The following is a 260,799-nucleotide window of genomic DNA, read 5'->3' on the forward strand; positions in this document are numbered from 1 at the left end:
CAACTCCTTCCGCTTGGCCTCTGTGTCAGCCATCAGGTGGGCAGGGGGTCCTTTGTGGCTCTGCACTTGGTCACTTCCAGCAAGAGAGGCCCCAAAGCCGTGTACAAGGAGGCCGAGATCAAGTTCCTGAGAAAAGGAAGCAGGGTTAGGATTGGCTTGGCAAGAAACCCTGCAGCACTCAAAGAGACAGAGAACAGCATCCTGCAGGTGATATATGCAGGTGACATATGTCTCCTTTGGGTCAATGCAGAGGTGGGCATCCCATTCCTCCCTCTGTACCAAGCAAAGCCCCCTGGACCTAGCATAGATTAACTGCAGCTCCCCTAGACAACAGATACTCCATGCCTTCTTAGAGTGGTGGGGGATTAGGGGATGAGTGATTGGAGAGGGCTCTAGTTATGTCTCTGTAGCCAGATGTGGAATGAGTGCATCATTTGCTGAAACCTCCTGGCCTCCCCAGTGGCCCTCAGAGGAAGATGTCTTCATTTTGTTTCTGGCTACATAAAAACAGCTGGATGCTTCTCCAATACCTCACACCCAACACTCTCATCAGACATGGAATGGCCATGCGGGATAGCTTCCACAACTCTATGGGAGGACCTGTGTCAGTGAATGGCCAGTTGTAGCCTTATTCCACCTGGAGCAACACTGGAGCACAGACGGTTCTGTTGGGTCAGGCTTTCTGGCCTGGTGGCCTCTCATTCTCCCAGTGGCCAAACTAGTTGCCTTCAATCCCCCAGGGAGGCCCCCAGTCAAGAAGAGCAGGAAAGGAGCATTCTCTTCTCTGGTTGCCCTCTTCCATGGGATCCAGCCCTCTTCCATGGGATAGGGGAGCACCAGAGGATTGAGCTGATGGCAAGAGAGCACTCAAATGCCATGGCAGCCTTCTGCATGCAGAGAAGCCATAATTCTTGCCATAAGTGACTGGTGAGTCAACTTATAGGTAAATCCAACCAATTCAGTGATACTCTTCTGATCAGGACTAAGAATAGGATAGGATACAGGCTAGGATTTAGGCCTGCATGTGGCTAGAACAAGAACATCCCAAGCAAAGACAGCTAACAGTGTGGAAAATAGGCACTCTCCACAGAGAATCATAGAATCGTATTGTTGGAAGAGACCAAAGGCCACCCAGTCCGACCCTCTGCCATGCAGGAAATCTCAATCAAAGCATCCCCGACGGATGGCCCCCTTCCCATTTAGATACTGGTGAAATTAATTATTTCATTTTTGCAAATAAGACTTTTTCTCTAAGCTTAACTGGTGTTTGTCTATGTCAGTCATAGCAGGAGCAAGAAGTGTGCATCTCCTCCCTCTGCTTGCTAAAGCCACACAGAAATTGATGCATGTACATTTGTGTGCATTGTTTCTGAATGGACTTATTGTCAAAATTACATTCATTTTAACTTCTTCTTGTGTATTTTTAAAAAGCAGTGGAAGACAATGCTGCCAGAGACTGAATTGGGGACTTTATGCCAGCAAAGCATGGGCTCACTCTCTGAGCTGCAGACTTTCCACACAATCCTGGACTGAAACATTTAAATAAAGGTCCTCTTCCAGCTCCAGGAATAAAGGCCTACCTTGAGTACAAAGACCCCAATTCCTGCAGCCCCAGAAAGGGCTCTTCTGTAGTCCTTTATGGCGGGAGCTTCTCTGGGTCAGAGGCCGTCTCCTCAGCCGTAGAGAAGGGTTGTTCTGAGTGCGAAGGAGGAGGAGGTCCTCAGGGCTGAGAGAGGGAAGGCAATGGGGAAAAGGTCAGTGCCAATGGCCATGGAGGGCAGAAGGTGACAATTCCTAGGAAACTCCTCTGAGTCCCAGCCCTAGGAATGAGTGGTATGAGTTAGTCCAGGGGGCTGAGGGGGTCTCCTTTCCTAAAGGGAGAGACCCCACTGGTCACTTCTCTCCAGGATGAAAAGGAGCCATTGTTGAGCACCCTTTGGGTTCGGCCGGTCAACCAATTACAGATCCATGTAACAGTTCCTTTGTCTAGCCCACATTTTACAAGCTTGTTTGCAAGTATGTCATGGGAAACCTTGTCAAAGGCCTTACTGAAATCAAGATATACTATATCCACAGCATTCCCTTCATCTACCAAGCTGGTAATTTTATCAAAGAAAGAGATTAGGTTTGTCTGGCATGACTTGTTTCTCTGAAACCCATGTTGACTTTTTGTGATTATGGCATTGCCTTCTAGATGTTCACAGACTCTCTGTTTAATGATCTGCTCCAGAATCTTTCCTAGAACTGATGTCAGACTAACTGGACGATAATTGTTGGGATCCTCTTTTTTCCCCTTTTTGAAGATGGGGACAACGTTTGCCCTCCTCCAGTCTGCTGGGATCTCTCCTGTTCTCCAGGAGTTTTCAAAGATTATTGCCAATGGCTCCGATATTACATTTGCCAGTTCTTTTAATACCCTTGGATGGAGTTCATCTGGTCCCGGAGACTTAAATTCATTTAGATTAATAAGGTGTTCCTCTACTATCTCTTTACTTATTCTGTGCTGAAATTCCCCTATTCTGTCCTCTGCTCCATTATCCTCAGGTTGAGCACCCTTTGCCTTTTCTGAGAAGACTGAGGCAAAGAAGGTGTTGAGTAATTCTGCCTTTTCTCTGTCTTCTGTTAGCATTTTGCCATCTTCTCCACGCAGTGGCCCTACCGTTTCCTTCTTCTTCCTTTTGCTGCGGACATATCCAAAAAAGCCCTTTTTATTGTTCTTAACCTCTCTAGCAAGCCTGAGTTCATTCTGCGCTTTAGCTTTTCTGACTTTACCCCTACACATGCCTGCTATTTCTTTGAATTCCTTTTTCGTGATTTCCCCCTTTTTCCATTTCTTATACATGTTCCGTTTCAAACTTAGCTCGGTTGAAAGTTCCTTAGTCATCCATCCTGGTTTCTTGAGACACCTCCCGTTTTTCTTTCTCACTGGAACTGTTTGAAATTGTGCCTTCAGTATCTCCCTTTTGAGAAAGTCCCATCCGTCCTGAACTCCTTTATCTTTTAGTATTTCTGACCATGAAATCGCCCTCAATACTTCTCTAAGTTTACTGAAATTCGCTCTCCTAAAGTCTAGGATGCGTGTCTGACTCTGCCTGGCTTCTCCTTTCCACTGTATTACAAACTCCAGGAGAACATGGTCACTTCCACCTAATGATCCCACCACTTGCACCCCATCAACCAAGTCATCCTTGTTGGTTAGGATCAGATCTAAAATAGCTGACCCCCTTGTTGCCTCTTCCACCTTTTGGACCATGAAATTGTCTTCCAGGCAAGTGAGGAATTTGCTAGGCCTTGAGGATTTTGCTGAGTTTGACTTCCAGCAAATATCAGGATAGTTGAAGTCGCCCATCACTACTACATCTCTCTTTTCTGACTGTGTGGTCATCTGTTCTAGAAAGATATCATCCAATTCCTCAGTCTGACTTGGGGGTCTGTAGTAGACTCCCACCGTAACACCCTTGTTGTTTCCCTCCCCTTTGATTCTTATCCAGATGCTCTCCACCTGGCTTCCATGATTGATGTCCTGGATCTCTTCACTGGTGTAAATATCTCTGACATATAGTGCTATTCCTCCTCCTTTCCTGTTAATAAACATAACACTGAGAAATAACAGACACGTAAAGGTAATGATGCAATAAACAAACAAATGAGTTTCAACAACGATTTCCAAATCATGTCAGATAGGAAAACCCAGCAAGACAAATCATTTGGACCTGTGTACCTTTCTACAAACAGATGCAGGAGGTTTAAAGGGAGATGTGTCTATTTTTGTTTACATATGCAATAAAGATATCCCAAATCTCCAACAAAAATGTTGTACAATCAAAGATTCTCTTGTCTAATTAACAATTAGTAATTTGTAAGCCACTCTGATAGCCTTGGTTGAAGAGCGGGGTATAAGTAAATTATTATTATTATTATTATTATTATTAGTTGTGTGTTTATTTTGGTAAGGAATTCACTTTATATACTTCCCCCCCAGTAGTGATAGGCATTGATCTGCACCTTTTAATATATCTAAATGATAGGCTCTGACCTGCACCTTGATATCAAAAGTGCATCTTGACCTGAGTAGCTGTATGGCCCTAGCATGGGATCCAAATAACAGGTTCCCACTGAAACAAGGGGAAGCCATGGGTTTTGATATGTAAATTAATTTCCTTTCCCAGCTCTGAAGATGGGTGAGATCATGCCAGGAGCTGCTTAGCTGCCATCAGGCAGATGCCTTAAGGAAGTGTTTCTCTCTTGCGATTGAGGGGGAGCCATTTGAATCAAAGGAATGGCATTTGCATAGCCATTTTGGGTCCCTACTCTAGTAGAAACATTTGGTAAGATCAAAACATGGACCCAAGATGTGAAATACACTTCAAACAGTTTCAGACTGCTTGCCCTTTGTCTAGAGACCCTGTTAAACCCTTAAAAGGTCTCCTAAATTTAGGGATGTGCTGCTGCCAGCCACTCTCAGCTGCCTCCCTCACCCAGGTCAGTCACCGGCCTGTCTCTGGTCATTTTGCAGCCAACATCTATGTCAGTTTGAAGTCAGAGTCACTCTGATCTGGTCTGCTAAGCCTTAAATCTTAAGCAGACTTACAAACCCTCACACAAATTGGACTTCCCAAGAGAGAACCTCTACATCAGGTGAGTATTACCATAAGAAAAGCCTATTATCTATCCCACATCTACCAGGTTATTTCCTGAGCCTTGTATGAATGCATGTGCGTATGTGTCTGTATGTGTTTGAACCCCAGTTTCCAATAAAAGAGACATTGATTGTACTTAGAGCCTCTGCCTCATTTCTGGATTTCTAGTTCCTGGTATCCAGATCGAAGGGCCGATCCCTGAGGTGTAGCAATAGGCCTCCTCTTGGGACCTTGAGCTAATTAAATTCCCCATTGATAATATGGTCACTGTTCACTGTTACAGTAGAAAGGTGGTATGTAAATAAACCTGACTTGCCTCATAAAATTCATTGCATGGCTCTCACTAAAGACAAAGGTCTGTGTCCCATTGTATCCAGTCCCCTTAGTGGCTTCCATCTTAGTGGGACAGTGAATCCATGTTGGTTTTAATCTTGACTGTCCAAGACATTGAATTTATTGGGGGGAAGAGAGTTGAGTAAAAAGTTTGGGGCGGATTTAATGCCCTGACCTCCGTTACTTTAAGGATAAATTCTCAGTGGGGAGGAATAACTAACTCTCTTTCCAAGACAGCCAGATGCAAACCTGCTGCCCAACTCTAAAACACCATGGAAAGTGCATGAGGCTTCTTCTGTACCTTGTCAGTTAGTTCCAGATCTTCATCTGATTCTATGAGATCCATGTTCCTGTAGCCATGCCAGTAAGATCCCAACGGCAAATGTGGGTCATCCTCCAATCTGCATTCAACATCCAAATGGGCTGCTTTGACTCCGTAGGTCAGAGAAAACCTCTCCATTTGAACAAAGAGTAGAAAGAGGAGCTGGTGCCCCTTTTCCATATTGAGGCTTTTCTCCTAAGGCCAAGAACCTATTGCATAAAAGTGTCCCAGACTCACTTGGCTCCCTTCTTCTGGGTCAGAAAGAATTGTCTGGTTCACGATCGCCGTCTCTTCTTCATTTCGCATGATGCCTTTCTCATTCATCTTAAGGCCAGACAATTTTTTGGAGGGACCTTTCTTCTTTCCAAGTCCTTTGTCTGGAGAAGATTTTTTTTAAAGGATAAGAACAGTCTAACAAATAAATACAATTTTACCTGAAGAAATTAAGTGAAACTCAGAAGAAGCATCATAGGATATATCAGGCAGAACTCTCTTCATCATGTGAACGTTTAACAGGTTCGCTAGTGGTCAAGTTGAAGGCAGTTCTTCATGTGTCTGTGTTCAAAGGAGGTTTGTCATAGGCCACCTCCACCATAAAACTGTGGATGAAAAAGCCCACCAGCCTCTATGCCTAGAAAAGAAATTGAGGGCACCTTCCTGGTAGGATTTTTCTTGAACTGCCTCCCAAATAATATGTCTTCTGTGAAAGATTACAAGCCTTGTGTTTTTTAAGGAGCCAAACTGTCTCTAAGAATGGCCATGGAAGAGGTTCATACATTACTGCATGAGGTTGAAAAAGTGGAAGGAGACACAGTTTTCTCCTTCTCTCTTCTTGCTTGATCTTGGGGTCATTTAGTGGAGATGGGAAATTCAGGACAGACAACAGCAAAACAAAAACCACATTTCACACAGTTCATGTAAACTTTGACAGACTGTGACTTCCATATTATTGGGGCATTGAATTTCAACAACAATTATGATAATTAGCTTCTTATTCCCCAAACCACAGAGTTTTCTGAAATCTGAAAGACTGTGTTTATCACACGGAGGTTTTTGCAGCTCTTTGCAGCTCAGATCCGAAGCCACTGCAGGTCAAACGATGCGAATCCACGCGAAAATGTGAGTGTCATCACACAGGATTCCTTTCTATGGGGGCTCCTTCCATGGGGCTTCCGCAGTGGTTCCAAAGTGACCCCTCATTTTGGTGAAATAGGTAACAAGCGAATGCTCAGAAATTGCTTCCAAGCTCACTCCGATTCCACTCCGAATTGGTCTGGTGTGGAATGCAGCTCTGCTTCTGCTCTGTTTCAACACCGCAAACCCCCCAGTTGCAAATTTCCCATGATGCAGCGCTGCAATTCCCCCCACTTCCTTCCGGTGGTCCTTTCGCTTTCAGGGCAACCAAGGGGGGGGGGGAATAGGCAGCCAATGGGAGCAGAGGAAGGTCCAGGTAAAGGGAAGGAGGCCACGCCCCCTCAGGAATGGGGAGCCAATGGGAAAATCACATTAGTCCCCATAGACTTCTGTTTTATCCATAAAGAACATTCCTAATACAATGCCGCCCTCTTGTGGATACTCAAGGCACTGCAACCTCTTTGGGCTTCTCCCCAACTTCTATCCTGGAGCGCCATCTGGTGGCCACTCTGGGCAATTCACTAATAGCAATTAACCAAATTAAAACAAAAACATGAAACAAGCTAGACAAGGTAACTGTTACATGGAATTGTAATTGGTTGACCAGCCGAACCGAAAGGGTGCTCAGCAATGACTCCTTTTCATCCTGGATAGAAGTGACCAGTGCTGTGTCCAGTGGGGTCCTTTCCTGGGCCCAGTGCTATTCAACATCTTTATCAATTATTTGGATGACAGAATTGGGGGCATACTTATCAAATTTGCAGATGACACCAAATTAGGAGGAGTAGCTAATACCCCAAAGGACAGGATCAAAATTCAAAAGGACCTGAATAGACTAGAAAGCTGGGTCAAAGCTAACAAAATGAAAATTAACATGGAGAAATGTAAGGTACTGCATTAAGGGCAGAAAAATGAAATGCACAGACATAGGATTATGGGGGACACCTTGATGAATGAAACTATGTGTGAAAGGGATCTAGGAGTCCAAGTAGACCACAAGTTGAAAATGAGTCAACAGTGCAATGTGGCAGCTAAGAAGGCCAATGCAATTTTAGGCTGCATCAATAGAAGTATAGAGCCTAGATCAAGGGAAGTAATAGTACTACTCTATTCTGCTCTGGTCAGGCCCCACATGGAATACTGTGTCCAGTTCTGGGCCCCACAATTCAAAAGGATGTTGAGAAACTGGAGGACACCCAAAGGAGGGCAACTAAAATGGTGAAGGATTTGGAAAACACAATGGGACATCCTCAGTGCTTCAGGCAATGAGCATCAGCTGCCCTCGGTTCGCCTCTGACATCTTCCTCCTCCATATCTTTAATTTCGACACCATCCACTTCATAAGGTCCTTTAATTCCTTTATGTCTTCCTCCATTCGATAAACGTCTACCTGGGGTTCTTCTGTGCTGGGGCAGCTATCAAGCGACTCCCCCACTGCCAGGTCCCAGGCTGTCACTCTGCCCTCTGACGGCCTTCCTTTCCCCAGTCTGGGGCCGGAAACCCAAATCCTCCAGTGGTGGCCTGGATGGTGTGAGCTTCAGGAGGTTTCCCAGTCTTGGGCTTGGCCCTAGTTCCTCTGAAGAAGGCACCTGCTCCTCCACCACCGGGATCTCCAGAACCACTGGGTTCCCCAAGAACTCTTCTTGTTCCTGGGTCTCCATTGGAGTTAAAACTGTGAGACTTTGCAATCGGTGAGATCTGGAGTCAGTCCTGTGCTCAGAAAATAAAACTCATTTGAAACAAAAGAAGCTTTATTGATGAATCCAGGCAGAAACACCCATTAACACCTTTTTGCAAAGTCTGAAGTCCAAAGGGACTTGCTCAATCCCTCCCTAAGCCAGCCCCCAATTCCCAAGCTAAAGCAACACAAGCGGAGGTTGCATAGATACCAAGGTTGTGTATACTTCCCTTCCCTTCTCCCAGACAGCCTCACCCTGAAGAGGGGTCTTCCCAAGCCAGCTTCACTCCTCCTTGATAACCATCTACAACTGCAACCCCAGCCCCTCTCCAAATACCCTGCTTAATCTAAAAGCCACTCCATCTGCCCTTCTATCATTTTCCATTACGGGCTTTCTATAACCCATCACTCTACACTGCCTACTATGGACTGCAACTATAACTCCTACTTTAATAACCAAACCCTAATATTTTTACCCTTTATGACAGAACTCTGACACACAGTGGGCCAGTCTCAATCCTTCAGGGACACACCACCCGTTTGAAGTGACAATTCTCCCATCTCAATCGTTCAGGCAAGGAGCATCAGCCTGAGGTTGCAATGGGTCAGTCTAAATCTTTCAGGTAAAGAGCACCACCCTGAAGTCACAATAGTACTCTCTCAATGCTTCAGCCAAGGAAACTCAGGCTGAGATCACAATGGGCCAGTCTCAGTGTTTCAGGCAAGCAGCATCAGCCTCAGGTTGCAATGGTCACATCTCAAACCTTCAGATAAGCAGTATTAGCCTAAATTCACAATGATCCCATCTCATTGCTGCAGGCAAGGAGCATCAGCCTGAGGTCGCAATGGGCCAGTCTCATTCAGGTAAGGAGCACCAGCCTGAGGTCACATTATGTCATGAATACCTTTATTTATGCATCTATTCATTTAGGGATTCATGTCATAAGGGTTATAGGTTTAGGTTTAGGTTAGAGTTAAGATAGATGGGATTTATGGTGGGTTAAAATAATATGTTTTAATATGTGCTTTAATAGAATATACTAGAAAGAGGTAGAGAGATCACGGCTAAAGAATGTGCTTCTTTGCTAGGATTGGAATGTGTGGGAATCACTCTTCTAACAGAGGCTTGAGTTTAAAAGACTGGTCTCTGGAAAAGGAGGGGAAACATAGAGAGTTATGGATATTTTTATATTATGTTATGTTGCTATGGGTTTAGGCATATTATATTTTCATGTGGTATCATATTATGTGGAGATTGATAGGGTTTTATATTATAGATAGCTATATATATTGCTAAGCCATAATGTAAATAAAAACCGTTGTGTGGCTGAGTTCTGTGGTCCAAGGCCACAGGTGCAGTGGTTGAGAAAAGGCACATGAGAGCTTCATTGCTTTTAGGAAAGCTGCCAGAATCCCGGATGGGAGGACACTGCACCTAAAAGGGCGGGAGAACGCTGTGCGGGAAAGGGCTACCCGATTAATTAGCTTCATTGGTAAATGGAGTGAGGTGGATGCATATGGTTATAAAAGGGATATGTTTATACCTTCTTTAATTCCTGACAAAAAAGTCACTTCCATTACTTCTTCTTCAATAAAAGCTATTCCTTTTTCAAAGTACTGCCTTTTGTGTTGCAAGATGGGCTGCAATTAGGACCCTGACAGATATCTCTCTCCCCTTCCATTCTCCCTGCTATCCCAAAAGGGCTGGAGAGCATACCAAACCAACCATGTGTAATGCCAGGTCAGTCAAAAATACAACGCAGATAGTCTAGGATCTCCTACTGGACGAAGAGGCTGACCTGGCTTGTTTCATGGAGACCTGGCTGCGTGATGATAGCTCAGCTACCTGGGATCGGGCCTTACCAGCCGGGTTCTCCGTCAGTGAGCAGGTAAGGGGACATCATTTTGGTCCATAAAGACAATCTTGCCTTGAGCAGGATACCTATCCATATGATCGACCACATCAAATGTATTTGCCTCAGCTTAAAGACTAGGCGAAGTCTAGGGATTCTGTTGGTTTAATGTCCACCCCGTTCCTTAACAGACTCCCTAGCGGAGCTGACACAACTGGTCTCTGAGATGCTGCTTGAGTCACCTAGGCTTTTGGTCCTGGGCGATCTCAACATCCCCCTCGAGGCCCCTCCTCAACATGCGCAGGATTTGCAAGGGCCTCTCTGCTGCTGCTGCTTATTCCACTGGTGGCCTTTGCGGGAAAGGAAGGTATGCGCTGGGGATTCAGCAGTCTCCCCTTTCTTCCCTTCTTTCTTCCTTTGAGGAGACTCCAGGCGAGCCCAAGGTGCAGAGCTGGACTCAGGAGGAAAAGGCAGGAAAGGAAGGCTCTGCTTTGGAAATAAAGCTCTCTCTGTGTATCTTCTATGTTTGTGTTTGTGTGTGTTTGCCTCTGCTGTTCTTATGGCTGGGAATGGAACAGAAAACTGAGGAGGGAATAAAGGGTCAGTTTAGCACAAATTCACAACTTCTGTGCATTTAAGAGTCCAGTGTGTTGAAATAGTAAAGAACTTTATTAAGAACACAGAGTCAAAAATTCAGTGGTTAAGCCAGAACTGCCCATTCCAAGCAAACAATACATTAAAACCCCAAACACCTAAAACTGCTCCCTCTTCCAAGCCTAGCTCCCCCCTCCAATTCCTACAGTCTATGCCCCACAGGTAACAAGGCTCCCTTTGCCATCCCTAGAAACTAGCCCTTTCTGTTAATACCAGCCTCCGACTTTCTTCAGCCAACATCCCACACAATGCAAAAGCTATCATTCCCATAAATATTCTAGACAGCTGCAACAAATCCCAGCCCCTCATCTAGCTAACCTATACCATGACCCAGAATCCCCAGCCAAATAGACAACCCATAGCAACTATCTATACTATTAGCAAATAAAACCTAAACTTAACAAAATACAACTTTAAAACAAACAGACATATGGACAGAGAAACCTTACAAACAAAATCACAAGGGCCTTTTCTTAGCACCGTTGGATTGAAAATATTTTATATTCCTTACTGACAAAAATAATGTTAGTTTACTGCTGAGATTTGTGTGGCTTCGCTCCTGTGTGGACTCTCTGATGTGTCACTAGGCTTGACCTCTGAGAAAAACATTTCCCACAGTGCTGGCATTTGTATGGCTTCTCTCCTGTGTGGATTCTCTGATGTGTCACTAGGTTTGACTTCAAAGAAAAACATTTCCCACAACGCTGGCATTTGTATGGCTTCTCTCCTGTGTGGACTCTCTGATGTGTCACTAGGTTTGACTTCGAAGTAAAACATTTCTCACAATGCTGGCATTTGTATGGCTTCTCTCCTGTGTGGACTCTCTGATGTGTCACTAGGTCTGACTTCCAAGAAAAATATTTCCCACAATGCTGGCATTTGTATGGCTTCTCTCCTGTATGGAGTCTCTGATGTTTCACTAGGTCTGACTTCTGAGAAAGACATTTCCCACAATGCTGGCATTTGTATGGCTTCTCTCCTGTGTGGACTCTTTGATGTCTCATTAGGACTGACTTCATATAAAAACATTTCCCACAATGCTGGCATTTGTATGGCTTCTCTCCTGTGTGGACTCTTTGATGTGTCACTAGGACTGACTTCATATAAAAACATTTCCCACAATGCTGGCATTTGTATGGCTTCTCTCCTGTATGGACCCTTCGATGCATGACAAGGATTGACTTGTAAGCAAAATGTCTCCCACAATGCTGGCATTTATGTGACTTCTTTCCTGTGTGGATTCTCTCATGACTCAAATCTTTTTCTGTAAAGAAGCACAGTGACAGATAAGACTGAAAATCAGCGTTAAGAGAGGAGGGTGTTACCCATGATTTAGCCCTCATTAACCCCTCCTTATTAGAGATTAAATTAAGAGAGTTTCTGTTAGTAACCCAAGGATGACCGTACTACTTATGCCCCTAAATCCATGGAACAATTGTATCCTTATTTATAGGAGTTAACAAAGAAGATATTGGAGGGGGACTTAAGGGAATCACTGGAAGCAGATAGTCAGATAAAGGAATGTTGCAAAAATATTCTATTAAACATGTGGAGAAATAGTTTGATTGGCAAGTGGCATTATATCCTGTGAGACTGCCATAAAGTCCTGAGTCAGAGACCAAGGCATGATGGAAGGTAACTGCAGAGGTCCCTTCATGCTGTGTGGCACCAGGAGATGACTCACAACCAATACAGTATACAGCTCACATGTGGATTGGTGTGGATTAGAGTTGTGGGTACAAGGGATGGTGAAGTTGATGGAAGTCGGAGAGGAGAGCTTGCAAATAAATGTATTATTAGGAGCAGGTAACTGTTAAAGTTGCCAGATATTGTGCATCTGCGATTATTTGTAGCAGATAGTTTTTTTTGGAACAGATGTAGAAACACCCATGTAATATCTTGAAATAATTATGACCAAGAGTCAGGTTATTACATTTTTATACAACTTCCATTTTGGAATTAATAGGATTGTATACGGTGTTTTCTGCACTATATCCATTTGACTGTTCTGTTTTATATGAATCATTTTAGAAGTTTGAAGTTAATGAGTGGGTTGCCACTATAAACACTATAAACACGCCATGTGCAGCTTGTATTCTGCTTGAAATGTTATATAACTCAGCTTGGGAGATACTCGATTAGGATACAACTTTCTAAGCAACCGTGCCAAAGCCACTATTTTAAGTCTATATTTCTCAAAGTTATTTGGGACAATTTTTACCTGCCAGGTTTAGGATTTCATTTTATGGATTGATGTTTACCCTTATTGCTACAATGCAAATTACTTCTTGTGATGCTTTGTGTGTTTTTCAAGCTAGGCGATCCTGGCTTTGCTCCTGCCTTCCCCTCCTGGATCCCAGAGGCCTGATCCCCTTCCTTTTCTCCCTCCGCTCTCCAACCCTGCCTCTTGCCCATCTGCACTCCTTTACGATTTGACCTTCAGCATCTCTTCCCTGCCTTTCTGTTTTTCACATTGCCTCCATCTCTCTATCACAGATACACACCCACAGAGTGTGATGCACAAAAGGGACACTTTGAGGCTCATTTCTTGAGAAAGGCAAGACAATCATTATACAACTAATGCATTAGGAAAGGCAGAACAAGGAGTCTGGGACCTGGTTTCTGATATTAGTGAGGGTCAAGTGTGAGGGATGAGCCTTAAAACAACCTTAAGGCATCTCTAAGACAGAGATAGACTACTGTTGGGAAGTGGGGTGGTCACATTGGACCCCAGGGGATCTCAGGGGAAACCCCAAATTGTGTTGCCTAAAAATATGGTATAATGTTTTGCCCCTCAATATCCCACAGCATCCCTTTGTGGAAGTGGAGGCCATTTTGCCACTGTTGGGCCCTCTCTGATCCATTGCAGGGCCAAGGGAGGCCTTTTTCCCATGAAGCCTCTCCAGAGCCTCAAAAGGCTGGAAGAGGGGCCACAAAAGCCAGGAAACTTGCTCAGGAATGGGCTGAGGACCATTTAGGGGCAAAAGGCATTAATCTCCATGGCTCCTTCCCACAAAATTCCAGAATTGGCAGTTTAGGATTGGATACTGAGAATCCTTACAAAGTGGAGAACAATAGTGCCTCACTAAAACTAGAAATTCCAAGATTCCACAGGAAGTTGTTATGACAATTAAATTATGTGTGAAAGGGAACTAGGAATGGTAGTAGAGCACAAGTTGAACATGTGTCAACAGTGTGATGCAGCAGCTAAAAAGGCCAATGTGATCCTAGGCTGTATCAATAGGAGTATAGTGTCAAGATCAAGGGAAGTAATAGTTCCACTCTATTCTGTTTTGGTCAGGGCTCACTTGCAATGATTCTGTGTCCAGTTCTGGGCACCACAATTCAAACAGATGTTGAGAAACTGGAGCATGTCCAGAGGAAGGAAACCAAAATGGTGAATGGTCTGGAAACCATGCTCTCTGAGGAATGACTTAGGGAGCTGGATATGTTTAGCTTGGAGAAGAGAAGGTTAAGAGTGGATATGACAGCCCTGTTCAAGTATTTGAAGAGATACTGAGTATGGAGCAAGCTTGCTTTCTGCTGCTCTAGAACAAAGGACACAGAACAATGGACGCAAGAGTTAGGAAGGATCGAATCAGGGGAATTTAATTAGCTCACATTTACAAGAGGTGTGTCCTAACAACGCACGCAGCGGATTGGGTCCCTATGTGTATACCAGAGGTCATATAGTCCTACCCCAAGAAACAGAGACTGCAATGTCAATGAGTTGCAAATAAAATATAAACATTTAATAAAGCCACACAACCAAAAAGGGATCACACACGCACATGCACATTCAATGCTAAAGCAAGGGAGGGGAAGAGTTGGGGGTAAAGGAGAAAGTATAGAGGCACCGTTGAAATATTTACCTTAGGAGTCTTCTCCAAGCGACAGATGTGAGGGATGTTGGTAAGTGAACACGGCAGCGTGGAACAGAAAGCAAGCGGCAACCGCGATGGCTAGGAGCTAAGTTCCAGCGGGCTAAGCTAACAAGAGGCCCGAAAGAGACAGTGGGCTTTGGCTTGCCTAAGTGATTTCAGCAGGGCACAGTGCCCAAGAGAGCTCCGGATCTGTAGCTCACAAAGCCCAAAGGAGGGCTGGAATCTGGATCTTATTTATACTGCGAAACGTATCCTCAGGCTATAGCTACCTGCGGAACAAAGGTCTTCATGGCTATCTATTGACTAAGACTAAAGTTAAACAATGGATACACAAAAGGGTCTGCCACTTCTTTGGGAGAAGAGTACTATGTAGATGGCTGGGTACTTAATACCATCAATAGGTGAGGCAAACTTCCTTTGTCCTCATTCGGGTTACCTGCGACAATGGCAACTCCCAGAACTGGTTTTAAAGGTTTAAATCTACCTTTCTGCTTTAGCCATGGCCTGCTAGGCTTGTCTGGCTACGTGGTCAGCTCGCTTTTGGGATAATGGCGGCTGTGATGGGGTCAGTCAGGCGTCATGATTTTTGATCGCTTGGTACCCAAAATTTATATAAATCCAAACTCGATCACACAAGCCACAGGAAAAAAGGTTCCACCAAAATATTAGGAGGAACTTCCTGACAATAAGAGCTATTCAACAGTGGAATATACTCCATCAGAGTATGGTGGCATCGCATTATGGTTATTATTATTATTAATTTCAAATTAATGGACATGGCACAATGGATGCAAGCCACAGGGACAAGAGATTCCACTTAAACCTTAGGAGGAACTTCCTGATAGTAAGAGCTCTTCAAAAGTGGAATATACTCCCTCAGAGTTTGGTGGAGTCTCTTTCTTTGGAGGTCTTTAAACAAAGGCTGGATGGCCATCTCTTGGGGGTGCTTTGAATGTCTATTCCTGCATGGCAGAAGATTGAACCGGATGGTCCTTGTGGTCTATTTCAACTCTTTGATTTTATAATTCTAAAGTGGAATAATAGCACTCTGACAGTGAATTATGAAAGGGCCCTCAGTCTTCAAAGGAAGTGAAATGGATTCAGGTTCCTTACCCACAGAGGCTACATTTCCATAATTCTCCATCATCACATAACTGTACATCAGTCTCTGTTTCTTCGTTAACAGTTTCCATTCCTCCTCAGTGAAATATACAGCCACATCCGCAAAGGTCACCTGCAATAGAAAATAGCCCTGATCCAGAGAGTGACTAAACAAAAGGGGAGGAAAGCACATGGTGCATTGCAAATATTATTTCAACACTTCAGAATTCAGTCCAGGAAATAAACTTTAAATTCTGCAAGAAAGCAAAAAGCTACAGCCTTTGAGATCCAGTTTGTCTCGAATCCTTTCAATATAATATACAATATGATAAACAATATAATTTCGGCCATTTCTGGAATATTATTGATTGATTAACATACTGGCTATTCCAATAATGTATATTAGTTTTCATTTAGCCATATTTCACCTAATTTCAGAGGCAAATTTCATTTTTAATAACAGTTCTGGGGAGTACTCTGGGCTTGAGGGCCACTGGGCCCACCCTCAATTTAAGTCCAGAGATATTCTTCCATATCATCCAGCATTTCACAGATGGGGAAAGCACCACACATGTGGACAAGCAACACCAGAAGTGGGTCAAGATGGCCAAAGTTGTTAATGATAAAGATCACACAAGCGAGAAAGGGTACAGCATTTTGCTTTTAGCTCAGATTCCTGGCAAGGGCAAGACCATGCCCCCTTCTCTCCTCCCCTCTCCCCTCTTTTGCATTGATGGGCTGTAGACTCTTTTGAACCTGGAATGCACTTTGCAACAACTGAACTGACCTGAGGAGAAAGGAGGAAATGGGAGGAGGAGAGTGAAATAGGACATTTCCTAAGCCCCTGAATAAATGAGGAGACAGAGGATTAACCAGGACTCTCTCTGACAAACTGGGACAGTATCTTCTCCGCTTGCTTTCATGATCCAGCCCAGACACAGATAAAACGAATAGTCAGGATGGCAACTTACCAAAGAGCTGTTAACCCTCGGCAGCCTCTTTCTGTTGGAGCCCAGCTCCGTCTGCTTGGCATTTGTGTTGGCCATCAGGTGGGCAGGGGGATCCTGGTGGCCCTGCACTTTGGTCACTTCCAGCAAACAATGTCCCAACGCTGTGTACAAGGGGATCGCGATGAAGTTCCTGAGAAAAGAGACCAGGGTAAGGCTTGGTTTAGCAAGAAACCCTGCAGCAGTCAAAGACACAGAGAACAGCATCCTGCTGATGACATATGCAGGTAACATATGCCTCCTTTGGGCCGATGTAGAGGTGAGCATCCCCTTCCTCCCTCTGCACCAAACAAAACCCCCTGGACCTAGCACAGACTCACTGCAGCTCCCCTACAAAACAGTTACTCCATGCCTTCTGAGAGTATCTGGGGATCAGGGGATGGGGAATTGGAAAGGGTCCTGACTATGTCCTCATAGCTGGATGTGAAATGAGTGCATTATCTGCTGAAACCTGCAGAGGTCCACAATGCCCTCAGAGGAAGATTTCTTCATTTTGCTTCTGACTACAGAAACACAGCTGGATGCTTCTCTAATACCTCACACCAACACTCTCACCAGGCATGGAATGGCCATGCGGGATGGCTTCCACAACTGTATGGTAGGATCTGGGTCACTGAATGGCCAGTTGTAGTCTGATTCCATTCGGAGCAACACTGGAGCATAGAGGGTTTTGCTGGGTCAGGCTGTCTGGCCTGGTGGTTCCTCATTCTCCCAGTGGCCAAACCAGCAGAACTCTCTATGCTCCAGTGTTGCTCTGGGTGGAATGGGTCTACAAATGGCCCTTCCCCAGGGAGGCCCCTCGTCAGGAAGGGCAGGAAAGGAGCTCTCTCTTCTCAGGTTATTCCCCTTCCATGGGATCCAGCCCTTCCATTGAGCTGATGGAAAGGGAGCACCCAATTCCCATGGCAGCCTTCTGCACGCAGAGAAGTCACAATTCTGATAGTGTCTTTGCCCATGTGGAGAGTGCCCATTTTCCACACTGTTGCCTGTCCATCTTGTCTTGGGAATATCCTGTTCCAGCCACATGCAGAACTAAATCCTAGCCTCTATCTTGTGCCTAGTCCTGATCAGAGTAGAATCACTGAATCATTTGGATTTATCTATATGTTAACTCACCAGTCACTTATGGTTTCAGTGGGTCTGCTCTCTAGGGTTAACCAACAGGATTCAGGACTCCTCAGATTTTTAAATGCAGGAATGCAAATTTTTCATGCTATGTCATCATGACTGATGAGAATTTGACTTCTCTTTCACACAGAGGAGGGGGGGAGGGCCTGCTTTATGTCCCAGGTGGAGAAGCTCTAGCTCTAGGGCTGGATGAGACATGAATTACTTTACAGATGTAATCCATGCCCTCCCATCATCATGGCCTCCTTCCCATTTAGACACTGGCCAAAATAATTATTTCATTTTTGCAGATGAGACTATTTCTCTAAGCTTAACTGCTGTGTTTGTCTATGTCAGTCATAGCAGGAGCATGAGGTATCTACCTCCTCCCTCTTCTTGCTAAAGCCACATAGAAATTGAGGCATATACATTTGTGTGCATTGTTTCTGAATGGATCTGTTGTTAAAATCACAATTTCTTCATTTTTCCTTGAATATTTTTTAAAAAGATGCACTGCTGAATATGTTGCACTTGATATAACAAATATATATAAATGTATAGCTTTATTTTTTTTTTTATTTTTTTTTTTTTTAATTATTATACAGACATATGACATACAAACATACAGGTAACACAAATCAATTACAGACATTATTTTAAGATTACAATTAACATAAATTGCACTTCCAACTGTGGGAATCTCTATTTAAATGTATAATTTTTCATTTGTATTATCTAACATGTCCTTTCAGATGTTTCCTTCACATAAGGAGAGGATGTTTTCATTAGCTATATCTATATATATATATGTTATCATTTTCTCTACGTATTTATTTACCTTAGTCTTTTATCTTAATGAGTAAATTTTCCCCCCTATTTTCAGTTAAATCAAGGTATTCATTAGCATCAAAAGTATGTACAATTATCTCAATTAAATTTAATTAAGTATAACAATTTGAATTTCCTATTTTACAGTCGTCCATCCCTTTTTCCATTTACACTTTCTCTATCTTGTCCGAATGTTTCAAGCAAATCGTTACTTAAATCTACATTTTCACCTTATTTCCACTTACTTAAGTTTTAACTAGATTCCTTATATTCTTAACCTTTCTACATTTCTACCTATTCACATACATATTTCATATTACTATAACATTTTTCCACTTCTTTTCTATGAACTTGTAAAAGGGCTCCCATTCTGCCTTTATAGATTCTTCGTTTTTCTCCTTCATCCAACAAGTCATTCTGTCCATCTCTGCCATTTGGAAGACTTTCATTGTCCATTTTTCCGTAGATGGGGTCTGGCTTGACTTCCACATACTCGCGTATGTAATTCTAGCACAGGTGAGTAGGTAGAAGAGTACTTTGCCATATTGCTTTTCCAGATTTTTCCCCACCATACCTAATAAGTATATTTCAGGGAGAAATGATATTTGGATATTCAGTTCCTTAGTTATTATTTCATGTATATTCAACCAATATTGTTTAGCAGCGGCACAAGTCCACCACATATGATAGTATGTGCCTGTTACTTTCAAACATTTCCAACATTCTGGACTATTCTTTTTATACATCAAAGAAATTTTTTGTGGGGACAAGTGCCATCTATATGTCATCTTATAAATGTTCTCTTTTAACTCTTGGTTTACCGTATGTTTTAGACCCTTAGTCCAAATATTCTCCCAATTTTCGTACGCTATGTTATGGCCTACATTTTGTGCCCATTGAACCATACTGTTTCTTATTACCTCCTCTTCCGTATCCCAACGGATTGTCATTTTGTAGAATCTAGTGATAGCCCCTTTCTTCCCCTTATCCATTATCTCCTCCCATTCTGTTCTTTTCCCCATTATGCCTGGTTGTATCTTATCAATTTTCCATCTTTCTTTAAGTTGTTTGTATAGATACCAGTGGCATGTTATGTCTGAGTCATATAGTTCTTCCTGTGTCTTAAACTTAATTTCGCCCTGTATTTCTTTAGTAATGTCAGCATATCTTAACCATTTTTTTTTTGGAATACTTTCCCTCCCAAAATAGGCTTCATGAGGCGAGCAGCTTTGAATCAGCTGATTACAAAGTCTTGGTTTTAGCTTTCTCCATACTTTCAACATGGCTTTTATTAAGACATGGTGTTTACTTTCTTTATGAATTTTATCTTTATCATAAAATAAATAGCCATGTACCCCAAATCTTAAATTCGCACCTTCTAATGTCAATAACTGCTCATTTTCTAAAGATATCCAATCCATTAACCATAAAAGAACAGAAGAGTGATAATACATTTTCAAATTGGGCACCCCCATTCCTCCTCTTGATTTTTCATCATACATTATTTTCTTATTGATTCTAGCCTTTTTCTTATTCCATATAAACTCCATTATTGAATTCTGCCATTTCTCCAAAGGTTTAAATACATGTAAAATCGGTATGGTTTGAAACAAAAACAATATCTTTGGCAAGACATTCATCTGTACCACTGATATTCTCCCCAACAGAGAAAGTTGTAACGTCCCCCATTTACACAAGTCCTTTTTAATGTTCTTCCAGCTCGCCTCGTAGTTGTTATGAAATAGGTCCGTGTTTTTATTGGTCAGTATTATTCCCAAGTATTTCACCTTTTTTTCTACCTTAAAACCAGACCTATCTTCCAAACATCTTATAGGACTCACTTGCGCACTGTGTGTCTGAGGTCTGGAAATCTCCCTTCCACCTTCTGGGAAGACAATGCTGTTAGAGAGCGAATTTGGGGCTTTATGCCTGCAAAGCATGGGCTCAGTCTCTCAGCTGCAACCCTTCCACACAATCCTGGACTGAAACATTTAAACAAAGGTCATCTTTCAGCTCCAGGAATAAAAGCCTACCTTCAGTACAAAGACACTGACTTCTTCAGCCCCAGAAAGGCCTCTTCTGCAGTCCTTTATGGCCGGAGCTTCCCTGGGTCAGAGGCCGTCTCCTCAGCCGTAGAGAAGGGTTGCTGTGAGTGCGAAGGAGGAGGAGGTCCACAGGGCTAAGGGAGGGAAGGCAATGGGAAAAGGTCAGTGCCAATGGCCATGGAGGGCAGAAGGTGACAATGCCTAGGAAACTCCTCTGAGTCCCAGCCCTAGGAATGAGTGTCAGGAGTCAGTCCAGGGGCTGAGGGGGTCTCCTTTCCCAAAGGGGGAGGCAAGGAGCGGTGGACCCTCCCCAGCTAGGGCCCAAAGGGAGGGTCTCTTTCCCCACCTCTCTCTCTCTCAGCCCCCAAAGCCCAGCCTCTCCACTGGTCCTGCCTCCCTTCCTCAGACCCCCAAAGGCCCCTTCCTTCCTTCCTTCCTTCCTTCCTTCCTTCCTTCCTTCCTTCCCCCCAAAATGGAGGGTCAGAGGCACAAAGGGACACACAGTCCTCTTTTTGGCCCAAGGAACCTGGCCTCCTTCTCGCTCTGGAGCCTCAGAGAGAGAAAGAGGAACCTCTGTTCTGTTGGGGCGTGTGGAAAGACGTGCTTTGTCCACCACGACCACCTGCAGAGTTGAACCACATCGACAGGACACCAGGGAGAAGGAATCTGTGGAGATGTCTGCAAAGGTATTCTGGTCAAGAAGGAAATATTCCTTCACCACTGCAAACGGACATGAGCTCCAGGCTTGAGAAATAACCACAGAACAAGCCTTCACTCTTCATGAGGACTTTAATCTTCGTTTGCAATATTTACAATATATATATATACAGTGGTACCCCGGGTTACGAAATTAATTCGTTCCGCCGCCGCTTTCGTAACCCGGAAACTTTCGCTAGCCGAAAAGCCCATAGGCGCTAATAGCGAAAGCCGCGATTCCGTGTGAAATCGCGCCGAAAAGCACCAAATTTTTCTTCGTAACCCGAAATAACCTTCGTAACCCGGAACTGTTTTTTTCAATGGATTTTTTTCGTAACCCGGAAATTTCGTAAGGCGGCGCATTCGTATCCCGGGGTACCACTGTATATATATATATATATACACACACAGTGTATTGGACAACCGTCTCTAATACACACTATTTACACCAACCAACAATAACACAACCTATGACGCAGCCACAGTAACACCATCCACAGAGAGGCAGTTGCTCTCACACACCAACTGTCTCACTCTGTCTCTCAGTGACAGTTAGGAAGCACAGTTGACAGTTGCATCAACATTCCAATGATGCACTGTTCGAATGGTGACACATATAACTGCCACTAGAGCTGTATATAACGTGCACAACAGCTCCACCTAGTGGCCACATCCATGTCATTTCCTGACATGTTCAACTGAGGCTTCAGAGAATGTTCCGGAACATTATTCCCCACAGTCACAAGCAGCACAAAATGTCCACCAGAACACAAAATGGCTGACAGAAACGAAAAAGTCCACCGGGACACAAAATGGCTGCCAGGACACAAAATGGCTCCCTCTGCCTCAGTGCTTGGCAGTTGGCAGCCTTCAGGGAACCCAAAATGGAGGATGAAAGGGCCCTAAAGTCGGAAGGGACCCCAAACAGGATTTGCAAACTTAACAACACCTAAACATTTTCCTGATGCTATTGAAAGGAGGAATCTGATCCCCTCCTTAATTACAATCAATAGTGAAAGATATTGATATTAAGAGTGCCCATCGTCCACAACCCAACTCAGGTGTTGACCGCTCAGGGAGGCCAGTCCAGCTGCAGGTGGCCCTCCGTCAGTCCGTCCTCCTTTCCTTCTGCATTCCTCCTCTTTTCCCCAGCATCAGCCCCTTTCCAAAGAAGGCTGCATCCACACTTAGAAATAAGACACTTTGACACCGCTTTAACTGCTCGGTGCTATGGAATCCTGGGATTTTACCTTTGGGACATTAGCCTTCTCTGCCAGAGAGCTCTAATGCCACAACAAACTACAAATCCCAGGATTCCATAGGATGGAACCAGGAGAGTTAAAGCAGTTTCGAAACAAATTATTTCGGCAGTGCAGATACAGCCTAAGTTGGTTGTAAAAGAATAGAGGCACCCAAGTCAAATTTTTATCCTGTAAAAAATGGTTTTGCTTTTTTAAAATATAAGCAGTTTGTTTTTCTGTCTAATCATTATTTTTGTTGTTCTTGTTTGTTTCTCTTTTTGTTTGTTTCATTCTTGGTAATATGAGTTATTCTGGTCTGTCTCCTTCCTTCTTGCCTCAAAATCTATTAATAAGGAAACTGGGGAGACTTTTAAAACCTCCCAAAGGAGCCACTTTTGGCCTTTTTCGGGGGAGAAGCCTCCTCTTAGAAGCCAAAGCCCCATGTTTGTGAATAATAATAATAACACTTATATTAAAAGTATCCTCCCCATTTCTGATCCCTTTTAAAACCCATGTTCCCCAGAAGGATCAGAGCTGTGTAATAAGAAAACCCTCTCAGAAATGAGACACAAAAGACACACAAAGAGACACACTTCCTTCCTTTTGGCCCCAGGAGCCTGGCCTCCTTCTGACTCTGGAGCCTCAGGAGAGAAAGAGACGCCTCTGTTCAACTGAGGCCTCAGAGAAGGTTCTGGAACATTATTCCCCACAGTCACAAGCAGCACAAAATGGCCGCTGGAACACAAAATGGATGCCTCTGGCTCAGCGCTTGGCAGTTGTCAGTTTGAGGCCTTCAGGGAAGCCATAATGGAGGAGAAAAGGGCCCCAAAGTCGGAAGGGTCCTCAAACAGTATTTCCAAACCTTAACAACACCTAAAATGCCAAACCAAAAGAACATTCCCAGAGTTCCATAGCACTGAGCCATGGCCATTACAGTGGTACAAAGCAAGAAGGCACAGGAAGGTGACATTAATGATGATTAAGGTCTGGCAGCAGCTCTATCCTCCCTCCTAGGCCTGATAAAATCATCATCATCATCATCATCATCATCATCATCATCATCATCTTTGCTACAGCATGAGCGCCACCATTAAAAGCACTGGAATCCCCTTTGGGACTTCAGAGAGAGTGGGCCATGCCTAGAAGGACTGCTGGGCCTCCTTCCTCCCCTCCTTAATAGCAGTGGCCAAAGAAAAGCAGCAGCAGTAGACCCAAGCCAGGCCCAGCCAGACCTCAGTGCATCAGTGAAGCCTAGTGGTTCCAGGCCGTGTCCCTCTGCTGTCGCTTCACTCCCCTCACTCCTTCCTCCCTCCTGTCTGTCTCTTTATCTCTCTTACACTCTACTCCTCTCTCCTCCTTCCTTCCTGTCTCTCTATCTGTCTCTTTCTCCCTCTGACACTCTGCTCCTCTCTCCTTCCTTCCTTCCTCCCTCTCTGTCTGTCTCTTTCTCTCTCTTACACTCTGCTCCTCTCTCCTTCCTTCCTTCCTTCCTTCCTTCCTTCCTTCCTCCCTCTCTGTCTGTCTCTTTCTCTCTCTTACACTCTGCTCCTCTCTCCTTCCTTCCTTCCTTCCTCCCTCTCTCTCTGTCTCTTTCTCTCTCTTACACTCTGCTCCTCTCTCCTTCCTTCCTTCCTTCCTTCCTTCCTTCCTCCCTTCCTGTCTGTCTATTTATCTCTCTTACACTCTACTCCTCTCTCCTCCTTCCTTCCTGTCTCTCTATCTGTCTCTTTCTCCCTCTGACACTCTGCTTCTCTCCTCGGTCACTTTTCCGCACGCAGAACTAAATAGAGAAGCAGAAGCTCCTCCTCTTCTTGAGGCTGGCCAATGGGGGCAGAGGACCTGGAAGACCCCACCCCCTGCCCCAGACTCACATTTTCTGTTCCAGAGGCCATTTTGTTTTCGGGCAGCCATTTTGTGTCCCTGGCCCTGATTGGCTGGAATCCCAGTCCCTGCCTCCTTGTGTTCTGGCGGCCATTTTGTGCTGCTTGTGACTGTGGTGAATAATGTTCCAGAACCTTCTCTGAGGCCTCAGTTGAACAGAGGTCTCTCTTTCTCTCCTGAGGCTTTAGAGAGATAAGGAAGCCAGGCTCCTTGGGCCAAAAGGAAGGAAGTGTGTTTATTTTTGTGTGTTTTGTGTGTCTTTTCAAATAGACACAGCTCTGCTCCTTCTGGGGAACATGGGTTTTAAAAGGGATCAGAAATGGAGAGGATAGTTTTAATACAAGCATTATTATTATTCTTCATAACATCAGGCTTTGGCTTCTAAGAGGAGGATTCCCCCCCCCTCCGCCAAAAGGCTAAAAGTAGCTCCTCTGGGAGGTTTTAAAAGTCTCTTCAGTTTTATTATTAAGAGATTTTAATGCATGAATGAAGTTGACAAACCAGACCATCTCATATTACCAAGAATGAAACAAACAAACAACAACAAAAATAACAAAACAAAGCGCTTAGTTTTTGAAAATAAAAGCATTATTAAGAGAGGAAAAAAACCAGACTTGGGCGCTTCTACCCTTTTACAACCAGCTCAGGCTGTGTCTGCACTGCAGAAATATTCCAGTTCGAAACTGTGTTAACTCTCCTGGCTCCATCCTGAGGAATCCTGGGATTTGTAGTTTGTTAGGCACCAGAGATCCAGAGCCACCCCAAGGCAAGGCTCTCCAGGGCTCTCTTGGCCCTCCTTTGCTTGCAAATATAGTGGGGCCCTGGTATACGTGGGGGATCCGTTCCGCCCCCCGGCGTATACCAAAATCCGCGTATGCTCAAATCCACACGTGCCAACATTGGGGACAAAAGTCCCTCTCCTCTCCTCCCCTCCCCAACTTTTTCCCTCCTCACTGCCACGGTCGGGGGAAAGGCCGCGTGGGGATGTTGGAGGCCAAGAGGGCTCCAGCTCACCATCCGGCCCTTCTGCGGAGGTGGCAGTGATTGCTGCAGTGGCAGCGAAGAGGAGGCAGAGGATCAGCGCCAGAGGCCTCCTCTCCTCTTCGGCCTGCACGCCTCCACTGTCATGACCGCTGAAGGGCCGGGTGGTGACCCAGAAGCCTCTTGGCCTCCAATAGCCCCATATGGCCCTTGCGCCATGCCGGCAGTGGAGAGGGGGCCGAAGAGGCCTCTGGCAGTACTCCTCAGCCTTCGCTCCACTGCCAGCACACTTGGCCTCCAGGAGAAACACCTCGCCTTTCCCCTGGCCTTGGCAACGAGGAGCCCGAGGTGGCGGAGCAGCAACACCAGATGCCTCCTCAGCCTCCTCGCTGCCACCGCAAGCACAAAAGGGCCAGGTTTGGGTGTTGGAGGCCAAGAAGACTCCAGCCCAGCACCTGGCCCTCACGCAAAGGTGGCGGCGGAAAGGACGCCTCTGGCACTCTCCTTGGCCTCCTCTCCGCCGTCACCATCACCACCACAGGAGTTGCCGGCAGCGACAGCGGAGAGGTGTCTGAGGCTTGGCCTCCTCACAGCCGCAGCTCCACTGCCGCCACCAATGCAAAAGAGCCAGGTGGAGCCTGGAGGCCTCTTGTCTAGCTTGTTCCATGTTTTTGTTTTATATACTGTTTAATTTTGTTAACTGCTATTAAGGGACATAGCTATGAGATTCTATGATATGGGGTGCACTATAAAGGCCACAAGGTTCCTCTCATTCTTCAATGCAAGAAGCAACACCTCAGCTTCCTTCTAGAAGATAAAGCAAAAAGGCTTCAAAACTATTGAAGCCTTGGGCAAGTCACACTCTCTCAGCCTCAGAGGATGGCCATGGGAAACCCACTCTGAAGACACCTGCCAAGAAAACCCCTTCAGAGACTCCCATAAGGTCACCATAAGACCTGGAAACAACTGGGAGGCAGACCCCAAGAACAACATTGGGAAATAGGTGCAAGCCTTGCCTTGGGCAAGTGTAATGACTGGGCTCCAGTCAATGGAGGTCTTCTTCAGGCAGTAAAGGGAGGTTTATGCAAATGCAGAATGACATCACTGCTACGGAAGGCTCCCTTGACCAATCAGAGAGCAAGATAAAGGTTCTTCTGGAAGCTTCTGTCAGAAGGAGATATAAGGCCTGAGAGACCAAGAGACAGTTGGGGGAATTGTGTCGGTTGGAGATCGAGAGAGAGAGTTAAAGAGCGGACCTTGGAAGTTAGTCTCAGAATTGGAGGTTTAGGTTTATATATTATTTGAATAGCGTGTGAATTGTATATTATATACTTACAAATATTGTAACCTGCAAGATTCTTAATATCTTGTATGACTTACATTTTAGTTATATTTTGTTATTTATAGTAAATATCTCATTGGAGTATCTTCTACTCGACGCTCCTTTTACACGTCTTTCGGCTCAGTTGATGCTTGGGAAGATCAGTAAAGAAGTAGAAATAAGGTTCCTTTACTGGTCCCAGTGTAGGTTAAGGGAAGTCCTTTTATAATTCACTTGATGGTGGCAGCGAGATTTAAGGAAGTTAAGGGTTTGCTGGGCTAAGAGCCATAATGTCTAAATGTCTAATTAACAGTTTGTAAGACACTCTGATAGCCTTTTGGCTGAAGAGAGGGGTATAAAATTGTTATTATTATTATTATTATTATTATTATTATTACAGAACCGCGGTTTGGCTGCTTGGACCACCGGAGATCATCACAGAGAGTCAGTTGGAAAAGCCCATCTCACTCCAGAAAATAAAGGTACTTCAGGAGTTTGCACTCTACGTCTTTCTGTAATAATAGCTACAAAACTGATAATAGCATTTGGGACATTTAGTCTTTTAAAAGCAAATATGGCAATTTAAATGCTGCTTTGAAACCTCTTTCCATCTGCCAGCTTTGTGCTGGTTTTGGGGGGAAATGCGAAAGTCTTGGGAGGGAGGGACTGCCAACAGAATTAGGAGATGCATTGCAGGCTATGGACAGTTTGCGGCCAAGAAAGGTCCAAAACACACGGAAGTAATAGTCCAGTTTAAGAGCGCTTTAACTGCCCTGGCCCAGTGCTAGGGAATCCTGGGAATTGGAGTTTATTGTGGCACCAGAGCTCTCTGACAGAGAAGGCTCAATGTCTCAGAAAACTAAATTTCCCAGAATTCCTTAGCACTGAGCTCAGCTAGGGCAGTTAAAGCAATCTCAGATTGGATTATTGCTGCAGTGTGTTTTGGACTTAGGCGGCCCTTGGGAAGTCACACTTTCTCAGCCTCAGAGAATGGCAATGGCAACCCCTCTCTGAAGAAACCTGCCAAAGAAACCTCATGATAAGGTTGCCTTAGGGTTGCCATAAATTAGAAGTTACTTGAAGATACACATGAAGAAAAAAACTTGCAATTATTTCTCAGGTTGTACATGGGAATGGGAGACAGTGTGGTGCAGTGGTTTATGTGTTGGGTTAGAACTCTGGAGGCCAGAGTCCAGTGCCTCACTCCTCCATGAAACCAGCTGGGTCCATTGGGCAAGAAGTCACACTCTCTCAGCCTCAGGGAAGGCAATGGCAAATCTCCTCTGAACAGCTCTTGCCAAGAAAACCCCAGGAGAGGCTCCCCAGAAGTCGACAATGACTTAGAGCCACTCCACAAAAAACGACAAAGCCTCAAGAAAGAGCCAACATGGTTTAGTGGCTGGAGTATTGGACTATGACCCTGGAGTCCAGGGTTCGAATGCCTTCTTAGCCATGGAAACCCACTGAATGACCTTAGGCAAGTTACACTCTCTCAGCCTCAGAGAGAGGCACTTACAAAACCACTTCTGGACAAATCTTGCCAATAAAAGCCTGCGAAGAGCTTCCCTTAAGGTCGGCATAGGTCAGGAACAACTTGGAGGCACACAACAACAACAAGTCCAGTAACACCACTAACACAAGGCAGCTAGGGAGAAAGAAAGAAAGAAAGAAAGAAAGAAAGAAAGAAAGAAAGAAAGAAGATGTGGGAGTTGTAGTCCTTGGTTCAGAAGGATTGGAGGGGCCTTACTGCAAGGCAGGACCCCTCCTCTCTCTGGCCATGTGGATGCTGGGAGATCCAGTCCAGGAAATACACTTTAAATCCCATTGGCAAGAGAAAAGGCTACTACTGCCTTTCAGGTCCAGTTTGCCCTAAATCCTTTATGACGCCAGAAACCCCTTTGTTAAGAAGTGAACACCGAATATCTCAGGAAGGCCCTATATCTCCCAAGGCCCCTTCCCTCCAGGACCTCTTTCCACTCTTCCCTCTGTCTCTCTCTCTCTCCTGAAGGCCTCAAACTGCCAACTGCCAAGCGCTCAGACAGAAGTAGCCATTTTTTGTCCCAGCAGCCATTTTGTGTTCCAGTGACCATTTTGTGTTCTGGCAGCCAATTTGTGTTCTGGCAGCCATTTTGTGGTACAGCAAACATTTTGTGTTCCGGCAGCAATTTTGTGTTCTGGTAGCCATTTTGTCTTCTAGCAGCCATTTTGTGTTCTGGTGGCCATTTTGTGTTCTGGCAGCCATTTTGTATTCTACCAGCCATTTTGTGTTCTGGTGGCCATTTTGTATTCTACCAGCCATTTTGTGTTCTGGCAGCCATTTTGTATTCTACCAGCCATTTTGTGTTCTGGTGGCCATTTTGTATTCTACCAGCCATTTTGTGTTCTGGCAGCCATTTTGTATTCTACCAGCCATTTTGTGTTCTGGTGGCCATTTTGTGCTGCTTGTGACTGTGGGGAACAATGTTCCAGAACCTTCTCTGAGGCCTCAGTTGAACAGAGGCTTCTCTTTCTCTCCTGAGGCTTCAGAGTCAGAAGGAGGCCAGGCTCCTTGGGCCAAAAGGAAGGAAGTGTGTCTCTTTGTGCCTCTGTCCCTCCATTTTGGGGGGAAGGAAGGAAGGAAGGGGCCTGTGGGGGGCTCTGAGGAAGAAGAGGCAGGGACTCAGGGCCAGTGGGGAGGCTGGGATTTGAGGGCTGGGAGAGAGAGTTGGGAAAGAGACCCTCCCTTTGGGCCCTAGCTGGGGAGGGTCCACCGGTCCTTTCCTCCCCCTTTGGGAAAGGAGACCCCCTCAGCCCCCTGGACTCACTCCTGCCATTGATTCCTAGAATGGCTGGGACTCAGAGGAGTTTCCTTGGCATTGTCACCTTCTTCCCTCCATGGCCATTGGCACTGACCTTTTCCCCATTGCCTTCCCTCCCTCAGCCCTTGGACCTCCTCCTCCTTCACACTCAGAGCAACCCTTCTCTCTGGCTGAGGAGACGGCCTCTGACCCAGGGAAGCTCCGGCCTTAAAGGACTGCAGAAGAGCCCTTTCTGGGGCTGTCTTTGTACTGAAGGTAGGCCTTTATTCCTGGAGCTGAAAGAGGACCTTTGTTTAAATGTTTCAGTCCAGGATTGTGTGGAAGGGTTGCAGCTGAGAGAATGAGCCCATGCTTTGCAGGCATAAAGCCCCAAATTCAGTTTCTGGCAGCATTGTCTTCCCAGAAGGTGGAAGTGAGATTTCCAGACCCCAGACACATGGCCCTTTGTGTGGGGAATATGTGTGTATGTGTTGTTTACTAGAGCTTTGTGAGGTATTTGTTTTACTGAGTTTATAAAATGAATTTACATATGTCCTCTCTTCCCAAAAATAAGCATAATCCAGGATGCAATCTTTAATCTTAAACCTATACATTTATAGAATTTTGTTGTATCAAGTGCAACACATTCAGTGGTGTGTATACCTTTTAAAAATATACAAAAAGAAGTGAAAATGAATGTGATTTTGACAATGGGTCTGTTCAGAAACACTGCACACAAATATGCATGTAAGGATTTCTGGATGGCCTCAGCAAGCAGAGAGAGGAGCTGCACACCTCATGCCCTAGCTATGACTGACAGACAGAAACACAGCAGTTAAACTTAGATGAACACTCTCATTTGTAATAATGAAATGATTATTTTCACCAGTGTCAAAATGGGGATGGGGGCATGATGAGGGGAGGCTGTGGATCAGATCCATAAAGTAGTGCATATCTTATCCAGTCCAGGAGCTAGATCTTCTCTACATGGGACATAAAACAGGTCCTCCTCCTCCTCCTCTACATGAAAGAGTAGTCTAATTCTCATCCGTGACTTTGAAACAGCATTTCTTCATTTAAAAAAACTGAGGTGGCATGAATCCTATTGGTTAACCCTAGAGATTAGACCCACTGAATCCATAAGTGACTGGCGAGTCAAAATATAGGTAATGCCAACTGATTCAGTGATTCTCCTCTGATCAGGACAAAGCATAGTATAGGTTCCAGGTTAGGATTTAGTCCTGCATGTGTAAATCAGGTGCTCCCTTCCCATCAGCTCAATCCTCTGATGCCCCCCAACCTTGGGAGGAGGGCATGATACAATGCAAGGGAGCAAGAAGAGAAGAGAGAGCTCCTTTCCTGCCCTACCTGACCAGGGGCCTCCCTGGGGGATGGAGGGCAACTGGTTTGGGAGAATGAGGGGCCCACTAGACCACACAGCCTGACTCAGAAAAACCCTCCACGCTCCAGTGTTGTTCTGGGTGGAATGAGGCTAAAACTGGCCATTCACTGACCCAGGTCCTACCATAGAGTTGTGGATGCCATCCCGCATGGCCATTCCATGCCTGCTGAGAGTGTCGGGTGCGAGGTATTCGAGAAGCATACAGCCGTGTTTCTGTAGCCAGAAGCAAAATGAAGACATCTTCCTCTGAGGACCACTGGGTACTTGTGGAGATGGTGCACTCATTTCACATCTAGCTACAGGGATATAGACAAGGCCCTTTCCAATTCCCCATCCCCTGATTCCCCACCACTCTCACAAGGCATGGAATAGCTGTTGTGTAGGGGAACTGCAGTGAATCTATGCTAGGTCCAGGGGGCTTTGTTTGGTGCAGAGGGAGGAAGGGGATACCCACCTCTGCATCAGCGTAAAGGAGGCATATATAACCTGCGCATGCCATCAGTAGGATGCCATTCTCTGTGTCTTTGAGCACTGCTGGGTTTCTTACCAAGCCTACCCTAACCCTGGTCCCTTTTGTCAGGAACTTCATCTCGGCCTCTTCGTACACGGCTTTGGGCCTCTCTTTCTGGAAGTGACCCAAGTGCAAGACCACCAGGACCCCTGCCCACCTGATGGCTGACACAGAGGCCAAGCGGAGGGAGTTGGGCTCCAAGAGAAAGAGGATGCAGAGGTACAAGAACTCTTTGGTGAGTCTAGGTTCTTGACTATTAGTTTCATCTGTGTCAGTGCTGGGCCAGTTCATGAAAGCAAGCGGAGAACATACTCTCCCAATTTAGCAGAGACAGTCCTGGTTAAGCCTCTCTCACCCCACTTTTTCAGGGACTTTTAAAAATACCCCATCCCACTTTCCCCCTTCTCAGCTCACTTCAGTTCCTGAGTGCCATTCAGTTTGCAGCCCATCAACTCAAAAGTGCGGAGAGGAGAGGAAAGAAGGAGGCAGGATATGCCCTTCCCAAGAGGCTGAAGCAAAAGCAAACTGATGTGCCCTTCCTAGCTTGTGTGATCTTCCTCATAAACAACTTTGGCCATCTTCACCCCCTTCTGGATTGCTTGTCCATATATGTCTTGCTTTTCCAATCTGCGAAATGTTGGGGGATATGGGAGAATGTCACTGGATCTAAATTGGGGGTGGGCCCAGTGGCCCTTATTTAAAATGACGTTTGCCTCTGAAATTTGGCAAGAAATATCTAAATGCACCACAATTCTTTGGTGGCTAAATGTACTATATGTGCTGGGATAGTGAGTATCCTAATCCATCCTCAATATCCCAGCCAAAATTTAAAGTTTATTTCCTGGACTGATTTCTGAAGTGATGAAATACTAATATTTGGGATGCACCATGTGTTTTCCTCCCCTTTTGCTTTGTCACTCTCTGGATGAGGGCTATTTTCTATTTCAGGTGACCTTTGCAGATGTGGCAGTATATTTCTCAGAGGATGAATGGAATCTGTTGACAAAGAAACAGAAACATTTGTACAGTTATGTAATGATGGACAATTATGAGAATGTGGCTTCTGTAGGTAAGGAACCTGAATCCATTGCTCTTTCTATAAAGACTGAGGGTCCTTTTATCCTATATTATTATGTTTCTATGGTTCCACTAGAATAATAGAATCATAGAGTTGGAATAGACCACAAGGGCCATCCAGTTCAACCCCCTTCTGCCATGCAGGAATACACATTCAAATCACCCCAAGAGATGGCCATCCAGCCTCTCTTTAAAGACCTCCAAATGAGAGAACTCCACCAGACTCTAAAGGAGTATATTCCACTGTCAAAGAGCTCTTACTGTCACAAAGTTCCTCCTAATGTTTAGGTGGAACCTCTTTCCCTGTGTCTTGCATCTATTGTGGTGTTGCCTTTTCTCTGTAGCAACAAAAAGCAAGCTTGCTCCTTGCGCAACATGACAACCTTTCAAATATTTAAACTTGGATATAATATCCACTCTTTATCTTCTTTTCTCCAGGCTAAACATAACCAGCTCTTAAAAGTGTTCCTCACAGAACTTGATAGTTCCCAGACTCTACACCACTTTGGTTGCTCTTCTTTGGGCATGCTCCAATTTGTCAACATCCTTTTTGAATTATGGGGCCCAGAACTGGACACAGGATTATTCCAAGTGAGGGCTGACCAAAGCAGAATAGAGTGGCACTATTACTTCCCTTGATCTAGAAACTATTCTTGCATTGATGCAGCCTAGAATCACTTGGGCCTTTGTAGCTGCCGCATCACACTATTGGCCCATGAAGAGATGAAAGGGCGACACAAAAATCCCTTTTTCTCTAATGTTTCTTTTCCAATCTGAGCTTGCTTAGTTCCATGGTTGATTCCAGAGGCCCTTTATTACCTGATTGCTGGAGTCTGGGGAGGACACCCCCAAGTGCTATGCTTTTAGGGGAATTTCATACTTAGTTCAAAGGAGAGATTGGGGCAACAGGGACCTCAGTAGTTCCGGACCCCCCCCCCCCCGGCATTAGACGAATTCCGTATATTCCCAAGCCCTATTTAAATGAATGAAGCGCCATTAACCCTTATGAGGCATGCCGGCCCTTTTCCCAGTGTGACTTTCAGTGTATGCTGAAATCCGTGTAAGGCATGCCCGCGTATGACGCAGGTGCACTCTACACTCAGGCACACACATATAGGTGTTCACGCACAAAAACAAGAACTAGGTAACAAAGGTGGGACTGGAGATGTTAGGCTTTGCTAATGATAATACATAACCTAGACAGAACTTGATTCCAAATGCTGACAGTCCAGAATGGTGAGAGAAATCAGTAACTCCCATGGCAAGTGTAGCTGGCAAGTGTACTGAGGTGTTTAGCAATGTAAACCAACAGAGTGTCTGTCTGCAACTGGACTGACGCTAAAGAACAGCCAGTTGGTATATTTATACTGAAATTGTTGCTAGTGGGCTGAACTTGAGTTTCTATAAGGTTTAAATCGTTTCAGAAAGTTTCCTGGTTGGGGAAAATATGGTCCAAAATCAAATGGAATAAAATGGGTGCTTGGTACAAATACCTAAGACATAAGGGATTAGCACCCCGGTTCTCAGGTCCTTCTTGGCTCTGAATTCCAGTCCCGTTCACAAGCTAATGTACAACGCAATGTGAGCACGATGCTCCCAGATGCAGCTCATCAATAACATAGCAGAATATGGAAAGAAATTTCCAGATACAGGTGTTGGTAATGCACTGACCACTTTTCACACTTAAAAATAAGTCACAGACACAGTTGATTTCATCTGAATCTTTGGAGGTTTTTTATCTTGAGTTGCAAAATAAAAAATATTTGCAAGCTCTCCTCTCTGACTTCCATCATGTTCACTGTCTCTTGTATAAACAAATACAATTCAATCCTATCCACAGCAATCCACATGTGACCTGTATACTGTATTGGTTGTGATTCATTTCCTGATGCCACACTATGAAGCGTCCTCTGCAGTAAGTTTGCATCATGCCATGTGCTCTGACTCAGCACTCTCTGGCCATCTCACAGGATATGATGCCACTTTTCAATTAAGATATTTTTACACATGTTTAAATGAATATTTATTCAACAGTCTGTATGACTATCTGCTTCTACTGATTACCTCAAGGTAGTTCCCCACAATCTCCTCTTTGCCAGCTCCTCTGAGTAAGGATATATTCATTTCATGGATTTGGGGCACCTGCACCAGAATCATGCTCAGGTCACCCACTCCAACTCTATTAATTTAATCTCAAATAGGGAGGCGTGAACGTAGGGCTAAATGTTGGGCTAACACTTTCCTCTCTTAACTCTGAATTTCAGTATTATCTGTCATTATTCTTCTTTACAGAAGAACTTGTCAGTCATGAGAGAGTCCACACATCAGAGAAGCCATACAACTGCCAGAATTGTGGGAAACATTTTACGTACAAGTCTATCCTTGTCATGCATCAAAGAGTCCACACTGGAGAGAAGCCATACAAATGCCAGCATTGTGGGAACTGTTTTTCTCGGCAGTCCCACCTACTGACACACCAGAGAATCCACTCAGGAGAGAAGCCTTACAAATGCCAGCATTGTGGGAAATGCTTTTCTTGGAGGTCAGGCCTATTCAGTCACCAGAGAGGCTACACAGGAGAGAAGCCACACAAATCCAAGCAGTGAACGAACTTTATTTTTGTAAAGAAGGAATACAAAAATCTTTTTTCAATCCAGCAGTGCTAAGAAAAGGCCCTCATGATTTTATTTGTACGGTTTTTATGTCCATATGTCTGTTTATGTTATATTTTGTTAAGTTTAGGTTTTCATTGCTACTAGTATAGGTAATCACTTTGGGTTATAAATTTGGCTGGGGATTATGGGCTGTGGTTTAGGTTAGTTAGACGGGGGGCTGGGATTTATTGCAGCTAGCTAGAATAGCAATGATAGCATTCAGAATTTGTGGGATGTTGGCTGAAGAAAGTTGGGGACCGGTAGTAACAGAAAGGGAGCTAGCTTCTTCGAATGTCTGGGGCAGGGAGAGATTGTGCGTGTGAGAAGGATGGCAAAGTGGGGCTGGTTAATAGTGGGGGGTGGATGGTGGGAATAGGTAAGGGCTAGGTTTGGTAGAAGGTGGAGTTTTAGGTTTTGGAGTTTCAGTATATTCTTTGGCTTGGGGAGGGCAGTTCTGGCTTAAACACTGAATTTCTGGCTGTGTTTTCAATAAAGGTCTTTGTTATTTCAACACATTGGACTCTTTGATGCACAGAAGTTGTGAATTTGCACAAAACTGACCCTTTCTTCTCCCCTCAGTCCTCAGCAACATCCCCAGCCATAAGAACAGCAGAGGCAAACACACATACATCTATATATATATCTATATATCTATATATCTATATACATACAGTATACACAGAGAAGCTATTTCCAAAGCAGAGTCTTCCTTTCCTGCCTTTCCTGGGCTCCATTGCGGCCTCTTCAAAATCTCCTCAAAAGAAGGAAGGAAGGAAGGAAGGAAGGAAGGGGAGGCTGCTGAACCCCCGGCGCGCTCCTTCCCTTCCCTCAAAGGCCGCCAGTGGAATAAACAGCAGCAGCAGTAAGGCCCTGGTGATCCCTGCACATGATCAGAAGGGGCTTTTGGAAGTATATGCACATGCGCAGTTTCAGATTTTAAGGCAACTATTGACAGTGCTGAACCATATCCCTCAAACTCAGCATCTTAGAGGGTATTAAAACTGAGAACAGGTCGACATGGAAGCCAAGACCCATGATTGCTCCTGCATTCAACTATGTTCCAGACTGCAATCTGCCATGTCCATTAGACCTCAAGGGGAGCCATTGAGAGCCAAACAAGCTCCCTTTCTATAGCCCTGTCCTGGGTTTTCTGTCGGGGTCATTGGATTCCATGGTAAAAGGCCTGGCAGGAAAGTAGCTGAGGCTTACCTTCGCCAAAGTATAGTTTCCTGCTTGTTGGAATAAGCTTTGAAGCACTCGCCGATGTGGTCGCCTATCTCAACAGACAGCTGAGCATAAGATTCTCCAGTTCTTCCACCAAGTGCCCCTTGCCTGGGTTGTCCAGATCTTGTATGGCCTTCCTGACTGGCTGCATCTTCTCTTCGCACTGAAGAGGGGAACAAACAGAGAGGAGCCATGTGAAAGTGAAGGGTGGGAGGGAAGGTGGGAGGAATTTTTTTAACTTGCCTATTGCTTTGGACAGCTAAGTAAAGAGGAAAATCAGCTCATCTAAAATGTGATGCAGGAGAAGAGTTCAATGGATACTCTTTTCTGCATGTTTTCAGCATGATAAGAGTGGCAGAAAACGTACAATGTCAAATGTTTCCTGGTTATATACTCTTCCTCCTCTTCTTCCTCCTGTTCCGCAATGGCTATGGGCTCACTCCCATCTGCAACGTAGACAGGGCCCTGTGGTGGGTTCCCTTTATCTCCAACTTTGGCCTCACTGTCTTTGGCCAGTGAAAGAAGAAAATTGGGCAGATTAGTCCTAAAGCAAAATTAGGGATGTGACAAAATCAGGGATCTGACCATTGAAAGAAAGGAGGGGAAGAAGGTGTGACATTGCCTTGTTGTGGTTCTGCTGCTGGTGGTGCTGGTGTGTCTCCAAGTCATTTTGGACTAATGGAGGCCCAAAGATGCTTTTGTTCATTCTACATTTTGTATTCTAAGCCACCTTGAGACCCACCCATGGGAGAAAGATGGGATGAAATGTAATAATACAACCATACAGTTAAAAGAAGGTACAATAGGAATGAATGAATAATAATCATAGAATCATAGAATCGTAGAGTTGGAAGAGACCACTAGGGCCATCCAGTCCAACCCCCTACGATGCAGGAAATCCAAATCAAAGCATCCCTGACAGATGGTCATCCAGCCTCTGCTTAAAGACCTCCAGAAGGATGCTTTCAGGTGAGATCAACCAGTCCAACTTGTGATGCCTTCACAAAGCAGGAGTAGGTTCCACTGTAAGGAAGACAGTACTCAAAACCCTAACATAAAATAGGAAACAGGCAAACTAACCCAGAGAAATGCTCTTGTCCTGAGGTCTCTCCTCCTTCTCTCAGCCTCAACTGACTCAACTCCCACCTTGGCCAAGATTCCCAATTCTTTCCAAGGAAACCAACCAAAGAAACACATTCTCCTTGGTTCCATCTGACCACTTCTCCATGAGTCCAATGACATGGGTTACATTTCTCTTAATAGGATGATTTCAACTGCTTTTTAACATTTCACAGTCATCTCTCAGGATCCACAGATTCTGCATCTCAATATATCCCCCAAAAGCCAACCCTGATTTTGCCATTTTATGTAAGGCACATCATACTACAACCCCATTGTTTGTAATAGGACTTAACATCCACGGATTTTGGTTACTTCATGGGGTCCTGAAACCAAACCTCAGCAGATACTGAGGTCAAACTGTAAATAATCTTCAAATTCCACCATACAATCAATAAAATTACAATTCAAACATACATCACACTTGTTCTTATTTTTGTTCTTCTTCTTATTATTATTATTATTACTGTTCAGATGACACATGCATTTTAAGAGGCCAGAAGCTGCACCAAAGCTGCGCTCCTGTCCTTAGGATTGTAGTGTGGCTTTGTCATGGCTTCTGGCCTCTTAGGACACATGCATCATTTAAATAGCATACCTCCAAAGTGACCAGAAGCAGCTTTATTTTGGCCTGTCTATATCGGCTCTAAGTAAGATAAATTACAATACAAAGGAAAAATGGGCTAAAATGAGAGTGGAGAGGCTGAGGGGAGAACCTCTATCTATGCAAGGTAGCCAAGGTATTGGTAGCAATAAAAGTGTCAGTGACAGTGAAAAGCCCTTATCTGGAAAGGCCTGCTGAAAGAGATGTATCTTAACAGCCTTTGTAAAGGCTTCTAAGGTGGAGATGTGATGGATCTCTTCTGGCAGGTCATTCCAAAGACTAGGAGTGGCAGAATAAAAGGTCCTCTGGGTTGTTGTAGCCAATCTAGTCTTCTTAGGCTTTAGGAGACTTTTTCCAGTGAAGGGAGGATTGTGTGGAAGAAGGCACTCCTGCAAGTAGTCAGGACCCAAGCCATGTAGGGCTTTAAAGGTTACAACCAACACCTTGTATCTTGCCCAGACACTAATGGGCAGCCAATGGAGGGATTTAAGATCCAGTGTAATGTGGGCAGTTCTAGAAACTACAGACTACAAATTCCATGATTTCACAGGATGTTGCTATAAAAATTGAATTCGGACCAGTGTTGCCTGCAATGTAGTGTTCTAGAGCACTTGCCCCCATTCTATAGGAAGGGCGATGTGTCCTTACCCACAGAGGACACATTTTCATAGGTTTCCATCATCACCTCTTTGTACAGAAATTCCTGCTTTGGACTCAAGAGTGGCCATTCCTCCTCTGTGAAGAACACTGCCACATCTCAAAAGGTGATCTGCAATAGAAAGCACCCTTCGCTGAAAGACAAAGGATTGTAAATAACACCCCCATTGCATCCTAGTCAGTCAAATTCCCAATGGCTCCACCACAAAAAAGGAGGGTTGGGCACTAACCTGTCCGGAGGTCTTCTTTCCTCCAGTTTCTTCCACAAAGGAGGAATTGAGGGTTGTTTCTCTTCTCTCCCTTCCTTTGGAAGCCATCTTGGTTCTTTCCACACCTGCAGAAAATACAAAGTGTTTTTATGTGCACACATTTATGCAATCTTTCATGGACCACAGAAAATACAATTCAACAGCACTAAGGGCAAATCAAACCTGAACCTTCCCTAAAATTCAAAATAAATCCATTGGAAAGCAGGATATTAATTATTGATATTATTATTATTACTATTATTAGTCTTGCCTCCAAACCCTCAGAGAGAGAATATTGTGAATACTGAAAGACTAAGACAGTTCACTGTGCCTTTCGGGGCGTAGAGACCAGCATCGTTGGCTGGCATGAGGGCGAAGATGGAGTCTGCACAGCGCACTCCCTGACTCTTCCCGCATGTGTGATGCTGCACATTGCACCATATCACAGGTGACATCACGGTGTTCTTCTGGCGCTACATCCTGATGATGCAGAAAAGGAGTGGAGAAAAGCCACACCATTGGCAGATATGGCACTTTTTCCCTGGCGCAGATAGGAGCTCCTTTTTGCCCCACGGAAAGCCCACATCAGGGCCACAGCGTAGCCTTATCATAGTGGAAAAAGGAGCTGCAAAAAGTAGTGTGTTTGTCGTGGCCCTGATCTGGCGCTAAAAGGGGCGGCCTGTACATCCCCTTAATTTCCAGAAAATGGGGCTAGGATTGGAGTCCTAGGTTGGCCCCAGACTTCATCACTCCCAAAGATGTCAATAGGAGGAGGGCTGGGTGGGACTCATGTGTCTGATTGATTTTAATGGGTGCATTTTTTTCTTGCAATAATCTACATAAAATCATAATGTATAGATAGACAGCAATAACAACAACCATAGCAATTGCAATATTTAAATGTCTATATTTAATGTTTCCCATTGCCTTCCCCTAAGGCTGAGAGAATGTGGCTTGCCCAGTCACCCAGAGAGTTTCTATGTTGGAGATGGGATTCAAACACTGATCTCCAGAGTTGTAGTTCCACTATGCTCAAACCACTAGGCCACACTGGCTCCTATATCATGGGCATCATTTCACTGGACCATTGTATGCCATGGACTTGGGCAGCTTCCTCATCCATGGAGGTCATTTTGCAAGCCCCCTTCTCCTCTTCTATTTCCAGGCCCAGCTCCTTCTGCATACCCTCCATCTCTCCCAGTTTGGCAGGGACCCTCCCCTGGTTCATCCTCTGCCCTCCCATCTTTTCAGCTGCTCTTCAAAGGCCACAATTTCCTCCTCCTCCTGCCATTTCTCCCCTTCTCTTCAGCTCACTGCCATTGCTGCAAACTGAGTCCAAAGGACAAAAGGAGTCTGCCCTCCATGAAGACAGCCGAGGAGAAAGGAGAGGAGGGGCCCTTCCCAGAGGCTCAGGCAAAAGCAAACAGCTGCAGCCTCTCCTAGTTTGCCTCTCCTTCCTCAGAAAGAACCTTGCAGTCTTGATCATATTCTGAGGTTGTTTGGTCCCAGCCTCCCTTTGATTCTCTTGGATCCCTATCCAAATTCTCATGGCCCCACAGAGACTCCCAAGAGAGGAGAGGAGGCCTGGCAGCTGGAGAAGAGGGGAAGAGGAGGGGGGCTTACTTGCTTCCAGCCCCCAAAGGCTGCCTCCCTACAGAAGACCCTCCAGACCCCATCCTTGGCTCCAAAATGGGGGCTCTTCCCTTTAGCCATCCTTCTCACAGAAGACCCAAATTTGGGGGTCCCCCATCACCCTCTCGAAGCCCCCACCTTTCCTTCCCTGCCAAGGAAACCCAGAAGGAGCTCTTCTTCTTCCTAAGCAGCCAACGGTCAAAGCCACCAGCCTTCTAGAACCCTATTCAGGCTCCAAGCCAACCGCCAGCCTTTCCCAGAATTCCACGCTCTCCCTCCTCCCAGCGGAGGAGACCGGGAGACGGAGCAATGGGTGCAAACGCCAGGAAAAGAGAGTTTATTGTCTTAAACTTGTAATTCCAGTTGTCTCCCTTTATGAGGGAGAATGAGATTATTATTATTATTATTATTATTATTATCAACAACAATTATGATAATTAGTGTCTTGTTCCCAAAAGCACAGAGCCTTGTGAAATCTCAAAGACTGTGTTTATCACACGGAGGTTTTTGCAGCTCTATGCAGCTCAGATCCGAAACCACTGCGGATCCAATGATGCAAATTCAGGCGACAACGTTTTGTGTTATCACACGCGATTCCTTTCTATGGGGCTCCTTCCGTGGGGCTTCCGAAGTGATTCCAAAGTGACCCCTCATTTTGCTGAAATCGGTAACAAGTGAATGCACAGAAATCGCTTCCAAGCTCACTCCGATTCCACTCCGAATTGGTCTGGTGTGGAATGCAGCTTCGCTTCTGCTCTGTTTCACCACCGCAAACCCCCCGGTTGCAAATTTCCCATGATGCAGCGCTGCAATTCCCCCCATTTCCTTCCGGTGCTCCTTTCACTTTCAGGGCAACCAGGGGGGTGCGTTGTTCGCTCCATTGTTGCTGGGATAAGGCTGAAACCTTTCGTGGGGAATAGGCAGCCAATGGGAGTGGAGGAAAGTCCAGGTAATGGGAAGGAGGCCACACCCCCTCAGGAATGGGGAGCCAATGGAAAATCACATTAGTCCCCATAGACTAATGTTTTAATCAATAAAGAACATTCCTAATACAACGCTGCCCTCTGGTGGATACTCAGGGCACTGCAGCCTCTTTGGGCTTCTCACCAACTTCTATTCTGGAGCGCCACCTGGTGGCCACTCTTGGCAATTCACTAATAGCAATTAACCAAATTAAACAAGCACTGGGCCCCGGACAGAACCCCACTGGTCACTTCTCTCCAGGATGAAAAGGAGTCATTCTTGAGCACCCTTTGGGTTCGGCCGGTCAATCGGTTACAAATCCATGTAACAGTTGCCTTGTCTAACTTGTTTCATGTTTTTGTTTTATATGCTATTCAACATCTTTATCAATGACTTGGAGGACAGAATTGGGGACATGCTTATCAAATTTGCAGATGATACCAAATTAGGAGGAGTAGCTAATACCCCAGAGGACAGGATCAAAATTCAAAATGACCTGAATAGACTAAGAAGCTGGTCCAAACCTAACAAAATGAAATTCAACACAGAGAAATGTAAGGTACTGCATTAGGGGAGGAAAAATGAAATGCACAGATATAGGATGGGGGACACCTGGCTGAATGAAACTACGTGTGAAAGGGATCTAAGAATCAAGTAGGCACAAGTTGAACATGAGTCAACAGTGCAATGCAGCAGCTAAAAAGGCCAATGCGATTTAAGGCTGTATCAATAGAAGTATGGTGTCTAGATCAAGGGAAGTAATAGTGACACTCTATTCTGCTCTGGTCAGGCCTTACCTGGAATATTGTGTCCAGTTTGGGTGTCCCAATTCAAAAAGGATGTTGAGAAACTGGAGCACCTCCAAAGGAGGGCGACTAAAATAGTGAAGGATTTGGAAACCACAATGGGACAGTCTCAAAACTTCAGGCAGGGAGCATCAGACTGAAGTCACAATGGGACAGTCTCAATGCTTCAGGCAAAGAGCATCAGACTGAAGTCACAATGGGACAGTCTCAATGCTTCAGGCAAAGAGCATCAGACTGAAGTCACAATGGGACAGTCTCAATGCTTCAGGCAAGGAGCATCAGACTGAAGTCACAATGGGACAGTCTCAATGCTTCAGGCAAGGAGCATCAGACTGAAGTCACAATGGGACAGTCTCAATGCTTCAGGCAAGGAGCATCAGACTGAAGTCACAATGGGACAGTCTCAATGCTTCAGGCAAGGAGCATCAGCTGCCCTCAGTTTGCCTCTGACGTCTTCCTCCTCCACATCTTTGTTATGCCCAAGTTTGTAAGGGCAACCTGTTTAACCTGAGAGCGTGTAATGAAAATGTCTCTTTCTGTGGACTGATTCAGAGAAGGGATAACACAGATAGTGAGACACCAAATTTGGGTTTAAACATAATACATGTAACATTTATTAAATCACAAACATAATACAAACATTGATTATCAAGAGGTCTTTCATTCACTCACAGATTCATACAATACTCTCACACACTTTCCTTCCGCCGGACATTGATCAGTTGTCCTCGAAGGCTGGGGATGACATCATTGCTGCGCATTTGGTGCCAACAAAATTAGGGTGAAAGCCAGGGCTCCTTATACTTTTCTTCTCTCTGGCTTTTGGTTGCTGAAGTCTTGCAATATTGCCGCCCATTACTCAACTTCTTCTTTTCGGGAGGAGACAGCTGTTCAAAGGCAGGTCGTTCTGTTCAAATTAGTCCATTGTCCTGTCAGTTCCTCTTTATTGTGACTCAGGAGAAAAGGCACCTTCCCGGTCATAGTTCAACACACCTGAACAGCACCCGGCTTCAGCTTCCAAATTCCTCAGCCTTTCCTCATCTCAGTTGCCAAATCCCTCCTTCACATCAATGCTCTGCACGGAACCATCTTGTTTAGTTCTTTAGCTTGTTTTAAAACACCATTCCTTGGTTCTTTGGTTCTTCAGCTCTGGGTTTAAGTCAGAACTCACACATTTCTCTTACATCTTTAACTTGGACACCATCCACTTCATACGGTCCTTTAATTCCTTTCTGTATTCCTCCATTCAATAAACTTCTACCTGGGGTTCTTCTTTGCTGGGGCGGCTATCAAGCGACTCCCCCACTGCCAGGTCCCAGGCTGTCACTTTCCCCCCCTGACAGCCTTCCTTTCCCCAGTTTGGGGCCGGAAACCCAAATCCTCCAGTGGTGGCCTGGGTGCTGTGAGCTTCAGGGGGTTTCCCTGTCTTGGGCTTGGCCCTAGTTCCTCTGAAGAAGGCACCTGCTCAGACTGAAGTCACAATAGTACCGTCTCAATCCTTCATCCAAGGAGCATCAGACTGAAGTCACAATAGGCCAGACTCAGTCTCTCAGGCAACGAGAATCAGCCTGAGATCACAATGGGCCAGTTTCAATCCTTCAGGCAAGAAGCATCAGCCTCAGGTTGCAATGGTCAAGTCTCAAACATTCAGGTAAGTAGAATTAGCCTAAATTCACAATGGTCCCATCTCATTGCTGCAGGCAAGGAGCACCAGCCTGAGGTTGCTATATGTCACGAATCCCTTTATTCATGCATTTATTAATTTAGGGATTCATGCCATAAGGGTTATAGGTTTAGGATTAAATTAGAGTTAAGATAAATGGGATTTATGGTGGGTTAAAATAATATGTTTGAATATGTGCTTTAATAGAAGATACTAGAAAGAGGTAGAGAGATCATGGCTAAAGTATGTTCTTGTTTGCTAGGATTGGAATGTGTGGGAATCACCCTTCTAACAGAAGCTGGAGTTTAAAAGACTGGTCTCTGTAAAAGGAGGGGGAACATAGAGAGTTATTGGTATTTTTATATTGTAATATGTTGTCATGGGTTTATGCTTATTATATTTTCATATGGTATCATATTAGATTGGGATTGATGGGGTTTCATATATATATTGTTAAGCCATAATGTTAATTAAAACTATTGTGTCGCTGAGTTCTCTGGTACAAGGCCACAGGTGCAGTGGTTGAGATAAGGCACATGAGAGCTTAATTGTTTTTAGAAACACTGCCAGAATCCCGGATGAAGGGCTATCTAATTAATTAGCTTTATTGGTTATAGGATGGGGTTAACTGATATGGTTATAAAAGTGAAATGTATATACATACTTTCTTTCATTCCTGACAAAAAAGTCACTTCTATTGCATGTATCTTCTTTTTCAATAAAAGCTGTTCCTTTTTCAAAGTATTGCCTTTTGTGTTGCAAAATGGGCTGCAATTAGGACCCTGACAAATATCTCTCTCCCCTTCCATTCTCCCTGCTATCCCAAAAGAGCTGGAGAGCATACCAAACCAACCGCAGAACCTTTCCCTGCTCTTGTGTAATGCCAGGTCAGTCAAAAATACAACTCAGATAGTCCAGGACCTCCTTCTGGATGAAGAGGCTGAGCTGGATTGTTTCACGGAGACCTGGCTGGGTGATGATAGCTCAGCCACCTGGGATCAGGCCTTACCAGCTGGGTTCTCAGTCTTTGAGCAGGTAAAGGGACGTCGCTTTGGTCCATGAAGACAATCTTGCTTTGGCCAGGATACCTATCCATAAGATGGACCACATCGAATGTATTTGCCTCAGCTTAAAGACTAGGGAAAGTCTGGGGATTCTGTTGGTTTAATGTCCACCCCGTTGCTTAACATAAATACTCTCTGGAAAAGATAACATCAGAATTAACACAAACCAGGGGAAGAGTGACATTCCTGGAGGAAGAATATAAAAAAATGGGAAAAGAGATAGAGAGATTAACAAAAGAACATACTGAAGATACAGCAGAAAGAATTAAATTAGAGCAAAGATTTAGGGAGGGATGTCTTAGAATAAGAGGTCTTCCCAAACAGAAGGATGAAGATCTATATAAAAAGATAATACTGGCCTTGGCTGAATTTATTGACCTAGATAATGAACCTTTTCTCCTTGAGGTGGACAAGATGTTTAGAGTAAGCTCCTGGGTCACAAAACAGAAGAGACTGCCTAGAGATATTGTGATTTATTTTGTTAGGACTCAAATGAAAGGAGCAATTCTACAACAACACTTTCATACAAGATTCAAAATTGAAGAAAATGAAATTTTATTGTTTACAGATATCTCTGGGAAACTGTTAAGGAAGAGGAAGGAATATGGACCACTGACTAAGGTTTTGCGCAGCAATGGGATCTACTACAAATGGGAACTAACTCAGGGCCTATCTTTTAATTCAAGCAAAAAAGATACCAATCAACTCGGTACAAAAAGCAAGACATTTTCTACATGAGAATGAAAAAGAACTTAATAAAAGGGACAGTCAGAAAGAAGAAATAAACAACCCCGGAAAAGGAGAAGAGGATAAGGAGGAAGAGAGCTTAGAAGAAGAAAGAGAAGAAGGAGAATTGCTTAGGAAACCAGATCCAAACACAAGAGAGGACCATATAGAGGGAGAATATGAGGATGAAATGGGAAAAGACGGACCTCCTATCATCGAATGTTAAAGGAATTAACAGCCCCCAAAAAACGAGGTAAACTTTTTCATTATTGAGGGGAACAGAGACTTGATGTCATTTGCCTTCAGGAAACCCATATAAAGAAAGAGGATATAAGATTGTTGGAAAATGACAAATTGGGGAAAGAATACATAGCAGCCTCAAAAAAGAGGAAAAAAGGTGTAGTGATGTATGTAAAGGATAAATGAGAATCTAAAGAGGTATTCTCAGACCCCAATGGATACTTGGTTGGTGTAGAAGTTACTTTACAAGACCAAAGGATGTTAATGGTGGGAGTTTATGTACCCTTAGGAAATAAAGACCTGTTGTTTGGGAAATTGAAAAGACAAATGCCAGACCGTATGAGCGATAGGACCTTAATGATGGGAGATTGGAAAGGGGTGATAGACCCCCAGATAGATAGAAAAGCAGACAACAAAATATACTTAAAGCAAGGGAAACTGTCAAAATCTTTCTTTGAATTAAAAGAAGCCTTCACATTAGAAGATACTGGAGAATCAAGTATGGTCTTTCTAAGGATTTACATTCTTTTCAAATACCCATCAATCCTGGTGGAGAATAGATATGTTCTTTACTTCCCCCGACTATTAGCACAATGGTGGAAGCAGAAGAAACCCTACCAAAAATCCTATTGGATCAAAACCCAATTTTATTGTCTTTGAAGAATAAACCTAAGGAACTGATATGGAGAATAGATGAAACTTTGTTAAAAGATGGAAAACTTCTAGATAAAGCAAAAAACCCCATTTAAATCCTTCTTTGAAGAAAATCTGAATGGAGAAGTCAGCCCAGAGATCGTCTGGGACACAAGCAAAGCGGAAATGAGGGGTTTCTCTTTGAAACAATCTTAAGAAAGGGAAAAAAATAGAGAAAAGAATTGGAAAGAACTACGGGGAAAATGTTAAAGGATAAGGAACGATTACTTAAAGAAAACCCCAAAAACAAAATGATTCAACAACAGATTAAGAAGATTCAAAAGGAAACATCCACATGGCTAATGGAAGACCAGGAGAAAAAATCAAGATACATCAAACAGAAGCACTTTGAGAATGCTAATAAAACTGGCAAATGGTTAGCATGGAAACTGAAAAAGGAAAAGGAGAAACGGATCTTTTCAAGGGTTAAAGAAGGGAATGAGATTTATTCCAACCAAAAACATATGAAAGAATGTGTATATAAATATTTAACAAATCTATACAAAGAAGAATATATTTCCCAGGAGAGGATACAAGAATTTTTGGACAGAGAAGACGTAGTAAAGATTGACGAAGAACAGAGAATTGAACTTAATAAACCAATAACGGCTACTGAGGTGCTGGAAGCAATCAGTAAAACCTAGGCATCCAAAGCGCCAGGGCCAGATGGCCTAAGTGCAATCTATTACAAGAGCTTACAGAAAGAGCTCCTTGGGAGTATGAAAAAGACGACTTGCTCTTTTGATCCTTGACCGTCTTGGCTGGCTGTCCAGGGGGGAGATACCATCAAGATGCTGCTAAAAATATAACTAATGCATCTTTCAGGGAAGGATGTCTTCCATCTTGCCTGAAAAAGGCGGTGGTTAAACCACTTCTAAAAAAGCCTTCCCCTTGACCGTCTGGACAGAAACAATTACAGGCCAGTTTGGATCTTAATATTCTTAGGCAAGGTAATGGAGAGGGCAGTCGCCATTCAACTCCAAGCAGTCTTGGAAGAAATGGATTTTTCTACATCCATTTCAAACTGGATTTAGGAAGGGTTACAGAGTTGAGACAGCCATGGTCACCTTAGTCGGCGATCTCCGTTTGAGCATCGACAGCTCTTTGAAAAGGGGAAGTGTGACCCTGCTGGTGCTATTGAAGGCCTGTCAGTGGCCTTCAATACCATTGACCACAGTATCCTTCTGGAACATATGGAAGAGTTGGGAATTGGGGCACTGCTTTCCAGTGGTTCAGGTCCTACATCTCGGGCAGATTCCTGTCACTTGGGGACAGTTCTTTGTCCAAGAGGGAGCTCAAGTCGGGCATCCCTCAAAGCATGATTCTGTCCCCAATGCTATTCAACATTTACATGAAGCTGCTGGGTGAGATCATTTGGAGACATGGGGCAGGGAGACCTTGAAACAGTAGTACATGCACTGGTCACCTCTTGGCTCGACTTCTGTAACACACTCTACATGGAGCTACCCTTGTGCCAAGTTTGGAAACTACAATTGGTACAGAATATGGCAGCCAGGTTGGTTACGGGCTCTTCTAGAACTGCCCACATTACACCGGTTTTTAAATCCCTCCACTGGCTGCCCATTAGTTTCTGGGCAAGATCCAAGGTGTTGGTTCACTCTGGAACGACCTCCAGATGAGATCCGTCCTATTAACACCTTGGAAGCCTTTAGGAAGGCTATTAAGACGGACCTCTTTCCAGACCAGATGAGATCTATTGACTTGCCTCCCCGTCCTCTTGACCCTTACCCTTGCCATCATTAGTGTCATGGAAATTGCTATTGATGTATATCGTTCCTGCCCTCCCACCTCTCCTTCAGAAAACGACTCATTTCTTGCCCCAAAAAACTTTTTTACTGTATTGTGTTATGAAAGTTTTAAATTTTCTTACTGTTTAATAGGATTTTTAAAGGTTGATTAATGTTTTTATAATTGGGAGAAGGGTTGGGGGTTTGGAATTGTAATTGTATTTCTTAAATTTATGTTATTTTATTACTGTAATCCTCTTTGATTCCATTGAAAAAAGGTGGAATATAAATAAGAATAAGAATAACAAGATCTCTTCAAGGGGGTCAAAAGCCCTTTCAGTATGCTCCCAGAACTGGGGATGAATGTTTCTGGGGCTGTGGGTCTCTCTGTTGGTCCTCCTCTGCAGGGTTGTTGTGAAGTATGTGAGGGAGGGTGCCCAATCTGGATCCTGTGGGTCTCTAAGCCTAGTTCTAGGTTGACAGGGGATTGCCAGAGTTTTGAGGTCCCTCCATCTCCCTCCTCTTGGCTTTGGCCAAGAGGAATTTGGCTCTTCTCTCCCCCCCAGAGCCCCCTCCCCAGGACTCCAGAGAAAACTCCCCTCCCCCAAGAAAAATGCTATTGAATCCTATCCTGTGCGATGCTTTCTATTTAGCACAAAACTCTTCCCCAAATGAGGCATCAGAAGAGAGGGTCTCTCCTTGGCCCCACTTTCCACGAGGGAGGGGGCTCCTCAAAGACCTTTTTCCCTTTGGATCCCCCTCCCCTCCATGGCCATGCCTCTCTCCAAGGGTCCCCAAGTACCCGGGACCCAAGGAATCCCCCAAGGAGGGGGCAGGGAAGGAAAGAGGGAGAGGAGGCCTTGCAGGACCCCTGCCTTTCTTTGGGGGGAGAAGAGGGGCTTCTCCCCTCCAGCCATTCCTCTGAATGAACAAGGGCTCTCCCCACTTCCCTCCCTCCCTAAGAACAGACTGTGAGGGCAGAAATGGCTTCTGGGGCTGAGACTGTGCAGGCGCATATAGTCCCAAAGGCCCCTCCTCTGCATGCACAGGTCCTAGATGCTGCTGCTTATTTTGCTGGCGGCCTTTGTAGGAAAGGAAGGTATGCGCCGGGGTTCAGTGGCCTCCCCTTCCTTCCCTCCTTGCTTCCTTTGAGGAGACCGCAATGGAGGCCAAGGTGCAGAGCTGGACTCAGGAGGGAAAGGCAGGAAAGGGAGGCTCTGCTTTGGAAATATAGCTCTCTCTGTGTATCCTGTATGTTTGTGTCTGTGTGTCTGTGCTGTTCTTATGGCTGGGAATGGAGATGAGAACTGAGGAGAGAAGAAAGGGTCAGTTTTGGGCAAATTCAGAAATTCTGTGCATCAAAGTCCAGTGTGTTGAAACAGTAAAGAACTTTATTGAGAACACATAGAAATTCAGTGTTTAAGCCAGAACTGCCCACTCCAATCCAAACAATACATTAAAACCCCTAAAACCAAAAACATGACCCTCTTCCAAACCTAGCCCCCACCTCCAATTCCCACAGTCTCTGCCTCACAGGTAACTAGGCCCCCTTTTGCCATTCCCAGAAACTAGCCCTTTCTCTTAATACCTGCCCCCACCTTTCTTAAGCCAAAATCCCACACATTGCAAAAGCTATAATTCCCATAACTATTCTAACCAGCTGCAATAAATCCCAACTTCCCATCTACCTAACCTATACCACAACCCACAATCCCCAGCCAAATTGACAACCCAAAGCAATTATCTATACTATTGGCAATTAAAACCTAAACTTAACAAAATCCAACTTGAAAACATAGAGACATATTGACAGACAAATTTTACAAATAAGATCACAAGGGCCTTTTCTTTGCACTGCTGGATTGAAAAAATATATTTTTGTATTCGTTATTGACAAATATAATGTTAGGATTTGTGTGGCTTCTCTCCTGTGTGGACTCTCTGATGTCTCACTAGGTGTGACTTTGAAGAAAAACATTTACCACAATGCTGGCATTTGTATGGCTTCTCTCCTGTGTGGACTCTCTGATATATCATTAGGATTGATTTCCGAGAAAAACATTTCCCACAACGCTGGCATTTGTATGGCTTCTCTCCTGTGTGGACTCTCTGATGTATCACTAGGTGTGCCTTTGAAGAAAAACATTTCCCACAATGCTGGCATTTGTATGGCTTCTCTCCTGTGTGGATTCTCTGATGTATCACTAGGTGTGCCTTTGAAGAAAAACATTTCCCACAATGCTGGCATTTGTATGGCTTCTCTCCTGTGTGGACTCTCTGATATATCATTAGGATTGATTTCCGAGAAAAACATTTCCCACAACGCTGGCATTTGTATGGCTTCTCTCCTGTGTGGACTCTCTGATGTATCACTAGGTGTGCCTTTGAAGAAAAACATTTCCCACAATGCTGGCATTTGTATGGCTTCTCTCCTGTGTGGATTCTCTGATGTATCACTAGGTGTGCCTTTGAAGAAAAACATTTCCCACAATGCTGGCATTTGTATGGCTTCTCTCCTGTGTGGACTCTCTGATGTCTCACTAGGTGTGACTTTGAAGAAAAACATTTACCACAATGCTGGCATTTGTACGGCTTCTCTTCTGTGTGGAATCTGTGATGCATCACTAGGCTTGACTTGCAAGAAAAACGTTTCCCACAATGCTGGCATTTGTATGGCTTCTCTCCTGTGTGGACCCTCTGATGCATGACTAGGATTGACTTGCAAGCAAAATGTTTCCCACAATGCTGGCATTTATGTGACCTTTTTCCTGTGTGGACTCTCTCATGACTCAAATGTTTTTCTGTAAAGAACGACAATTACAGATGAGACTGAAAATCAGACTTAACAGAGGAGGGTGTTACTGCATGATTTAGCCCTCATTAATCCCTCCTTCTTAGAGATTAAATTAATAAAGTTGCTGTGAGTAACCTAATCATGACCCTGATGCTTATGCCCCTAAATCCATTGAACAGTTGCATTCTTACTCATAGGAGCTAGCAAAGAAGAGACCATATGGGAACTGCCTTGAGGGAATCAGTAGAAGAAGATAGTCAAAGGACTGTTGAAAAAAAATATTCAATTAAACATGTGCAAAAATACTTTGATTGACAGGTGGCATCATATCCTGTGAGACGGCCACTGAATGCTGAGTCAGAGCCCAAGGCATGATGCAAGCTAACTGCAGAGGATGCTTCATGCTGTTTGGCACCAGGAGAGGACTCACAACCAATACAGTATGCAGCACACATGAGGATTGGAGTGGATTGGATCGGAGTTGTGTGTACAAGGGATGGTGAAGTTGATGGAAGTCGGAGAGGAGAGCTTGCAAATATTTGTATTATTTTGCAACTCAAGATAGAGAAGCTCCAAGGATTTCGATGAAATCGACTGTGTTTGTGAAAAGTGTGTGAAAAGTGGTCATTGCATTGCCAATGCCTATATCTGGATATTTGCGTCCGTACTCTGCTAAGATATTTTTGAGCTGTATCTGGGTGCATCACCCTTAGATTGTAGCGTACATTGGCTTGTGAACGAGATCAAAATTCAGAGCCAACAAGAATCTGAGAGCCGGTGAGCTAATCCCTTTTGTCTGATGTATTTGCATCAAACATCCATTGCATTCAGTTCGTTTCACACCATTCTTCCCCCACAAAGGAAATATTCTAAAGTGATATAAACCTTTCTGAACTCACAGTTTCTGCTCCCAAGCAGAAACCAATTTCAGTATAACTATCAGTCCCGACTTGCTGTTCTTCGGTGTCAGTCCAGTTACAGATAGACACTCTGTTTGTTTTCATGGCTAAACACCTCAATGCACTCACCAACCCCAATTGTCATGGGAACTACGGACCTCTCCTTATTTCAAATCCTCAACAATTGGAATAAAGATCTGGATAGATAACGTATCACCATTATCAAAGCCTTACATCTATTCACCACGCCCACCTTTGTTACCTAGTTCTTGCGTGTGTGCGTGAACACTTATATGTATGTGTCTGTGTGTTTTGCTTTCCCCCTAAATAAAACACAAAAACCTATTTCAAATCCCACTGAAGATCTGTTTGATTCAGGAACTGCTATAGATTGGCTGAGTCCAGAGGTCACTATTGCCCCTATTTTGCTCTATTGAGCTAAGTACCAAACTCCCCTAAAAGCATAGTGCTTGCGTCCCACAACATTCCAGAATTGGCAGTTTAGGATTGGATATTTAGAATCCTTACAATGTGGAGAACAATAGTGCCTCACTAAAACTAGAAATTTCACGATTCCCCAGGAAGTTGTTATGACAATTAAATTACATGTGAAAGGGAACAAGGATTCGTAGTACAGCACAAGTTGAACATGTGTCAACAGTGTGATGCAGCAGCTAAAAAGGCCAATGTGATCCTAGGCTGTATCAATAGGAGTATAGTGTCAAGATCAAGGGAAGTAATAGTGCCACTCTATTATGTTTTGGGCAGGGCTCACTTGTAATAATCCTGTGTCCAATTCAAACAGATGTTGAGAAGCTGGAGCATGTCCAGAGGAGGGAAACCAAATTGGAGAACGGTCTGGAAACCATGCTCTCGCAGGAATGACTTAAGGAGCTGGGTATTTTTAGATTATTGAAGAGAAGGTTAAGAGTGAATATGACAGCCCTGTTCAAATATTTGAAGAGATGTGATATTCTGGATGGAGCAGGCTTGCTTTCTGCTACTCCAGAGAAAAGGACATGGAACAATAGATGCAAGCCACGGGGACAAGAGATTCCACTTAAACTTTAGGAGGAACTTCCTCACAGTAAGAGCTCTTCAACAGTGGAATATACTCCCTCAGAGTTTGGTGGAGTCTTCTTTGGAGGTCTTTAAACAGAGGCTGGATAGCCATCTCTTGGGGATGCTTTGAATGTCTGTTCCTGCATGGCAGAAGATTGAACCGGATGGTCCTTGTGGTCTATATCAACTATTTGATTCTATAGTTCTAAAGTGGAATCATAGCGCTTTGACAGTAAATTATGAAAGGGCCCTCAGTCTTCACAGGAAGGGCAATGGATTCAGGTTCCTTACCCACAGAGGCCACATTTTCATAATTCTCCATCATCACGGAACTGTACATCAGTTTCTGCTTTTTTGTCAACAGTTTCCATTCCTCCTCAGTGAAATATAAAGCCACATCCGCAAAGGTCACCTGCAACAGAAAATAGCCCTCATCCAGAAAAAGACTAATAAAAGGGGAGGAAAGCACATGGTGCATTGCAAATATTATTTCAACACTGCAGAAATCAGTCCAGGAAATAAACTTTAAATTCTGCTAAGCAAGAAAAAGCTACAGCTTTTGAGATCCAGTTTGTCTCGAATTCTTTCAATATAATATAAAACATGATAAACAATATAAATTAGGCCATTTCTGGAATATTATTGATTGATTAAGATACTGACTATGTCAACATGTATAGTACATTTAGTCACCAATGAATCATTTAGCCATATCTCACCTAGTTTCAGAGGCAAATTTCCTTTTTAAAAAACAGTTCTGGGGAGTGCTCTGGGCTTGAGGGCCACTGGGCCCACCCTCAATTTAGCTCCAGATATATTCTTCCATATCCCCCAGCATTTCACAGATTGGGAAAGAAAGACTCATGTGGACAAGCAACACCAGAAGGCGGTCCAGATGGCCAAAGTTGTTAATTATAATGATCACACAAGCCAGGAAGGGTACAGAAGTTTGTTTTTGCTCCGACTCCTGGCAAGAGAAAGATCCTGCCCCCTTCCCTCCTCCCGTCTCCCCTCTTTTGAGTGGATGGGACACACACTCTTTTGAACTTGGAACACATTTTGCAGCAACTGAACTGACCTGAAGACAAGGGGGAAAGTGGGAGGAGGGGAGTGAAATAGGACATTTTCAAAGCCCCCTCAAAAAATGAGGTGATAGAGGATTAACCAGGACTCTCTGTGCCAAACTGCGACAGTATGTTCTCTGCTTGCTTTCATGAGCTGGCCCAGATACAGATGAAATTAACACTCAGGATGGCAACTTACCAAAGAGCTGTTGTACCTCTGAAGCCTCTTTCTGTTGGAGCCCAGCTCCCTCTGCTTGGCCTTCGTGTTGGCCATCATGTGGGAAGGGGGATCCTGGTGGCCCTGCACTTTGGTCACTTCTAACAAAGGACACTCCAAATCCGTGTACAAGGTGTCCAAGATGAAGTTCCTGAGAAAAGAGACAAGGGTTAGGCTTGGTTTGGCTAGAAACCCTGCAGCACTCAAAGTCACTGTATCATCATGACTTCTCTTTCACAAAGAGGAGGAGCGGGAGGACCTACTTTATGTCCCAGGTGGAGAAGCTATAGCTCCTGGGCTGCATAAGAGCTACATTACCTTAGAGATCTGATCTATGGCCTCCCCTCATCATGGCCCCCTCCCCATTTAGACACTGGTCAAAATAATTATTTCATTTTTGTAGATGATACTATTTCTCTAAGCGTAACTGCTGTTTTTGTTATGTCAGTCATAGCAGGAGCATGAAGTATGCACCTCCTCCCTCTGCTTGCTAAAGCCACATAGAAATTGAGGCATATACATTTGTGTGCATTGTTTCTGAATGGATCTATTGTCAAAATGACAATTTCTTCACTTTTCCTTGTACATTTTTAAAAAAGATGCACACTGCTGAATATGTTGCACTTGAAATATCAAAAATCTATAAATGTATAGGCTTATGACTGAACATTGAACCGTGGATTATGCTCATTTGAGGGAAGTGAAGATGTATGTAAACTCATTTTATAAACGCAGTGAAACGAATACCTCATAAAACTCTAGCAAACACCACATACACACACAGTCCCCACACAAAGGACTCACTGGTGCATTGTGTGTCTGGGGCCTGGAAATCAAATTTCCACCTTCTGGGAAGACAATGCTGCCACAGACTGAATTTGGGACTTTATTCCTGCAAAGCATGGGCTCACTCTCTCAGCTGCAACCCTTCCATACAATCCTGGACTGAAACATTTAAGCAAAGGCCTTCAGGGGAGAGAGAGAGACTGAGGGGAAGAGTGCAGGGACATAGCCTTAAATTCCTGAAATCTTCCTTCCTTTCTCCCTAGCTGCCTTGTGTTAGTGGTGTTTCTGGTCTTGTTGTTGTGTGCTTACAAGTTGTTTCTGACTTATGGCGACCCTTCGCAAGGTTTTCTTGGCAAGAGTTGTCATTGCCTTCCCTGAGGCTGAGAGAGTGTGACTTCTCGCCCAAAGGACCCAGCTGGTTTCGTGGAGGAGTGGGGCACTCCTTAGTCACTCTCTGGATGCACTGGATCAGTGCTAGGGAATTCTGGGAAATGTTGTTTTGTGAAACATTGAGCCTTCTCTTTCAGAGACCTCTGGTGCCACAATAAACTCCATTTCCCAGGATTCCCTAGCACTGGGCCAGGGCAGTTAAAGCGCTCTCAAACTGAACTATTGCTGCAGTGTGTTTTGGACCTTTCTTGGCTGCAAACTGTCCATAGCCTGCAATGCATCTCCTAATTCTGTTGGCAGTCCCTCCCTCCCAACACTTTCTCATTTCCCCCCAAAACCAGCACAAAGCTGGCAGATGGAAAGAGGTTTTAAAGCAGCATTTAAATCTGCCATATTTGTTTTTAAAAGACTAAATGTCCCAAATGCTATTATCAGTTTTGTAGCTACTATTACAGAAAGATGTAGAATGCAAACTCCTCAAGTACCTTTATTTTCTGGAGTGAGATGGGCTTTTCCAACTGACTCTCTGTGATGATCTCCGGTGGTCCAAGCAGCCAAACTGCGGCCCTGTAATAATAATGATAATAATAATAATAATAATAATTTTATACCCCTCTCTTCAGCCAAAAGGCTATCAGAGTGGCTTACACATTGTTAATTAGACATTATGGCTCTTAGCCCAGCAGACTCTTAAATTCCTGAAATCATGCTGCCATCATCCAGTGAATTATAAAAGGGTTTCCCTTAAACTACACTGGGACCAGTTAAGGAACCTTATTTCTACTTCTTTACTGATCTTCTCAAGCATCAACCGATCCAAGACACGTTTAAAAGGAGCGTCGAGTAGTAGATACTACAAGGAGGTATTTATTATAAATAGCAAAATATAACTGAAATATAAGTCATGCAAGATATTAAGAATCTTGCAGGAACAATATTTGTAAGTATATAATCTTCAATTCATAGAAGCTATTAAAGAAATAAATAAACCTAAGTGTCCAATTCTGAGACTAACTTCCAAGATCCGCTCTTTCACTCTCTCTCTCGATCTCCAACCGACACAATTCCCCCAACTGTCTCTTGGTCTCTCAGGCCTTATATCTCCTTCTCATGGAAGCTTCCAGAAGAACCTTTATCTTGCTCTCTGATTGGTCAAGAGAGCCTTCCGTAGCAGTGATGTCATTCTGCATTTGCATAAACCTCCCTTTTCTGCCTGAAGAAGACCTCCATTGACTGGAGCCCAGTCATTACACTTTCCCAAGGCAAGGCTTGCCCCTATTTCCCAATGTTGTTCTTGGTGTCTGCCTTCCAGTTGTTTCCAGGTCTTATGGTGACCTTATGGGAGTCTCTGAAGGGGTTTTCTTGGCAGGTTCCTTCAGAGTGGGTTTCCCATGGCCATCCTCTGAGGCTGAGAGAGTGTGACTTGCCCAAGGCTTCAGTTGTTTTGGAAGCCTTTCTGCTTTATCTTCTAGAAGGCAGATGAAGTGTTGCTTCTTCCACTGAAGAAGGAGAGGAACCTTCTGGCATCCAAAAGGCTAACATTCTATGGAGTTATGTCTGATAATATGAATATATAGGATTGCAATACCTGTTCATTTATTAAAAGGTTTATAGTGCACCCCATATCATAGAATCTCATAGCTATGTCCCTTAATAGCAGTTAACCAAATTAAACAGTACACTGGTACCCCGGGATACGAAAGGACCGGGTTACGAAATATTCGGGTTACGAAAAACGCGGCTTGTAAAAAGCTGTCCCGGGTTACGAAAGATTCTTCGGGTTACGCAATCCTTTTCGGCGCGAAATTCAAAAGATGCAAACTGCAGCGATAGGCTTTCCAGGGATTTAAAGGGCTAACGGCTAACCCAGGGGGCTGGGTTAGGGGTTAGCTTTGGCGCGAATTTTGAATTTCGTTAGCAGCAGTGATTGGCTTGCGAAATCAAGCTGATCAACTGTATTGGCTAACGAAATTGGGGGGGGTGGCCTGGCTTGAGGTACAAAAGCCGGCTTCCATTGCTCTGCTCCTTTGTCTGGCCCTGTGGACTGTGTGAGGAAGAGTTGATATTTTGAGCTCTGACTCTTGGGTTCACTTGCGGTTCGGACTTTGCCTGGCTTTGGACTTTTGCTGCCTTTGCCAGGTGTATCTTCGGATCAAGACCGGCCATCAGGAATTTCTCTACAGGTAGGTTGATGGATTTTTACCTTCTTCTTGTGGGGTGGGGTGGGCTGAGACAGTGTGACCATGCTTTTGCTCTGGGGTGCTGGGGTGCTGTTTATTTTTTTTTAATTTTTTTAATTTTTTTTTAATTTTTTTAATTTTTTTTTAATTTTTTTTTTTTTTATTTTTTATTTTTTTTTTTTGGTGTTTTCAAAGTGTGGATTGTGGGTTTTGCTACTGGCATGTTCAGATTTGTGGATGATGGGCTAGAGCTGCTGGGTTGCATTTTTGGGGGTTTTTTTCTGTTTGGGTAACATGCTCTCATGTGTGGATGATGGGTTAGAGCTGCTGGGTTGCATTTTTGGGGGTTTTTTTCTGTTTGGGTAACATGCTCTCATGTGTGGATGATGGGTTAGAGCTGCTGGGTTGCATTTTTGGGGGTTTTTTTCTGTTTGGGTAACATGCTCTGATGTGTGGATGATGGGCTAGAGCTGCTGGGTTGCTTTTTTGGGGGATTTTTTCTGTTTGGGTAACATGCTCTGATGTGTGGATGATGGGCTAGAGCTGCTGGGTTGCATTTTTGGGGGTTTTTTTCTGTTTGGGTAACATGCTCTGATGTGTGGATGATGGGCTAGAGCTGCTGGGTTGCATTTTTGGGGGTTTTTTTCTGTTTGGGTAACATGCTCTGATGTGTGGATGATGGGCTAGAGCTGCTGGGTTGCATTTTTGGGGGTTTTTTTCTGTTAGTGTGGCATGCTCTGATGTGTGGATGATGGGCTAGAGCTGCTGGGTTGCTTTTTTGGGGGTTTTTTTCTGTTTGGGTAACATGCTCTGATGTGTGGATGATGGGCTAGAGCTGCTGGGTTGCATTTTTGGGGGTTTTTTTCTGTTTGGGTAACATGCTCTCATGTGTGGATGATGGGTTAGAGCTGCTGGGTTGCATTTTTGGGGGTTTTTTTCTGTTTGGGTAACATGCTCTGATGTGTGGATGATGGGCTAGAGCTGCTGGGTTGCTTTTTTGGGGGTTTTTTTCTGTTTGGGTAACATGCTCTGATGTGTGGATGATGGGCTAGAGCTGCTGGGTTGCATTTTTGGGGGTTTTTTTCTGTTTGGGTAACATGCTCTGATGTGTGGATGATGGGTTAGAGCTGCTGGGTTGCTTTTTTGGGGGTTTTTTGCTGTTAGTGTGGCATGCTCTGATGTGTGGATGATGGGTTAGAGCTGCTGGGTTGCATTTTTGGGGTTTTTTTGCTGTTTGGGTGGCATGCTCTGATGTGTGGATGATGGGTTAGAGCTGCTGGGTTGCTTTTTTGGGGGTTTTTTGCTGTTTGGGTAACATGCTCTGATGTGTGGATGATGGGCTAGAGCTGCTGGGTTGCATTTTTGGGGGTTTTTTTCTGTTTGGGTAACATGCTCTGATGTGTGGATGATGGGCTAGAGCTGCTGGGTTGCATTTTTGGGGGTTTTTTTCTGTTTGGGTAACATGCTCTGATGTGTGGATGATGGGTTAGAGCTGCTGGGTTGCTTTTTTGGGGGTTTTTTGCTGTTAGTGTGGCATGCTCTGATGTGTGGATGATGGGTTAGAGCTGCTGGGTTGCATTTTTGGGGGTTTTTTTCTGTTTGGGTAACATGCTCTCATGTGTGGATGATGGGTTAGAGCTGCTGGGTTGCATTTTTGGGGGTTTTTTTCTGTTTGGGTAACATGCTCTGATGTGTGGATGATGGGCTAGAGCTGCTGGGTTGCATTTTTGGGGGTTTTTTTCTGTTTGGGTAACATGCTCTGATGTGTGGATGATGGGCTAGAGCTGCTGGGTTGCATTTTTGGGGGTTTTTTTCTGTTTGGGTAACATGCTCTGATGTGTGGATGATGGGTTAGAGCTGCTGGGTTGCTTTTTTGGGGGTTTTTTGCTGTTAGTGTGGCATGCTCTGATGTGTGGATGATGGGTTAGAGCTGCTGGGTTGCATTTTTGGGGTTTTTTTCTGTTTGGGTAACATGCTCTCATGTGTGGATGATGGGTTAGAGCTGCTGGGTTGCATTTTTGGGGGTTTTTTTCTGTTTGGGTAACATGCTCTGATGTGTGGATGATGGGCTAGAGCTGCTGAGTTGCATTTTTGGGGGTTTTTTTTCTGTTTGGGTAACATGCTCTGATGTGTGGATGATGGGCTAGAGCTGCTGGGTTGCTTTTTTGGGGGTTTTTTTCTGTTTGGGTAACATGCTCTGATGTGTGGATGATGGGCTAGAGCTGCTGGGTTGCATTTTTGGGGGTTTTTTTCTGTTTGGGTAACATGCTCTGATGTGTGGATGATGGGTTAGAGCTGCTGGGTTGCTTTTTTGGGGGTTTTTTGCTGTTAGTGTGGCATGCTCTGATGTGTGGATGATGGGTTAGAGCTGCTGGGTTGCATTTTTGGGGTTTTTTTGCTGTTTGGGTGGCATGCTCTGATGTGTGGATGATGGGTTAGAGCTGCTGGGTTGCTTTTTTGGGGGTTTTTTGCTGTTTGGGTAACATGCTCTGATGTGTGGATGATGGGTTAGAGCTGCTGGGTTGCATTTTTGGGGGTTTTTTTCTGTTTGGGTAACATGCTCTGATGTGTGGATGATGGGCTAGAGCTGCTGGGTTGCATTTTTGGGGGTTTTTTTCTGTTTGGGTAACATGCTCTGATGTGTGGATGATGGGCTAGAGCTGCTGGGTTGCATTTTTGGGGGTTTTTTTCTGTTTGGGTAACATGCTCTGATGTGTGGATGATGGGTTAGAGCTGCTGGGTTGCTTTTTTGGGGGTTTTTTGCTGTTAGTGTGGCATGCTCTGATGTGTGGATGATGGGTTAGAGCTGCTGGGTTGCATTTTTGGGGTTTTTTTCTGTTTGGGTAACATGCTCTCATGTGTGGATGATGGGTTAGAGCTGCTGGGTTGCATTTTTGGGGGTTTTTTTCTGTTTGGGTAACATGCTCTGATGTGTGGATGATGGGCTAGAGCTGCTGAGTTGCATTTTTGGGGGTTTTTTTCTGTTTGGGTAACATGCTCTGATGTGTGGATGATGGGCTAGAGCTGCTGGGTTGCTTTTTGGGGGGTTTTTTTCTGTTTGGGTAACATGCTCTGATGTGTGGATGATGGGCTAGAGCTGCTGGGTTGCATTTTTGGGGGTTTTTTTCTGTTTGGGTAACATGCTCTGATGTGTGGATGATGGGTTAGAGCTGCTGGGTTGCTTTTTTGGGGGTTTTTTGCTGTTAGTGTGGCATGCTCTGATGTGTGGATGATGGGTTAGAGCTGCTGGGTTGCATTTTTGGGGTTTTTTTGCTGTTTGGGTGGCATGCTCTGATGTGTGGATGATGGGTTAGAGCTGCTGGGTTGCTTTTTTTGGGGTTTTTTGCTGTTTGGGTAACATGCTCTGATGTGTGGATGATGGGTTAGAGCTGCTGGGTTGCATTTTTGGGGTTTTTTTCTGTTTGGGTAACATGCTCTCATGTGTGGATGATGGGCTTCATTTGCTGCTTTGATTTCTTCATGGCTGTGCTGTTTTCAAAGTGTGGTGTGAGACTTTTAACACTTTGGCTATGGTCACATGTGGCCAGAGACTCTCACCATAGGGTTGCATTTTCAGATTTTGGGTTTCTGGCCTATGGGCTTGTGTTCTTGTGTGCTTTGGCCATGGCTGTGATGATTTGAGAGTGTGGGGTGGGACTTTTGCAAGTTTGGGCCAGAGAGTGTGACCATGGGGGTGGGGGTGGTTTCCAATTGTGGCTTTTGCTCAGTGCCTGTGCCTTTTGTCCTTTTTAGGCTTGAGCTACTGTACAGTATGGCTCCCAAGCCAAGCGGTGAGAAGAAGAAGAGGGCTCCCTTGTCCTTGGAGGACAAGAAGGACATCATTGCCAAGCACGAGAGGGGCGTGCGCTTGGTGGACATTGCCAAGGAGTATGGACGCAACCCATCGACGATTGGCACTGTCCTCAAGCAGAAGGAGGCCATCAGAGCTGTTGTGGCTCCAGCGAAAGGCGTGACGACCATCGCCAAGCAGAGGACACCGAAGCATGAGGAGATGGAGCGCCTGCTTCTCCTCTGGATCAAGGAAAAGGAGCGAGTCGGGGACACTGTGACCACCTCGGTCATCTGCGAGAAGGCCACCGCCATCTACGAAGACCTGGCCAGCAAGGAGGCAGGCGAAGGAACTTCTTCGCAGGAGGAGCCAGCCACCCCGGACTTCAAAGCATCACGTGGCTGGTTCGACAGGTTCAAGAGGAGGACCGGGATCCACTCTGTCGTCCGTCACGGCGAGGCGTCCAGCGCAGACCACCAGGCCGCTGAAGCATTCGTCGTCGCGTTCAAGGCCATGGTGGAGGAGGAAGGCTACGTCCCGCAGCAAGTCTTCAACTGCGACGAGACGGGCCTCTTCTGGAAGAAGATGCCTCGCCGCACCTACATCACCCAGGAGGAGAGGAGACAGCCAGGCCACAAGCCAATGAAGGACCGCTTCACACTTGCGTTGTGTGCCAATGCCAGCGGGGACTGTAAGGTCAAGCCCCTGTTGGTGTACCACTCCGAGAATCCCAGGGCGTTCAAGGCACACAACATCCAGAAGGACAGGTTGCCAGTGATGTGGCGCTCCAATGGCCGCGCATGGGTGACACGCCTCCTTTTCGTCGAGTGGATCAACAGTGTCTTCGCCCCGACAGTGAAGCGGTACCTGGAGGAAGAAGATTTGCCCCTGAAGTGCCTCCTCCTCTTGGACAATGCTCCTGCGCACCCGCATGGCCTGGAGAAGGACATCCTCGCGGAGTTCTCCTTCATCAAGGTCCAGTTTCTGCCACCCAACACGACCTCCCTCTTGCAACCCATGGACCAGCAGGTGATCGCCAACTTCAAGAAGCTGTACACCAAGCACCTCTTCAAGCGTTGCTTCGATGTGACCGAGAGCACACAGCTGACCCTTCGTGAGTTCTGGAAGCAGCATTTTGACATCGTGGTGTGCTTAAAGATGGTGGACTTGGCCTGGCAGGCGATCACCAGGCGCAACCTGATTGCTGCGTGGAGGAAGCTGTGGCCTGATGCTTCTTCCTTGGAAGGGTCACAGTCCGAGGGTGCTGAGCCAGGTGAAGAGGAAGAGGTGCACGAGATCGTCTCCATCGCGAGGTCCCTGGGACTCGACGTGGACAACGAGGACGTGGAGGAACTCATCGAGGAGCACAACGAGGACCTGACAACAGAGGACCTGAAGGCCTTGGCGGCGATGCAACACTCGGCCGTGGATGAAGACGTGCTCCATTTCGACAGGGGCCAGGAGGAGGAGGCTGCGGGGGCATCTCTGCCAACGGCAGAAATTAAAGACATTTTGCGGCAATTCCACAATGTGGCTTCCTTTGTGGAGAAGCACCACCCTGAGCAGGTGCTCACCAGCCATGCCATTGCCCATTTTGATAATGTCTGCCTTAGCCATTTTAAGAACCTGCTTAAGGGCCGGCAAAAGCAGACATCCTTGGACCAGTTCTTCCCTAGAGCGGGAGAACCGTCTTCCAAGAAGGCAAAAGGTGACCCTTAAAAAAAAGGTGACCCTTAAAAAAAACACCAAATTCTTTTTAAAAAAATGGTTAACTTTGTTAAATTGGTGGCATTGGCTAAATTGGCTGAATTGGTTAAATTGCTTGAATTGGCTAAATTGGCTGAATTTGTTAAATTGCTTGAATTGGCTAAATTGGCTGAAGTGGTGAAATTGCTTGAATTGGCTGAAGTGGTTAAATTGCTTGAATTGGTTTAAATTTGGCTTTTTGGGCTGCCCCTCTCCTCCTCCTCCTCCTCCTGCCTCACTCCGAGATGCCAGGACTAGATGCCAAGACCAGCAAAGATAAGAAAAACACTTTTGTACTGTATGGTCATGGGTGTGATGATTTGAGAGTGTGGGATGTGAGGTTTGCATGTTTGGCCTTGATTTGATGTGGGCCAGAGAGTGTGACCATGGGGTGGCATGTTCAGATTTGGGGTTTCTGGCCTTTGGGTTTGGGTTCTGGGGTGGCATGGTCATGGGTGTGATGATTTGAGAGTGTGGGATGTGAGGTTTGCATGTTTGGCCTTGATTTGATGTGGGCCAGAGAGTGTGACCATGGGGTGGCATGTTCAGATTTGGGGTTTCTGGCCTTTGGGTTTGGGTTCTGGGGTGGCATGGTCATGGGTGTGATGATTTGAGAGTGTGGGATGTGAGGTTTGCATGTTTGGCCTTGATTTGATGTGGGCCAGAGAGTGTGACCATGGGGTGGCATGTTCAGATTTGGGGTTTCTGGCCTTTGGGTTTGGGTTCTGGGGTGGCATGGTCATGGGTGTGATGATTTGAGAGTGTGGGATGTGAGGTTTGCATGTTTGGCCTTGATTTGATGTGGGCCAGAGAGTGTGACCTTGGGGTGGCATGTTCAGATTTGGGGTTTCTGGCCTTTGGGTTTGGGTTCTGGGGTGGCATGGTCATGGGTGTGATGATTTCAAAGTGTGAGATGTGTTTGGCCTTGATTTGATGTGGGCCAGAGAGTGTGACCATGGGGTTCCTTTTTTAGATTTGTGGTTGCTTTGGTCATGGCTGTGATGATTTGAGAGCAGCTCCTCCTCCTCCTTCCCCTGCCTCACTCTGAGATGCCAAGACCAGCAACACTTTTTTTCTTTATCCTTTAGAATGGGCCTTACCATGGGGATGCATGTTCAGATTTGGGGTTTCTGGCCTTTGAGTTTGGGTTCTGGGGTGGTATGGTCATGGGTGTGATGATTTGAGAGTGTGGGATGTGAGGTTTGCATGTTTGGCCTTGATTTGATGTGGGCCAGAGAGTGTGACCTTGGGGTGGCATGTTCAGATTTGGGGTTTCTGGCCTTTGAGTTTGGGTTCTGGGGTGGCATGGTCATGGGTGTGATGATTTCAAAGTGTGAGATGTGAGGTTTGCATGTTTGGCCTTGATTTGATGTGGGCCAGAGAGTGTGACCTTGGGGTGGCATGTTCAGATTTGGGGTTTCTGGCCTTTGAGTTTGGGTTCTGGGGTGGCATGGTCATGGGTGTGATGTTTTCAAAGTGTGAGATGTGTTTGGCCTTGATTTGATGTGGGCCAGAGAGTGTGACCTTGGGGTGGCATGTTCAGATTTGGGGTTTCTGGCCTTTGAGTTTGGGTTCTGGGGTGGCATGGTCATGGGTGTGATGTTTTCAAAGTGTGAGATGTGTTTGGCCTTGATTTGATGTGGGCCAGAGAGTGTGACCTTGGGGTGGCATGTTCAGATTTGGGGTTTCTGGCCTTTGGGTTTGGGTTCTGGGGTGGCATGGTCATGGGTGTGATGATTTCAAAGTGTGAGATGTGAGGTTTGCATGTTTGGCCTTGATTTGATGTGGGCCAGAGAGTGTGACTTTGGGGTGGCATTTTCAGATTTGGGGTTTCTGGCCTTTGGGTTTGGGTTCTGGGGTGGCATGGTCATGGGTGTGATGATTTCAAAGTGTGAGATGTGAGGTTTGCATGTTTGGCCTTGATTTGATGTGGGCCAGAGAGTGTGACCTTGGGGTGGCATGTTCAGATTTGGGGTTTCTGGCCTTTGAGTTTGGGTTCTGGGGTGGCATGGTCATGGGTGTGATGATTTCAAAGTGTGAGATGTGAGGTTTGCATGTTTGGCCTTGATTTGATGTGGGCCAGAGAGTGTGACCTTGGGGTGGCATGTTCAGATTTGGGGTTTCTGGCCTTTGAGTTTGGGTTCTGGGGTGGCATGGTCATGGGTGTGATGTTTTCAAAGTGTGAGATGTGTTTGGCCTTGATTTGATGTGGGCCAGAGAGTGTGACCATGGGGTGGCATGTTCAGATTTGGGGTTTCTGGCCTTTGGGTTTGGGTTCTGGGGTGGCATGGTCATGGGTGTGATGATTTCAAAGTGTGAGATGTGAGGTTTGCATGTTTGGCCTTGATTTGATGTGGGCCAGAGAGTGTGACCTTGGGGTGGCATGTTCAGATTTGGGGTTTCTGGCCTTTGAGTTTGGGTTCTGGGGTGGCATGGTCATGGGTGTGATGTTTTCAAAGTGTGAGATGTGTTTGGCCTTGATTTGATGTGGGCCAGAGAGTGTGACCATGGGGTTCCTTTTTTAGATTTGTGGTTGCTTTGGTCATGGCTGTGATGATTTGAGAGCAGCTCCTCCTCCTCCTTCCCCTGCCTCACTCTGAGATGCCAAGACCAGCAACACTTTTTTTCTTTATCCTTTAGAATGGGCCTTACCATGGGGATGCATGTTCAGATTTGGGGTTTCTGGCCTTTGAGTTTGGGTTCTGGGGTGGTATGGTCATGGGTGTGATGATTTGAGAGTGTGGGATGTGAGGTTTGCATGTTTGGCCTTGATTTGATGTGGGCCAGAGAGTGTGACCTTGGGGTGGCATGTTCAGATTTGGGTTTTCTGGCCTTTGGGTTTGGGTTCTGGGGTGGTATGGTCATGGGTGTGATGATTTGAGAGTGTGGGATGTGAGGTTTGCATGTTTGGCCTTGATTTGATGTGGGCCAGAGAGTGTGACCTTGGGGTGGCATGTTCAGATTTGGGTTTTCTGGCCTTTGGGTTTGGGTTCTGGGGTGGTATGGTCATGGGTGTGATGATTTGAGAGTGTGGGATGTGAGGTTTGCATGTTTGGCCTTGATTTGATGTGGGCCAGAGAGTGTGACCTTGGGGTGGCATGTTCAGATTTGGGTTTTCTGGCCTTTGGGTTTGGGTTCTGGGGTGGCATGGTCATGGGTGTGATGATTTCAAAGTGTGAGATGTGAGGTTTGCATGTTTGGCCTTGATTTGATGTGGGCCAGAGAGTGTGACTTTGGGGTGGCATTTTCAGATTTGGGGTTTCTGGCCTTTGAGTTTGGGTTCTGGGGTGGTTTGGTCATGGCTGTGATGTTTTCAAAGTGTGGGGTGGGACTTTTGCAAGTTTGGGCCAGAGAGTGTGACCATGGGGTTGCTTTTTTAGATTTGGGGTGCTTTGGTCATGGGTGTGATGATTTGAGAGCTCATCCTCCTCCTCCTGCCTGACTCTGAGATGCCAGAACCATCAAAGAGAGAAAAAAACTTTTTTTCTTTATCCTTTAGAAAGTTTAGAATGGACCTGTCAGTCATTGTTAAGATCATTAGAAAGTTTAGAATGGACCTGTCAGTCATTGTTAAGATCCTTAGAAAGTTTAGAATGGACCTGCCAGTCATTGTTAAGCTCTTTAGTGCCTCAGGCAACTTTGTATTACATTGTATTGTAGGGTACTTAGCTTAATAGGCCTCTATTGTGACTTTGTTTTGACTTGCAGGTTCAGTCTGAGGTCATGGAACGCATTAGTTATTTTCAATGGGAAAAGCGCTTCGGGTTACGAAATTTTCGGCTTACGAAAGGAATAGCGGAACGAATTAATTTCGTAACCCGGGGTACCAGTGTATATAAAACAAAAACATGAAACAAGCTGGACAAGAAAACTGTTACATGGATTTGTAATTGGTTGACTGGCCGAACCAAAAGGGTATTGAACAATGGATCCTTTTCCTCCTGGAGAGAAGTGACCAGTGGGGTGTCCAGTGGGGTTCTGTCCAGGGCCCAGTGCTATTCAACATCTTTATCAATGACTTGGATGACAGAATTGGGGGCGTACTTATCAAATTTACAGATGGCACCAAACAAGGAGGAGTAGCTAATACCGCAGAGGACAGGATCAAGATTCAAAATGACCTGAATAGACTAGAAAGCTGGGCCAAACCTAACAAAATGAAATTCGACACCGAGAAATGTAACGTACTACATTAAGGGTGGAAAAATGAAATGCAGAGATATAGGATGGGGGACACCTGGATGAATGAAACTACGTGTGAAAGGGATCTGGGGGTCCAAGTAGACCACAAGTTGAACATGAGTCAACAGTGTGATGAGGCAGCTAACAAGGCCAATGCGATTTTAGGCTGCATCAATAGAAGTATAGTGTCTAGATCAAGGGAAGTAATAGTGTCACTCTATTCTGCTTTGGTCAGGCCCCACCTGGAATATTGTGTCCACTTCTGGGCACCACAATCCAAAAAGGACATTGAGAAACTGCAGCGTGTCCAAAGGAGGGAGACTAAAATGGTGAAGGATCTGGAATCCATGCCCTTTGAGGGAGTGGGAATGTTTATCCTGGAGAAGAGAAGGTGATATGATAGCCCTGTTTAAATATTTGAAGGGATGTCATATTGAGGAGAGAGTAAGCTTGTTTTCTGCTGCTCCAGAGACTAGGACCCTGAACAATGGATGCAAGCTCCAGGAAAAGAGATTCCAGCTCAACATTAGGAGGAATTTCCTGACAGTGAGGGCTATTCGACATTGGAAGACACTCCTTCCTCGGAGTGCAGTGATCCTTGGAGGTCTTTAAACAGAGGCTGGATGGCCATCTGTCGGGGATGCTTTGATTGAGAGTTCCTGCATGGCAGAATGGGGTTGGACTGGATGGCCCTTGTAGTCGCTTCCAACTCTATGATTTTATGATTCGAAGTGAACATGAAACATGTAATAAGAAAGTAATGGTATGTAATGAGAAGAAAAGGTATGTATACAAAGAACAATTACAATACACAAATCAGCTTCAATTTATCTACTCTGAATAACATACTGATGTAATACAGAATAACATCTAAACAATGATAATGTAAAAACTAATTTCAGTTTATTACTATAAATAACCTACTAATGTATTAATATAGAATGACTTCTACAACAAATAATATAAACAAGGGCAATTGTGAGTACAGGTACACAAAGGCTTCAGTAGAATGGCAATACATATAATTAAGAATGGGCTACAACAAAACAACAAAAGGAACAATTACAAGACATAAACTCCCTCCAATATCTCTGCTCTAGGTGACATGATAAAATAGATGCTATGAAACTGAATAAAGTGCTGTTATCCCTGTATTGGGGAATTGATGGAGCACATTTAAAGACAAGAGGTCTTCCTCAGCCACAATGGAGCAGGCTGTCATCTGAGATACTCTAGTACTTCCTCATTCAAAAAATGTGCCAGATATGTATTTTGCAACCGATCTTCCTCTGCTTTCCTGCATGAAACCTGTCCTGGTTTTGGGATCTTCTGGGGAGGCCCTGGTTGCTGTCCCAGGAAACTCTCAGGTGCATTTGGGGGGAAGGCAGGAGAGGGCTGCTTGGGGGCTGCTCTCAGGAGTTGGGACCCCTTCTTAGTCTTGCCGTTTTCATTAATATTCTGCTTCCCCCGATTTGGGACACAAGGCAGGTTCTAACCATTAAAACAACCGTTGTTTTTGTTGTGTGTCTTGAAGTGGTTTCTGACTTATGGCGACGCTATCCTGGGATGTTCTTGGCAAGATTTGTTCAGAGGAGCTTTGCCATTGCCTTCCCTTGAGGCTGAGAGAGTGTGACTTCCCCAAGGTCACCCAGAAGGTTTCTTTTTTAAATCTTTATTGTATTAAAATACATATAACTTGAATGGATGGTACCTTACTCCCTGGAAAATGGGAAAAAATGTATAGAGTATCGGACGGAAACTGTTGGAGATGGAAAAACAAAAAGGATACCCTTTACCACTTTGTGTAAACCGCTTTTATCTTTATGGAAAAGTGTTATATAAATAAAACTTATTATTATTATATGTGTTGGGGTTGCGAGGAAATACAGAAATTTTGGGAAATGATTCATGAATCCATTCAACAGATACTCGAAATTAAATTCCCAATGAACCCAAAGTTGTATCTTTTGAATATAACTTCGGTACTAAATTCAAAAGGAGAAAACAAAATTTGGAGAATTTTACTTTATTTTGTTTTGGCATCTAGAACAGAAATAGCTAAATTATGGAGATCTGATAAGAGACCAATTTGGGAAAACTGGATGTGAAAGTAAATGAGTCCAAGGAATTGGATAGACTTTCATGTATAGCCCAAAATCATGATAAAGGCAAAAGAAAGGAGGAGTGGAAGAACGTTTTGATAAAGTGGGGAAAAGAATGGGAATTAAACTTGTCGCTAGTGGAGGACTAATCAAGGTCCTCTCTTTTTACTGTTCTCAGTGGATTTGGGAGAATGAAATTTAAGAACCTTTAAGAATATTATGCTATGCATGTTATAAATTGAATATAAGAATATTCTGTTTCTTTTTGCCTTCTTATATAAATCCCAGGTCAACAAAGAATGATTGAATGACTCGCTGTGTATATTAAAAACAATAGAGAGAGATCCATACAATGAAATTGATGTGAACATCTGTATAAACATATATTTCTTCAGTTGTTGTTAACCTTACAAAATAGTAAGAGAAGTAGTCAAAATTTCTATGTAAAATTGAAAGAAAAAAATTGCAGTTTCTTTCTTTTTTTTACTTAAATTGTAAAGGAATAATTCCCAGCTAGACTTCATATTTCGGAGGGAGGTTTCAAGGCGAAGGACATTCAAATGGGCTCAGATTCAGAAGATGGAAAAGGAAGACTTAAGAGGGTCCCAAATAATGACCAGTCAAGACTCAGATTTGCTTTTACAAGCAATTTTTATTTGGATTATGTATTGGTCGTGTTTTATGTTTTTGGAAACTTAAATAAAGATGAATTTAAGAAATACATATAACTTATAACAAACAAATGAACAACATTTAAATTTCCATACATACATATGAATGTCATATATACATATAATTCTAAATGCAAAATACATTGGAATAAACTTCCAAACCTAAAGGGACAGCTAGCTCCTTTCTTTAAATAATCCTCTTTTATCTCTGGCTAATTAGTCTTTACATCTTTTCTTGTTCTCAAGTCGATTTAGACTCATGGCGACCCTATGGATGAGAGTCCATAATTCTCTATTTGTCTTCATACTTAACCTATACCAATTTTATTTTGAACTGGAATTATTCCCTCCCCTTTTCAATGTAAATCCTTTGTACATATTCCCCCAGATATTACCATTTCTTCCCACAATACATAGTAATCTTCATTACAAATTTGACGTTTATATAATCTTTATTATTTTCTGAGTCATAAAAATAGAAAAAAATGATACAAATCCAGTATCCATAACATCACTGTCACAAATCTTTCCGTTTCCTTGGACCGACTTTCTGCTTTCTGTCTTCTTGGCCTTTCAAAGAGCTCACTTTCATAATATTATAACCGAACCCTGCTTTTAAACACAAATTTTATGCACAACTCTAAAACGTATGAACACAATATATCCCAATTGGTTATTGATAATATCAGTTTTCATTTATGTTCTTATCTATTGTCAAAATAACGTATGCATAACTTCGCAGTATTCGATTCCTTCTTTATCATGCTTTACTTTAAGCAGGAGACTCAAACTTTCTTCTACTGACCTATAATTAAGCAGGAAATAAAAATACACATTTAAAGAAATGTTTGAAGAACAGACTTTGTAGATTCAATTCCAGTTAATTCAGACCTCAATGAGCTTCAGATTTCAGTTCCATTCTTTTCCCCATTCCTCTTCTCTTTTTCCATATCGTCATTCTGAGCCCTACAAGAGAGTTTCTCCCGTTCCCTGTAATCATTAACTCTCTGCATCCAATTTTCCCGTCTTGGAGTCTCATCTGACTTCCATAACTTTGCTATTTCAATTCTAGATGCTGTTACAAGATATAATCCTCCAATATTGTCTTTCGTCCTGTGGGCTTAAAATCGAAGTTATATTGAGTAAGTACAACTTAGGGCTCATTGGGAATTTTATTCCCAATATCTGCTGTATTGAGTCATGTACTTCCTTCCAAAATTTCTGAATTTCCCTGCAATGCCACCATATATGATAGATTTTTCCCTTTTCACAATCACACCCCCAACAATTAATCCCCCTGTGCTAATTTATAAGTTTTTTTTTTTTTTTTAGCTTCCATGGGGTGTAATATCACGTGTTCATTATTTTCATGTGGTTCTCTTTTAGATCCTGCGCTACTGTAAATTTATTTTTCTATTCCAGGCGTTTTGCCATTCTTCCATTTCCATTTTGCATCCCATATCCTGCGCCCATTTCCCCATATACTCTTTTACAGTCTCCTGTTCCATATTCCTGCTCAACAGTAGTTTGTGTCATTTGGATATCTTTTTCTTATCAGGTCGCCAGAACAAATCATCCAATCCGTTTAGTCTAGCTTCGATCCCTATTGTTTTGTTGTCTACCAGAAGTCTTTGTTTTAGCTGGTAGGAATTAAACCACTGTCTATTATGTCCATCCTTGTTAATATCTTCCCTAGATCTTATCGGCCAATTCCCTGATTGATCCTTCTTAAGCCAATGTTTGTAAGTGAGCCAATTACTGATGCTTATCCATCTACCGAAGAGTGGCTCCTGGGCCGATGTCCGAAGTGGTAACTTAAAATAAAATGTCTTTTTAATCTTGTTCCAAGTGAGTAGTAAAGATTTCCTCATTGGATGGTTATTGAAATCTTTATTCATCCCCAACTTCTCATAACATAAGAAGGCCTGCCAACCAAATCTTAACTGAACATCCTCTAGATCAAGCATTTCTTTGTCCTCTAATTTAATCCAGTTTTGGATCCAAATTAGATTACATGCCCAGTAATATAATCTGAAGTCTGGGAGCGAATAGCCCCTCTCTCTGAAGCATCTTTGAGCTCCTCCCATTTAATCCGAGGTTTGTGTCCTTCCCCTATGAATCTTTTTAGCTCGGCTTCCCAACCTTTAAATATCTTATCCTTAATCTCTATTGGCACATTTTGTAGCAGAAACTTAATTTTCTGTAGAACTGCCATTTTGATTACGGCAATTCTGCCTCGTAGTGAAAGATTTAACCAGTTCCATTGCCTTAAATTTTCTCTTATGTCTTTCAATACCCCTAAATAATTATTGTCTTTAGAGATCCAAATTCCTAAGCACCTCAGTTTCTTTCCTACTTGGAAGCCCGGTTTCCTCTTTCATTCCTCTACCTCTTCTCCAGTCATATTTTTAGTTATCAACACTGTCTTGTCTTTATTGATTTTCAGTCCTGTGAATTTGTTTAGCTCCTGTAGCAGCGGTTCTCTGCCCCGATTTGGGTCCTCCAAAACTGTTACCACGTCATCCGCAAACGCTCTTATCTTGGTTTCCTTTCCTTTCCTGTTAATCCCTTTTATATTTGGATTACCTTTAACAGAGGAAATCAAGATTTCCATCACTTCTAAGAATAAGAGCGGTGATATCGGGCATCCTTGCCTTGTGCCCTTATTTATCACACATCCTTGGGATCTTTCTCCGTTGATAATTAAGCTCTTTGCCGATTATATATTTGCCTTATTGTCTCCCATTTCCATTCTTTTTACCACTTCTATCAAAAAATCCCATCTCACGCTGTCGAAGGCTTTCTCCGTGTCAATAGCAATTAGGGCACATTTTTTCTCATTATTGACCTGGTAAAATTCAAGACAATTTATAATCGTTCTGATATTGTTCCTAATCTTTTTGCCCAGTAAAAACCCGTTTTGCTCCTTCTCAATTGTCGAATTCAAAATTCCCTTCAGTCTGCTGGCAAGTATTTGTGTGAATATCTTATAATCAGAGTTCAGAAAACTTATTGGTCTACAATTAGTCATTAACAAGCTGTCCTTTCCTTCTTTAGGAATTAAAGTGACACTCGCTAGCTCCCATGAGTCTGGAATCCCCTCTGCATTAATAGGATTAAACCATTTATATAGTGGATCCACTGGTTCCCCTTGAAATATTTTATAATATCTAGCTGTAAATCCGTCCACTCCAGGGGATTTCCCCTCTTTATCATCTTCTTATCTTCCCTCCGTCTATGGGGCCTGAAAAGGGAGGGGGCTTCCTTTCCTGGGGAGGGCATGGTCTAGATCTTCCCTCTTTATGGGGCTTCAAAAGAAGGTTCCAGGGCAGAGGAGAATGTGGCCCAATATGAGGACCCTAACGTTTTCCCAAATGAGCACATGCTCCATCTCTCTGTCCAGAGGCAGAGCCCTCTTTCCCAAAATGTCAGCTGAGGGGGTCCTATCCAAATGCCCCCTGTCTTTCAGCACCCCCCTTTATGCCATCTCTTCCATTGGCACTTTCCTTCTTTCCTTCCTTTAACCTCCATCCCTTCAAGGAAGGGAGCTTTCAGGCAAAGAACTAACAATGGCTTCCATGTCCTTTCTGCATGTTCCCAGAGGAGGATGACTGATCTTTGCAGGGTTGTTGTGAAAGGAAAGGATGTGTGTGTGTGTGTGTGAGGGGGCTAATTCAGATCCTGTGGGCCTCTAAGTCTAGTTGCCGGGGGGGTATCCCTCTCCCCAGAAGGGGCTTTGAGCTCCCTCCGTCTGCCTGTTCTTGGCTTTGGCCTAAATCTGGGCTCTTCTCTCCCCCACAGACAGAGCCCCTTCCCCAGGGAAAACCCCTTCCCCCCAGAAAGCTGTTGTTTCCAATGCTATTGAAGCCTATGCTATCTGATGCTTTTTATTTGTCACAAAAGTCTTTTGACTGGGAGCCTCCCCTCTTCCCAGAGATGAAGAGGGTGCCCCCATTGGAAGACCAAAGAGGGGGGCTTGCCAGCCCTTATCTCCCCCCAAATGAGGAGGAAGGAAGGGAGAGTCTCTCCTCTGCCCCACTTTCCAGGAGGGAGGGGCTCCTCAAAGCCCTTTTTACATCTAAAGGACCCTGCCCCTCCCCCCCATGGCCATGCCTCTCCTCAAGTGCCCCCTGCCCCCTTTTTCTCATACATTTCTCTCCCACTTCCATCTCTTCCTCCCTCTGAACAGACTGTGAGGGCAGCAATGGCTTCAGGGCCTGAGACTGAGCATGTGCACATGCCCCAAAGGCCCCTCCTGACCATGCGCAGGGATCACCAGGGCCTTGTTGCTGCTGCTGAGGCTTATTCTGTTGACAGCCTTTGTGGAAAGGGAAGGAGTGCACCCTTCTTTCCTTTCTTCCTTCCTTTGAGGAGACTTGGAGGATGCCAGAATGGAGCCCAAGGAGGAGCTGGACTCAGGAGGGAAAGGGAAGGAAGGAAGGCTCTGCTTTGTACATATAGCTCTATCTGTCTGTTTGGTATGTGTTTGTGTGTGTTTGCCTCTTTTCTTCTTATGGCTGTGAATCGAGCTGAGGACTGATGAGAGAAAAAAGTGTATTTTGTGTAAATTCAGAACTTCTGTACAACAAAGAGTCCAACACATTGAAACAACAAATAACTTTATTGAGAAAACATCAGAAATTCAGTGTTTAAACCAGAACTGCCCTCCCCAAGACAAAGAATACATTGAAACCCCAACACCTAAAACCCACCCTCTTCCAATCCTAGCCCCCACCTCCACAGTCGCACAGTCTATGCCCCAAAGGGAACAAGGCCCCCTTTGCCATTCCCAGAAACTAGACCCCTTTCTGTTAATACCTGCCCCCACCTTTCTTCAGACAACATCCCAAACTTTCCAAAAGCTATCATTCCCATAACTATACTAGCCAGTTGTAAAAAAAAAATCCCAGCACCCCCATCTAGCTGACCTATGCCATGACCCATAATCCCCAGCCAAGTTTATAACCTGAAGCAATTATCTACACTAATAGCAATTAAACTTAACAAACTATAACTTTAAAATAGAAACAGACATATAGACAGACAAACGTAACACACAAAATCACAAGGGCATTTCTTTGCATTATTGGATTGAAAATATCATTTTTGTATTTCTTATTGACAAAAACAATGTTAGTTTACTGCTGAGATTGGAGCAGCTTCTCTCCTGTGTGGACTCTCTGATGTCTCACTAAGATTGCCTTCAAAGAAAAACATTTCCCACAATGCTGACATTTGTATGGCTTCTCTCCTGTGTGGACTCTCTGATGTTTCACTAGGTCTGACTTTGAAGAAGAACATTTCCCACAATGCTGGCATTTGTATGGCTTCTCTCCTGTGTGGACTCTCTGATGTCTCACTAGGTGTGACTTCTCAGAAAAACATTTCCCACAATGCTGGCATTTGTATGGCTTTGCTCCTGTGTGGATTCTCTGATGCATGACAAGGACTGATTTGTAGGCATACCTTTTCCCACAATGCTGGCATTTGTATGGCTTCTCTCCTGTGTGGACTCTCTGATGTTTGACTAGATTTGACTTTAACGAAAAACATTTCTCACAACGCTGGCATTTGTATGGCTTCTCTCCTGTGTGGACTCTCTGATGTTTCACTAGGTCTGACTTTGAAGAAGAACATTTCCCACAATGCTGGCATTTGTATGGCTTCTCTCCTGTGTGGACTCTCTGATGTCTCACTAGGTGTGACTTCAAAGAAAAACATTTCCCACAATGCTGGCATTTGTATGGCTTCTCTCCAGTGTGGACTCTCTGATGTCTCACTAAGATTGCCTTCAAAGAAAAACATTTCCTACAATGCTGGCATTTGTATGGCTTCTCTCCTGTGTGGACTCTCTGATGTTTCACTAGGATTGACTTGTAAGCAATTTTTTCCCCACAATGCTGGCATTTATGTGACTTCTTTCTTGTGTGGACTCTCTCATGACTCACAAGTTCTTCTGTAAAGAAGGACAATCACAGTCAAGAATGAATATCAGAATTGAGAGAGGAGGGTGTTACCCCAATTTTTAGCCCTTGCTGAACCCTCCCTATTTGATATTAAATTAATAAAGTTGGTGAGAGTGACCCGAGCATGACACTATTGCAGATGTCCCGAAATCCATGGAACAATTGTATCCCTACTGACAGGAGCAAAGAAGAGATTGTAGTAGAACTGCCTTAAGGGAATCAGTCGAAGCAGATAGTCAAAGGGCTGTTGAAAAAATATTCCATTAAACATGATTTAAAATATTTTGATTGACAAGTGGCATCATTTCCTGTGAGACTGCCATAGAGTACTGAGTCAGAGCCCAAGGCATGATGCAATCTAACTGCAGAGGTCACTTCATGCTGTTTGGCACCAGCAGATGACTCACAACCAATACAGTATACAGCTCACATGCGGATTGCTGTGTACTGGATTGGAGTTGTGTGTACAAGAGATGGTGAAGTTGATGGAAGTCAGAGAGATTGCAAAGATTTGTATTATTTTGCAACTCAGGATAGAGAACCTCCAAGGACTTGGGTGAAATCAACTGTGTCTGTGAGATACTTTTAAGTGTGGACAGTAATCAGTGCATTGCCAAAACCTATATCTGGATATTTGTTTCCATACTCTGCTATGTTATTGTTGAGCTGCACCTGGAAGTGTTGTTTCCAGATCGCACTGTACATTGGCTTATGAACAGGACTGGAATTCAGAACCAAGAAGGACCTGAAAGCCCGTGTGCTAATCCCTTTTGTCTGAGGTATTTGCATCAAGCATCCATTGCATTTAATTTGGATTCAGACAATTTTTTCCCCACCCAGGAAACATACTAAAGCAATTTAAACCATTTTGAACCCTCAGTCTCTGTCCGTAAGCAACAATTTCAGTATAAATGTCCGCCCCAATATTTACTGTTCTTTGGCGTCAGTCCCGTTGCAGAGAGAAACTCTGTTGGTTTACATGGCTAAGCTCCTCAATATACTCAACAAACCCATTTTCTGTTCCCTTGCAGGACCCTCAGCAATTGGAATCAAGAACATTCTAGGAAATGTATTACCATTAATATAGCTTTACATTGTTCACCAATCCCACCTTTGTTACTTACCTCTTGTGTGTATGTACGAATGCTTGTGTGTGTGCGTGTGTGTGTGTGCGCGCGTGCAAGCGTGTATTTTGCTTTTTCCCTAAATAAAACATAAAAACCCAATTGAAATGCCTCTGGAGTTATGTGAGATTGCGTGCCTGGTATAGTTGGGCTGACCTCCGAGGTCACTGTTGCCTGAACAAAATTATGTCTCTTCTTTGAGCTAAGTACCAAATTCCCCCCCCCCCCAAAGCATAGCACTTGCAAGTGTCCTCCCCAGACTCCAGCATTTTGGGTAACAAAGGGCCTCTGGAACCAAAAATGTAGCTAAGCAAGCTCAGGTTGGAAAAAAAAAGTGCTTTTTCTCTAATTGTGTCCTCCTTTCCTTCCTTCCTAAATATTACTCATAATTGCTAAATAAAACCACTTAATATGTCTGAAAACAAGGACCTGATCCGGTTCTCATTAGTTCACTGAAACCAGTTCTGAAAATCTGTCAGAACTGCCTCCCAATCCCCAAGGCCCCTCTCCTGGCCCTTCCCAGGGGTCCCTCTCCGCACAGAGCTAGGCAATCCTGACTTTGCTCCTGCCTTCCCCTCCTGGCTCCCAGATGCATGACCCCCTTCCCTTTCTCCCTCCGCTCTCCAACCTTCTTTCTTGCCCATCAGCATCTCATTTTCAGCATCTCTTCTCTGCCTTTCATTTTTCACTTTCTGTCTGTCTCTTTATCACAGACATACCTACAGAGTGTGATGCATAAAAGGGGCACTTTGAGGCCCATCTATTGAGAAAGGCGGGATAATCAATATACAAACAACTCATTGGCAAAGGCAGAGCAAAGGAGCTGGGACCTGGACTTCAATTTTGGTGAGGGTCAAGCACCAGGGAGCAGCCTTAAAACAGCCTTAAAACATTTATAAGACAGGCATGGACTACTGATGGGGTTTGGAGGAGATCTCAGGGGCAACCCCACATTGTATTGCTGGGGGGGGGGGGGCGGAATGAAATAATATTTTGCCCCTCAGCATCCCACAGCATCCTTTTGGGGAAGTGGAGGCCATTTTACCACTGTTGGGCACTCCCTGAGCCACTGCAGGCCCAAGAGAGGTCTTTCCCCCAAGAAGACTCTCCAGAGCTTTAAAAGGATGGAAGAGGCACCAAAAAAAGTAGTAAACTTGCTCAAGGGTGTGCTGAGTACCATTTGGGTGTGAAAAGCATTAATCTCAATGACTTCTTTCCACAAAATCCTAGAATAGGCAGTTTAGGATGGAGTATTTAGAATCCTTAGAAATTGGAGAGAAATACTGCCTCACTGAACTACAAATTCAAATATTCTACATGATGTTGCTATCACAATTAAACTAGGCTTGACAGGGATCTAGGACTCCCAGTAGACCACAAGTTGAACATGGGCCAACAGTGTGATGCAGCAGCTACAAAGGCCCATGTGATTCCTGACTACATCTATATAAGAATAGTTTCTAGATCAAGAGAAGTAATAGTGCCATTCTATTCTGCTTTGGTCAGGCCTCCCTTGGAATAATACTGTGTCCATTTCTGGGCCCCACAATTCAAAAAGGATGTTGACAAATTGGAGCATGTCCAAAGGAGGGCAACCAAAGTGGTGAAGGGTCTGGAAACCATCAAGTTCTATGAGGAGCAGCTTAGAGAGCTGGTTATGTTTAGCCTGGAGAAAAGAAGATAAAGAGTGGATATGATATCCATTTTTAAGTATTTGAAAGGGTGTCATTTTGCGCAAGGAGAAGGCTTGCTTTTTTCTGCTACAGAGAAAAGGAGACACCACAACGGATGCAAGCCACAGGGAAAGAGGTTCTACCTAAACATTAAAAGGAACTTTGTGACAGTAAGAGCTCTTTGACAGTGGAATATACTCCTTTAGAGTTTGGCGGAGTCCTCTTCTTTAGGGGGCTTTAAAAAGAGGCTGGATGGTCATCTCTTGGGGGTGATTTGAATGTGTATTCCTGCAGGGCAGAAGGGGATTGAACTGGGTGGCCCTTGTGGTCTATTCCAACTCTATGACTCTATAATTCTAGTGGAACCATAGCGACATGATAATATAGTATGAAAAGGCCCTCAGTCTTTATAGAAAGAGCAATGGATTCAGGTTCCTTACCTACAGAAGCCACATTCTCATAATTGTCCATCATAACATAATTGTACAAAAGTTTCTGTTTCTTCATCAACAGTTTCCATTCCTCCTCAGTGAAATATACAGCCACATCTGCAAAGGTCACCTGAAATAGAAAATAGCCCTCATCCAGATAGTGACTAAACAAAAGGGGAGGAAAGCACATGGTGCAACCAAATATCATTTCATCACTTCAGAATTCTGTCCAGGAAATAAACTTTAAATTCTGTCAACAAGAAAAAAATCTACTGCCTTTGAGATCAATTTGGTTTGCATCCTTTCAATATAATAAACAATATAATTTAGGCCATGGCTGGGATACTGAGGATGGATTAGGATACTGACTATTCCAACACATAGAGTACATTTAGCCACAAAAGAATTAAGGTGCATTAAGCCATTTCTTCCCAAATTTCAGAGGCAAATTTCATTTTTAAAAAACAGTTCTGGGGAGGACTCTGGATTTCAGGGCCACTGGGCCCACCCCCAATTTAGATCCAGATATGGTCCCCCGTATCCCCAACATTTCACAGACAGGAAAAGCAAGGCACATGTGGCCAAGCAGAAGCAGAAGGTGGTGAGGATGGCCAAAGTTGTTTATGAGGAAGATCACACAAGCTAGGAAGGGCACAGTAGTTTGCTTTTGCCTCCACCTCCTGAGCCAAAAAGGAAGACCCTTGCTACTTATCTCCTCTCCTCTCCCCCCTTTTGAGTTGATGGGTGCAAACCCCTTAGAAGTCATTTTTCAGCAACCCAAGAGACCTGAGGATAAGGGGGAAAGTGAGAGGAGGAGAGAGAAACCGGGACATTTTTGAAAGCCCCTGAAAAAGTGGGGTGACAGAGGATTAACCATTACTTTCTCTGCCAAACTGGGACAAGATGTTCTCCACTTGCTTTCATGAGCTGGCCCAGCAGTGACATAAATGAAACTAATAGTCAGGATGGCGACTCACCAAAGAGTTGTTCTTGGACAGCCTCTTTCTCTTGGAGCCCAACTCCCTCCGCTTGGCCTCTGTGATGGCCATTAGGTGGGAAGGGGGGGTCATGGTGGCCCTGCACTTGGGTCTCTTCCAGCAAAATATGCCCCTTAGCTGTGTACAAGGAGGCCAAGATGAAGTTCCTGAGAAAAGAGACTAGAGTTAGGCTTGGTTTGTCAAGAAATCCTGCGTCACTCAAAGACATAGAGAACAGCATGCTGCTAGTGAGATACACAGGTGACATATGCCTCCTTTGATCCAATGCAGAGGTGGGTATCTCCTTCCTCCCTCTTCACCAAACAAAGCCCCCTGGACCTAGCATAGATTAACTTCAACTCCCCTACACAACAGATACTCCATGTTAAAATGCTTTTCATGTCGCTATGTTATGCAGCACGTGAGGCAACATGTTAACGTATGGTGACAGATTCTCCACCTTGACTGCAGTCAGTAGCTTGTGAGCTGAAGAAACACCTGTCGCTTTCTCAATGAGCAGAAAGACAATGTAATCTTCTCTCAGATGAGGCTCTTATTCATATAAGAAGTTCCACTGTGTACAACACTATATACATCAACACCCTCCACCATCCACACCAGTAACAACCCACTCTGAGGCACACACTGTCTGACTCTTCCTCAGTGACAGGTGAGAATGACAGTTGACAGTTGCATCAACATTCCAATGATGCACTGTTTAAATGCTGACACATCTAACTGCCACTAGAGCTGTCAATGACTTCCACAACAGCTTCATCTAGTGGCCACATGCATGTCATTTCCTCAGACCTGTTCACCATGGTCCTGACACTCCATGCCTTGTGAGAGTGGAGGGGGGTCAGGGGATGGGGAATGGGAGAGGACCCTGGCTATGTCCCTGTAGCTAGATGTGAAAGGAGCGCATCATCTGCTGAAACCTCCTGACCTCCCCAGTGGCCCTCAGAGGAGAATGCCTTCCTTTGGCTTCTGGCTAGAGAAACACAGCTGGAGGCTTCTCCAATGCCTCGCACCCAACACTCTCATCAGGCATGGAATGACCATGGAGCATGGCTTCCACAATTCCCATTTTGCATTTTGTATTCCTCCTAATTTCACATCTATTTTAAACCTCTCCCTCATTTGATGATAAAGATACCAGTGACAATCTAGGCCAGATTCTTTAGGTTCTTCTTATGTTTTGATCTCTAGTTTTCCTTGCGATTCTTTCATTACATCCTTGTATCTTAACCAGTTAGTTTTCTGGATACTTTTCCTCCCAAAAAGAGCCTCATGCGGCAAACACCATAAAGGTATTTTTGGACATATTCTTCACTTGTTTTCCCCCAGATCTTCATTAGAGCTTTTCTTACAAAATTATTTATGCTTTCTTTATGAACTTTCTCTTTACCGTAAATTATGAATCCATGCCACTCAAATCTTAAATGTTCACCCTCCGGACATAACAACTGTTCATTCTCTGACATAAACCATTCTCTAGTCCAAACTAAACAACAAGCAGCATAATAAAGTCCTCCTCTACTTTTGTCATCACAAAGTATTTTCATTTTTATCCTGGCTCTTTTTTTAATTCCAAATAAATTTTGAGATTTCCTTTTGCCATAGATTCAATGGTTTTTCATTCTGGATGATGGTTATCGCTTGAAACAGAAATAGTATTTCAGGAAGGAAACTCATTTGGATCAGTGATATTTTTCCTAATAGCGATAAGTGTAATTTCCCCCATTTTTCTAGGTCTTTTCTGATTTCCTTCCATGTGTCTCATAGTTATTGTGAAATAGATCTGAGTTTTTATTTGTTAAATTTATTCCTAGATATCTACCTTTCTTTCCCACTTTAAATCTACTAATTTCTTCCTGGATTTGTTCTTCCTTTTCCCCATATTTTTTTGTTATTCATGTTGTTTTGTCTCTGTTTACTTTTAGTCCTGAAACATATTCGAATTCCACTATTACATCCATCAATTCCCTTGTGCTCTTTTCTTGGTTCTCCAGGGAATACAAATGTCGTCTGAGAAGACTCTCATTTTAAAATCAGTTTTATTTATTTTTATTCCATTGATCTTATTTTCTAATCTTATCCTATTATTCAGTGCTTCAAGGATCAGAATGAACAAAAGGGGTGATAGTGGGAAAGCTTGCCATTTACCTTTAGAAATCTTAAATTCCTGTTTTTTTTATAGTTAACAATTAGTTTGGCTCTTTGATCTTTATACATTGCCTTTATCCATCTTAAAAAAGAAGCTCCTATTTCGATTTTTCAAGTGTTGCAAATAACATATCCCAGCCTATGTTATTGAAGGCCTTTTCTAAATCAACAAAGAGAAGTGCAAGTTGTTTTTTGTTGTGCCTTTCAAAATATTGAATTATATTTAAGATGCTTTGTATGTTATCACTGAGTTGTCTGTGAGGGAGAAATCCCAATTGGTCCTTTTGAATCCAGTCTTTAAGAAATTTTTTGAGTCTATCGGCAAAAATCATAGAAAATAGTTTATAATCCATATTTAATAAAGAAATTATAGCTCTTTACCTCAGTTGCATCTCTATCTTCTTTTAACAGCAAAGTTATATTATATTGTTTCCATGTTTCAGGATAATGGTTTTCTTTGATGGCATTTAATTTTAATTTGAGTGGTGTTAACAATTGATCCTCAAATACTTTATAATAACTGACGGTGAAGCCATCAGTCCTCGTGTTTTCCCTTTTTTAAACTTTTTCGTATTACTTCAATGATTTCTGCTGCTGTGATCGGTCCATTTAATCTATTTCTTTCTATTTCTATACTCATTTTGGGGATATGTAAATTCATTTTATAAACCCAGTGAAACTAGTAACTTACAAAGCTCTAGTAAACAGCATGTACACACACAATCCCCACACAAAGGACTCACTGGCGCACTGTGTGTCTGGGGTCTGGAAATCTCACTTCCACCTTCTGGGAAGACAATGCTGCCAGAGACTGAATTTGGGGCTTTATTTTTGGGGCGTGGAAAGATGCGCTCTGTCCACCATGACCACCTGAAAAAGTTGAACCACGTCAACAGGACGCCAGGGAGAGGGAATCTGAAGAGATGTCTGCAAAGATATTCAAGGAAAATATTTCTTCACCACTGCAAACGTCCTTGAGCTCCCGGCTTGAGAAATAAGAACAATAGCACTTCAAGCTTTCACCCTACACGAGGGCTTTAATAAATAAGTTACTTTGTCAACCAATCAACAATAACAACAAAACAGAGAGGCAGTTACTCTAACATCCAACTGTCATAATTGACACACTCTCTCAGAAGGACTGGCAGCATCAACATTCCATAATGCAAGTGTCAACTGTTAACTGCCACTGGAATTTGACTGTTTACAGTACTTAGCTCACAGCTGGTCTTGTGGTCACACACGTATCATTTTCTAACATTTAAGCCTGCAAATCATGGGCTCAGTCTCTCAGCGGCAACCCTTCCACACAATCCTGGACTGAAAGATTTAAAGAAAGGTCCCCTTTCAGCTCCAGGAATAAACACCTACCTTCAACACAAAGACCCTGACTCCTGCAGCCCCAGAAAGGCCTCTTCCGCAGTCCTTTATGGCCGGAGCTTCCCTGGGTCAGAGGCCGTCTCCTCAGCCGTAGAGAAGGGTTGCTCTGAGTGCGAAGGAGGAGGAGGTCCACAGGGCTGAGGGAGGGAAGGCAATGGGAAAAGGTCAGTGCCAATGGCCATGGAGGGCAGAAGGTGACAATGCCAAGGAAACTCCTCTGAGTCCCAGCCATTCTAGGAATGAGTGGCAGGAGTTAGTCCAGGGGGCTGAGGGGGTCTTCTTTCCCAAAGGGGGAGGCAAGGACCAGTGGGACCCTCCCCAGCTAGGGCCCAAAGGGAGGGTCTCGTTCTCCACCTCTCTCTCCCAGCCCCCAATAGACAGCCTCCCCACTGGCCCTGAGTCCCTGAAGTTTATCGCATTAGTACGTGGAACGCGACCATTCCGTCCCCAGAACGTAATGATACGTAACGTTATGGGAACCGATATTATCGCATTTCATCTATTGAAACGTTCCTGTAACGTTACGAGAATGCATTATACCGCACTATATTATTCTAGACCGTTCTAGCGTCCGACATTTTTCTGAAAACGTTCTGTTGCACTCTGTCCGCCGCGCATACGCATTAGTTCTGGAGGTCGATGTAATGCTTACGTAAGCACTCTATGCCCTTTTACCCGGAAATGCATCTGGTGCATTGTTGCCAATTTGCATACTTTCAGTACAGTGTCCCCCTCCCCCAATAGGCATCTCAGGCTGCGGTGGCAAAATCGCTGGAGAGAGGCAGGGAGTGAGGTATCTGGGCTGGCTTCCCAACTGGGCACAAGGTCAGTTGTTGTTGTTGTTGTTTTGGGGTGGGGGGCTGGCAAAACAAAAGCAAAAAGGGGGCTTGGGTGACCCTCTGGGACTGGAGCCTTTCTAAAGCAAGGGGCATTTTCCTGGGAGCTCTCTCTTCATTTCCCCCCTCCTCTCCCCATTCCAGCTCTGGCAAGGTCTTTGTTCCCAATTGCCTTGGATTTCCAAGTAAGACATAAGGTTTAAGGCACACAAAGGCAATACTTGATCATGGTATCATGGCTTGATGTTGTGGACTTCTGTGTGTGCCTGAGAGTGACATACGACTTTATGAATTCCAGAGATTGGGCAGAGTGCCCCAAGCCTATCTTTCAGGGTCGTCGTTGCATTGCGAGGACCATTTGGGTTGTGTGATGGGAATGTGATATCCCTGAGTGTGTGTGTGTGTGTGTGTGTGTGTGTGTTAGTGATTAAATGTGTCTCAGAGCATGGGCAGAGCACCTGGTAAGTTTGCATCCCTGCCCTGTCTTCCCAGAATTTCGTTTTGTGGATCTCTTTTTCGTTTTCTTTTCCATTGCCATCCATACTGCAGAAATAATCCAGTTTTGCACTGCTTCTAACTTCAAGGCTCCCTGCAATGATGGGATTCTGGGCAGAAGAAACCACCAAGCCCAGAATTTAATGCATGGAGCCCTGGCTGCTGGTAAAAGCAGTGCCTCAAAATGTGAAAAGAAACTGGAAATCCCAGGATTCCCTGGTTTGACTAGGAAATCGCCTCCACGCTTCCAGATCGCTGCCCCAGAGAATAAGTCTACAGGATATCATTGTTGCCAGTTTAAGTCCACTTCTTCAGCTGAATTTAGATTTAATAATGATAATAATAATGGTGATGATGATAGAGAGATCTTGTAGCACCTTTTAGTCTCACTGAAAGAAAAGTTGGCAGCATGAGCTTTCCTAGACTTTAGAGTACTTTCTCAGATGCAAGGGAATAGTAGTTCATTGTGGCACCAGAGCTCTTTATCACAAAACTACAATTCCCAGAGTTCCCTACCACTGAACCAGGACAGTTAAAGCGGGTTCAAAAAAGATTATTTCTGCAGTGTGTCATGGACCCAACTCAGGCTGCATCTTCACTACAGACTCCAGAGAAAATCCAGTTTCATACCTTTTTTACTGCCATGGCCCAGTGCTATGATATCCTGGAAATTGTACTTTGTTGTCACTCTAGAGTTTGCAGAGAGAGAAGGTTAATTTTTTCTGAAAACTAGAATTCCCAGGATTCCCTAGCACTGAGCCATGGCAATGAAAAGGGTGTCAAAGTGGATTTCTTTCCGCAGTGCGGTTGCATCCAAAAACATTTGTATTTTGCACAAATATTCCTGGAACCCTGCATGTCAAAATAAATATTGTCGTGTCTCCAGAGTGTTCCTGAGAGCCAGAGGCCTTACTACACCCAAAGTCCATAGTATCGCTCTTGGGACAAAACAAATATGTTAAAAGGACTTAAACATTCTTTATTTTGTTCAACGGTGATTTTGAGGGTTGAAAGAAGTTACAATTATTTTTATTAAATTATTTTTAAGTTTATTTACAAAAAAATCTCTTGTTTTAATATTATTGGAATTTTACAGGAATTGCTACTGGATATTCCGTGTGATCTGGGGGGAATCTGCGTGTATTGGACAAACATTGTCGGGAATTATCTTCGAAGCTTGTTTGAAACACTGCTGGTGACCTCTTTGTGGGGTGTAATTATGGCTTCCAAGAAAGTGTTCTTTGATCTCTTATCCACAATGTATGAGAAAGAAGAAGCACAAAGAAGGAAAAAGAGGAGCCGCTTCACCAGAGCTCTATTGCTATTGAAGCGAAGAAGACATGCATTAACTACTTTATTATTTTTGGCGGGTAGTTGCAATATAGACATTTCTGCGTGTCTTGCCTGGGTGGCTACCTGGCCCCGCATCTCTCGTTGGTGGGTGAGACCCCATCAACGTTCAAGGTGATGGAGCGAGGAGGTGTTACAACAGTGGGATAACGAGATGTGGGTTGCAAATTTTAGAATGTCAAAGGAAACTCTCTTTGATCTTGCTAGCTTTCTAAAACCTGAGATTTATCGTGGCGAGTCTACTTTCAGAAGCCCAATCACTGTGGAACAGAGAGTAGCCATAACAATATGGTGGCTCTCCAGCCCATTAATGTATAGAAAGGTTGCTTCCCAGTTCGAGATAGGACCATCAACAGCTGCAGAAATTGCCATCGAGGTCTGTTTAGCGATGGAAAAACTGCAACTAAAAAAGACAGTACAGCTTGGAAACTACCACACGGTATGTAAGATTTCCTTTATGCTATACTGCATTAGGTTAAAATTGTTAATGTACAACGTGCTTAGACACTAATAATTATACAAGAAATTTGTGACAGTTTGGATCAGAGAACAATGCGTGATGGCACATGTTTAGTTACCCAAATAAACCCTTTATTCCACCAAAAGTTCAGGAAGTAACATGTCCTTAAATGTAGATGTAATGTTATAGAAACACAAATAAATGTCTCGTTCTACAGGTCTTGGTTGTAATATGTGTTTTGCCATGGTGACTGCATTACTTGCACGGTTTTAATGAAATGATTACCCCCCCCCCCATGTCTTAAATTAATTATTTTATGTTGCTGTTAGAGAGAGAGAAAATGTTATACCTCCGGTTGCTATACATACACCACATGCGAATGAATATTAAAATTTTTCATGTTTACTCTCAACAGATAATGGATGGCTTTCAAAAACTTGGTTTTCCACATTGTGTGGGCGCTATTGATGGGACACATATCAACATTTCTCCTCCATTGAGGAAAAGAGAGGAATACATCAATCGCAAGCAAGGATTTTCTGTTGTTCTTCAAGGAACTTGTGATCACACTGGGCGTTTTATCGAAGTTGAAATTGGAAATTTTGGGCGTTCCCATGACAGTCATGTCTTCACAAATTCTGCTTTTTGCCAGGTTATGGACGCAGGATGTTTTGTGCCTGGTAATCCAACCATCCATGTTGATAATGTAGATATACCTCCATTGGTTATTGGTGATGGAGCCTATCCGATAAGAAAATGGCTTATGACCCCTTATAGATGTAATATGAACCCCGCAAAAACTTATTTCAACTCCACCCTATGCAAGGCTAGATCGGTGGTAGAAAGATGTTTCTCAAGATTGAAATCGAGATGGGGCTGTCTTTCTGGAAGGCTTTCAGTAAAAGAAGAAAACTTTATATGTGTCATATCAGCGTGTGTGATCCTACATAACATTTGTGAAACAAATGGCGAAGTGCTGGATCATGATGTGGAACCCCCTCCCAAAATCGTTCTTCCTCCTTTTCCAGGATCTATTAGAGGTCCATTTGAAAACCACAAAAAAAAAAGGTCAAGCTGTTAGGGCTGCTTTAACAAAAATGATTTTTGATCTGTGACAGTGTACAATTAACAGTTTTCTATATATTTTTTTTCGGTCTTGCATTGGATACGTTTTAGGATCATCCTCATTGATGCTGTGTTCTCAAAAGTCATCTGTAACCACATGTTTAATGTGTTGTGCCTTGATAAGTTTTGCAATTTTTATTGTGTGGAAAAGGAACATGTGTTGTTAGACCTTTTGTGACCGTTCTTCGAGAAAAAGAACCTAATAGATACATGTAGTTGAAAAGGGTATTCAAGATATAAGATTGTGTTTGCAGCCAGTGATTCCAGCACTCCTATTCCACGATGTGTGGTTTTCAAGGTCAGTATAGTTGTTAATGTTTCCTTTTTTTTGGGGTACTACATTATTATTCCATACCTGTTCTGTAAAACATTGATAATTCATGGTGTACTACTTCTTTTCACTCAGAGGCAATGAACATCGCAGGTTATAGTGAGGTAGATTCCGTGATATGTTTCGGATTACAGCTTCATAAAAATTTGATGGTCGATATGAGTTGTGATATCAACTCTGCTTATGATTACGGTATTTTAGGGAACTGGCATGCAAAACTCGCATCTTACGCCTTCTTATTTCATAATGTGATTATGTGATCGTATCTTAACACGTGTTTTGATGTATTTGTGGAAAGCTATTCATAACTATTATTCACTTCATAGCATGTGAAAAGAAGTTTTTGAATATTATAATTTGTACCATGATTCCAGTGACATCAATACTTGATTTATACAGTGAAAGGTATTTCCCCTTTCTCATCATGTTTCTGGAATATATTGCTGTGTCAAACAACCATGCACTTGTATCGTTCATGATACTGATGTTTTACAGACAACTTTCTTCTAGTAATCAAGCTGTATGGGTTTATTTCAGCTGTTTAGCGTTTGAAAAATTAAAACAGAAAGACAAGACAAGACAGTACTGTTAACAGCTTTGCCTTTATTCATAGTCTAGGGAAAAAAAGCTGAGCAACTTGTGGAATTCTGCATTCTAATTGATTGATCTAGTTTCTGACTTTCCACTGACTGTTATTGTACCGTTATTTTTGGACTTGTTTAGGGTATGCTAATACGAATGATGCATTTGTCCTTTGAGTATAGGGAAAAAAGCCAGAGCAACACAACATTCATAAACAGTGGAGTGCAGCTTTTGCACAGAGTTCATATTCCAAGGATGCATGCATCATTCAGACAAAAAACCTTAATAGAGAACAAACACCAGCTTTATTTGGACAAGTCTGTAACTGTCCAAATTATCTCTTTCAGACATCTATGACGTCCCTCACACTATACTGTTAACGGGCTACTATTACAGTTTGACTCCTCTAACTGCCTCCTATGGCATTCTAGAATTGGCAGTGTTAAGGAGGGGGATGTATAATTCCCGGTCACAGAAAAATCTGCCTGAGAATTCTAAATAACCCACCTTAACTCTGTCATTCCCAGAATGCCACAGGTGTCAGCTATAGGAGTCAAAATGGAATAGCAGCTCATTAACAATATAGTGTGATAAAAACTATGTAGCATTAACCCTTTCCGCAACCATAATATCGTCAATGTGTCATCAAAGAAAATCTTTAAATTGCCTATAATGAAAACTATTTTAAATGATCATGCATTTCGTGTTTGCTTTAGCCTAGAAACATGTCTTACTTGTTACAATAAAATGTTGTATTTCTAACTTAACAGTTATAGACTCTTCAATACACTTGTTTACTTTCATTCCAAATTTCAATTAACATCTTATAAGAACAATATTAGTAACAATGCAATAGCGATTCAACATGCAAAGGGTGGCAGTTAACAAGAAAAATGTTATCATTTCCAAATCTATGGTGAATAGTTAACTTTTTTTTTTCTTATTCTTCCACACCGGGAATATAATCTAATGCTGTCGGCCACGCCTGATTCTAACTGGCAAGACCTTGCATCTGGGTTGGCATCCTGGGTTAACGCTTGACCATACAACGATTGAGAATCAAAACATAGAACAGTTTCTGGAATAGATTATCAAACTTAGGACTAGAAGGTTGTATCACATCTATGTTTGTGCTGTTTTTCTCGAGAACACTTTCGGGAACGTCAAGTACCTGGCTAGATTCAAAATAGCTATCACACTCATTTTTATCATTGCTTTCTTTATTTCTAATAATTACATCTACTCCCTCATCCACATTATCCTGTGTAGATGTATGGTGGAAATAACAAAGTGGTGGAGTCGTTTGACTTGTGGTCGATTCCACAGGATGGACAGTTTTCTTTCTCCTTTTCAGGACACATGTTCTGCGAGAATTTCCATAGGGAAAAGCATGGGTTTTTTTGGTTTTAATAACCTTTTTATTACCACATTGCATTTCAATTTTTTTTTGGTACAATGTAGTCATGGTCTCCATGCATGTAATCAATCTCTGCCTATCCCTTTCACTGTTTTTTACATCATCCCTTATCACATTGACAAGTTCTTGCTCCATCTGCTTACATTCATTCAAACTTTGGGTGATAAGAGACATGAACTGTTCCTGGGTTTTCCGTGTGAGTTCTGCCTCCTTGCTAGCGCTTTCCATAATAGAGTGAGCTATATGCTCTCCTTCTGTTCCGATTCCTACTGTTTCTCAATCTTGTTCCAGGGGACAAGTTCACATTGTTCTGCTGCTGGTTGTCCTCTACTGTTTCTGTATAAGAAAAAACTACAATTATATCTTTCAACTAGCTACTTGTGCCCTTAATTTTTATGATGTAATTGATTTTTACCCTGAATCATTGTTGGGTTGCCATCTGAACCACTTATGCTTGGGGATGATTCCATCTCTGTTGCCGGACCAGGAATAAAAGGAATATCTGTGGAGGAGACGTTACTTTCTGGTTTGTATTGTATGTGCACATACATGTTCCTGAAGACTTTTCTGGATGTTTACATTTGGTGTACATGATTCCACAATGATAAAGATACTTAATTCTTACACAGGCATAGCAGAATTATGTGGAAAAAACATCTTACCATGGCGGTGTTGATCTAAACCATCTGGAACATTGCGTGGTATTATTAAGCTGTTACTGTCCTCCAGGAACATTTCATCTGAATCTGAAATTGAAAAAGATTGTAAATTTTACAATCAATTGTCAGGATCTGATACAAGCACTTTACAAGCAATTATACATATCCGACATAACATTTGTCAGTTACAACATGCCATTTTAAAAAATATAACATGTACATGCCTTGGTCAAAATCTTCCTCGTTCTCCATTGCTGCAAGGTTTGTTGGTTGGTCATCCCTATTTATGATTGTCCCGATGTCGTTGCTTCTTTCATAATCAATACTTCTGGACAATCTATGAGGTGAGATGCTCACATCTCCATGGAAAATATTATCCAGCTCTTTATAATAGGGGCACGTGACAGGCTGCCTTCCACTCTGTTGGTTATGTTTTACTACTCTTCTGTACTCAAACCGTAGCTTCTTAGATTTGCTGCGACACTCAACTGCTGTTCTCTGGTGTTTCCTCCTCGCCATTTCCTTTGAAACCTCTTTGAAGATGTCAAGGTTACGATGGTGTGCTTTTAACTTGGTTTGTAACCTCATTTCAGACCATATATCAAGCAAGGCTAATACCTCATCTGCAGTCCATGTGTTTCCCCTTGGTGGTTTGATTGAAGTAGCATCTGGGTCTGTTGATTCATCCATTACAAGAACACAACAACTGTGGGTAGAGGTTATGAAATGTACTGTGGTCCTATTGTACTGTGTACTGTGTACTGTACTGTACTGTGGTCCTAGTGAAAGGAATAGCTGGACGACATTTAAATCCGGCGGGAAAAATTATTCCCAGTAGAGGGCGCAATTTCAAGCTCAAAAGGTAAGTTTTTAAATAATAATTTTCGCGAGACATTACTGGAATGCTAATACATAACATTGCAATTGATAGTAGTGGGCAAGTACTGCGGGTTTTGATCAAACTTTAATTTATTGTGTACTGTTTATATTTGGCTAGATAGCAATACGTTCTGAATTTGTAACGCCAACTCACACATTACTGTTCCTTAACCTTTATAAACATCTGTAGATTAAATTAATATTAAATTACAGCATGCATATTACAATTCTTGACCTTTATTTCTGTGCCTGGGTATTCATATCTTCTTCCTTATCTCTACAAACATGTTTGCTGGACCAGAACATAACAATCTAACATAAAAGTAAAAGGGATATAATGATATGTGTTGGCCTGTTTTGCAGGTATGAAAGATAGTGTTCAGAAACACGGAACACCACCTGAAATGGAATCACAGGACAGACGTTCATCTAGAGGGAGTACAAGAAATAGAAGTATGTTTTTATTGTTATGTAATACACAGTCTCTGTTATTCTGTACAGGACATAATTTTTTAAAAAAATTGAGAATTATTACCATTTCCTGTATGTTACATATACATGTATATTGTTTATAAGGTGTAGAATTTATTGTCACCATTGACAAATAAAACAGATATAAACAAGATCCAGAACTATATAGTAACTATAATACTGTAGACATACAAAAAAAAAATGAATTTACTTTTAAAACTTTTTTGTCATTATAGGTTATGTTGTTGAATCATCAACCAACAGCGAGGAGGAAGATGGCATAATACTCATGTCCGTAACAGATACAGAAATTGCTGGTCCCTCAAAGGGTTTTATAAGTGTGAGACAAACACGAACAACCGAATGTTGTGGTATACATGTCATCAAAACAGATAAAGACGTTAATATCTCAAGTGTGAAGACTATATATGATTATAGAAAGCGTTCTTCAGATGCTGTACACACAGTAAAAAAATGTCTAGAAGACGACTTTGGAATTCAAGATTCTGACGGTAGGTAGTTTACATCGATCAGTAATAGTATTTCCCAACATTACTTTCCTGTGGATTTTGACTTTTACAGTAAAATGTTGTTTAATAGCAGCAGAAGTATAACGGTGAACTTACATTCCCCATACAACTCGTTTAAAAAATATATAAAACATGATAGCAAGAATAACAGGGAATTCTCCATTTGGATAAGTGTCTTCGATAAATCAGTATCTCTATCTGTGGCTACCTTGGTTTATGTTAATACTGTTAAATACCAAAGATAGAAAGAATTAATCTGTAAAAAACATATGATGTTTTCAACCCGCAGAACGAGGGGAGGATGACGTATTTGAAGAACCAGGAACCAGTGGTGCTCGGGAATATCAAGAGAGCGGTGACAGCGACGAGGGAAGTTATGAAATTTTGGATGATATCTTGAAAGAAAACTTCTCAGAGTATCCAGATAAAATTGTCAAACTGCATAAAGCAGGTTGGTAGTCCATGATTTTATTAACGGTGATAACAGGAAAATAATAGCTAGCACAACAGAGACGGATGCTATGTTTTATTTTTAAGACATGATGTGGCTATGTATCAAGTTTTGTCAGAAAGGGTCACGATCATTTACGAGACACAGATTCGAAAAAAGACTATGTAAAGATATTCCTTAATCTTTAAAGATAATTGTTGTATATTTTCCATTTATTTTTTACAGTTGCATCCGCTCTCAAGAAACAACATGCAATCAACACACGTTTTGTGAAAACCGTGGAGGATATCATCGAAAAAATAAGCAATATAGAGAGTAAAATTGAGTGTTTAGGCAAGGATGAAGACATGGTGTGATGGCACTGCCATTGATGGTTGTGTCCTCTAGAGAAGTCTTTTTCTTTTTCTTAGAATTCAAGTTACGTTTTTTTAAATCTGTGAATTGTTATGTACATTTAGGAGTTTGGGATTATTGCTGTATTAACAACAACAGGTTGTATTTTCTGTTGTCTAGCATAAACAAAGAAAGACTACCTCTTAGTACGGATTACACAAAAAAACCTGATTATGTTCTGTTAGGAGGAATGCTATTAAAATGATGCATGTGTCCTCTGGATCCTTAAGACACACCAGAGCTGCACTCGAGTGCTCATGAATGGCGTGTTACCTCAGGAGGCCTTGGACCCATGCATCATTGCAATAGCATTCCTCCGAAACAGAACGAACCAGCTTTTTTTTGGGCACTCTGTTACAGGACTTATGCCATGGCTGTCTGTTACATAGATAGCATAATAGGAGTGATACTGAAATAGTGTGTTAGATTGTTTTTTTGTTATCATGTCCAAAAAATCCATGAGAACGCACAGTACCTCAGATTGTGTGCAGTTGTAAAGTTTACATTTTGTAAAATTATGATGAGGCAAAGGAAACAAAACAGGTCGTCTGATATTTCCAGGCCAAGATTATGCCACTTTATTTTTCCTTTTTTGGAAATGCGAAACAATGATGAAACTAGAATTTTCTTGAGGGCAACCCAAAACCTTGTCCTTTGCTGAAATTCAATCTTGTCTTTGTGGATAAAATAATTATTCCAACAGATAGAATAAGTTGACTTTATCAACCATATTTTATTTTTTATAAAAATATATATATACAATTGCCTGACAATGAAAGGCAAAACCGTTGTGAAATGCTACATCGAGTGATGGTGACTTCTTTTTATGTTCTGTTCCAGTGGAACGCTTATTATATTGTGACATATTTCCATGTGTATTTTACTGCATGTCAGCTACATGCTTTGATATTTTATGTAGTACAATGAACACAGATATGTCTTCCTGTGTAAATAATGTTTTTGATAATAATCAAAAAACCCAGTGCTTGATAAAGCAGTTTTTATAAACAAGCCTTTCAAATAAAGAAGTTTAAATTTTTACCCTCGACTACAACATGACTTTCTACCTGCTGTACGTAATTATTTCCTGATATTTTAGAATACACACATAATAACTTGCTATGGTCATCGCCCTGTATTTTGATGTTGACCATAAGGGTGTAGAGTTTAAACATTAAACATGTAGGAAAAGCTATGTGCAATACATCATTGTCAACTTAAAATGATTATAGGAGCCATCCTGTTAGCTATACCTGCGAGCAGTCATAAATATGTCTGCAAACTTTTCAAAGTTCTTGTTATGGTTTTGGTGCGATGGTCGAACAACGGCAGAACACACACTGCTAAGTCCAGTACATATTAATCTGAAATAAATTCCAAAGAGGATAATAGTCATGCACTGGAGAGAAAAATAGGACAGGAGAACATTGGTAAGTTTAGAGCCTTGGAAATTTTTTTGTCCCATGAATATGTGTCCGTGTAACACTCGTTTTAAACATCTTCGTCTATAATACATAGCAATTAAAAAATCTGGATTTGATAGAAGAATTTGTATCTTAATAGGAAATCATAAGCAGAATGCTTATGATAATTCAGGATACATAACAACTTGCCGAAATATTGGTGTTCGTAACACTATACTCTTATTGTGCTACTATTCCAGTTTTACCCCTCTACCTGCCTCCTGTGGCATTCTGGGATTGGCAGTGTTAAGGAGGGGTATTTACAAATCTCAGGCTGGTAATTCTCTGCCTGAGAATTCTAAATACCCCTCCTTAACAATGCCAATCCCAGAATGCCACAGGAGGCACCTAGAGAAGACAGTTAGAGTATAGTGCGATGAACATCATAATTACCACAAAATGAGAGGTATGCCAGAAGTCAATAATTAGACATATGTTTCAGAGTACTCCGTATACTGGCACATAACAAAAACCATAGTACTGTCCACTGTACATTGTCCACTGACTATCACATACATGCGTACCAATATGGAAATTAACATGCACACATAGTAAATGTGGATTCGTGAAGTCTTCCGCTGCATGGACTGTATTTCACTTCTCGACTGTGGCATACACAGAACATCTTACATGACATTAAACCGGTAACACATGGAAAGCTAGATATATAGTAGTACACACATATATATTTAACTATATTTCTGAATAAATCGGTTGCTCTTGTTGGGTTTGCACATCTGTGTGCTGTTGTATTTTTATTTTGTGTGTGTGACTGTATCAAAAATATTTTTTCCATAAACAAACGCACACACACACATATATATATATATGTGTGTGTGTGTGTGTATGTATGTATATATGTATGTATTTATGTGTATGCATGTGTGTGTGTGTATATATATATATACACACACACACACGGAGAGAGACAAATATATATATATACATACACACACACACACACGGAGAGAGACATATATATATAAATACATACACACACACACACACACACGGAGAGAGAAAAATATATATATATATATACACACACACACACACACACACGGAGAGAGACAAATATATATATATATACACACACACACACACACACGGAGAGAGACAAATATATATATACACACACACACACACATATATATATACACACACACACATACATACATAGATATGTGTGTGTGTGTGTGTGTGTGTGTGTGTGTTTGCGAGTGCACATTACATTTTAGAACAACCTTTGATATATGTGTGCATTTGGGTAGGTGTCTATATGTATGCATGTATATATTTCGCTCCGTGTTTATTGATTTGTGTGTCTCAACATATGTTTCTATATATATGTACAGATAACGTGTGTGTGTTTAGATGTACATATACATAAGTATTTGGGAGTGTGTGCGTGCGCGTGCATGTATCTCTTGGCGAGAATAAAATTGTCTGTATACATGACTGTCTCTATCTATCTATCTATCTATCTATCTATCTATCTATCTATCTATCTATCTATCTATCCATCCATCCATCTATATTAGTGTATACATGTGAAGATCTCTGTGTGTGTGTTCATTCACAAACACAGACACAGACACACACACGCACACATTTCTGCTCTCTATGAGTCCCCGGAAATGCAATAAACATGGCGATCTAGGACTTTGGAGGACTGAGGGCAAGGAAGGTATTTCAGCCAATCACGACAGTGTAACATTGGAGAACGGAAGTGGGAACGGGTGAGTTTACCGCACAGGCTGATCTTGTAACGAAAGAAAAACGTTACAGCTAGCTGGGAACAGTTTTCAATCGTCCCCTCCCTGGAACGACTGTAGAACACTTCTTGATGAAAGTAGAACCCGATGGGCACCAGATGGGAACTGAACCGTGCGGTAAAGTATGAGGCGTTCCGACCCCATCCGATTCTCGGTACATTCTCAGAACGCAATGCGATAAACTTCTTAGGATTGTTTCCCAGTACTGCGGGGACCAGTTATACACTTAAAGGTTAGTTGTGGAACAAACTCCCCCGGAGTGTAGTGGAGTCTCCTTCCTTGGAGGTCTTCAAGCAAAGGCTGGATGGCCATCTGTCGGGGATGCTTTGATTGTGATTTCCTGCATGGCAGAATGGGGTTGGACTGGATGGCCCTTGTGGTCCCTTCCAACTCTACGATTCTATGTTATAGGATCTAGGTTTGTTTTTAATTAATATTAGATCCTTTGTTGTTTGATAGCTGTTGATAATGTGTTATTAGACATCCCTCTGCTTGGCTATTCCACTGACTGGGCAACAAGGGGCATGGGTTCCCCAAGATTCACACCCCAAATTCTAGGTCCTACCTGATTGGAACGAACAGAGGGAACTAACCCTTATGAAGGATGTCTCCGCCTTCAACGCTGAAACAAACATCTCACAAGGTAAGCCAATGTTCGTTTTTGGCTTGGGAGGGAGGGAATTAGTCTGGCCCAGCTCCATCAGGACTAGCCTGGAGAAAGAGGCTCCTCCCTCTATAACTGTCCTCTTTCAGCCTGGGAGGGAGAGAATTAGTCTGGCCCAGCTCCATCAGGGCTAGGCTGAAGAAAGAGGCTCCTCCCTCCATAACTGTCATCTTTTGCCCTGGGAGGGAGGGAATTAGTCTGGCCCAGCTCCATCAGGGCTAGCCTGAAGAAGAAGAGCCCTCCCTCCGGTCCATCTGCCTTCGTCCAGGGCGGAAAAATAAAATGCACAGATATAGGATGGGCAACACCTGGCTGAATGAAACTACATGTGAAAGGGATCTAGGAGTCCAAGTAGACCACAAGTTGAACACGAGTCAACAGTGTGATGTGGCAGCTAAAAAGGCCAATGCGATTTTAGGCTGCATCAATAGAAGTATAGTGTCTAGATCAAGGGAAGTAATAGTGCCACTCTATTCTGCTTTGGTCTGGCCCCACCTGGAATATTGTGTCCAGTTCTGGGCACCACAATTCAAAAAGGATGTTGAGAAACTGGAGCACGTCCAAAGGAGGACGACTAAAATGGTGAAGGATTTTGAAACTGCAATGGGACAGCCTCAAAGCTTCAGGCAAAGAGCATCAGACTGAAGTCACACTGGGACAGTCTCAATGCTTCAGGCAAGGAGCATCAGCTGCCCTCAGTTCGCCTCTGACATCTTCCTCCTCCACATCTTTAAATTGGACACCATTCACTTCATAAGGTCCTTTAATTCCTTTATGTCTTCCTCCATTCTATAAACGTCTACCTGGGGTTCTTCTGTCCTGGGGCAGCTATCAAGCGACTCCCCCACTGCCAGGTCCCAGGCTGTCACTCTGCCCCCCGACGGCCTTCCTTTCCCCAGTCTGGGGCCAGAAACCCAAATCCTCCAGTGGTGGCCTGGATGGTGTGAGCTTCAGGAGGTTTCCCAGTCTTGGGCTTGGCCCTAGTTCCTCTGAAGTAGGCACTTGCTCCTCCACCACCGGGATCTCCAGAACCACTGGGTTCTCCAAGAACTCTTCTTGTTCCTGGGTCTCCATTGGATAAAAACTGTGAGACTTTACAAACGGTGAGATCTGGAGTCAGTCCTCTGCTCAAAAAATAAAACTCATTTGAAACAAAAGAAGATTTATTGATGAATCCAGGCAGAAACATCCATTAACACCTTTTTGCAAAGTCTGAAGTCCAAAGGAACTTGCTCCCTTCTTAACCCACTCAACCCCTCCCTAAGCCAGCCCCCAATTCCCAAGCTAAAGCAACACAAGGTTGCATAGATACCAAGGTTGTGTATACTTCCCCTTCCCTTCCCAGACAGCCTCACCTTGAAGAGCGGTGTTTCCAAGCCAGCTTCACTCCTCCTTGATAGCCGGTCTACAGCTACAACCCCATCCCTCTCTCCAACGCCCTCCTTCATCTAAAAGCCACTCCATCTGCCCTTCTATCATTTTCCATTAGTGCTTTCTATACCCATCACTCTCCCCACTACCTACTATGAACTACCACTGTAACTCCTACTTTAATAACCAAACCCTAATATTTTTACCCTTAATGACAGAACTCTTATACACTAGTTCTGACACACAATGGACCAGTCTCTTGCAAGTAACATCAGCCTGCGGTTGCAATGGGCCAGTCTCAATCGTTCAGGTAAAGAGCACCACCCTGAAGTCACAATAGTGCTATCTCAATGTGTAGTTTTGTAATTACAAAACTCCTTATTCAGGCAAGGAGCATCAGCTTGAAGTCAAAATGGGCCAGTCTCAATCTCTCAGGCAATGAGAATCAGCCTCAGGTTGCAATGCGCCAATCTCAATCCTTTAGGTAAGCAGCATCAGCCTCAGGTTGCAATGGTCACGTCTCAAACTTTCAGGTAAGCAGCATTAGCCTAAATTCACAATGGTCCCATCTCATTGCTGCAGGCAAGGAGCATCAGTCTTAGGTCGCAATGGGCCAGTCTCATTCAGGTAAACAGCACCAGCTTGAAGTCACAATATGTCATGAATCCATTTATTCATTCATTTATTCATTTAGGGATACATGCCATAAGGGTTATAGGTTTAGGTTTAGATTAGAGTTGAAATAGATGAGATTTATGGTAGGTTACAATAATAAGTTTTAATATGTGCTTTAATAGAAGATACTAGAAAGAGGTAGAGAGATCATGGCTAAAGAATCTGTCATCTTAAGATAATCTGTCACGTTAAGATAACTGTCATCCTTCGGCCTGGGAGGGAGAGAATAGGCTGGCCCAGCTCCATCAGGGCTAGCCTGAAGATAGAGGCTCCTCCCTCCATAACTGTTATCCTTCGGCTTGAGAGGGAGAGAATAGGCTGGCCCAGCTCCACCAGGGCTAGCCTGAAGATAGAGGCTCCTCCCTCCATAACTGTCATCCTTCGGCCTGGGAGGGAGTGAATAGGTTGGTCCAGCTCCACCAGGGCTAGCCTGAAGATAGAGGCTCCTCCCTCCATAACTGTCATCCTTTGGCCAGGGAGGGAGGGAATAGGCTGGCCCAGCTCCATCAGGGCTAGCCTGAAGAAGAAGAGCCCTCCCTCTAGTCCATCTGGCTTGGTCGAGGCCTCAGAGGGAGAGAAGAACTGCTGGACCTGATCCCCTCCCCTCCTCACCATTCCCTTCTCCTTTTGTGTCTTGTCTTTTAGGTTGTAAGCCTGAGGGCAGGGAACCGTCTTATTAAAAATAATGATTGTAAGCAGCTCTGAGAGCCATTAGGGCTGAAGGGCGGGGTATAAATAACATAAATAATAATAATAGAGAATATGCTTGTTTGCTAGGATTGGAATGTGTGGGAATCATACTTCTAACAGAGGCTTGAGTTTAAAAGACTGGTCTCTGTAAAAGGAGGGGGAACCTAGAGAGTTATTGGTATTTTTATACTGTATTATGTTGCTATGGGTTTGTGCTTATTATATTTTCATATGGTATCTTATTAAATGTGGTGGAAATATTCCTTGTTGAAATAAAAAAAAGCTATAGAAAGATGGAGTCACCTTTGTCAGCCAGAGAGATGGTTTTTGAAATAAAGGCTTGCAGTTTAGAAAACTAGAGCAAAGGAATAAGGAGTGCATCTTGACCTGGATGGAAGCTGGCACCAGTAAAAAGACATAACATAAACTACTGAGATAAGGACACATAGTTGACATTCAGAAGCAAGGTTAGGAGGAAAGCCACTGAATTCCTACAGGAGGGGGTAAGGAGTGATGATGCAGTTTTAATGTATGCATGTATTTCTGTTCTGATTGTAAGAATTCTGTATGTTTAAATTGTAATTAGCCAATCAGGTGTATAGAAGAAGCTTCTTTGTCTTGAATAATATAAAAAGAGCCATTTTGTCTTGTTCGGGGTCTCAGCTTTTGGAACTTGAATTCCACTGAGTTCATTGTTTTCCTTTGTCGACAATTGGAAATAAACTTATGGGTTTTCAATTACTAGGTCCTCTTGCCAATCCTTGCTCTGTCAGTCCTAGAAATTTAAGTTTCCTGAAATTTCTGTTACATATTTGGCGAGCCAGCCAGGAGTAAAGGCAAGCAAGAATTGGCAAAGAGTGGAAGAACTTATCTTCCTGCAGGCTCTGTGTGTTTTTGGCATTGAGCGGACCCTTGTGAGAAGGCCCTGGCGCCATCCAACATCTTGATTGGAAGGGCTGAACATAAGGATTGGCTCAGTGGTAGGAACAGAGTTTAGCCTATGCGAGACCACTTAGTAACTTGAAAATTCACTGGGGGGAAAAGGAAAGGGAAAAGAAAAAAACAGAAAAAGAATCATCTCTTCAGGAACAGGTAAAGTATAAAATATAGGGAAAAGTGCACTAAAAAGGGAGCCTCGTTGACCGGTCCAAATCTTTGGATGCGAGTGGGAGAAAGGACCCCCTCCCTGTGTTAGCTGAGCCAGTAGCAAAGGTTCTGCCCAGAGAAGCCTTCTTGCCAAAACTCAGGAACCGGGCCCCTAGGGAACATAAGCAAGGAACTGGGAACTGAAAGGAGGTAGATTGTGGTGTAAGTATTGATTGCCAAAGTGTAGGATCAGTGTGGAAGTATAAGGCACTTGCTCAGTTGTGCTGGTGGAGAATTGGCTACTGATCTCCAAGTGCCAATAAATTGTTTTACCTTTTGTGTGGTGGCAAACCTTTCCCTTCTGTGGTATTTTGTTTTAAATAGCTAGAAGTTAGGTGCTGGTGGAGAGTTGGAGGAGAGCATTGGTCTATTGTGAGTATAAATTATGGTTGTGATATTTTGTTTCATTCTGTCTGGTTGTGGTGGAGGCTTCAGTAAAGACTGTTGAGCTCCAGTAAAGAGTAAAACGTGGGTATATAACGTGTGGAATTTGTCTGTATGTAGTGTCTGAGATTTGTGGGTTTTGCAATCTGTCCAGTGTGTACTTTTAAATCCTAATCCTATAGTGTTTAAATTGTGCTTGTGGTCTTTTGTTGTTTTGTGTCTAAGGATGGCTGAGGAAGGTAAAACTCCTTTGGATTACATGGTTGGTCATTTTGATGAATGTTTTAGGAAAGGCATGGGGAAACGTTTTAAAAAGGAGTGGTTAATCTTTTTGTGTAAAGATGTTTGGAGTCAGATTTTGCGAAATTGGCCGAGAGAGGGTAGTATAGATATTGACATTGTCTTGCAGTTGTATTCTAAAACATTGGAGCCAGAAAGAGGGTTACTCAATGATTATTTGTATATTTTCTATTGGTATAAGACTGTTTTAAAAAGCCCACCTGGGTTGAATAGTTGCAGAGAATTGGTGTTTAAAAAGGATGAGAGATTAACTAGTATTAAAGAAGCTGTGTTTAAGGTTCAGATTGATTTGGCCCAAATTGTGGAAGTGATAGAAAAGATAGAGATAGACTCTGTAGAGAGAGGTGCAAATCAGGGAAGAAGGCCCCCACATGACAAGAAAAGAGGATTTTGAATTAGCTTTGTGTGTTAGACAGTGGCCAGGAGCAACCCAGAGGTAGAAACTTGTTGTTTGGGGAAATTGAAATTGTTTAAATTATAAAAATTGGAAATTGCCTTTTTGGAAAATTGGTGTTTTAACTTGAGGTTTTTATGATTTTAAATGATCAGTGTCTTTGGGAAAGTTCTGCCCTAAATTTGAATGCATACCCATTTAAAGCCAAAGGAAAATCTAAATTGAATATTAAGCCTGTGCCTTCCCAGAGACATTGCAAATTCTTTTGTCGGTGAAAGTTTTAAGAAGATGGGCAGAAAGAAGTGCTTTATAGTGGTGTTGTTGTTATGGCATAGTGAGAGGAACACAATAATAATAATGCTTTCTTGCTTCTGTACTTTGCTTTGCAAAAGAATCAATAGCTACAGAAGGCCCATAGACTGAGCCTACAGAGTAAAGTGCAAATGGGCTATGCTGGCCCCCACTCTTTCTTTCTGTGTGTGGCAGTAGCAAACACACTCACATAATCACCCCCTCCTTCCTCTGGAGGGCTCTGGATACAATGGCCTGTGTTTAACCAGCGGCCTTGAAGAGCCTAGCTTAGCCCAGTATGTATCTTACAGTTATCTCTCTGTACATTCCAGGCTCCAAGCAAGCAAATGTAATGCCAAAAAGAAAATGTAGGACACAATGCTGCTTCGCTTTTGTGATTGGCTTACGCTAGGAAAAGTAGAGTTAAAAGGGCATAAAAGAAGATGGCAAGAGGCCCTCAGCACTGCAGTTTTGATAACGCCCACCTTGCTGTGTGTGCGTGCTGCTGCCCTTGGCCAAGAAAATAAAGCGTTTTTTTATCCTAGCCAGTTCGGTCTCTTTGACTCTGCTTGTCCTCTGGCAGGTCACGGGCCTTCGGGTTTGTGGATTTGGGGTTCACCCGCTACAATAGTAATAATAAAATAGTGAGTTTTAAGCTTGGCCAGTAAGCTTCAGCTGTGGCCTGATTTTGTGAACTGGACTGTGGTTGGAAGTTGATCTAAGAGTGGAGAAAATTGTGAGAAAGATAAAAGAAAGTGTTTGAAGGTATGAGGATGTGAAAATGTTGATGGTGTGTGAAAGGAGAAAGTTTATGGAGCGAGTTAGCAAGCAAAATGGTTTGGATAATGGTTGGAAAATGTTTACAGAGGAAAGTATAAACAAGGTTTGAATTGAAATTGAAGGCTCAAGAATGTTGCAGAAGGTTTGAGTATGTTTAAGTGGCTGAGAAAGATTTAGAAATGGTGCAGATGGACAAGTGATTTGAGTTCTGGCTGGAGTTAGAGAGAGAAAGGGGGGTTAGGGAAAGCCCACGGTTTGCATTTTAAAACTTTTCCTTTGGCTAAAGCTAAAGCAATAGTAGAAGCTATGTTGGAAAGAAAACCTGGAATGGAGTTTCGTGTTGCCAATCTGGTGACTTTCACACCAACATGGGTACTTTTCAGAGCTTTTGGTGTGTTTTGGTAATTGGTTTTAATAGTAATTTTGAAAGTTAAGTATTTGGTGAGTTTTGGCCAAACGTTTGGGGAATTATCTTCGAGGCTTGTTGGCTAGACTGTTTGTGAGAGTTTTTTTTTTTTTCCTGGCTGTGGCTAAAGGAGATGGAGCAGCACAGTGTTGTAAGTTCAAAGCTTGTTTTATTTTTAAAGGCAAAGGATTTTTTTTTCCCCTTAAGTTCATAGAATAGATGTTGTGCTTTAGACTTAGATGAAAAAATAGTAAATGTCTTGTTAAGGGTGATCTATGAAGATGGTTGTTAAAAGAGATTGCATTAAGATGGTTTGTTTTTCTTTGAGCAGGAAGTGTGTGTGTGTTTGTAGAGAGAGTTCATATTACATGAATAGCAGCCAGCCAGACTGGATTCTATCTGACCAGAGAATGCAAGCTTGTTTTTGATATTTTTAAATTTAAAGGCAAGCAGCTTTTTGCTCAATATTTTGTTTTTATTTTCTGGCCTCAAGATGCTCTCATGGGTTTTTAAAATGAAGTTTAAGTTGTGCCTTTGGGAATTTATATATGTTTTTAAATGCAATTGTTTTTAGTGAAGACCAAAGAGACTTTTTGTTTTTGAATTCTCCATTGTGCTTTTTGGGTTTTAAATTATTGACCTGCAATCTTCTGATTGGCAATCCAGCTAAATTATTTTTCCAATTAAAGTTGATAAGATTAGTGTGTTAGGCCTGAATTCTTTTGAAGCCTGGGGAAAAGTTAGGATGTTTTGGTTTTGTAAGGCTACAGCTGTACTAGGCTGAAACAGCAGTTGCAATCATGAGCATTCGAATGCCTGAGGTCATGCAAAGTTTTGGTTAGAATTGGTTTATTTTTTGAGTTTTAAGTTGTGATCCATGAGTTTCCTGGCCTATTTCCTGGCCTATTGAATTTTCGCTTTTTCTGAATATTGTGTGCTTGTTTTGTACTTATTTCAACTGCTAATTTTTGAGGCCATAGCTTTTGTATTTTTGAGCTCAAAGATGCCTGCAAAGTCTTGCCAATGTCATGTTAAATTGGCTTGTTTTAAATCATTTTTGTTCCTGGTTTTAATTTTTAATTTTGCTCTTGAATATTTTGATTTGTTTTGATTCTTGCTTATTGACTGCAATAATTGTTTTTTTGTTTTAAATGCCTGGCCTAAAGTTTTTGAAATGATTTCTTGTTATAACAGATGCTGAGAACTATTTTTATATTTTTAAAGTTTTGAGAATGGCCCATCCATGATGTTTTTGGTTTTGTATATTGTTTTAGCTTGAATTTTTATTTTTATTTTTATAATATCTAAATGTATTTTTGAAAGCACCCGAAGTTTCTTTTTATGATTTTGGAACCCAGAGATCAAGAATATAATTGTTATATTCTGGTTAATTAGTGATTGTCAATTTGATTTACACTCATTGAAATTTATAATTTTTGTTATTTTGAAAAAATAACATGGCGAGCCAGTTGATCCTATGTTGAATTATTATGTGGTTCTGGAATGGAATAAGGAACGATATGAAAGTATTAAAGAGATTGGTATTCTACTATATTGTAGCAAGAGAAAATTTGGAAACACTTTACAAATTCAAATTCTGGTTTCCACTGCCAGACGTAATCAAAATTAATCAAGTTAAATTCAAGCCAGCATGTGTGAAATTGTATCCTAATTCCAAGCTAGAATATATCATTTTGGCCTGAGAGGAGTGACTAAAAAAGAGCATCAACTGATTTTTTGAGTCCTGAGTAAAAAGCAAAGAAGTCACTCTATCATAGTTTTGTTTTTTTGCTGTTCCCTGTTCTGTTTTCAAACTGTTGTGGATTCAAATGAGATAAAGCTGTGAGTACGTTGGGTCAGAGTTAAAGTTTCATATTCAGTATGTACAAAGATGCAGGCATAGATAAAAACCTAAAGCATAAAGACCCAAGAATGATCCAGGGGATCTGTTGTTAGTTAGAGTTAGCAGTGAGACATAAATTCTAGAAGAGAAATATCTTAGCAAAGCCTATAAGAGGGGAGTTAATGAAATGTGGCTAAAGTATACCTTTAATGTATTCATAACATTCTAATAACTTGTCAATTAGTATTTTTCAGTTTTTGCTTTTCCTTTGCCTGGGAAAAGGGGGGGCACAGATAAGAGGAACGAAGTTTAAGCCCCACTTACAACCGGAAGCTGAGTGGGCTCTACTTCGCCATCAATCAAGAAAAGCTAGGCTGCACCTTTCCAGGACTTCAGGTGCTCTACGCCAGCTCCTCTGAAAGAAAGATTTCAAATGCTCTCTATCACCCCTTTTCTCTTTTATGATTTCCTATATGTCTGTTATAAGTGATTACACAAAAATAATAAAAAGAATACACATACAGGTGCATGTCCCATTTTCACACCCCGGAAGCTGAAATGGGCACCACCTTGGACTTCAATCAAGTTTGAGCTGAAGCTCCATCAAAATATTTTTTTTTTCAGAGACATTGCCTCTTTTTCTTGTCTATATTCCTTGTTTGTGTTCTTTATTTATGTTTCTGTTTGTTGTCTGAGGTTTTTATAAGTGATTAATGTTAAAAGTGATAAAGTTCAATCATACATATTCTCAAATCAAATCACATCCCAAAACATAAGCCTACATATACATGCACATATGTTCCTGACATAAGCAATAACATATGATTTTCACAATAAAGTTAATAAAGCAATCCTATTGAAAAGAAGAAATAAGCTCATCAAGCTCCATGATCAAAGACATAATTGTGTTTGTCGTCAGGATTCCTATTGTTAACTGTGGAATTGGCATGAAATTCAAGTCAAGCATGGTAAGTTTTTTTCTCAGGACGCTCTTTGAAAGGAGGGAGACTTTTATACATCTGGAGATAGTCTTAAAGTGTGAAGGCCAGATCTATTCTGATTAAATGGCATTACACAACAAGAGCTATTCCATAGTGATCTCCCTGAGGAAACGTGAGATGGAAGATGCCCCTGGAGTGGAGGAACATCTGAAACATGGTGGCACCCTGGGCATTCCTGTTCTGTTATAAGAGTAGTCCAGAGAAGCATAGTAACAGTTGCTTGGCAAGAGTCTGTAACATCATGCTAAAAATTATAGTATCTCAATGAGAGGTGATTCTGACAGCAGATACAATATTCTTTATAGTGGAGTTTTCCTATTGAATCATGAAACAAATACACAATACATCACTATTAGAAGATTAGCTTGGTGTCAAGAGTAAACTCCAGAGAATCAGATCCAACAAAAGTGTCAAAGGGTTAAAAGCAATGAGAATATGTGTGTTTGACTAATGCTATACATTGTCTTTCTGAAATTGGACCGACTGGAAGATGTTATTGCCTGGTGATGGTAAGAATATTAATATTTTGGTAACTGCTAGACAGGTTTGTTTTGTTCTGAGTTTAGAGTGTCATATAAACATAGTTAATAGTTGATAGTATCATGCAATATGAATATTGATGAAACATCAAAAGGGGGGAATGTGGTGGAAATATTCCTTGTTGAAATAAAAAAAAGCTATAGAAAGATGGAGTCACCTTTGTCAGCCAGAGAGATGGTTTTTGAAATAAAGGCTTGCAGTTTAGAAAACTAGAGCAAAGGAATAAGGAGTGCATCTTGACCTGGATGGAAGCTGGCACCAGTAAAAAGACATAACATAAACTACTGAGATAAGGACACATAGTTGACATTCAGAAGCAAGGTTAGGAGGAAAGCCACTGAATTCCTACAGGAGGGGGTAAGGAGTGATGATGCAGTTTTAATGTATGCATGTATTTCTGTTCTGATTGTAAGAATTCTGTATGTTTAAATTGTAATTAGCCAATCAGGTGTATAGAAGAAGCTTCTTTGTCTTGAATAATATAAAAAGAGCCATTTTGTCTTGTTCGGGGTCTCAGCTTTTGGAACTTGAATTCCACTGAGTTCATTGTTTTCCTTTGTCGACAATTGGAAATAAACTTATGGGTTTTCAATTACTAGGTCCTCTTGCCAATCCTTGCTCTGTCAGTCCTAGAAATTTAAGTTTCCTGAAATTTCTGTTACATTATATGGAGATTGATAGGGTGTTATATTATAGATAGCTATATATATTGCTAAGCCATAATGTTAATTAAACTGTTGTGTGGCTGAGTTCTGTGGTCCAAGGCCACAGGTGCAGTGGTTGAGAAAAGGCACATGAGAGCGTAATTGCTTTTAGGAGAGCTGCCAGAATCCCGGATGGGAGGACACTGTGCAGAAAAGGGCGGGAGAACGCTGTGCGGGAAAGGGCTATCCAATTAATTAGCTTTATTGGTAAATAGAGTGGGGTGGATTCATATGGTTATAAAAGGGATATGCTTATACTTTCTTTCATTCTTGACAAAAAAGTCACTTCTATGACATGTATCTTCTTCTTCAATAAAAGCTATTCTTTTTCAAAGTACTGCCTTTTGTGTTGCAAGAGGGGATGCAATTAGGACCCTGACAGATATCTCTCTCCCCTTCCATTCCCCCTGCTATCGCAAAAGACCTGGAGAGCATACCAAACCAACAACAGAACCTTTCCCTGCTCTTGTGTAATGCTAGGTCAGTCAAAAATAAAACACACATAGTCCATGATCTCCTACTGGACCAATAGGCTGACCTGGCTTGTTTCACGGAGACCTGAGCAGTGAGCAGATAAGGGGGGCACCTTTGGTCCATGAAGACAATCTTTCCTTGAGCAGGATACCTATCCATATGATGGACCACATTGAATGTATTTACCTCAGCTTAAAGACTAGGGAAAGACTGGTGATTCTCTTGGCCTACTTCCGCCCCGTTCCTTAACAGACTCCCTAGCCAAGCTGACACAACTGGTCTATGAGCTGCTGCTGGAGTCGCCTAGGCTTTTGGTCCTGGCCGACCACAACATCCCTCTCAAAGCCCCTTCTCAGCATGCGCAGGGATTGCCAGGGCCCAGATGCTGCTGCTTATTCCACTAAGGCCTTTGTGGGAAAGGAAGGTATGCGCCGGGGGTTCAGTGGTCTCCCCTTCCTTCCCTCCATTCTTCCTTTGAGGAGACTGCAATGGTGCCCAAGATGCAGAGCTGGACTCAGGAGGGAAAGGCAAGAAAGGAAGGCTGTGCTTTGGAAATCAAGCTCTCTTTGTGTATCCTGTGTATTTGTGTGTATGTGTGTTTGCCTCTGCTGTTCTTATGGCTGGGAATGGAGGTGAGGACTGAGGAGAAAAGAAAGGCTTAGTTTTGTGCAAATGCAGAATTTCTGTGCATTAAAGAATCCAGTGTGTTGAAATAGCAAAGAACTTTATTGAGAACACAGTCAGAACTGCCCACTGCAAGCCCCAAAACCTCTTCCAATCCTAGCCCCCACCTCCAGTTCCCACAGTCTATGCCCCACAGGAAACAAGGTCCCCTTTGCCACCCCCAGAAACTAGCCCTTTCTGTTAATACAAGCCTCCAACTTTCTTCAGCCAACATCCCACACATTGCAAAAGCTATCATTCCCATAACTATTCTAGACAGCTGCAACAAACCCCAGCTCCACATCTAGATAACCTATACCACAACCCACAACCCCCAGCCAAATTCACAACCCAAAGCAACTATCTATACTATTAACAATTAAAATCTAAACTTAACAAATTACAACAGACATATGGACAGACAAACCTTACAAACACAATACAAGGGCCTTTTCTTGGCAACACTGAATTAAATTTTATAGATATTCGTTATTGACAAAAATAAAGTGGCTTCTCTTCTTTGTGTACTCTCTGATGTGTCACTTGGTTTGACTTCTGAGAGAAACATTTCCCACAATACTGGCATTTGTATGGCTTCTCTCCTGTGTGGACTCTCTGATGTATCACTTGGTATGACTTCGAAGAAAAACATTTCCCACAATGCTGGCATTTGTATGGCTTCTCTCCTGTGTGGACTCTCTGATGTTTTACTAGGCATGACTTTGAAGAAAAACATCTCCCACAACGCTGGCATTTGTATGGCTTCTCTCCTGTGTGGACTCTCTGATGTATCACTAGGTATGACTTTGAAGAAAGACATCTCCCACAACGCTGGCATTTGTATGGCTTCTCTCCTGTGTGGACTCTTCGATGCATGACAAGGACTGACTTGTAGGCAAAACATTTCCCACAATGCTGGCATTTGTATGGCTTCTCTCCTGTGTGGACTCTCTGATGTTTCACTTGGGCTGACTTGTCAGAAAAACATTTTCCACAATGCTGGCATTTGTATGGCTTCTCTCCTGTGTGGACTCTCTGATGTATCACTAGGCATGACTTTGAAGAAAAACATCTCCCACAACGCTGGCATTTGTATGGCTTCTCTCCTGTGTGGACTCTCTGATGTATCACTAGGCATGACTGTGAAGAAAAACATCTCCCACAACGCTGGCATTTGTATGGCTTCTCTCCTGTGTGGACTCTCTGATGTCTCACTAGGTGTGCATTTGAAGAAAAACATTTTCCACAATGCTGGCATCTATGTGACTTCTTTCTTGTGTGGACTCTCTCATGCTTGACAAATTCTTCTGTAAAGGAGGACAATGACAGACAAGACTGAATCTCAGTGTTAAGAGAGGAAAGTGTTACCTCAAGATTTAGCCCCACGTTCACCCTTCCCTATTTGAGATCAAATTAATAAAATTGGTATGAGTGACCTGAGCATGACCGTGTTCTGGATGCCCCCAAATCTATATAATGATTGTATCCTTACTCATAGGAGCTACCAAAGAAGAGATTGAAGGGGAACTGTCATGAGGAAATCAGTAGAAGCAGATAGTCAGACAGTTGAAGAATATTCCATTAAATATATGTAAAACTATTTTAATTGAAAAGTGGCCTCATTTCCTGTGAGACTGCCATAGAGTGTTGAGTCAGAGCCCAAGGCATGATGCAAGCTAACTGCAGAGGATGCTTCATGCTGTGTGGCACCAGGAGATGACTCACAACCAATACAGGATACAGCTCACATGTGGATTGTTGTGGGTTGGAGTTGTGTGTACAAGAGATTGTGAAGTGGATGGAAGCTAGAGAGGAGAGATAGTAAATATTTGTTTTATATTGCAACTCAGGATAAAGAACCACCAAGGACTGTGAATTATTTTTAAGTGTCGAAAGTGTTTAGTGCATCGCCAATGCCTATATCTGGAGATTTGCTTCTGTATTCTGCTATGTTATTGTTGAGTTCTGGGAGTGTCGCCTTCAGACTGTGCTATACATTGGCTTGTGAATGGGATCAGAATTCAGAGCTAAGAAGGAACTAAGAGCCGGTGAGACAATCCTGTTCTTTCCCCACCCAGGAAACATTCCAAAGCAATTAAAACATCCTAAAGCAATTTTGAATGCTCTGCTTCTGCCCCCAAGCAACAATTTCAGTATAAATATCAGCCCCAACTGGCTGTTCTGTTGTGAATTGCTTTGATCTACAGGAAAGGTGGTATATAAATAAAGTTTTATTTATATATCTTTTTTTATTTCGCTTGGTGTAGTCCGCTTCTTTGGAGGTCTTTAAACACAGGCTGGATGGTGCTTGGAATGTGTATTCCTGCATGGCAGAAGAGGGTTGAACTGGATGGCCCTTGTGGTCTATTCCAACGCTATGATTCTATAATGCTAGTGGATTCCGGTTCCTTACCCACAGAGGTCACGTTCTCATAATTCTCCATCATTATATGATTGTACATAAGTCTCTGCTTCTTCGTCAACAGTTTCCATTCGTCCTCAGTGAAATATACTGCCACATCCGCAAAGGTCACCTGAAACAGAAAATAGCCCTCATCCAGAGAGAGACTAAGCAAAAGGGGAGGAAAGCACATGGTGCATCCAAATATTATTTGATCTCTTTAGAATTCAGTCTAGGAAATAAACTTTAAATTCTGTTTGCAAAAAAAAAGTTACTGTCTTTGAGATCCAGTTTGTCTTGAATCTTTTCAACATAATATGCAATATAATAAACAATATAATTTAGGCCGTGGCTCGGATACTGATGATTGATTAGGATACTAACTATCCCAACACATACAGTACATTTAGCTACCAAAGAATTATGGTGCATTTAGACATTTCCTGCCACATTTGAGAGGCAAATGTCATTTTTAATCACAGTTCTGGGGAGCACTCTGGGCTTGAGGGCCACTGGGCCCACCCAATATTTAGATCCAGAGATGTTCTCCCATATCCCCCAACATTTCATAGATGGGGAAAACAAGACACATGTGGACAATCAACCCAGAAGGCATGGAAGATGGCCAAAGTTGTTTATGAGGAAGATCACAAAAGCTAGGAAGGGCACAGCAGTTTCCTTCTGGTTCAGCCTCCTGTCTCCTTCTTTCCTCTCCTCTCCCCACTTTTGAGTTGATGGGCTGCAAACTCAGTTGCACTCGGGAACTGAGGAGAGCTGAGAAGGGGGAAATTGGGAGGAGAAGAGAGCAACCAGGACATTTTTAAAAGCCCCTGAAATAATGAGGTGTCAGAGGATTAATCAGGACTGTCTCTGCCAAATCTGCACAGTATTTTATTTGCTTCCTTTCATAAATTGGCCAAGCAGTGACACAGATGAAGCTAATAGGATAGTGACTCACCAAAGAGCTGTTGTACCTCGATAGCCCCTTTCTGTTGGAGCCCAACTCCCTCCGATTGGCCTCTGTGTTGGCCATCAGGTGGGCAGGGGTCCTGGTGGCCCTTCACTGGGTCACTTGCAGCAAGAGAGGCCCCAAAGCCGTGTACAAGGAGGCCGAGATGAAGTTCCTGAGAAAAGGGAGCAGGTTTAGGATTGGCTTGGCAAGAAACCCTGCAGCACTCAAAGACACAGAGAACAGCATCCTGCTGGTGAGATACGCAGATGACATGTGCCTCCTTTGGGCCGATGCAGAGGAAGGCATCCCTTTCCTCCCTCTGCACCAAACAAAGCCCCCTGGACCTAGCATAGATTCACTGCAGCTCCCCTACACAACAGATACTCCATGCCCTATTAGAGTGGCAGGGATTAGGGGATGTGAAAGGAGTACATCATAAATGAATAAATAAATAAATTATCTGCTGAAACCTCCAGAGTTCACCAGTGCTTTTCCCCATCATCAGCCCCTTTCCCAAGAAGGCTGCACCCACACTATAGAAATAAAGCACTTTGACACTTCTTTAACCGCTCAGTGCTGTGGAATCCTGGGATTTTACCTTTGGACACTTAGCCTTCTCTGCCAGAGAGCTCTCATGCCACAACGAACTACAAATCCCTGGATTCCATAGGATGGAAACAGAAGAGTTAACACACTTCAGAACTGGATTATTTCTCCAGTGCAGATACAGTCTGAGTCGGTTTTAAAAGGGTAGAAGCGCCCATGCCTTGTTTTTAGCCTCCTAATAGTGGTTTTCCTTTACAAAATAAGTAGTTTGTTTTAGTCTCTAATCCTTCTTCTTCTTGTTCTTGTTTAATTCTATGTTGGTTTGTTTCATTCTTGGTAATATGAGTTATTCTGGTCTGTCTCCTCCCTTCTTGCCTGAAAATCTATTATTATTATTATTATTATTATTAACCTTTATTTATGAAGCGCTGTAAATTTACACAGCGCTGTACATACAACTCTTTAGTGAGACGGTTCCCTGCCCGCAGGCTTACAATCTAAAAAGACACGACACAAAAGGAAAAGGGAGAGGTGGTGGAGAAGGGGATCAGGTCCAGTAGTTCTTCTCTACCTCCAAGGCCTGGACCAAGGCAGATGGAATAGAGGAAGGGCTTGGGTTCTTAATGGATGGTCAAAAGAAGAAGGGAATGACAGTAGGGAAGGGGGAAAGTCCAGCTCATCTGCTCTCTCACATAGGCCTCTCTCCCCCTCAAGATGGTGGTCGGAAGGAGGGCTCTTTGCAGGCGAGGCCTGTTGTTGCTGGCCTGCCTCTCTCCCCCTCGAGATAATAAGGAAACTGGGGGGACTTTTAAAACCTCCCAAAGGAGGTCCTTTTGGCCTTTTTTGGGGGACAAGCCTCCTCTTAGAAGCCAAAGCCCAATGTTTGTGAAGAAGAAGAATAAGGCTTGTATTAAAACTATGCTCCCCATTTCTGATGCCTTTTAAAACCCATGTTCCCCAGAAGGAGCAGAGCTGTGTAAGAAAACCCTCTCAGAAAAGAGACACAAAAGACACACAAAGAGACACACTTCCTTCCTTTTGGCCCCAGGAGCCTGGCCTCCTTCTGACTCTGGAGCCTCAGGAGAGAAAGAGAAGCCTCTGTTCAACTGAGGCTCCAGAGAAGGTTCTGGATCAATATTCCCCACAGTCACAAGCAGACAATAAAATGGCTGCCAGAACACAAAATGGCCACCAGAACACAAAATGGCCACCGGAACAAAAATGGTTGCCTCTTCCTCAGCACTTGGCAGTTGGCAGTTTGAGGCCTTCAGGGGAGAGAGAGAGACTGAGGGGAAGAGTGGGAGGGGGTCCTGGAGGGAGGGGGCCTTGGGAGATAGAGAGCCTTCCTGAGATATTCGGGGTTTGCTTCCTAACAAAGGGGTTTCTGGCATCATAAAGGATTTGGGGCAAACTGGATCTGAAAGGCAGAAGTAGCCTTTTCTCTTGCTTTAACTGCCCTGGCTCAGTGCTAGGGAATTCTGGGAAATGTAGTTTTGTGAGACATTGAGCCTTCTCTGACAGAGAGCTCTGGTGCCACAATAAACTCCATTTCCCAGGATTCCATGGCACTGGGACAGGGCAGTTAAAGCACTCTCAAACTGGACTATTGCTGCCGTGTCTTTTGGGCCTTTCTTGGCCGCAAACTGTCCATAGCCTGCAATGTATCTCCTAATTCTGTTGGCAGTCCCTCCCTCCCAACACTTTCTCATTTCCCCCCAAAACCAGCGCAAAGCTGGCAGATGGAAAGAGGTTTTAAAGCAGCATTTAAATCTGCCATATTTGTTTTTAAAAGACTAAATGTCCCAAATGCTATTATCAGTTTTGTAGCTATTATTACAGAAAGATGTAGAGTGCAAACTCCTCAAGTACCTTTATTTTCTGGAGTGAGATGGGCTTTTCCAACTGACTCACTGTGATGATCTCCGGTGGTCCAAGAAGCCAAACTGCGGCCCTGTAATAATAATAATAATAATAATAATAATAATAATAATAATAATAGTTTTATACCCCTCTCTTCAGCCAAAAGGCTATCAGAGTGGATTACAAATTGTTAATTAGACATTTAGACATTATGGCTCTTAGCCCAGCAGACCCTTAACTTCCTGAAATCACGCTGCCATCATCCAGTGAATTATAAGAGGATTTCCCTTAACCTACACTGGGACCAGTTAAGGAACCTTATTTCTACTTCTTTGCTGATCTTCCCAAGCATCAACCGAGCCAAAACACGTGTAAAAGGAGCGTTGAGTAGTAGATACTCCAAGGAGATATTTACTATAAATAACAAAATATAACTGAAATGTAAGTCACACAAGGTATTAAGAACCTTGCAGGTACAATATTTGTATGTATATAATATTCAGTTCATACAAGCCATTAAAGAAATAAATAAACCTAAGCGTCCAATTCTGAGACTAACTTCCAAGATCCGCTCTTTAACTCTCTCTCTCTCGATCTCCAACCGACACAATTCCCCCAACTGTCTCTTGGTCTCTCAGGCCTTATATCTCCTTCTCACGGAAGCTTCCAGAAGAACCTTTATCTTGCTCTCTGATTGGTCAAGAGAGCCTTCCATAGAAGTGATGTCACTCTGCATTTGCATAAACCTCCCTTTACTGCCTGAAGAAGACCTCCATTGACTGGAGCCCAGTCATTACACTTTCCCAAGGCAAGGCTTGCACCTATTTCCCAATGTTGCTCTTGGTGTCTGCCTTCCAGTTGTTTCCAGGTCTTATGGTGACCTTATGGGAGTCTCTGAAGGGGTTTTCTTGGCAGGTTCCTTCAGAGTGGGTTTCCCATGGCCATCCTCTGAGGCTGAGAGAGTGTGACTTGCCCAAGGCTTCAGTCCTTTTGGAAGCCTTTCTGCTTTATCTTCTAGAAGGCAGCTGGAGTGTTGCTTCTTCCACTGAAGAAGGAGAGGAACCTTCTGGCATCCAAAAGGCTAACATTCTCTGGAGTTATGTCTGATAATATGAATATATAGGATTGCAATACCTGTTCATTTATTAAAAGCTTTCATATCATAGCTATGTCCCTTAATAGTAGTTAACCAAATTAAACAGTGCGTAAAACAAAAACATGAAACAAGCTAGACAAGGCAACTGTTACATAGATTTGTAATTGGTTGACTGGCAGAACCCAAAGGATGTTCCACAGTGGCTCCTTTTCATCCTGGAGAGAAGTGACCAGTGGGGTGTCCAGTGGGGTTCTGTCCAGGGCCCAGTGCTATTCAACATCTTTATCAATGATTTGGATGACAGAATTGGGGGCATACTTATCAAATTTGCAGATGAAACCAAATTAGGAAGAATAGCTAATACTCCAGAGGACAGGATCAAAATTCAAAATGACCTGAACAGACTAGAAAACTGGGCCAAAGCTAACAAAATGAAATTCGACACGGAGAAATGTAAGGTACTGCATTAAGGGCAGGAAAATGAAACGCACAGATACAGGATGGGGGGCAACTGGCTGAATGAAAATGGATCTAGGACTTCAAGTAGACCACAAGCTGAATATGAGACAACAGTGCAATGCAGCAGCTAAAAAGGCCAATGCGATTTTTGGCTGCATCAATAGAAGTATAGCGTCTAGATCAAGGGAAGTAATAGCGCCACTCTATTCTGCTCTGGTCAGGCCCCACCTGGAATACTGTGTCCAGTTCTGGGCCCCACAATTCAAAAATGATGTTGTGAAACTGGAGCATGTCCAAAGGAGTCCGACTGAAATGGTGAAGGGTCTGGAAACCATGCACTATGAGGAAAGACTCAAGGAGCTGGGGATGTTTAGTCTGGAGAAGAGAAATTTAAGAGGTAATATGACAGCCCTGTTTAAATATTTGAAGGAATGTCATATTGAGGAGGGAGCAAGCTTGTTTCCTGCTGCTCCAGAGAATAGGACCTGGAACAATGGATGCGAGCTCCAGGAAAAGCGATTCCACTTCAACATTAGGAGGAATTAACTGTCATACTCCTTCCTAGGAGTGTGGAGGATTCTCCTTCCCTGGACGACTTTAAACAGAAGCTGGATGGCCATCTGTCGGCGATGCTTTGATTGAGAGTTCCTGCATGGCAGGGGGTGGACTGGATGGTGCTAGTGGTCTCTTCCAGCTCTAGGACTCTATGAGTCTATGATTCTGAGATCACAATGGGACAGTCTCAATGCTTCAGCCTGAGGTTGCAAAGGGCTACTTTAAATAGTTCAGGTAAAGAGCTCCACCTTGAAGTCACAACAGTTTCATCTCAATCCTTCAGGTAAGGAGCACCAGCCTGAACTCATAATAGTCCCGTCTCAATCCTTCAGGCAAGGAGAATCAGCATGAGGTTGCAAGAGGCCAATGTCAGTCCTTCAGGTAAGGTAAGGAGCACAGGCCTTGACTCACAATAGTCTCGTCCCAATCCTTCAGGTAAGGAGCATGAGCCTGAAGTTACAATGGGCCAGTCTATAGACTTCAGGAAAGAAGCCACAGCCTAAAGTCCCAATAGGCCAGTCTCAATGATTCAGGTAAGGAGCATCAGCCTGAGATCCCAATGGGGCAGTCTGGATCCTTTAGGCAAGGAGTCTCAGTCGGAGGTCGCAATGGACCAGTCTCAGTTCTTCAGGCAACCTCCTTTTCTGGGAGAGATTTTGACTTCCAGTTTTGTGCAAACATTATTCTAGCTAAGGTTGTCCTATAAAACAGCGCCTTCCCATATTTATTGTCCAAATTTTCTTCAAACATCCTTAATAAATAATATTCTGGTTTTAGTTATTATTATTATTATGTTTGTATTATTATGTTGGTATTATTATTATTAAGATTCAATGTAGTTTGCAGTCAATGAAGGCATTTTGGAGGCAATGATGGGGGCTGCAGGGTCTCCTGTAGGGAGGCAGATTTGGGGGCTGGAGCAAGTAAGGCCCTCCTCCTCCTCCTCCTGCCTCTTCCCCTTCAGTCCTTATTCTCACAGAAGAACCCAACTGGGGAGGCCCCCATGGAGGCCCCCACCTTCCCTTCCCTTCCCTACCAAGGCAGAAAGGCTCCTCTGGCTGCCAGGCCTCCTTCTCTCTCTTGGGAGGCTCCGGGGGTCTATGTTCAGAGGGGAACCAAAGGGTCTGTGTGTGTGAATATACATTGGCCTCTTTTCAGGTAAGAGAGGACCATCTCTCTTTTTGAAGCTCTTTCCACTCTCCTCTCCCAAAACAGAAAGAAACAAAGGCCCGTTCCAGACGCACCTTGGCTCCGCCCCCAGTACATACTAGGGGTTGGCCGAGGACGCAGTGTCCAATCAGGCCTCACCCCTAATACGTACTGAGGACGTCAAAATGGCAGCGCCCTATAAACATGGGCGCCGCCATTTTGATGTGCCGGATGCTTAGTGTCCGAACGTTGCGGCGCGGATGTGATACTGCAAGTGAAATTTACATTGGCCTTACCTCAGAGGCTTGCTGATATCAATATCACCATTCAAGAACCAAAAACACACAGAAAAGGCACTTTGGAAAGTCACACTCTCTCGGCTTCAGAAACAGTGCGTGCATGCCTCTCAAGCTGACTCATATCATCATCACCACACTATCACTGTCAAAACAAGGGAGACTTGTTAGCATTAAAAGCACCCAAAACACACTTTAGAAGGTGACTCTCTCTTGGCTTTCAGAAACAGTGCCTGCATACCTCTCAAACTGACTCATATCATCATCATCATCATCATCATCATCATCATCATCATCATCACCACCACATCTCTGGGAGGGAGAAAATTAGTCTGGCCCAGCTCCATCAGGGCTAGGCTGAAGAAAGAGGCTCCTCCCTCCATAACTGTCATCTTTTCCAGCGGTGAAGGTGGAGCCATCCTTTATAAGGGTTGGTTCCCTCTGTTCGCTCCAATCAGGTAGGACTGGAACCCATTCCCCTTGTTGCCCAGTCTAGTTCCTGCCTTCGCTCCATCGGGTCGCTTTTCCCAGACTACCTTCTTTTTCTTTCTCTTCATTCACTTTAAAAACAAAAAACCCTTTTCCCTCTCCTTTCCCCATCTTCCTCTCTCCTATGGAGCAGGATAGACATGGAATGGAGGAGATGGACAGCCCTGGGACATCTGCCAAGGGCCCCTGCAGCACAGAGAGAGCTGGCACAGACTTCTGGCACGCGGCCTGGAGGCTGCGGGGCGCAGCCGGAGGAGGGATATCCCTCGTCTCTGCGCACTAATGCGCCCGGCCACTACGACCTGTCCCGATATCAGGAGGGAGTGGCTTGCATGGAGGACTCCAGTAATGTGAGTAACTCCGCAATGCGCGGCTGCGTTTCACCCCAACCACTCCCGCCAGAATTGGCTAGACTGGTATCTGCCCTGGCCGCAGCCATTTCTTCTTCCCTGTCCTCCCCGAATAGGGAGACTTGCCTTTTAAAAGAGCCCCTGTTAGTTACTCCCAGGGACTCCGACTCCGAGGGCAACAGGCTTCCTGGGCAGTCTAACAGGGCCAGAGAGTCCTCATCCTTCTCCCCTGCCTCACCTCCATCCAGGGATGCCATTCCCTTATCTGAAAGGGGTAAATGTGCGCCCAAACCCTTTGTGGCTGGCAAATTCAAATTCAGATCAAAAAAGGGAGGGAAACAGACTTCATCCCTTGATGGCCCTGCTCACTCTAAGCTTAAACACAAGCGTAGACTGCCATCTAGAGTCAAGTCCTCTAAGTCTAAGAAAATGAGACACTCCTCTAGGATGAGGCCTTTCCAGATCCCAGCCCACTCCTGCCTCTGAATCAGAGGAAGGAGAGTGGTCTGATGATGATGAAGCTGTTGAGCCTTCTTCATCTTCATCTTCTAGACCAGTGATGGCGAACCTATGACACACGTGCCAGAGGTGGCACTCAGAGCCTTTTCTGTGGGCATATGTGCCGTCGCCCCAGCACAGAGTTTGCCAGAGTTTGTTACTAGAAAGCCAGAGGGACACGGCACTTTGAAATTAATAAGTGGGTTTTGGGTTGCAGTTTGGGCACTCGGCCTCTAAAAGGTTCACCATCACTGTTCTAGACTTTTCTGTGCTGACAATTTTCCTGTTTTGTTAAGGAAGGCCATTAAAGTCCTTGAGTTGGATACAAAACCACCGACTCCTCACCAAGAGGAGACTGACCTTTCCAAGGGCAAAAAAGATTCCTTTCCTGTATCTTCCCCGGATAGGGATGAGGTGCCCTTCCCATCTGAATTCATGAGAGTGCTTAAGGAGGAATGGTCAAAACCGGCAACTGTTAGACCTAATCCCTCCATGATTCGTTCGGACTGAAGGGATCAGAGAGGGTTACGAAAAGGATTTGCCAGGTGCATAATCCCCACCTAGTTGGATGTTTCAGTCACTCCTTTGGGGATATTTGTCTAAACTATTTATTTATTGTGCTCCCCTTTTTCAAAAGGAGAGGCAAAGCTGCAACTCAAGGTGCGGCAGCCATTTGGATTAAGACAGCAAGTCCAAAGAACAAAGGCCTGCTGCTTCTGCTCCAGTCTGCCTCTGTTAAGACAAAACAAAATATTAACTGTGATCTCAATTATATATATATATATATATATATATATATATATATATATGGCATATATATATATATATATATATATATATATATATGGCTTTGCTTCGCGAACAAAGATCATGAAGGACTCATCCCGCGCTTTGCACAAGCGCAGTGGTGACTAAAAAGGCCAATCCGGGATAAACAGGTCCGGTTGCAGAAGTCACAGCGGAAAGTCTCCTCGGGTGATGTTTCCAGGTTGCGGTTCTTTCTGCGTCATCGTTTCTCTTAGACTTTTTGGGTCTGATGATCTATTATTATTACTGTGTTTGTATTTATGTTATTATTGTATAAGACAGTTACTATATTGGTATTTAATGACACCTCGGTGCAATTAAAGCTGGAGGATCCTGATCTTCCTCAAGGGAAGGATGTTGCTCCCCCCTCCAAACCTGGGCCTTCAACACCAAATACTCCATTTTCATACAGATTTTATGAAGGTCATAAGGCCTCCATAGCTTGTTATTGTGAGACCAAATCCAATAGCTCTGTGTGTGTGTGTGTGTGTATATATATAGATATAGATATAGATATAGTTACAGCTCACCTCAATTTGTTATGGGAATCTACAGATCCCACTTGTGGTTACCATAGTTTATGCTCAATAAAAGTTGTCTCTCCTATTTTCATTTTTTCTAGAGCTATAACAGCGCTTGTTAGAAACAAACAAACAAAAACACTTAAGGTCAGAAAATAAAGTTCTGCCAGAACATTTACAAATGGTTTAAGATAGTGGCTATTCAGGAGACACTAGCCAAAATGTGATTTGATACAATTCGAAATCACAACTGGTTTAGTTCCATTACAAAGACAGATTTGAGCAAAGAACTGACACATAGATGTCCATTATGAACAAAATTTGACATTTCCAGCTCTTACTGGGACAAATTGTTTAAATAAAGTCTCTTGGCTGAGACTAAGGATAACAAAAAGACCTTACCATCTTTTATTTTTTAAAAAGGTTATTTCCTGTAATACATTCCTCTAATGAAGAATGAAAACAGGGTCCCGACTTTCCTGTATTGTCTAAATATGACAATGGGGAGCCTTTAGAGATCAAGATGGCTCTGATGGCAGGGACTCCATCTTCTGACTGAGCATTATGCAGCATTACTACACAATGCGGTTAAGATTTTTAATTAACATTTTCGAGGCCACCCCTTTACTCCAATTAGTCTACAAGAAACTGTCTTGGTTTGCCACAAGGCAAAGGAGACTTTTCTTAGACCAGGGCCTTCAATCCTAGAGACACTCTTCAGAGCTGTCTTCACAAAGGTATCAGGTAAGAGTGGACTAAACCTGCCACATTACACCTAAATCCGCCAGACAGGATCAAAACAATTCAAGATACCATCACAAAAGTCCATTAACAAAAGTCCTTCAGCAGACCTTCTCCTAGCGAGGCTTCAGGGTCTAATGAGTACAGCATCTCAATGCGTCCCTTGGGCTCGTTTTTCACTCCCGCGAGTTACAATGGTTGACTCTGCCTTACCAAAAATACATAACTCACCGAATCTACAAACAGATTCCAGTCCCCTACAGAGTCAAACGCTCGCTGACATGGTGGACATCTCATCACATCCGACGGGGATGCTTGTTTCTACCCCCTCCACGAGTCTTGATCACAACCGATGCCAGTCTGAGGGGCTCAGGGACGATGGAACCAGTCCGAAAGAACTCACAGCATAAACTGGCTTGAACTGAGGGCCGTAAGGCTGGCACTTCTGGCCTTTGCTCAATACTTAAAAAAACATAACAGTCCTGGTCCACACAGACAACATGACAACAAAGTCACATCTAAATTGACAAGGCGGGACCAGGTTGTTGTCGTTAATGAAGGAAACAACCATTCTTCATTGGGCAGAAGTCAACCTGTTGTCCATCAAGGCAGAACACATAAAAGGAAAACTAAACACAAGGGCCGATTGGTTGAGCAGGTTAGACATAAACCAAGTGGAGTGACACCTCCACCCAAAAGCGTTCAACCTCATAACTCAAAGGTTTGAGACGCCGTTGGTAGACCTATTTGCATCTCCAATAAACAACCAAGTCCCCAGGTTCTTCTCAAGGTTTAGGACTCAGGGAGCAGAACAGATCGATGCCCTCCACTCCCCTTGGCCAAGAGGTCATCTGTATGCATTTCCACCGACGGCAATGATATCACGATGCCTCCAAAAGCTAAGAAGCTAAAAGTCATAGATCATTCTTGTGGCTCCTCATTGGCCAAGAAGGGTGTGTTTTCCAGAGATGTCTCAACTGGCCCAGGACCACTTCCGTCTTCCACTACGCAAAGACCTCCTATCACAAGGTCAAGTAAGATCCAAGGTGGCTAAACCTTCACACGTGAAAATTGAAAGGCAGCTCTTAATAAAAGATGGCCTTTCTCCCCGGGTGGTTGATACTATCATTCAGTCTCGTAGATATTCTACTCCTAGGATTTACTAATATTCCTATCGATCCTCTTCCGATTGGTGTACCTCCAACAATACTTCACCCTCGACAGTCTCAGTCGACGCTCTATTCCTATACCTTCAACATGGCCTTGATAAAGGGCTCAGACACAATACCTTGAAGAGACAGGTTTCCGCTATTGGGTTGTCACTCCCACCAAAATCATCATCCAAATTGTCTAACCACATTTATGTTAAAAAGTTTTTGAGAGCAGCTGCTCACATTAAACCGCCTACATTACATAGATATCCTAACTGGGATCTTCACATTGTTCTTCAGCCCTTTGAATCACTAAAGTTTCTGACTTGGAAGACTCTTTTCCTCACAGCTATCACTTCGATCCGAAGGATCTCTGAACTAGGAGCCCTTTCAACCAGACAAGAGTTATGCATATTCAGGAAATACTCTGTTTTGCTTCGTCTAGATCCTTCCTTTATGCCTAAGGTTAATACGATCTTTCATAGATCTCAAGAGGTTATCTTACCCTCCTTTGTTCCAGATCCGAAAAAACAAGCTGAGAAGACATGGCATACCCTAGATGTACGCAGGGCCTTACGCATTTATATCAAACGCACCAGGACTTGGCAAAAATCAGATCATTTATTTGTGTCATTCAACAACACTTACCTGGACAGAAAGGTCTCTTCATCTACATTGTCCAGATGGATCCGTTCTTGTGTTTCCAAGTGTTATGCAATTTCAAAAACAACTCTTCATGGAAAAGTCACTGCTCATTCCACTCATAATGCCACCATGTCCGCTGCCCTGGCCACAAACGCCCCGTTGTCCGATATTTGTAGGGCAGCCACTTGGTCTTCTCCGCCAAGATTTATCCGTCACTACCGTATTGACACCTTCCAATCGGCTGAGGCTTCTTTCGGTCCTGCCCTCCCGAGACTGAGGATTGTTTCCCGGTACTGGGGGGACCAGTTATACACTTAAAGGTTAGTTGTGGAACAAACTCCCCCGGAGTGTAGTGGAGTCTCCTTCCTTGGAGGTCTTCAAGCAGAGGCTGGATGGCCATCTGTCGGGGATGCTTTGATTGTGATTTCCTGCATGGCAGAATGGGGTTGGACTGGATGGCCCTTGTGATCCCTTCCAACTCTACGATTCTATGTTATAGGATCTAGGTTTGTTTTTAATTAATATTAGATCCTTTGTTGTTTGATAGCCATTGAGAATGTGTTATTAGACATCCCTCTGCTTGGCTATTCCACTGACTGGGCAAAAAGAGGCATGGGTTCCCCAAAATTCACACCCAAAATTATAGGTCTTACCTGATTGGAACGAACAGAGGGAACTAACCCTTATGAAGGATGTCTCCGCCTTCAACGCTGAAAACAAACATCTCACAAGGTAAGCCAATGTTCGTTTTTGGCCTGGGAGGGAGGGAATGAGTCTGGCCCAGCTCCATCAGGGCTAGGCTGAAGAAAGAGGCTCCTCCCTCCACAACTGTCATCTTTTGCCCTGGGAGGGAGGGAATTAGTCTGGCCCAGCTCCATCAGGGCTAGGCTGAAGAAGAAGAGCCCTCCCTCCGGTCCATCTGCCTTGGTCCAGGCCTCAGAGGGAGAGAAGAATGCTGGACCTGATCCCCTCCTCCCCTCACCATTCCCTTCTCCTTTTGTGTCGTGTCTTTTAGATTGTAAGCCTGAGGGCAGGGAACCATCTATTATCCCCTCTGTTGTAAGCCGCCCGGATTCCCAGTGATTGGGCGGCATATAAATAAATCATATTATTATTATTCAATTATTCAGGCAAAGAGCATCAGCCTTTGGTCACAATGGGTCAGTCTCAGTTCTTCAGGAATAGAGTTTCAGCCTGAAGTCACAATGGGCCACTCTCAATCCTTCAGGGAAATAACCTCAGCCTGAGATCACAATGCAACAGTCTCAACGCATCAGGTAAGGATCATTAATTATCATAGAGGGAACAAGGCAAAGAGTGCAAGGACCCAACAGTGGGAGGCAAAAAATCTTACACAGGCAGCAAGTAAAGTGGATGGACATGGTCTGTGAAGTCTCTACAGTGATGCACAGAGCATGGGAAAAAAGCAAGATGAATTTGAACTCCTAGTATAACAAAGCAGATATGATATAATAGTCATCACTGAAACCTGGTGGGATGAGTTTCATGATTGGAATGTAGAAATAGAGGGGTATAACCTTTTTGAGAAACAGGCCAAACAGGAAAGGAGGAGGAATAGCATTATATGTCAGAGATATTTACATCAGTGAAGAGATCCAGGACGTCAATCCTGGAAGCCAGGTAGAGAGCATCTGGATAAAAATTAAAGGGGAGGGAAACAACAAGGATGTTACGGTGGGAGTCTACTACAGACCCCCATGTCAGACTGAGGAGTTGGATGATATCTTTCTAGAACAGATGACCACACACTCAGAAAGGAGAGATGTAGTAGTGATGGGCGACTTCATCTATCCTGATATTTGCTGGAAGTCAAACTCAACCAAATCCTCAAGGCCTAGTAAATTCCTCACTTGCCTCAAAGACAATTTCATGGTCCAAAAGGTGGAAGAGGCAACAAGGGGGTCAGCTATTTTGGATCTGATCCTAACCAACAAGGATGACTTGGTTAATGGGGTGCAAGTGGTGGGATCCTTAGGTGGAAGTGACCATGTTCTCCTGGAGTTTGTTATACAATGGAAAGGAGAAGCCAGGCAGAGTCAGACACGCATTCTAGACTTTAGGAGAGCGGATTTCAGTAAACTTAGAGAAGTATTGAGGGTGATCCTATGGTCAGAAATACTAAAAGAGAAGGGAGTTCAGGATGGATGGAAGTTTCTCAAAAGGGAGATACTGAAGGCACAATTTCAAACAGTTCCAATGAGGAAGAAAAATGGGAGATGTCTCAATAAACCAGGATGGATGACTAAGGAACTTTCAACAGAGCTAAGTTTGAAACGGAACATGTATAAAAAATGGAAAAAGGGGGAAATCACCAAAGGGGAATTCAAACAAATAGCAGGCATGTGCAGGGGTAAAGTCAGAAAAGCTAACGCGCAGAATGAACTCTGGCTTGCTAGAGAGGTTAAAAAGAATAAAAAGGGCTTTTTTGGATATGTCCGCAGCAAAAGGAAGAAGAAGGAAACGGTAGGGCCAAACGGTAGGAGAAGATGGCAAAATGCTAACAGAAGACAGAGAAAAGGCAGAATTACTCCTTCTTTGCCTCAGTCTTCTCAGAAAAAGGAAAAGGGTGCTCAACCTGAGGATAATGGAGCAGAGGACAGAATAGGGGAATTTCAGCACAGAATAAGTAAAGAGATAATAGAGGAACACCTTGTTAATCTAAATGAATTTAAGTCTCCAGGACCAGATGAACTCCATCCAAGGGTATTAAAAGAACTGGCAAATGTAATATCGGAGCCATTGGCAATAATCTTTGAGAACTCCTTGAGAACAGGAGAAATCCCAGCAGACTGAAGGAGGGCAAACATTGTCCCCATCTTCAAAAAGGGGAAAAAAGAGGATCCCAAGAATTATCATCCAGTCAGTCTGACATCAATACCAGGAAAGATTCTGGAGCAGATCATTAAGGAGACAGTCTGTGAACATCTAGAAAACAATGCCATAATCACAAAAAGTCAACACGGGTTTCAGAGGAAGAAGTCATGCCAGACAAACCTGATCTCTTTTTTTGATTTAGTCCGTGAGCTGCTTTTTCTACCAGCTTCGTAGGTGAAGGGAATGCTGTGGATATAGTATATCTTGATTTCAGTAAGGCTTTTGACAGGGTTCCCCATGACATTCTTGCAAACAAGCTTGTAAAATGTGGGCTAGACAACGTAACTGTTACATGGATTTGTAATTGGTTGACCGGCCGAACCGAAAGCGTTTTCAACAATTGCTCTTTTCATCCTGGAGAGAAGTGACCAGGAGTCCGTCCTGGGCCCAATGCTAATCAACATCTTTATCAACAGCTTGGATGACAGAATCAGGGGCATACTCATCAAATTTGCAGATGTCACCAAATTAGGAGGAATAGCTAATACTCCAGAGGACAAGATCAAAATTAAAAATGACCTGAATAGACTAGAAAGCTGGGCCAAAGCTAACAAAATGAAATTCAATATGGAGAAATGTAAGGTACTGCACTTAGGACGGAAAAATAAAATGCACAGATATAGGATGGGGAACACCCGGCTGAATGAAACTACGTGTGAAAGGGATCTAGGAGTCCAAGTAGACCACAAGTTGAATGTGAGTCAACAATGCGATGCGGCAGCTAACAAGTCAAATGCAATTTTAGCCTGCATCAATAGAAGTATAGTGTCTAGATGAAGGGAAGTAATAGTCCCACTCTATTCTGCTCTGGTCAGGCCCCACCTGGAATATTGTGTCCAGTTCTGGGCACCACAATTCAAAAAGGATGTTGAGAAACTAGAGCACGTCCAAAGGAGGGTGACTAAAATGGTGGAGGATTTGGAAATCACAATGGGAGTCTCAATGCTTCAGGCAAGGAGCATCAGACTGAAGTCACAATGGGACAGTCTCAATGCTTCAGGCAATGAGCATCAGACTGAAGTCACAATGGGACAGTCCCAGTGCTTCAGGGAAAGAGCATCAGCTGCCCTTGGTTCGCCTCTGACATCTTCCTCCTCCACATCTTTAAGTTGGGCACCATCCACTTCATAAGGTCCTTTAATTCCTTTATGTCTTCCTCCATTCGATAAACGTCTACCTGAGGTTCTTCTATCCTGGGGCAACTATCAACTGACTCCCCCATTGCCAGGACCCAGGCTGTCTCTCTGCCCCCCGACGGCCTTCCTTTCCCCAGTCTGGGGCCGGAAACCCAAATCCTCCAGTGGTGGCCTGGATGGTGTGAGCTTCAGGAGGTTTCCCAGTCTTGGGCTTGGCCCCTAGTTCCTCTGAAGAAGGCACCTGCTCCTCCACCACCGGGATCTCCAGAACCACCGGGTTCTCTAAGAACTCTTCTTCTTCCTGGCTCTCCATTGGAGTTAAAACTGTGAGACTTTGCAAACTGCAATATCTGGAGTCAGTCCTGTGCTCAAAAAATCAAGCTCATTTGAAACAAAAGAAGCTTTATTGATGAATCCAGGCAGAAACATCCATTAACACCTTTTTGCAAAGTCTGAAGTCCAAAGGCACTTGCTCCCTTCTTAACCCACTCAACCCCTCCCTAAGCAAGCCCCCAATTCCCAAGCTAAAGCAACACAAGCGGAGGGTGCATAAATACCAAGGTTGTGTATACTTAGAATCATAGAATCATAGAATCGTAGAGTTGGAAGAGACCGCAAGGGCCATCCAGTCCAACCCCCTGCCATGCAGGAAATCCAAATCAAAGCATCCCTGACAGATGGCCATCCAGCCTCTGTTTAAAGACCTCCAAGGAAGGAGACTCCACTACACTCTGAGGGAGTGCATTCCACTGTCGAACAGCCCTTACTGTCAGGAAGTTCCTCCTAATGTTCAGGTGGAATCTCTTTTCCTGTAGCTTGCATCCATTGTTCCGGGTCCTGTTCTCTGGAGCAGCAGAAAACAAGCTTGCTTACTTCCCTTCTCCCAGACAGCCTCACCTTGAAGAGCGGTGTTTCCAAGCCAGCTTCACTCCTCCTTGATAGCCAGTCTACAGCTACAACCCCATCCCTCTCTCCATACGCCCTCCTTCATCTAAAAGCCACTCCATCTGTCCTTCTATCATTTTCCATTAGTGCTTTCTATACCCATCACTCTACACTACCTACTATGAACTACCACTGTAACTCCTACTTTAATAACCAAACCCTAATATTTTTACCCTTAATGACAGAACTCTTATACACTAGTTCTGACACACAATGGACCAGTCTCTTGCAAGTAACATCAGCCTGCGGTTGCAATGGGCCAGTCTCAATCCTTCAGGTAAAGAGCACCACCCTGAAGTCACAATAGTGCTATCTCAATGTGTAGTTTTGTAATTACAAAACTCCTTATTCAGGCAAAGAGCATCAGACTGAAGTCAAAATGGGCCAGTCTCAATCTCTCAGGCAATGAGAATCAGCCTCAGGTTGCAATGCGCCAATCTCAATCCTTTAGGTAAGCAGCATCAGTCTCACGTTGCAATGGTCACGTCTCAAACCTTCAGGTAAGCAGCATTAGCCTAAATTCACATTGGTCCCATCTCATTGCTGCAGGCAAGGAGCATCAGCCTTAGGTCGCAATGGGCCAGTCTCATTCAGGTAAACAGCACCAGCTTGAAGTCACAATATGTCATGAATCCATTTATTCATTCATTTATTCATTTAGGGATACATGCCATAAGGGTTATAGGTTTAGATTTAGATTAGAGTTGAAATAGATGAGATTTATGGTAGGTTACAATAATAAGTTTTAATATGTGCTTTAATAGAAGATACTAGAAAGAGGTAGAGAGATCATGGCTAAAGAATCTGTCATCTTAAAATAATCTGTCATGTTAAGATAACTGTCATCCTTCGGCCTGGGAGGGAGAGAATAGGCTGGCCCAGCTCCACCAGGGCTAGCCTGAAGATAGAAGCTCCTCCCTCCATAACTGTTATCCTTCGGCTTGAGAGGGAGAGAATAGGCTGGCCCAGCTCCATCAGGGCTAGCCTGAAGATAGAAGCTCCTCCCTCCATAACTGTTATCCTTCGGCTTGAGAGGGAGAGAATAGGCTGGCCCAATTCCATCAGGGCTAGCCTGAAGATAGAGGCTCCTCCCTCCATAACCGTCATCCTTCGGCCTGGGACAGAGGGAATAGGCTGGCCCAGCTCCACCAGGGCTAGCCTGAAGATAGAGGCTCCTCCCTCCATAACTGTTATCCTTCGGCTTGAGAGGGAGAGAATAGGCTGGCCCAACTCCATCAGGGCTACCCTGAAGATAGAGGCTCCTCCCTCCATAACTGTCATCCTTCGGCCTGGGAGGGAGTGAATAGGTTGGTCCAGCTCCACCAGGGCTAGCCTGAAGATAGAGGCTCCTCCCTTCATAACTGTCATCCTTTGGCCGGGGAGGGAGGGAATAGGCTGGCCCGACTCCACCAGGGCTAGCCTGAAGAAGAAGAAGAGCCCTCCCTCTAGTCCATCTGCCTTGGTCCAGGCCTCAGAGGGAGAGAAGAACTGCTGGACCTGATCCCCTCCCCTCCTCACCATTCCCTTCTCCTTTTGTGTCCTGTCTTTTAGATTGTAAGCCTGAGGGCAGGGAACCGTCTTATTAAAAATAATGATTGTAAGCAGCTCTGAGAGCCATTAGGGCTGAAGGGCGGGGTATAAATAACGTAAATAATAATAATAGAGAATCTGCTTGTTTGCAAGGATTGGAATGTGTGGGAATCATACTTCTAACATAGGCTTGAGTTTAAAAGACTGGTCTCTGTAAAAGGAGGGGGAACCTAGAGAGTTATTGGTATTTTTATACTGTATTATGGGTTTATGCTTATTATATTTTCACATGGTATCATATTAGATTGGGATTGATGGGGATATATATACATTGTTAAGCCATAATGTTAATGAAAACTGTTGTGTGGCTGAGTTCTGTGGTCCAAGGCCACAGGTGCAGTGGTTGAGAAAAGGCACATGAGAGCTTCGTTGCTTTTAGAAATGCTGCCAGAATCCAGGATGGGAGGACACTGCGCAGAAAAGGGCGGGAGAACGCTGTGCGGGAAAGGGCTATCCAATTAATTAGCTTTATTGGTAAATAGAGTGGGGTGGATTCATATGGTTATAAAAGGGGTATCTTTATACTTTCATTCTTGACAAAAAAGTCATTTCCATTAATTCTTCTTCAATAAAAGCTATTCCTTTTTCAAAGTACTGGCTTTTGTGTTGAAAGACGGGCTGCACTTAGGACCCTGACAGATATCTCTCTCCCCTTCCATTCACCCTGCTTTCCCAAAAGGGCTGGAGAGCAGACCAAACCAACCACAGAACCTTTCCCTGCTCTTGTGTAATGCCAGGTCAGTCAAAAATAAAACGCACATAGTCCATGATCTCCTACTGGACCAAGAGGCTTGACCTGGCTTGTTTCATGGAGACCTGGCTGGGTGATGATAGCTCAGCCACCTGGGATCAGGCCTTACCAGCCGGGTTCTCCATCAGTGAGCAGGTAAAGGGATTGCCTTTGGTCCATGAAGACAATCTTGCCTTGAGCAGGATACCTATCCATATGATGGACCACATCGAATGTATTTACCTCAGCTTAAAGACTAGGGAAAGACTGGTGATTCTCTTGGCCTACTTCGGCCGGTTCCTTAACAAACTCCCTAGCCAAGCTGACACAACTGGTCTCTGAGCTGCTGCTGGAGTCGCCTAGGCTTTTGGTCCTGGCCGACCACAACATCCCTCTCAAAGCCCCTTCTCAGCATGCGCATGGATTGCCAGGGCCCAGATGCTGCTGCTTATTCCGCTAAGGCCTTTGTGGGAAAGGAAGGTATGTGCCGGGGGTTCAGCAGCCTCCCCTTCCTTCCCTCCTTTCTTCCTTTGAGGAGACTGCAATGGAGCCCAAGATGCAGAGCTGGACTCAGGAGGGAAATGCAAGAAAGGAAGGCTCTGCTTTGTAAATCAAGCTCTCTTTGTGTATCCTGTGTATTTGTGTGTATGTGTGTTTGCCTCTGCTGTTCTTATGGCTGGGAATGGAGGTGAGGACTGAGGAGAAAAGAAAGGTTCAGTTTTGTGCAAATGCAGAACTTCTGTGCATTAAAGAATCCAGTGTGTTGAAATAGCAAAGAACTTTATTGAGAACACAGAGTCAGAACTGCCCACTGCAAGCCCCAAAGCCTCTTCCAATCCTAGCCCCCACCTCCAGTTCCCACAGTCTATGCCCCACAGGAAACAAGGTCCCCTTTGCCACCCCCAGAAACTAGCCCTTTCTGTTAATACAAGCCTCCAACTTTCTTCAGCCAACATCCCACACATTGCAAAAGCTATCATTCCCATAACTATTCTAGACAGCTGCAACAAATCCCAGCTCCCCATCTAGATAACCTATACCACAACCCACAACCCCCAGCCAAATTCACAACCCAAAGCAACTATCTATACTATTAACAATTAAAATCTAAACTTAACAAATTACAACAGACATATGGACAGACAAACCTTACAAACACAATCACAAGGGCCTTTTCTTGGCAACACTGAATTAAATATATATATATATATATATATATATATATATATATTTGTTATTGACAAAAATAATGTTAGTTTACTCCTGAGATTTGTGTGGCTTCTCTTCTTTGTGTACTCTCTGATGTCTCACTTGTTGTGACTTCTGAGAGAAACATTTGCCACACTGCTGGCATTTGTATGGCTTCTCTCCTGTGTGGACTCTCTGATGTGTCACTAAGTGTACTTTCAAAGAAAAACATTTCCCACAATGCTGGCATTTGTACGGCTTTTCTCCTGTGTGGATTCTCTGATGTCTTACTAAGTCTCCCTTGAAAGAAAAACATTTCTGACAATGCTGGCATTTGTATGGCTTCTCTCCTGTGTGGACTCTCTGATGTGTCACTATATGTGACTTCCGAGAAAAACATTTCCCACAATGCTGGCATTTGTATGGCTTCTCTCCTGTGTGGACTCTCTGATGTGTCACTATATGTGACTTCCGAGAAAAACATTTCCCACAATGCTGGCATTTGTTTGGGTTCTCTCCTGTGTGGACTCTGAGATGCTTGACAAGGACTGACTTGTAAGCAAAATGTTTCCCACAGTGCTGGCATTTATGTGACTTCTTTCTTGTGTGAACTCTCTCATGACTGACAGGTTCTTCTGTAAACAAGGAAAATGACAGACAAGACAAGCGTTAAGAGAGGAAGATGTTACCCCAAGATTTAGCCCCACGTTCTTCCCTCCCTATTTCAGGTTAAATTAATAAAGTTGGTGTGAGTGACCCTGTTCTGGATGCCCCCAAATCCATATCATGATTGTATCCTTACTCACAGGAGCTAGCAAAGAAGAGATTGAGGGAACTTTCATGAGCAATTCAGTGAAATCAGAGAGTCAGGCAGTTGAAAAATATTCCATTAAATATTTGCAAAAATACTTTGATTGACAGGTGGCATCATTTCCTGTGAGACTGCCATAGAGTCCTGAGTCAGAGCCCAAGGCATGATGCAAGCTAACTGCAAAGGACACTTCATGCTGTTTGGCACCAGAAGATACCAATACAGTATACAGCTCACGTGCGGATTGGTGTGGATTGGATAAGAGATGTGTGTACAAGAGATGGTGAAGTTGATGGAAGTCAGAGAGGAGAGTTTGCAAATATTTGTATTATTTTGCAACTCAAGATAGAAAACCTCCAAGGATTTTGATTAAATCAACTATGTTTGTGTCTTATTTTTAAATGAAAAGTTGTCAGTGCATTGCCAATATCTATATCTGGATATTTGCTTCTGTGCTCTGCTATGTTATTGTTGAGCTGCATCTGGGAGTGTCACCCTCAGATTGTGCTGTATATTGGCTTGTGAACGCAATCGAAATTCAGAGCCAAGAAGGATCAAGAGCCAGTGTGCTAATCCTTTTTGTCTGAGATATTTGCACCAAGCACCCATTTCAAATGCCTTTGGAGTTCTCTGTGCTTCCAGGCCTGGTATAGTTGGGCTGAATCCTGAGGTCGCTCTTGCCCCAACCAAACTATATGTCTGCTTTCAGCTAAGTACCAAAGTCCCCTAAAAGCATAGCTCTTGCGGGTGACCTCCCCAGACTCCAGCATTTTGGGTAACAAATGACCTCTGGAATCAACCATGGAACTAAGCAAGCTCAGGTAGGAAAAGAAACATTAAAGAAAAAGCAGGTTTTGTGTCCCTCTTTCCTCGCTTTATAGATTGTCTGAAAACAAAGATTTGAACCGATTATCAGAGGTTCTCTCAAACTAGTTCTTAAAATCTGTCAGGTTCATGACTGCCTCTCAATCCCCAAGGCCCCTCTCCTTTGGTGTCTCTCCAATAGTGCCTCACTAAAGTACAAATTCAAATATTCTACAGGATGTTGCTATCACAATTAAACTGTGCTTGAAAGGGATCTAGGACTCCTAGCAGACCACAAGCTGAACATGGGGCATCAGTCTGATGCTGCAGCTACAAAGGCCCATGTGATTCTAGGCTGCATCAATACAAGAATGGTTTCTACATCAAGGGAAGTAATAGTGTCTCTATTTTGCTTTGGTCAGGCCTCACTTGGAATAATCCTGTGTCCAGTTCTGGGCCCCACAATTCAAAAAGGATGTTGACAAATTGGAGCATGTCAAAGGAGGGCAACCAAAGTGGTGAAGGGTCTGGAAACCATAATGCTCTATGAGGAGCAGCTTATAGAACTGGTTATGTTTAGCATGGAGAAAAGAAGATAAAGAGTGGATATGATATCCATGTTTAAATATTTGAAAGGATGTCATGTTGCGCAAGGAGCAGGCTTGCTTTTTGCTGACACAGAGAAAAGGAGACACCACAATGGATGCAAGCCATAGAGAAAGAGGTTCCACCTAAACATTAGGAGGAACTTCGTGACAGTGGAATATACTCCCTTAGAGTTTGGTGGAGTCCTCTTCTTTGGAGGTCTTTAAAGAGAGGCTGGATAGCCATCTCTTGGGGGTGATTTGAATGTGTATTCCTGCATGGCAGAAGGGGGTTCAACTGGATGGCCCTTGTGGTCTGTTCCAACTCTATGACTCTATAATTCTAGTGGAACCATAGCAACATGATAATATAGTATGAAAGGGCCCTCAGTCTTTATAGAAAGAGCAATGGATTCAGGTTCCTTACCTACAGAAGCCACATTCTCATAATTGTCCATCATTACATAATTGTACAAAAGTTTCTGTTTCTTCGTCAACAGATTCCATTCATCCTCTGAGAAATATACTGCCACATCTGCAAAGGTAACCTGAAAAAGAAAATAGCCCTCATCCAGAGAGTGACTAAACAAAAGGGGAGGAAAGCACATGGTGCATCCCAAATATTAGTATTTCATCCCATCAGAATTCAGTCCAGGAAATAAACTTTCATTTCTGTTAGCTAGCAAAAAGCTACTGCCTTTGAGCTCAGTTTGTCTTGAATCCTTTCAATATAATATACAATATTATAAAAAATATAATTTAGGCCATGGCTGGGATACTGAGGATGGATTAGGATACTGACATTCCCAACACATATAGTACATTTAGCCACAAAAGAATATGGTGCATTTAGCCATTTCTTGCCAAATTTCAGAGGCAAATGTCATTTTAAAAAACAGTTCTGGGGAGCACTCTGGACTTGAGGGCCACTGGGCCCATCCTCAGTTTAGATCCAGAGATGGTCTCCCATATCCCCAACATTTCACAGACAGGAAAAGCAAGGGACTTGTGGACAAGCAACATCAGAAGGTGGTGAGGATGGCCAAGGTTGTTTATGACGCAGATCACACAAGCTATGAAGGGCACAGCAGTTTGCTTTTGACTCAGCCTCCTGGCAAGGGAAGACTCTGGCAACTTATCTCCTCTCCTCTCCCCCCTTTTGAGTTGATGGGGTGCAAACTCCTTGGAAGTCATTTTTCAGCAACCCAAGAGAGCTCAGGAGAAGGGGGAAAGTGGGAGGAGAGAGAAACCTACACTTTTGAAAGCCCCTGAAAAAGTGGGGAGACAGAGGATTAACCAGGACTTTCTCTGCCAAACTGGGACAATATGTTCTCCACTTGCTTTCATGAGCTGCCCCAGCAGTGACACAAATGAAACTAATAGTCAGAATGGCCACTCACCAAAGAGTTGTACTTCGCCAGCCTCTTTCTCTTGGAGCCCAACTCCTTCCGCTTGGCCTCTGTGTTGGCCATTAGGTGGGAAGGGGGGGGGGTCCTGGTGGCCCTGCACTTGGGTCTCTTTCAGCAAAATATGCCCCAAAGCTGTATACAAGGAGGCCAAGATGAAGTCCCTGAGAAAAGAGACTAGGGTTAGGCTTGATTTGTCAAGAAATCCTGCATCACTCAGAGACACAGAGAACAGCATGCTGCTGCTGAGATACGCAGGTGACATATGCCTCCTTTGGGCCAATGCAGAGGTGGATATCCCCTTCCTCCCTCTTCACCAAACAAAGCCCCATGGACCTAGCATAGATTCACTGCAGCTCCCCTACACAACAGATACTCCATGTTAAAACGCTTTTAACGTTGCTATGTTATGCAGCACATGAGGCAACACGTTAACGTATGGCGCCAGATTCTCCACCTTGACTGTAGTCAGTAGCTTATGAGCTGAAGAAACACCTGTCGCTTTCTCACTGAGCAAAGAGACACTGTAATCTTCTCTCAGATGAGGCTTTTATTCCTATAAGAAGTTCCACTGTGTACAACACTATATACATCGACACCCTCCACCATCCACACCAGTAACAACCCACTCTGAGGCACACACTGTCTGACTCTTCCTCAGTGACAGTTGAGAATGACAGTTGACAGTTGCATCAACATTCCAATGATGCACTGTTTAAATGCTGACACATCTAACTGCCACTAGAGCTGTCAATGACTTCCACAACAGCTCCACCTAGTGGCCACATGCATGTCATTTCCTCAGACCTGTTCACCATGGTCCTGACACTCCATGCCTTGTGAGAGTGGAGGGGGGTCAGGGGATGGGGAATTGGAGAGGACCCTGGCTCCTGAGCATACGCAGAGGCCTCTGGGGGAGAAGCCACAGGGAGAAATCTCCTGGTTGTAACTTATTTTTACTATTAGTAGTAGTAGCATTAGTATTATTACATTTTATTTATTTATAAAGACATGGAAAGACGTATTTATAAAGAGTATCTCAGTGAGTCTCTATATTAGAGCATCAGGAAAGATTTCAGGTGTTGTTAAGGTTTGGAAATGCTGTTTGGGGTCCCTTCTGACTTTGGAGCCCTTTCATCCTCCATTTTGGGTTCCCTGACAGCCTCAAACTGCCAACTGCCAAACATTCAGGCAGAGGCAGCCATTTTGTGTTCTAGCAGCCATTTTGTGTTCTGGCGGCCATTTTGTGCTGCTGTTCCGGAACCTTCTCTGAGGCTTCAGTTGAACAGAGGCTCCTCTTTCTCTCCTGAGGCTCCAGAGTCAGAAGGAGGCCAGGTTCCTTGGGCCAAAAGGAAGGAAGTGTGTCTCTTTGTGTGTCTTTTGTGCCTCTTTTCTGAGAGGGTTTTCTTATTACACAGCTCTGCTCCTTCTGGGGAACAAGAGTTTTAAAAGAGATCAGAAATGGGGAAGATAGTTTTAATACAAGCCTTATTCTTATTCTTCCAAACATTGGGATTTGGCTTCTAAGAGGAGGATTGCCCCCCAAAAGGCCAAAAGTGGCTCCTTTGGCAGGTTTTAAAAGTCTCCTCAGTTTCCTTATTAAGAGACTTTCAGGAAAGAAGAAAGGAGTCAGACCAGACCATCTCATATTATGACCAAATAAACATAGAAACAAACAAGAACAACAAAAATAAGGATTAGAAAGATAAGCAGACTGCTTTTATTAAAAAAAAAAAAAAAGCAAAACCATTTTTAACAGGATAAAAAATCAAATTGGGTGCTTCTATCCTTTATAACCAACTCAGCCTGTATCTGCACTTCAGAAATAATCTGGTTGGAAACCACTTTTTTTCTTTTCTAATTTATTTATAAACAATCCTTTACAAACAAAAATGAAAAAAAACATACCAAGACATTTGCATAACAAATACAGCTACAACAACAAAAAAGTACAAATACCTATAACATAGACATACAACATGAAATAAATAACATCTTGATATACAAAACTGTCAGAAATGTACTAAAAGATGACCCTTTTATTTAATTTACTTAAATTCCTACAAGGTATCGATACGTGTTAAACCTCTAATGTTCAAGTAGACTTTCCATATGAAATCTGGGACTTTAAATTAAAAATTGGTATTACAAAATAAATCAACGCGTGGCCAATCTGCTTTAGTTTTATCAACTGATTTATCCCTCATGATTGTGGTTAAAATGTCCAATCCCTTTGCTTCTCTTAGTTTAATTATCCACTCCTCTATTTTAGGAATTTGGATGTTTTTCCAATACTGTGAGTGACCATCTACAAAATTAGTCTGGGAAATCTTTTAGCTACTTCCTTTTTCAGTTTACATGTCATATTGAGCAAAAAGATCAAAGGGTTTAAAGGTATTTCTTCCTGTAAATGCCATCAAAGAAAATGCCATCAAAGAAAACCATTATCCTGAAACATGGAAACAAGCTAATATAACTTTGCTGTTAAGAGAAGATAGAGATGCAACTGAGGTAAAGAGCTATAAGCTAATTTCCTTATTAGATATGGATTATAAATTGTTTTCTATGATTTTGGCCCATAGACTCAAAAAAGTTCTTAAAGACTGGATTCATAAGGACCAATCAGGATTTCTCCCTCACAGAAAACTCAGTGATAACATACGAAACATCATAAATATAACTGAATATTTTGAAAGGCACAACGGAAATAAAACTTGCACTTATCTTTCTCGATTTAGAAAAGTCCTTCGATAACATAGGATGGGATATGTTATTCGCAACACTTGAAAATGTAAATAGGAGCTTCTTATTATAGATAGATAAAGGCAATGTATAAACATCAAATAGCCAAACTAATTGTTAACTATAAAGAAACAGAGGAATTTAAGATTTCTAAAGGTAAATGGCAAGCTTTCCCACTTTCACCCCTTTTGTTCATTCTGCTCCTTGAAGCACTGAATAATAGGATAAGATTACAAAATAAGATCAATGGAATAAAAATAAATAAAACTAATGTTAAAATGAGAGTCTTCTCAGACGACATTTGTATTCCCTGGAGAACCCAGAAAAGAGCACAAGGCAATTGATGGATGTAATAGTGGAATTGGAATATGTTTCAGGACTAAAAGTAAACAGAGACAAAACAACATTAATAACAAAAAATATAGGTAAAAGGAAGAACAAATCCTGGAAGAAATTAGTGGATTAAAAGTGGGAAAGAAAGTTAAATATCTAGGAATAAATTTAACAAATAAAAACTCATATCTATTTCACAATACCTATGAGACACATGGAATGAGATCAGAAAAGACCTAGAAAAATGGGGGAAATTACACTTATCGCTATTAGGAAAAATATCACTGATCCAAATGAGTTTCCTTCCTGAAATACTGTTTCTGTTTCAAGCGATTCCCATCATCCAGAATGAAAATCCATTGAATCTATGGCAAAAGGAAATCTCAAAATTTATTTGGAATTAAAATAAAAGGCCCAGGATAGAAAGGAAAATACTTTGTGATGACAAAAGTAGAGGAGGGCTGGGTTTACCAAACTTAAAACTTTATTTTGCTGCTTGTTGTTTAGTTTGGATTAGAGAATGGTTTATGTCAGAGAATGAACAATTATATCTGGAGGGTGAACATTTAAGATTTGGGTGGCATGGATACCTAATTTACGGTAAAGAGAAAGTTCATAAAGAAAGCACAAATCATTTTGTAAGAAAAGCTCTATTGAAGATCTGGGGGAAAACAAGTGTAGAATATGTCCAAAAATACCTTTATGGTGTTTGCCGCATGAGGCTCTTTTCGGGAGGAAAAGTATCCAGAAAACTAAATGGTTAAGATAGAAGGATGTCCTGAAAGAATCGCAAGGAAAACTAGAGATCAAAACACAAGAAGAACCTAAAGAATCTGGCCTAGATTGTCCCTGGTCTCTTTATCATCAAATGAGGGAAAGGTTTAAAATAGATGTGAAATTAGAAGGAATACAAAATGAAAAGTGGGAATTGTGGAAGCCATGCTCCATGGTCATTCCATGCCTGATGAGAGTGTTGGGTGCGAGGCATTGGAGAAGCATCCAGCTGTGTTTCTCTAGCCAGAAGCCAAAGGAAGGCATTCTCCTCTGAGGGCCACTGGGGAGGTCAGGAGGTTTCAGCAGATGATGCGCTCCTTTCACATCTGGCTACAGGGACATAGCCAGGGTCCTCTCCAATTCCCCATCCCCTGACCCCCCTCCACTCTCACAAGGCATGGAGTGTCAGGACCATGGTGAACAGGTCTGAGGAAATGACATGCATGTGGCCACTAGGTGGAGCTGTTGTGGAAGTCATTGACAGCTCTAGTGGCAGTTAGATGTCTCAGCACTTAAACAGTGCATCATTGGAATGTTGATGCAACTGTCAGCTGTCATTCTCAACTGTCACTGAGGAAGAGTCAGACAGTGTGTGCCTCAGAGTGGGTTGTTACTGGTGTGGATGGTGGAGGGTGTCGATGTATATAGTGTTGTACACAGTGGAACTTCTGATATGAATAAAAGCCTCATCTGAGAGAAGATTACAGTGTCTCTCTGCTCATTGAGAAAGAGACAGGTGTTTCTTCAGCTCACAAGCTACTGACTACAGTCAAGGTGGAGAATCTGGTGCCATACATTAACATGTTGCCTCACGTGCTGCGCAACATAGCAACGTCAAAAGCGTTTTAACATGGAGTATCTGCTGTGTAGGGGAGCTGCAGTGAAGTTATGCTAGGTCCATGGGACTTTGTTTGCTGAAGAGGGAGGAAGGGGATGCCCACCTCTGCATTGGCCCAAAGGAGGCATATGTCACCTGTGTATCTCACCAGCAGCATGCTGTTCTCTGTGTCTTTGAGTGATGCAGGATTTCTTGACAAATCAAGCCTAACCCTAGTCTCTTTTCTCAGGAACGTCATCTTGGCCTCCTTGTATACAGCTTTGGGGCATATTTTACTGGAAGAGACCCAAGTGCAGGGCCACCAGGACCCCTTCCCACCTAATGGCCAACACAGAGGCCAAGCGGAGGGAGTTGGGCTCCAAGAGAAAGAGGCTGGCGAAGTACAACTCTTTGGTGAGTGGCCATTCTGATATTAGTTTCATTTGTGTCATTGTTGGGCCAGCTCATGAAAGCAAGTGGAGAACATATTGTCCCAGTTTGGCAGAGAAAGTTCAGGTTAATCCTCTGTCACCCTACTTTTTCAGATGCTTTCAAAAATATCCCGTTTTCTCTCTCCTCCAGCCACTTTCCTCCTTCTCCTGAACTCATTTCAGTTGCTGCAAAATGACTTCCAAGGAGTTTGCACCCCATCAACTCAAAAGGGGGGAGAGGAGAGGAGATAAGTTGCCAGGGTCTTCCCTTGCCAGGAGGGTGAGGCAAAAGCAAACTGCTGTGCCCTTCATAGCTTGTGTGATCTTCCCAATAAATAACTTTGGCCATCCTCACCACCTTCTGGTGTTGCTTGTCCACATGTGCCTTGCTTTTTCGGTCTGTGAAATGTTGGGGATATGGGAGACCATCTCTGGATCTAAACTGAGGATGGGCCCAGTGGCCCTCAAGTCCAGAGTGCTCCCCAGAACTGTTTTTTAAAATGACATTTGCCTCCGAAATTTGGCAAGAAATGGCTAAATGCACCATAATTCTTTTGTGGCTAAATAGAATGTATGTGTTTGGATAGTCAGTATCCTAATCCATCCTCAATAGCTGAACCATGGCCTAAATTATATTTTTATTATATTGTAGATTATATTGAAAGGATTCAGGAGAAACATCTCAAAGGCAGTAGCTTTTTTCTGCTTGACGGCATTTAAAGTTTATTTCCTGGACTGAATTCTGAAGCGATCAAATAATATTTGGATGCACCATGTTCTTTCCTCCGCTTTTGCTTAGTCACTCTCTGGATGAGGGCTATTTTCTATTTCAGGTGACCTTTGCAGATGTGGCAGTATATTTTTCTGAAGAAGAATGGAATCTGTTGACAAAGAAACAGAAACTTTTGTACAATTCTGTAATGATGGACAATTATGAGAATGTGGCTTCTGTAGGTAAGGAACCTGAACCCATTGCTCTTTCTATAAAGACTGAGGGCCCTTTCATACTATATTATCATGTTGCTATGGTTCCATTAGAATTATAGTATCATAGAATAGAAATAGACCACAAGGGCCATCCAGTTGAACCCCCTTCTGCCGTGCAGGAATACACATTCAAATCACCCCCAAGAGATGGCCATCCAGCCTCTTGAAAGACCTCCAAAAAAGAGGACTCCACCAAACTCTAAGGGAGTATATTCCACTGTATAAGAGCTCTTACTGTCACAAAGTTCCTGCTAATGTTTCGGTGGAACCTCTTTCCCTGTGGCTTGCATCCATTGTGGTGTCTCCCTTTCTCTGTAGCAGAGAGCAAGCCTTTTCCTTGCGCAAAATGACACCCTTTCAAATATTGAACAATGGCTATCATATCCACTCTTTATCTTCTTTTACCCTGGTCAAACATAACCAGCTCTCTAGGCTGCTCCTCATAGAGCCTGATGTTTTCCAGACCCTTCACCACTTCGGTTGGCCTCCTTTGGACATGCTCCAATTTGTCAACATCCTTTTTGAATTGTGGGGCCCAGAACTGGACACAGGATTATTCCAAGGGAGGCCTGACCAAAGCAGAATAGAGTGGCACTATTACTTCTCTTGATCTAGAAACTGTTCTTGTAATGATGCACCCTAGAATCACATGGGCCGTTGTAGCTGCTGCATCACACTGTTGGCCCATGTTCAACTTGTGGTCTCCTTGGAATCCTAGAGCCCTTTAAAGCATAGTTTAATTGTGATAGCAACATCCTGTAGAATATCTGAATTTGTAGTTCAGTGAGGCACTATTGCTCTCCAGTTTCTAAGGATTCTAAATACTCCATCCTAAACTTCCTATTCTAGGATTTTGTGGGGAAAAGCCATAGAGATTAATGCTTTTCACACCCAAATTGTACTCAGCACATCCCTGGGCAAGTTTCCTACTTTTTTTGGCGCCTCTTCCATCCTTTTAAAGCTCTGGAGAGTCTTCTTGGGGGAAAGACCTCTCTTTGGCCTGCAGTGGCTCAGAGATTGCTCAACAGTGGTAAAATGGCCTCCACTTCCCCAAAGGGATGCTGTGGGATGCTGAGGGGCAAAATATTATTTCATTCTGACCCCCCTCCCCCCCAGCAATACAATGTGGGGTTGCCCCTGAGATCTCCTCCAAACCCCATCAGTAGTCCATGCCTGTCTTATAGATGTTTTAAGGCTGTTTTAAGACTGCTCCCTGGCACTTCACCCTCACCAAAATTGGAGTCCAAGTCCCAGCTCCTTTGCTCTGCCTTTGCCAATGAATTATTTGTATATTGATTATCCCGCCTTTCTCAATAGATGGGCCTTAAAGTGCCCCTTTTATGCATCACACTCTGTGGGTATCTCTGTGATAAAGCGACAGACAGAAAGTGAAAAATGAAAGGCAGAGAAGAGATGCTGAAAATGAGATGCTGATGGGCAAGAAAGAAGGTTGGAGAGCGGAGGGAGAAAGGGAAGGGGATCAGGCCTCTGGGAGCCAGGAGGGGAAGGCAGGAGCAAAGCCAGAATCGCCTAGCTCTGTGCGGAGAGGAAGGGACCCCTGGGAAGGGTCAGGAGAGGGGCCTTGGGGATTGGGAGGCAGTTCTGACAAATTTTCAGAACTGGTTTCAGTGAACTAATGAGAACCGGATCAGGTCCTTGTTTTCAGACATATTAAGTAGTTTTATTTAGCAATTATGAGTAATATTTTGGAAGGAAGGAAAGGAGGACACAATTAGAGAAAAAGCACTTTTATTTTCCTACCTGAGCTTGCTTAGCTGCCTTTTTGGTTCCAGGAGCCCTTTGTTACTCAAAATGCTGGAGTCTGGGGAGGACACTTGCAAGTGCTATGCTTTGGGGGGGGGGGGGGGGGATTTGGTACTTAGCTCAAAGAAGAGACATAATTTTGTTCAGGCAACAGTGACCTCGGAGGTCAGCCGAACTATACCAGGCACGCAATCTCACATAACTCCAGAGGCATTTCAAATGGGTTTTTATGTTTTATTTAGGGAAAAAGCAAAATACATGCACCCACACGGCGCGCGCGCGCGCGCGCACACACACACACACAAGCATTCATTCATACACACAAGAGGTAAGTAAAAAAGGTGGGATTGGTGAATAATGTAAAGCTATACTAATGGTAATACATTTCCTAGAATGTTCTTGATTCCAATTGCTGAGGGTCCTGCAAGGGAACAGAAAGTGGGTTTGTTGAGTATATTGAGGCGCTTAGCCATGTAAACCAACAGAGTTTCTCTCTGCAACGGGACTGATGCCGAAGAACAGTAAATATCAGGGCGGACATTTATACTGAAATTGTTGCTTATGGACAGAGACTGAGTGTTCAAAATGGTTTAAATCGCTTTAGTATGTTTCCTGGGTGGAGAAAGAATTGTCTGAATCCAAACTGAATGCAATGGATGCTTGATGCAAATACCTCAGACAAAAGGGATTAGCACACCGGCTCTCAGGTCTTTCTTGGCTCTGAATTCCAGTCCTGTTCATAAGCCAATGTACAGCGCAATCTGAAAGCAACACTTCCAGATGCAGCTCAACAATAACATAGCAGAGTATGGAAACAAATATCCAGATATAGGTTTTGGCAATGCACTGACTACTGTCCACACTTAAAAGTAACTCACAGACACAGTTGATTTCACCCAAGTCCTTGGAGGTTCTCTATCCTGAGTTGCAAAATAATACAAATCTTTGCAAGCTCTCTGACTTCCATCAACTTCAACATCTCTTGTACACACAACTCCAATCCAGTCTACACCAATCTGCAGATGAGCTGTATAGTGTATTGGTTGTGAGTCATCTGGGGCAAAAGAGCATGAAGTGACCTCTGCAGTTAGATTGCATCATGCTTTGGGCTCTGACTCAGTACTCTATGGCAGCCTCATAGGAAATGATGCCACTTGTCAATCAAAATATTTTAAATCATGTTTAATGGAATATTTTTTCAACAGCCCTTTGACTATCTGCTTCGTCCAATTCCCTTAAGGGAGTTCTACTACAATCTCTTCTTTGCTCCTGTCAGTAGGGATACAATTGTTCCATGGATTTCGGGACATCTGCAATAGTGTCATGCTCAGGTCACTCTCAGCAACTTTATTAATTTAATATCAAATAGGGAGGGTTCAGCAAGGGCTAAAAATTGGGGTAACACCCTCCTCTCTTAATTCTGATATTCATTCTTGACTGTGATTGTCCTTCTTTACAGAAGAACTTGTGAGTCATGAGAGAGTCCACACAGGAGAGAAGCCATACAAATGCCAGCATTGTAAGAAAGGTTTTTCTTCAAAGTCACACCTAGTGAGACATCAGAGAGTCCACACAGGAGAGAAGCCATACAAATGCCAGCGTTGTGGGAAAAGGTATGCCTACAAATCAGTCCTTGTCATGCATCAGAGAATCCACACAGGAGCAAAGCCATACAAATGCCAGCATTGTGGGAAATGTTTTTCTCGGCAGCCACACCTAGTGATACATAAGAGAGTCCACACAGGAGAGAAGCCATACAAATGCCAGCATTGTGGGAAATGTTTTTCTCAGAAGTCAATCCTAATGATACATCAGAGAGTCCACACAGGAGAGAAGCCATACAAATGCCAGCATTGTGGGAAATGTTTTTCTCGGCAGCCACACCTAGTGATACATCAGAGAGTCCACACAGGAGAGAAGCCATACAAATGCCAGCATTGTGGGAAATGTTTTTCTCGGAGGTCAATCCTAATGATACATCAGAGAGTCCACACAGGAGAGAAGCCATACAAATGCCAGCATTGTGAGAAATGTTTCTCTCAGAAGTCAGACCTAGTGAAACATCAGAGAGTCCACACAGGAGAGAAGCCATACAAATGCCAGCATTGTGGGAAATGTTTTTCTGAGAAGTCAAGCCTAGTTAAACATCAAAGAGTCCACACAGGAGAGAAGCCATACAAATGCCAGCATTGTGAGAAATGTTTTTCGTCAAAGTCAAATCTAGTGAAACATCAGAGAGTCCACACAGGAGAGAAGCCATACAAATGCCAGCGTTGTGGGAAATGTTTTTCTGAGAAGTCAAGCCTAGTTAAACATCAAAGAGTCCACACAGGAGAGAAGCCATACAAATGCCAGCATTGTGAGAAATGTTTTTCGTCAAAGTCAAATCTAGTGAAACATCAAAGAGTCCACACAGGAGAGAAGCCATACAAATGTCAGCATTGTGGGAAAAGATATGCCTACAAATCAGTCCTTGTCATGCATCAGAGAGTCCACACTGGAGAGAAGCCATGCAAATGCCAGCATTGTGGGAAATGTTTCTCTCAGAAGTCAAGCCTAGTGATGCATCATACAGTCCACACAGGAGAGAAGCCACTCCAATCTCAGCAGTAAACTAACATTGTTTTTGTCAATAAGAAATACAAAAAGGATATTTTCAATCCAATAATGCAAAGAAATGCCCTTGTGATTTTGTGTGTTACGTTTGTCTGTCTATATGTCTGTTTCTGTTTTAAAGTTATAGTTTGTTAAGTTTAATTGCTATTAGTATAGATAATTGCTTCAGGTTATAAACTTGGCTGGGGATTATGGGTCATGGCATAGGTCAGCTAGATAAGGGGTGCTGGGATTTTTTTATACAACTGGCTAGAATAGTTATGGGAATGATAGCTTTTGGAAAGTGTGGGATGTTGTCTGAAGAAAGGTGAGGACAGGTATTAACACAAAGAGGCTAGTTTCTGGGAATGGCAAAGGGGTCTTGTTCCCTTTGTGGCATAGACTTTGCGACTGTGCAGGTTGGGGCTAGGTTTGGTAGAAGGTGGAGGTTTAAGTGTTGGGGTTTCAATATATTCTTTGTCTTGGGGAGGACAGTTCTGGTTTAAACACTGAATTTCTGGTTATGTGTTCTCAATAAAGTTATTTGTTGTTTCAATGTGTTGGACTCTTTGTTGTACAGAAGTTCTGAATTTGCACAAAATACACTTTTTTCTCTCATCAGTCCTCAGCTCCATTCCCAGCCATAAGAAGAAAAGAGGCAAACACACACAAACACACACCAAACAGACAGATAGAGCTCTATGTACAAAGCAGAGCCTTCCTTCCTTCCCTTTCCCTCCTGAGTCCAGCTCCTCCTTGGGCTCCATTCTGGCATCCTCCAAGTCTCCTCAAAGGAAGGAAGAAAGGAAAGAAGGGTGCACTCCTTCCCTTTCCGCAAAGGCTGTCAACAGAATAAGCCTCAGCAGCAGCAGCAAGGCCCTGGTGATCCCTGCGCATGCTCAGGAGGGGCCTTTGGGGCATGTGCACATGCTCAGTCTCAGGCCCTGAAGCCATTGCTGCCCTCACAGTCTGTTCAGAGGTAGAAAGAGATGGAAGTGGAGGAGAGAAATGTATGAGAAAAAGGGGGCAGGGAGCACTTGAGGAGAGGCATGGTCATGGGGGGGAGGGGCAGGGTCCTTTAGATGTAAAGGCTTTGAGGATCCCCTCCCTCCTGGAAAGTGGGGCAGAGGAGAGACTCTCCCTTCCTTCCTCCTCATTTGGGGGGAGATAAGGGCTGGCAAGCCCCCCTCTTTGGTCTTCCAATGGGGGCACCCTCTTCATCTCTGGGAAGAGGGGAGGCTCCCAGTCAAAAGACTTTTGTGACAAATAAAAAGCATCAGATAGTATAGGCTTCAATAGCATTGGAAACAACAGCTTTCTGGGGGGAAGGGGTTTTCCCTGGGGGAAGGGGGCTCTGTCTGTGGGGGAGAGAAGAGCCCAGATTTAGGCCAAAGCCAAGAGCAGGCAGACGGAGGGAGCTCAAAGCCCCTTTTGGGGAGAGGGATACCCCCCTGGCAACTAGGCTTAGAGGCCCACAGGATCTGGATTAGCCCCCCCCCCCCCCCACACACACACACACATCCTTTCCTTTCACAACAACCCTGCAAAAATCAGTCATCCTCCTCTGGGAACATGCAGAAAGGACATGGAAGCCATTGTTAGTTCTTTGCCTGAAAGTCCCCTTCCTTGAAGGGATGGAGGTTAAAGGAAGGAAAGAAGGAAAGTGCCAAGGGAAGAGATGGCATAAAGGGGGCTGCTGAAAGACAGGGGGCATTTAGATAGGAATCCCTCAGCAGCCATTTTGGGAAAGAGGGCTCTGCCTCTGGACAGAGAGACGGAGAATGTGCTCATTTGGGGAAATGTTAGGTTCCCTCTATTGGGCCACATTCTCCTCTGCCCTGGAGCCTTCTTTTGAAGCCCCATAGACAGGGAAGATCTAGACCATGCCCTCCCCAGGAAAGGAAGCCCCCTCCCTTTGCAGGCCCCATAGCCGGAGGGAAGATAAGAAGATGATAAAGAGGGGAAATCCCCTGGAGTGGACGGATTTACATCTAGATATTACAAAATATTTCAAGGGGAACTAGTGGATCCACTATATAAATGGTTTAATCCTATTAATGCAGAGGGGATTCCAGACTCATGGGAGCTAGCGAGTATCACTCTAATTCCTAAAGAAGGAAAGGACAGCTTGTTAATGACTAATTATAGACCAATAAGTTTGCTGAACACTGATTATAAGATATTCACACAAATACTTGCCAGCAGACTGAAGGGAATTTTGAATTCGACAATTGGGAAGGAGCAAAACGAGTTTTTACCGGGCAGACAGATTAGGAACAATATCAGAACAATTATAGATTGTCTTGAATTTTACCAGGTAAATAATGAGAAAAAATGTGCCCTAATTGCTATTGACACGGAGAAAGCCTTCGACAGCGTGAAATGGGATTTTTTGATAGAAGTAGTAAAAAGTATGGAAATGGGAGACAATAAGACAATAATTATTTAGGGGTATGGAAAGACATAAGAGAAAAATTAAGGAGATGGAGCTGATTAAATCTTTCACTACTAGGCAGAATTGCCGTAATCAAAATGGCAGTTCTACAGAAAATTATGTTTCTTCTACAAAATTTGCCAATAGAGATTAAGGATAAGATATTTAAAGGTTGGGAAGCCGAGCTAAAAAGATTCATAGGGGAAGGACACAAACCTCGGATTAAATGGGAGGAGCTCAAAGATGCTTCAGAGAGAGGGGCTATTCGCTCCCAGACTTCAGATTATATTACTGGGCATGTAATCTAATTTGGATCCAAAACTAGATTAAATTAGAGGACAAAGAAATGCTTGATCTAGAGGCTATGCAGTTGAGATTTGGTTGAAATGCTTTCTTATGTTATGAGAAGTTGGGGATGAATAAAGATTTCAATAATCATCCAATGAGGAAATCTTTACTACTCACTTGGAACAAGATTAAAAAGACATTTTGTTTTAAGTTCCCACTTCGGACATCGGCCCAGGAGCCACTCTTCGGTAGATGGAGAAGCATCAGTAATTGTCTCACTTAGAAACATTGGCTTAAGAAGGATCAATCAGGGAATTGGTCGATAAGATCTAGGGAAGATATTGACAAGGATGGACATAATAGACAGTGGTTTAATTTCTACCAGCTAAAACAAAGATTTCTGGCGGACAACAAAACAATAGGGATCGAAGCTAGACTAAACGAATTGGATGATTTGTTCTGGCAACCTGATAAGAAAAAGATATCCAAATGACACAAACTACTGTTGAGGAGGAATATGGAACAGGAGACTGTAAAAGAGTATATGGGGAAACGGGCGCAGGATATGGGATGCAAAATGGAAATGGAAGAATGGCAAAACGCCTGGAATAGAACAAATAAATTTACAGTAGAGCAGGATCTAAAAGAGAATCACATGAAAATAATGAACAGGTGATATTACACCCCATGGAAGCTAGAAAACCTTATAAATTAGCACAGGGGAATTGTTGGGGGTGTGATTGTGAAAAGGGAAACATCTATCATATATGGTGGCAATGCAGGGAAATTCAGACATTTTGGAAGGAAGTACATGACTCAATACAGCAGATATTGGGAATAAAATTCCCAATGAGCCCTAAATTGTACTTACTCAATATAACTTCGATTTTAAGTCCACAGGATGAAAGACAATATTGGAGGATTATATTATATCTTGTAACAGCCGCTAGAATTGAAATAGCAAAGTTATGGAAGTCAGATGAGACTCCAAGACGGGAAAATTGGATGCAGAGAGTTAATGATTGTAGGGAACGGGACAAACTCTCTTGTAGGGCTCAGAATTAGGATATGGAAAAAGAGAAGAGGAATGGGAAAAGAATGGAACTGAAATCTGAAGCTCATTGAGGTCTGAATTAACTGGAATTGAATCTACAAAGTTTGTTCTTCAAAAATTTGTTTAAATGTGTATTTTTATGTCCTGATTAATTATAGGTCAGTAGAAGAAAGTTTGAGTCTCCTGCTTAAAGTAAAGCATGATAAAGAAGGAATCAAATACTGCGAAGTTATGCATACGTTATTTTGACAATAGATAAGAACATAAATGAAAACTGATATTATCAATAAGCAATTGGGATATATTGTGTTCATACGTTTTAGAGTTGTGCATAAAATTTGTGTTTAAAAGCAGGGTTCGGTTATAATATGATGAAAGTGAGCTCTTTGAAAGGCCAAGAAGACAGAAAGCAGAAAGTGGGTCCAAGGAAACGGAAAGATTTGTGACAGTGATGTTATGGATACTGGATTTGTATCGTTTGTTTTCTATTTTTATGACTCAGAAAATAATAAAGATTATATAAACGTAAAATTTGTAATGAAGATTACTATGTATTGTGGAAAGAAATGGTAATATCTGGGGGAATATGTACAAAGGATTACATTGAAAAGGGGAGGGAATAATTCCAGTTCAAAATAAAATTGGTATAGGTTAAGTATGAAGACAAATAGAGAATTATGGACTCTCATCCATAGGGTCGCCATGAGTCTAAATCGACTTGAGAACAAGAAAAGATGTAAAGACTAATTAGCCAGAGATAAAAGAGGATTATTTAAAGAAAGGAGCTAGCTGTCGCTTTAGGTTTGGAAGTTTATTCTAATGTATTTTGCATTTAGAATTATATGTATATATGGTATTCCTATGTATGTATGGAAATTTAAATGTCGTTCATTTGTTTGTTATAAGTTATATGTATTTTTAATTCATCTTTATTTAAGTTTCCAAATACATAAAACACGACCAATACATAATCCAAATAAAAATTGCTTGTAAAAGCGAATCTGAGTCTTGACTGGTCATTTGGGACCCTCTTAAGTCTTCCTTTTCCGTCTTCTGAATCTGAGCCCATTTGAATGTACAGTGGTACCCCGGGATACGAATTGATCGCGTTACGAAATTTCCGGGGTACGAAAAAGTTAGATTGGAAAAAACTGTTCCGGGTAACGAAAGATTTTTCGGGTTACAAAATTCATTTCGGCGCGAAATTTAAATGCGAAGCGTGGCTAGCGGCTTTCCAGCGCTAACGGAAAGCCTTTTCGGGTTGCGAAATGTATCGGGTTATGAACGGCGCCGCGGAACGAATTAATTTCGTAACCCGAGGTAGCACTGTACTTTGCCTTGAAACCTCCCTCCGAAATATGATGTCTAGCTGTGAATTATTCTTTTACAATTTAAGTAAAAAAAGAAAGAAACTGCAATTTTTTTCATTCGATTTTACATAGAATACTTGTCTACTTCTCTTACTATTTTGTAATTTTAACAACAACTGAAGAAATATATATTTATACAGATGTTTACATCAATTTCATTGTATGGATCTCACTCTATTGTTTTTAATATACACAGTGAGTCATTCAATCATTCTTTGTTGACCTGGGATTTATATAAGAAAGCAAAAAGAAACAGAATATGCTTATATTCAATTTTTAACATGCATAGCATAATATTCTTAAAGATTCTTAAATTTCATTCTCCCAAATCCACTGAGAACAGTAAAAAGAGAGGACTTTGATTAGTCCTCCACTAGCAACAAGTTTAATTCCCATTCTTTTCCCCACTTTATCAAAACGTTCTTCCACTCCTCCTTTCTTCTGCCTTTACCATGATTTTGGGCTATACATGAAAGTCTATCCAATGCCCTGGGCTCATTTACTTTCACATCCAGTTTTCCCAAGTTGGTCTCTTATCAGATTTCCATAATTTAGCTATTTCTGTTCTAGCTGCCGTAACAAAATAAAGTAAAATTCTCCAAATTTTGTTTTCTTCTTTTGAATTTAGTACCGAAGTTATATTCAAAAGAGACAACTTTGGGTTCATTGGGAATTTAATTTTGAGTATCCTTTGAATAGATTCATGAATCATTTCCCAAAATTTCTGAATTTCCTCACAACCCCACCACATACAATAATAATAATAATAATAATAATAATAATAATAATAATAATAAATAATAATAATAATAATAATAAATTTTATTTATATACCACTTTTCCAAAAAGATCAAAGCGGTTTACATAGAGTGGTAAAGGGTACCTGTTTTGCTTTTACATCTCCAACAGTTTCCGTCCGATACTCTATACATTTCTTTTCATTTTCCAGAGAGTAAGGTACCATCCATTCAAGTTATATGTATTTTAATACCATAAATATTTTAAAAAGAAACCTTCTGGGTTTCTGGGTGACCTTGAGGGGGAGAGAAGCAGGCCAGCAACACCAGGCCTCTGCCTGCAAAGAAGACAAGCCCTCCTCCCGACCACCATCTTGCTTGTTTTAATTGCATGTTGTTCGATGTTTATTGGTTTTTGTAAGGTTATTTTTACGATGTGTAAGTTTTAAATGATTTTGTGAACCGCTTTGATCACCTCGGAAAAGCGGTATAAAAATAAAGCATATTATTATTATTATTATTATCATTATTAAGTCGTACTCTCTCAGCCTCAAGGGAAGGCAATGGCAAAGCTCCTCTGAACAGATCTTGCCAAGAACAACCCAGGATAGCATCGCCATAAGCCAGAAACCACTTCAAGACACACCAAAAACAATGGTTGTTTTAATGGTCAGAACCTGCCTTGTGTCCCAAATTGGGGGGAGCAGAATATTAATGAAAATGGCAAGAATAAGAAGGGGTCCCAAATCCTGAGAGCAGCCCCCAAGCAGCCCTCTCCTGCCTTCCCCCCAAATGCACCTGAGAGTTTCGTGGGACAGCAACCAGGGCCTCCCCAGAAGATCCCAAAACCAGGACAGGTTTCATGCAGGAAAGTAGAGGAAGATCGGTTGCAAAATACATCTCTGGCACATTTCTTGAATGAGGAAGAACAAGAGTATCTCAGAAAACAGCCTGCTCCATTCTGGCTGAGGAAGACCTTTGGTCTTGAAACGTCCTCCATCAATTCCCAAAGACAGGGATAATAACACTTATTTAGTTACATATCATCTATTTTAGCATGTCACCTACAGCAGATATATTGGAGGCAGTTTGTGTCTTGTAATTGTCCCTTTTATTGTTTTGTTGGATCCCATTCTTAATTATGTGTACAGTGCAACTTCACCTTACATGGGGGATCCGTTCCGGATCCCTCCACGTATGGCGAATTCCGCCTATGCTCAAGCCCCATTGGAAACAATGGGGCTCATACACGGCGGCGCGGCAGCGCATGGGGACGCAACGGGTGTGCACGCCCATTCAATTGAATGGGATGCGCCACCCCTTCTGCCCCGCGGCTTGAGCACATACGCTCAAGTCCGTGATGTCAAGACAGCGTATGGCGAGGTTCCACTGTATTATCATTGTACTGAAGCCTTTGTGTACCTGTACTCACAATTGCCCTTGTTTATATTATTTTTTGTAGAAGTCATTCTGTATTACTACATTAGTAGGTTATTCATAGTAATAAACTGAAATTAGTTTTTACATTATCATTGTTTAGATGTTATTCTGCATTACATCAGTATGTATTCAGAGTAGATCAATTGAAGCTGATTTGTGTACTGTAATTGTTCTGTGTATACATAATACATACATACATATTATCAGACATAACTCCAGAGAATGTTAACCTTTTGGATGTCAGAAGGTTCCTCTCATTCTTCAGAGCAAGAAGCAGCACTTCAGCTGCCTTCTAGAAGATAAAGCAAAAAGGCTCAGAGGATGGCCATGGGAAACCCACTCTGAAGGAACCTGCCAAGAAAACCCCTTCAGAGACTCCCATAAGGTCACCATAAGACCTGGAAACCACTGGAAGGCAAACACCAAGAACAACATTGGGAAATAGGTGCAAGCCTTGCCTTGGGAAAGTGTAATGACTGGGCTCCAGTCAATGGAGGTCTTCTTCAGGCAGAAAAGGGAGGTTTATGCAAATGCAGAGTGACATCAATGCTACGGAAGGCTCTCTTGACCAATCAGAGAGCAAGATGAAGGTTCTTCTGGAAGCTTCCGTGAGAAGGAGATATAAGGCCTGAGAGACCAAGAGACAGTTGGGGGAATTGTGTCGGTTGGAGATCGAGAGAGAGAGTTAAAGAGCGGATCTTGGAAGTTACTCTCAGAATTGGACACTTAGGTCTATTTATTATTTTAATAGCTTGTATGAACTGAACATTATATACTGACAAATATTGTTCCTGCAAGATTCTTAATATCTTGTATGACTTATATTTCAGTTATATTTTGTTATTAATAGTAAATATCTCCTTGGAGTATCTACTACTCGACGCTCCTTTTACACGTGTTTTGGCTCGGTTGATGCTTGGGAAGATCAGTAAAGAAGTAGAAATAAGGTTCCTTAACTGGTCCCAGTGTAGGTTAAGGGAAACCCTTTTATAATTCACTGGATAATGGCAGCGTGATTTAAGGAAGTTAAGGGTCTGCTGAGCTAAGAGCCATAATGTCTAAATGTCTAATTAACAATTTGTAATCCACTCTGATAGCTTTTTGGCTGAAGAGAGGGTTATATTATTATTATTATTATTATTATTATTATTATTATTATTACAGGGCCGCAGTTTGGCTTCTTGGACCACCGGAGATCATCACAGAGAGTCAGTTGGAAAAGCCCATCTCACTCCAGAAAATAAAGGTACTTGAGGAGTTTGCATTCTACGTCTTTCTGTAATAATAGCTACAAAACCGATAATAGCATTTGGGACATTTAGTCTTTTAATAAAATATGGCAGATTTAAATGCTGCTTTAAAACCTCTTTCCATCTGCCAGCTTTGCGCTGGTTTTGGGGGGAAATGAGAAAGTGTTGGGAGGCAGGGACTGCCAACAGAATTAGGAGATGCATTGCAGGCTATGGACAGTTTGCGGCCAAGAAAGGTACAAAACACACGGCAGCAAGAGTCCAGTTTGAGAGCGCTTTAACTGCTCTGGCCCAGTGCCAGGGAATCCTGGGAACTGGAGTTTGTTGTGGCACCAGAGTCCTCTGACAGAGAAGGCTCAATGTCTCACAAAACTACATTTCCCAGAATTCCTTAGCACTGAGCCAGGGCAGTTAAAGCAATCTCAGATTGGATTATTGCTGCAGTGTGTTTTGGACTTAGGTGACCCTTGGCAAGTCACAGTCTCTCAGCCTCAATGGCACTGGAGACCCCTCTCTGAAGAAACCTGCCAAGGAAACCCCATGATAAGGTTGCCTTAGGGTTGCTATAAGTTGAAAACTACTTGAAGACAGAAATGAAGAACAGAAGAAAGTCTGCAGTTGTTTCACAGCTTGTACATGGCAATAGGAGGCAGTGTGGTGCAGTGGTTTGAGTGTTGGGTTACATCTCTGGAAGCCAGAGTCCAGTGCCGCACTCCTCCATGAAACCATCTGGGTCCCTTGGGCAAGAAGTCACACTCTTTCAGCCTCAGGGAAGGCAATGGCAAACCTCCTCTGAACAAGTCTTGCCAAGAAAACCCCAGGAGAGGCTCCCCAGAAGTCGGCAATGAATTTGGACCACTCCACAAAAAACAACAAAGCCTCAAGAAAGAGACAGTGTGGTTTAGTGGATGGAGCATTGGACTGTGAACCTGGAGCCCAGGGTTCGAATTCCCTCTTGGCCACGGAAACCCACTGAGTGACCTTAGGCAGGTCACACTCTCTCAGCCTCAGAGGGAGGCACTTGCAAAACCACTTCTGAACAAATCTTGCCAAGAAAAACCTGCAACAGGCTTTCCTTAGGGTTGCAATAAGTCAGAAACAACTTGGAGGCACACAATGACAACAAGAGCAGTAACACCATTAACACAAGGCAGCTAGGTAGAAAGAAAGAAAGAAAGAAAGAAAGAAAGAAAGAAAGAAAGAAGACGTGGGAGTTGTAGTCCTTGGTTCAGAGGGATTGGTGGGGCCTTAGTGCAGGGCAGGACCCTCCTCTCTCTGGCCCTGTGGATGCTGGGAGATCCAGTCCAGGAAATACACTTTAAGTCCCATTGGCAAGAGAAAAGGCTACTACTGCCGTTCAGATCCAGTTTGCCCCAAATCCTTTATGAGGCCAGAAACCCCTTTGTTAGGAAGCGAACACTGAATATCTCAGGAAGGCCCTATATCTCCCAAGGCCCCCTCCCTCCAGGACCTCCTTCCACTCTTCCCCTCAGTCTCTCTCTCTCCCCTGAAGGCCTCAAATGTTAACTGCCAAGTGCTTAGGCGGAAGCAGCCATTTTGTGTTTCAGCTGCCATTTTGTGTTCTGGCTGACATTTTGTGCTGCTTGTGACTGTGGGGAATAATGTTCCGGAACCTTCTCTGAAGCCTCAGTTGAACAGAGGCATCTCTTTTTCTCCTGAGGCTCCAGAGTCAGAAGGAGGCCAGGCTCCTTGGGCCAAAAGGAAGGAAGTTTGTCCCTTTGTGTGCCATCTGTGTCTCTTTTCTGAGAGAGTTTTCTTATTACAAAGCTCTGCTCCTTCTGGGGAACATGGGTTTTAAAAGGGATCAGAAATGGGGAGGATAGTTTTAATACAAGCCTTATTATTATTCTTCACAAACATTGGGCCTCTATTCTCCAGTGTTGCTACAAGTGGGATCAGGCTAAAACTGGCCATTCACTGACACAGGTCCTACCATAGAATTGTGGAAGCAGTCCCACATGGCCATTCCATGCCTGGTGAGAGTGTTGGGTGTGAGGTATTGAAGAAGCATGCAGCTGTGTTTATGTAGTGAGAAGCAAAATGAAGGCATCTTCCTCTGAGGATCACTAGGGAGGTCAGGAGGTTTCAACAAATGATGCAACCATTTCACATCTAGGTATGGGGACATAACCAGGGCCCTCTCCAATTCCCCATCCCCTAATCCCCCACCACTCCAAGAAGGCATGGAGTATCTCTTCTGTAGGGGAGCTGCAGTGAATCTATGCTAGGTTTGGGAAGCTTTGTTTGGTGCAGAAGAAGGAAGGGGATGCCCACCTCTGCATTGGCCCAAAGGAGGCATATGTCACCTGCGTATGTCACCAGAAGGATGATGTTCTTTGTGTCTTTGGGTGCTGCAGGGTTTCTTGCCAAGCCAATCCTAATCCTGGTCCCTTCTCTCAGGAACTTCATCTCGGCCTCCTTGGACACGGCTTTGGGCCTCTCTTTCTGGAATTGACCAAGTGCAGGGCCACAAGGACCCCCTGCCCACCTGATGGCTGACACAGAGGCCAAGCGGAGGGAGTTGTGCTCGAAGAGAAAGAGGCTGCCGAAGTACAACAGCTCTTTGGTGAGTCACTATCCTAATAGCTTCATCTGTGTCACTTCTGGGCCAATTTATGAAAGGAAGCAAATAAAATACTTTCGGAGTTTGGCAGAGAAAGTCCTGGTTAATCCTCTGTCACCTCATTATTTCAGGGGCTTTTAAAAATGTCCTGGTTGCTCTCTCCTCCTCCCACTTCCCCCTTCTCAGCTCACTTCAGTTCCTGAGTGCAATGGAGTCTGCACCCCATCAACTCAAAAGTGGGGAGAGGAGAGGAAAGAAGGAGACAGGATATGGCCCTTCCCAGGAGGCTGAAGCAAAAGCAAACTGCTGTGTCCTTCCTAGCTTGTGTGTTCTTCCTCAGAAACAACTTTGGCCATCTTTACTGACTTCTGGGTTGCTTGTCCACATGTGTCTTGCTTTTCCCATCTATGAAATGTTTGGGGCTATGGAAGAACATCTCTGGATCTAAATATGGGGTGGGCCCAGTGGCCCTCAAGCCCAGAGTGCTCCCCAGAAGCGTTATTAAAAATGACGTTTGTCTCAGAAATGTGGCAAGAAATGTCTAAATGCACCATAATTCTTTGGTGATTAAATGTACTGTAAGTGTTGGGATAGTCAGTATCCTAATCCATCTTCAATATCCCAGGCATGGCCTAAATTATATTATGTATTATATTGAAAAGATTCTAGACAAATTGGATCTCAAAGGCAGTAGCTTTTTTCTTGCTGACAGAATTTAAAGTTTATTTCCTGGACTGAATTCTAAAGTGATCAAATAATATTTGGATGAACCATGTGCTTTCCTCCCCTTTTGCTTAGTCACTCTGTGGATGAGGGCTATTTTCTGTTGCAGGTGACCTTTGCGGATGTGGCGATATATTTCACTGAGGACGAATGGAAACTGTTGACGAAGAAGCAGAGACTTATGTACAAGGATGTGATGATGGAGAATTACGAGAATGTGGCCTCTGTGGGTAAGGAAGCTGAATTCATTGCCTTTCCTATGAAGACTGAGCTCCCTTTCATACTACATTATCATGGCACTATGATTCCACTTTAGAATCAGAGAGTTGGAATAGACCACAAGGACCATCTGGTTCAAGCCGTTGCCATGCAGGAAACACATTGAAAGAATACCCTGTAGATGGCAAGCCAGCCTTTGTTTAAAGTCCTTCAAAGACCTTTAAAACCCTTCAAAGAAGGAATAATAGTAATAACCAGAATGAGACGCTAATATGCTCTGAGGGAGTATATTCCACTGTTGAATAGCTCTTACTGTCAGGAAGTTCTTCCTAATGTTTAGGCTGAACCTCTTTCCCTGTGCCTTGCTTCCATTGTTCTGTCCTTTTTGAATTGTGGTGTCTAGAACTGGACACAGTATTCCAGGTGGGCTCTGACCAAAGCAGAATAGAGTGGCACTATTACTTCCCTTGTTCTAGACACTATACTTCTATTGATGCAGCCAAAAACTGCATTGGCCTTTGTACCTGCCGCATCACACTGTTGACTCATGTTCAACTTGTGGTCTACCTGGACTCCTAGATGCCGTTCACATGTAGTTTCATTCAGCCAGGAGTCACCCATCCTATATCTGTGCATTTATTTTTCCGGCCTGAGTACAGTACCTTACATTTCCCTATGTTGAAATTCATTTTTTTAGTTTTGGCCCAGCTTTGTCTATTCAGGTCATACTGAAGTTTGATCCATTCCTCAGAGGTATTAGCTACTCCTCCTAATTTGGTGTCATTTGGCCTCAGAGGGAGCGATCAGGCGGACTCAGCAACATCAGGGACTGCCTGAAGGAAGAGGCCCCTCCCTCCTCAACTGTCATCTCGGCCTCAGAGGGAGCGATCAGGCGGACTCAGCAACATCAGGGACTGCCTGAAGGAAGAGGCCCCTCCCTCCTCAACTGTCATCTTGGCCTCAGAGGGAGTGATCAGGCGGACCCAGCAACATCAGGGACTGCCTGAAGGACGAGACTTCTCCCTCCTTTAATTGTCACCTTGTATATGTATTGTATTCATTTTTTACTGTACACCGCTATGATCATTGCGGAATAGCGGTCTATAAATAAAACGTATTATTATTATTATTATTATTATTATTATTATTTGCAAATTTGATAAGTATACCCTCAATTCTGTCATCCAGGTAATTGATAAAAATTTTGAATAGCACTGGGCCCAGGACAGAACCCTGTGGGACCCCACTGGTCACTTCTCTCCAGGATGAAAAGGAGCCATCATTGGGTTCAGCCAGTCAACCAGTTACAAATCCATGTAACCGAGTGTTCAAAAAGGTTTAAATCACTTTAGAATGTTTCTGGCGGGGGGGGGGGGGGGGATGGTCTGAAACCAAATTGAATGCAATGGGTCCTTGGTGCAAATATCTCAGACAAAAATCATTAGCACATAGCATCTTGAGTCCTTCTTGGCTCCGAATTTCGATTGTGTTCAAAATCCAGTGCACACTACAATCTGAGGGTGACACTTTGAGATGCAGCTCAGCAATAATATAGCAGAGTACAGAAGTAAATAGCCAGATATATAGATATTGGCAATGCACTGACCACTTTTCACACTTAAAAATAAGTCACAAACACAGTTGATTTCATCTAAATCCTTTGAGGTTCTCTATCTTGAGTTGCAAAATAATACAAATATTTGCAAGCTCTCCTCTCTGAATTCCATCATCTTCAACATCCCTTGTACATACAACTCCTATCCTATCCACACCAATCCGCATGAGAGCTGCATACTGTATTGGTTGTGAGTCATCTCCTGGTGCCAAACAGCATGAAGGGACCTCTGCATTTAGCTTCCATCATGCCTTGGGCTGTGACTTAGGACTCGATGGCAGTCTCACAGGATATGATGCCACCTGTCAATCAAAGTATTTTTGCACATGTTTAATGGAATATTTTTTCAACAGTCCTTTGTCTGAATATCTCCTTCTAGTGATTCCCCTAAGGTAGACCCCCTCCAATCTCTTCTTTGTTAACTCTTATAAGTAAATATACAATCGTTCCATGGATTTAGGGCCATAAACTGCAGGGTCATGCTTCAGTTACTCACAGAAACTTTCTTAATTTTATCTCTAATAAGGAGGGATGAATGAGGGCTAAACCATGGGTAAATACCCTCCTCTCTTAACTCTGATTTTCAGTCTCATCTGTGCTTGTCTTTCTTTACAGAAGAACACTTGAGTCATGAGAGAGTCCACAGAGGAAAGAAGTCACATAAATGCCAGCATTGTGGGAAACATTTTGCTTACAAGTCAATCCTTGTCATACATCAGAGAGTCCACACAGGAGAGAAGCCATACAAATGCCAGCCTTGTGGGAAATGTTTTTCTCAGAAGTCACACCTAGTGACACATCAGAGAGTCCACACAGGAGAGAAGACATACAAATGCCAGCATTGTGGGAAATGTTTTTATTCAAAGTCATACCTAGTGAGACATCAGAGAGTCCACACAGGAGAGAAGCCACACAAATGCCAGCCTTGTGGGAAATGTTTTTCTCAGAAGTCAGTCCTAGTGAAACATCAGAGAGTCCACACAGGAGAGAAGCCATACAAATGCCAGCATTGTGGGAAATGTTTTGCTCAGAAGTCAGACCTAGTAAAACATCAGAGAGTCCACAGAGGAGAGAAGCCACACAAAACCCAGTAATGAACGAATGTTATTTTTGTCATTAAGGAATACAAAAAAGATATGTTCAATCCAGTGGTGCTAAGAATAGTCCCTTGTGATTTTGCTTGTAAGGTTTGTCTATCTATATGTCTATGTTTTAAGGTTGTATTTTGTTAAGTTTGGGTTTTTTATTGGTAATAGTATATGTAGATAATTACTTTGGCTTGTAAATTGTGGGTTGTGGTATAGTTTAGGTAGCTGGGGGCGGCTGGGATTTGTTATATATGAGTTATGGGAATGATAGCTTTTGGAATTTGTGGCATGTTGGCTGAAGAAAGTTGGAGGTCGGTATTCAAAGAAAGGGCTAGTTTGTGGAAATTGCGAAGGGGCCTTGTTACCTGTGGGGCATAGACTGTGGGAACTGGAGGTGGGGGCTAGGTTTGGAAGAGGGTGATATTTTAGGTTTTGGGGTTTTAATATATTGTTTGGATTGGAGTGGACAGTTCTGGCTTAAACACTGAATTTCTATGTCTTCTCAATAAAGTTCTTTGCTATTTCAACACACTGGAGTCTTTGATGCACTGAAGTTCTGAATTTGCCCAAAATTGAACCTTTCTTCTCTCCTCAGTCCTCCGCTCCATTCCCAGCCATAACAACAGCAGAGGCAAATACACACACACACACACACACAGGATACACAGAGAGAGCTTTATTTCCAAATCAGAGGCTTCCTTTCCTGACTTTCCCTCCTGAGTCCAGCTCTGCACCTTGGGCTCCATTGCTGTCTCCTCAAAGGAAGAAAGGAGGGAAGGAAAGGGAGGCTGCTGAATCCCTGGCACATACCTTCATTTCCTGCAAAGACCGCCAGTAGAATAAGCAGCAGCATCTAGGCCCTGGCAATCCCTGCACATGCTGAGGAGGGGCCTTTGGGGACATCTATGTATGCAGTCTCAGCCCCTGAAGCCATTGCTGCCCTCACAGTCTGTTCTGAGGGAGGGAGAGAAGTGGGGAGAGCCCTCATTCATTCAGAGGAATGGCTGAAGGGTCTTCTTGGGGCCCTTGAGGGGTTATAAGAAGGAAGGAAGTCCCTCTTCTCCCCCAAAGAAAGGCAAGGGGCTTGTCAGACCTCCTCTCTCTCTTTCCTTCCCTACCCCCTCCTCGAGGGATTCCTTGGGGCCCAGGTGTTTGGGGGGTTATTATGATAAAAGGGGGCAGGGGGGACTCTTGGAGAGAGGCATGACCATGGAGGGGAGGGGGATCCAAAAGGTCTTTGAGGAGCTCCCTCCCTCCTGGAAAGCGGGGCAGAGGAGAGACCCTCCGTTCTGATGCCTCATTTGGAGAAGGGTTTTGTGCCAAATAGAAAGCTTCATACAGGATAGGGTTCAATAGCATTGGAAGCAACATTGGGGGGGGGGGGGGGGAGAGAAGTTTTCTCTGCAGTCCTGGGGGAGGGGGCTCTGTCTGTGGGGGAGAGAGAAGAACCAAAATCTAAGCCAAAGCCAAGAGAAGGGAGACAGGGACCTCAAAGCTCTGGCAATCCCCTGGCAACCCAGGAACTAGGCTTAGACGCCCACAGGATCCGAATTGGGCACCCCCCTCACATACTTACCTTTTGCCTCACAACAACCCTGCAGAGGAGGACCAACAGAGAGACCCACAGCCCCAGAAACACCCCCCTTGGTTCTGGGAGCATTCTGAAAGGGCCTTGGATACCCCTGAAGGGATGTTGTTGTTGTTGTTGTTGTTGTTGTTGTTATTATTATTTCTTTATATTCCACCTTTTCTCAAAGGAATCAAAGTGGATTACAGTAATAAAATAACATACAATTTCAGAAATACAATTAAAATTCCAAACCCCCAACCCTCCTCCCAATTATAAATGGGTCATTTTCTGAAGGCAAGAGGGGAGGGCAGGAATGATATATCAGTAACAATTTCCATAACAGTAACGATGGCAAGGGTAAGGGTCAGGGGGAGGGGGAGGCATTTGTATGTACAGCGCTGTGTAAATTTACAGCGCTTTATAAATTAAGGTTAATAATAATAATAATAGATCTAATCTAGTCTGGAAAGGCCTGCCAAAGAGATCCATCTTAATAGCCTTCCTAAAGGCTTCCAAGGTGGAAATATGACGGAGCTCATTTGGAGGTCGTTCCAGAGTCTGGGAGCGGCTGAAGAGAAGGACCTCTGGGTCACCGCTGGAAGTCTGGTCTTCTTGAGTTGTAGCAGGTTCTTCCCAGAGGACCTGAGTCTGCTGGTGGATTGTATGGGAGGAGGCTCTCCCTCAAGTTGTCAGGACCCAAGCCATGGAGAGCTTTACGGGTTAAAACCAATACCTTGTATCTTGTCAGGAAACTAAAGGGCAGCCAGTGGAGGGATTTAAGAATCGTTGTAATGTGGGCAGTTCTAGAAGTGCCCATAACCAACTTGGCTGCCATATTCTGTACCAATTGAAGTCTCTGAACTTGGCACAAGGGTAGCCCCATGTAGAGTGCGTTACAGAAGTCTAGCCAAGAGGTGACCAGCGCATGTACTTCTGTTTCAAAGTCTCCCTGCTCCAGGAAGCGGCGCAGTTGGCATATCAGCCGAAGCATATTATTTTAACCCACCATAAATACCATCTATCTTAACTCTAATTTAAACCTAAACCTATAACCCTTATGGCATGAATCCCTAAATAAATAAATGAACAAATGCATGAATAAAGGGATTAATGACATATTGTGACTTCAGGCTGGTGCTCCTTGCCTCCAGCAATGAGAAGGGACCATTGTGAATTTAGGCTAATGCTGCTTACCTGAAGGTTTGAGATGAGACCATTGCAACCTGAGGCTGATGCTTCTAGCCTGAAACATTGAGACTGGCCCATTCCAATCTCAGGCTGATTCTCGTTGCCTGAGAGATTGAGACTGGCCCATTGTGACTTCAGTCTGATGCTCCTTGGATGAAGGATTGAGACGGTACTATTGTGATGTCAGGATGGTGCTCTTTACCTGAAGGACTGAGACTGGCCCATTGCAACCTCAGGCTGATGCTCCTTGTCTGAAAGTTTGAGACCGGAGAACTGTCACTTCAGACTGGTGCTATATACCTGAAGGATTGGGACTGGCCCATTGCGTGTCAGTGTATAAGTGTCATAAACATTAAAAATATTAGGGTTTGATTATGAGAGTTAAACTAGGAGTTACAGTTGTAGTTCATAGTAAGTAGTGTAGAGTGATGGGTTATAGAAAGCATGTAGTGGGAAATGTTAGAAAGACAGATGATTAAGGAGGGCGTTTGGAAAGACGGATGGGGTTGCAGCTGGAGACTGGTTATCAAGGAGGAGTGAAGCTGGCTTGGGACCACCGTTCTTCAAGGTGAGGCTGTCTGGGAGAAGGGAAGGGAAGTATAGACAACCTTGGTATCTATGCAACCTTTGCTTGTGTTGCTTTAGCTTGAGAATTGGGGTCTGGCTTAGGGAGGGGTTGAGCAAGTTCCTTTGGACTTCAGACTTTGCAAAAAGGTGTTAATGGATGTTTCTGCCTGGATTCATCAATAAAGCTTCTTTAGTTTCAAATGGGTTTTATTTTTTGAGCACAGGACTGACTCCAGATCTCACATTGCAACTTCAGGCTGATGCCCTTTGCCTGAGAGATAGAGACTGTCCATTGTGACCTCAGTCTGATGCTCCTTGCCTGAAGCATTGAGACGGGATTATTGTGATCTCACCCTGAGGTTCCTTGCCTGAAAGACTTAGATGAGACTATTATGACTTCAGGCTGGTGCTCTTTACCCGAAGCATTGAGACTGTCCAAATTGTGCTCTCAGGCTGATGCTCCTTGCATGAAGGATTGAGACAGGACTATTGTGACTTCGCAAAGATGCTTCTTTCCTGAAGCATTGAGACTGGCCCACTGTGACTTCAGTCTGATGCTGTTGCCTGAAAGATGGAGACGGGACTATTGTGACTTAAGGTTGGTGCCTCTTACCTGCAGGAATGAGATGGGACTATTGTCATTTGAGACTGGTGCTTCATACCTGCAGGATTGATACTGACCCATTATGACCTCAAGCTGACGCTCATTGCCTGAGAGATTGAGACTGGCGCAGTGTAACTTAAGTCTGATGCTCCTTGCCTGAAAAATAGAGACTGTCATATTGTGACCTCAGGCTGATGCTCCTTTACTGATGGATTGAGACCAAACTATTGTTAGTTCAGGAAGATGTTCTTTCCTGAAGGATTGAGACTGTCCCATTGTGATCTCAGGCTAATGCTCCTTGCCTGAAGCATTGAGACTGTGCATTCAAGCTGATGCTCCTGGGTTGAAGGATTTAGACTATCCCATTGTGACTTCAGGCTGATGCTTCTTTCCTGAAAGACTGGAGATGGCTCATTGTGACCTCAGGCTGATTCTTGTTGCCTGAGAGGTTGTGACTTCAGGCTGCTCCTTCCTTACCTGAACACATGAGACTGGCCCATTGTTATCTCAGACTGATGCTCCTTTTCTGAAGGACTGACACTAACTCATTGTGACTTTGGGCTGATGTTCCTTCCCTGAAGGATTTAGATGGGCTTACTGACTTCAGGCAGGTGTTCCTTACCTGAAGGATTGAGCCTGGCCCATAGCGACCTCAGGGTTATGATCCTTGCCTGAAGGATTGAGACTGTCCCATTGAGATCTCAGCCTGAGGCACCTTTCCTGAAAGATTGTGACAGGACTATTATGAGTTCAGACTGATGCTCCTTGCCTGAAGGATTGAGACTGGCCCATTGTGATCCTTACCTGAAGCACTGAGATTGTCACATTGTGATCTCAAAGACATCCAGTCCAACCCCCTTCTGCCATGAAGAAAATCTCAATCAAAGCATATCTAACAGATGGCCATCCAGACTCTGTTTAAAGGCCTCCAAAGAAGGAGACTCCATCATTCTCTATTGAGGGAGTGTGTTCCACTGTCAAACAGCCCTTTCTGTCAGGAGGTCCCTCCTAATGTTGAGGTGGAATCTCTTTTCCTGGAGCTTGCATCCATTGTTCTGGGTTCTCTTCTCTGGAGCAGCAGAAAACAAGCTAGCTGCCTTCTCAGTATGACATCCCTTCAAATATTTAAACAGGGCTTTCATATCACCTCTTAACCTTCTTTTCTCCAGGCTAAACATCCCCAGCTCCCTAAGTCTCTCCATTGTGTTGGCTCTCCTCTGGACATACTCCAAACTTCTGAATGCTGATCCTGTCCTCTGGGGTATTAGCTACTCCTCCTAGTTTGGTGTCATCTGCAAATTTGATAAACATGTCCTCTATTAAAGCAGGGCTGCACAAGTTGTGTCCCACCAAAGGATCAAAAGCGAACGACTCAACAGAACGGAAATACAGAGTAATCATATTAATTCCCCAATAACTAAACAAGAGGTAGAAAGAGTAATACAAGATTTAAAAGGATTTAAATCTCCTGGGCCAGATGAATTTGCATCTATATTTTATAAAACCTTTAAAAATGAACTGAGTGAGCATTTGACTAAAAATTACAATGAAATATTGGATAATAAAATAATCCCAGAAACATGGAAACTATCTGAAATTATATCAATACTTAAACCCAATAAAGATCCAGCCAATTCTGAATCTTATCATCCGATCACATTAAGCAATCAAGATTATAAAATTATTATGAGAATCCTAGCCAAGAGATTAAAAAGAATATTTACCTAGTTTAATTAAAGAAGAACAATATGGATTTGAGGAAGGCAGATATATTTATGAACCTATAAGGAATATATTTAATATACTACATCATGCCAAACAATACAAAAACAAATTAGCTTTGATAAAACTAGATGTTTACAAAGCATTTGATTGAATAAATCATGAATATCTATATAAAATCTGTAGGGATTTTGGATTAGGGGAAAGGTTTAGTGAAACCCTCAAAGAAATATATAATGATACAGAAGCACAAATCATGATAAATGGAGATAAATCAAGAAAATCTAAAATGAAAAGTGGAGTAAGGCAAGGTTGCCCTCTTTCTCCTTTATTACTTATATTAGCAATGGAAGCGTTTGCAAATATGATTCGGGATCAGAAGAGATAAAGGGATATGAAATAGATAAAGAAGAGATGAAGTTGGATTCATTTGCAGATGATGATCCTCTGATAATGACACAGAAACCGAATGAAGCTGTAATCAAGTTATTGGAAATATTTCAGACATTTGAAAACATTTCTGGGCTTAATATTAATTAATATTAATTAATATTAATTAATATTAATTAATATTTAATATGGATAAATCAGAGATAATGTTTATGAATACGAATTGGCCGGAACAAAAAGAAACCCAAATTGTGTCAGGATTGAAATTGGGGATTAAAAATGTGAGATATTTAGGTGTGAATTTACCAATTAAGTTAGATAATATTGTACAAGGTAATTATAATCAATTAAGGGGGAAATTAATAATCAGATTTCTAAATGGACAAATAAAAATGGGAAAATGTTAACAAAAATCAGAATGTTTAAAACGGTGGTATTACCAAAGATTTTATATTTATTTCAAAGGATCCCAGAAATAATTCCTAGTAAAGTTTTAGAGAAATGGGAAAGGTCAATATTAAAATGGCTATCAGGGAACAAAAGAGCCAGGTTATCTAAGGCACTATTATATGAGGATCAAAGTAATGGAGGATGGGGAGCTCCATCCCTCAAATGATATTTTGAGGCGGTTGAATGGCTAAGAATGATAGAGGCAGAATATAAGCATGATATAAAGTGGGTTGAATTAGAAAGACAGAGCAATCAAATGGAAAATGTCTCTGTCTTTCAGGGGAAAATATGGGGGGGTGATATATATTTTAAACATCAGGACACTCTGAGGGGCTGCCATTGGCTGGAATCCCTGCCCCTCCCACCATCCCTGGCCCTGATTGGCTGGAATCCCCTTCCCTCCCACCATCCCTGGCCCTGATTGGCTGGCAGCCCAGTCTCTCCCACCAGCCCTGGCTCTGATTGGCTGGAATCCCTGTCCCTCCCACCATCCCTAGCTATCTTGTGTTCTGGCATCCATTTTGTGTTCCAGTGGCCATTTTGTTCCAGAACCTTCTCTGAGCTTCAGTTGAACAAAGGCTTCTCTTTCTCTCCTGAGGCTCCAGAGAGAGAAGGAGGCCAGGCTCCTTGGGCCAAAAGGAAGGAAGTGTGTCTCTTTGTGTCTCTTTTGTGTCTCTTTTCTGAGAGGGTTTTCTTATTACACAGCTCTGCTCCTTCTGAGGAACATGGGTTTAAAAAGGGATCAGAAATGGGGAGGATAGTTTTAATACAAACCTTATTCTTCTTCCTCACAAACATTGGGCTTTGGCTTCTAAGAGGAGGCTAGTCCCTCAAAAAGGCCAAAAGTGGGTCCTTTGGGAGGTTTTAAAAGTCTCCCCAGTTTTCTTATTAATAGATTTTCAGGCAAGAAGGAAGGAGACAGACCAGAATAACTCATATTACCAAGAATGAAACAAGACATGGGCGCTTCTGCCCTTTTACAACTGACTCAGGCTGTATCTGCACTGAAGAAATAATCCAGTTTGAAACCGCTTTAACTCTCCTGGCTCTATTTTGTGGAATCCTGGGATTTGTAGTTTGTTGTGGCATGAGAGCTCTCTGGCAGGGAATGTAAAATCCCAGGATTCCATAGTACTGAGCAGTTAAACCGGTGTCAAAGTGCCTTATTTCTATGGTGCGGATGCAGCCTTCTTGGGAAAAGGGCTGATGATGGGGAAAAGCACTGGGGAACTCTGGAGGTTTCAGCAGATGATTTATTTATTTATGATGCACTCATTTCACATCTAGCTATGGGGACATAACCAGGGCCCTCTCCAATTCCCCATCCTCTAATCCTCCAACACTCTAAGAAGGCATGGAGTATCTGTTGTGTAGGGGAGCTGCAGTGAATCTATGCTAGGTCTGGGAAGCTTCGTTTGAAGCAGAGGGAGGAAGGGGATGCCTACCTCTGCATTGGTCCAAAGGAGGCATATGTCATCTGCGTGTGTCACCAGCAGGATGCTGTTCTCTGCGTCTTTGAGTGCTGCAGGGTTTCTTGCCAAGCCAATCCTAACCCTGGTCTCTTTTCTCAGGAACTTCATCTCGGGCTCCTTCTACACGGCTTTTGGGGCCTCTTGCTGGAAGTGACCAAGTGCAGGGCCACCAGGACCCCTTGACCACCTGATGGCCAACACAGAGGCCAAGCGGAGGGAGTTGGGCTCCAACAGAAAGAGGCTGCCGAAGTACAACAGCTGTTTGGTGAGTCACTATCCTATTAGCTTCATCTGTGTCACTTCTGGGCAAATTTATGAAAGGAAGCAATTAATATACTGTCCGAGTTTGGCAGAGACAGTCCTGGTTAATCCTGTGTCACCTCATTATTTCAGGGGCTTTTAAAAATGTCCCAGTTGGTCTATCCTCCTCCCACTTTCCCCTTTCTCAGCTCACTTCAGTTCCTGAGTGCAATTGAGTTTGCAGTCTATCAGCTCAAAAGTGGGGAGAGGAGAGGAAAGAAGAAGACAGGATATGGCCCTTCCCAGGAGGCTGATGCAAAAGCAAACTGCTGTGCCTTTCCTATCTTGTGTGATCTTCCTCATAAACAACTTTGGCCATCTTCACTGCCTTCTGGGTTGCTTGTCCACATGTGTCTTGCTTTTCCCATCAATGAAATGTTGGGGGCTATGGGAGAATGTCTCTGGATATAAATTGGGGTTGGGCCCAGTGACCCTTAAGCCCAGAGTGCTCCCCAGAACTGCTTTATAAAAATGACATTTGCCTCCGAAATCTGGCAAGAAATGTCTAAATGCACCATAATTCTTTGGTGGCTAAATGTACTGTATGTGTTGGGATAGTCAGTATCCTAATCCGTCATCAATATCCCAGCCATGGCCTAAATTATATTGTTTATTATATTGTATATTATATTGAAAAGATTTGAGACAAACTGGATCTCAAAGGCAGTAGCTTTTTTCTTGCTGACAGCATTTAAAGTTTATTTCCTAGACTGAATTCTAAAGGGATCAAATAATATTTGGATGCACCATGTGCTTTCCTCCCCTTTGGCTTAGTCACTCTCTGGATGGGGGCTATTTTCTGTTGCAGGTGACCTTTGCGGATGTGGCAGTATATTTCACCGAGGACGAATGGAAACTTTTGACGAAGAAGCAGAGACTTATGTACAGTTCTGTAATGATGGAAAATTACGAGAATGTGGCCTCTGTGGGTAAGGAACCAGAATCCACTACCATTATAGAATCATAGAGTTTGAATAGACCACAAAGGCCATCCAGTTCAACCCTCTTCTGCCATGCAGGAATACACATTCCAAGCCCCATCCAGCCTTGGTTTAAAGACCTCCAAAGAAGAGAACTCCACCAAACTCTAAGGAAGTATATTCCACTGTCGAAGAGCTCTTACTGTCCCAAAGTTCCTCCTAATGTTTAGGTGGAACCTCTTTCTTTGTCGTTTGCATCCATTGTGGTGTCTCTTTTTCTCTGTAGCAGCAAAAAGCAAGCTTGCTCCATCCTCAATACAACCCTTTCCAATATTTAAACATGGATATCATATCCGCTGTTAATTTTCTTTTCTCCAGGGTAAACATACCCAGCTCTCTAAGCCGCTCCTCATAGGGCTTGATGGTTTCCAGATCCTTCACCATTTTGGTTGCCCTCTGGGCATGTTCCAACCTGTCAACATCCTTTTTGAATTTCGGAGGCCACAACTGGACACAGGATTATTCCAAGTAAGGCCTGACCAAAGCTGAATAGAGTGGCACTATTACTTCCCTTCATCTAGAAACTATACTCGTATTGATGCGGCCTAGAATCACATTGGCCTTTTTAGCTGCCGCATCACACTGTTGGTCCAAGTCCAACTTGTGGTCTACTAGGAGTCCTAGATCCCTTTGAAGCACAGTTTAATTGTGATAGCAACATCCTGTAGAATATTTGAATTTGTAGTTTAGTGAGGCACTATTGCTCTCCACTTCATAAGGATTCCAAATACTGCATTGTAAACTGCCAATTGTCAGAAGCAGGTTCTGTGGTTCATCCAGAATAGTATTGGGGTTTAGGGGGGATTGTTAGTTTAAATGCTAGTAGTTTTAAGTAGTTGGTAAGGATATTGGGGCCTAGAATGGCTTTGGGGAAGGGAAGCAGTTGTGGAGGCTATTAACTGCCTGGTCTGTGAACTCTGGGTGGCAGACATGCCCCTGGGGGGAGAGGCGCATGTGAACGGTGGAAGAAGAAGGCAAGAGGTACCTTGGCAGCCGGGCTGGTTAGGGGCTGAAGGGGAGGAAAAGGGAGGAGTGTGAAGGTAGTTAACGACAGAGGGAAAAGGTTTAGACACTTCAGGGACAGCTTAGATGTATTAATGGACCCTTCTGCCTGAGTTTCTCAATAAACCTTTTGGTGGAAGCAAAGGACTTTTTAATTCTGAAACTAAGTTCCGCCCCCAGATATCTCACCAATGCTAGGATTTTGTAGGAAGACAGCATGGAGATTACCAGTAATGCATTTCTCATTGAAATGGTAGCACATCTCTGAGTATGTTTCCTTTTTTGGCCCTCTTCCAGCCTTTTGAGGTTCTGCTTCACTTCCCCAAAGGGATGCAATGGGATACTGAGGCACAAAACTTTATTCCTATTTTAAGGCAATACAATGTGCAGTTGCCCCTGAGATCCCCAGGGGGCCAATGTGACGCCCCTAATCCCCAAGAGTAGCCCATCCCTGTCTTAGAGATGTCTTAATACTGCTCCCTGGTGCTTGATCCTCACCAAAACAAGTCCAGGTCCCAGCCCCCTTGCTTTGCCTTTCCCAATGAGTAATTTGTATATGGATTATCCTGCCTTTCTCAACAAATGAGCTTCAAAGTGTCCCTTTTATGCATCACATAAATGGGTGTGTGTCTGTGATAGAGCGAAGGAGTGAATGTGAAAAACAGAAAGACAGGAAAGAGATGATGAAGGTGAAATACTGAAGCAGTGCAGATGGGCAAGAGGGAAGGTTGGAAAGCGGAGGGGAAAAGGGAAGGGGATCAGGCTTAAGAGGGGGATGAAATGCACAGATATAGGACGGGGGACACCTGGCTGAATGAAACTACATGCGAAAGGGATCTAGGAGTCCAAGTAAACCACAAGTTGAACATGAGTCAACAGTGTGATGCGGCAGCTAACAAGGCCAATGCGATTTTAGGTTGCATCAATAGAAGTATAATGCCTAGATCAAGGGAAGTAATAGTGCCATTCTATTCTGCTTTGGTCAGGCCTCACCTGGAATATTGTGTCCAGTTCTGGGCACCACAATTCAAAAAGGATGTGGAGAAACTGGAGCATGTCCAAAGGAGGGCGACTAAAATGGTGCAGGATTTGGAAACTATGAGGAACGACTTGGGTAACTAGGGATGTTTAGCCTGGAGAAGAGAAGGTTAAGGGGTGATATGATAGCCCTGTTTAAATATTTGAAGGAATGTCAAGCTTGTTTTCTGCTGCTCCAGAGACTAGAACACGGAACAATGGATGCAAACTGCAATAAAAGAGATTCCACTTCAACATAAGAAGGAACTTCCTGACAGTAAGGTCTGTTCGACAATGGAACAAACTCCCTCTGAGATTTTGGTGGAGTCTCCTTTCTTAGAGATCTTCCAACTGAGGCTGGATGGCCATCTGTCAGGGATGCTTTGACTCCTACATGGCAGAATGGGGTTGGACTGGATGGCCCTTGTAGTCTCTTCCATCTCTATGATTCTAGGCCTCTGGGAGCCAGGAGGGGGAGGCAGGAGCAAAGCCAGGATCGCCTAGCTCTGTGCGGAGAGAAAGGGACCTCTGGGAAGGGCCAGGAGAGGGGCCTTGGGGATTGGGAGGCAGCCACCAACCTCACAGACTATACTGATAATAATAATAATAATAATAATAATGTTTTATTTGTATTTACCCGCCTCTCTCAATGGAGCGAGGCGGTATTACAACCCTAAAATAGCCACAAAACAACAATAGCATCCAATTTACACAAAGTAAAACAACAAAACGCTTAAAACTCAATTTGGAACAAATAAAAACATCATTTAAAATGCACAGTTGTGATCAGAAGTGGAATTTTTCCTTAAGTTCTTTACAAGAGGTCAGCTGGGTAAGCCTGCCGGAAGGGATCCGTCTTAAGTCCTTTCTTGAAAGCATCCAAGGTGGTGTTAAGATGGATCTCCTCCGGCAAGTTGCTCCATAACTTGGGGGCCATGGCTGTGTATGCTCTGTGAGAAGTTGTTCTTAGCCTGACCTTTGGGTAATCTAATAGATTCTTCCCAGATGTTCTGAGAGTGAGGGGCAGATGGTGTAGGGAGAGGCGTTCCCTCAAGTAGCTCAGGCCCAAGCCATGTAGGGCTTTAAAGGTAATAAGCAACGCTTGGTATTGCGCCCGGAAGCTAATTGGCAGCCAATGTAGGGATACTGGTGTTATATGGTCTGACCTAGATGTTCTGGTGACCAATCTGGCTGCCGCGTTTTCAACTAACTAAAGATTCCGAACTTGGTACAAAGGTAGCCCCATGTAGAACACTAAACCTAAGAACTGAACTCGAAATCAGGCCCTTGTTTTAATACATATTAAGGGTTCCATTTAGCAATTATGAGCAATGTCTATGAAGAGAGGAAAGGGCAACACAAAAATTCCTTTTTCTCTAATGTCTCTTTTCCAACCTGAGCTTTCTTAGCTCTGTGGTTGATTCCAGAGGCCCTTTGTCACTCGAAATGCTCGAGTCTGGGGAGGACACCCACAAGTGCTATGCTTTTAGGGGAATTTCATACTTAGCTCAAAGGAGAGATTGAGGCAACAGTGACCTCGGGATTCATCCCAACTATACCAGGCCCAGAAGCACACACAACTCCAGAGGCATTTCAGATAGGCTTTTGTGTTTTATTTAGGGGAAAAGCAAAATACATGCACGCACACACACATCTACACATGCAAGAACTAGGTAACAAAGGTGGGAGTGGTGAATAGTGTAAGGCTTTGCTAATGGTAATGCGTTACCTAGATGGATCTTGATTCCAATTGCTGTGGGTCCAGAAAGGGGAGAGAAGTCAGTAACTGCTATAGCAAGTGGGGCTGGTGAGTGTAGTGACGTGTTTAGCAATGTAAACCAACGGAGTGTGAGTCTGCAACTGGACTGATGCTGAAGAACAGCTAGTTGGGGCTGATATTTATACTGAAATTGTTGCTTGGGGGCAGAAACCGAGCATTCGAAAATCCTAAATTGCTTTAGGATGTTTCCTGGGTGGGGATAGAATTGTCTGAAACTGAATTAAATTAAATGGGTGCTTGGTGGAAATACTTCAGCCAAAAAGGATTATCACACCAGCTCTCAGCTCCTTCTTGGCTCTGAATTCTGGTCCCATTCAAAGCCAATGTATAGCACAGTCTGAAGCCGACACTCCCAGAGTTCAATAATAACATAGCAGAGTACAGTAGCAAATCTCCAGATATAGGCATTGGCAATGCATTAACCACTTTCCACACTTAAAAATAACTCACAGACACAATTGCTTTCCTCCAAGTCCTTGGAGGTTCTTTAGCTTTAGTTGCAATAGAAAACAAATATGTATCAGCTCTCCTCTCTGACTTTCATCAACTTCACAATCTCTTGTACACACAACTCCAACCCACATCAATCCACATGTGAGCTGTATACTGTATTGGTTGTGAGTAATCTCCTGGTGCCACACAGCATGAAGCATCCTCTGCAGTTAGCTTGCATCATGCCATGTGCTCTGACTCAACACTCTATGGCAGTCTCACAGGAAATGATGCCACTTTTTAATCAAAGTACTTTTACATATATATATGTGTATATATATATATACACACACACACACACACACACACACACACACACACACCATGGTATCCTTCTGGGGCGCCTGGCAGAGGTGGGAATCGGGGGCACTGCGCTCCAGTGGTTCCGGTCCTACCTCTCCGGGAGGTCCCAGATGGTGCAGCTGGGAGACGTGTGCTCCGATGAGAGGGCCCTTAAAACTGGGGTCCCTCAAGGAGCCATTCTGTCTCCCATGCTATTTAACATTTACATGAAACCGCTGGGAGAGATCATCCGGAGACATGGGGCGCGGGGTTATCAGTACGCTGATGACACCCAAATAATCTTCTCTATGTCTCCGACTGATGCAGTGACTGGGGATGGCGTCTCTCCTCTCGTGGCCTGTCTGGAGTCAGTAATGGGCTGGATGAGGGAAAACCGACTCAAGCTGAATCCAGAGAAAACGGAGGTACTCGTGATAGGTTCCCCTGGCCCAGGAATGGCGGTGGTTCCACCTGTCCTGAACGGGGTCACGCTCCCTGTGAAGGACTCCGTGCGCAGTCTGGGGGTGCTTCTTGACTCGTCCCTTCGCCTGACTGCTCAGGTGAATGCGACGGTCAAGAGCACCTGTCATCAGCTTCGGCTTATTTGCCAGCTGCACCCATACCTGGCCCAGAGGGACCTTGAAACTGTGGTACACGCCCTGGTAACCTCGAGACTGGATTTCTGCAATGTACTCTACATGGGGCAAACCTTATACCAAACCCGGAAGCTTCAAGTGGTGCAGAATATGGCAGCCAGGCTGGTCACTGGTACGTCCAGGGCCAGCCATATAACACCGGTATTAAAAGATCTCCATTGGCTGCCCATTCGCTTCCGGGCGCAATATAAGGTGTTGGTGATGACCTATAAAACCCTAAATGGCTTGGGCCCAGGATACCTGAAGGACCGCCTCTCCCCATACATTCCGCCCCGCACCCTCAGAACATCTGGGCAGCAATTACTTAGGGTTCCCTGGGCGAGTTTTGTCTCCACTACCAGGAGGACATTTTCCATCGCCGCCCCGGCCCTTTGGAACACGCTGCCCATAGAGCTCCGCTCAGCTACCTCCCTGCCCAATTCAGACGGGACCTAAAGACCTTCCTGTTCCAGACTGCATTCCCTGAATAAGGTCCTATAGGTCTCCTCCGCCGCACCGGCAACGGGACTGGCTAACCTGGGACCTTTTGTTTTTGTGTCTTCTGTAATTGTGATATGCTTTTAATGTTTATTATTGTATTTTAACTGCTGTAAACCGCCCTGATCTGATGGAAGGGCGGTATATAAATAAAAATTTTATTATTATTATTATATTTTTCAAATGCCTGACTATCTGCTTCTACTGATTTCCTCATGACAGTTCCTCTTCAATTTCTTCTTTGGTAGCTCTGAGTAAGGATACAGTCATTATATGGATTTGGGGCATCCAGAACAGGGTCATGTTCAGTTCACTCACACCAACATTATTAATTTAATCTCAAATAGGGAGGGATGAATGTGAGGCTAAATCTTGGGGTAACCCTTTCATCTCTTAACACTGAGATTCAGTCTTGTCTGTCATTGTCCTCCTTTACAGAAGAATTTGTCAGTCACAAGAGAGTCCACACAAGAAAGAAGCCATACAAATGCCAGCATTGTGGGAAAGGTTTTTCTCAGAAGTCACACCTAGTGACACATCAGAGAGTCCACACAGGAGAGAAGCCATACAAATGCCAGCATTGTGGGAGATGTTTTGCCTACAAGTCAGTCCTTGTCATGCATCGAAGAGTCCACACAGGAGAGAAGCCATACAAATGCCAGCATTGTGGGAAAGGTTTTTCTTGGAAGTCACACCTTTTGGCACATCAGAGAGTCCACACAGGAGAGAAGCCATACAAATGCCAGCATTGTGGGAAATGTTTTTCTTCAAAGCCATACCTATTGGCACATCAGAGAGTCCACACAGGAGAGAACCCAAACAAATGCCAGGATTGTGGGAAATGTTTTGCTCAGAAGTCAAACCTAGTGAAACATCAGAGAGTCCACACAGGAGAGAAGCCATACAAATGCCAGCATTGTGGGAAATGTTTTTCTTCAAAGGCATACCTAGTGATGCATGAGAGAGTCCACACAGGAGAGAAGCCATACAAATGCCAGCATTGTGGGAAAGGTTTTTCTCAGAAGTCACACCTAGTGACACATCAGAGAGTCCACACAGGAGAGAAGCCATACAAATGCCAGCATTGTGGGAGATGTTTTGCCTACAAGTCAGTCCTTGTCATGCATCGAAGAGTCCACACAGGAGAGAAGCCATACAAATGCCAGCATTGTGGGAAAGGTTTTTCTTGGAAGTCACACCTTTTGGCACATCAGAGAGTCCACACAGGAGAGAAGCCATACAAATGCCAGCATTGTGGGAAATGTTTTTCTTCAAAGCCATACCTATTGGCACATCAGAGAGTCCACACAGGAGAGAACCCAAACAAATGCCAGGATTGTGGGAAATGTTTTTCTTCCAAGTCATACCTATTGGCACATCAGAGAGTCCACACAGGAGAGAAGCCATACAAATGCCAGCATTGTGGGAAATGTTTTTCTTCCAAGTCATACCTATTGGCACATCAGAGAGTCCACACAGGAGAGAACCCAAACAAATGCCCGGATTGTAGGAAATGTTTTTCTTCCAAGTCATCTCTATTGGCACATCAGAGAGTCCACACAGGAGAGAAGCCATACAAATGCCAGCATTGTGGGAAATGTTTTTCTTGGAAGTCACACCTTTTGGGACATCAGAGAGTCCACACAGGAGAAAACCCAAACAAATGCCAGGATTGTGGGAAATGTTTTTCTTCCAAGTCATACCTATTGGCACATCAGAGAGTCCACACAGGAGAGAAGCCATACAAATGCCAGCATTGTGGGAAATGTTTTTCTTCCAAGTCATACCTATTGGCACATCAGAGAGTCCACACAGGAGAGAACCCAAACAAATGCCCGGATTGTAGGAAATGTTTTTCTTCCAAGTCATCTCTATTGGCACATCAGAGAGTCCACACAGGAGAGAAGCCATACAAATGCCAGCATTGTGGGAAATGTTTTTCTTCCAAGTCATATCTATTGGCACATCAGAGAGTCCACACAGGAGAGAACCCAAACAAATGCCAGGATTGTAGGAAATGTTTTTCTTCCAAGTCATCTCTATTGGCACATCAGAGAGTCCACACAGGAGAGAAGCCATACAAATGCCAGCATTGTGGGAAATGTTTTTCTTCCAAGTCATACCTATTGGCACATCAGAGAGTCCACACAGGAGAGAACCCAAACAAATGCCAGGATTGTAGGAAATGTTTTTCTTCCAAGTCATACCTATTGGTACATCAGAGAGTCCACACAGGAGAGCAGCCACACAAATTCCAGAAATGAACTAACATTATATTTATCAAGAAGCAAAACAAAGAATGTATTTTAAATCTTGTGGTGATAAGAAAAAGCCCTTGTGATTTCGTGTGTTAGGTTTGTGTGTCCATATGCCTGTTTATGTTTTTCAATTATATTTTGTTATTTTGAGGTTTTAATTGCCTTTATTATAGATTATTGCTTTCGTTTATAAATTTGAGTGGGGATCATGGTGGTGGAATAGGTTAGTTAAACAGAGGGGTGGGATTGGCTGCAGCTGGTTAGAATAGTTATGGGAATGATAGCATTTGGAATTTGTTCGATGTTGGCTGAAGAAAGTTGGGGACAGGTATTAACAGAAAGGGCTAGTTTGTGGGAATGGCAAAGGGGGCCTTGTTATCTGTGGGGCATAGACTGTGGGAATTGGAGGTGGGGGCCAGGTTTGGACGAGTGTGCTGTTTTAGGTTTTGAGGTTTTAATGTTTGGTTTGGGGAGGGCAGCTCTGACTTAAACACTGAATTTCTGATTATGTGTTTGAAATAAAGTTTGTGTTGTTTCAACACACTGGACTCATTGGTGTACAGAAATTCTGCATTTGCACAAAATGTACCCTTTCTTCTCTCCTCAGCCCTCAGTTCCATTCCCAGCCATAAAAACAGAGGCAAACACACATATATACTCAAGAGAGACAGAGCTATATGTACAAAGCAGAGCCTTCCCAGCCTTTCCCTCCTGAGTCCAGCTCCGCAGTTTGGGCTCCATTCCGGAAGGAAGGAAAAAAGGCCGTAGTCTTTCCCTTCTTCCAAAGGCCGACAATGGAATAAACAGCAGCAGCAGCAAAGGCCTTACGATCCCTGCGCATGCTGAAAAGGGGTCTTTGGGGCATCTGAAAGGAATGAAAGTGCCAAAGGAAGAGAAGCATAAAGGGACTGCTGAAGTTGGGGGGGGGGGGATTTGGGACCTATTTCAGGCACCTTCCTCCTGGAACCCATTATTAGAGCCTTCCACAGCTCACATTGATGCTTTAAATGACTATTTCACAGATAATATCTCTGAGATGAGAGCCAAATTGGATATCAACATTATTGTGGAGGCTATAAGTGAGGTGTCCATGAGTAAGATCATACTGGATCAATTTGAATCTGAGTACTGAGGATGTGACCAAGCTCCTTGTAAGTGTGAAGAGGAGAACTTGCCCTCCCAACCCTTGCCCTTTTTATATCACCTGAAATATATCATAGATGCATCTCTTAGTTAGGGCTAATTTCCATCATGTTTAAAAGAAGCAGTGTTACGGCCGTTTATGGAAAAGCCCTTCTTAGATCCCATGGAGATGAACAATTACAGACCGGTCTCCCATCTTCCATTTCTAACCAACATAATTTTGAGGGCAGTTGCTCTTCATCTCCAAGCGGTCTTTTTCAAACTGGCTTCAGGATGGGATACAGAGTCGAAACTGTTATGGTTGCCTTAGTAAATGATCTTTGCTTCAAGAGGGGGAATGTAACTTACCAAACTTTAAGCTGTATTATTATGCAGCTTGTCTCAAATGGCTAGAAGAATGATTCAAATTAGAAAACAAGACTTTATTGAATATAGAAAAAGCTAACCTGAATCTTTGTATGCATGCATATATGTGGTATACAAAATCAAAAGATAATAATACTTTTAACCATCATGTTATAAGAAGATCATTGCTTAAAGCATGGTATAAAATGAGACATCTATTTTGGGTGTAATTGCAAGAAGCCTATTACAATAGAACAAAGAACAAAGATACTCCATGGCTAAGATACAGAGATTTAATAAACAAAACACCAAAAGGAAAATACAGTATGAAATCTATGGAAGAACTTAATGAAAGAGGAAACATGAAGGATTGGTTTTTATACAACCAATTAAACAGTCGTTTTAAGGCAGATAATAAAGCTCCTGGGTTAACGATGGATAACAATGAAATAGATAAAATTATGATGGACAAAAAAGGTAAACACATATCCAAATATTATAAACTATTCAAAGAAAGAGATCTAGAAGATGAAATTATTAAACACAGCATGGTAAGATGGGCAGGTGATATAAATAAAACTATAACTATAGAGGAATGGGGAAAATCTTGGAAAGGAACAAATAAATTCACTATGTGCCAAAACTATAAAGGAAATGATATCAAAATGTTATAGAGGTGGTATCTAACCCCCCAGAAACCCACCAGATATACAAAACTGTCAATACTAAGTGATGGAAATGCGGGGAACCCGAGGGAAGCTTCTTTCATATTGGTGGACATGCATTAAAGCTCAAGGATTCTGGCAAAGGATTCATGGAAGCATCCAAAACATTCTTTATATGAATATTCCCTTTGAACCAAATTTATTTTTACTAAACATGACACACAACATAAAGTCAGTAAAATACAATAGAATTGTTTTATATATGGTCTCATCTGCAAGGATCTTATTTGCTCAAGTTTGGAAATCTACAATTACTCCTTCTATCGAAGATTGGTTGATTAAGATATATGATGCTAGAAATATGGATATAGTATCTGCTTTACTAAGAGGGAAATCAAAAGAAGATTTAGAAATGGAATGGAGTTGTCTTAAAACATTTGAAGAAAAGGGTAATAAAATCCCGTTAAATTAATAGTTAATATTTGGTCGATATTTGGTAATTTAAATACTATCATGGGAATATCTCAGTGTAATAAGAAATTTGAAAATAAGAAAAGGAAGACCCACATCATTGTTGTTGGAAACGCCACACACCGAGTTGTATAGCCACATTCTTTGCTGCTCCTGGCCTTGCTGCAGTTGAGTGATTGACAGTTCAAGGGTGGCGACACGCTCCAACGCTGCAATGGTAAAAGGAAGTGTTTAGACTTTGCTTGTTGTTTCTTGCTTCCTTCACCCTTAAATATAAGGCCATTCAGACTACATTTTACCCTGGTTCCCAAACCGGTTTAAAAGTTGGAAGTTCACACTCACACCAATTTTAACACAACTCTGTCAGGGGCTTGCACAAGAGATCCAGGGCAAATCCCCCTTAGTGCGTTTTTTCTGAAAGCGGACTATGGACCCTTTCCTTTTGAAAACAACCGGCTCTTCCCTGTTGCCGACAAATATGAACTCAGCCCCGGTCATGATTGGGTCAAGTTCAGGGGGTAGATTACCCTGATTGAGGTAAAGGGTAGTAGGAACTTGTTTCTGGGGAGATTCGTTATGGGGCACCTGGATCTGCCCAGTTCTATCCAGGGCAAATGAGGGAGTGGGAATGGGGCCTTTGTGACCTTCCTGGTGCTGGCCCTCCAGGTGAGCGATGCATTGGGCAAGGAGTCCCTCTCCTCATCGCCTGCAGCTTCTGGTTCCGCTGGAGGCAGGGCCTCTTCTCCAGCATCACCTGGAACACGGAACCAGAACAATGGACAACAACAGATGGATGTGTGCATGTGTGTTTGTGCATATTCATATATGTATATATGTGGAGGCATCTCTATCTAAGACCACTCAGACTTATACCTTTATGAACATATATATATATATATATATATATATATATATATATATATAATTTTATTTCTACCCCGCCCTTCCATGGAAATGATCAGGGCGGCTTACAAAATTTATAAAAACATTACAGTACAAGATTAAAAATTCAATATAACAGTTAAAACCATTACTACAAAAAACAGGAACAGGAAACAGTAAAATAGGAAAATACACATATCAGGGGCAGAAGAAAAATGCAAAAAAGTTCCATCGATCCAGGGTCAGAAGGGAAAGAAGGGGCAGGAAGAATAGACAAACAAATTAAGGTGGGAAGGCCAGCCGGAATAGATATGTTTTCAACTGTTTTTTAAAGACAGCTAATGAAGCGGCGGAGCGAAGCTCTGCAGGGAGCTTATTCCAAAGTAAAGGGGTAGCAGTAGTAAAAGCCCTCTGTGAGGTCCGGGTAAGGTTAGACCTAGGGACCTCCAACAATTTAGTCCCAGATGTTCTGAGTGTGCGGGACGGATTATATGGGGAGAGGCGGTCCTCCAAGTACCCTGGGCCCAAGCCATTTAGGGCTTTATAGGTCAAAACCAACACCTTGTATTGAGCTCGGAAGCGACTAGGCAGCCAGTGAAGGTCTTTTAAAATAGGTGTTATATGGTCCGACCTGGAGCTACCAGCGACCAATCTGGCTGCCATGTTCTGCACCAATTGCAGCTTCCGAGTTTGGTACAAGGGTTGCCCCATGTAGAGCGCATTGCAGAAATCCAATCGAGAGGTTACCAAAGCATGTACAACAGACTCTAGGTCCTTTCGGTCCAGGTAGGGACGCAGCTGGCGTATCAGCCGAAGCTGATAACAGGCACTCCTGACCGTCGCATCCACCTGAGAAGTCAGCTGGAGCGACGACTCAAGGAGTACTCCCAAGCTGCGCACCGAGTCCTTCAGGGGGAGCGTGACCCCGTTCAGGGCCGGGTGACAGATCTCACCACCAGAAACCGGGGAACCTATCACCAGTACTTCCGTTTTCCCTGGATTCACACTGAGTTTGTTCTCCCTCATCCAGCCCATTACCGACGCCAAGCAGGCATCTAGAGGAGAGATGCCATCCTTAGTTACTGCATCAGTCGGAGACATAGAGAAAATTATCTGGGTGTCATCAGCGTACTGATAACACCGCGCCCCATGTCTCCGGATGATCTCTCCCAGCAGCTTCATGTAAATGTTAAATAGCATAGGGGACAGAATCGCTCCCTGAGGGACACCAGATGCCAGGGCCCTCCTATCGGAGCGACAGTCCCCCAGCTCCACCATCTGGGACCTACCCGAGAGGTAGGAACGGAACCACTGCAAAGCGGTGCCCCCAATTCCCAACTCCCTCAGGCGTCCCAGAAGGATACCATGGTCGATGGTATCGAAGGCCGCTGAGATGTCCAAGAGCACTAACAGGGACACGCTCCCCCTGTCCATGCCCATATAATGTTTCAAGTCTATAGATCTTGCATACAACATCCATAGATACACCTATACATATCCATAGATACCTGTCTGAACGTGTGCATGTGTATGCGCACGTATTTAAACACACACACACACACACACACACACACACATATATATATATATATATACGCACAGAGAGAGAGAGAGAGAGAGATGCAAGCACATGTACACATATATGTTGGATTATATACACACACACACACGTATATACACACACACACACATTTATATATACTCTTCTACTTGCGTACAATTTAAACTTAAGCAAACGCATGGAGAAATATGCGGGTACATAAGCATGCACATGGACGCACCTGCACATGTATACACCACCCACGTTCTGTTCAACATCAGTGTGTATATATAATTATAATTGCATATATGTTTACTTCCAGTCATAACAGCATAACTGCCCTGCGATTACTGTAACTGGAATGTTTATACTTTGTGATGTTTTTATGATATGTAAAGTCGAAGGCTTTCATGGCCGGCATACACAGTTTTTTGTGGGGTTTTTGGGCTCTGTGGCCATGTTCTGGCAGAGTTTCTTTCTGACGTTTCGCCAGCATCTGTGGCTGGCATCTTCAGAGAATGCTTTGCCTCGAAAAATGCTTTGCCTGGAAAAAGGACCAGAGAGACCCTCTCACAGCCGCAGGAGTTTACTGCAAACCATGTTTAATGGAATATGTTTTTCAGCAGTCCTTTGACTCTCTGCTTCCACTGATTCCCTCATCAAAGTTCCCTCAGTCTCTTCTTTGCTAGCTCCTATGAGTAAGAATACAAACATTATATAGATTTGGGGGCATCCAGAACAGGGTCATGCTCAGGTCTCTCACACCAACTTTATTAATCTAATCTGAAATAGGGAGGGGTGAACGTGGGGCTAAATCGTGGGGTAACATCTTCTTCTCTTAATGCTGAGATTGTCTTGTCTGTCATTTTCCTTGTTTACAGAAGAACTTGTCAGTCATGAGAGAGTCCACACAGGAAAGAAGTCACATAAATGTCAGCATTGTGAGGGGAAATTTGCTTACAAGTCAGTCCTTGTCAAGCATCAGAGAATCCACACAGGAGAGAAGCCATACAAATGCCAGCATTGTGGGAAAGGTTTTTCTCAGAAGGCACACCTAGTGATACATCAGAGATCTCACACAGGGGCAAAGCCATACAAATGCCAGCATTGTGGGAAATGTTTTTCTCAGAAGGCACACCTAGTGATACATCAGAGAGTCCACACAGGAGAGAAGCCACACAAATCCCAGTAATGAATTAACATTATTTTTCTCAATAATGAATACAAAAAATATATTTTCAATCCAGTGGTGCTAAGAAAAGGCCCTTGTGGTTTTGTTTGTAATCTTTGTCTGTCGATATGTCTGTTTGTGTTCTAAAGTTGTATTTTGTTATTTTAAGGTTTTAATAGCTAATTGTATAGATAATTACTTTGGGTTGTAAATTTGGCTGGAGATTGTGGGTCGTAGTATAGGTTCGGTAGTTCGGGGGCTGGGATTTGTTATAGATGTCTAGAATAGTTATGGGAATGATAGCTTTTGCAATGTGTGGGGTGTTGGCTGAAGAAAGTTGGGGGCAGGTATTGACAGAAAGGGCTAGTTTCTAGGGATGGCAAAGGGGCCTTGTTACCTTTGGGGCAGAGACTGTGGGAATTGGAGGTGGGGGCTACGTTTGGAAGAGGGAGGAGTTTTAGGTTTTGGGGTTTTAATGTATTGTTTGGATTGGAGTGGGCAGTTCTTGCTTAAACACTGAATTTCTATGTGTTCTCAATAAAGTGCTTTGTTGTTTCAACACACTGGACTCTTTGATGCAGAGAAGTTCTGAATTTGCCCAAAACTGACCTTTTCTTCTCGCCTCAGTCCTCAGCTCCATTCCCAGCCATAAGAAAAGCAGAGGCAAACACACACACACATATATATACAGGATACAGAGGGACAGCTATATTTCCAAACTAGAGCCTTCCTTTCCTGCCTATCTCTCCTGAGTCCAGCTCTGCACCTTGGGCTCCACTGCGGTCTCCTCAAAAGAAGGAAGGAAGGAAGGAAGGAAGGAAGGAAGGAAGGAAGGAAGGAGAGGCTACAGAACCCCCAGAGCATACCTTCCTTTCCCACAAAGGCCCCCAGTGGAATAAGCAGCAGCATCTAGGCCCTGGCAATCCCTGCGCATGCTGAGGAGGGGCATCGAGGGGGATGTTGAGGTCGCCCAGGACTAAAAGCCTAGGTGAATCCAGCAGCAGCTCAAAGACCAGTTGTGTCAGCTCCACTAGAGAGTCTGTTAAGGAACGGGGCGGACGGTAAACCAACACAATCCCTAGACTTTCCCTAGTCTTTAAGCTGAGGTAAATAAATTCAATGTGGTCCATTTTACGGATAGGTATCCTGGCCAAAGCAAGATTGTCTTCATGGACCAAAGTCACTCCCTTTACCTCCTCACTGACGGAGAACCCGGCTGGTAAGGCCTGATCCCAGGTGGCTGAGCTATCATCACCCAGCCAGGTCTCCATGAAACAAGCCAGGTCAGCCTCTTCATCCAGTAGGAGATCATGGACTATGTGCGTTTTATTTTTGACTGACCTGGCATTACACAAGAGCAGGGAAAGGTTCTGTGGTTGGTTTGGTATGCTCTCCAGCCCTTTTGGGATAGCAGGGGGAATGGAAGGGGAGAGAGATATCTGTCAGGGTCCTAATTGCAGCCCCTCTTGCAACACAAAAGGCAGTACTTTGAAAAAGGAACAGCTTTTATTGAAGAAGAAGATACATGCAATAGAAGTGACTTTTTGTCAGGAATGAAAGAAAGTATAGTTATATCACTTTTATAACCATAAATTAATGCCACCCCATTAACCAATAAAGCTAATTAATTGGATAGCCCTTCCCTGCGCAGTGTCCTCCCATCTGGGATTGTGGCAGCGTTTCTAAAAACTATTAAGCTCTCATGTGCCTTATCCCAACCACTGCACCTATCTCCTTGGACCACAGAACTCAGCCACACAACAGTTTTAATTAACATTATGGCTTAACTATATATATATATATATATATATATATATATATATAATATATAATGAAACCCCATCAATCCTAATCTAATATGATACCGTATAAAAATATAGTAAGCATAAACACATAACAACACAATACAATATAACAATACCAATAACTCTCTATGTTCTCCCTCCTTTTACAGAGACCAGTCTTTTAAACTCAAGCCTCTGTTAGAAGGATGATTCCCACACATTCCAATCCTAGCAAACAATCACATTCTTTAGCCATGATCTCTCTACCTTTTTCTATTACTGTACAGTGGGCCCTCGCCTTACGCGGGGATCCGTTCCGGATCCCTCCGCGTAAGGCAAATTCTGCCTATGCTCAAGCCCCATTGTAAAGAATGGGGCTCGTGCATGGTGGCGCGGTGGCGCGCGGGGTGCAACAGGCGTGTGCGCCCATGCAATTGAATGGGACGTGCCACCCCTTTTGCCCTGCGCGCGCCCCACGGCTTGATAACGTATGCTCAAGCCGCGTAAAGCGCACCCGCGTATGGCGCGGGCGCGCTGTATCTTCTATTAATGCACATATTAAAACATATTATTTTAACCCACCATAAATCCCATCTATCTTAACTCTAATCTAAACGTAAACCTAGAATCCCAAATGAATAAATGCATGAATAAAAGTATTCATGGCATATTGTGATTTCAGGCTGGTGCTCCTTCCCTGAATGAGACTGGCCCATTGCGACCTCAGGCTGATGCTTCTTGCCTGAAACATTGAGACTGTCCCATGGTGACTTCAGTCTGATGCTCCTTGGATGAAGGATTGAGATGGTACAATTGTGACTTCAGGGTGGTCCTCTTTACCCAAAGGATTGAGACTGGCCCATTGCAACCTCATGCTGATGCTTCTTTCCTGAAGGATTGAAACTGAACCATTGTGATCTCAGCCTGAGGTTCCTTGCCTGAAGAATTGAGATGGTACTATTGTGACTTCACCTGAAGGATTCAGACTGGCCCAATTTGAACTCAGGCTCATTATGACTTCACGCTGATGCTCCTTGCCTGAAAGACTGAGATGGGAGAATTGTCACTTCAGACTGGTGATGTATACCTGAAGGATTGGGACTGGTCCATTGTGTGTCAGAAACAGTATATAAGGGTTCTGTCATAAAGAGTAAAAATATTAGGATTTGGTTATTAAAGAGGAGTTATAGTTGTAGTTCATAGTAGGTAGTGTAGAGTGATGGGTTATAGAAAGCATGTAGTGGGAAATTAGAAGGACAGATCGAGTGGCTTTTAGATGAAGGAGGGCATTTGGAGAGATTGATGGGGTTGCAGCTGGAGATGGTTATCAAGGAGGAGGGAAGCTGGCTTGGGAACACCGCTCTTCAAGGTGAGGCTGTCTGGGGGAAGGGAAGGGGGAGTACACACAACCTTGGTATCTATGCAACCTCCGCTTTTGTTGCTTTAGCTTGGGAATTGGGGGCTGGCTTAGGGAGAGGTTGAGTGGGTTAAGAAGGGACCAAGTTCCTTTGGACTTCAGACTTTGCAAAAAGGTGTTAATGGATGTTTCTGCCTGGATTCATCAATAAAGCTTCTTTTGTTTCAAATGAGTTTTATTTTTTGAGCACAGGACTGACTCCAGATCTCACCGTTTGCAAAGTCTCACAGTTTTACCTCCAATGGAGACCCAGGAACAAGAAGAGTTCTTGGGGAACCCAGTGGTTCTGGAGATCCCGGTGGAGGAGGAGCAGGTGCCTTCTTCAGAGGAACTAGGAGCCATGCCCAAAACTGGGAAACCTCCTGAAGCTCACACCATCCAGGCCACCACTGGAAGATTTGGGTTTCTGGCCCCAGACTGGGGAAAGGGAGGCCGTCGGGGGGCAGAGTGACAGCCTGGGACCTGGCAATGGGGGAGTCGCTTGATAGCCGCCCCAGGACAGAAGAACCCCAGGTAGACGTTTATTGAATGGAGGAAGACATAAAGGAATTAAAGGACCTTATGAAGTGGATGGTGTCGAAGTTAAAAATGCGGTGGAGGAAGATGTCAGAGACGAACCGAGGGCAGCTGATGCTCCTTGCCTGAAGCATTGAGACTGTCCCATTGTGATCTTTGGTTTCCAAACTCTTCACCATTTTAGTCGCCCTACTTTGGACGTGCTCCAGTTTCTCACCATCCTTTTTGAATTGTGGTGCCCACAATATTCCAGATGACCAAAGCAGAATAGAGTGGCACTATTACTTCCCTTGATCTAGACACTGTACTTCTGTTGATGCAGCCTAAAATCGCATTGTCTTTGTTAGCTGCCACATGGCACTGTTAACTCATGTTCAACTTGTGGTCTACCTGGAACTCCCGGATCCCTTTCACACAAAGTTTCATTCATCCAGGTGTCCCCATCCTATATCTGTGCATTTCATTTTTCCTCCCTTAATGCAGTACCTTACATTTCTCCATATTGAATTTCATTTTGTTAGCTTTGGCCCAGCTTTCTAGTCTATTCAGGTCATTTTGAATTTTGATCCTGTCCTCTTGGGTGTTAGCTATTCCTCCTAGTTTGGTCTCATCTGCACATTTGATAATTATGCCTCCAATTCTGTCATCCAAGTCAGTGATAAGGATGTTGAACAGAACTCCACTGGACACCCCATTGGTCACTTCTCTCCAGGATGTTAAGGTGTCATTGTTGAGCACCCTTTCGGTTCGGCCAGTCAACCAATTACAAATCCATGTAACAGTTACCTTGTCTAGCTTGTTTCATGTTTCTGGTTTATATACTGTTTAATTTGGTTAACTGCTATTAGTGAATTACCAAGAGTGACCACCAGATGGCGCTCCAGGATAGAGGTTGGTGAGAAGCCCAAAGAGGCTGCAGTGCCCTGAGTATCCATAAGAGGGCGCCGTTGTATTAGGAATGTTCTTTATTGATAAAACCAAAGTCTATGGGGATTTTCCCATTGGCTCCCCATTCCTGAGGGGGCGTGGCCTCCTTCCCTTTACCTGGACCTTCCTCCACTCCCATTGGCTGCCTATTCCCCCCCCCCCCCAGTTGCTCTGAAAGCGAAAGGACCACCAGAAGGAAATGGGGGGAATTGAAGCACTGCATCATGGGAAATTTGCAACCGGGGGGTTTGCAGTGGTGAAACAGAGCAGAAGCAAAGTTGCATTCCTCACCAGACCAATTCGGAGTGAGCTTGGAAGTGGTTTCTGTGAATTCACTTGTTACCAATTTCACCAAATGAGGGGTCACTTTGGAATCACTGCGGAAGCCCCAAGGAAGGAGCCCCCAATTAGACTATTTTGATCATGCCAAGAAAGTAGGAAGATGGTTAGCCCTTAAATTAAAAGAGAAGAGAAATAGAAACCAAATTTTAAAAATCAAGAAAGACGGGAAAATATTATCAAGACAAGAGGATATTAAACAGACCTTCTTTGAAAACTTATACGGAAGTGAAAATCTCAAGGTGGAAAACTTACTCGATTGGCGTAACATAGAAGAAAGAGTGAAAGTAGACGAAGGGCAAAGAAATTTCTTAGAGCCAGATATAACTATGGATGAAATTTTGGAAGAAATAGAGGAAGGGAAAGCCCATAAAACACCTGATGGCTTTCCCTTATATTTCTATAAAACATTTAAGGAAGAGTTATGCCAAGTTTCCAAAGAAGCTCTTACTGGTAAAATACCAGATACATGGAAAGAAGCGAATATTACCTTAATTGTGAAAGACAACAAAGCAGACGATGACTCCGCTAATTATAGGCCTCTCTCGTTATTAAACTCCGACTACAAAATATACACAGCAATTTTGGCTAAGAGATTTAAAAAGATCTTAAGTCAAATTATTGATGTGGATCAGAAAGGTTTTCTCCCTGGAAGACAACTAAAAGAGAAAACACGGCATGCCTTGAATATTTTGGAGGACTATCATAGACATAATGGCAAGCAGCCAGGTTTATTTCTTTTAGACCTACAAAAAGCATCCGATTCTGTAAATTGGAACACAATGTTTAAAATCTTAGAGGCGATGAATATAGGAGATAATTTTCGTAGACGGAAAGAGATTGTATTCGGATCAAAAGGCTAATATTTTAAGAAACGGAGAGAAACCCCCCTCCTTTCCAATTAAAAAGGGAACGCGTCAAGGATGCCCCTTATCTCCCCTTCTCTTCTTAGTTGTGATTGAGGTTTTAATTAAGAAGGTAATATTGGATATTGATTTGAAGGGAGTAAGAATTAAAACACATACATATGAAATAAAAGCCTATGCGGATGATTTGTTTATAGATCTAGAGGAGCCCTTAGATAATGCAGATAAGCTTAAGAAGGCTATAAAAACATTGGAGACTTTAGTGGTTTCAGAGTGAATTTACCAAAATCCACAATTTTAACAAAAAATATGAATAAAGAACAAATGTCCAAAGTAACCGGATTCACTGGAACTGAAGTTAAAGGGAAAATTAGATATTTAGGATTAATTATTTCAAATAAAACAAATGAACTCTTCGGGAATAACTATGGCACTCTGTGGAAAAACAATTAAAAATGAAATTAATAATTGGAATAAACTGCACTTATCTTCTTAGGTAAGATAGCTGCCATTAAAATGAACATATGTCCTAAAACCCTCTTTTTATTTCAAACTCTCCCTATTATAATCCCAGAGAAAATGCTTAAGGGATTTAACAGACTTCATTTGGGAGGGAAAAACCCTAAAGTAAAACTAAAGGTTTTACAAGACGCAAAGGAAAGAGGAGGGTTAATGGTTCCAAGTATTAAATTATATGATGAGGCTAATTAAAAACTGGATTAATTTGCAGGATAAAGAATCATGAGAATTGGAAGGTGAAGGCCTTAAATTTGGAAGGCATGCTTTTCTCTTATATGACAAAGAAAAAGCAGATCCCTTGATTAACAATCATTGTATTAGACATGCGTTGTTTAGGATTTGGGACAAGTATAAAGGTTATGGGATAGTTATGGGATTCCCAAAATGGGCCTCGCCTTAGAAGCCATTTGCAGAACGAAAATGGAGAGAGAAGGGAATTGGATTATTTATGACGATCTCTTAAAGTTTAAGGGGGAAGAAATAGAAATTAAAACACAAAAAAATTTAAACTTACAAGGTTTTAATCTGAATTGGTTTGAATATCAACAAATATATTCCAAACCACAGCAAGAACTAAAATCACGGGAGAAAAAAGATTATAGTTCAGAGCTAGAAAAGCTTTTATTGATCAAAGGCTATCAAAAAGGTCTGATGGTAAAATATAAAAGGTGTTGCTAAGCTGGGACTCAGAGCAAGAAATGATCAAGGAATCAATGGTAAAATGGGCCAAAGATTGTGGTCACACTATCAATTTAAATCAATGGGGAAAAGCATGGAATCAAAGCATTAAATTGACAGCGGCCCAAAACCTTAGGGAACATTGGTACAAGATGTATTTCAGATGGCATCTAGCACCAGCAAAAGTGGCTAAAACATATAAAAATACAAATAATATATGCTGGAAATGTAACAAAGCTATAGGTTCCTACTTCCATTAACCCCTGAAGCTATTTTATTAGGGATGTTTGAAGGTAATCTGGATAGGAAACATGAGAAAACCTTAATGTATATGGTTTCTATCGCCAGGATCCTGTATGCAAAGAAATGGAGATCGAAAGAGCTGCCCAGTCTTGAAGAATAACTATTTTCACCAAATTCAGAATTATAGTAAAGGGTAAACCGTTCTAACAACAAAGTAAACCAATAGATTTCTTCCAGCATGCTTTCAGAGAGAGAAAAGTAACCTTTAACAAACTCTCTTTTCCTGGCGTTTGCACCCATTGCTCTGTCTCCCGGTCTCCTCCGCTGGGAAGAGGGAGAGCGTGGAATTCTGGGAAAGGCTGGCGGTTGGCTTGGAGCCTGAAGAGGGTTCTAGAAGGCTGGTGGCTTTGACCATTGGCTGCTTAGGAAGAAGGAGGGCTCCTTCTAGGTTTCCTTGGCAGGAGAGGGAAGGTGGGGGCCTCGTGATGGCGATGAGGGACCCCAAAATTTGCTTCCTCTGTGAGAAGGATGGCTGAGGGGAAGAGCCCCCATTTTGGAGGCAAGGATGGGGGTCTGGAGGGTCTTCTGTAGGGAGGCAGCTTTGGGGGCTGGAAGCAAGGAAGCCCTCTCCTCCTCCCCTCTTCTCCAGCTGCCAGGCCTCCTCTCCTCTCTTGGGAGTCTCTGTGGGGCCCTGAGAATTTGGAGAGGGATCCAAGAGAATCAAAGGGAGGCTGGGACCAAGGAACCTCAGAATATGATCAAGATTGCAAGGTTCTTTCTGAGGAAGGAGAGGCAAACTAGGAGAGGCTGCAGCTGTTTGCTTTTGCCTGAGCCTCTGGGAAGGGCCCCTCTTCTCCTTTCTCCTTGGCTGTCTTCATGGAGGGCAGACTCCTTTTGCCCTTTGGACTCAGTTTGCAGCAATGACAGTGAGCTCAAGAGAAGGGGAGAAATGGCAAGAGGAGGAGGAAACTATGACCTTTGAAGACCATCTGAAAGGGTGGGAGGGCAGAGGATGAACCAGGGGAGGGTCCCTGCCAAACTGGGAGAGTTGGAGGGCATTCAGAAGGAGCTGGGCCTGGAAATGGAGGAGGAGAAGGGGGCTTATAAAATGACCTCCATGGATGAGGAACCTGCATCAAGTCCATGACATACAATGGCCCAGTGAAACGATGTCCATGTTATAGGAGCCAGTGTGGCCTAGTGGTTTGAGCATAGAGGAACTACGACTCTGGAGATCAGGGTTTGAATCCCAGCTCCAACATAGAAACTCTCTGGGTGACTGGACAAGGGGAAGGCAATGGGAAACAATAAATATATACATTTAAATATTGCAGTTGCTATGGTTGTTGTTACTGGATTGTTGTTATTGTTATTCCTGTCTAGCTATACATTATGATTTTATGTAGATTATTGGAAGAAAAAATTAAAAAATACACCCATTAAAATCAATCAGAGACATGAGTCCTACCCAGCCCTCCTCCTATTGACATCTTTGGAGTGAGGAAGTCTGGGGCCAACCCTAGGACTCCAATCCTAGGCCTATTTTCTGGAAATTAAGGGGATGTACAGGCTGCCCCTTTTAGCGCCAGATCAGGGCCATGGGAAACACACTGCTTTTTGCAGCTCCTTTTTGCACTATAATAAGGCTATGCTGTGGCCCTGATCTGGCCTTTCTGTGGTGCAAAAAGGAGCTCCTTTCTGTGCCGGGGAAAAGGGCCAGTGGTGCGACTTTTCTGCACTCCTTTGGCACTGCGTCATCTGGATGTAGTGCCAGAGGAACGCCGTGTCGTCACCTGCGATGTGGTGCAGTGTGCAGCATCACACCGGCATGCGTGAAGAGTCAGGGAGTGCACTGTGCAGATGCCATCTTCGCCCTCATGCCGGCTAAGGATGCTGGTCTGTACGCCCCGAAAGGCCCAGTGAACTGTCTTAGTCTTTCAGCATTCACAAGATCCTCTCTCTGAGGGTTTGGAGGTGAGACTAATAATAGTAATAATAATAATATCATCACTAATTAATATCCTGCTTTCCAATGGATTTATTTTGAATTTTAGGGGAGGTTCAGGTTTGATTTGTCCTTAGTGCTGTTGAATTGTATTTTGGGTGGTCTGTGAAAGATTGCATAAATGTGTGCACATAAAAACACTTTGTATTTTCTGCAGGTGTGGAAAGAACCAAGATACTTCCAAAGGAAGGGAGAGAAGAGAAACGACCCTCAATTCCTCCTTTGTGGAAGAAACTGGAAGAAAGAAGATCTCCAGACAGGTTAGTGTCCAGACCTCCTTTTTTGGGGTGGAGCCATTGGGCATTTGACTGACTAGGATGCAATGGGGGTGTTATTTACAATCCTCTGTCTTTCAGCAAAGGCTATTTTCTATTGCAGATTACCTTTTGAGATGCGGCTGTGTTCTTCACAGAGGAGGAATGGCCACTCTTGAGTCCAAAGAAGAAATTTCTGTACAACGAGGTGATGATGGAAACCTATGGAAATGTGTCCTCTGTGGGTAAGGACCCATTGCCCTTCCTATAGAATGGGGGCAAGTGCTCTAGAAAGCTACATTGCATGCAACACTGGTTCCAGTTTAATTTTTATAGCAACATCCTGGGAAATCATGGAATTTATAGTTTGAAGTTTCTAGAACTGCCCACATTACACCGGTTCTTAAATCCCTCCACTGGCTTCCCATTAGTGTCTGGGCCAGATACAAGGTGTTGGTTGTAACCTTTAAGGCCTTACATGGTTTGGGTCCTGACTACTTGCAGGAGTGCCTTCTACCACACAATCCTCCCTGCACTGGAAAAAACCTCCTAAAGCCTAAGAAGACCAGATTGGCTACAACAACCCAGAGGACCTTTTCTTTTGCCACTCCTAGGCTTTGGAATGACCTGCCGGAAGTGATCCGTCACATCACCATCCTAATTTTAGCCCCTTTTTTCTTTTTCCTATCTGTGTTGTAATTTATCTTACTTAGAGCCCATAGAGACAGGCCAAAATAAAGCTCCTTTGGGTCACTTTGGAGGTATGCTATTTAAATGATGCATGTGTCCTAAGAGGCCAGAAGCCATGACAAAGCCATGCTACAGTCCTAAGGACTGGGGTACAGCTTTGGTGCAGCTTCTGGCCTCTTAAGATGCATGTGTCTCTGAACAGAATACCTCCAAAGTGACCCAAAGCAGCTTTATTTTGGCCTTTCTGTTCAGGCCCATAATTTACTTCTATAATTGGGACTGGGGTGCAGGAGGGAGGGTTAGGGTTTGGCTATTATTTTAAATGTATATTGTATTTTATTACTTTTTCTTGTAACCCACCTTCATTCCTTCGGGAAAAGGCGGGATCTAAATATATCATTATCATCATCATCATCATCATCATCATCATCATATTCACCCAGAGTTAGAGGGCATAGGAGTGGAGTGGAGTCATCACTGTTTTATATAATGATGCAGAAATGCATCAGTCAGCAGCCTTCAAAGGAGATAGAAGGAGATGACATTGTAGATTCTTTTCTGTGTATTAAGTGAACTTTGGATAGAGTAGAAGAATGTAAATTGAGTAACAAGACAGAAGTGTAGTAGTAAAGTAAATATGAAATAGAGAAAGAAAGGAAAGTTATGGTACATGGTAAAGTATAGAATAAATTAGGAAGCTGAAATATGATCTTCTTTCCTATTCTTCTAGAAGTGAGAAAGAAAGGGAGAAAGAAGATTGATTTGGTAAAAAGAGAGTTAGGTATGTAGTTGAAGGTATGTGTAAGTGTAGAAGTTAGAGGTTACAGTTGGGTAGAGTGGAATGATGAGAAAGAGAGTGGTACAGTTATGAAGGAGAGAGAGAGAAAGGAGGAGAGAGGTGGAAAGAATGAGAAAGAAGGTAGTAGGAAGGTAGGATGACATGCGGTTTAAAGAATAGAGGAGGTAGGAAGGAGAAAGATGTAGATGAAAGAAGTAGATGCTAATAATAAGAACAAAAAAAGAATAAGAGGCCTGTTATAGACTACCAAAATAAAGCTGCTTCGGGTCTCTTTGGAGGTATAATGATGCATGCATCCTAAGAATCCGGAAGCTGCACCAAAGCTGCACTCCAATGCTTAGGAATGGAGTGTGGCATTGGCGCGACCTCCGGACTCTTAGGACCCATGCATCATTTAAATAGCATATCTCCAAAGAGACCAGAAGCAGCTTTATTTTGGCAGTCTGTAACAGGCCAGTGTGCTGTATGTTTGAATCGTAATTTTATTGATTATATGGTTGTTTATTCTGAAAATAAAAAGAATTTGAACATTATTTACAGTTTGACCTCAGTATCTGCTGAAGTTTGGTTTCAGGACCCCACTTAGTAACCAAAATCTGTGGATGTTCAAGTCCTATTACAAACAATGGGGTTGTAGTATGATGTGCCTTACATAAAATGGCAAAATCAAGGTTGGCTTTTTGGGGATATATTGAGATGCAGAATCTGTGGATCCTGAGAGCTGACTGTGAAAGGTTAAAAAGCAGTTGAAATCATCCTATTAAGAGAAATGTAACCCATGTAATTGGACTCATGGAGAAGTGGTCAGATGGAACCAAGGAGAATGTGTTTCTTTGGTTGGTTTCCCTGGAAAGAACTGAGAATCTTGTCCAAGGTGGGAGTTGAGTCAGTTGAGGCTGAGAGAAGGAGGAGAGACCTCAGGACAAGAGCATTTCTCTGGGTTAGTTTGCCTGTTTCCTATTTTATGCTAGTGTTTTGAGTACTGTCTTTCTTACAGTGGAACCTACTCCTTCTTTGTGAAGGCATCACAAGTTGGACTGGTTGATCTCACCTGAAAGCATCATTCTTATTCATTCATTCCTATTGTACATTCATTGAACTGTATGGTTGTGTTATTTATTAAATTTCATCCCACCTTTCTCCCTTGGATGGGTCTCAAGGTGGCTTAGGATACAAAATATAGAATGAACAAAAGCATTTCTTCAAAAAGAAGACATATTAGTAAAATAAGGATACTGCTGTTCCTTCGGTTGGAAGTTTGTTCTCCAAGATCTGCAATGGACAATCTACAAATGTTAACTGGGAGGGAAAGAGGACATTGGAGGACAATGGCTTGGAGTTATATCACATAGACAGTAGTGAATGGAGACTTCCATGTTAGTGGGTTGGTGAATCTGCTCTGTCTTTTAGTCTGAGCTCTCTCTGGTGCTGACTCTATTTTGGAAATGGGCTCCAGCCCCATGGATGAAAACATGGAGGAAATTCAATGCCCCAATAATATGGAAGTCACAGTCTGGCAAAGTTTACATGAACTGTGTGAAATGTGGTTTTTGTTTTGCTGTTGTCTGTCCTGAATTTCCCATCTCCACTAAATGACCCAAGATCAAGCAAGAAGAGAGAAGGAGAAAACTGTGTCTCCTTCCGCTTTCTCAACCCCATTTAGAAATGTATGAACCTCTTTCATGGCCATGCTTAGACACAGTTTTGCTCCTTAAGAAACACAAGGCTTGTAATCTTTCACAGAAGACATATTATTTGGGAGGCAGTTCAAGAAAAATCCTACCAGGAAGGTGCCCTCAATTTCTTTTCTAGGCATAGAGGCTGTTGGGCTTTTTCATCCACAGTCATACAGTGGAGGTGGCCTATGACAAACCTCCTTTGAACACAGACAAATGAAGAACTGCCTTCAACTTGACCACTAGCAAACCTGTTAAAAGGTTACATGCATGAAGAGAGTTCTGCCTGATATATCCTATGATGCTTCTTCTGAGTTTCACTTAATTTGCTGAGGTAAAATTGGATTTATTTGTTAGACTGTTCTTATACTTTAAAAATATTTTTCTCCAGACAAATGACTTGGAAAGAAGAAAGGTCCCTCCACAAAATTGTCTGGCCTTAAGATGAATGAGAAAGGCATCATGCGAAATGAAGAAGAGACAGCAATCGCGAACCAGACAATTCTTTCTGACCCAGAGGAAGGGAGCCAAGTGAGTCTGGGACACTTTTATGCAAGAGGTTCTTGGCCTTAGGAGAAAAGCCGCAATATGGAAAAGGGGCACCAGCTCATCTTTCTACTCTTTGTTCAAATGGACAGGTTTTCTCTGACCTACGGAGTCAAAGCAGCCCATTTGGATGTTGAATGCGGATTGGAGGATGACTCACATTTGCCGCTGGGATCTTACTGGCATGGATACAGAAACATGGATCTCATAGAATCAGAGGATGACCTGGAACTAACTGACAAGGTACAGAAGAAGCCTATGCGCTTTCCATGGTGTTTTAGAGTTGGGCAGCGTATTCGCATCTGGCTGTCTTGCAAAGAGAGTTAGTTTTTCCTTCCCACTGAGAATTTATCCTTAAAGTAACGGAGGTCAGGGCAGGAGAACATTAAATCCACCCCAAACTTTTTACTGAACTCTCTTCCCCCCAATAAATTCATTGCTTTAGACAGTCACGATTAAAACCAACGTTATGTCATTTAGGTATATTTTCATGTTTAAAATATTTTGTAGTAGTTTTCCCTTAGGGCTTGGGAAGCTGTGTATTTTATCCTCCTTTTCCAACTTAACTCCCATTCTTCCATTTCAATATTGTGTCCTAGATTTCTTGGCCATTGAATCATGTTTTCTTTAACCACTTCAGATTCCATCTCATGTTTTAACAGGATTGTATACAATCTCCCCACAAGTGAACATTTCCTGATAGCAAGCACATTTCCTAATATTTCTGTACTAATTATTTCTATTCCATATGTTTTCATATCCAACAAAAACCTCTCCCTTATTTGCCGGAAAATAAGCCAATTACATTGTTTACCTTCTTCTCTTATTTCCTCTAATGTTTTAAATTTAATCATATTGCCTTATTTATTTATCAAATCATTGTATTATTGTTATTATTATTGTTGTTGTGCTTCTCCAAACAGATCAAAGCAGCTAACAGTAAACACATCAGTAAAATACAATAGCAACTTACCATTGTTGCTTCCAAAACCCTCCCAATTCCTTCCATCCAGAATAAAATACAATTAAATCTTAAGCAATTATTAAAACAATTATTAAAAATAGAGCAGGCATTTAGAGCAGTTGTTGAACAATTTATTAAATTAGTAGGAGATTGCTGTAATGTTAATCTGGAAAGCTCTGCTGGAAGATATACATCTTGATCGCCTTTTTAAAACCTTCATGACTGGTGATATATCAGATCTCTTCCGGAGGCTATTCCATAAACTGGGAGCAACAGAAGAGAAAGTCCTCTGGGTAACTGCATGGAGCCTTGTTATTGCTGGCTGCAGTAAGCTTTTACAAGAGGACCTCAGTGTGTGGGGCAGATTATATGGGAGAAGGCAATCCTGTAAATAAGCTGGACACAAGCCATGAAGGTTATAACCAAGATCTTGTACTGTCCCCAGAAATTAATGGGCAGCCAGTGAAGAGATGTTAGAATAAGTGTGATGTGGTCACCTCTAGATTTTCCAGTGACCTCTCTGCTGCCATATTTTGGATTAGTTGAAGTTTCCGGACTTGATACAAGGGTAGCCCTATGTAGAGCACATTACAGAAGTCAAGACATGAGGTTACCGGCGCATGCACCATAGTTTGTAGGTCTTCGGGTTCCAGGAAGGGACGCAGTTGGCGTATCAACTGAAGCTGATAACAGGCACTCTTGGCCATCACATCTATCTGATCTGACAACTGGATAGATAGATCCAGGAGCACCCCCAAACTGCAAACACAGTCCTTTAGGGGAAGTGTGACTCCATCCAGGACCAGTTGTCAGACCTCCATACCCAGATTAGGATCTCCAACAACACGCACCTCCGTCTTGTCTGGATTCAGTTTCAATCTCTTTTTCCTCATCCAGCCCATTGCTGCCTCAAGACATTCATTCAGAGGGGAGATGCCTTCTTTAGTTGACACTGAGATATCTCTGGATGTCATGAGCATACAGATAGCACCCACCCCATGCCTCCGGATGAACTCTCTTGGCGGTTTCATGTAGATGTTGAATAGCATTGGGGATAGGAAGGCACCCTGGGGAATGCTGGATTTAAGATCCCTTTTAGAGTAGCAACTGTCCCCAAGCATCTCCATCTGGAATCTGCTTGAGAAATAGGACCGGAACCATTGCAATGCATTGCCCCAATCCCCAATTCCCTCAGACGTTCCAGAAGGATGCCATGGTCAATAGTATCAAAAGCCACTGAGAGGTCCAAAAGCATCAATAGGGTCACACTTCTCCTGTCGATACTCAAGCGGAGATCATCTAAAGTGAGCATAGCAATCTTGACTTCATATCCCATCCTGAAGCCAATTTGAAAAGGGTCTAGACAATCTAATTCTTTCAAGACCACTTGGACTTGAAGAGCAACTGCCCTCTCAATCACCTTGTTTAGAAATGGAAGATGGGGGACCAGTCTGTAATTGTTCATGTCCAAGGGATCTAGGGAGGGCTTTTTCAGAAGCGGCCGTACCACCGCTTCTTTTAAGCAAGATGGAAAATAGCCCTCACTAAGAGATGCATCTATGATATAGCTCATGTGAGTACTAAGTGCATCTCCTCCTTGGAGGACCAGCCATGAAGGGCAAGGGTCGAGGGGGCAAGTTGTCTTCTTCACACTTCCAAGGAGCTTGTCCCCATCCTCAGTGCTCACAGATTCAAATTGATCCAGTATGATCTTACTCACAAAGTCACTGGACACCTGACCTATAGCCTCTACAATTTGAATCAAATGTTTTTACTGTTTTCCTGTTTTTATACTATCATTGTTTAATCCAGTTTTTGTATTGGGATCGGGGCATAGGGATTGATTTCTCTTGGATTTTATTGTAACATCGATGTATTTTATTGTTGTAACCTGTCCTGTTTCTCCATGATCGGGCGGCCTAGAAATAAATCTATTATCATCATCATCATCATCATCATCATCATCATCATCATCATCATCATCATCTTATGCTGGCATCGTAGAAGTTGGTTCTTCTGTGAGAGATTTTATCTGCGAAATGATCATTCAAAGCATCACACTGAGCTGTGGTAGGCTCTAACAATGCGTTCTGGGAGGTGGGTTTCTGGATCAGGTCCCAGATGCTCCCCTCCCCACTTCAGCAGTCCCTTTATGCTTCTCTTCCCTTGGCACTTTCCCTCCTTCCCTCCTTCCTTCCTTCTCATCCTTTAACCTACATCCCTTCAAGGGGGTCCAAGGCCCTTGCAGCATTTTCCCAGAACCAGGAGAGGGGTAATCTTTCTGGGACTCAGGGTCTTTCTGCTGGTCCTCCTTTGCAGGGTTGTTGTGAAGGAAAATCCAGATCCTGTGGGCCAATAAGCCTAGTTCTCAGGTTGCCAGGAGGGTGTCCCTCTCCCCAGAAGGGTCTTTGGGTTCCTCCGTCTGCCTTCTCTTGGCTGTGTCCTAAATTGGGGCTCTTCTCTCCCTCCCAGACAGAGCCTCCTCCCCGAGACCCCAGGGAAAACTCCTCCCACCCGAAAAATGTTGTTTCCAATGCTATCCTGTGTGATGCTCTTTATTTGGCACAAAATATTCTCCAAATGAGGCATCAGAATGGGGGGGGGGGTCTTTCCTCTGCCCCACTTTCCAGGAGGGAGAAGGCTCCCCAAAGCCCTTTTTACATTTGGATCCTGATCCCCTCCATGGCCATGTCTTTCTCCAAGGGTCCCTCCTGACGTCTTTTCTCATAATAACCCCCCAAGTACCTGGGCCCAAGGAATCCCCCGAGGAGGAGGCAGGAAAGAAAAGAGGGAGAGGAGGCCTGGCAGGCCCACTTCCTTTGAGGAAGAAGAGGGGCTTCCTTCCTTCTTATAACCCCCAGGGTCCCCAGAAGACCTTCCAGCCATTCCTCTAAACCAGTGATGGAGAACCTTTTACAGACCGAGTGCCCAAACTGCAACCCGGACCCCACTTATTTATTGCAAAGTGCCATGTCCCTCTGGCTTTCTAGTAAGAAACTCTGCCAAACTCTGTGCTAGGTCGATAGCATGTGTGCCCACAGAGAGGGCTCTGAGTGCCACCTCTGGCACACGTGCCATAGGTTCACCATCACTGCTCTAAACGAACGAGGGTTGTCCCCCATTTCCATCCCTCAGAACAGACTGTGAGGGCAGCAATGCTTCAGGTAGGAGATTGCGCATGCGCACATACATCCAAAGGCCCCTTCTAATCATGCATACAGATCACCAGGGCTTTACTGCTGCTGTTGTTTATCCCACTGGCGGCCTTTGAGGGAATGAAAGGAGTGCACCGGGATTTCAGCAGCCTCCCCTTCCTTCCTTCCTTCCTTCCTTCCTTCCTTCCTTCCTTCCCTCCCTCCCTCCCTTCCTTCCTTCCTTCTTTTGAGGAGATTTTGAAAAGGCCACAATGGAGCCCAGGAAAGGCAGGAAAGGAAAGCTCTGCTTTGGAAATTGTCTCTCTGTGCATACTGTATATACACACATAGATAGATAGATAGATAGATAGATAGATAGATAGATAGATGATAGATAGATAGATGATAGATGATAGATAGAGATAGATAGATGTGTGTTTGTCTCTGCTGTTCTTATGGCTGGGAATGGAGCTGAGGACTGAGGAGAGAAGAAAGGGTCAGTTTTGTGCAAATTCACAACTTCTACGCATCAAAGAGTCGAGTGTGTTGAAATAGCAAAGAACTTTATTGAAAACACATAGTCAGAAAATCAGTATTTAAGCCAGAACTGCCCTCCCCAAGCCAAAGAATATATTGAAACCCCAAAACCTAAAACTCCACCTTCTACCAAACCTAGCCCCCACCTACAATTCCCACCATCTATCCCCACTATTACCCAGCCCCACTTTGCCATCCTTCTCACACGCACAATCTCTCCCTGCCAAAGAAATTCCAAGAAGCTAGATCCCTTTCTGTTACTACCGGTCCCCAACTTTCTTCAGCCAACATCCCACAAATTCCGAATGCTATCATTGCTATTCTAGCTGGCTGCAACAAATCCTAGCCCCCCATCTAAACTAATCTAAACCACGACCCATAATCCCCAGCCAAATTTATAACCCAAAGCAATTATCTATATTATAGAAATTAAAACCTAAACTTAAAACATAAATTTCAAACATAAACAGACATATGGACAGAAAAACCTTACAAATAAAATCATAAGGGCCTTTTCTTAGCACCGCTGGATTGAAAAAATATTTTTGTATTCCTTCTTTACAAAAAAAATGTTTGTTCACTGCTTAGATTTGTGTTGCTTCTCTCCTATGTTGCTTCTCTGGTGATTGAATAGGCCTGACCTCTGAGAAAAGCATTTTCCACACTGCTGGCATTTCTATGGCTTCTTTCCTGTGTGGACTCTCTGATGTCTCACTAGGTTTGACTTCAAAGAAAAACCTTTCCCACAATGCTGGCATTTGTATGGCTTCTCTCCTGTGTGGATTCTCTGGTGTTTCACTAAGTCTCCCTTCAAAGAAAAACATTTCCCACAGTGCTGGCATTTGAATGGCTTCTCTCCTGTGTGGACTCTCTGATGTCTCACTAAGTGTGACTTCGCAGAAAAACGTTTTCCACAATGCTGGCATTTATGTGACTTCTCTCCTCTTTCGACTCTCTCTTGACTCACAAGTTCTTCTGTAAAGAAGGACAATGACAGATAAGTGAAAATCAGAGTTAAGAGAGGAGGGTGTTACCCCCAGATTTAGCCCCCATTCACCCTTCCCTATTTGACAGTAAATTAATAAAGTTGGTGTGAGTGACCCGAGCATGATCCTGTTCCAGATACCCTAAATCCATGGAACGATTGTATCCTTACTTATAGCAGCTAGCAAAGAAGAGACTGGATGGGGACTGCCTTGAGGGAATCAGTGGAAGCAGATAGTCAGAGGACTGGTGAAAAAATGTTCCATTAAAAATGTGCAAAAATACTTTGATTGACAGGTGGCATCATATCCTGTGAGACTGCCATAGAGAACAGAGTCAGAGCCCAAGGCATGATGCTAACCAACTGCAGAGGTCACTTCATGCTGTTTGGCTCCAGATGACTCACAGCCAATACAGTATACAGGTTACATGCGAATCGGTGTGGATTGGATTGGTGTGTGAACAAGAGATGGTGAAGTTGATGGAAGTTGGAGAGGAGAGCTTGCAAATATTTGCATTATTAGGAGCAGGTAACTGTTGAAGTTGCCAGATATTGTGTAACTGTGATTATTTGTCGCAGAAATTTTTTGAAACTGATGCAGAAACAACCATGAAATATCGTCCAGTTAGTCTGACATCAATACTAGGAAAGATTCTAGAGCAGATCATTAAACAGAGAGTCTGAACATCTAGAAAGCAATGCCATAACCACAAAAAGTCAACACAGGTTTCAGAGAAAGAAGTCATGCCAGACAAACCTGATCTCTTTTTTTTATAAAATTAACAGCTTGTTAGATGAAGGGAATGCTGTGGATATAGTATATCTTGATTTCAGTAAGGCCTTTGACAAATTTCCCCATGATATTCTTGCAAACAAGCTTGTGAAATGTGGGCTAGACAAGGCAACTGTCACATGGATTTGTAATTGGTTGACCGGCCGAACCCAAAGGGTGCTCAAAAATGGCTCCTTTTCATCCTGGAGAGAAGTGACCAGTGGGGTCCTACAGGGCTCTGTCCTGGGCCCAGTGCTATTCAACATCTTTATCAATGACTTGGATGACAGAATTGGGAGCATATTTATCAAATTTGCAGATGGCATCAAACTAGGAGGAGTAGCTAATACTCCAGAGGGAAGGATCAAAATTCAAGATGACCTGAATGGACTAGAAAGCTGGGCCAAAGCTAATAAAATGAAATTCAACACGGAGAAATGTAAGATACTGCACTTATGGCGGAAAAATGAAATGCACAGATATAGGATGGGCGACACCTGGCTGAATGAAACTATGAGTTAAAGAGATCTAGGAGTCCAAGTAGACCACAACTTGAAAATGAGTCAACAGTGCGACGCAGCAGCTGAAAAGGCCAATGCAATTTTAGGCTGCATCAAGAAAAGTATAGTGTCTAGATCAAGGGAAGTAACAGTGCCACTCTATTCTGCTTCGGTCAGGACCGACCTGGACTATTGTGTCCAGTTCTGGGCACCACAGTTTAAAAAGGATGTGGAGAAACTGGAGCATGTCCAAAGGAGAGCAACTAAAATGGTGAAGGAAGCCATGCCCTACGAGGAATGACTTAGGAAGCTGGGGATGTTTAGCCTAGAGAAGAGAAGGTTGTGATATGATGGCCCTGTTTAAATATTTGAAGGGATGTCATGTTGAGGAGGGAGCAAGCTTGTTTTCTGCTGCTCCAGAGCTTAGGACCTGGAACGATGGATGCAAGCTACAGCAAAAGAGATTCCACATCACCATTAGGAAGAACTTCCTGACAGTAAGGGCTGTCCGACAGTGGAACACACTCTTTCCTCGGAGTGTAGTGGAATCTCCCTCCTTGGAGGTCTTTAAGCAGAGGCTGGATGGCCATCTGTCAGGGATACTTTGATTTGGATTTCCTGCATGGCAGGGGATTGGACTGGATGGCTCTTGCGGTCTCTTGAAATAATTATGACATAGAATCAGTCTACTGTTTTAAGTCTATATTTCTCAAAGTTATTTGGGACAATTTTTACCTGCAAGGTTTAGGATTTCATTTTATGAACTGATGTTTATCCTTATTGCTAGGATGCAGTTTACTTATTGTGATGCTTTGTGATACTTGTTTTTACTTTGTTTGTTTTTTTAAGCTGGCCATGTGCCATAATAAATTATTCATTTATTCATTTGAATTATTTTGCAACTCAAGATAAAGAACCTCCAAGGACCTGAATGAAATCTACTGTGTCTGTGACTTATTTTTAAGTGTGGAAAGTGGTCAGTGTATTGCCAATACCTATATCTAGATATTTGCTTCCATACTCTGCCATGTTATTGTTGAGCTGCATCTGGGAGCGTCACCCTCAGATTGTAGTGTACATTGGATTGTGAACACAATCGAAATTCAGAGCCAACAAGGACCTGAGAGGCGGTATGGTAATCCCTTTTGTCTGAGGTATGTGCATCAAACACCCACTGCATTCAATTCGTGTTCACGCCATTCTTTCCCCACCCAGGAAATATTCTAAAGAGATATAAACGTTCCTGAACCCTCAGTTTCTGCCCAAGCACCAATTTCAGTATAAATGTCAGGCCCAACTTGCTGTTCTTCAGTGTCAGTCCAGTTACAGACAGACACTCTGTTTGTTTTCTTGGCTAAGCACCTCAATGCACTCACCAATCCCAATTGTCGCAGGAACTACTGACCTGTCCCCATTCCAAATCCTCAACAATTGGAATAAAGCTCTAGATAGGTAATAGATTCCTTTAACATCTATTCACCACTCCCACCTTTGTTACCTAGATCTTGAACCCTTATATATATAGTATGTGTGTCTGTGTATTTTCCTTTCCCCCTAAATGAAACACAAAAACCTATTTCAAATGCCTCTGACATACTGTTTGATTCAGGACCTGCTATAGCTGGGCTGGATCCAGAGGTCACTGTTGCCCCAGTAAAACTATCTCGTTCTATTGAGCTAAGTACCAAATTCCTCTAAAAGCATAGCACTTGCGGGTGTCCTCCCCAGACTCCAGCATTTTCGGTAACAAAGGGCCTCTTGAATCAATCATGGAGCTAAGCAAGCTCAGGATGGAAAAGAAACATTAGAGAAAAAGCAGGTTTTGTGTCCCCCTTTCCTCCCTTCATAGATATTACTCATAACTGATCATAGAATCGTAGAGTTGGAAGAGACCCCAAGGGCCATCCAGTCCAACCCCATTCTGCCATGCAGGAACTCTCAATCAAAGCATCCCCGACAGATGGCCAGCCAGCCTCTGCTTGAAGACCAAGGAAGGAGACTCGACTGCACTCCGAGGAAGGAGTCTATTTCAATGTTGAACAGCCCTTACTGTCTGGAAGTTTCTCCTAATGTTGAGGTAGAATCTCTTTTCCTGGAGCTTGCATTCATTGTTCCGGTTTCTAGTCTCTGGAGCAGCAGAAAACAAGCTTGCTCCCTCCTTTATATGACATCCCTTCAAAAATTTAAACAGATCTATCATATCACCTCTTAACTTTCTCTTCTCCAGGCTAAACATCCCCACCTCCCTAAGCCATTCTTCATAAGGCATGGTTTCCAGACCCTTCACCATTTTAGTCGCCCTCTATGATTATATGATTTATATCCCAGGTGGAGAAATTCCGGCCCCTGGGCTGGATAAGACCTGTATTACTTTATGAATCTGATCCAAGACCTCCCCTCATTTCACCCCCTTTTTCATTTAGACACTGGTGAAAATAATCATTTCATTTTTCCAAAAGAGACAAATCTCTGAGTTTAACTGCTGTGTTAATAATAATAATAATAATAATAATAATAAATGTATGTATTTACCACCTTTCCAAAAAGATCAGAGCGGTTTAAAAATTGACAATTACAAAATTTGTGTGTTTGTGTGTGTCACTCATAGCAGGAGCATGAAGTATGTACCTCCTTCCTCTGCTTGCTAAAGCCACACAGAAATTGAGGCATGTACATTTGTGGGCATTGTTTCTGAATGGATCTATTGTCAATATCACAATTTCTTCACTTCTCCTTGTATATTTTTTAAAAATATGCACACTGCTGAATATGTTGCACTTATACAACACAAATCTATAAATGTATAAGTTTATGAGTGAAGATTGCATCCTGGATTATGCTCATTTTGGGAAGTGAAGACATAAGTAAATTTATTATATAAACCCAGTGAAACAAATACCTCACAAAACTCTAGTAAACACCACATACACACACAGTCCGCATAAAACGGACTCGCTGGCGCACTGTGTCTCTGGGGTCTGGAAATTTCACTTCCACTTTCTGGGAAGACAATGCTGCCAGAGATTGAATTTGGGGCTTTATGCCTGCAAAGCATGGGCTCAGTCTCTCAGCTGCAACCCTTCCATACAATCCTGGACTGAAGCATTTAAACAAAGGTCCTCTTCCAGCTCCAGGAATAAAGGCCTACCTTCAGTACAAAAACACTGATTCCTGGAGCCCCAGAAAGGCCTCTTCTGCAGTCCTTTATGGCCGGAGCTTCCCTGGGTCAGAGGCCGTCTCCTCAGCCGTAGAGAAGGGTTGCTCTGAGTGCAAAGGAGGAGGAGGTCCAAGGGCTGAGGGAGGGAAGGCAATGGGGAAAAGGTCAGTCCAATGGCCATGGAGGGCAGAAGGTGACAATGCCTAGGAAACTCCCCTGAGTCCCAGCCCTAGGAATAAGTGGCAGGAGTGAGTCCAGGGGGCTCCTTTCCCAAAGGGGGAGGCAAGGACCAGTGGGACCCTCCCCATCTAGGGCCCAAAGGGAGGGTCTTTTTCCCACCTCTCTCCCAGCCCCCAAAGCCCAGGCTCCCCACTGGCCCTGAGTCCCCTGCCTCCTCTTCCTCAGACCCCCACAGACCCCTTCCTTCCTTCCTTCCTTCCTTCCTTCCTTCCTTCCTTCCTTCCTTTCTCCCGAAATGGAGGGCCAGAGGCACAAAGGGACACACTTCCTTCCTTTTGGCCCAAGGACCCTATCCTCCTTCTCACTCTGGAGCCTCAGGAGAGAAAGAGGAGCCTCAGTTCAACTGAGGCCTCAGAGAAGGTTCTGGAACATTATTCCCCACAATCACAAGCAGCACAAAATGGCTGCTGGGAAGACAAAATGGCCTCCTGAGTCTCAGCGCTTTGCAGTTGGCAGTTTGAGGCCTTCAGGGAACCCAAAATGGAGGATGAAAGGGCCTCAAGGTCGGAAGGGCCCCAAATAGGATTTCTGATCCTAAAGAAAAGATTTCCTGATGGCACCCGATGGCTGTGAGAACACAAAAAGTCCCCAAACAGGATTTCAAAACCTTCACAACATCTAAACATTTTCCTGATGCTATTGAAAGGAGGAACCTCATCCCCTCCTTAATTACTATCAATAGTGAGAGATATTAATATTGATATTAAGAGGGCCCATCGTCCACAAGCCAGCTCCAGTCTTGACTGCTCAGGGAGGCCAGTCCAGCTGCAGGTGGCCCTCCGTCCGTCCTCCTTTCCTTCTGCATTCCTCCTCTTTTCCCCAGCATCAGCCCCTTTCCCAAGAAGGCTGCATCCGCACTATAGAAATAAGGCACTTTGACACCGCTTTAACTGCTCAGTGCTATGGAATCCTGGGATTTTACCTTTGGGACACATAGTCTTCCCTGCCAGAGAGCTCTCATGCCACAAGAAACTACAAATCCCAGGATTCCATAGGATGGAACGAGGAGAGTCAAAGTGGTTTCGAATTGGATTATTTCTCTAGTGCAGATAAAGCCTAAGTCGGTTGTAAAAGGATAGAGACACCCAAGTCGAATTTTTATCCTGTTAAAAATGGTTTTGATTTTTAAAAATATAAGCAGGTTGTTTTTCTGACTAATCCTTATTCTTGTTGTTGTTTGTTTGTATGTTTGTCTTGGTCATATGAGTTATTCTGATCTGCCTCGTTCCTTCTCCCCTGAAAATTTCTCAATAAGGAAACTGGGGAGGCTTTTAAAACCTCCCAAAGGAGCCACTTTTGGCCTTTTTTGCAGCACTAGACTCCTCTTAGAAGCCAAAGCCCAACATTTGTGAAGAAGAAGAAGAAGAAGGCTTACATTAAAACTATCCTCCCATTTCTGATCCCTTTTAAAACCCTTGTTCCCCAGAAGGAGCAGAGCTGTGTAATAAGAAAACCCTCTCAGAAAAGAGACACAAAAGGCACACAAAGAGACACACTTCCTTCCTTTTGGCCCAAGAAGCCTGGCCTCCTTCTGACTCTGGAGCCCCAGGAGAGAAAGAGAAGCCTCTGTTCAACTGAGGCCTCAGAGAAGGTTCTGGAACATTATTCCCCACAGTCACAAGCAGCACAAAATGGCCTCCGGAACACAAAATGGCTGGGTCTGCCTGAGTAGTAGATACTCTAAGGAGATGATTATAATAAATAACAAAATATAACTGAAATATAAGTCATACAAGATATTAAGAATCTTGCAGGTACAATATTTGTAAGTAAATAATATTCAATTCATACAAGCTGTTAAAACAAATAAATAAACCCAAGCGTCCAATTCTGAGACTAACTTCCAAGATCCGCTCTTTAACTCTCTCTCTGGATCTCCAACCGACACAATTCCCCCAACTGTCTCTTGGTCTCTCAGGCCTTATATCTCCTTCTCACGGAAGCTTCCAGAAGAACCTTTATCTTGCTCTCTGATTGGTCAAGAGAGCCTTCCGTAGCAGTGATGTCATTCTGCATTTGCATAAACCTCCCTTTTCTGCCTGAAGAAGACCTCCATTGACTGGAGCCCAGTCATTACACTTTCCCAAGGCAAGGCTTGCACCCATTTCCCAATGTTGTTCTTTGGGTCTGCCTTCCAGTTGTTTCCAGGTCTTATGGTGACCTTATGGGAGTCTCTGAAGGGTTTTTCCTGGCAGGATTCTTCAGAGTGGGTTTCCCATGGCCATCCTCTGAGGCTGGGAGAGTGCAACTTTATCATCATCATCATCATCATCATCATCATCATCATTTATTTCTATAGCGCTGTAAATGTACACAGTGCTGTACATACAAATGGTCAAGTCAATAAAAATAAAACCTGCCAATCTACAAAATATGTATAAAACAATAGGCAATAATATAAAATAGAATTGGTTAAAATAAGCAAGCAACAATTAGAAACATCAACATCAACATGACGGACGTTTTTGCCATGCTTCTGGGAAGCAAGCGGAGGACACCTCATCTTATGGCATTATATTGACCCAGGGGTCCCACAAAACATGGCGGAAATGCCCCTCACATCCCAAGATCTCGAAAAGACCCCAGACATTTTTTACCGCTGTGGGTTACAGAGAAGTCCCTGATGCATGGAGCCATGGGTCATGCTTTGCCCACCACATTGTAACCTGAAAGGGAAGCCCAGGGTGGGATGGGAGAATCTGGTGCCACTTTTAAGGCATGTATTATTTAAACATGAGCTGCTTTGGATTATTTCAAATGTGTATTTTTATTTCTTGCAACATAGTAGGGCCCAGGGCAGTTCACCAATGATCCCAGAAAGGGATTTCGGAGAGGACTATTTTGGGTTCTTGGTGGGAAGAAGCAGTTGTATTCCATGGGCACAAAAGGAAGGTCCCAGAAGGTCCAATGCTTCAGACAGCGACTCCTCCCCAACCGCAGAGGCCCTGCTCCTAGGTCTCTGGCCTCTCAGCCTGGAGAGACACAGCTTCTTTCCCAGGGAGCTCTCCATTCGGCCTCCCTCTCTCCTCTCCCAAAATGGAGGACAAAAGAAGGTTCTGGCTACTAGGGTTGCCATGACTCTCTTCCACAAAACTCCAGACGCAAGTCTACAAAAGCATATGCTACAACTTTTTTCACTCCGTTAGTCTCAAAGGTGCTACAAGATCCCTTAGGATACTGATATTCCTGAATAACATGGCTTATGGTTGAATCTGCACTGCAGAATTCATGGAGTTCAACATCGCTTTAACTGCCATTTCTCAGTGCTATGGGATTCTGGGATTTGTAGTCTGTTTTCACACCAGAGCTCACTGAGATTGGCTCACAAACCTACAGATCCCAGATTTCCATAGAATTGACCCATGGTAGTTGGTGTTGAAGTGCACTATTTCTCTAATGCAAATTAAACCTCTGTCTCTGAATCCTAGCCCCTTGGAAGAGACCTTCGCAAAGGTGAGTCGAGTCCCCCCTTGACTTTTATGGGGCAGAGAGGAGGGAGGGAGAAAAGCCCCAAACAGCCATGAGACGAAGAGGGATTCCTACTCTAGGCATCATATGCAGAGGTTGCCATGCTTGCCGGACCATACAGCAAACCACAATCACACCCACAATCCACAAAACAGGGATACCTTTAGTGGCCAGCCAAAATGCACAAAATAGATAAAACAAGCTTTTGAAGCTCAACTGGGTTCTTCATTGGGAAAAAGTGTTAAACATCAAACAGGAGAAAGGTATCACTGTTTTGTGGATTTTGGAGGTTGTTTGCAGTGTGGCCAAAAAAACCTTCTCCTGGATATGCTTTCTAGATTTCAGGATTCTGTACTTTTTAAAACTTTATTGGTAAAAGGGGGGGGGGGGGGGACATATAGGACCATCAACAATAACACAGATACAATTAAAAGACTTGACAAATACAAATATTCACAAGCGACAAAACTTGTAAAACATACTAAATTACATTGAAACGCACCATACATCCAACCTCAGATTCCACAACAAACAAACTAAAAGACTTCCAAAGTGTATGTTCTTTGCTGTGTCTTTGTTTTCTCTTTATCCGTTGTTTGCCCTTCAGTCTTCCTTTCTTTTTTGATATAGTCCAGCACTTTATCCCAGTCTTCTATCAATCTATACATTTTAGTTTTGTTTTGTTTCTGTAAGATCCTTGTGAGTTTATCTGCTTCCAATGCATCAAATAGTCCTAACAGCCTTCCTCTACTTCAAGAACTTTCCTTTGTCTCCATTCTTTTGCTAGGGTCATCCTTGCTGTTTTTGCTAGGGTCATCCTTGCTGTTGTGTCACACCTTCCCCCGTTAATCACTGGGCAGTGAATCCTATCTTTCCCATGGCTCCCCACATTTCTCCTAACCTGATCCCCATTCGGCCTCTCCCTGTCTCCCTGCTTCCCTTCCTCTGTTCCCTCTGGAACTGCCGCTCTGCTGCCCCTAAAGCAACAGCAATTCATGACCCTTTTCTCTCTAAATCCTTTAACCTCCTTGCTCTCACAGAAACCTGGCTCCCAGCCCATGATACTACAACCTCCGCTGCCCTTTCTTTTGGTGGTCTCTCCTTCACCCACTCCAGCCGCCCTGAGGGTCGAGGAGGAGGGGTTGGTATCTTGCTATCTAACTCCTGCCAGTTCCAAGTTCTATCTTCCCCACCAGCTATCATTCCTCTTCTTTTGAGTTTCATCCTATTAGACTCTTTTCTCCTCTACAGCTCCGTGTTGCAGTTATCTATCTCCCTCCTGGTTCTGCCACCCAGTTCCTCTCAGACTTCGAATCATGGCTGACATTCTTTCTTTCAGATTCAGTCCCCACTTTGATCCTAGGTGACTTTAATATCCACGTTGATGATTCCAATAACCCTACAACATCTCGCTTTAACTCTCTCCTGGCTTCTTTTGGCCTCCAACCACACTCCAACTCTTCAACTCATTCTCTTGGTCACTGTCTTGACCTGGTTCTTGCTGCAAACTGCGCCATTTCTGACTACCTGGCACCTGACTTTCCACTTTCTGACCATCATTTAATCTCCTTTCCTCTAGATGGATTAGGGGGGAAAATAGACAATTTAGCTAAAGAGATATCAGGAGTGAAAGTGGAGGTGGAGGAAGTATTAGAAAGAACGGAAAGTCTGGAAAAAAAACAGAAGAATTGGAAATGGCTCAATTAAGGGAACAACAGAATAATCTTCTGCAGCAGGTCAGATATAGGGAAAGGGCAATTAAAATTAGGGAAAGTAAAGAAGAACAAGACGAACAAATATATGACAAAATTATACCTATGCTGGCAAAATATGTGGATATTGAGGAGGATTTGATGGAGGCACAGATTGATAAGATATTTAGACTTAGCTCAAAGATAGCAAAGGAAAGGAAATTGGACAGAGACATTACGGTATGTTTTACAAGCTCAAGGATGAGAGAGCAAATATTGCAAAGAAATTATGAGAAAAAATTGATTGTGGAAGATGGAATAGTGGAAATTTATAAGGATTTACCATTGCAAATAATTAGAAAGAGACAGGAATATAAATTCCTAACAATATTCTTTTGCAGTAAGAATGGGATACTGTACAGATGGGATATGATAGAAGGAGTGATCTTTCATTACCATCAGAGGAGATATAGGATAAGTACAATAGAACAAGCAAAAGCCTTTTATGAGAGATTAAGCAGAGGTAACAGAGAGCAAGAAGAAAGAAATAAAGAAAGGGACAAGAAGGAAGGAGAAAGTGTAAATAGACAAAGAGAAGAAAAGACCCAGAGAAAAGGGCAAGGAAGGAGAGATAATCTAGGGATTAAGGAGGTAAATACTGACAATTTGGGAAACAAAAGCTCAGAAGAGGGTTACTCAGGAGAGATAGGAAAGTCTACATAAAAGACAAAAGACATTCTCTAAAAGGAAAATGGGGCTTAAAATAGTTTCGTGGAATGTAAAAGGAATAAGCCAAGAGAGAAAGAGAAAGCATGTAATGCAGTATCTAGGGAAGAATAATTTTGATTGATTGTGTTTACAGGAAACAAAAATAAAAGATGGAGATATAAAGAAGAAAGATAAAGACAGTAGATTCTTGTGTGTGGAGATTTTGATAGATAGAGAAGAAGGAAACCTTTTATAGAAATTTGGCGGAGGTTATGAGAGAAGTTGATAATGACAAATTAATCTTGACAGGAGATTTCAATGGAGTTCTCAATCCAATTTGGGACAGGAAATCCCAGAAAAAAGTAATTAAGAAAACACAAGGAAAATTACCAAGAGGTTTTTTGTTTTAAAAGAGGAATTTAATTTGTTAGATGTTTGGTCACATTGTAATGGGAACAAAGGAGGGTATACCTTCTATTCAGATGCACATAAATCCTTCTCAAGGTTGGATATGTTTTTCGTGACGAAGCAACTGGTTACTAAAGAGAAAAAAATGGAAATTTGGCCAAGGACGATGTCGGATCATAATATGATAGAGCTGGAATTAAATATAAATTGGGACAAAAATATAGGATGGAGAATGAAAGAGGATATCCTAGATGACGAAGAATTTGTAAATAAGGTAAAGAGAAAGTTAAAGATGGTTTTTAAAGGAAACAGTGGAAAGGAGGTAAAAATGAAGGTTGTATGGGATACTAGTAAGGCATTTGTAAGAGGACTATTTATACAAAGAACAATGGAAATAAAAAACGAGAAAAGCAGAAAGAGGAAAAAATTAGGAATGAATTTAAAATTAGAGAATAAAAACTACAACAAACAAAAGGGGATAAAAATAATGAATGAAATAAAACTATTCAAAGAACAATTAGAGGAAAAATGACAGAGGAAATAGCTATAAATTTAAGAAGATCAAAGCAAAATCAATTTGAGAATGCTAATAAAATAAGCCGACGGATGGCTAATAGATTAAAGAATGAGAGAGAAAAGAAAATGATAACTAAAATTAAACAAAATAACACAATCATAACGGAACAAGGGAAAATTAAAAATACTTTCACTACATATTTTGAAAAATTATTTGAGGAAAAAGGTGAGCAGATATATTCAGAAAATCAGTTAATAGAAATAATTGATAAATATAATGAAATAAAATTAAGATCAGAACTATAGTGTTTAGGTCTTCAGCTTCCAGGACTGGGTGCAGTTAGCATATCAACTGAAGGAGATAATAGGCACTCCTCGCCGTCACATGTATCTGAGCTGACATCTGGAGTGATGGATCCAGGAGCATCCCCCAAACTACTAACATAGTCCTTTAGGGAAAGTGTGACCCCTTATACAGGTGGATCACACGTGTCAAACCTCCATACCTGGATTAGGATCTCCAGCATTACGCAGCTCTGTCTTATCTGGATTCAGCTTCATTCTGTTTTTTTCTCACCCAGCCCATTAATTCTTCAAGACATTCATTCAGAGGGGAGATGCCTTTCTTAGTTGATGCTGAAGTCCGGGACATGGAGAGATATATCTGGTATTCCTCAGCATACTGATAACACCCCATGCCATGTCTCCAGATGATCTCTCCCAGCAGCTTCATGTTTATGTGTCCTAAGGAACATCAGATTTAAGCTCCCTCTTAGAGGACCAACTATCCCCAAGAATCTCCATCTAGAATCTGCCCAAGAGATAGGACCAGAACCACTGCAATGCATTGCCTCCTCATCCCCAATTCCTTCAGACGTTCAAGAAAGATGCCATGGTTGATGGTATCGAAGGACCCTGAGAGATCCAAAAGCACCAGCAGGGTTGCACTTCCCCTGTCCATACTCAAGCGGAGATAATCTACTAAGGCGACCATAACAGTCTCGACTCCGTATCCCATCCTGAAGCCAATTTGAAATGGGTCTAGATAATCTGTTTCATCCAAGACCACTTGGAGTTGAAGAGCAACAGCTTTCTCAATCACCTTGTTTAGAAATGGAAGATGGGAGACCGGTCTGTATTTGTTCATGTCCAAGGGGTTTAGGGAGGGCTTTTTCAGAAGCGGCTGTACCACCGCTTCATTTATGGAAGATGGAAAATAGCCCTCCCTCAGAGATGCATCTATGATATATCTCAGGTGAGTCCTAAGTGCATCTCCTCCTTGGATGACTAGCCATGAAGGGCAAGGGTTGAGAGGGCAAGTTGTCTTCTTCACACTTCCAAGGAGCTTGTCCATGTCTTCAGTACTCACAGATTTAAATTGATCCAGGATGATCCCATTCACAGAGTCACTGGACACCTCACCTATAGCATCAGCAATAATGTCAGCATCCAAGTTGGCTCTTATCTGAGAGATTTTATTTGCAAAATGGTCATTTAAAGCATCACAGTGAGCTGTGGAAGGCTCTAATAATGGGTTCTGGGGGGGGGGGGGAGTGCCTGAGTCAGGTCCCAGATTCCCCCCTCCTCCCCCCAAGATCCCAGAGAAAACTCCCCCCCCCCCGAATAATGTTGTTTCCAATGCTATTGAAGCCTATGCTGTGTGGTGCTCTTTATTTGGCACAAAAATCTTCTCCAAATGAGGCATCAGAAGGGAGGGCCTCTCCTCTGCCCCACTTTCCAGGATGGAGGGGGCTCCTCAAAGCCCTTTTTATCTTTGGACCCCCCTCCATGGTCATGCCTCTCTCCAATGGTCCCCCCTGCCCTCTCTTCTCATGATAACCCCCAAGTACCAGGGCCCCAAAGAATCCCCCGAGGAGGGGGCAGGGAAGGAAAGAGGGAGAGGAGACCAGGCAGGCCCCCTACGTTTTGGTTGGGGGGAGAAGAGGGGATTCCTTCTTCTTATAATCCCCAAGCCCCCCCCAGAAGATATTCCAGCCATTCCTCTGAACGAACAACGGTTTCCCCCCATTTCCATCCTTCCTTCCCTCAGAACAGAGTGTGAGGGCAGCAATGGCTTTAGGGCTGAGACTGTGCATGCGCACATACATCCAAAGACCCCTTCTGATCATGCGCAGGGATCACCAGGGCTTTACTGCTCCTGCTGTTTATTCCACTGGCGGCCTTTGAGGGAAGGAAAGGAGTGTGCCAGGGGTTCAGCGACCTCCCCTTCCTTCCTTATTTTGAGGACACTTCGAAGAGGCCACAATGGAGCCCAGGAAAGGCAAGAAAGGAAGGCTCTGCATTGGAAATAAAGTCTATGTATACTGTATGTATGTAGATATAATACACACACACAGACACACACACACACACACACATATATACATATATATATATATATATATGTATGTGTGTTTGCCTCTGCTGTTCGTATAGCTGGGAATGGAGATGATGGCTGAGGAGAGAAGAAACGGTAAATTTTGTGCAAATGCAGAACTTCTGTACACCAATGAGTCCAGTCTGTTGAAACAACAAAGAATTTTATTGAGAACACATAGTCAGAAATTCAGCGTTTACGTCAGAACTGCCCACTCCAATCCAAACAATACATTAAAACCCCCAAACCTAAAACTCCACCCTCTTAAAACCTAGCCCCCACCTTCAATTCCCACAGTCTATGCCCCACAAGTAACAAGCCCCCCTTTACCATTCCCAGAAACTAGCCCCCTTCCTGTTAATATCAGCCTCCACTTTCTTCAGCCAACATCCCACAAATTCCAAATGCTATCGTTCCCAAAACTAATCTAACCAACTGCAACGAATCCCAGCCCCCCATTTAGCTAACTTATACCACGAACCACAATCCTCAGCCAAAGTTACAACCCGAAACAATTATCTATCCTATTAGCAATTAAAACCTAAATCTAACAAAATACAATTTTAAAACATAAACAGACATATGGACAGAAAAACAAAATCACAAGGGCCTTTTCTTAGCACAGCAGGACTGCAAATATATTTTTTGTATTCCGTATTGACAAAAATAATGTTAGTTCACTGCTGACATTTTTATGGCTTCTGTCCAGTGTGGAATCCCTGATGTCCCACTAGGTCTGACTTCTGAGAAAAACATTTCCCACAATGCTGGCATTTGTATGGCTTCTCTCCAGTGTGGACTCTTTGATGTACCACTAGGTCTGACTTCTGAGAAAGACATTTCCCACAATGCTGGCATTTGTATGGCTTCTCTCCTGTGTGGACTCTTTGATGTACCACTAGGTGTGGCTTCATAGAAAAACATTTCCCACAATGCTGGCATTTGTATGGCTTCTCTCCTGAGTGGATTCTCTGGTGTGTCAGTAGGTGAGACTGCTGAGAAAAACATTTCCCACAATGCTGGCATTTGTATGGCTTCTCTCCTGTGTGGACTCTCTGATGTGTCACTAGGACTGACTTCATAGAAAAACATTTCCCACAATGCTGGCATTTGTATGGCTTCTCTCCAGTGTGGACTCTTTGATGTGTCACTTGGTGTGACTTTGAAGTAAAACATTTCCCACAATGCTGGCATTTGTATGGCTTCTCTCCAGTGTGGACTCTTTGATGTGTCACTTGGTGTGACTTTGAAGTAAAACATTTCCCACAATGCTGGCATTTGTATGGCTTCTCTCCAGTGTGGACTCTTTGATGTCTCACTTGGTGCGACTTTGAAGTAAAACATTTCCCACAATGCTGGCATTTGTATGGCTTCTTTCTTGTGTGGACTCTCTGATGTTTCACTAGGACTGACTTCTGAGAAAGACATTTCCCACAATGCTGGCATTTGTATGGCTTCTCTCCTGTATGGACCCTTCGATGCATGACAAGGATTGACTTGTAAGCAAAATGTCTCCCACAATGCTGGCATTTATGTGACTTCTTTCTTGTGTGGATTCTCTCATGACTCAAATATTTTTCTGTAAAGAAGCACAGTGACAGATAAGACTGAAAATCAGCGTTAAGAGAGGAGGGTGTTACCCATGATTTAGCCCTCATTAACCCCTCCTTATTAGAGATTAAATTAAGAGAGTTTCTGTTAGTAACCCAAGCATGGCCGTACCACTTATGCCCCTAAATCCATGGAACAATTGTATCCTTATTTATAGGAGTTAACAGAGAAGAGATTGGAGGGGGACTTAAGGGAATCACTGGAAGCAGATAGTGAGAAAAAGGAATGTTGCAAAAATATTCTATTAATCATGTGGAGAAATAGTTTGATTGGCAAGTGGCATTATATCCTGTGAGACTGCCATAAAGTCCTGAGTCAGAGACCAAGGCATGATGGAAGCTAACTGCAGAGGTCCCTTCATGCTGTGTGGCACCAGGAGATGACTCACAACCAATACAGTATACAGCTCACATGTGGATTGGTGTGGATTAGAGTTGTGTGTACAAGGGATGGTGAAGTTGATGGAAGTCGGAGAGGAGAGCTTGCAAATAATTGTATTATTAGGAGCAGGTAACTGTTAAAGTTGACAGATATTGTGCATCTGTGATTATTTGTAGCAGATTTTTTTTGGAACAGATGTAGAAACACCCATGTAATATCTTGAAATAATTATGACCCAGAGTCAGGCTATTACATTTTTATACAACTTCCATTTTGGAATTAATAGGACTGTATACGGTGTTTTCTGCACTATATCCATTTGACTGTTCTGTTTTATATGAATCATTTTAGAAGTTTGAAGTTAATGAATGGGTTGCCACTATAAACACTATAAACACGCCATGTGCAGCTTGTATTCTGCTTGAAATGTTATATAACTCAGCTTGGGAGATACTCGATTAGGATACAACTTTCTAAGCAACCGTGCCAAAGCTACTATTTTAAGTCTATATTTCTCAAAGTTATTTGGGACAATTTTTACCTGCCAGGTTTAGGATTTCATTTTATGGATTGATGTTTACCCTTATTGCTACAATACAAATTACTTCTTGTGATGCTTTGTGTGTTTTTCAAGCTAGGCGATCCTGGCTTTGCTCCTGCCTTTCCCTCCTGGATCCCAGAGGCCTGGTCCCCTTCCTTTTCTCCTTCCGCTCTCCAACCCTGCCTCTTGCCCATCTGCACTGCTTTACCATTTGACCTTCAGCATCTCTTCCCTGCCTTTCTGTTTTTCACATTGCCTCCATCTCTCTATCACAGACACACACCCACAGAGTGTGATGCACAAAAGGGACACTTTGAGGCTCATTTCTTGAGAAAGGCAAGACAATCATTATACAACTAATGCATTAGGAAAGGCAGAACAAGGAGTCTGGGACCTGGTTTCTGATATTAGTGAGGGTCAAGTGTGAGGGATGAGCCTTAAAACAACCTTAAGGCATCTCTAAGAGAGAGATGGACTACTGTTCGGAAGTGGGGTGGTCACATTGGACCCTAGGGGATCTCAGGGGAAACCCCAAATTGTGTTGCCTATAAATATGGTATAATGTTTTGCCCCTCAATATCCCACAGCATCCCTTTGTGGAGGCCATTTTGCCACTGTTGGGCCCTCTCTGATCCATTGCAGGGCCAAGGGAGGCCTTTTTCCCATGAAGCCTCTCCAGAGCCTCAAAAGGCTGGAAGAGGGGCCACAAAAGCCAGGAAACTTGCTCAGGAATGGGCTGAGGACCATTTAGGGGCAAAAAGCATTAATCTCCATGGCTCCTTCCCACAAAATTCCAGAATTGGCAGTTTAGGATTGGATATTGAGAATCCTTACAAAGTGGAGAACAATAGTGCCTCACTAAAACTAGAAATTCCAAAATTCCACAGGAAGTTGTTATGGCAATTAAATTACATGTGAAAGGGAACTAGGAATGGTAGTAGAGCACAAGTTGAACATGTGTCAACAGTGTGATCCAGCAGCTAAAAAGGCCAATGTGATCCTAGACTGTATCAATAGGAGTATAGTGTCAAGATCAAGGGAAGTAATAGTTCCACTCTATTCTATTTTGGTCAGGGCTCACTTGCAATTGTCTTGTGTCCAGTTCTGGGCACCACAATTCAAACAGATGTTGAGAAACTGGAGCATGTCCAGAGGAAGGAAACCAAAATGGTGAATGGTCTGGAAACCATGCTCTTTGAGGAATGACTTAGGGAGCTGGGTACGTTTAGCTTGGAGAAGAGAAGGTTAAGAGTGGATATGACAGCCCTGTTCAAGTATTTGAAGAGATACTGAGTATGGAGCAAGCTTGCTTTCTGCTGCTCTAGAACAAAGGACACAGAACAATGGACGCAAGTGTTAGGAAGGATCGAATCAGGGGAATTTAATTAGCTCAAATTTACAAGAGGCGTGTCCTAACAACGCACACAGCAGATTGGATCCCTATGTGTATACCAGAGGTCATATAGTCCAACCCCAAGAAACAGAGACTGCAATGTCAATGAGTTGCAAATAAAATATAAACATTTATTAAAGCCACACAACCAAAAAGGGATCACACACGCACACACACATTCAATGCTAAAGCAAGGGAGGGGAAGAGTTGGGGGTAAAGGAGAAAGGATAGAGGCACCGTTGAAATATTTACCTTAGGAGTCTTCTCCAAGCGACAGATGTGAGGGATGTTGGTAGGTGAACATGGCAGCGGGGAACAGAAAGCAAGCGGCAACCGCGATGGCTAGGAGCTAAGTTCTAGCGGGCTAAGCTAACAAGAGGCCCGAAAGAGACAGTGGGCTTTGGCTTGCCCAAGTGATTTCAGCAGGGCACAGTGCCCAAGAGAGCTCCGCAGCGATTGCTCGACAGAGTTGAGGTTTGGAACTGTAGCTCAGAAAGCCCAAAGGAGGGCTGGAATCTGGGTCTTATTTATACTGCGAAACGTATCCTCAGGCTATAGCTACCTGCGGAACAAAGGTCTTCATGGCTATCTATTGACTAAGACTAAAGTTAAACAATGGATACACAAAAGGGTCTGCCACTTCTTTGGGAGAAGACTACTATGTAGATGCTTGGTACTTAATACCATCAATAGGTGAGGCAAACTTCCTTTGTCCTCATTCATGTTGCCTGCGACAATGGCAACTCCCAGAACTGGTTTTAAAGGTTTAAATCTACCTTTCTGCTTTAGCCATGGCCTGCTAGGCTTGTCTGGCTACGTGGTCAGCTCGCTTTTGGGATAATGGCGGCTGTGATGGGGTCAGTCAGGGGTCATGATTTTTGATCGCTTGGTACCCAAAATTTATATAAATCCAAACTCGATCACACAAGCCACAGGAAAAAGGGTTCCACCAAAATATTAGGAGGAACTTCCTGACAATAAGAGCTATTCAACAGTGGAATATACTCCATCAGAGCATGGTGGCATCGCATTATGGTTATTATTATTATTAATTTCAAATTAATGGACATGGAACAATGGATGCAAGCCACAGGGACAAGAGATTCCACTTAAACCTTAGGAGGAACTTCCTGATAGTAAGAGCTCTTCAAAAGTGAAATATACTCCCTCAGAGTTTAGTGGAGTCTCTTTCTTTGGAGGTCTTTAAACAGAGGCTGGATGGCCATCCCTTGGGGTTGCTTTGAATGTCTATTCCTGCATGGCAGAATATTGAACCAGATGGTCCTTGTGGTCTATTTCAACTCTTTGATTTTATAATTCTAACGTGAAATCATAGCACTCTGACAGTGAATTATGAAAGGGCCCTCAGTCTTCAAAGGAAGTGAAATGGATTCAGGTTCCTTACCCACAGAGGCTACATTTCCATAATTCTCCATCATCACATAACTGTACATCAGTCTCTGTTTCTTCGTTAACAGTTTCCATTCCTCCTCAGTGAAATATACAGCCACATCTGCAAAGGTCACCTGCAACAGAAAATAGCCCTGATCCAGAGAGTGACTAAACAAAAGGAGAGGAAAGCACATGGTGCATCGCAAATATTATTTGATCACTTTAGAATTCAGTCCAGGATATATACTTTAAATTCTGCAAGACAGCAAAAAGCTACAGCCTTTGACATCCAGTTTGTCTCGAATCCTTTCAATATAATATACAATATGATAAACAATATAATTTCGGCCATTTCTGGAATATTATTGATTGATTAACATACTGGCTATTCCAACATGTATATTAGTTTTCATTTAGCCATATTTCACCTAATTTCAGAGGCAAATTTCATTTTTAATAAACAGTTCTGGGGAGTACTCTGAGCTTCAGGGCCACTGGGCCCACCCTCAATTTAAGTCCAGAGATATTCTTCCATATCATCCAGCATTTCACAGATGAGGAAAGCAACACACATGTGGACAAGCAACACCAGAAGTGGGTCAAGATGGCCAAAGTTGTTAATGATAAAGATCACACAAGTGAGAAAGGGTACAGCATTTTGCTTTTGGCTCAGACTCCTGGCAAGGGCAAGACCCTGCCCCCTTCTCTCCTCCTCTCTCCCCTCTTTTGCATTGATGAGCTGTAGACTCTTTTGAACCTGGAATGCACTTTGCAGCAACTGAATTGACCTGAGGAGAAAGGAGGAAATGGGAGGAGGAGAGTGAAATAGGACATTTCCTAAGCCCCAGAAAAAATGAGGAGACAGAGGATTAACCAGGACTCTCTCTGCCAAACTGGGACAGTATCTTCTTCGCTTGCTTTCATGATCCAGCCCAGACACAGATGAAAATAACAGTCAGGATGGCAACTTACCAAAGAGCTGTTAACCCTCGGCAGCCTCTTTCTGTTGGAGCCCAGCTCCGTCTGCTTGGCCTTTGTGTTGGCCATCAGGTGGGCAGGGGGATCCTGGTGGCCCTGCACTTTGGTCACTTCCAGCAAACAATGTCCCAACGCTGTGTACAAGGGGATCGTGATGAAGTTCCTGAGAAAAGAGACCAGGGTAAGGCTTGGTTTAGCAAGAAACCCTGCAGCAGTCAAAGACACAGAGAACAGCATCCTGCTGATGACATATGCAGGTAACATATGCCTCCTTTGGGCCGATGTAGAGGTGAGCATCCCCTTCTTCCCTCTGCACCAAACAAAACCCCCTGGACCTAGCACAGACTCACTGCAGCTCCCCTACACAACACTTACTCCATGCCTTGTGAGAGTAGCTGGGGATCAGGGGATGGGGAATTGGAAAGGGTCCTGACTATGTCCTCATAGCTGGATGTGAAATGAGTGCATTATCTGCTGAAACCTGCAGAGGTCCACAATGCCCTCAGAGGAAGATTTCTTCAGTTTGCTTCTCACTACAGAAACACAGCTGGATGCTTCTCTAATACCTCACACCCAACACTCTCACCAGGCATGGAATGGCCATGCGGGATGGCTTCCACAACTGTATGGTAGGACCTGGGTCACTGAATGGCCAGTTGTAGTCTGATTCCACTCGGAGCAACACTGGAGCATAGAGGGTTTTGCTGGGTCAGGCTGTCTGGCCTGGTGGTTCCTCATTCTCCCAATGGCCAAACCAGCAGAACTCTCTATGCTCCAGTGTTTCTCTGGGTGGAATGCGTCTAAAAATGGCCCTTCCCCAGGGAGGCCCTCAGTCAAGAAGGGCAGGAAAGGAGCTCTCTCTTCTCAGGTTGCTCTCCTTCCATGGGATCCAGCCCTTCTCCCAGGATCAGGGGGCACCAGAGGACTGAGCTGATGGAAAGGGAGCACCCAATTCCCATGGCAGCCTTCTGCATGCAGAGAAGTCACAATTCTGATAGTGTCTTTGCCCATGTGGAGAGTGCCCATTTTCCACACTGTTGCCTGTCCATCTTGTCTTGGGAATATCCTGATCTAGCCACATGCAGACTAAATCCTAGCCTGTATCCTATGCCTAGTCCTGATCAGAGTAGAATCACTGAATCAATTGGATTTATCTATATGTTGACTCACCAGTCACTTATGGGTTCAGTGGGTCTGCTCTCTGGGGTTAACCAACAGGATTCAGGACTCCTCAGATTTTTAAATTCAGGAATGCAAATTTTTCATGCTGTGTCATCATCACTGATGAGAATTTGACTTCTCTTTCACACAGAGGAGGAGGGGAGGACCTGCTTTATGTCCCAGGTGAAGAAGCTCTAGCTCTTGGGCTGGATGAGACATGAATTACCTTACAGATCTAATCCATGCCCTCCCATCATCACGGCCCCCTCCCCATTTAAACACTGGTCAAAATAATTACTTTATTTTTGCAGATGAGACTATTTTTCTAAGTTTAACTGCTATGTTTCCTATGTCAGTCATAGCAGGAGCATGAAGTATGAACTTCCTCCCTCTGCTTGCTAAAGCCACATAGAAATTGAGGCATATACATTTGTGTGCATTGTTTCTGAATGGATCTATTGTTAAAATCACAATTTCTTCATTTTTCCTTGAATATTTTTTTAAAAGATGCAAACTGCTGAATACGTTGCACTTGATATAACAAATATCTATAAATGTATAGGTTTATGACTTGAATATTGCACCCTGGATTATGCTCATTTGGAGTAAGTGAAGACGTATATAAATTCATTTTATAAACCCAGTGAAACTAATATCTCACAAAGTTCTAGTAAACAACACATACACACACAGTTCCCATAAAAAGGACTCACTTGCGCACTGTGTGTCTGAGGTCTGGAAATCTCCCTTCCACCTTCTGGGAAGACAATGCTGTTAGAGAGCGAATTTGGGACTTTATGCCTGCAAAGCATGGACTCACTCTCTCAGCTGCAACATTTCCATACAATTCTGGACTGAAACATTTAAACAAAGGTCATCTTTCAGCTCCAGGAATAAAAGCCTACCTTCAGTACAAAGACACTGACTTCTTCAGCCCCAGAAAGGCCTCTTCTGCAGTCCTTTATGGCCGGAGCTTCCCTGGGTCAGAGGCCGTCTCCTCAGCCGTAGAGAAGGGTTGCTGTGAGTGCGAAGGAGGAGGAGGTCCACAGGGCTAAGGGAGGGAAGGCAATGGGGAAAGGTCAGTGCCAATGGCCATGGAGGGCAGAAGGTGACAATGCCTGGAAACTCCTCTGAGTCCCAGCCCTAGGAATGAGTGTCAGGAGTTAGTCCAGGGGCTGAGGGGGTCTCCTTTCCCAAAGGGGGAGGCAAGGACCGGTGGACCCTCCCCAGCTAGGGCCCAAAGGGAGGGTCTCTTTCCCCACCTCTCTCTCTCTCAGCCCCCAAAGCCCAGCCTCTCCACTGGTCCTGCCTCCCTTCCTCAGACCCCCACAGGCCCCTTCCTTCCTTCCTTCCTTCCTTCCTTCCTTCCTTCCTTCCTTCCTTCCTTCCACCCAAAATGGAGGGTCAGAGGCACAAAGGGACACACAACCCTCTTTTTGGCCCAAGGAACCTGGCCTCCTTCTCGCTCTGGAGCCTCAGAGAGAGAAAGAGGAACCTCTGTTCTGTTGGGGCGTGTGGAAAGACGTGCTGTGTCCACCACGACCACCTGCTGAGTTGAACCACATCGACAGGATGCCAGGGAGAAGGAATCTGTGGAGATGTCTGCAAAGGTATTCTGGTCAAGAAGGAAATATTCCTTCACCACTGCAAACGAACATGAGCTCCAGGCTTGAGAAATAACCACAGAACAAGCCTTCACTCTTCATGAGGACTTTAATCTTCGTTTGCAATATTTACAAAATATATATATATATATATATATATATATATACACACACAGTGTATTGGACAACTGTCTCTAATACACACTATTTACACCAACCAACAATAATAACACAACCTGTGACGCAGCCACAGTAACACCATCCACAGAGAGGCAGTTGCTCTCACACACCAACTGTCTCACTCTGTCTCTCAGTGACAGTTAGGAAGGACAGTTGACAGTTGCATCAACATTCCGATGATGCACTGTTCGAATGATGACACATATAACTGCCACTAGAGCTGTATATATATAACTTGCACAACAGCTCCACCTAGTGGCCACATCCATTTCATTCCCTGACATGTTCAACTGAGGCTTCAGAGAATGTTCCGGAACATTATTCCCCACATTCACAAGCAGCACAAAATGTCCACCAGAACACAAAATGGCTGACAGAAATGAAAAAGTCCACCGGGACACAAAATGGCCGCCAGGACACAAAATGGCTCCCTCTGCCTCAGTGCTTGGCAGTTGGCAGCCTTCAGGGAACCCAAAATGGAGGATGAAAGGGCCCTAAAGTCGGAAGGGACCCCAAACAGGATTTGCAAACTTAACAACACCTAAACATTTTCCTGATGCTATTGAAAGGAGGAATCTGATCCCCTCCTTAATTACAATCAATAGTGAAAGATATTAATATTGATATTAAGAGTGCCCATTGTCCACAACCCAGCTCAGGTCTTGACTGCTCAGGGAGGCCAGTCCAGCTGCAGGTGGCCCTCCGTCCGTCCTCCTTTCCTTCTGCATTCCTCCTCTTTTCCCCAGCATCAGCCCCTTTCCCAAGAAGGCTGCATCCGCAATTAGAAATAAGACACTTTGACACCGCTTTAACTGCTCGGTGCTATGGAATCCTGGGATTTTACCTTTGGGACATTAGCCTTCTCTGCCAGAGAGCTCTCATGCCACAACAAACTACAAATCCCAGGATTCCATAGGATGGAACCAGGAGAGTTAAAGCAGTTTCGAAACAGATTATTTCTGCAGTGCAGATAGAGCCTAAGTTGGTTGTAAAAGAATAGAGGCACCCAAGTCAAATTTTTATCCTGTAAAAAATGGTTTTGCTTTTTTAAAATATAAGCAGTTTGTTTTTCTGTCTAATCATTATTTTTGTTGTTCTTGTTTGTTTCCCTTTTTGTTTGTTTCATTCTTGGTGATATGAGTTATTCTGGTCTGTCTCCTTCCTTCTTGCCTCAAAATCTATTAATAAGGAAACTGGGGAGACTTTTAAAACCTCCCAAATGAGCCACTTTTGGCCTTTTTCAGGGGAGAAGCCTCCTCTTAGGAGCCAAAGCCCCATGTTTGTGAAGAATAATAATAACACTTATATTAAAAGTATCCTCCTCATTTCTGATCCCTTTTAAAACCCATGTTCCCCAGAAGGATCAGAGCTGTGTATTACGAAAACCCTCTCAGAAAACATACACACAAAAGACACACAAAGAGACACACTTCCTTCCTTTTGGCCCAAGGAGCCTGGCCTCCTTCTCTCTCTGGAGCCTCAGGAGAGAAAGAGGAGCCTCTGTTCAACTGAGGCCTCAGAGAAGGTTCTGGAACATTATTCCCCACAGTCACAAGAAGCACAAAATGGCCACCTCTGTCTCAGCGCTTGGCACTTGGCAGTTTGAGGCCTTCAGGGAAGCCATAATGGAGGATGAAAGGGCCCCAAAGTCGGAAGCGTCCTCAAACAGTATTTCCAAACCTTAACAACACCTAAAATGCCAAACCAAAAGAACATTCCCAGAGTTCCATAGCACTGAGCCATGGCCATTACAGTGGTGCAGAGCAAGAAGGCACAGGAAGGTGGCATTAATGATGATTAAGGTCTGGCAGCAGCTCTATCCTCCCCCCTAGGCCTGATAAAATCATCATCATCATCATCATCATCATCATCATCATCATCATCATCATCATCATCATCATCTTTGCTACAGCATGAGCGCCACCATTAAAAGCACTGGAATCCCCTTTGGGACTTCAGAGAGAGTGGGCCATGCCTAGAAGGACTGCTGGGCCTCCTTCCTCTCCTCTTTAATGGCAGTGGCCAAAGGAAAGCAGCAGCCGTAGGCCCAAGGCAGGCCCAGCCAGATCTCAGTGCATCAGTGAAGCCTAGTGGTTTCAGGCCGTGTCCCTCTGCTGTCGCTTCACTCCCCTCACTCCTTCCTCCCTTCCTGTATGTCTCTTTATCTCTCTTACACTCTACTCCTCTCTCCTCCTTCCTTCCTGTCTCTCTATCTGTCTCTTTCTCTCTCTTACACTCTGCTCCTCTCTCCTTCCTTCCTTCCTTCCTCCCTTCCTGTCTGTCTCTTTATCTCTCTTACACTCTACTCCTCTCTCCTCCTTCCTTCCTGTCTCTCTATCTGTCTCTTTCTCTCTCTTACACTCTGCTCCTCTCTCCTTCCTTCCTTCCTTCCTCCCTTCCTGTCTGTCTCTTTATCTCTCTTACACTCTACTCCTCTCTCCTCCTTCCTTCCTGTCTCTCTATCTGTCTCTTTCTCTCTCTTACACTCTGCTCCTCTCTCCTTCCTTCCTTCCTTCCTCCCTCTCTGTCTGTCTCTTTATCTCTCTTACACTCTACTCCTCTCTCCTCCTTCCTTCCTGTCTCTCTATCTGTCTCTTTCTCCCTCTGACACTCTGCTTCTCTCCTCGGTCACTTTTCCGCACGCAGAGCTAAATAGAGAAGCAGAAGCTCCTCCTCTTCTTGAGGCTGGCCAATGGGGGCAGAGGACCTGGAAGACCCCACCCCTGCCCCAGACTCACATTTTCTGTTCCAGAGGCCATTTTGTTTTCTGGCAGCCATTTTGTGTCCCTGGCCCTGATTGGCTGGAATCCCAGTCCCTGCCTCCTTGTGTTCTGGCGGCCATTTTGTGCTGCTTGTGACTGTGGGGAATAATGTTCCAGAACCTTCTCTGAGGCCTCAGTTGAACAGAGGTCTCTCTTTCTCTCCTGAGGCTTTAGAGAGATAAGGAAGCCAGGCTCCTTGGGCCAAAAGGAAGGAAGTGTGTTTATTTTTGTGTGTTTTGTGTGTCTTTTCAAATAGACACAGCTCTGCTCCTTCTGGGGAACATGGGTTTTAAAAGGAATCAGAAATGGAGAGGATAGTTTTAATACAAGCATTATTATTATTCTTCATAACATCAGGCTTTGGCTTCTAAGAGGAGGATTCCCCCCCCCCCCCCCCGCGCCAAAAGGCTAAAAGTAGCTCCTCTGGGAGGTTTTAAAAGTCTCTTCAGTTTTATTATTAAGAGATTTTAATGCATGAATGAAGTTGACAAACCAGACCATCTCATATTACCAAGAATAAAAACAAAGAAACAACAACAAAAATAAGGATTAGACAGAAAACAAAGCGCTTAGTTTTTGAAAGTAAAAGCATTATTAAGAGAGGGAAAAAACCAGACTTGGGCGCTTCTACCCTTTTACAACCAGCTCAGGCTGTGTCTGCACTGCAGAAATATTCCAGTTCTAAACTGTGTTAACTCTCCTGGCTCCATCCTGAGGAATCCTGGGATTTGTAGTTTGTTAGGCACCAGAGATCCAGAGCCACCCCAAGGCAAGGCTCTCCAGGGCTCTCTTGGCCCTCCTTTGCTTGCAAATATAGTGGGGCCCTGGTATACGTGGGGGATCCGTTCCGCCCCCCGGCGTATACCAAAATCCGCGTATGCTCAAATCCACATGTGCCAACATTGGGGACAAAAGTCCCTCTCCTCTCCTCCCCTCCCCAACTTTTTCCCTCCTCACCGCCACGGTCGGGGGAAAGGCCGCGTGGGGATGTTGGAGGCCAAGAGGGCTCCAGCCCACCATCCGGCCCTTCTGCGGAGGTGGCAGTGATTGCTGCGGTGACAGCGAAGAGGAGGCAGAGGATCAGCGCCAGAGGCCTCCTCTCCACCTCGGCCTGCATGCCCCCCTGCTGCCACCGTGGAAGGGCTGGGTGGTGACCCAGAGGCCTCTTGGCCTCCAATAGCCCCACACGGCCCTTGCGCCATGGCGGCAGTGGAGAGGGGGCCGAACAGGCCTCTGGCAGTACTCCTCGGCCTTCGCTCCACTGCCAGCACACTTGGCCTCCAGGAGAAACACCTCGCCTTTCCCCTGGCCTTGGCAACGAGGAGCCCGAGGTGGCGGAGCAGCAACACCAGATGCCTCCTCAGCCTCCTCGCTGCCACCGCAAGCACAAAAGGGCCAGGTTTGGGTGTTGGTGGCCAAGAAGACTCCAGCCCAGCACGTGGCCCTTACGCAAAGGCGGCGGCGGAGAGGACGCCTCTGGCATTCTCCTTGGCCTCCTCTCCGCCATCACCATCACCACCACAGGAGTTGCCGGCGGCGACGGCGGAGAGGTATCTGAGGCTTGGCCTCCTCACAGCCGCAGCTCCACTGCTGCCACCAATGCAAAAGAGCCAGGTGCAGCCTGGAGGCCTCTTGTCTAGCTTGTTCCATGTTTTTGTTTTAAATACTGTTTAATTTGGTTAACTGCTATTAAGGGACATAGCTATGAGATTCTATGATATGGGGTGCACTATAAACCTTTTAATAAACGAACAGGGATTGCAATCCTGTATATTCATATTATCAGACATAACTCCAGAGAATGTTAGCCTTTTGGATGCCAGAAGGTTCCTCTCATTCTTCAATGTAAGAAGCAACACCTCAGCTTCCTTCTAGAAGATAAAGCAAAAAGGCTTCAAAACCACGGAAGCCTTGGGCAAGTCACACTCTCTCAGTCTCAGAGGATGGCCATGGGAAACCCACTCTGAAGAAACCTGCCTAGAAAACCCCTTCAGAGACTCCCATAAAGTCACCATAAGATCTGGAAACAACTGGAAGGCAGACCCCAAGAACAACATTGGGAAATAGGTGCAAGCCTTGCCTTGGGCAAGTGTAATGACTGGGCTCCAGTCAATGGAGGTCTTCTTCAGGCAGAAAAGGGAGGTTTATGCAAATGCAGAATGACATCACTGCTACGGAAGGCTCTCTTGACCAATCAGAGAGCAAGATAAAGGTTCTTCTGGCAGCTTCCGTGAGAAGGAAATCTAAGGCCTGAGAGACCAAGAGACAGTTGGAGGAATTGTGTCGGTTGGAGATCGAGAGAGAGAGTTAAAGAGCGGATCTTGGAAGTTAGTCTCAGAATTGGATGCTTAGGTCTATTTATTATTTTAATAGCTTGTGTGAATTGTATATTATATACTTACAAATATTGTAACCTGCAAGATTCTTAATATCTTGTATGACTTACATTTTAGTTATATTTTGTTATTTATAGTAAATATCTCCTTGGAGTATCTTCTACTCGACGCTCCTTTTACACGTCTTTCGGCTCAGTTGATGCTTGGGAAGATCAGTAAAGAAGGAGAAATAAGGTTCCTTAAATGGTCCCAATGAAGGTTAAGGGAAGTCCTTTTATAATTCTCTGGATGATGGCAGCGAGATTTAAGGAAGTTAAGGGTCTGCTGAGCTAAGAGCCATAATGTCTAAATGTCTAATTAACAATTTGTAATCCACTCCAATAGCCTTTTGGCTGAAGAGAGGGGTATAAAATGATGATGATGATGATGATGATGATGATGATGATGATGATTATTATTATTACAGTGCCGCAGTTTGGCTGCTTGGACCACCGGAGATCATCATAGTGAGTCAGTTGGAAAAGTCCATCTCACTCCAGAAAACAAAGGTACTTGAGGAGTTTGCTCTCTATGTCTTTCTGTAATAATAGCTACAAAACTGATGATAGCATTTGGGACATTTAGTCTTTTAAAAACAAATATGGCAGATTTAAATGCTGCTTTAAAACCTCTTTCCATCTGCCAGCTTTGTGCTGGTTTTGGGGGGAAATGAGAAAGTGTTGGGAGGGAGGGACTGCCAACAGAATTAGGAGATGCATTGCAGGCTATGGACAGTTTGCGGCCAAGAAAGGTCCAAAACACACGGCAGCAATAGTCCAGTCTGAGAGCGCTTTAACTTCCCTGGCCCAGTGCTGGGAACTGGAGTTTATTGTGGCACCAGAGCTCTCTGACAGAGAAGGCTCAATGTCTCAGAAAACTAAATTTCCCAGAATTCCTTAGCACTGAGCTCAGATAGGGCAGTTAAAGCAATCTCAGATTGGATTATTGCTGCAGTGTGTTTTGGACTTAGGCGGCCCTTGGGAAGTCACACTTTCTCAGCCTCAGAGAATGGCAATGGCAACCCCTCTCTGAAGAAACCTGCCAAAGAAACCTCATGATAAGGTTGCCTTAGGGTTGCCATAAATTAGAAGTGACTTGAAGATACACATGAAGAAAAAAACCTGCAATTATTTCTCAGGTTGTACATGGGAATGGGAGACAGTGTGGTGCAGTGGTTTATGTGTTGGGTTAGAACTCTGGAGGCCAGAGTCCAGTGCCCCACTCCTCCATGAAACCAGCTGGGTCCATTGGGCAAGAAGTCACACTCTCTCAGCTTCAGGGAAGTCAATGGCAACTCCTCTGAACAGCTCTTGCCAAGAAAACCCCAGGAGAGGCTCCCCAGAAGTCGACAATGACTTAGAGCCACTCCACAAAAAACGACAAAGCCTCAAGAAAGAGCCAACATGGTTTAGTGGCTGGAGTATTGGACTATGACCCTGGAGCCCAGGGTTCGAATGGCTGCTTAGCCACAGAAACCCACTGAATGACCTTAGGCAAGTTACACTCTCTCAGCCTCAGAGGGAGGCACTTACAAAACCACTTCTGGACAAATCTTGCCAATAAAAGCCTGCGAAGAGCTTCCCTTAGGGTCGGCATAGGTCAGGAACAACTTGGAGGCACACAACAACAACAAGTCCAGTAACACCACTAACACAAGGCAGCTAGGGAGAAAGAAAGAAAGAAAGAAAGAAAGATAGAAAGAAAGATGTGGGAGTTGTAGTCCTTCGTTCAGAAGGATTGGAGGGGCCTTACTGCAAGGCAGGACCCCTCCTCTCTCTGGCCATGTGGATGCTGGGAGATCCAGTCCAGGAAATACACTTTAAATCCCATTGGCAAGAGAAAAGGCTACTACTGCCTTTCAGGTCCAGTTTGCCCTAAATCCTTTATGACGCCAGAAACCCCTTTGTTAAGAAGTGAACACCGAATATCTCAGGAAGGCCCTATATCTCCCAAGGCCGCTTCCCTCCAGGACCTCTTTCCACTCTTCCCTCTGTCTCTCTCTCTCTCTCCTGAAGGCCTCAAACTGCCAACTGCCAAGCGCTCAGACAGAAGTAGCCATTTTTTGTCCCAGCAGCCATTTTGTGTTCCAGTGACCATTTTGTGTTCTGGCAGCCAATTTGTGTTCTGGCAGCCATTTTGTGGTACAGCAAACATTTTGTGTTCCGGCAGCAATTTTGTGTTCTGGTAGCCATTTTGTCTTCTAGCAGCCATTTTGTGTTCTGGTGGCCATTTTGTGTTCTGGCAGCCATTTTGTATTCTACCAGCCATTTTGTGTTCTGGTGGCCATTTTGTGCTGCTTGTGACTGTGGGGAACAATGTTCCAGAACCTTCTCTGAGGCCTCAGTTGAACAGAGGCTTCTCTTTCTCTCCTGAGGCTCCAGAGAGAGAAGGAGGCCAGGCTCCTTGGGCCAAAAGGAAGGAAGTGTGTCTCTTTTCTGAGAGAGTTTTCTTATTACAAAGCTCTGCTCCTTCTGGGGAACATGGGTTTTAAAAGGGATCAGAAATGGGGAGGATAGTTTTAATACAAGCCTTACTATTTTTATTCAGAAACATAGGGCTTTGGCTTCTAAGAGGAGGTTAGTCCCCCAAACAAGGCCAAAAGTGGCTCCTCTGGAAAGTTTAAAAAGACTCCCCAGTTTTCTTATTAATAGACTTTCAGGCAAGAAGGAAGGAGACCGACCAGAATAACTCATATTACCAAGAATGAAACAAACCAACATACAAAGAAACAACAACTAGAAGAATAAGGATTAGACAGAAAAACAAACTGCTTATATTTTAAAAAAGTAAAACCATTTTTAACAGAATAAAAATTTCACTTGGTTGCTTTTATCCTTTTACAACTGACTTGGGCTCTATCTGCACTACAGAAATCATCTGGTTAGAAACCACTTTAACTCTCCTGGCTCCATCCTATGGAATCCTGGGATCTGTAGTTTGTTGTGGCATGAGAGCTCTCTGGCAGAGAAGGCTAAGTGTCCAAAGATAAAATCCCAGGATTCCATAGCACTGAGCGGTTAAAGCGGTGTCAAAGTGCCTTCTTTCTATAGTGCAGATGCAGTCTTCTTGGGAAAGGGGCTGATGCTGGGGAAAAGAGGAGGAATGCAGAAGGAAAGGAGGACAGACGGAGGGCCACCTGCAGCTGGACTGGCCTCCCTGAGCGGTCAAGACCTGAGCTGGGTTGCGGACGATGGGCACTCTTAATATTAGTATTAACATCCTTCACTATTGATTGTAATTAAGGAGGGGATCAGTTTCACTTTCAATAGCATCAGGAAAATGTCTAGGTGTTGTTAAGGTTTGGAAATCCTATTTGGGATCCCTTCCGACTTTGGGGCCCTTTCATCCACCAATTTGGATTCCCTGAAGGCCTCAAACTGCCAACTGCCAAGCGATGAGGAACAGGCAGCCATTTTGTATCCCAGTGGCCATTTTGTGTTCTGGTGGCCATTTTGTGTTCTAGAATCCCAGTCCCTCCCACTATCCCTAGAACTGATTGGTTGGAATCCCAGTCCCTTCCACCATCCCTGGCCATTTTGTGTCCCGGAGGCCATTTTCTGCTGCTTGTGACTGTGGGGAATAATGTTCCGGAACCTTCTCTGAGGCCTCAGTTGAACAGAGGCTTCTCTTTCTCTCCTGAGGCTTCAGAGTCAGAAGGAGGCCAGGCTCCTTGGGCCAAAAGGAAGGAAGTGTGTCTCTTTGTGCCTCTGCCCCTCCATTTTGGGGGGAAGGAAGGAAGGAAGGGGCCTGTGGGGGGCTCTGAGGAAGAAGAGGCAGGGACTCAGGGCCAGTGGGGAGGCTGGGATTTGAGGGCTGGGAGAGAGAGTTGGGAAAGAGACCCTCCCTTTGGGCCCTAGCTGGGGAGGGTCCTTCCGTCCTTGCCTCCCCCTTTGGGAAAGGAGACCCCTCAGCCCCCTGGACTCACTCCTGCCACTCATTCCTAGAATGGCTGGGACTCAGAGGAGTTTCCTTGGCATTGTCACCTTCTGCCCTCCATGGCCATTGGCACTGACCTTTCCCCATTGCCTTCCCTCCCTCAGCCCTGTGGACCTCCTCCTCCTTCGCACTCAGAGCAACCCTTCTCTACGGCTGAGGAGACGGCCTCTGACCCAGGGAAGCTCCGGCCATAAAGGACAGAAGGAGAGGCCTTTCTGGGGCTGCAGGAATCAGTGTCTTTGTACTGAAGGTAGGCTTTTATTCCTGGAGCTGAAAGAGGACCTTTGTTAAAATGTTTCAGTCCAGGATTGTTTGGAAGGGCTGCAGCTGAGAGAATGAGCCCATGCTTTGCAGGAATAAAGCCCCAAATTCAGTTTCTGGCAGCATTGTCTTCCCAGAAGGTGGAAGTGAGATTTCCAGACCCCAGACACATGGCCCTTTGTGTGGGGAATATATGTGTATGTGTTGTTTTCTAGAGCTTTGTGAGGTATTTGTTTTACTGAGTTTATAAAATGAATTGACATATGTCTTCTCTTCCCAAAAATAAGCATAATCCAGGATGCAGTCTTTAATCTTAAACCTATACATTTATAGAATTTTATTGCATCAAGTGGTGTGCATACCTTTTAAAAATATACAAAAAGAAGTGAAAATGAATGTGATTTTGACAATGGGTCTGTTCAGAAACACTGCACACAAATATACATATAAGGATTTCTGGATGGCCTCAGCAAGCAGAGAGAGGAGGTGCACACCTCATGCCCTAGCTATGACTGACAGACAGAAACACAGCAGTTAAACTTAGATGAACACTCTCATTTGTAATAATGAAATGATTATTTTCACCAGTGTCAAAATGGCGATGGGAGCATGATGAGGGGAGGCTGTGGATCAGATCCATAAAGTAGTGCATATCTTATCCAGTCCAGGAGCTAGATCTTCTCTACATGGGACATAAAACAGGTCCTCCTCCTCCTCCTCTACATGAAAGAGTAGTCTAATTCTCATCCGTGACTTTGAAACAGCATTTCTTCATTTAAAAAAACTGAGGTGGCATGAATCCTGTTGGTTAACCCTAGAGATTAGACCCACTGAATCCATAAGTGACTGGCGAGTCAAACTATAGGTAATGCCAACTGATTCAGTGATTCTCCTCTGATCAGGACAAAGCATAGTATAGGTTCCAGGTTAGGATTTAGTCCTGCATGTGTAAATCAGGTGCTCCCTTCCCATCAGCTCAATCCTCTGATGCCCCCCAACCTTGGGAGGAGGGCATGATACAATGCAAGGGAGCAAGAAGAGAAGAGAGAGCTCCTTTCCTGCCCTGCCTGAGCAGGGGCCTCTCTGGGGGATGGAGGGCAACTGGTTTGGGAGAATGAGGGGCCACCAGGTCACACAGCCTGACTCAGCAAAACCCTCCACGCTCCAGTGTTGTTCTGGGTGGAATGAGGCTAAAACTGGCCATTCACTGACCCAGGTCCTACCATAGAGTTGTGGATGCCATCCCGCATGGCCATCCCATGCCTGCTGAGAGTGTCGGGTGCGAGGTATTCGAGAAGCATACAGCCGTGTTTCTGTAGCCAGAAGCAAAATGAAGACATCTTCCTCTGAGGACCACTGGGTACTTGTGGAGATGGTGCACTCATTTCACATCTAGCTACAGGGATATAGACAAGGCCCTTTCCAATTCCCCATCCCCTAATCCCCCACCACTCTCACAAGGCATGGAATAGCTGTTGTGTAGGGGAACTGCAGTGAATCTATGCTAGGTCCAGGGGGCTTTGTTTGGTGCAGAGGGAGGAAGGGGATACCCACCTCTGCATCGGCGTAAAGGAGGCATATATAACCTGCGCATGCCATCAGTAGGATGCCATTCTCTGTGTCTTTGAGCGCTGCCGGGTTTCTTACCAAGCCTACCCTAACCCTGGTCCCTTTTGTCAGGAACTTCATCTCGGCCTCTTCGTACACGGCTTTGGGCCTCTCTTTCTGGAAGTGACCCAAGACCACCAGGACCCCTGCCCACCTGATGGCTGACACAGAGGCCAAGCGGAGGGAGTTGGGCTCCAAGAGAAAGAGGATGCAGAGGTACAAGAACTCTTTGGTGAGTCTAGGTTCTTGACTATTAGTTTCATCTGTGTCAGTGCTGGGCCAGTTCATGAAAGCAAGCGGAGAATATACTCTCCCAATTTAGCAGAGACAGTCCTGGTTAAGCCTCTCTCACCCCACTTTTTCAGGGACTTTTAAAAATACCCCATCCCACTTTCCCCCTTCTCAGCTCACTTCAGTTCCTGAGTGCCATTCAGTTTGCAGCCCATCAACTCAAAAGTGCGGAGAGGAGAGGAAAGAAGGAGGCAGGATATGCCCTTCCCAAGAGGCTGAAGCAAAAGCAAACTGATGTGCCCTTCCTAGCTTGTGTGATCTTCCTCATAAACAACTTTGGCCATCTTCACCCCCTTTTGGATTGCTTGTCCATATATGTCTTGCTTTTCCAATCTGCGAAATGTTGGGGGATATGGGAGAATGTCTCTGGATCTAAATTGGGGTTGGGCCCAGTGGCCCTTATTTAAGATGACGTTTGCCTCTGAAATTTGGCAAGAAATATCTAAATGCACCACAATTCTTTGGTGGCTAAATGTACTATATGTGCTGGGATAGTGAGTATCCTAATCCATCCTCAATATCCCAGCCAAAATTTAAAGTTTATTTCCTGGACTGATTTCTGAAGTGATGAAATACTAATATTTCGGATGCACCATGTGCTTTCCTCCCCTTTTGCTTAGTCACTCTCTGGATGAGGGCTATTTTCTATTTCAGGTGACCTTTGCAGATGTGGCAGTATATTTCTCCGAGGATGAATGGAATCTGTTGACAAAGAAACAGAAACATTTGTACAGTTATGTAATGATGGACAATTATGAGAATGTGGCTTCTGTAGGTAAGGAACCTGAATCCATTGCTCTTTCTATAAAGACTGAGGGTCCTTTTATCCTATATTATTATGTTTCTATAGTTCCACTAGAATAATAGAATCATAGAGTTGGAATAGACCACAAGGGCCATCCTGTTCAACCCCCTTCTGCCATGTAGGAATACACATTCAAATCACCCCCAAGAGATGGCCATCCAGCCTCTCTTTAAAGACCTCCAAATGAGAGAACTCCACCAGACTCTATATTCCACTGTCAAAGAGCTCTTACTGTCACAAAGTTCCTCCTAATGTTTAGGTGGAACCTCTTTCCCTGTGTCTTGCATCTATTGTGGTGTCGCCTTTTCTCTGTAGCAACAAAAAGCAAGCTTGCTCCTTGCGCAACATGACAACCTTCCAAATATTTAAACTTGGATATAATATCCACTCTTTATCTTCTTTTCTCCAGGCTAAACATAACCAGCTCTTAAAAGTGTTCCTCACAGAACTTGATAGTTCCCAGACTCTACACCACTTTGGTTGCTCTTCTTTGGGCATGCTCCAATTTGTCAACATCCTTTTTGAATTATGGGGCCCAGAACTGGACACAGGATTATTCCAAGTGAGGGCTGACCAAAGCAGAATAGAGTGGCACTATTACTTCCCTTGATCTAGAAACTATTCTTGCATTGATGCAGCCTAGAATCACTTGGGCCTTTGTAGCTGCTGCATCACACTATTGGCCCATGAAGAGATGAAAGGGCGACACAAAAATCCCTTTTTCTCTAATGTTTCTTTTCCAATCTGAGCTTGCTTAGTTCCATGGTTGATTCCAGAGGCCCTTTATTACCTGATTGCTGGAGTCTGGGGAGGACACCCCCAAGTGCTATGCTTTTAGGGGAATTTCATACTTAGTTCAAAGGAGAGATTGGGGCAACAGGGACCTCAGTAGTTCCGGACACCCCCCCCCCCCCCGGCATTAGACGAATTCCGTATATTCCCAAACCCTATTTAAATGAATGAGGCGCCATTAACCCTTATGAGGCATGCCGGCCCTTTTCCCAGTGTGACTTTTCGTGTATGCTGAAATCCGTGTAAGGCATGCCCGCGTATGACGCAGGTGCACTCTACACTCAGGCACACACATATAGGTGTTCACGCACAAAAACAAGAACTAGGTAACAAAGGTGGGACTGGAGATGTTAGGCTTTGCTAATGATAATACATAACCTAGACAGAACTTGATTCCAACTGATGACAGTCCAGAATGGTGAGAGAAATCAGTAACTCCCATGGCAAGTGTAGCTGGCAAGTGTACTGAGGTGTTTAGCAATGTAAACCAACAGAGTGTCTGTCTGCAACTGGACTGACGCTAAAGAACAGCCAGTTGGTATATTTATACTGAAATTGTTGCTAGTGGGCTGAACTTGAGTTTCTATAAGGTTTAAATCGTTTCAGAAAGTTTCCTGGTTGGGGAAAATATGGTCCAAAATCAAATGGAATAAAATGGGTGCTTGGTACAAATACCTAAGACATAAGGGATTAGCACCCCGGTTCTCAGGTCCTTCTTGGCTCTGAATTCCAGTCCCGTTCACAAGCTAATGTACAACGCAATGTGAGCACGATGCTCCCAGATGCAGCTCATCAATAACATAGCAGAATATGGAAAGAAATTTCCAGATACAGGTGTTGGTAATGCACTGACCACTTTTCACACTTAAAAATAAGTCACAGACACAGTTGATTTCATCTGAATCTTTGGAGGTTTTTCATCTTGAGTTGCAAAATAAAAAAAAATTTGCAAGCTCTCCTCTCTGACTTCCATCATGTTCACTGTCTCTTGTATAAACAAATACAATTCAGTCCTATCCACAGCAATCCACATGTGACCTGTATACTGTATTGGTTGTGATTCACTTCCTGATGCCACACTATGAAGCGTCCTCTGCAGTTAGCTTGCATCATGCCATGTGCTCTGACTCAGCACTCTCTGGCCATCTCACAGGATATGATGCCACTTTTCAATCAAGATATTTTTACACATGTTTAAATGAATATTTATTCAACAGTCTGTATGACTATCTGCTTCTACTGATTACCTCAAGGTAGTTCCCCACAATCTCCTCTTTGCCAGCTCCTCTGAGTAAGGATATAATCATTTCATGGATTTGGGGCACCTGCACCAGAATCATGCTCAGGTCACCCACTCCAACTCTATTAATTTAATCTCAAATAGGGAGGCGTGAACGTAGGGCTAAATGTTGGGCTAACACTTTCCTCTCTTAACTCTGAATTTCAGTATTATCTGTCATTATTCTTCTTTACAGAAGAACTTGTCAGTCATGAGAGAGTCCACACATCAGAGAAGCCATACAACTGCCAGAATTGTGGGAAACATTTTACGTACAAGTCTATCCTTGTCATGCATCAAAGAGTCCACACTGGAGAGAAGCCATACAAATGCCAGCATTGTGGGAACTGTTTTTCTCGGCAGTCAACCCTACTGACACACCAGAGAATCCACTCAGGAGAGAAGCCTTACAAATGCCAGCATTGTGGGAACTGTTTTTCTCAGCAGTCAACCCTACTGACACACCAGAGAATCCACTCAGGAGAGAAGCCATACAAATGCCAGCACTGTGGGAACTGTTTTTCTTGGCAGTCAACCCTACTGACACACCAGAGAATCCACTCAGGAGAGAAGCCTTACAAATGCCAGCACTGTGGGAACTGTTTTTCTCGGCAGTCCCACCTACTGACACACCAGAGAATCCACTCAGGAGAGAAGCCATACAAATGCCAGCATTGTGGGAACTGTTTTTCTCAGCAGTCTCACCTACTGACGCACCAGAGAATCCACTCAGGAGAGAAGCCTTACAAATGCCAGCATTGTGGGAACTGTTTTTCTCGGCAGTCAACCCTACTGACACACCAGAGAATCCATACAGGAGAGAAGCCTTACAAATGCCAGCATTGTGGGAACTGTTTTTCTCAGCAGTCTCACCTACTGACGCACCAGAGAATCCACTCAGGAGAGAAGCCATACAAATGCCAGCATTGTGGGAACTGTTTTTCTCAGCAGTCTCACCTACTGACGCACCAGAGAATCCACTCAGGAGAGAAGCCATACAAATGCCAGCATTGTGGGAACTGTTTTTCTCAGCAGTCAAACCTACTGACACACCAGAAAATCCACACAGGAGAGAAGCCACACAAATCCAAGCAGTGAACGAACTTTATTTTTGTAAAGAAGGAATACAAGAATCTTTTTTCAATCCAGCAGTGCTAAGAAAAGGCCCTCATGATTTTATTTGTACGGTTTTTATGTCCATATGTCTGTTTATGTTATATTTTGTTAAGTTTAGGTTTTCATTGCTACTAGTATAGATAATCGCTTTGGGTTATAAATTTGGCTGGGGATTATGGGCCGTGGTTTAGGTTAGTTAGACGGGGGACTGGGATTTATTGCAGCTAGCTAGAATAGCAATGGTAGCATTCAGAATTTGTGGGATGTTGGCTCAAGAAAGTTGGGGACCGGTAGTAACAGAAAGGGAACTAGCTTCTTCGAATGTCTGGGGCGGGGAGAGATTGTGCGTGTGAGAAGGATGGCAAAGTGGGGCTGGTTAATAGTGGGGGATAGATGATGGTAATTGTAGGTGGGGGCTAGGTTTGGTAGAAGGTGGAGTTTTAGGTTTTGGAGTTTCAGTATATTCTTTGGCTTGGGAGGGCAGTTGTGGCTTAAACACTGAATTTCTGGCTGTGTTTTCAATAAAGGTCTTTGTTATTTCAACACATTGGACTCTTTGATGCACAGAAGTTGTGAATTTGCACAAAACTGACCCTTTCTTCTCCCCTCAGTCCTTAGCAACATCCCCAGCCATAAGAACAGCAGAGGCAAACACACATACATCTATATATATATCTATATATCTATATACATACAGTATACACAGAGAAGCTATTTCCAAAGCAGAGTCTTCCTTTCCTGCCTTTCCTGGGCTCCATTGCGGCCTCTTCAAAATCTCCTCAAAAGAAGGAAGGAAGGAAGGGGAGGCTGCTGAACCCCCGGCGCGCTCCTTCCCTTCCCTCAAAGGCCGCCAGTGGAATAAACAGCAGCAGCAGTAAGGCCCTGGTGATCCGTGCACATGATCAGAAGGGGCTTTTGGAAGTATATGCACATGCGCAGTTTCAGATTTTAAGGCAACTATTGACAGTGCTGAACCATATCCCTCAAACTCAGCATCTTAGAGGGTATTAAAACTGAGAACAGGTTGACATGGAAGCCAAGACCCATGATTGCTCCTGCATTCAACTATGTTCCAGACTGCAATCTGCCGTGTCTATTGGACCTCAAGGGGAGCCACTGAGAGCCAAACAAGCTCCCTTTCTATAGCCCTGTCCTGGGTTTTCCGTCAGGGTCATTGGATTCCATGGTAAAAGGCCTGGCAGGAAAGTAGCTGAGGCTTACCTTCGCCAAAGTATAGTTTCCTGCTTGTTGGAATAAGCTTTCAAGCACTCGCCGATGTGGTCGCCTATCTCAACAGACAGCTGAGCATAAGATTCTCCAGTTCTTCCACCAAGTGCCCCTTGCCTGGGTTGTCCAGATCTTGTATGGCCTTCCTGACTGGCTGCATCTTCTCTTCGCACTGAAGAGGGGAACAAACAGAGAGGAGCCATGTGAAAGTGAAGGGTGGGAGGGAAGGTGGGAGGAATTTTTTTAACTTGCCTATTGCTTTGGACAGCTAAGTAAAGAGGAAAATCAGCTCATCTAAAATGTGATGCAGGAGAAGAGTTCAATAGATACTCTTTTCTGCATGTTTTCAGCATGATAAGAGTGGCAGAAAACGTACAATGTCAAATGTTTCCTGGTTATATTCTCTTCCTCCTCTTCTTCCTCCTGTTCCGCAATGGCTATGGGCTCACTCCCATCTGCAACGTAGACAGGGCCCTGTGGTGGGTTCCCTTTATCTCCAACTTTGGCCTCACTGTCTTTGGCCAGTGAAAGAAGAAAATTGGGCAGATTAGTCCTAAAGCAAAATTAGGGATGTGACAAAATCAGGGATCTGACCATTGAAAAAAAGGAGGGGAAGAAGGTGTGACATTGCCTTGTTGTGGTTCTGCTGCTGGTGGTGCTGGTGTGTCTCCAAGTCATTTTGGACTAATGGAGACTCAAAGATGCTTTTGTTCATTCTACATTTTGTATTCTAAGCCACCTTGAGACGCACCCATGGGAGAAAGATGGGATGAAATGTAATAAATAACACAACCATACAGTTAAAAGAAGGTACAATAGGAATGAATGAATAAGAAGGATGCTTTCAGGTGAGATCAACCAGTCCAACTTGTGATGCCTTCACAAAGCAGGAGTAGGTTCCACTGTAAGGAAGACAGTACAGTGGTGCCTCGGGTTACGAAAGTAATTCGTTCCGCGGCCGCTTTCGTAACCCGAAAGGCTTCGTAAGCCGAAAAACCCATAGGCGCTAATGGGGAAAAGCCGCGATTTGGTGCGAAAAAGCCGAAAAAAGCACCAAAAGTTTTTTCGTAACCCGAAAAAACATTCGTAACCCGGAACAATAATTCCCTATGGGATTTTTTCGTATCCCGAAAATTTCGTAACCTGGGTATTTCGTATCCCGAGGTACCACTGTACTCAAAACACTAACATAAAATAGGAAACAGGCAAACTAACCCAGAGAAATGCTCTTCTCCTGAGGTCTCTCCTCCTTCTCTCAGCCTCAACTGACTCAACTCCCACCTTGGCCAAGATTCCCAATTCTTTCCAAGGAAACCAACCAAAGAAACACATTCTCCTTGGTTCCATCTGACCACTTCTCCATGAGTCCAATGACATGGCTTACATTTCTCTTAATAGGATGATTTCAACTGCTTTTTAACATTTCACAGTCATCTCTCAGGATCCACAGATTCTGTATCTCAATATATCCCCCAAAAGCCAACCCTGATTTTGCCATTTTATGTAAGGCACATCATACTACAACCCCATTGTTTGTAATAGGACTTAACATCCACGGATTTTGGTTACTTCATGGGGTCCTGAAACCAAACCTCAGCAGATACTGAGGTCAAACTGTAAATAATCTTCAAATTCCACCATACAATCAATAAAATTACAATTCAAACATACATCACACTTGTTCTTATTTTTGTTCTTCTTCTTATTATTATTATTACTGTTCAGATGACACATGCATTTTAAGAGGCCAGAAGCTGCACCAAAGCTGCGCTCCTGTCCTTAGGATTGTAGTGTGGCTTTGTCATGGCTTCTGGCCTCTTAGGACACATGCATCATTTAAATAGCATACCTCCAAAGTGACCAGAAGCAGCTTTATTTTGGCCTGTCTATATCGGCTCTAAGTAAGATAAATTACAATACAGATAAGAAAAAGGAAAAATGGGCTAAAATGAGGGTGGAGAGGCTGAGGGGAGAACCTCTATCTATGCAAGGTAGCCAAGGTATTGGTAGCAATAAAAGTGTCAGTGACAGTGAAAAGCCCTAATCTGGAAAGGCCTGCTGAAAGAGATCTGTCTTAACAGCCTTTTTAAAGGCTTCTAAGGTGGAGATGTGATGGATCTCTTCTGGCAGGTCATTCCAAAGACTAGGAGTGGCAGAATAAAAGGTCCTCTGGGTTGTTGTAGCCAATCTAGTCTTCTTAGGCTTTAGGAGACTTTTTCCAGTGAAGGGAGGATTGTGTAGAAGAAGGCACTCCTGCAAGTAGTCTGGACCCAAGCCATGTAGGGCTTTAAAGGTTACAACCAACACCTTGTATCTTGCCCAGACACTAATGGGCAGCCAATGGAGGGATTTAAGATCCGGTGTAATGTGGGCAGTTCTAGAAACTACAAATTCCATGATTTCACAAGATGTTGCTATAAAAATTAAAGTGGGAGCACTTGCCCCCATTCTATAGGAAGGGCAATGGGTCCTTACCCACAGAGGACACATTTTCATAGGTTTCCATCATCACCTCTTTGTACAGAAATTCCTGCTTTGGACTCAAGAGTGGCCATTCCTCCTCTGTGAAGAACACTGCCACATCTCAAAAGGTGATCTGCAATAGAAAGCACCCTTCGCTGAAAGACAGAGGATTGTAAATAACACCCCCATTTCATCCTAGTCAGTCAAATTCCCAATGGCTCCACCACAAAAAAGGAGGTCTGGGCACTAACCTGTCCGGAGGTCTTCTATCCTCCAGTTTCTTCCACAAAGGAGGAATTGAGGGTTGTTTCTCTTCTCTCCCTTCCTTTGGAAGCACCTTGGTTCTTTCCACACCTGCAGAAAATACAAAGTGTTTTTATGTGCACACATTTATGCAATCTTTCATGGACCACAGAAAATACAATTCAACAGCACTAAGGGCAAATCAAACCTGAAACTTCCCTAAAATTCAAAATAAATCCATTGGAAAGCAGGATATTAATTATTGATATTATTATTATTATTATTACTATTATTAGTCTTGCCTCCAAACCCTCAGAGAGAGAATATTGTGAATACTGAAAGACTAAGACAGTTCACTGGGCCTTTCGGGGCGTAGAGACCAGCATCGTTGGCTGGCATGAGGGCGAAGATGGCATCTGCACAGCGCACTCCCTGACTCTTCCCGCATGTCTGATGCTGCACATTGCACCATATCACAGGTGACATCACAGTGTTCTTCTGGCGCTACATCCTGATGATGCAGAAAAGGAGTGGAGAAAAGCCACACCATTGGCAGATATGGCACTTTTTCCCTGGCGCAGAAAGGAGCTCCTTTTTGCCCCACGGAAAGGCCACATCAGGGCCACAGCGTAGCTTTATCATAGTGGAAAAAGGAGCTGCAAAAAGTAGCGTGTTTGTCGTGGCCCTGATCTGGCGCTAAAAGGGGCGGCCTGTACATCCCCTTAATTTCCAGAAAATGGGGCTAGGATTGGAGTCCTAGGGTTGGCCCCAGCCTTCATCACTCCAAAGATGTCAATAGGAGGAGGGCAGGGTAGGACTTATGGGTCTGATTGATTTTAATGGGTCTATTTTTAAATTTTTTCTTCCAATAATCTACATAAAATCATAATGTATAGATAGACAGCAATAACAACAACCATAGCAATTGCAATATTTAAATGTCTATATTTAATGTTTCCCATTGCCTTCCCCTAAGGCTGAGAGAGTGTGGCTTGCCCAGTCACCCAGAGAGTTTCTATGTTGGAGATGGGATTCAAACACTGATCTCCAGAGTTGTAGTTCCACTATGCTCAAACCACTAGGCCACACTGGCTCCTATATCATGGACATCATTTCACTGGACCATTGTATGCCATGGACTTGGGCAGCTTCCTCATCCATGGAGGTCATTTTGCAAGCCCCCTTCTCTTCCTCCATTTCCAGGCCCAGGTCCTTCTGCATACCCTCCATCTCTCCCAGTTTGGCAGGGACCCTCCCCTTGTTCATCCTCTGCCCTCCCATCTTTTCAGCTGCTCTTCAAAGGCCACAGTTTCCTCCTCCTGCTGCCATTTCTCCCCTTCTCTTCAGCTCACTGCCATTGCTGCAAACTGAGTCCAAAGGGCAACAGAAGTCTGCCCTCCATGAAGACAGCCAAGGAGAAAGGAGAAGAGGGGCCCTTCCCAGAGGCTCAGGCAAAAGCAAACAGCTGCAGCCTCTTCTAGTTTGCCTCTCCTTCCTCAGAAAGAACCTTGCAATCTTGATCATATTCTGAGGTTGTTTGGTCACAGCCTCCCTTTGATTCTCTTGGATCCCTCTCCAAATTCTCAGGGCCCCACAGAGACTCCCAAGAGAGGAGAGGAGGCCTGGCAGCTGGAGAAGAGGGGAAGAGGAGGGGGGCTTCCTTGCTTCCAGCCCCCAAAGGCTGACTCCATACAGAAGACCCTCCAGACCCCCACCCTTGGCTCCAAAATGGGGGCTCTTCCCTTTAGCCATCCTTCTCACAGAGGAACCAAATTTGGGGGTCCCCCATCGCCATCTCGAGGCACCCACCTTGCCTTTCCTGCCAAGGAAACCCAGAAGGAGCCCTTCTTCTTCCTAAGCAGCCAACAGTCAAAGCCACCAGCCTTCTAGAACCCTATTCAGGCTCCAAGCCAACCGCCAGCCTTTCCCAGAATTCCACGCTCTCCCTCCTCCCAGCGGAGGAGACCGGGAGACGGAGCAATGGGTGCAAACTCCAGGGAAAGAGAGTTTATTGTCTTAAACTTGTAATTCCAGTTGTGTCCCTTTATGAGGGAGAATGAGATTATTATTATTATTATTATTATTATTATTATTGTTATTATTATCAACAACAATTATGATAATTAGTGTCTTGTTCCCAAAAGCACAGAGCCTTGTGAAATCTCAAAGACTGTGTTTATCACACGGAGGTTTTTGCAGCTCTATGCAGCTCAGATCCGAAGCCACTGCGGGTCCAATGATGCGAATTCAGGCGACAACGTTTTGTGTTATCACACGCGATTCCTTTCTATGGGGCTCCTTCCGTGGGGCTTCCGAAGTGATTCCAAAGTCACCCCTCATTTTGCTGAAATCGGTAACAAGCGAATGCACAGAAATCGCTTCCAAGCTCACTCCGATTCCACTCCGAATTGGTCTGGTGTGGAATGTAGCTTCGCTTCTGCTCTGTTTCACCACCGCAAACCCCCCGGTTGCAAATTTCCCATGATGCAGCGCTGCAATTCCCCCCATTTCCTTCCGGTGCTCCTTTCACTTTCAGGGCAACCAGGGGGGTGCGTTGTTCGCTCCATTGTTGCTGGGATAAGGCTGAAACCGTTCGTGGGGAATAGGCAGCCAATGGGAGTGGAGGAAAGTCCAGGTAATGGGAAGGAGGCCACACCCCCTCAGGAATGGGGAGCCAATGGAAAATCACATTAGTCCCTATAGACTAATGTTTTAATCAATAAAGAACATTCCTAATACAACGCTGCCCTCTGGTGGATACTCAGGGCACTGCAGCCTCTTTGGGCTTCTCACCAAGTTCTATTCTGGAGCGCCACCTGGTGGCCACTCTTGGCAATTCACTAATAGCAGTTAACCAAATTAAACAAGCACTGGGCCCCGGACAGAACCCCACTGGTCACTTCTCTCCAGGATGAAAAGGAGTCATTCTTGAGCACCCTTTGGGTTCGGCCGGTCAATCAGTTACAAATCCATGTACCAGTTGCCTTGTCTAACTTGTTTCATGTTTTTGTTTTATATGCTATTCAACATCTTTATCAATGACTTGGAGGACAGAATTGGGGACATGCTTATCAAATTTGCAGATGATACCAAATTATTAGGAGTAGCTAATACCCCAGAGGACAGGATCAAAATTCAAAAGGACCTGAATAGACTAGGAAGCTGGTCCAAAGCTAACAAAATGAAATTCAACAGGGAGAAATGCAAGGTACTGCATTAAGGGTGGAAAAATGAAATGCACAGATATAGGATGGGGGACACCTAGATCAATGAAACTACGTGTGAAAGTGATCTAAGAATCAAGTAGACACAAGCTGAACATGAGTCAACAGTGTGATGTGGCAGCTAAAAAGGCCAATGCAATTTAAGGCTGCATCAATAGAAGTATACTGACTAGATCAAGGGAAGTAATAGTGCCACTCTATTCTGCTCTGGTCAGGCCCCACCTGGAATATTGTGTCCAGTTCTGGATGCCACAATTCAAAAAGGATGTTGAGAAACTGGAACACGTCCAAAAGAGGGCGACTAAAATGATGAAGGAGTTGGAAACCACAATGGGACAGTCTCAAAGCTTCAGGCAAAGAGCATCAGACTGAAGTCACAATGGGACAGTCTCAAAGCTTCAGGCAAGGAGCATCAGACTGAATTCACAATGGGACAGTCTCAATGCTTCAGGCAAGGAGCATCAGACTGAAGTCACAATGGGACAGTCTCAATGCTTCTGGCAAAGAGCATCAGACTGAAGTCACAATGGGACAGTCTCAATGCTTCTGGCAAGGAGCATCAGACTGAAGTCACAATGGGACAGTCTCAATGCTTCAGGCAAGGAGCATCAGACTGAAGTCACAATGGGACAGTCTCAATGCTTCTGGCAAGGAGCATCAGACTGAAGTCACAATGGGACAGTCTCAATGCTTCAGGCAAGGAGCATCAGACTGAAGTCACAATGGGACAGTCTCAATGCTTCAGGCAAGGAGCATCAGACTGAAGTCACAATGGGACAGTCTCAATGCTTCAGGCAAGGAGCATCAGACTGAAGTCACAATGGGACAGTCTCAATGCTTCAGGCAAGGAGCATCAGACTGAAGTCACAATGGGACAGTCTCAATGCTTCAGGCAAGGAGCATCAGACTGAAGTCACAATGGGACAGTCTCAATGCTTCAGGCAAGGAGCATCAGACTGAAGTCACAATGGGACAGTCTCAATGCTTCAGGCAAGGAGCATCAGACTGAAGTCACAATGGGACAGTCTCAAAGCTTCAGGCAAAGAGCATCAGACTGAAGTCACAATGGGACAGTCTCAAAGCTTCAGGCAAGGAGCATCAGACTGAATTTACAATGGGACAGTCTCAATGCTTCAGGCAAGGAGCATCAGACTGAAGTCACAATGGGACAGTCTCAATGCTTCTGGCAAGGAGCATCAGACTGAATTCACAATGGGACAGTCTCAATGCTTCAGGCAAAGAGCATCAGACTGAAGTCACAATGGGACAGTCTCAATGCTTCTGGCAAGGAGCATCAGACTGAATTCACAATGGGACAGTCTCAATGCTTCAGGCAAGGAGCATCAGACTGAAGTCACAATGGGACAGTCTCAATGCTTCTGGCAAAGAGCATCAGACTGAAGTCACAATGGGACAGTCTCAATGCTTCTGGCAAGGAGCATCAGACTGAAGTCACAATGGGACAGTCTCAATGCTTCAGGCAAGGAGCATCAGACTGAAGTCACAATGGGACAGTCTCAATGCTTCTGGCAAGGAGCATCAGACTGAAGTCACAATGGGACAGTCTCAATGCTTCAGGCAAAGAGCATCAGACTGAAGTCACAATGGGACAGTCTCAATGCTTCAGGCAAGGAGCATCAGACTGAAGTCACAATGGGACAGTCTCAATGCTTCAGGCAAAGAGCATCAGACTGAAGTCACAATGGGACAGTCTCAATGCTTCAGGCAAGGAGCATCAGACTGAAGTCACAATGGGACAGTCTCAATGCTTCAGGCAAGGAGCATCAGACTGAAGTCACAATGGGACAGTCTCAATGCTTCAGGCAAGGAGCATCAGACTGAAGTCACAATGGGACAGTCTCAATGCTTCAGGCAAGGAGCATCAGACTGAAGTCACAATGGGACAGTCTCAATGCTTCAGGCAAAGAGCATCAGACTGAAGTCACAATGGGACAGTCTCAATGCTTCAGGCAAGGAGCATCAGACTGAAGTCACAATGGGACGGTCTCAATGCTTCAGGCAAGGAGCATCAGACTGAAGTCACAATGGGACAGTCTCAATGCTTCAGGCAAGGAGCATCAGACTGAAGTCACAATGGGACGGTCTCAATGCTTCAGGCAAGGAGCATCAGACTGAAGTCACAATGGGACAGTCTCAATGCTTCAGTCAAGGAGCATCAGACTGAAGTCACAATGGGACAGTCTCAATGCTTCAGGTAAGGAGCATCAGCTGCCCTCAGTTTGCCTCTGACGTCTTCCTCCTCCACATCTTTGTTATGCCCAAGTTTGTAAGGGCAACCTGTTTAACCTGAGAGCGTGTAATGAAAATGTCTCTTTCTGTGGACTGATTCAGAGAAGGGATAACACAGATAGTGAGACACCAAAATTTGAGTTTAAACATAATACATGTAACATTTATTAAATCACAAACATAATACAAACATTGATTATCAAGAGGTCTTTCATTCACTCACAGATTCATACAATACTCTCACACACTTTCCTTCCGCCGGACATTGATCAGTTGTCCTTGAAGGCTGGGGATGACATCATTGCTGCGCATTTGGTGCCAACAAAATTAGGGTGAAAGCCAAGGCTCCTTATACTTTTCTTCTCTCTGGCTTTTGGTTGCTGAAGTCTTGCAATATTGCCGCCCATTACTCAACTTCTTCTTTTCGGGAGGAGACAGCTGTTCAAAGGCAGGTCGTTCTGTTCAAATTAGTCCATTGTCCTGTCAGTTCCTCTTTATTGCGACTCAGGAGAAAAAGCACCTTCCAGGTCATAGTTTGACACACCTGAACAGCACCCGGCTTCAGCTTCCAAATTCCTCAGCCTTTCCTCATCTCAGTTGCCAAATCCCTCCTTCACATCAATGCTCTGCGCGGAACCATCTTGTTTAGTTCTTTAGCTTGTGTTAAAACACCATTCCTTGGTTCTTTGGTTCTTCAGCTCTGGGTTTAAGTCAGAACTCACACATTTCTCTTACATCTTTAACTTGGACGCCATCCACTTCATACGGTCCTTTAATTCCTTTCTGTATTCCTCCATTCAATAAACTTCTAACTGGGGTTCTTCTTTGCTGGGGCGGCTATCAAGCGACTCCCCCACTGCCAGGTCCCAGGCTGTCACTTCCCCCCCCCCCCCCTGACAGCCTTCCTTTCCCCAGTTTGGGGCCGGAAACCCAAATCCTCCAGTGGTGGCCTGGGTGCTGTGAGCTTCAGAGGGTTTCCCAGTCTTGGGCTTGGCCCTAGTTCCTCTGAAGAAGGCACCTGCTCAGACTGAAGTCACAATAGTACCGTCTCAATCCTTCATCCAAGGAGCATCAGACTGAAGTCACAATAGGCCAGACTCAGTCTCTCAGGCAACGAGAATCAGCCTGAGATCACAATGGGCCAGTTTCAATCCTTCAGGCAAGAAGCATCAGCCTCAGGTTGCAATGGTCAAGTCTCAAACGTTCAGGTAAGTAGCATTAGCCTAAATTCACAATGGTCCCATCTCATTGCTGCAAGCAAGGAGCACCAGCCTGAGGTTGCTATATGTCACGAATCCCTTTATTCATGCATTTATTAATTTAGGGATTCATGCCATAAGGGTTTAGGATTAAATTAGAGTTAAGATAAATGGGATTTATGGTGGGTTGAAATAATATGTTTGAATATGTGCTTTAATAGAAGATACTAGAAAGAGGTAGAGAGATCATGGCTAAAGTATGTTCTTGTTTGCTAGGATTGGAATGTGTGGGAATCACCCTTCTAACAGAGGCTGGAGTTTAAAAGACTGGTCTCTGTAAAAGGAGGGGGAACATAGAGAGTTATTGGTATTTTTATATTGTAATATGTTGTCATGGGTTTATGCTTATTATATTTTCATATGGTATCATATTAGATTGGGATTGATGGGGTTTCATATATATATTGTTAAGCCATAATGTTAATTAAAACTATTGTGTCGCTGAGTTCTGTGGTACAAGGCCACAGGTGCAGTGGTTGAGATAAGGCACATGAGAGCTTAATTGTTTTTAGAAACACTGCCAGAATCCCGGATGAAGGGCTATCTAATTAATTAGCTTTATTGGTTATAGGATGGGGTTAACTGATATGGTTATAAAAGTGAAATGTATATACATACTTTCTTTCATTCCTGACAAAAAAAGTCACTTCTATTGCATGTATCTTCTTTTTCAATAAAAGCTGTTCCTTTTTCAAAGTATTGCTTTTTGTTTTGCAAGAGGGGCTGCAATTAGGACCCTGACAGATATCTCTCTCCCCTTCCATTCTCCCTGCTATCCCAAAAGAGCTGGAGAGCATACCAAACCAACCACAGAACCTTCCCCTGCTCTTGTGTAATGCCAGGTCAGATAGTCCAAGATCTCCTTCTGGACGAAGAGGCTGAGCTGGATTGTTTCATGGAGACCTGGCTGGGTGATGATAGCTCAGCCTCCTGGGCTCAGGCCTTACCAGCCGGGTTCTCAGTCTTTGAGCAGGTAAAGCGACGTCACTTTGGTCCATAAAGACAATCTTGCTTTGGCCAGGATATCTATCCGTAAGATGGACCACATCAAATGTATTTGCCTCAGCTTAAAGACTAGGCAAAGTCTGGGGATTCTGCTGGTTTAATGTCCACCCCGTTGCTTAACATAAATACTCTCTGGAAAAGATAACATCAGAATTATCACAAACCAGGGAAAGAGTGACATTCCTGGAGGAAGAATATAAAAAATTGGGAAAAGAGATAGAGAGATTAACAAAAGAACATACTGAAGATACAGCAGAAAGAATTAAATTAGAGCAAAGATTTAGGGAGGGATGTCTTAGAATAAGAGGTCTTTCCGAACCGAACAACAAAGATCTATATAAAAGGATAATACTGGCCTTGGCTGAATTTATAGACCTAGATAATGAACCTTTTCTCCTTGAAGTGGACAAGATCTTTAGAGTAAGCTCCTGAGTCGCAAAACAGAAGAGACTGCCCAGAGATATTGTGATGTATTTTGTTAGGACTCAAATGAAAGAAGCAATTCTACAACAACACTTTCATACAAGATTCAGAATTGAAGAAAATGAAATGTTATTCTTTAAAGATATCTCTGGGAAACTGTTAAGGAAGAGGAAGGAATATGGACCACTGACTAAGATTTTGCGCAGCAATGGAATCCACTACAAATGGGAACTAACTCAGGGCCTATCTTTTAAATTCAAGTAAAAAAGATACCAAATCAACTCGGTACAAAAAGCAAGACATTTTCTACATGAGAATGAAAAAGAACTTAATAACGGAGACAGTCAGAAAGAAGAAATAAACAACCCCGGAAAAGGAGAAGAGGATAAGGAGGAAGAGAGCTTAGAAGAAGAAACAGAAGAAGGAGAATTGCTTAGGAAACCAAACACAAGAGAGGACGATATAGATGGAGAATATGAGGATGAAACGGAAAAAGACGGACCTCCTATCATCGAATGTTAAAGGAATTAACAGCCCAAAAAACAAGGTAAACTTTTTCATTATTGAGGGAAACAGAGAGTTGATGTCATTTGCCTTCAGGAAACCCATATAAAGGAAGAGGATATAAGATTGTTGGAAAATGACAAATTGGGGAAAGAATACATAGCAGCCTCAAAAAAGAGGAAAAAAGGTGTAGTGATATATGTAAAGAATAAATGAGAATCTAAAGAGGTATTCTCAGACCCCAATGGATACTTGGTTGGTGTAGAAGTTACTTTACAAGACCAAAGGATCCTAATGGTGGGAGTTTATGGACCCTTAGGAAATAATGGCCTGTTTTTTGGAAAACGGAAAAAACAAATGCCAGACCATATTTGCTATAGGACCTTAATGATGTGAGATTGGGGTGGGGTGATATGCCCGCAGATAGATAAAAAAGCAGACAACAAAATATACTTATATAAGAAAGGGAAATTGCCGGAATCTTTCTTTGAATTAAAAGAAGCCTTCACGTTAGAAGATACTGGAGAATGAAGTAGGGTCTGTCTAAGGGATTCACGTTCTTTTCAAACACCCATCAATCCTGGTGGAGAATAGATATGTTCTTGACTTCCCCAACTATTAGCACAATGGTGGAAGCAGGAGAAACCTTACCAAAAATCCTATTGGATCACAATCCAATTTTATTGTCTTTGAAGAATAAACCTAAGGAACTGATATGAAGACTAAATGAGACTTTGGTGCTTTACAGACCGCCGCTTTGGGGCGGTCTGCCGGCGCTGTTGTTTGCTCTGCGAGGGAGCCGCAGCAGCCAAACTGTGCGACTCCCTTGCGGAGCAAAAAAGAAGCTCCAAAATGTCCAAAAACGTCATAAGCGCTGCGTGACGTGCAGACACACAGCGTCCGCTACGTCAAGATGGCAGCGGCCGTGTGGAACGGCCGCTGCCATTTGTTACAGACAGAGTCCGTAACAAGAGTAGGGGCATCTAGAAGAGATGCCCCCTTTTTAAACTGGGATGTCCTGGGGACGTCCCAAATGGCGGTATGTAACCCGCCTTTGATTCCTAAAGAAAGTAAAGAAGTGCTGGAGGTCAAAAATTTCAGACCGATTTCTCTCCTTAACAACGATGATAAAATCTGTGCAAGGTCTTAGAAAGATTTTTAAAAACCCTACAAAATATCATAAACGGAGACCAAACAGGCTTCCTCCCAAAAAGGCACCTTAGAAACAACACGAGGAATTTACTGGATATTATAGACTTCTATGAGAAGAAAATAGATTAAAAAGCAGCTATGATTTTTCTTGAGGCCGAAAAGACGTTCAATGAAGTTAATTGGAACTTCATGCTGGAAACCTTAAGAAAAATGGTTCTAGGAGATAACTTTATAAGCTGGAAAGATGCAATCTATAGAAAACAAACATTGAGACTTATTATTCATGGGGATAATAAGAGAGATACCCCTCTCACCTTTGTTATTTATAGCCACTTTAGATACTCTGAGTCCTAGCATTAAAGAAGATAAGAAGACCAAAGGCCTGAAAATAAAACAGGAAGAGTTGAAACTTAAACTATACGCAGACGATGTGGTGATATACTTATCTGACCCAATAGAAAGTGTTAATCCCCAACTTCATAAATTAAAGGAATATGGACAGCATTCGAGTTTCCGGATTAACAGGGATAAGACAAAAATTTTACCAATGGATTTAACAAAAGAAGGATCAGGAAAATCTACAAGAGGAGACTGGCTTTAAAGTAGAAAAAAGGGTCAAATATCTAGGTGTTGAGTTCACCTCTAAAAACCGAGACCTCTTTAAAAGCAACTACAAGAAAATATGGTGTGATATCAACCAAGATCCCAATAGAAGGGCTAAACTCAACCTATCCCTCTTGAATAGGATCAGGGCAGTAAAAACAAACGTACCGCCTAAATTACTATTTTCATTTCAGACTATACTATCCTTCTTAATGACAAACCATTTTTAGAACGGCAGAAGGACCTGCAAAAGTCCATCTGGACAAGAAAAGACCTAGATCCAGATTTAAATCTCTAATAGATGATGTAACGATTCACAATCCTCTCTTCTACTTTGACCTGACACCTCTTTGGGTGTTTGAAGGACAGTCGTGTGGATGGATTGTAAAACACAGACCAAGCGGCTGGTTAAACAAGGATATAAGTTTATTTTTAACACAGAATAGGCAAAGATATCTTTGACATGGAGTTGTTACTATGTCTTCTTTTGTTACATATATACAGGGCTGGTTTTAACTCTATAGTAATAATAAGAATAATAACTCCGCCACACAGGCTATACTATCACTCAAGAAATGCTGTAAGCCAAAGCCCTCTTCCTGAGTCTGGTTCCCCTGAGTCTCTCTTCTAGACTCTCCAGAACTAATCCTGTCCCTCTCTGGACAAAGCAGTTCCTTAAGTAACCATCCCTCAGGAACTATGGGAACCCAGTCCTCTCTTGGACTCTGCTGTTCCCATCCTCTCTATCACTATCTCCCACTGAACTCCCGCTTCATCCCTCAGGATTGCAAACCCTAACTGACTCCACCCAACTGCCAAGCGGAATCTTCAAACTCCTCAGCCAGCACCTGATTGGCTTAGAGTCTCTGGCTTCTGATTGGCTGGTTTGTAAGTCAGTCCGTCACACGCCTCCCCCCTTTAAAAGGTTCATTGAGACACAGAACCAAACGGTTCTATGGTCCAAGGAACTCCCAGTTATCAATTATACTTACCCATTATATATAACATTATACACACATCAGGTGACACATGTGATATACTTCATATACTTGTTTTATCAATAACCATTTCCAACTTAAATATCTATGGTATTTTCCTGTATGTTCCCCTTTTAAACATATGTCTAATATCAGTTCTACCTGTTATAACAACTTACCATCATTTTCTTGTAAGTTTAGCATATTATATCCATATCCCATATCACTTGTTGGGTTTTAATATTTTAATAACACTTAAATAACCCTTTTCCCCCAACTTTAGATCTTTATATGTTCCATTTAAATGTTTTTATCAAACATATTTAATCTTTTAACCCTTTTCTCTTATTGATGGAACATCATCTCCAACTACTTTGCCCCATTCCCAGTATGGTTTTGAAAACACTTCATCTTCCATTATACTAATGGCAAACTACAATATATTGGTTTTCCAGTCTATCAACTCAATTATATCCTTCTCCTTTTTAGGAGTCTTCTTTGGATCAGTCCTTGTAACTGACCGCGTGTTTCTTTTTCCCGGCTGTGGAATTAACACCTCATCTAGTAAAAAGTCTTTGCTTCCTCCTGTTTCACTGGACCACATTCCTTGAGTGCGCTGAGCAATCTTTACATCTTCTTCTGTAGACCGTAAAGTGTCCCTTATCAAAATCATCCCGTTCTCTTGATAGTTCATCACAATCTTTGGTCTTTTTCCCTCTGTTGAATCTCCTTTTCCAGTTGGTTGATGGCTTTTGGGGTCCCACTAACGCTTGTCTGTCATCTGGTCACCACCAGTATGTTTGACAGTGAAGTTTATAGACGTGAACATGTTCTGCATATACACATCTATTCTTTCAACTTTTACTTTAAGATTCTTCCAGTCTTTGTGAACTAAACCATTTTCTTGGGTTATATCACCTATTTCCCAAACTACATATTTTTCAACACTGTCCCATTGAATATATAGCTTCCAGAACCCTGAACTCTTTATTAGAACCTACAAAAGCCTACTGTGATGCTTTTAATAACTACTTCGCGGACAAAATCTCTCAGATGAGAGCCGATTTGGATGCTGGCCTTACGACAGAAGTGACAGGAGAGGTATCCAGAGCCTCCGCCCATACTGTTATTCTGGATCAATTTGAGTCAGTTAGTACAGAGGATGTGGAGAAGCTCCTTGGGAGTATGAAAAGAGGACTTGCTCTCTTGATCCTTGACCGTCTTAGCTGGCTGTCCAGAGGGGAGATACCATCAAGATGCTGCTAAACATATAACTAATGCATCTTTCAGGGAAGGCTGTCTTCCATCTTGCCTCAAAGAGGCGGTGGTTAAACCACTTCTACAAAAAGCCTTCCCTTGACCCTCTGGACAGAAACAATTACAGGCCAGTTTGGATCTTAATATTCTTAGGCAAGGTAATCGAGAGGGAAGTCGCCATTCAACTCCAAGCAGTCTTGGAAGAAATGGATTTTTCTACATCCATTTCAAACTGGATTTAGGATGGGTTACAGAGTTGAGACAGCCATGGTCACATTAGTCGATGACCTCCGTCTGAGCATCGACAGCTCTTTGAAAAGGGAAAGTCTGACCCTTCTGGTGCTATTGAAGGCCTCTCAGCGGCCTTCAATACCATTGACCACAGTATCCTTCTGGAACATATGGGAATTGGGGCACTGCTTTCCAGTGGTTCAGGTCCTACCTCTTGGGCAGATTCCTGTGACTTAGGGACAGTTCTTCGTCCAAGAGGGAGCTCAAGTTGGGCGTCCCTCAAAGCGTGATTCTGTCCCCAATGCTATTCAACATTTACATGAAGCTGTTATGTGAGATCTTCTGGAGACATGGGGCGGGGAGCAGGGAGACCTTGAAACAGTAGTACATGTGCTCAACTTCTGTTAACGCACTCTACATGGAGCTATCCTTGTGCCAAGTTCAGAAACTTCAATTGATACAGAATATGGCAGCCAGGTTGGTTACGGACACTTCTAGAACTGCCTACATTACACCGGTTCTTAAATCCCTCCACTGGCTGCCCATTAGTTTCTGGACAAGATACAAGGTGTTGATTCACTCTGGAACGACCTCCGGATGAGATCCGTCCTATTAACACCTTGGAAGCCTTTAGGAAGGCTATTAAGACGGACCTGTTTCCAGACTAGATGAGATCTATTGACTTGCCTCCCCCTCCTCCTGACCCTTGCCATCGTTAGTGTGATGGAAATTGCTATTGATGTATATCGTTCCTGCCCTCCCACCTCTCCTTCAGAAAATAACCCATTTCTTGCCCGAATAAAACTTTTTTACTGTATTGTGTTATGAAAGTTTTAAATTTTCTTGCTGTTTAATAGGATTTTTAAAGGTTGATTAATGTTTTTATAATTGGAAGAAGGGTTGGGGGTTTGGAATTTTAATTGTATTTCTTAAATTGTATGTTATTTTATTACTGTAATCCTCTTTGATTCTATTGAGGAAAAAGTAGAATAATAATAATAATAATAATAATAATAACATCTCTTCAAGGGGGTCAAAAGCCCTTTCAGTATGCTCCCAGAACTGGGGGGGGGGGGTGTTTCTGGGGCTGTGGGTCTCTCTGTTGGTCCTCCTCTGCAGGGCTGTTGTGAAGGAAAAGGTAAGTATGTGAGGGAGGGTACCCAATCTGGATCCTGTGGGTCTCTAAGCCTAGTTCCCAGGTTGACAAGGGATTGCCAGAGTTTTGAGGTCCCTCCGTCAAAATCCTCTTGGCTTTGGCGAAGAGGATTTTGGCTCTTCTCTCCCCCCCCCCCAGAGCCCCCTCCCCCAGGACTCCAGAGAAAACTCCCTCCCCAAAGAAAAATTCCATTGAATCCTATCCTGTGCGATGCTTTCTATTTGGCACAAAACTCTTCCCCAAATGAAGCATCAGAAGAGAGGGTCTCTCCTCGGCCCCACTTTCCACGAGGGAGGGGGCTCCTCAAAGACCTTTTTACCTTTGGATCCCCCTCCCCTCCATGGCCATGCCTCTCTCCAAGAGTCCCACCGGCCTTCATTTATCATAACAACTCCCCTAGTACCCAGGACCCAAGAAATCCCCCAAGGAGGGGCCGGGAAGGAAAGAGGGAGAGGAGGCCTTGCAGGACCCCTGCCTTTCTTTGGGGGGAGAAGAGGGGCCTCTCCAGCCATTCCTCTGAATGAACAAGGGCTCTCCCCACTTCCCTCCCTCCCTCAGAACAGACTGTGAGGGCAGCAATGGCTTCTGGGGCTGAGACTGTGCAGGCGCATATAGTCCCAAAGGCCCTTCCTCAGCATGCGCAGGGATTGCCAGGTCCTAGATGCTGCTGCTTATTCCGCTGGCGGCCTTTGTGGCAAAGGAAGGTATGCGC

At 43.5% G+C, this 260,799-nt stretch overlaps 2 protein-coding genes across 2 annotated transcripts; one reads left to right on the top strand and one right to left on the bottom strand.

The window, feature by feature from the left end:
• The first annotated feature begins 117,873 nt into the window (after positions 1 to 117,873).
• On the top strand, positions 117,874 to 194,056 carry LOC149285030 (uncharacterized). Its single transcript, XM_089495884.1, has 4 exons — positions 117,874 to 117,912; positions 142,193 to 142,313; positions 145,570 to 146,637; positions 193,989 to 194,056. The coding sequence occupies exons 1-4, from the start codon at positions 117,874 to 117,876 to the stop codon at positions 194,054 to 194,056; spliced, it is 1,296 nt and encodes a 431-aa protein (XP_089352010.1).
• Positions 194,057 to 211,119: 17,063 nt separating this feature from the next.
• Positions 211,120 to 237,784, bottom strand: LOC149285031 (uncharacterized). The gene is made up of 5 exons (XM_089495885.1): positions 237,777 to 237,784; positions 223,938 to 224,106; positions 222,979 to 223,099; positions 218,663 to 219,226; positions 211,120 to 211,145 (listed from the first exon to the last, which is right to left on the bottom strand). Exons 1-5 carry the CDS (start codon positions 237,782 to 237,784, stop codon positions 211,120 to 211,122), a joined length of 888 nt encoding a protein of 295 aa, XP_089352011.1.
• Between the last annotated feature and the right edge of the window lie 23,015 nt (positions 237,785 to 260,799).

The sequence above is a fragment of the Sceloporus occidentalis genome, unplaced genomic scaffold (assembly GCF_023333645.1).
Source record: "Sceloporus occidentalis isolate IW3139 unplaced genomic scaffold, rSceOcc1.0.p SCAF_86, whole genome shotgun sequence".
In the NCBI taxonomy this organism is placed as follows: domain Eukaryota; kingdom Metazoa; phylum Chordata; class Lepidosauria; order Squamata; family Phrynosomatidae; genus Sceloporus; species Sceloporus occidentalis.

What these genes read in the sequence shown, in the direction of transcription:
- LOC149285030 (XM_089495884.1), top strand. Translation starts at nt 117,874, where the DNA reads ATGAGGTTGCAAGAGGCCAATGTCAGTCCTTCAGGTAAG. An exon ending in ATGTCAGTCCTTCAGGTAAG is followed by an intron (nt 117,913 to 142,192) that starts GTAAGGAGCACA and finishes TTTCTATTTCAG; the next exon opens with GTGACCTTTGCAGATGTGGC. An exon ending in GCCATGCAAATGCCAGCATT is followed by an intron (nt 146,638 to 193,988) that starts GTGGGAAATGTT and finishes ATCTGGATGTAG; the next exon opens with TGCCAGAGGAACGCCGTGTC.
- LOC149285031 (XM_089495885.1), bottom strand. An exon ending in TGGAAATGTAGCCTCTGTGG is followed by an intron (nt 219,227 to 222,978) that starts GTAAGGAACCTG and finishes GCTTCTTTACAG; the next exon opens with AAAAATATTTGAGTCATGAG. An exon ending in GCCATACAAATGCCAGCATT is followed by an intron (nt 211,146 to 218,662) that starts GTGGGAAATGTT and finishes CTTCCCTTTCAG; the next exon opens with GTTACAATGTGGTGGGCAAA.